Here is a 241,893-nt window from a genome sequence, read left to right as displayed (position 1 = left end):
TATATATTAGAGGAGAAAGAATTAGAGGACTGGTTTTCCCCGCACTTGAAAATTTCCAGAACTGCTTTGATCATGTGTGAGAATTGATTTAGGGGATGCAAATGAAGGCCTTGGCAATCTGAAGAAGAAAATCTTCTCCCCTGACATTTCTGAACATTCAGAGAATTCTCAACAAGCCATTGAAGTATGGGTTCATCACAGACAAAAAGAAAATTCAATAAGCAAAGTAGTACATAAAAACAACTAGCCTCCTCACAAGAAAACTAGCATAGCAATCTTTCTACCTTGTTTAATCCTTTTTTTTCTGTTTAGACTTACCTTCTATTGCAAAATATGCATCTATAAACATGAAAGCAAGGAAGGAAAGATGCAAGTCTTTCCTTACAAGAAGAGAGACATTGAATATTCTGCAACATCATTATAATATTTTACAACTCATTAGCACTTTCCATCCTAGGATCTCCAAGCATTTTACAAGCGTTAATTAATGCACTCTCACAATTCTTCTGTGAAGTAGAAAGGCAGGTGTCTAGATATTGTGATGACAGGTGCATTACAATTGAATAAGACAGAATCTCTAGGCTTTTCATCTGCATATTTAGGAAAGCAGGGCACAAAGAGGGTACGTAGAATTAAGAAGTACTGCAATACCTTGAAATACCTTGAATTAAAAATTACTGTAATACTTTGAAATACCTTGAACGGATCGGCTTTCAAGCGCTTAGCTAAAAAGCAATGCTTGACTTAAGGACCTCAAGTGAAACAGCAGCAGGAATAAGTTATTTTACTAATCATCCTCTAACTCAAGAAGAATTTGTCAGGTGCTCTGGATGAGCCTTTCTACAATGTGTGTCCACAAAAAACAAGCACTCCAGTGGCTCTATGGTGTTTCTTCATGTACTGTACTAACCTGTTCTGAAGAACAGCATAGTGGACCATGCTCACATTAACAACTAATTTAACTCCCTAATTTATATAGAAAACTGAACTAGTGATTCATCCTGAGGGAAGATGGGGGCAGGGGGAGAGAAAGGAAAAAAGAGTGAAGAAGAATGGGTTTTCTTTCTAGTTTTATCACAGATGTCAGCGACTAGCCCCTACCCTACCTGTTTCCTTATCTGACAACATAATACAGTAACATACCACGTATAAAAGGATGGATGGATAAACCAACTCAAATATTTTCACCAGGTACTGGTGACAATGTTTAAATTACTCAGCTTACAGATTTTTTTTGTATTCTCTAGGATCATGGTATTCAGCGACCATCTGGTCATACAATGAGGTTTTCCTCTTCTCTCTGCCTGCCTTCCTGCAAGGAAGAAGAGGAGAGCCATAGGGAGGGGAACAGTCATGCGCAAGAGCCATATGGGAATGTAAAGGAATTCTCTGAATTCATTACCCTGCCCCACAATATGATTCTGTCTTTGTACGGCAAGAAAATGGATGTTAATTTATTCCTTATTGCTAATTTGAAAAGGAGCACAAACACAACAGTTCCATTGCAGAGACTTCTACCAAGGGTGTAGTTTAAGTCCAATTATGTGCTATTAGTACATTTGCTCTTTGTTCCTGTGGCATATTAATTACATGTCTGGTATTCTGATAATTAACACAATTATACTCTTTATTTTCCCCCTTCGTTAGACAATATTCTTGCATTTTACTCAGATAAGTAATTTTCTGTAGGTAAGAGGAGCCAAATTATTACATATTAATAAAATCAAGCAATTGGTTTTTAAGTGAGCTTTTACAGAGAAGTTCCAGCAGCGTTCTTCAGCAAAAAGCAAAGCAGATGCTCTCCTGTTGGGTTGCAGTCTATCTCAGAGACTTCTGAAAGGAAACCAAATTATAAGCCTCCAGTTGTGTATCCAGCATTACAATCACCAGTACTGCCACATGTAGCTCTTCCAGCAATGTTATCACTGCTGTTCAAGGGCTCCCTGTTACCAAGATCTTTTATCTCCCACTAACATCCATGAAACTCAATCACATTTAGCAAAAAAAGTTACAAAGGGTCAACCAAGATGGTTTACAATTGCACAGAGCATCCACAAATAAACACTTATCAGATATTCCAAAGCAATATTAAGGAACAAAACAAACAAAAAAGCACTCTTACTACTGGAAGACAGTAAGGTGGGTAGATTTGACTAAATTAACTAGGTATAGATGTACTCTACAGACACCTCAAGTTCTACTAGGAAGGAAACCTGAGGCTTGTTTATGATGGCAAATCACCTTTAACTGTACCTGCCTCTATTACTGGGGATTTTTTTTTCCCCCCCAAATTGTACTGCACTGCCTTCAGGTCCCTTGGGGAAGAAGGGAAATAAAACCTCAGCAGGCAAGTATTAGTGTTGAAAAAGCTTGCTCTGCCTTTCCCAAAAACACCATCTGGAATATTTTTTATTTTGAATAATTGACTAGCAGACCAAAATTATCTAAGTGCTCTCTGAAGACAAAGGGTTTTTTATTATTTCCTATACAGTCCAAAAACCACAACAACTCCCCTAAACTGATCTTAGAACCCAGTTGTACTGACCCTATTCAGAGAGCACAGAGCTCTTGTCCTAAGTATTTGCAAAGGTAAGATTTTGAGACAGGACAGGGCTGCTAGGTTCTCTTCCTGATGACACCACTGACATTCTACCCACACACAAGTCCCTTAATCTCTCTATACCTCATTTATCCTCTCAAGTTAATGCAACTTGCCTTTTCCACAAAGAGGTAGTAAGACTTCATTAACCATTTGTAAAGTACTTTAAGATCCTAGGATGAAAGCCTCTCTAGAAATTCAGAGTATTATTATTTTCATTAGACAGGCAGCAGTTATACACTCCCTGCTATTGAATAGCCATATATATCATAAACAGCCAGTCCCAATTTCCAAACAAATCTTGAGAAGCACAAGTCTGATACTATTTTAAATATACTATGCAATAAGAAATATTCAGAACCAAGAATATTACACAAGAACACAGACATATATCACAATCCCTACTTGACTGCTCATCAACTTTTGGTCAATGTCCAGATTTATCTGTATTTTCTTGAGAAGGCATTTTGCGCAAAGATTGTAAACTCTCTAGCCTAGAAGAAAGCTATCATGTTTAACTTTTTTCTGGTATTCATGGCCTCATTATTAAACTGTATTGAAAAAGTTACAAAGATACAGAATGCAAAGCTGCTTTTGTCTTTCCTGCCTAAATGCAGATTATTTTTTTTTCCTGAAAATGTGCAACATTTCGTAGAGCAATCACTCATCTGCATCAAATGTTTAGTCTTCAGACTTGTGCTAGAAGTAGCTTTAGAACTTATGTAGGGCATGCAGAACAGGGAACAGTGGAATGCTGGAAAAACAGATTATTCAATATTTGATTCTTTCTTCAGTACTTTCCTTTCCAGTCCTTGTAACCGGTCTAGGAAGCTGGAGTTGTACTACTATGCTACCATATTAACATGAGAAAAGAAAACTTGCATCTCCTCTTCTCTTGAGTGCTATTAGCAAAACAAATCTAATAATAGCAAAGACAAGCAGGCACACCACCACTACAGGACAAACCAGTGCTCGTCTTCCCATTGTCAAAACTCATTCTACTGACATTCTCATGAGGGATGCTGGAAAAAGGGGAGCATAGAAACTAGTTTATGAAAGACATTGGAAAGAAGCCTGTTAGGGTTAATTGTAGGCTGTTCATAGGTAAATGAAATAAAACTATCCTGCAGCAACTGAGAGACTCAAAAACCAGATGGCTCAAAAAACAGAGTCAAAACTCATTTTTCTTCTTCACCCCACGTTGCCCAGATTTTCTCCAGAGCTCAGCCTTTTAAAAACAGGGCATTTTTAAACATTTGCCCACCTGTATCTTTTAATAATGGTCTTAAACAAATAAAGGTCACTATGTTCATTAACTGCCTATGAAGAAAGCATTTACAGTAAAGGCTTTTTATTGGCCATGCAATTATATTTACCAGATTTATACTAAGATCCTGCTGTGCAATGCATGTCATGCAATAGGCCTGTAAAAAGAATCATGTTATGTCTATCTGAGGCTGGCTTGCTGGGTCACAGTTTCAGGCAGAGGGACTGATTTAATGGCATGAGAACCTGGGTTCAAATTCCCAACCCACTGGAAACAGTTTTGAATTCTCACAATCTTAACTCTGCGGTTTATCTTTCTGTAACATACAAATATCAGACTACTAAGGTTAATTCATAGGTCACCCAGCTTGTATATGCTTTAAGTCCTGTTGGTTATGGTTTCTCTTTAAAAACAGCTATCCACAATTTTCTTCACAAGCGTGGGTAAGGCTCCCTAGTCAAACTACCCACTTCTTCCCCTTACGTGTGCAGCGTGGTGAAGGGATGCTCAGTGCGACTGTGTAACAGGCGTTGATGCTGCAGCCAGAGTCCTAGGAACAAGTCCCTCTGTTTGCACAGAACCCAGTTAAATTAGCTGGTATAAGTGAATTGATTTGCAGGATCTGGACCGTAGATCATAAGTTTCCCAGATCTCGTTGGATCATGAAGGTGTAATCTGAATTTTCATCATGCAATATTAGATTTCATATCATTACATGCAAGTGCCTCCTGCTCCTGAGAGAACAGTGAACAGCATGGTGCTGTAAATGGGCCCAATCTTGCTGTCTCTGAAGCTGATGTGAATGCTATTATTTAGATGTGGAAAAATGGGATCAATTTTACTAAACAGTTCTTCTGAGAGTTCTACTTGCCATATTTTCCATATCACATAGGCTTTTTAAAGACAACAAAAATAAGCTAAATACATGCAATTGTCTTGCAAATGGCTTCAAGCAAACTGTTGTTGTTCTACTTGTGGTATCTGCTGTGAACTCCTCTCCACTCCTGGCCTGTTCAAATTCATCACATCTGGCAATAATAGTCTGCAGCTTTGCTAGACTCAAAGCATTTCACACACTGATATATTAAAAGCTTTGCAAACTTCTGCAAGGCATGGTCAATACCTTTACTGTCTAGCTGCTGAAAAAAAATGATGAAGTTCCTGTACATCAGTCACAAAAAGTGTCTGGGACAAAACTTGGAATTGATGCAGACATCCCAATGTCTGAGGCCATGTTTTAGCTACATAAACTATCTCTGGTGCTTTAAAAAGTCCCTTTCAAAATTATCCAGGAGGAAAGCCCCCTTTTACTTTTTTTTTTTCCTTTTTTCTTTCTCTAGAATTCCAGTGCTCCTAGCTTCTTCCTAGCAGTGCCTTGACTATTTAAGTTACAGTCTCATCAGAAAAGAGTGCAGCTAAATCCTTTGTCATTTCACATATTTATTTCTATTCTGACAGATACCAGTTGTGACCCTTCCTTGCAGTAAGCCACTGCCCTCCTGGCCTTCACTCTAATTGCAGATTTGCTAATCATGTTTTGATCACCCACCCATCTAATCGCTGCCTGCTGCAAGCCACAGAGCCGGCCCTATTTTCAGTGAAGAAGAGCATAACACGCAAATGCAACGCTTGTGTTCTGGTCCGTATGGAAGGGATCAGAGGATTAAGAGGAACAGTCAGCCCTGATTAATGCTGCTGAGCGAGTGAGAGCTCCTTGCCAACAGCAGGAGCCGATTGCCTCCCCGTGGGGAGCTCCAAGGCAGACAGTCTCCCTACAAGGACACGTCTGTCTTCTGTTTTTAAACAGAGATGCTGCCTTCCATTGCTACTCTGCAATAGAAAGGAGGTTAAATGCTGACAGCAAACTGTCCCGGGGTGGGAAGGTTGCGGTAAAGAAGTGGAGTACTGTTCTGGGAACGTACTGAAGATAAACGGAGGTTTGTTTCGATCACTGACTCAGTCACTGACCTACCACCAGTAGGAAAACAGCAGAATTCTGTTCAGTGGCTTTTATACAGGCTGAATAGGTGCTATGAACATTTTAACCTTAAAAGGGAGCCAGCAGAGAGCTGTATTGTCTTAAAACAGGAAACAAATACACACTCAGAGCTAAGGCTCACAGACCCTGCAGAACCAACATCACCACGGTTTGTACTCAGCATGAAGGTAAGCATGTCCCCCCACCCCCAACCACCCTAACACATGTAAGTGAATCTGAGTGATTTAGAGTAATTCCCCCATCCAACATGCCTGCCTTAATGTATCCATTAGATTGTTAACTCCATGTTTTCCTCTGCTCAGTGAAGGAAGATAAAACATTTCTAGTGAGTTCTTTTGTAAAGGTTATGTGCCTCTGGGATCAACTTCTGCTGGACCTGACATCATGTCAAGGACCATCCCACCACCTAGACAAACATTCAGCATCCATGAATTTCCATTTCACCTGTACCTTTTAACATTTCAGGGTTTCTCTTTGTTTTCAGTATGAACAATGAGCCTCTGACGTAAGACTTCTTCACTTTTTTCCTTCTGGTCTACCCACTGTTGTTCTGTGTCAGTCAAAAGTGGACCAGCTGAATAAGTAGAATGACACACTGTCTTCTGCAAAGAAAGTGGGGGGGGGGGCTGTAAATCTCATGTTGTGTTAAATGACTGAAGTACAGTGCTTCGTGCTGCATTCTAACAGCACACGTTTCTCCATGTTTACTGCTGCTTCAATGATACATTGCCCATTGAGTGTAAGTAAAAAGCTTATGAGATGAGACAGGCACATCATCCTGTCTGAAGCTCAGCTTACACAGGCAGCTTTGTGCAGTGCGATGAAGACCCTCTGGGAATGACTGGTGTCTGTGTAACATTACATTAAAACACAACTCAGGGTAGGTCAAGTATTTATTGACCTGATCTAAAAATGAGTGAGCGCCCAGTTTTCGCCCATTTGAACAGGAGATAAATAAAGACAGCTAAAATTCCAGAGGCTCTGCAATGACTGAGGAGTCCTCAAACTGAGCAAGATGCACAGGTGCTAGTCTTTTCTATTTGTTAAAGCCATGCTTTATGTACAAGATTATCATATGGCATTCTACAGTCCTAATCCCAGACCCTGAAGTAGCAGCGTAGATTAGAGTTTTTGACCATTTTCTAAAGTAATGTCATTAGTGACCACTGAGATGTCCCAGACAGAAAAGATACTTGAGGAATGAAGGGGAGGGGAAAACCCTAAATATCTGTACAATAGCCATTTTTTTTTCAGTGAAAGGTGCACAAAGTCACACATCATACACTAGATATGCACAAGAGAGTTCAGCATTAGAACATCTTCATACCCTTTTCCCTCAAGCATCTCTGCTCCCTTTGCTGCCCAGCTCTCATTCTGCCTGACAGCTCCTTAATCACAGTATCTGTGTCACATGCATAAAGTATTATTTAACCTCCAGCACAGAGGAAAATGCATTCATAACCTACTGGCTTTTCCCCTTTAATCTCTCTCTTTTCCCCCTTACTGCTCCCCCTCTCTTTTTAGTAGCTCTAAGCAAGAATGGTGCTAATAACCTGCATAGAGATTTATTCAGGTCCAGACAGGAACCAACTCTCTGCACTCTGTCAAGATAGCAGACTAAAGAAATGACACCCTCGACCTCTCCTTTCTACCCCGGCGGCAGAACCCACAACCCCATCAGATCACAAAAGACGTGCGGCCTCTCCTGCAAAGACGTCAGTATGCATCACTTTAGAATCCAGAACCAATTTAATTGTGGCTGCAGCTCAACTAAGTGACTACCCAGTCCTGGAGACCGGATGTTGCTTATGATCCCTAAGTGATAACTATCTAATAGCACTTGTGCTTCCGAGGCCTTTTTGTGGCTTTGCTCTACAGCAACCTGGCAGCTGAATTTCATGTTCCTTCTGTCTGAGCCGAATTCAAGGTGTTGACTTTAAGCTGTAAGCACTACCAGGCCTAGGATCTTACTATGTCAAACACCTCATTATCTGTGATCCATCTCACCAGTACTTAAGCCACAGTGCTTTTCCTGACAAATTCTCTATTTAAACCTCTAAGGACAGAGGAAAGGATGCTCTCTATAGAAGGATACGAGCTGTAAATCTTTGCATACATTGCAGTTTTACCATGCTAGTCTACTGTTTACTACAGCAGGTACATACTTGAGCTCTGCTGGTTTTCGTGTCTGCGAAACCCTTAGAAAGCCATTCCTGTTTGTTACTGGTATGTAGTTAATCTAAACACTTCCCAGTTATCTAAGTCTTGCTTCCTCCTTTTGACAATGGCACTGAAAATGAACAATTTTTTTTAATTCCCTGCACTGCTCCAATCCTCTGACATCTAGACTTTGCTACATTTAGAGAGAGGAGGAAAAAAAATCAAGTAAAAATTATCATGTAGCTACACTAGCTAGGATAAGTCCAAATGTCCTATTTAGTTTCAGAAGACCGTGACCTCAAGGTCAAGGCCAGACTAAAACAAAAGGCTCTACTGTATGCCCATATGGTACAAGCAGCTAAGCACACTACAAAACCAGCATGCAGCACAATTCCTTTTAGAGGGAGACTGTGAAGTCTGGTGCTGCTGGCGAGGCAAGTGAAAAGCTTAAGATTCTGTCTAGTTTAATTACCATCTCCAGGCTCAAAGAAGCTTATGAGAATACAACAGCGAGGCAGAATCCTCCTCTTATGCTTCCACCTACATCCCTGACCTGCCCTTATCCCCGTATCTTCCTCCTCACACACCCCAGAGATTCAGCAGAATCTAGCCATTAAAAAAATAAACCATGAAATAGAGTACAGGCTACATTGTGAACTGTTCTACTTGCAGGACAAAACTCCATGCCTAGCTGTGACCAGGCATCTGGCACACAGTTCAGGCATTAACTGCAGACATCGATCAGGCGACACATAGTTAATGTCTGTCTGCTCCAGGCACTTGAGATACATGACAAAAGACTGAAGGAAAATGCTTGGCTACTACTGTCCATTCCAATCACGTTCAATGCAATTTACACTGTGCCCTCTGATTAGGAGGTCACAAGTAAAGCTGAAAATGGATTACAGTGTATAGTCAGCAGCAACATGAGCTTCTATATCATGCCATGATCAAGTAACTTCATGCATTCTCCCACCTCATGGGATAAACGTATGTACATAATAAATAGCATCCAAAGCTGTTCTCTTCTGAAGCAGCATCCTTCCTCTGAAATCATGGAAACCTTCCATCCCTTCACACAGTTAAAAAAACCAAAACCAAACCCCAAAAGCATCAGTGAGGAAGCAGCAAGACCATCCTAGTCTTACCCTACAACGACTAATTCCAATGCCATACACCTTTGCTACTGTAGCTGAAAACAGGGCTCCCATTTGCAAACTAGACCTGATTAAGCTGTGTTTCAGTTCCAATCACAAGTTGCTCTGAAGTCTTGGACCACAACTATGCACTTAGCTTCTCTGAAGGAACAGACTAAGAGCAGGAAACAAAAGCAACTTTTGAGGTCTTGTGGCAGCTTAAAGCAAAATCCCACAGGTAGAACAGCTACAGAGCAAGGTTCTGGAGCCACATTCTTATTCTGGCATATCTCTACATCAAGCCTTGATCTGAACTTACATTATCCACGCTCATCTCACAGAATTCCCCTCATTTGGGGAAAGATATTTTCAGAAAAATCATTCCTTGTTTCTTACATCAGTTGGAATATTGCAAGCATCAGGAGAGTACTAAGTGACAGCCGTAGGCTTTATCTGAGAAGAGCAGTAAAGTTACATACACCTCACTGCAAAACAGGAATGTGTTTTATGTAACCACATGTGGACTATGGTGTAAAAAGCAAACTCTGCATGCTTGAATAACTTAATTATGATTAGTGTCATCCAAAATTTGAAATTAGCTATACAAAAGTGGTGTGCAGTGTTAATTAAAACACAGGGAACTAACTCTTTGCTTGGAGCTAAGACCCTAACAGTTAAGCCAAGAACACTACTAAATACCTATTCAAACACCAATGTAACTAAATGGGTCCCTAATACTCTGAGAGTCTCAACCCAGAACACAGATGTAACCTTAGGATTCAGCTCAACCAACTTAAAGTAACAAGGCTGATCAGAAATATTTTACAAACTTGGGAAAAAACCCAGTTATTAATCACCTGTGTTACAGAGTGGGTAAAGGGCCTTTTTCTCGGGGTGGGGGGGGGCGAGGGGGGTGTCTGTGTCCAAAGAGCTCAGGTGCTGTGCAGCAACGACATGCACAACACATGGGGAGAGCGTGCTTGCTATGCATTAAGGGTCTCCAGCTGCTCCTGCCAAGGGTGCAGACAGGATCATCTCCGGACCGTGCAGGGATTGCTGTATTTGTAACTGCATCGGGAAAGGGCAGCAATCATCATCTAAGGTGAAACACTAAAGAAAAGTATAGATGCATCTGTCCACATCTGGGTTGGAGTTACTATTGTAATTGTTAAATAAAGGCTGAAAGTTCATTATATGAGTTTCACAGGCCTCTGATCACAGATTAGCATTTAGTAACAAGGAGAGTTAACCTGGAAAATGTCAAGAGAGCAAAAAGCTCTGTGCATATAACCATTTCATGCTGATACATGAGGCAGCTTGAAAGCAGGCCAGGATATAAAGCTTCGAAAAAAATATTTCTCTTTTCCAAAATAAACAATCCCCAAAATTGAAGCGCTTCAGGCTACAAAGGAAACTAGCCAGATTGTTGATAACATACTGCAGGAATTCTGCTCAGGGCAAATCAGCTGCAAAGAAAATGAAAGCAGAGCTCAGAAGACAGTAGGTGATTTCTTTTCTGTCTTTGTATGGGAACCTGCTAGCCTGACAGGGAATAGATCCAAGCTCCTCTCTTACCTTGGTAACTAGTAACAAGGCTCCTCCTTGTTATACAGCACTTTTACATTTGTAAAGCTGTGAAAAGTATCAGTAACGAGGAGGTTTAAGGGAAACTGTAGTGCAAAGTGTCTGTACAGACTTGCTGTACTTACAGGTGGAAGAACCACCAGAACAATCCAGTGCCCTATTTACAGCAGCTCTGAAGAAGTCACGGATACACAGGATACAAGATTTGCAGGATGCAAGCACTACAGCCAACTGATCATGCCACACCTGAGGCTGCAAGAAAAAAAGTCTGTCCAGCAAACACCCATCAGCACTATGGCTGGCTCGTGATTACCAACATTCAACACATTTTAACACCTTTAAAGGCTAGTTTTGTGCGAGGCCATTCATAATGCCTAAGTTTACTGAAATAATTCATCCGGGCCTAACTGACAGGATCCTTAACACTACTCTGCGGCAGAAGGTGAAATAAACCAAATGAAAACATTTCACCTAAAAAAATTAAAAATAAAATTTTATTTTCTGTTCACGCTGTGAACAGGGAAGGATTTGCTTACAACACACACCTCTGACTGCAGCACCGAGTAATGAATAGGTCTGGTTTCATTTGAGTGTTGAATAGGTTGACGCTGAGGCTAAATGTATACCATATTGCTGTCACTCAATTTAAAAATCAACTGCATTCAGCAAATATCCCACTAAGGCAACACCTGTGCAACACTTCAGCTCTCCTGTTACTCTTACACCTAAAACAACTATTCTGCAGTTTTAACAAAGTCTCTTCAGAGCTCTTTATTAAGAACTATGCTTTGGAACACTTTGTTACTGACGAATAACAGCGAGGAAGAGATGCTTACTCACTAAGGACTCTTTCCTTTGTGGAGACTGAGTACAACTGAAAATTTCTTAAACCTCCAGAAATTGTTCCTACTGCACTGTTGGTTTCTGCTGGTCCCAATACCTCGGAGCCTTTTTTGCTGTCAGCTGTCACACATTCCTTTAGGAGGCAAGAGACCAAAAAGAAAGCTGAAGGACTGATCTTAAAGTAATCCAAATCATACATTCCCCTCACTGCCCAGCCACTCAGTATGTCTTTCATAACATAATTTCTAACACACATTATATATTTAATTCAAAGCTTTCAACTTTTGGCCTTTATTATTTTTTCCTCTTGCATTATAAAACACTGCTAACTTTAGACAGGGCACTGCTCTGTTCTTGCAACAGATTCTCAATAGCTATAGAAATTTATCCCACCAACGACTCTGAAGTCTTAATTAGGATGATCTCTTCTATAGGTGACAGGGGTCTTTGTATTTCATGGGCCATTTAATCTTTAGCCTTCACCAGAACTATTTAGGCTGCTGGTGAATTAGAAATAGAGACCATATGGAACTGAAACAGATTTAATAGTAAAGCAGTAGAAATTTTCACACAAACCACTGAACAGCCAAGAGAAGGAAACAACTTATAGTAACTACTTACCTTAGATAGGAATAGGAACAACAAATCTGAAGAGCTTATTTTATTTTATTAGTGGTCCAGCTTCTTTCAGGCAATAGCTTCTTAAAAAGTGTTGCTGTGCCACCAGCTCACATGTTCTGTTACTCCAGGGTTTATTTTAGGACCTGGGAGAATCAATCTAAAGGCCTATGCGAATGGTGGGGTCTCATTTTCATTTACAATGAAATGCAATGCTCACAGACACAATGACCTACGAAAATTATAGCAATTGCCATCCATCTAGAGAGAGGAGAGGAGTATCTGATTCAGCTCTAAATCTTTTCCTCAAGCTCTGGAAAACAGGGTGCGTTAGAAGAGGTAGATGATAAGCTTGGTCAGAGAAGTAGTAAACCAGCACATTTTGAATATCTAAAGGACCGTGACTCCCAAAAAGACCACCCAAAGGATGTGTGCCCTCTTGGAAGATGCTTCTAAAGCTCTTATGCTCCCTTACTGAATGCCTTAAGCACTATTTGGTAGTTGAACTATACGGCCTTTTCTATTTACAAACATATTTCAATTCAGATCTCTACTCACCTCTGAGCTCGAAAACATTGCATTTCTTATTTCTATCAATAATGGTTTGCTTGAGAAGGCAAGAGCACAAAGGTAAAGCTATAGAAATTTGTATGTACAATAAACAAGTCAACCATGCTGACATACTCTGCAGGTTTCTCTACCTCCCAATTAATCCAGGCTCCGCAGTGGCAATAGGGATTTAATTTTCATAGCAAGAAGATACTTAGAAATATAATTCAAGGGGAATATTGGAAAGCCCTTTCCCACTACTTTCTCTCCGATTTATATATGAATTCTTTATTATAAATCTTCCAGCCCTCGTTTAAAGTTAAGAAATCACCAGTGGGGAGGGGGAGAGCACACAGGTAACAAAGCAAGCACAAATACTCTCAAGAGGCATCATCTCCTCCAGTTTCTGAATCCCAAATCATGTTGTTATACAACACATTGCCTTTTCTCAATATACCCTTCTCAACATATTACTCAAGATTCCAAGTTTGGAGTCTACACGGAAGTCTTCCACCAAGGTGAAGCAAGAATTTTCCATTTGGTGGTTTAACAGTATAATAAATCAATACAAAACAAGCGTAGCTATTAAAAACTGTATTTCCCCCCCCCCCCCGCCAACAGTTACATTTTTAGTGAAAAGATTAAACCACATAAATACTTCACTTTTCTCCTTGAAAAGATTTAACAGCTCAGAAATGCCATAGATACACATGGAGGATGCACGTTAGCTTGACAGTGACAGGCCACCACAATCATGCCCGTTCATTCCAGCCAGCAGCTGGAAACACACGTATCCCCTTAAATTAACCCTTTAAGGGCTGCCCCCTCTTTGTACCAAAGTTAAAGTGCCTCTTAGGCAACCATATCGAAATTTAAAGAATCTTTTGGGCTTATTCCTGGTTTATTTTAATAAAGAGATTTCTTATCTGGCCCCAACAAACAGGGGTAAACGATTTACTTTCACATTGAACTTTACAAAGCTGCAAGTGAATCAAAAGGACCTTTTTCATAAACAGATGTACAGTTGTTCTCATTATACAGTATTTATTTGCTCAAGATAATTTCCCTCCTTCTGCTCACAAGTCTGTTCTTCCTTTTGCATGCACTCCATAGCTTCTCTCCAGCTTTTTCCCCATTTTGAAACCGTAACAGCATCCTGTCATCATTATTTCTTGCCATGAAAATGGTCATGTTGTCACAGTCAGATTCTGGAATTGTTACTTCAAATAATTAATAACCATATGAAAGGAACCAGGAACAGGTGAATGGAGTTCTGCTTTAATAGATTTTGAAACATCTTAAAGTCAGTGCAACCCACAGGAAATATCTCGAAGTATTGTAAAAATGACCTGCACAGACGAAAGTGAAGTGCTAGGTTTTAGGCAGCAGTGCTAGAAATTTTATGTGCAGATTCCTGAACAGTCAGTGCACTTCGGGAATTTCACTGCAGGTCCTTCAGTTTGTAAATGCGTGTGTGTTTTAAGGCCCTGCAACTACTAACAGAGTAAACCTGAGCGTCACCTGTACACTCGCTATTGGACAGCTTAGTGCAGCGCTACTGCCTCTTGGAACAGTGCCTGAAGAAAACGGTATTATCTGAGGATCCAGGTAATTTCCATACCACCGAACAGTTGCAAGGAGCCAAACCACATACAATTTTTCAAGTGACTAGAAACTTAGTTTATTAAAGCCCAGTGCAAGTTGGATTTAAGTTAATGATCATGAATTTTTCCTTATGTGAGACCTAGTCTTGTGCAGCAATTAAAGGGTTAAAGTGGAACTATATGTAGTATTTTCAACAAGTTCACATATCCTCTATACAAATTTGGCAAATTCATGTCACAGCCATAGATCTTGTTCTTGCAATTCCTGCAAAATATCTACAGCTCCTCTGTCAGAAGCAAAGAGAGAAGCCACCTGAACAGCCAGATCTACCAGGAGTTTGTAGTACAGCCCACACAGTAGCACAGAACAGCTGGTGATCTCCACGTTCCAGCTTACACAGGTAGACTTATTGAACTAAATATGCTTTCGACACATGCTCCCAAAAGAGCTTGAGGCCACAGAGCAGATGAGTTTGGAAAAACTGATTGCATCAGAAACACTGCAGCCAATATGAAATCAAAAACATGGTTTCAAAGCCAATTGAAAAAACAAAACAAACCTGAAAAAGCAAGCATTTATATGTGTATAGATGTAATAAATATTGCAAAGCACATTTGTCTTTTCCCCCAAGTCAGTAAGTATAAAGAAATAACCAATGCACCAAAACATCAGCTTTCTGCAATTAAAATGTCAAAGTCAGCAAAATACCTGCAAGCCAACTGAAGAGAAAGCATTTGCATTGTCAACCAATCACAAGTTGCTTCCAGTTCTATGCAGCCAAATCAAACCCTCTTCAAATTCACAAGTTTGACCTAAATAAGCACCACAGCATGAAAAGCTTCTTTAGAAGTAGGATGTCAAGAGACTTTCTTTAAAATATAAAATAAAAATGCAAGATAAAAGGTTTTCATTGGTCAAGTTTGAAAAATTGTCTTCCTTTAGCCAATCCCAGCCTGTCCCTTTGAGCCAATTCAAAATACACCTTTAAGTTTGTCCTTAATTAACACAGCCCAGCTGAGTAGCCAAAACTTACAGGAATAGATGGCTGTGAGATGCATTCTGAGGGTTGGGCAAAGGGAAACAAAATTACAAAGGAGAAGGTATACCAAGGAACAATTAGGGTGGGCAAAGGAACTTATTAACGCTCAGCCATCCTCCTCTATTTTCAGGAATCTCACTGTCCTCTCCAGTTCTGTGTTGTTCAGGTGTCCTGTAGTTACTGTCTTCTGTCTTCTGTCTCTGATCTGGAAAATGCCATCACAACATCCTCAGCACCTGTAATAACAAGGAATACAGGAAAGCGTGTGCCATAATTACTTCCTTTAAAGAACGGTGGATAGATGCAGTACCCAAACTGTCATTCTAAACATCCGTAGAAGCGATAGGAAAGGAAGAAAGAGGACAGAAAGAAGAGAAAAAGAAGAGAAAGCTATGTTTTCTTATTTTTCTGGAACTGGAAACTGAAGTGGTCTAAACATTTCAACAGAGATTTAAAATGTTCCTTTGCAAGCCTAAGGAAATCAGTTTGTTTTTAAAGAAATCCAAGAATTCCTAGCTTTCACATATTTCTAAGAAGCAAGACTTAAAAAAAATAATTCATAGGATTGTTACCACAGGCATGTAGAGATAATATTCTTTTCCTGCTTTCATTGCTCTGTAAGCTCTGGCACTGCATAAGAGACTTATTGAGCTTCTCTGAAGTATGAGGAACTCAACTGTTCAATAAAACACGTACCACCCTATGCATCACACTCTCCTTTTAAAGTGACATTTAGATATTTACTTTATCTTTACATCTAGATATACATCTCTGCTTTTAAGAATAAAAATTGTTTTAATAGGCCACTGAAAGGTTTTTGCTCCCCCCCCCCCCCCCCGAAAAATCACTTAAACACCCTTTATAAACTAACATGTCTTGAAAACTGTTCCATTCTCTAATGGAAGTGCAGCATTTTCTTTCAAACTGAAGGCTTCCATTTGCCCTGGAAACAGATACAGCTTTGCTAAGTAATGCTTTTATCCCTAGCCTGAAGAAATCTTTTCCAGAAGAATTCACTGTGTGGACTTTCTCAGTTATTGGATTTTTTTTTTTTCTCCAATTGAGGCTATCAACTGTGTATAATTACCATCAAAACCCATGTCCCCTAAGCACAGAAAGATGTTATTACCTTCCTATAATCATCTTTACAAACTTGTGTGGTCTTTTGAGTGGGCATTTATAGTAGAAAGACCTGAATGGCTTGAGAATCATGGCTGATAAAGGCTTGTAAAGAATGTTCCACGCTAAGCTCTCATTCTTAAAAAAAAAATACCCTGAGATATATATAAAAGAAAAATCAGTTCTCTGGACTTCCTAACTATAGAGCATAGCCTAACAGGCACTTAAAGAGAAATGTCTTCAGGACAATATGGAAATAAAGATATATCATACAGTAGTGTCAAAGCAGTGGTTTAAATCAAGATCTCTAGTCTAGACAAGAACTGGAAAACCACCCTGAAGGGCTGAGTGCACTATTTTTAATTTCTGGTAAAAGTTTGATCCCTGAGAAAGTCACATAAAACTAAATGCTTTCTTTCATCTGTAGATCCTCTAACAGCATTCCTCTGATTAGAAAATATGATAAATCCTCCTCTAGTCACTGTCTGTAAAATTTCTAAAAATTATTTCTTCCATTCAAATGATCCCAAGTGCTTAAGTGCAACAGATGACTCACAATTACCATTTCAGCCTTCATTAATTAATTTGGTCTGCTTGGGATAATTTTGCTTAATAAGTTTTTCTTCAAAGCTCTCTTAAAGGATTAGACAAAGTAGGAAATGCCAAGAGCAACACTGACTGCCTGTTCCATTCAGGTGACTGATCAGGTCTACAGAATTCTCCTACTGGGGTTTGGAAAGTTCAAATTGAACTTGGATGGAGCATCAGCATGTAAAAAATTCTCCACTTCTACCTGAAGCATATCAAGAAGCAGATTTCAGCTTTGTGCCCCAGGCTAATTCTGCCTATATACCTGCACACAAGGTAGAAGAAAGAGGACTAATAAAAATTCCTCATCTGTTATATGAATTCCTTTTTTCAGTTATCTAATTTGCTCTTTAATTACAATATAGAAGGAAAAGTGGCCAAAAAAAGGGGTAGAAGGTTGTAAATTCCCCTTCTTTAAAAACTAAATCAAGTTTATGAAATGCAACTACATTTATTTTTATACACTTCATAATTTATTTGTTATACGTACTCAAAGGAGGAAATATTAAGGACCAAGCAGTAGTTTGTTTTTTATATGTAGGACCCCTATCTTATATAACTACATCAAAAACTGCTCTGATGCTCCCTCTTGCTAACACTCAGAAGCCCTGCAGTCATCTCCCTTTTCATCTCCTCCACAAACTGGTTTTTTCCTTGATCAAAACATAAATGATATATAGCACTAGGATTCAGCTCTGAATTAACAAGTTGCCACGTTGATTTTTCTTTTTTAAATGCGTAAGAATTACTAGTGTCTACAAAAAGAAGGATTTTATTTGCAAGGATTCTGAAAAACAAGTCTATGCTGAAAGCAAGAGGGAGTTATGATACTTAGAAGCATTAAGAAATCAAGGGGACATAATGCACTACCTATGCCACAGTATTTTACATCCATCCCCCATGAAATCGAGGAGGCTTTGCTATGCAAGTCCAGAGCAGCTGGAGTAGCCTAGCAACCGCAACATCACAGATGATGTCACATTAGCACACGAGATGAGCTAGATTACTTAACAGATGTTGATTGTTTTCTTGGGGTCTCCCCTTCCTAGTCTAAATATGAAAAAAATTCTTACAAGTTTCACGCAGAAAAGGAAATTTCATTCCAGATAATCATGCAACCCCATAAACACACAGGTCAATATTTCTGCCTGTCCTGAACAATTCCAGCTTTCGGCAGTGTTCCTATGCACAGCCTACTCTGCCGAGCACACAGCCGTTTCAAACGCATGATGAGCAGAAATAGCTTTCGGCACAAAGGACACTGGGAATTCTGCAGTTCATTTTGGCTTTCACAATGAAAATAGCTATCGCTGAAGAGCAGGTTCACACTCAGCTAGCTCCTGTTCTCATTTTCTAGGCCTGCCCGGCAGAGCTTCAATACCAGTGTCACTGTCAATACTGACTTCTGATAACTGGCTGTTTGCCTGGACTTTGAATAGGAGAAGAGAAGGAAGTACAAGAAATACGGCTTATCAATACAATAGGAAAACAGAAAAAGCCAAATTTTATAACAGTGTTCTATTTGGAGGAAAAAAAGAGTACAATCAAGAATACAGTGTAAAAGTCTGGAAATTGCTTGAATACCTATAGTATTCCTGAATTATTATGTGAATCCTAAAAGAACAAGCAGAACAGTGGATGGAGAGCGGGTCTAGAATTCAAGGTTTCGGTCTTTCACAGCCAAAGCTAACCACACGGGCAGCGCGCAGTACCCTTGTTTCACCACCAATGTAATTACGATAACTACAGTTTAAAAGTTACCCGAATTAGTGAACAAAGTGCATACGTTTGTTTTTATCATAACATCAAAACACATGCTTCCTCTCTGATGTTCTTTAGCACTTTATAATACATAGTTTCCCATACGGTACTTTTTAAGTAAAGATGGGCAATCAGTACAAGAACCAAGGTGGGTAAACAATTCATTAAGGAAAGATTATGAATTGTGTTTGAAAGGATAATCATTGGGCTGAAAAGGAGATTACGACTGCACTTTGTAAACAGCTGGCCTTTGCACCAATTTTACTTAATACTTTGATAAGTGATCCCGGAACAGAGAAGTAGTCACGTACTAATGAAATCTGATGGCAATACAAAGTTAGAAAGTTCCGCCAAAACACCAGGGAGCAGAAAAACAATATGCAGGAACGAACAGGATAGCAGTGAAGGCCAGGGGTGGCAAGAGGGGTTTAGCTATTCGTTTTAGAATAGAAGGAAGGAAAAAAAAAGAGAAAAAGATTAGAGTAATATATTTCTATGTCTCATGGTACAGTTTAAAACCAGATTAGTAAAGGATGGATTTTATACACAATTCTGAACAGTTTTATTTCCTGCTCCCTCCTCAGTTCCTTTTGTTATTTGGTAACATTGGCCAATGTTTTCATTTGCGGGAATTGCATGCAAACCAGCATTTGCAAGAGCCTCAAGCAATTGCCTTTAAAAAGACAATTTGATCTATCAAATAAAAGATAATAATACCTTCCAGGTAGACAAATAAGTAGGTGGATAACCTGAGGGCACAACACCCAACAGAACAACACCTTGCAGACAAGACTAAAGCCTATTCCAATTTCTTTTATTCCCACATTAAAGATCCAATTTTATCCTTAGTGAGGTGATATGTTATTACAAAGAGGAAGACGTTCTTTGTCCAAACAGCAGCCACACAGAAAGTTCTTGCAGGCTGTCAAATCTGACGCTAGCATGAACAGGACCATCTACTTCACACCAAACCCACAGGTTCCCAGACAATGTCAGCCCAGTCACTTTCAAGACACATATCGCTGCCCTCTGAGCATCACACCTCGTGGCCTTATTTTATACTCACTAACAAAAGAGACTTCATTATTCAGCACCTCTCTGTTCTCCGTGAGCACCATAACTCTTAACTGCGATATACAAGGCAATGGTATTTCCCAGAACCAGTTTGTTCAGGGGACTTACAAAAGGGAAGATAACTTCGCATCCGTAAGCCAAGCAGTTAATTTTAATATAACAATGCCACAACCTCTCGAACAGCAGTAGGTCCTACTGGTTTTAGCTGAGCATTTCAATGATCTGAAAACAGAATGGAAAACTTCTCTGCTGAACTTGGGCAAGGGTAAGAGCGCAGTATGCATCTCATCAGTGCCTCAACCTGCCAGAAGCCACTTACGAAGCGTGATCAGTTCTGAAGGTGTTCTGTAGCAAAAAAACCTGGGTGACATTTGTCCAGAAAAAGGTCATCCACATGTCTCAGCATAAAAGCACTTTTTGTTCAAGTCCAGTCCTACAACCCAAATTATCCAGAGCTAAATGAAACCAATCTAACAAGTCTGCTCATTAAGCAATTCTACAGCCGCCTGTGCTCATGTACAAATACAAACATTCCCAGAGAATAGAGCAGGGGTTTCTATGTGGTGAAAGGAAAGCAGGGATTAAAGTACTAGTGAATAGAGCTTCTGCTGCAGTCTCACTTGGCTCCCACAACGGATGTTTTCTTTCTAATCAAGTAAAAAAAAAAATAAAAAGCAGAGCACAGGTTATAAAGTTAAGCCGCACATTGCCAAAACCTTGCAACTAAGACAATAGGACGGTGAACAACATTTACTTTTAGCACATCCTTCACTGAGCTTTGCGCTTCCGGTAATTAACATATAGAACAATGAAAAAGGCACACTTATACCCGACCTTCCACATTCTATACACACAACTTCTCTCTCCACAGCTGTCCCTTTTCTGGGCACACATTTCTACACTGAAATAGAGACTTACATACACCCAACAAAACATTTCCCATCTTCTTTCATGAGCAAAGCATTAATTGCCACAAAGTTTCAGACATACAAATACTTCTCTCACTTCTCCTGCCTTACAATTTCCCACCCTCATCCTTCTGAGAAATTAACAATAATTAACTGGTAGGCCTATGTCCTATCTTAGGAAGCAACAGTGACAGTCTTACCCCACTAAGCTTCAAAAAAATCCTGCTGCGATTACGTTCTAATTGCAGTTGTTTGGATTGCTGAATTTAGTAGTTCTTTTACACCGCCTGGATTTCAGTCTTAGCAAGCCAAGACGATCTGAAGGTCAAATGACTTTACCACACAGCAGTCAAGACTGTAGATAGCCATTGAGCTCAGCACATGCAACTGCTAATCAGTTCACCTAAGTTTCAGAAAATTTCACCAAGATGACTGAAGCTAATGCTTTCCGCAGCGAGTACTCAGCTACAGTGACATCAAGGCAGCAGGGTACAGGCTGGATTAAAACCACACTACCTTAACACAAAGGAAGATGCTAACTCACACATCTAACAGCTGCTTTTTCCAAGTGTTCTTTGAAGGATGAACAGATACATACACCTGATTTGTCTGTAGTCAGCTGCAGAATTAAACCCAAGAAGCCCTTAGAGATCAAAAGGTTAAGCCTGTCATGAATTTCTGAAGGATGCCAAATTAAAAAAAGATTCTTTACTTCCTTCAAGACCTTTGTATGCACACATTTCTTCCATCACCTTCAAGCAATTATCTTCTAAATATTAACTTTTCTCTGAAATTCCCAGTATTAGTATCCTAGGCTGGCATTCTAAAAATACAACATGCACTGCTGAGAGGAGCACATTAAAACAAGCATTGTGTTCAAAAGAATAAAACTACACTGAGAAGATCTCCATCTCCGTTTCTCCACCACTATCTGATATTTCATGAGCATGGTCCCCGTCCTAACTCCAGAAGCAGCCTGGGTTCATTTTTAATGCCCTACCATCCAGAGAACACGTCTAACCCAGCCGAGGCACGTGTTCGCAGCTCAGCTTTGCCCTCCCCAAGGGACCAGCTTTCTTCAAGAACCAGCACGACACTCCTGTTGCTATAGGAACAACAGAGCTGTAATCACCAAGGTCTTAGTATAATTCACATATGATGCTTACTAGCTGCACAGCTTCCATTTACAGATTTGCCAGAGCAGCGACTTAAGAAAGCCAAGTGCTAGCCTACCATTTAGAAATGTAAGTAACCGGGAAACAGGAAATGTGGGTTTTTTTATGCAGGAGACGCTTCTGTGCATATAATTTCCTGAGAGGCATTTTGCTTGTATTAAAAATATGTGAGAAAACCTTAATTTCATCATTTCGTGCTCAAGAAACCTAATAAGTCTGAGCTGTGTGAGTCCTTGCTGCAATGCAGGGAAGACGACTAATATGTTAGTATCTCAAAACAGCTCATGATTACATCTACTCTCCAGCATATACACGGGTTGAATAGAGATGCCTTTGGGTTCCTCAGTTATTCTTGGAGCCATAAAAACAAAACAACAAACAGCTCACAGATGTCAGCTAAAAAGCTCCTTGAGTAAAGAAAAATGCTCTATATTTTGCACTTTCATATAGGTGTTAACAACATTACAGCAACGATCAAAAATTAAAATGGTTATAAAAAAATGTGAGCATGACATTAATGTTTAGTCTCTTAATGAATACTAAATTTAAGTATTAATTACTTCAGCTTAGAGTTTTATAACTGTTGTTCAGGCTTTCCTGGGTTACTGAGATCTCACCCCCTCTGCTAGCAGTTAATCTTTCAATGGAAATAAAGTATTTTTAATACATCGGACAAGCCTCATAACTGTCATCAATGCAAGATGACTGTCTGGATCAGTTGAAGAGAATGGGTGAACAGGTCAATGTACTAATAAAAATGGCCAAAATACCCAGCTATGAACAGAATCCAGACATCTGAATTGCCTAAATGTTCCTTGCTCCCGGAGGACTGCAGCCTGTGTTAGGGAAACAGCACCTCTGGAGAAGCGTATCAAAGTCAACACACTGAGGGACTAAGCACTTCCTGAGATTCCGGAATACACTGAAAAGAAAGGGTAAATAGAGCTGGAATTAAAATAGAAAAAAAAAAAAAGACAAAAAAAAGACAAGACTATTTTAAGACTGGAGCACACGTTCTTGTCATTCAAGACCCTTTCACAGATCTGTTACTTTAACATACGTTGTGGCTGTGAATGTAAAGAGTTTAGAACACATACTAGAATGATTTGCATTAATTTCAATTTGGTATCTGCTACAGCACGTTAGAGCGCCCTGGACATGTGTCATTATTACCTGATTTACACAAAGATATTCAGTAATGCAATCAGAATAACTTTGAGCTTCCTGTCAGGAACAGAAGATTCGCTTCAACAGTATACAATGTAGATGCTTCAAGAGTGAAGATGTTCCAAATGTATGTTTCAAATGTAAAAGGAGATTTGTAAACAATCCTAAAACACAGTGATTTTGTACAACTGAACTGATGAATTCCTTTTGAAAGCAAGATGGGAAATAAAAAGATAGAGTTTAATTTCTCCTATTCCTATAAAAATAAGCACAAACTGAAGGGGAGTCTTAGACCTCCAGTTTGCTTAAAAGTTACAGAGGCATTCTAAGATTCTTCTGGATCAAAATTAGCAATTAACTCGTATTGCTGAACCCTAGGACAGTAAGCAGAGTATCATGGAGGAACTTTAAATGTCAGAGATATTGTTATTAATTGTGGCTAACTGAAGGTTTATGGCACAAGCACTTGAATTCAGCAGGGAAAAGCATAAACTTCTTTCTTCAATGCACTGTCACGTTGCTGCAAATATATATTTGACACATAGGTTGCAGTGACTCCCTGTGGTCAAACAAATAGACTCAACAAAGAAGCTGACAGATCTTTATCGGAAACCATAGTAGGGAGCGCTGTACAGTGATAAACTCAGCAGTCCTACCTCAGGTAATTACCTATGAGGCCATCAGCCAGCTGTTCTAAACCAGTATTTCATGGATGCACAACAAAGAAAAGCATAAAAATTGTAATAGAGACTGTGATACACTCACAAAATTCTAGATCATCCATCCTCTATGCTCTTCTCAAGGAAAAAAAAAAAAGGGGAAAAAAATGACCTTCCTGTAATTCTGGAGCCAGACTACAGCATTTTTAAGTGACACACAAAATTTCACAGGTCTATAACAAAGCTTTTATAGTGCTAAGGCCAAGAATGTCATTCCCTTTTTTGGAACAAAATGGAGGTACGAAATCAGCTTTCTGTCTTTTGCGTGCCTGCTGGAGGAAAATGACTCTAAAGATAGGTCTGGGACAAGTTAGGCTGAGCACAATCTGTCCTGCTATTGGAAAAAAAGATTGTGAAATCCACTAACATACTAACTCTTTGTAAGTTACTCCCTAAATAACGCACCTTTTAGCTGTTGCGCAAGACAAACTGCATAAAGGAAAAAAAAAATCCTCCAGAGGAGATTCAATGAACACAGCAAAAACTAGGGAAGAAGATTCCTTTAAGCAATCTTGAAGAACACAAAACACTCAAGTACCTCAGTGGGTGGACTTGGGACGGGGTTTTGCAGCACAAGATAATGCCACCTAGTGGAGATGGAATCTCCCTTGAGATGCCAAATTGGACACCTATGCAATTTGTATTCTCTATTTCCAACGCTTTCGTAGCGGACCCTTCCTGTTTCACCAACACCAGGATATAGAAAAGGTCCAGACAGACAGCAGTGATTGCTGCTGCACGAGCCACCACACCTAAGAGCAACATTATCATAACTGACTGTTAGAAATCTGGATAGATTTCTAAGGAAATGAAAGTCCTAAGCAATAAATTGTAGTTGCTTATGTCTAGACAGCATACTACAGCTATCTTTCTCCAAAGGAAAAAATATTTGGCTAGGTTTCCTCATTTTCATTTGTTCTTTATGCTATTCGTTGCTTAATTTGGAGAGGTGACATATCTGAATATGAAAAGAACCAACATCCTTTCCCACTTCTCTAAATATTTAACTATTTTCCTTCTTTGTTCTTTTTGCCCCTACCAAGAAAAATCATAACGGTCAGATCACCAGCTTAATTATGATTTGGGAGGATCAAAGGTAGATTGTGGGGTCAAATCTCCCAGGAAAGACAGCAGTGTCTTGGATCAAAGCAAGCATCAACAGGGAGGACTTCATTTCCCTATGGACAAAGTTTTAAGAATCTTCAAGGACTTTACGAAAATCATGACAGAGAAATCCGTTAGCATCTGTTCAAATATGGGACAAAGACAACTTTTTGAACAATGTATGAAGCTCTCATGTTTCCTGTATTGCATGATTAGTGAGTCTAGAAGCAGACTAAGTAACTGTTGGTGTCTCTTTCGATTACATTGAAAAGTTATGTCAAAATTCAATTTTTTGAGTCTTCAAAGCCCTCTGCAAAGTGAGAAAATATAATTTTACAGACAATAAAACCAGACAGTTTAGACAGGAAATTGAGATCAAGCTGTGCAGGAGCACAGCTGTACAAAATATCTGTGTCCCCTGGCTGGACTTCTGTTTTCATTATCTCTTCTTTGCCAAAGTGCAGGTAATTCAGCATATATTTTCACTGTGAGAAATCGAACTACTCTAGGGATAATGCTGAAAAATGCCAACTGCCACTAAAGACAGTCTTTCTTAAGTGAATATTTCCACCTCTGTTTCTGATGAGAAACTGGCAAATTTTCACTTTAGATTGGCAGAAAAGTTTAAGAATTCTGAGCCAAAATATACAAATAGATCCATCTCCATCAATCCCCCAGCTATGCGAGGAATGAACACACAGGCTTAAAACTGAAAAGCAAGTTTGTGCAGGTTGTGTTTCTAATGGTTTTCTAAATGTCTTAGATCTATATTAAACTTCTGCTCAACTCAGTTTGTTCTGGCATACGAGTCTTACAATTTTCCTTCAATACCAAATTCTACATTATGAATGTGATCTGGCATGAGGCCTATGAAAGGGAGGAAAAAAAAAAACCGAGAAAGAAACACTCAGGTTCAGAAGAGATTAGTAGATTCAGAGTCGTACCACACAATTGTTTACCAAGACTTTCACAAAGAATTCACAAAAGCAGCATACTTCATACTTCCCCTTAATGGCAATATAAACAAACCAAAGCAGATTTGTAAACTTATATCATGTCTACTACTCTTGTCCAGGAATTAATTATGTTGTGCAAATTAAAGAAATGCAATGGGAAACAAATTCCTTCAATGCTCTTCATCCTAATGAATCTTAGGCATAGCCAAGCCTGACTTTACCTGTTAAAATAAAACCACCTGTGGAACAGTACACTCCAGTTCTCTTCCAAAGATTATAGCAGGCAATGACTTGCATATCTTAGATTGCGGGATGGGTTTAAGTAGGTGGCATATTATTACAGAAATACTAGAACCTAAAATTGGAATTTTCTGAGACTGTACTCACAGATTGAATAAAGACAAGGCAAACAAATCCAGTACTCACCCTGATCAATTGAGTGTTGAGGAAGCTGGCTAAGTTGGCTATTCACTACACCTGCATATGTGCGCAAGAACTCCTCTTCACTAGCAGTCAGCTGGAAACGTACAAAGAGTTAGTCAGCAAAAAGGAAAATGAAGACTGAAGATATTAACTCCCACTTCTCAATAAGAAATGTCACAGTTGTCTCTACTCTTCAACAGTTTCATCAACTGTTATTTGTGCAAACTATGCCATCAGCAAGGACACAGCAGCAAACTGGTACATCGTGCGTTCATGGAGAGATTCGCCGTAAAAAAGTTTCTTTGTTTTGCTGGTTTTCCAATAATGAAAAATTTTACTGTATATAGAGAAATGATCAGATGCTCAGATTTCGTTTCAGGCATCGCAAGCCTCATAATATTTAAGCAAAACCCAATTGTATTTAACTGCAGATAACGGTTAAATCAATGACAGCTAAAGCAATTCGGCGATAAAACCAGACCATCACCTGCCCATCTCGGTAAGCACTATCCCAGTTACTACAAAATTGTCTGAAAAGCCACAAAATATGGGCTACGACAGTGCATCTTACATTTGATCCCATCTTCCTCAGCATGAGTAGGACTCTCACTTTCTGCTGAATATACATCTCCTCCGGACTCTTTCCGGGGACGCCCTCTCGGTTCATTCCCCTCCTGCCAGCTCCTGGATTTCCTGAAGATATAAGATCAGAAAAAGACAAACTGAAATAGGTAATGGGGTATAATAGGAATAATAGGAGAAGTTTAATTTCCAGTCTACCTATTTTTCACCACTAGGCAGACCACTTAATAGCCTGGCAGAGTGAGGAATCACACGCTTCATCAGAGAAATCCTTAAAAATTTGAACAGTTAAATTGGGCCTTACATATGCAACTCAAATACATTCAAAGAGGCTGATGTTCACATCCCTACTAGCTTATTATCTGTTGTTACATTACTGCATGAGTAGAAAAAGAGAATTCTAACAACTAGATGAAAGAATCACCCTGACAGAAGAGTCGGTGCTTTCAGTTTTTTCCCTATAAATAAGCACAATCAGTATGAAAATAGGATGCAGAATGCACAGCCATCGAGCCTACAATGGCTAAATAAAAGCTGGATGAAATCTAAAGTCTTAAGTCTTTCTCCTCTCTCTCTTTTTTTGTTCTTTTTCCTTTATGTATTATATAAAAGGTCACTGCACTTTTGTGAAAGTTAATAAAATTTATTAAATAGTTTTGGAGAGAAAGAAAAGCTCAGAGGAGCAGAGGAAGAGTAGAGTTTATCATCCTTTCTTGTATCATTTAAAAGCTGAAGTTTTGCTTCTCTATTTTAATAAAAAATAATTACCTTATGGAATAAACAGACTATGCTATCTAAATTCTGTAGCACAGAGCATGATTATACTTTGTTGTCTGAGTATCTGGCAATTATTTAAGTTCTACAGTATCAAGACAAAAAAAAAACTGTTCAGGCATACTCTTCAGCTGCTATTAAAAATTATCTTGGAGCATTTTTATTAAGTCAATAATAGTAAAAACCTTAACTTCGAATTTAGAAATAACAGTGCTTCAAATAATACACTAGTACAGCAGCGTAACAAACTAACCCAACCTCTTAGATATACTGTGTGCTGGAGAACCGTAACCCCTGCTAAGGAATCTGTGGATGGAGGTGTAAGCCAGCCACTCGGTCACTGAGCACAGCCTGGAGAAGCGGCTCCAGAACAGTTCTACAATTAGTTTTTGTTCACAGAACTGGGTCTGACCTTACACTAAGTTATAAATCTGCTTTTCTGAACCTTAGTAACCAAGGGAATACACTACACACAAGGCTTAGTGAAGACTCTATCACAGCAGGTTCAAACACACTTTTTCCACTGTGATGTTTTCCTGTAGTCATTACCAATCTCTCCCCTCACTTTATTTTCATTATTACTTCTAAGGGAAAGTAATCTGGGTGTGGAAACAGTTTAAAATTACACATAGGCCCTCCTGAGTGAGTCAGAAGTAATGCAAACTTACACAGCAGCTGCTGGGATAGGCTTTATCACCCACGTTACTTAGCATGAAGAAAACAGTAGTACAAAGTGGAGAAAGCTCTATTGCCAGTCCTACTTGAATAAGTTTCAGTGGGAAGACTTGCATTATGCTGATTTGCTATAGATGGTTCTGCTTGGAAACTTGCAGCTTGTAAATGTGCGATGTGATCATGTGTTTTTTCCCTATAATCAGCAAACTGCTTTCTGAAGGGGGAATAAAGCAATGCCATATTTTTGTATATAACTCAAATAAGTAGATTGGATTATGCTACTAAGCGTATACTCCACAGTGCAATTTACTGAGTGCTAACAGGTGATATCAATAGTAAGATAACGAACAAAACAAGACAGTGAGCAAGAGACATTAAGTTGTGCACATCCAGAGACTGATAAAACAAGAAACATTTATCAAGATACCAACTAAGTCTGAAAGGTTGTGACTGGTTCTTAATATTATACTAATACATACTTTTTTTTTTAATGTTGTTATTTGAAGAAAGAAGGTGCAGTACTAGTAGCCAAAGAAATAGATTTAGAAAAGAAAAAGCAGAAGAGCAAAAACCTGAAATGTGGTAACGCACCTATAATTTAAAACCAGAACAAATTATATGGGATATCTATCAATAGGTGTCACCACACACAAACACCAAGAAAATGCCACAGCTGCCCCCCATGCCAGTGAGGAAGACCACATTTCAGCGTTCCTCTACACATCAGATTTTACAAGAAATCTGTAGTCTATACATGTCATTATTCATTGTTTTTCATCACAATAGTCTTCCAGGTATTTATTAATTTTTCAAACTTTAAAAATGGATGATGGAAATTCCTATCTAAACCTGGTTCTTCTAAAGTAAACATCAGCCAAGAAAGATTTATCAAGAAGGAAGGATAAAAATGCTAAAGCCTAACCCATTCAGTGAATGCTTCACAAAGTAAGCAACATGGGGAAAAAAGTACTCAATATGGCTCAAAATCTATCAAAAATATATGTATAAAGAGGTTAAATGAAGATTACAGAGCAACAGCGCTTTGCTCTTCATACACTGCACAATTGGTTTGTGTGATAGCCTCAGTCTCCACAGCTTTTCCTATTTGATGACATCAAAGTAGAAAGACAAAAGTCTTACGACAGTACTGAGACTCCAGCATGAAAAAAAACATCTCTCTGTTCCTGTTACATAAAGCTTTTGTAAGACATGGTTCAGAGTGACAATACTACCCAGCATATATTACATCAGCAAATTGCCACAAGCCCTAACAAAGCTAGTCTATGCCCCAAAGACAGCACAATCCCTATGAAGGACTGAAAAAATCTTATCAAAGTACTTAACAACTTTGCTTTCTCAAGAAACCCACATTAATGTGCTATACATACTGAAATGCTACTTAGGCAGAATTTCCCTAACCCTACAATTCTTTCTGACACACAGATGAAGTCATCGTCCCCCCACTGCCAACCAATAAAACATCAGAGATTTCCCTGCCAACATACCTGCTTCTAAAAACCACAGAAGATCAGATAATCCACGTGTTCAGTCCCAATTAACGACTGTAGCTGGGAAAAATGTATGAGGAACCTGCCCTGTGAAAACAAATGAGCAAAGCATTACAGAAATATACAAAGCTGAAAACCAGAAAGACCCTTCATTCAATATACTTTGAATCACAGTCTGCTTTAGAGCACAGTCTAGCCAAAATTCATAAAACTGTAGGCTTCTCTGGAGCTTGTAGACCCTTTAAAAAGAGTAGGTTTTTTAAAGGTCAAGTCATTCTTCATCTGCAAGATTTACACTCTGACCATACCAATGACATTCTCAATCACTTGAGAATGGAGTGCATTCAAGCTTTGCATTCTTTAAGAAGCTTTCAGCATAAAACCAAACTCCCCGGAAAAAAAACAAAAAATGTTGTGACATGCAATTTCTTCTAGTAAAAAAAAAAAATAATAGGCGTAGCTTACCAAGGATTTGAGGAAAACTAGAGAGAAATGTAAAGCATGCTGATTTTGACCAAAATTACTGTTTTCAACTATGCATATATTATCTGAGTATAGCAATTATGAAGACTGGCACTTGGAGGCTGGGCTGGAAAACCCTTTACGCAGAATTTTTCAGACCAACCTCACTGTTCAGTTGCCAACAGCTAACAGTTATAGGCTTTTTTTTTTTTTAAGAGTCATAATGTATTGTAGAACATGTTTTACAACTGACACTAGGTATCAGGGCATGGTCTAAGAATTTATAACTCTTCCTATGCATCGCATTAGCCTCTAAGACAAGCAGCTCAATCTCACAAATGAAATGACGGTTCAAGCCCTCTGTAATGTACAATGAAACAGCAAGTGCCTGCTATTCAGGACAGCATTGCAGCTAGAATCATGTAATTAATAGCATAAGTTGCTGTACTTAATTAAGAGTTTCTGATTAGGGAAGATATTTATACCTGCACCATTTGTTAATAAAGTCCAGCTTAAATTTACCAAACAGACTTGTCATGGTCAACAAGCGAAGGCAGATCTAGACTAACTCAATTTTTTTCATGCCTGTTCACTTCCCATGCAGATGTCATTATTAGCAGGGAAACAAGACGGGAGTAGAGGCACTCAGCCATTCTGTACGCTGGGGTCATCAGACCAATGCCGAATCCAAAATACCTGCTAGCTTCACCCATAGGTTCTCTACAGTGTTTCTTACTAACAAGTGCTGGAAGCAGCTGAGCTTTACCAATGGCTTAAAAGAATCATTTCACCTCTCTGGAGGAGAGAAATTGCCTGCTCTGAAAGGATTATTTAAGCCCTACCTCACTAATTAGTTCCCACTGTTCTTGCCCTCTAAATATGCAATGCACTCCCAAGAAAGATTATCTACAGCACTGACAACAGGACCATTTGCAGTAACTAATTGCTGTTCTCATTTCTACAGACTTCAAAGACACCTCCCCACCACCGCCACCACTGTACAAATACTCACCACACAACTGGGCAAACTCCTTCCTAAGGAAAAAGATTAGAGCATGGGAAATAACCACTTCTGAGATGCACTTCTGTCCTACTGACAGTAACAGCATATTTATAGTTACCATTGAAATTCCCCACACACACCCCAAATAGCAAATAGCAGCAATATTTAACACCAAATACAAATGAAAACAGAAAGATCAAATGTTTTCCTAACCCTATTCAGAGGGTTTTCCTAACCCTAAATTCAGAGGAATTGAGCTGAGAACCAAAACAGCCTCCGCAGACGGGCCATTTTCATGACCAGCCAGAAGGCTTATATCGCAGACAGTTTCAAGCCAAAGTCTAGTCCCTCTACAAGGCTCTCCAAACACACCGTCTTTGCCTGATCCATGTGGTTGCCCCCAGTTAAACTCACCTCACCACTGTCACAACAAACACTTGGTTGGAGCACCAAGCTTGCGCACAAGAACTTGAGAACTTCTCTGCTAAACCATAGGGCACGTCCTATGAATAACAAGCACCTTTACTGCTAAAAGCTCAAAAAAATGACTGGAGTAAGTAAAAATAACCAACAGGTTTCACTGCTTTTTCTTAAAACTATGAGAACAAAATAAGACTAAAAGGGCTAGTAACCAGTCCAAAGCTACACAACGGTTCTCCTACCAACTTGTTCCTATCTATTTGAAACGGCAACTCACACTTCCAACATTTTCAACTACACATCGACATTTCCACATTCATCTCTAATGAACCCTAAGAAATAAGATCTAAAAATATTTTGCAACTGTGTATTTTGGGGGTGGGAGGGAAGAAGTGCAAAATATGAGAAAGAGTTTAGCAAGACAGCTGAGGAACAGCTGAATCACTACTAGCATGAGTTCTGCTCACAATCTTAAGATTCCCAGTAGACCTGTGCACTACACAACTATCCATTCCTGAAGCATTTCTCAGGTCAGGTAATTCTTTGCCTCAGTTGCAATTACCAGTGCTGAATTCTGCTTCTTTGCTCACCTATATCCACCTTCTATTCTGAAAGGTCAGAACACTGGGGTTTTTTGCCTGTGCTCAGTTCCACTTTTTTGCCCTGCTGTCTAAAAAGTGGTGACTGCTTCATTTAGTTTATTAATGGACTTCAGTAGGTCTGTATCACTTTACACTCACACAAGCCTCTCTACAATTACAAAGGTAGCACAAAGAGCTGCTTGGACTCAGCACACCAATCAACACTTCTGCCACGGAAAGTAAGATTTTCTTCTGACCACGAGGTTCTGTCAAAGCCAAAAGTTCATACCACGTACTCCCACAAGAATGAGAAAAAAATAAATAAATGAACACTTTCCAACTTAGGTGTCACTAGAATACAAGAATAAAACCATTTCACAAACTTACAATCAAAATCCATCTTACCCCAATAGGCTTACATTCCCAGCCAGGATTTAAGAGCAGATAAACCCATGCAAGGTCCTTTACCATGGAAATGAAATGAAACCTACTCTAAGCACAAAGACTCCAGTTTCAATCCATCCTTACCCTTCTGTCCTAAATAATTCTACTTCCTTACAATGGTTTACACTCTGGTCAGAGATTGCTACAAAGATTATTTTTTAACGTACAGAAAATTTTAAATGCAGTAAAGTAATGTTTACAAGTTCAGAGATGTCCATCTGGGAGATTGAAAAAGGTCAAAGTTGTAGCTTTAGGTTCTATCACTTAAGAGATCATGCTGCTTCCCCAAACACTGCTAGGTTAAATGCATTTTTAAGTTAAAAGATAAGGCACATTAATTCAGAAGAATCATGTTTTTAAAGTACATGTCACTGAATTACAACAGCATAAGGAAACTGAACCAGCATCAGGATGCAACATACCAAATGCAGGACACTGCCAGTCAAATGTCAGCTGATCAAAGATAAAAACAAATTTTGTACACCCTGTACATCATAAACAAACTTTTAGCAAAAGCACAATGAATCCTAGTGTGTATAGTTAAAACACAACTAATTTATTTACCTATTCTTGCCAGATACATTGCATATGAGAAACATTCCCTGAAAGACAACATTTCAATCTGTATTTTCAGCACAAAAAGCCAGACAGGGAGATAGAAAAACAAGAATCACTGTGTACTGGACTGAAGGAATCCCCACAGCATTAACAGAACTCAACTGAAAAGCTGTTCATTCAAAAGAATGAATAGCCAAAGCTATTCAGAAGCCCAGTTACAAGTTCACTCATACTTACTGGCCTAAGCGAAGAAATACTGGGGTCTCAGCTGAATTTCTGGTAATCGGATCCTGAATGACTAGCACTAAAGGAAGAGATGCCAAAAGCTGATGAAGCCATACGGAACGCGCTGTTCTATTAAGTTTGGAACTGGTCTCTCCAGGTAAGGGTGAGGCAGATGTGCAAAGCCAACAGGAAAGTTGGCACCGCCAATACCTTATCTATTTTGCAGCTAAGCACAGTTCTACTCTCCAATGCCACTATTCAATTCCTTTCTCACAAAAAAGACTAACCTGTGCATTTCAAAAATTGTGGTTTTCGTCTGAAATGATTACATTCATTCACTAAACTGTGTTAAAAGACCAGATCCTACAAGCTTGTCCTGTTGCATCCAATACACTGCAAATGGACATAATTGGGTCACCTAATTTTCCCTTGTTTGGCAGGCACAGGGAATGAAATTTAGTTCTCATTTATTTTTAATATGATTCACAAGACAGAATAATAAATGAGAAAGATCTATATGTTACAGCCAAAACTGCCAGCTTTGCCAAAGCAATAAATTTGGGTTTAAAACCATTCCCTCCCCTTCCCAAGCAGTAAACGAGGTTGGTCAGTAAACAAATGGAAAAGCTGTCCTGTTCTTCAGCACTTCATTCCCCATGCTGCCTGCAGAAGGGCTGGGTGAGGATCGCAGGAATGCCTTCTGCTTTGCAAGGCCCAACATGTGGACGGGGCAGAGTCAAGCACGCCTGACATCCCTGTTCTGATCCCCGCTTGTCTGCCTACCAAACCCGTCTCTTTGGCTGAGGAGAGTATGTGCAACCCTGTAAAGCAAAAGAAAGTGTAAATATCACTTTAATGCAAACCACAATAGATTGAAGTTATACTTTCTAGCAAGGCAGTAAGTTAGACATGAGAGTAAACTGGACATGTTTTGGAATCAGAAGATGTAGGTATGTCTACAGTGAAAAACAGTTGGGCTACTTTACAACTATGTTACCAAAGTAGAAGGGGATTAAGTATTTTTAACTTTTCCACTACCATTAAGAGATGCCTCCCTACCTCTCCACATTGTTACTTGTCCTGAGAAGTTTATAATGAAAATAAAATATAAACCTTCCCAAAAACAAATTAAAAGACCATACCGGCTTTCTCTTCAGTTACTGACCCTGGACACAACGCTATTGTATATAATGAAAAAATATTGCCCTTGCAGTTAGCACCCCCTCCCCCCCTTTTTTTCCCCTAACTAGATTTAGAACATCAGCTACCATGTTCTCACTTCTAAAAAATGTAGACAGGAGAAATCTGTACTCAAACTCAGTTTAACTAGTCTGTTTTACAGACAGCTCCTAAGGAAACTCAAACTCACCGGCAAGAACTGTTTTGTCTCAATGCTTTCAGTAGAGGATTCCAACACACAGCAACTGAAAATTACAGATTGGTAACTATACTTCCCTCACTTCCACCTATACTCTTATATAAAATTCAAAACCTGGAAGGGCTTCTCTGCTGGACAGTGCCACAGATGGGTTCATAATAAAGAACTTTAAATTACTCCCCTCCCATCATCCCTTTTAAAAAAAAAAACAACCAAAAAAAGGTCACATCTCAACAGAAAAACATACATACTAAAAAATGCTATGTTTGTAAATTTTGCATAAGGTAAAATACTTAAGCATCCCATTTAATTTTAAAGGCATGCTTATTTAATGCAGTGAGAAAGCAATATGAGCTTTTTTTCCTTCAGCTTACATATTCCCCCCGACACTGTAGTCCCCTGTAATGCTGAAATTCCTAACATCCACATTTTACTGGTACGGGAAAAAATAAAGTGAAACTGAGGAATCCGAACAGCCTAAATTTAGAAAGAAAAAAAGAAAAAGGTAAGCTGTCAGTAAATGTGAGTAATATTTTACATATTTAGTCTTAATAATTTAGGGTACTTACAACAGCCATCTGGCAAGCTCTTTAAAATGTAAGTCACAGCTGACTACCCCTAATATCTTCTATCATTTCCAGTTATAGCCAAAAGAACTCTAACAGGAGTTAGTTCAGCCACATTTTTTTTTCTTGAATCTGGCTGGTTCTGTTTGAGGCAGCTAAAAATCTCAATTAATGGGATAGGATTATAAAAGCTCAGATAAGGAGTTATGGTGAATAAAACCATCCACTGCAGGTTTCCTTTGCACTACACAAATTGAGTTAACAGCCAGCATGAAGAGGTCCCTTTAACTCTATGATATCATTACCCAAGGTTAAGCTATTAGCCTCCACAGTTATACTATTGAGCAGTTAAAATACGGTCATACTGGGAAGCTTTAAGTGCAAGGGGATGCTGCCCCTTTAAGCCTTGTTAATTTTCAAATGACATTTTACAGAGAACAGCTAGAGCCCTAAAAACCTTCCAAGCTGGAGCCTGAAACTTGAAGTCAGGAACCAGAGTCTGCAAATTCCTGCTACAAATTTTCCTCTAATTCAGTCTGACTCATGACCTTCAGTCACAGGCAGCTGGAAACTGGATTAATTCCCATCTCCAGAGGGAGACGACAATGAAGAATTCATAACAGCTACCTATTTATAGGTGAACAGTAAGAGTTGAAATATTAAATACTTTTTTTTCTCCCTTCATTTCTATGTTCAGCATTATCTTTTAGCTGACTTCAGAATCTGAACCCCAGTGTCAGATTTTGGTCAATTTACAGCTGGAACTCCAGTGGTAGATTCGCATCTCTTAAACGTTAGATTTAATTTTTTTAACAAAACAGTGGAGTCCTCCTTGAAGAGGTACAAGAAACAGCCCAAAACACTGTCATTTAGACATGAAAAATCTATAAAAACAAGCAGAGTTGTTTTTTGTTTTTTTTTTCCCAGGGTTGGATCACCTTTCAGAGCTTCAAAAAGGACTTCAAAACTAGTAATGAAGTGCATTCAAAAAAGTTTCCCAATATACTAAACCAGTTCTTACATCAATGCTTAAGCTAACTGTAAAAAAAATATAAAAATCCTACTGTTATGATCACCATTTTTATGAAATTAATGCTTGCCTCCTGACCTTCAGGCACACACAAACCAGGTTACTTTTTTGCCGTACCACAGCAGCAATCTCTCAAAGAGAAGACATCTATCATGTCTCATACAGTAAAAAGAGGCAGCACAGGTTTTTAGGTAGTTCATGTCAGTCAACTTGAAGCCTCTGAAATTAAATGTAGTAACAGCAACAAAACCTTAAAAAAAGACTTTCATTTCACAAAGGTATTCACACTTCAAAGATGAATTTGTTGAGAATTCTTTAAAAAGTGACAACACTTACCTACAGTGGTTTATACACAAATTCTATCACAGTCAGAGAAACAATTCTAAAAGAATGTTCCAATACTTTACTCAAGATGGTCTTCAACAGCTGGATTGATGAGTGCTGCTCTTGTCCTAATCATTAGCATCTTTCACAGAGGCTCATGTACCTCTTCCCCTATTTATAACAAAGCTACAAATCTTCTAGACAGGAAATTGGGTACTAATGATAGATAGCCAATGATTTTAACTACCAGGTATCCCACACAAAAGAATTACTACTGTAAAAAAAGTGTTACGCATCCATCATCAAAACAAAACTGTATGGCAATGCTTTCTATGGATCTCTTCGTAAACATTCTATCTTTTCAGAAACAGAAAATGCAGTTTCCAGCACACAGACATAACAAACTTGAGATGCCTTTTCTTAAGCTTTATTTTCATAGTTTGATTTTAACTTGAATCATAAACCAGTGAATAAATGGAGCACCAATAACAGGTAAAAATTTTATCAACAGCTTCTAAGAATCAACAAATTATGTTCAATAGATCTATTCCATTTTATATGGTAGGCATGCTACACATTGTACAAATATGTACCCATATAACACCTCCACCTATGAAGTATCATATTTTTGGACTATTAATTACCGACACCAATGACAGAGCCTCCTCCAGCATGTCTATTCTATGATCATTGCAGAAACTGAACCAAGGCCAATACACAAACACGCACGAGGAAGATCAAGACCATTAATTGTGGTCACTTCATTTTCTTGTAATGTCAATCAGCTTTATGACCAAAGTAATATTTTCAAAGAAGCTCTGCAAAAAGTGGTAATGATGGACTCAATCCTCTAAAGACTTATAGATCATTAGCATTAAAACTGGGGTTTACTGAAGACTGCCATTTATATCACAGAAATGAAACTCAACAGGCTAAAAAAATAACACATGGGACATAAACACCCTACACTCATGAAGCATAAACACTGATAAAGAATTAGTTGACCGTATAAGCACGAAATTGGTTCAGTCTTCATAAGGAACCTAAAATAAGCCTACCAGCCCTACACAACGGAGTACAATGTCAAAATTGATGCAGGTATATGTCCAAGGTGTAAGATTTTTCTTTTCTGCCTCCTTCAGTAATTCTCAAGTGGCTCGAAATGGAACAGGAAACAGAAATATCCATGAACAAGCACACATTCAGAATTACCAGCAGTGCTAATGGAGAAGCACTTCAGTATTTGGCATGTTTTCAACCAAATAGTTTCGTTAATGCTGTATTTGTATTTAGATTTTTGAAATTAAACTGTGTCTAGTGCAAAAATTTGATGTTTCAGTCAACTTTAAAAAAAAAAAGGCAAGTGACACTATTAACCAATCATAAACCATTACAGAACAGTCTAAAATGAGAATAGGCAAAATTCCAGTCAGTATCTGTAAGCCGTTAAAATGACAGTAACTTTTAATTTCAATTGACAAGCATGCAATAAAAGCCCCCCAAAAACCAAAAGTACCATATTTGGAGTCGAACTGCCTGTGGCCTAGTGACCAACTTCTCGGCAACTTAAGCACACAGCATTGTTATATTTAACCAGAAACAGCAGACCTTGTGAGTGGTGCCGACTGAAAGGGTTGCTCTCCCCTGTTCCACTCACCGAAGCACCATTACGTTTACAGTCATTTCTTTGGTACTCATCAACATAGTGTCTTTCTACAGATGCCCAGCATATTAGAGATAGCTTTCAATTTAAAATGTGACCTATGCTGCCCTGTAATTTATACTGACATCTGAACATCATTAATGCCAGATCACATACATCTTACACTGAAAATGCCTACAGATCTTTTACAGTAGAGAGATTATGGCTAACTAGATTTTTTTAAAGCAATTAAAACGTGAGCTGTTATTAGGTTGGTGACTACTTAGTACTTAATGTTTTGCAATACTGTATCAAAGTACAGTGTTAGGACCACAGACTCCTAGATGAATGGTTGTTGACTACCAAAATTGCCTAATCATTGGACAACAACATGAAATACTGTTCTGGCCTCATACATCAATAAAATTTGCTGTAAAATAGTGATAAATATACCCTTTATGACACCCACTTATCTTGCCTCTTTAGAGAAGGGGGGGGGAATCTCTGATGTTGCTTTCCCTCTGCATAACCAAAAAAGCAAAGAAGTGGTTTCAGTTTTGAATGAATAGATGGTTACGTTTTTTAAACCATTTGAAGAGGTATTTTAATAATAGCTCTTGCTGGAAGTTGAACTAAGAATTAATGGCTATTTGTCTAATATGAATATATTCCTTGATCATCTTTTTTTGCACTAACCACAACACAAAACCTTTGCCTCCTCAGTGACCTGTTAGCATCATTATTATTATTGGATAATATGGGCAACAGACCCCTGCTCCTAGGACCTTCATAAGATAATACTCCTCGACAACTCTCCTTGGTAGCATTTCATAAACTGGTCTAAATAGTTGTCCTAATCATATGTGCAAAAGTATGCCAGTTCCTCTCTTCTCTGAAGGACTTATTAAAAGCAAAAAGCACAAGAAAAGGATTTTTGTTACCTTCTTTAGGTCACCAAACAAGACCATGCTGCAAAGATATCTAATGAAGAGAGGAGGAAGGAAAAAAATCCTTGTCAATTTTGAGAGGACTTTTAACATTCACAAGTTTAAAGCAAATTCCTAGTTACACACCAATTTTACCACAGACGTTTTGCTTTCTACAGTTTTTGGTAAAGTGGGATTACAAGGAAGGAAATCTTGCCTTCAAGAGACCTCCTATTTCTCAGGAAAAGAGATGCAATTTCCTTCCTCCCTAGCCACAATTTTGAATGTTACCTTAATTATATTAGCCCTGAACTGTGAAATAAATCTGCATGAGGTCATTAGCTTGACAGCAGAAATCTCTCTTTAGCACTACTGTACAAACACATACGGGCTGGAAAGAAATAAAGTACCGACTACAAGGGTTTTTAAGGGTTATTTCAAGTCCCAATCAGTGGTGGGACTGATTAATTTCAGAGTACAATGAAAACTGGAAGAACCACAGGCAAAAGTGAAAACGCACATATGTTAAAAGCAACCAAGCTACCTGCACAGAAAATTGTATGTGGAACTGTGCGGCAAGTTTGATTTATTCAGAGATCAACACTAATGAAGTTAAATACTTGAAACCGATTGCCTCAAGATCTCCTGTATATGTAAAATTCAGTGCATATACAGCATAAATGGCAATCACTCCCCTAAGAATGGGGGCATCATGCAGATGCAACAATACGTATTTTGATTAATCAAACTCCAATATATACCAATAATAACAAAAGGTGTTAGCTCAGAGCCCATGCTCAAGACAAGGCTGATCCTTCTACAAGGTAAAACTACTGTAAGATTCCAGACCACTTCAGAAAGTTTCCAGGAGCAAGATTGTTTGCAACAGCCACCAATTTAAAGCAGAACAGGGAAAGAGAATTACTGAAGTTGCAGACAGATTTCTGCACTTCCCAAACTGTTAGTACAATTACAGTACATCTTTATTATATCTAATTTCTCAACAAAAGGAAGGCGCTTATAGCAGTTATGTCAAAGATTGCAGCTACCAAGAACAGAACAATGAAATGGATAAATTAAAAACAAAGCGTCAAAGCTATTTCCTCACATGCTATTACACATAGTTTTATTTAAGGTTTAAAACTTATATTGTAATAGCTAGAGAACTAAGAATCATGACAGTGAAGCATTAAGAAAACCGTTGCAAACATTTTTATGTGAATTGTGAAAGGTTTATTTTGCTGAGTTCCCCGTAGCTGCTGACCAAATTTTCAGTGATAAAAGTTCTGTTTAAAAACCCTGATGTTTCTGACCTCTGAAGTTAAGCAAAATCTTTCATGAATTCCACATAAACCAATGAGTATTATTTGGCATCTACAGACATTCCTGAAAAAAAGCAGCGAAGCAGATGTGAATGTTCCTATTTTTCTCAATTTGGCATCAACTCTTAAAGTTAATTATATTTTAAGTGTGTTATTGCTGATCATTTTTGTATAAACATTCAGTTACTGTGTTTATCTTTACATTTGATACTGCCTCCTCTGACCAACTGAGCAAGCTGCCAGGACACAATGAATTTTCAGTTTTCAATATAAGATCCAGCACACTCAAAGTTAGGAAACTCTATTAAAATTACATTAGTATGGCAACAGGCACCAGAGATCACCGCGGTGGCACTATCCCCTCCTCATTTCTACAAAAAGCCTTCCATGAGTAGTTTACCTTAAACTGTTTCGGTATTTACATTGCTCCTTTACAGAAACTCTGCTCCAAAAATTTAGGTCACGTTTCCTTTCAGCATACACGGGTGTGCATACATGTACACTTATTTAAAGCTCAATGAAATTAATTAAAAGCTCCTCACTGACTTCAATGTGTATTGAATCAGGACCTGGATGAGTTCAGAGGCAAAACAATTACACTTTAATTAAACACCTTAACATTCTTGTGAAGCAGTCAACTAATTTTATAGAAGGATAAACTGAGTCAGAAAGTTTCAGAGCTTGGTCATGGTCATAAACAGAGTTGATTACTGAAGTTGCTTCCGTATTTGTTAGTCACCCTCATAACAGAGAAAATGGACTTTCTGAAAAATCAAAAAGTCTTGGTCTACGTATTTGCAGGAAATAAAACAGAACGTCCTGAGGCAGGTGCAATGGTTGTACAAATCTATTGGCTCCATTTCTGTTCCCCAATCGGTAGCTAATTTAGTCAGTCACAGGAATTCCAATAATGCAAGAAGTTGAAATTTTTAGGGTTTTTTCATGGCAGTTTATTTCCAGATGAGATATTTAGGCTGTGGGGTTGGTTTGTTTGTTTTTAAAATAGCATTAATAATTATGATATATATTACTTTCTAAAAAAGAAAAATAGACTTGGCAGATTTGATATTCTGTAAAACCATGAAAATAGATACTGAAAAGCAAAAAGTATGATTACACTTCCTAAATTCAAACAGACATTTAAAACCATCTGTAAACACTGTAACATTCTGTGAAATCACCAGTAGCGAGCAGAAACAAGTAACAAATGCTCAAAAAATGAGGAAAGTGAATTTCATAATGATTTCCCTGAAAATAAATCCCAGAGTCGGAAGAGTGTTCTCCTATGTTATCAACTAACATTTTTCAGTTATTTTTCTGATCTTTGGTTTCTTCTCACCTATTAACACTCCGTAGTTTTGCTCATTCTGGTCTATCTGCCTTCTTATGCCAATCGAAGTTCAGGGACAGGCCACGGCTCTTTAAAGGGAAAAAGAACTGTAAGTCTCATCCATTCTCAGAGATACAACAGCATCAACAACAGTAAACAAAGTGGTTGTAGATTTTTTCTAAATGAAATTAAGTTTGTTGTTAAAAAGTTTTCAGTACATTTAGAACCTAGTTACTTATCATTTCTCCCATGTACTTATAAGCAAGATCATTAGACTACCAACATTTCCTAGGATGTGGAGTAGGTGACAAAACATTTTCATTCCAATAATGTACGTCTTTGGTGTACATCAGTATCAACGCATAAACATCTTCTGGGACTAGTCACTTACTTGTATACATGCCATAGCTTTACTGGAATTAAATTAATGGATACTATTACTTTTCCAGCAAATCAGAACTCTCAAAATGAACAAAAACCCCCATCTCTAATACCTGTCATGCAGACTTATTTTAAAAGAAATTTTAAAGGCATTATGAATATGAATTATGTATGGTTTCTGCTTATGTGGTTTAACACAGAAGAAAAAAAAAATAAAAAAATACTTATATAATTTCAGAGAGAATCTTAAAAGACAAGACAGATTTCAGTCTATTGGAAAAGACATACAGGACTAAGTGCTTTTTTAAAGAAAGCTCAATTAAAACTATTGAGCACTATGATTTTTGGCATCTTTCTTATTACAAATCAAGGTTTATTTTTGGCTGAATATCCCACCATACCATTCCATAAGTACCACATTGATAGTTCAAATAACGAACGTGATTGACCAGCTTTACCATAATGACTATTAACATATTTGGAAACATAGCAGAAAAAGTAATTCACTTTCACTATCTGAAAACTGAATTATAACCACCTTCTAGCTATAACACTTATCCCAACTCCCAAAATATAAATATTTGGCATATTTATTAGGATGATAATTTTTCTGATTAAAAAGATTAACATCAGGTTCAATCGGTTTTGCATTGTGCACACAACGGGGTGGTATAGCTGTAACAGCTGCTACTGCCCTTGTTGCATTTCATCAGGAAATCCAATCTGACGACAGCTTGCACTAAAAAGAAATATAGTTTTGCATCCACATGTATAGAAATATTTCTGAAGATACCCAGTCCTCCTTTTTTGGAAAAAAACTGTACTGGAAGTTTCTCCAAGCCCATTACCTCTCTGTATGCACAGCACTTGGGTGCATTTTTGACACTTGAAACTAGGTCAGATGCTCAGGAGGGATGCTTTGTAGTCACAACAGCAAACTTACAAATTTAAATACATACTGAAAAATCATAAATGTTCATGTTGGTTACATATGACAAACATGGAGAGGAGAGGAAAAAACTCATATTAAACTAACATAAACAGATCAATTTCACACAAGTTGTTTCCTAGGCAAAACACCAACCTTTAACATTAGTTTCACCATATCAAACATTCAGATGTTCACTTTATTTGCCTGTATGCAACCACAGGATGATTTTTAATTTTTAGCAATTGATGTGTATCACAGTCAAGGTTTCAATTACAAAACTGAGGTTTTGATTTTATTCAGAAAATAACACAAATTGTTTCAGAAGCCTCTTTCTCCTCTTGCAGTTACAGTACTCTAAAACCCTGGATGAGGAAGGAGAGAAGTGGCAGAGGATGGAATCCCATAAAATTAGGATTCAGAACTTGCTTTCTGTACAGCCCTAATACTTAACATTATGATGGTCTATATCTAGTGAAATGTATGAGTATTAACCAGTTCTTGTTAACACAACAGACAGAAGCTTCAGTTCATGTTGTGAGCAAACAGTCCTCCTTCACCACACACCTACACTGCTCGTGCAGTACGCACAGCTCCTATACACAACTGCAGGCAGGCATTCTGGCAAATGACAGCTGTGCTGTATCTGATATGTATGGATTACATACGGATTACAATGACTCCCATCAGGCCATGGGATGATTTTCCCGGTGAAAATTTCAGTATCTTCCCACTTGGATGTCAAAAGGAATACTGACAGCACTTTTATGTCCAATATAACTTTTCATAACTTCTGTTGCAATGCTTAAAATGAACGAAGAGAGAACTACTGCTTTGAAGCATTTTGGGGTAAGTCGTAAAACTTCAACCAACCAATTACCAGTTCACTTGTTCAAAATGGCTTTTGCTCTTGCGTTTGTTCAATCCTACATACTTCCTTGTAGATTTGCACTGTTACAATGCACCATGTTAACTAAGAGAGCGTGCAAATCCATTTACCAACAAATCTAAATTATACTGAAGAAGCTGCCAATTTCTACCAAGATGCCAGAGATACAATAAAAGGGATGATGCTTTTTCAACTAATGGCAAAGTGAAGCAACTCTGATGTATCTCAAGTACACCTGCCACCATTTTCTGCTGAATCTGTTTCTCAAGGCAAACAGTAGTTTTTATACTGATAACAAGCCTGCATTTAAAATACATTGTAATATGTAGCTTTCTGTATGCCCCCTCACCTTGAACACCTGTACTTTCAAAATAAACCCCCTGTAGCATGTAGTTTAGCCTCACTTTTCACAATTTACATAGTGTTTCTCCTTAGCAGGCTATTTCACATCATACATGAGCTCCAAAAATACCAAGGGCAAAAGAAGCTGACAGCTTGCAAGTTCAGCGGCCAAGAAAATCTAAATATAAAATTTTGATTTTGTAAATGTATTTAAAAATTATGTTCTTAAAATACTCAAAAGACACACCATACTGGAGGCAAGTCAGATCAGAAAACTGAACCTAACTTGTTTGTTGTTTTGTGGAGTTTGATGTTGTGTGTGTGTGTGTGTTTTTTAACCCCGCACATCTGCGGAATGTCTTGCTCTCATCTCACAGAGCATCAAAGCTTATTTTATTCAATGTGCCAAGATGAGGAATGGTCAAATAAAAGATGATATACAACAGAGCAAAATATTGTCTTCTTGAGGAGAAAGCAAATGCAAGTCAAAGTCAAACGTACCCTGACAAAGCACATCTGGATGTTAAGCAGAAACTAGTATCATCTCTCATCTGCTTTCTGGAGTACTAACGTATTCCAATTCGGAAAACGATGCTGTTCCTCTCTCACATATCCTTCCAAGAGATACAGAACTACTGTGTGCCAACAAATACCGTCCATCTTTACATTAAACTGAAAGTTACGGAGTGCTGCTTCAGATGCTCTCAAAACACAATATTTAGCCCTCTATTAAATACCGGACGAGACCTCTATTAAATACCGGACGAGAAGATTTTTCCCACGTGCGTTACAGGCGCTTCACGCCATGGGCCAGAACGCGGTGCAGCACTGCACACTTTCTGTGGGACAAACGGGGGCTGCCCTGCACCGGGGCGTCCAGGCGTTGTGTTTTATTGCCTGCGGACGTGACACCTGCCCTCCCGACGGCTCCAGCGCACCTTAAGCAGCTCTACGTGGGAATGACTTCACCTGCCACAAAAATGCAGCCATTGCTGGGGTGGGACACCGCCGCCGTGAAACAGAGTGCCACATGACGTAAGAGACGATGCCAGAAAATTAAAAAGGCACCTCCCATACCTGTGCCGCGGGGCCACGGCCTGCCAGCGTCCACGACCGCTCGGCCGCCGCCGGGCTCCGGGGAAGGTCAGGGGCCGCGGCCCCGAGCCGGGCTCCGCGTCGGGCCGGGGAGGGGGCGCGGGAGCCGGCCCCGGCGGGGCGGCAGAGGGGAGGCGCGGAGGCCCGGGACCGGCGGAGCAGCGCCCCGGCCCGGGCGAGCGCCTTTGTTCACGGCCGGGCGCCACGCACAAAGGGCAGCCGCGCTCACCTGCGTGCGGGGCCGTGGCGGCCCCGGCGGTCCTGCGGCACGGGCGGCGGCAGCCGGGCGCGCTCAGCGCGGGCGGGCGGAGGGGCGAGTCGAGCGGAGCCGAGCGGAGCGGCCGCCTCCTGCGTCGTGACTCACCGCGGCGGCCCAAGGCGGGCGAGCGGGAGGGAGGGAGGGAGGGAGGTGCCTGGGCGGCTCCGGGGGAGGGACCCGCCGCGTCCCGGCGCCCAGGGCAGCGGCGGCGCCGCAGGCACCACCCGCAAGCCGGCCGGGAGGAAGGGGCGGGGCGCGGCGGGGAAGGGGCGGGGCCGGCGCCACCGCCCGCAGGCAGGAGCGGGCAGGGCTGGGCCGAGCAACGCCCACGCGAGAGCCCTACCGGGGGTGGGGGCGAAAGCCGTGGTGCTGCGGCGGGGCTCCCCCCTTGCAGGACGCCCCCCAGCACGGCAAAACAACAAACCGCCGGCACTCAGCGGCCGCGGCCCCCCGCCCCCGCAGCGACAGAGCTGCTCCATCGGGACAGGTGACGTACGGGAGGCTGGCAGCAGGGGGGGCACGCAGCCTCGTGCCTGGCGTTAGCCATCGGCCTTACCTTAAGAAACATCCCTCGACTCGGACTCTGAAATGACGTGGTGCTGTGCGTCTCCATGAGCTCATGCTTTCCCTTCGGCTGTCCTGTTCAGCGGGGCAAGCCTGAGGAGCACAACTTCTACGGTGGTGCCGTATTAGCTAAATCACATTAACGTTAAAACAGGTTACGCGAGCACTTTTCAATAATACTCCGCTAAGAAAGTTAAAGACGCTGCAGAATTCAGTACAGCTTAATTCCAGCTAACTTAGCAAGTACAGAAAACGTCATCCTCTGAGAACCTCCAACTAGAATGAATGTCTAACATCATTCAAGCACTCAAAAATAAAGTAATCCTTCCCCTAGACAGACTGAAGCAGAATAAAACCACCGTGAATAGACAGAAATTAATCATTAAAAAAAAAAAAAGAAAAAGCAGCCATCAAAGGTTCATCACCCCCTGCTCCATCAGTAATCTGCATTTTGGTTTCCCACTAAGCTTAATAGTAACGCTGCTTACCTAGAATATGCATTGGTGGGGTCAGCAAGGTAAGTATAAAACTCCTGAAGATAAAAATGCTTTGTGTACTAAGTGTTATTTAGTAAAATGCATTTGTTTTCTACTTGGTATTTAACTTAATTGGATAAAAATAGTCACAGTAATGAAATAGGTGGCACTTCCTTTAACAGCTTGCTACTTAATGACATCAAAGCCCACTGCCACTGAAATCCATACCCCACTGCCAGTTAATGAAGGTCTTAACATGAAAGCCTCTGCAAAGAGCAAAACCAAGCTGCTGACAGGAACAGGAATGGTGCAAATATGCTAGGATCTGAGATCACTAGCACATACCCACAGCACAGCAGGCAGTAATGATTATTAATTATTTAAGAAAAGAACATAAGAGCTCCAGCATAAGCTGAAAAAAATATGCAGAAGCATTGCTCTGGGATCCTCCAGTTGGATTACTGTTAATTAGCACAGTACATGAGTGTGAGGGAAAGATCTAAAAGCATCTTATGCTAGTAGGAGCGCATAATTAAGCCATCATTTGCATCTTTGCAATAGTGTGAATTTTCTTACTGATAACATCATGGGCAAAACACCATTTTATGACTAAGTATTATCTAGCTCTCCTCATTTAGCTGGCTGACTGTACAACAGTGTAATGCATCAATTTAACATCTTGCATTTCTTTAGAAAGGGTTTTAGCAGAGATAAATACTATAAGGCTTCCTCTACCCTTGCAGAATTTTAGATTTATTTTCTTAAAACACTGTGTCTAAATCAGCTTCTGCCCCACCTTAGTTTCTTACCATCAAGATTACAGAGATGTTTAGCTATCAAGCAAGGTGACATCTTGCCATTATCGTAGCCACTTTTATCATCGTAAGACGTGATAGATGCTCAAGAGACCTCTTAACTCCTAGCTCCGCAACAGATTTAGCAGAATATTGTTCACGTCTCACGGGAACACACAGACCTTCACAAAGGAAACAGAAGATACAAGTGCACTGCGCTTGATCAAGTTGATTCTTACCGAGCATCACCTTACTTGTCCCAACCACAAAATGGGAATAATCCAGTTTATCATCAGCAGGGGAATGGTAGGAAGTTTTATTACCTAAAGGTTAAGTCTCTCTAACATTTTTACAAGTATTATATAAAGATTGGATATTGTTTTATAAACATCTAAGAGATTAAATGGATTTTTCTTTTCAATAGCTTCTAATCTCTCCTCTTTAATAAGGCTGCTGTTTGTTGTAGTAAGGCAAAACTTCATGAAACTTTCTCTGAAACCCTGCTTGACTTAGAAAAATTCTCTCAATTCACTCTGTCCTTCTCTGATCTCCAATTCTTTCTTAATCAGCTCCTTCATTTAGGATTCCTTTACAGTAAAGCTCCTTCCACACTCCAAGTCCCTCTGTATTTTTTGGCATCTCCCTCTCATTAAGGACTCCCAGCAGCATCTGTACACACAAGCCCTGCTTTCATTATCCATCTGATTTAACCACGTGCAACAATAATGAAAACTCTTGTTTCTCTCAAAGATGTGTATGGTACCCAAACAGGGAATTGGTTTTAGTTTGGAATCTTTTTTCTTTTGGTAATCTTTTATATTTCAGATGTAGTCTGACAATTCCAATCCATCAAAATCATGATCTGATGCAGAAACATTACAGTGTTTCCTAAAAATTAAATGCAGTTCAATCAATCAACTCTTTGCATACTTGGGACACTATAATAAATTCTGTAGGGTCACAACAGTTGGTTGAAATTTCCACGACTAGTAGCAAGCACAACTTGTGTAGCTTAGAGAGAGTATACTAGAAAATTAAAGACATAGTTCAGCTGCCTTAGTTACAATATTTAATGTTTCTACAGACTGTGCAGTGAGGAGGTATGCAAAGATATTTTAGAGGGATGGACAAAAAAAGCCCTTTAGTGTAAAAAAAGACTATGACAATCTTTCTTTTTTTTTTTTCTGCTAATCCAGACTTAGTTTGTATGGTAAGAAACCTTCTCAGCTGCGTATTTTATTCAAAACCAGAAGTGTTCCCAGCTTAAATTTCATATTTACAAAGTTGCAAAGCACACTCTTTTACGACATTACAGAACTTAAACTCAATCTTCACCTTACAAGGACATTAACTGGACAATCAAAAGAAAAGCTATTTACCCAGACATTAACACTTCTGTCCACAGGATTTGCAGGTGGTTCTGCCTGATGGTTTTCAGTACATCTGTGATTACTACCGACCCATTTTTGGAGGCATGTTGAAAACATGATCCTACACATTATCAAGCAGCCAACTATTATGATAGCAAGATAAAGAAAGGTATACAGGATTAGAACTTGTTTTAAAAAGAAATCTGCTATTAAACATATCATTAACACATTAGTTTGTTAAATTATAGTAGATATTTCAGTGCAAGATACAGCAATGCCTTACATACGGTTATATCCACTAACTTTATGTCTGTCTTTATGTCTTTTAAGACCTTATTTTAGAGACTACTTATTCTGAAACGTTTTTATTTATCCTGTCAGTGTCAGATACTTTAGGCTACCTTTTCAGATGTTCTGAACATCAGTAGCTCCCGCTTGACTGAGGTGGGACGCTTGGATGTTTACAAATTATGAGAGAGAAATCTCAGGCAACATAAACTCCAGTAATTCTCCCCTCTCCCTCACAGGCGTAAAACCCTATTAAGGTAAAGTTAAAAACCCATAAAACCTCATAGCAAGACAAGGTGTCACATTTTCCATGACTCCTAGAGAAAAACTCCAATATGAGCACTCCTGTTCCTCTCTCTCGGGTAGCTAAGCAGATAGAATTGAAATAAGAGTTCACTTCCCTAATAGGAAGGACTTCTCAGGAACTTAGTGAGGATAATTTCAAAACGATGGAACTAAAAGATGCCTGCAGGCTGACTTTATTTCTTTACAGTGTAAAAACTATATTTGTCCTTGTATAGGAAGGGAATGGCCATACTGGAAACAAAACCAAATGGTTTTATTTTAATTTGCCTACCATTTCAGCCACTAATGATACAGCCTTAAATGCCTGGTCAGTAGGATATCATTAATACAGAATTCTCTATCAAAATGAATTTGATTTTAACAGGCAAGGTAACATAAGGAACAAAGGGATCTCTTAAGAAATCTTGTATTTTTCCTTTAAGACAAAGATAACTTGCTACTTTTCCATTCAAGATCAAAGAAGGGAAATAATACAAGGAGACAAAGACAGAAGAAAGAGAGACAGAGCATTTGAAGCTTCAGTTTTCCCTAACACTTTTTCTTTTAGATCAGTACAATCACTAGATTCACCCTATAGAGAAAGAAGATTAAAAAGGGAGGTTGTATATGGCCAAAAAGAACCCTGGGCAACTTTGCTGATGCGTTTAAAGCTCCTGTACTTTACAATTCTTATTTCAGAAGTAAAATGATAAACAAAACCAAAGCACTTTTAATCTTCAAAGCAATGCATGATCAATAACAACTTCATAGCACTCGATACTCAAGTATCATAATCCGTATTTTACTCTAGGAGAAAAAGAGAGTAAGTGATCTGCCTGGGTCTAACGCTGAACCAGGGATGGAACTTAAACATCACCAGCTTGTATGTTAAACCACAAACCCATGCTTTCATTTAGGAGTTGTTCTTTTGTTACCAGTTTTAATTTGAGCAAATGATTATTATAACAAATAATTATGGACTTTTTTCTAGCCCCTGCAGCAACATTTGGGATACGAGTGGAGGTACATCCCAGGATTATTTGGTAAAATATTTAGCACAGCACACCAATTAACTTACTATGCCTCTGACATTTATCTAACCACTTCAAGTAGGTTACTTTAATAATTATTTGCTAGGGTCAATGTACGAATAGCTTCATATTGGCAACAGCTTCCTTGTTAAACTCCATTTATAGTCAGGGCATTCTGCAGGACACATCCAGCCTCTGGGTTAGAGCTACGCTTTCTGACCCTTCACAACTTTTGAGAAGGGAAGTCTGGCTTGGCATACTGAATCTTGCAATAATATGGGTCACTGATGTCAATCTCATCTTTGTCCATCTAAATCACAAGAGATCTTTTCAAGAGCAGAAGGAGCACAACATAAAACGATATTCAGTCAAGGATTAATTTAATATGAATTTTACAACTGTCTGCAGTACAGAAACTTTCAAAAAATCCTGAAGTATTTGCAAATCCATTAAAAAACAGTTTGTTCTGGAAATTTACACCTCTCTAAAACTACAAGGAAAAAAGATTTCCGTATTATTGTACTGTAAACTTACTGTGATCTGTGGGAATGCTGAGAGATTTAATTTACATACTAATGCTGCAAGCAGGTTGGAGGGTGTGGGGGAGAAGAGTTACTTAGCACCAGTAATGAGCAGCAAGGAAAAGAAGGCAGCTACAGTCCCCATGGACTGTTTTGTTTTCAATAATTTTAGACTGTCTAATAACGCCTTTTAATAAGCTACTGTCAGCTATAAAGCTGCAATCAACCTTTGTCAGAGAACATAATACTGCCCCAGACAGGAAAACAGTTCTGATATAATGGACAAAAGACCCCATCTAAATAAAAGCTTCTAAAAAAAAAAAAAAAAGAGAAAAAAGTTCCATCAGTGAAAGACATAAATTATGCGGTCTATACACTGTATCCTCTCATTTCTAAAACACTAGATTTCAAAAAGATATCTACTAAAGCTAAATACATTCTACACCCCACATTTTCTGTTTACTCCAGTCCTAGTTTACAAAAGCTAAATACATTCTACACCCCACATTTTCTGTTTACTCCAGTCCTAGTTTACAATTAGATGAACTTGCTTATTTATAGAGTATTTATGCCCTATAAGTGCAATCTAAATTATCACAGAATCATAGAATACTGGGTTGGAAGGGACCTCAAGGACCATCTCGTCCAACCCTTCTTGGCAACGGCACAGTCTAGACAAGGTAGCCCAGCACCCCGTCCAGCCGAATCTTAAAAGTGCCCAATGTTAGGAAATCCACCACTTCCCTGGGGAGATTATTCCAATGGCTGATTGTTCTCCTTGTGAAAAAATTTCCTCTCTTATTCAGTTGGAATCTCCCCAGGAGTAACTTGTACCCATTACCCCTTGTCTTTTCCATGTGGCTCCTTATAAAAAGGGAGTCTCCATCTTCTTTGCAGCTGCCCTTTAAATACTGGAAGATGGTGAGGATGTCTCCCCTAAGACTTCTTTTCTCAAGGCTGAACAAATCCAGTTCTCTCAGCCTTTCCTTGTATGGCAGGCTTCCCAGTCTGCTGATCATGTTAATTTTCTGTTTATAGTCTATGCTACCCACTTAGTCTCAAAGTGACTACTATGTGACACTGAGATTAACATTGCAGGAGGCTATCTAAATTTAAGATTATTTCCACTCCACTCACTCAATTTAATGGCAGTTCTCACTGAAGCTCAAGTCTAGCTATAAAAACCTAATATATATAAGATGGGTAAAACACAGATGTTCGACTCCATTTAACACAGGATTCCTCAAAACAGTGGGTCACCTTCGCTGCTGATAAACGTAGGTCCAACTCCACCATTGCCAAAAAACATTCATGCCACTGTGAAATGGAACTGAATCTACCCAACATTTGCGTTTAAAAGTTGGTTTATAAACCATTACTAATTCTAAAAGAATTCAGTATCAGCCTTTCAGTACATGTATTTCCTAATTTTTATAATTCAAAGCACTAACAAGATGGAAATAAGATAACTTTTTTCCCTAGGAATTCTTCTGATCTTTCAGTATTATCACCATCCTTTTCTTTCCAGCAACAGACTTACTGTGATGGCAGTGATCACACTTTACAGATCAGTTCAGAAATACGCCTGAAACTTAAATAAGACACATTGTCAAAAAAATACTCAACCACTAAAATCAGCACAAAATCTGTTTGTGAAGATACACCTATCACCTTAGCAATATAAGTAGAGATCTCTATTTAACCTCTTTTTAACATCATTTGCTGGAGAGTTAGCATAAATTACTGTGACATTTGGTTATTGTACTTTGTTCTCATTTAAGGAAAAATAAATTTATCACTTAGAAAAAACAGATAATTGGTGGAGTTTAAGCAGGAAAATGGTAGCTTTCTTCTCTTGATAAATTTCTGCCCCCCCTTACGGGAAGGCGAACTGACTGTATCTGTGACTGGCAAGTCACACTTTCTCTGAGGGGTGCCAGATAATATCACGTCAACACACTCACAGCTAAATGCTCCTTTTGCCAATGAGATTTCATAACGCTTCCTCCACTTCTGAAGCTCTCCAAAGAAAGGAAGTGCTAACTCCCTGTTAAAACATATAGTCCAAAGGATCCAAAACTGTCTAATGTTTGAACTCTTTTTGCACAGAAAGGGAAATTACTTTTTTGCAGAATTTAATTTTTTTTCATGATGTTTTTTACAGCTAGAAGCTGTATACTTTTCTCTAGCTAGCGGTAAAATAAGAAGGGGAACAGGTATGAAATTCAATTAAGAATTGCCCTCCCCCCCAATATCATTAGATCAGTGCCTGAATATACACTAAGGGTAGAGCAGACCTGAAGCGCACATTTCTCAAGCTGAAAAAATTCTCAGTGAAATACAGACTTCTGATCAGCTCAGAGAAAATGCTAACAAGTCCTGAATTAAATGGTGAAGCAGCCGGTACTTTAAGAACAAGATCCCTAATATTGATTTTACAAAAACTAGTTTATCAGGAAGTTAAACACATCTAGAGCCCCAAGTAGTTTCTCCCCACTCAGAGCTCAAAACTCAACAATATGAGATTTTAAATCCTCCTACACCCTGAGATTGTTCAGGATTCTAACTTCCCTGTGGAGGCACAGACCCTTCCCCTCTCCACAGCACCACCATCTGATAAATACAGTGAGCAACACTTGTGCCGATCACGTCATGAGAGCTCCACCCACCACCACTTTTTAAACTCATTTCTACTTGCAGGCTATTTCATGCTATCTCAGAAATACTGGGAAATAACGGTAGCATGTAGTTATTTACCCAGAGCTAAAGAAAGAGGTCACAGAAGGGGCTTCTCATTGCCATTTTGTAGCCATTCCCTGTCATTTCAATATACAAGATTAAATTACTCCAGAAGCCTCCCTACAGGGCTCCCATTGTTTGTCAGTCCAGGCTAGGACACAATGGCACTCATTCATGTGCACAGCAAACAAGCAGCTAAGGGCCAATGATCAGCATACAGTCTCATTTTGGTTCTTCTGCAAACAGTTTGTAGAAAGATGGCATTTCAAATAAACTATGTCAATTTTTCAAAGCTTCAATGCATTCCCAGTACAAACTACTTAGTAGGGAGTCCAGACAAAAATTAAGACAACTTGAGAGCAACGTGAAGAAGCACCCAAAACACCACTTGCTCATTAGGACTGCTCCTGAAAAAGATCTGCTTGCTACAACCACATGCAAAAAGTTTACGTTTTAATAGTTAGGTGAATACACATTCAGCAAAGTTCAAAATAGCTGATTCTTTCCAAAGACAGTCATGCCATGCTTCTGTTTTTAGAGTACCGCTTAGTGTTCAGCCTCAGAGCTGATATTACTAAGGGGTACAGACATCAAGGTTCCAAAGTGCACTTAAGGCTGTTTACTTCATATCTTCTGGTTAAGAACCCAAGAGGTTTACGGTTTGGGTATTTATGGGTTTGTTTTGCTTTTCTTTTTTTCAACATGTTAAAAATAGAAAAACCAAATGCAATATGACAGAAGTCCAATGCTGCTGATAACTGGAGAGACACAAGCCTCACGCACCTCTTCATTGTTTTGCCTTTTCTACTTCAAAACTTGCTAGAGCAAAGACTTTGTCTCCTGATCCTGTAAAAGGAAAAAAAAAACCTGCAGTAAGTATTAGTAGAAATGGTGAATTTCCTTATATACAATTTAAATCAAGCAAAACATTTGAGATCAAAAGAAATCAAACCTACGTTTTGAAAACTAGAACACTTGAGCTAATTTAAAATATAAATAAAATAAAAAAAAAAGAGGCATACTGACTTGACAGGTCTGAAACCAGCCATGTTGTATCGGGTCTGGCTGGGATGGAGTTAACTTTCCCCATAGCAGCTCTCATAGTGCCGTGCTTTGTATTTGTAGCTAGAATGGTGTTGATAACACACCAATGTTTTGGGCACTGCTGAGCAGCGCTGGCACAGCATCCAGGTGGTCTCATTCCCAAAGGCCAGTAGGCTTGGGGTGGGCAAGAGCTTGGGAGAGGACATAGCCAGGACAGCTGACCCCAACTGACCAGAGGGACAGTCCATGCCATATGAACCACGCTTGGCAATAAAAACTAGGAAAAAGGAGGAGGAGGGGGTTTGGTTATTAAGGCATTTGTCTTCCAAAGGAACTGCTACACGTACTCGGGCCCGACTTCCCAGAAAGTGGCTGGACATCGCCTGCTGATGGGAAGCAGAGTATAAGTCTTTCTGTTTTCCTTTGCTTCTGTGCACAGCCTTTGCTTTTCTTTATTAAACTGCCTTTACCTGGACCCACAAGTTTTTAACTTTATTTTCTCCCCATCCTGCTGAGGAGGAAGAAAGAGAGCAGCTTGGTGGGCACCTGGTGGCCAGCCAAGGTCAACCCACCACACACAAAGAGCTTCTCACAAAGTACCCTTTCAACAAAAGGTTCTCACCTTGCTGACACTCTCAGTAAGAGCAGTACTGAACAGTAGGTCACAGAGACAGTTTATTTGTATCCTGACCTAGTCTGGCACATTCCTGCCATTCATAGTTCTTTCATCACAGTTCTAACTGTAATGCTAGAATGAACGGTTCTGCTTATTTAATGCATATTATAACTGAACTTTTGGTCTTGTCAGTATGATTAGAGTTATGACAGTCATGGCAAGAAGAGTGCTGTAAAGCTGCATTTTGACAATGTGCCAATAATTGTCAAATTCTCTGCATCAAGCAGAGGAAAAGGCTCTCCTGAAGAGAGTCATTAATGTAAAAAAATCTGTGTTATATGGTAAGAGTGGTATCTCTGCTTGAGACAGACCATTCAAGCCTTCAGCATTATAGGCTACACTTGGCATTTTACGGATATCTGACACCGGATTTATTTGCTGCGTTACTTTTTCATCACAGTGTATCAGAGTTTCAGTGTTAACAAAACAGAAAAATGTACATCAAAATTTAATGAACTGAATCTTTTGTTCATATTTTCTTTTACAGGGGAATCACGGGTATTTCTATTAATCAGTGTTCAATGAGGCAAAGAAATGGGAAGTCACAGGAATGAAAACTTACCAAGGTCAGTGGAGACTCTCTCAAACTGGCTCAGGGCTGTACCAGCATTTGCTGACAAGAACATCTCATCATCTGGAGTGAGCTAAATCAAAAAAGGCCACAACTGTGAACTTGGTACCTTAACTGTGCATATTCCTACCATTGTAACTCCCACGATCTACGCGGGCATACACATGAACTATGACAGGTTACAGGCATTGTCAATGTGCAGTTTTTAAGTGGTGGTGTTACCTAACATACTAAAAGCCAAAGTAAAAATGCAAGCTGCTCCTCCGGCATATGGGACATCAGACATGCCTCTACACGCACCACTAAGTCTCAAGCTGACCTCCAGTGATAGTTTCTGATGAAAAGATTACACTGTACACCTCTGTCCCAAAATTATGCAAAGGATGTCAAGTACTTCTTTGTAATGTGGTCAATAAAGTAATGAGGTAAGATCTAAGCTCGCCTCATATCATCTACTGAGGAAAGCGAAAGTACGTAGTTACTACCAGCTTTGACCACGTTAAGAGTCCATGACCTAGAAATGGTTCTCTTCCTTTAAAGTGACATTTGCACATGTATATTTTGCTCTTATGTATCTGTTCTCATGCCTTGTGAGAGATGCCCATAAAATATTTACAGTAATGAAGTACTAACCTACATTTGGAAGGCTCAGATATTCTAAGTTAAAACTCACTCTTTGAAGTAGCCTCAGATCCTTATTAAAGGAAAGCATAAGTGTGCCACTATCCACAGTGTTTGTGTCAGTTTATTTATCAAAAATATAAAAATCAGGTACCGACATTCAGAACTATGTTGCAATGAGGGAAAAAGTATTAGTTACCCACCTTTGCAAGCAAGCAAGCATCTAACTTCTTAACATTCTGCAGTGCAAACATGTAATATTTGCCACCATTTTTCACGTTTGGAACAGATGTGAAACTACTATCTTAGCAAGTCCTCTGTGAAGTACGTTACTGAACATTTTAAAAGATAAAGAGGCTATGTCAAAGCGTGGTAGAGCGGCTTGTCTGAAATGATCCAAGGAACTCATGCCAGGAGGATTAGATATCTTCATGCATTCAGTTCACAACCATAACTAGCCTTTTAACCTACTTCCAAAACATTTTTTTTCCTCTGTCAGTCAAGCAATAACAATATTCTGAGGAAAAGCATTTGCTAATATCATCTGCTTGGAATGCAGCTCCTTTAAGCACTGCACTTGATCTTTTCCTAAGAAAGCTTAAGTACAGAGATACACAGCAACCCATCTTCTTCATCTACCATCAACAAACAGAAATAAAAACTTCTCTTCCTCCCTCTAGTGGTAAAAAACAGGGATTGTTCTGCCACTGATGTACTCCTTGGGGAAACAAGCAGTTTATCACTCATCTCTCCAATGTATTTATCTTACACCAAGAGGTAGGTATTATCACCAATACAGAAGTAAAGCTCAATGTATGTCCAAAGTCTTGGCTAGTTCCTGTCAAGTGGATAGATGGTAGTTGGCCAGTAAAAGACTTGTTTTGTAGCTTTTATAAATATCATCATCTTGTACCAGCTTGTATGTGATGCATTCATATGACCCACCAAAGAAAGCATTTTGAAGTAGAAAACAGCTTTATATAAATGTACAATACTATTGATATACATTCAGAAAGTTTAGCATTAAAATGGAAGATGTTTATTTACTACAAAAGCAAGCTGCATTCTATAATTTGCTCATAAACAAAAGTTGTCATTTCTTATTTTAATGATTTCAAATTCCTCTTCAATAGATAAATAAAAATTTCTAGTCATCTAACTATCACACCAACACCTTACCTCCTCACCAAGCTTTCTGAGGGCAGTCAGGATTTCCACTTTCTGCTGTGTGTATAGGTCTCGTCCCAACTTCCCAACCATTAAGTCTCGGTCCATCTGTACACCGGGGCGGGGGGGGCGGAAAGAAATCAAAATATATAAGCTTCCCATTAGTTTCACTCAACACAACGGCATGTGCAATGCAATAGCCTAAAAATATCATCAGTAAGCATGGTACCAATGAAAGTAAGGGACAGAGCTACCCATAATTCAATAGATGGCCATGAAGTTTTTCTGACCATTCTGCAAATACTCTTTGCACTCAACCTTAGCATTCTTGATTTCTCCAAACTTGAATCTCTTTTAATGCTATTCGTTCATAATTATGGACTCACAAATCTCTGATACATGGAAGAATCACATTTCATTTCACTTTATCTGGATTTCAAGATCAGTCTAGATCTCTGAACCCTTGAGTGCACTCTCCAGCCCCTCAGTACAATTACAGATTCATACTCTTCGGATTTTCTATTTGCAGTTACACTCAGTTCACTATCTGTTAACCACATTATTGTTTTGAACCAGCAAGATAGAAGATAATTCAAGAAATACACATTGTTGTCCTCATTACCTCAATGAACATTTAAAACCTAACAAATTCTGAAAGGGAACTTTTCTATCTCTTTATGATGCTGCCACCAAGGTTTCTAACCCATTTGGTGCTCTCCTTGCAATCATTGCATATTTACATCAGTCTAGCACAAACAAGCGTTTTTTACACTAAAACAGAAACCTTCACCTCTGCCAATCTTGTCCTCAATTGTCTTGGTTGTTTCTTTGCAAACATTCGAATTACTTCTGGAGTTTTAAACGCTTGGCTGATGGCCGCTTGTATTGCCTACAAGGAAAAGAACAAGAATGACCAGACGTAACAGCAGTCACAAGCTATAGCTGCATGACAAGATTAATGAAGGCTGGAAAGCATCATTAGTATCCTCCGAATCATTTGATAAAGAGATCTTTTCTTTTTTTTTTTTTTTTTGTGTAACCATGGAAGTGAGATGAAAAAATATATGATTTTCATACAGGGCTTGAAAAATCCACTGATTAGTGCAACCACACTGAGAAACAGCTGTGAAACTTTTCATTACAGTCCAGGTCTTAATTTCTAATAGTTTCCAACATCCTCCTGATATTAGCACATCACAAATGGATGTGCTATGCTACCTTTAGCAGTTTTAATGCCCACACTGATGATTACAGCTCTTCTAAGGGTAAGCAGAATGTAAATGATGAGGTAAATCTCCTACCGTTACTCAAAATCGTCTACGGATTATCAAAACTGTTATGATTAAATCTCACCATAGTTATGCTTGGACAAATCATGATCTCTCTGGAAACAAAACTCTAAAACATACGGCTCAGAAGGAATGATACTCTAACTAAACATTCGAAAAGAGAGAAAACAGATCAAAAGTTCGGAAGTCAGCATAATATAAGGTCGATTCACTAAAAGAACTTAAAGTTACACAGTCGCTCCTACAGCCTTTTCATTTGGGATGGCGTGAATCTTTGAAATACAAGTCAGCAATAGAGCACAGGAAATGCTATCTTTATGCTTTCTAACAAACAGGCATGAACTTTACTTCTTACAATATATATTGCCCTTGATTGTCCCTCACACTTCTTACATTAATTTGTATATTATTTTATGTTATTTTCTAATATTAAGGATCTGAAACATTTAGTCCCTGCAATTTCCCACAGCTTTTTGTACAGTGTTATGGTTATAATTCTTCAACATTTTTTTTTGTTTTAAAATTATCTAACCAAGTTTTTACACGTACATATATATTAAATAATAAAAGCATTAGATACATAGATCTAGCTTTCACACCTGTCTAAAAATTATAATGAATTGCTTGTATCTATTTTCTGTTTCATTGAGTTCAGGCAGAACATGAACTATTTTTAGTAACACATCATCCTTACCAGTTGCATCCCACTGAGCTCGTCCACCAAAGTCATATCGCCAGACATAATCTTCTTCAGTGAGTCATTGATCTCACTCAGCTGTTCTAGAGTTTCTTTTTTGGTCTCTTCATACTCATCTGCATCTAGCTCCTCTCTAAAGAGGATCCAACAAGACAAATTAATTCATAGGACTAAACTCAAGATGTAACGTGGAAAAAAGGACATCAGGGAATATCATGAAGCACACTTCCTCAGATAGCAATGAAAACATTCATGTCACTTTAGATTATTCTGCTCTAGCCCTCTGTTATTTACCTAATGCATATGTATTTTTCTTGGGTTTGCACCACCTCCTAGCCACCCATGGACTTCTGTTGTTTGTACAAAGTCACTTGTATTAAAAAGGCCCTGACAACTATGTGATATTCAACATTTGGTGCAGTACTTAGAAGTGTATTTTGGATCTCAACAAAAATATGCGGTGAGATTATCTTGCTCAAAGCTACGGTGAATCAAATTATCTGAAAAGCCCATCTCTTCACCCCAAAACCGTCATTATTCAGGAATAACTGACCCTGCTGTTTAAACCTGGCCCAATTCAAAGAAGGGAACTACCAACCCTTAGCAGTTATAATTGTTCTTGAAAAAAATATGTACTGCTCAGACAACTTAGAATTATAATCAGAGAAAGCATCTAAAACCACACAGGATGTTTAAGTACTGAAACAGAAAAAAAACCTTTTCCTTGGTAATTCAGTCTATCTCAAATTTTATTAGCCCACAAAATCTAACACAAAATCACATGAAAATGTCAGACAAATTAAAAAAAAACCAACAACCCTAAGCACCCATCATTATAAGACAAAACAAAACAGACACAAAAGTGAATAACTGCTATTAAAAAAGCCCATATGAAAATTGTGAATTCTGTAAACAGCTACTAAAAGTTAAAAAGTCACACTGAAATATAAAATTTCAAAGAAAACAGTAATGAGTATTTCTGCCCACATTTTCCTCAAGAAGATGGTAAAGCGAATGATCTTAACAGAAAGGTTTTTAAAAATTGTATTTACTACCTAACACAAACACCCTACCTAATTTTAAAAAAATAAAGCCACAGCAAAACACAAAATAAAACAAAAAGCCCACAAGATTTTTGAAAGGTACCCTTTTCTTCTGCCAACCACTTAAGAAAATATTACCATCTAAGAGGAAAGCATCTATTTTTATTACCTGCATTCCTCCAGATCTTGAAGCTGCTGCATTAATCTATCCAACTGCTCTTCCAAGTTTTGTTTTAGTTTACTGGTCTCCGTTGTTCCTCTTGAAGCCATTTTCTGTTTTCACATGAAAATTTTAAGTTGTTACATTACACTCCTAGGAGAAAGGACATTTTATTGTTGTGTATCAACAACTTGAAACTTATTTTTAAATGCTCCAAGTATCAATAAAATTATGCAATATCTTGATGATGGAACACTGAATCAAAACATTTGGAGATCCTTGTAGTGGAAATACGGAAACGCTAGGCTAGGTCTACAGGATTGTTCTCATTGTAGCAAGAGGCGGTTCACCAAGGTAATAACTCAAACAGCCACAGCACATAAAACCAAACAAATTTGAAACCAAACAGCAATTACTGGAATATTGAGGTCTTGCTATATGAAACAACAGCTTCTACCCTTCAACTGCCCCTTAGGAAACTATTTAAGGGATAACAACCCGGATGCAGGTGTCTGAAGCATATGAACACCTTCGACAGAACCATTAGCTGCCACAAACTAGAGCACTCTAGAGGAAATTCGCGCTTCTTTGGGTACCAAAGAGGAGCAGGCAGCTAGCCGACGGTAGCAATCAAGGGGATAGATGTCCCAGGGTCACGCACCGGCTCACCAGCCGCTGACCAGCAAGTTCTGAGGTTTGCACTAACACCAACAGCTCCGGCAGGCAGCGAAGGAAGCGCGATCCTCCCCGCCGGAACGGTGCGAGAGGAGAGCGAACAGGAGGCCCGGGGGGGAGGAGAACCGAGGAGGAATCGGGGCAGTGCCCGAGCCCTGCTGCCTGTACCCGAGGCCAGGGCTCCAGCCCAGCTCTTCCTCCTTCGCGCCCGCAGGTCGCGACGGTCAGTCCGCCCGGCCCCCCTCCTGCAGGAGGCCGCAGCCGCCCTCGCCGCCCGCCCCGGCCCCGCAGGCCGCCCTGAGCGCTGCCCAGACCCACCACCGCTGCCGCCTCACCTAGGGCAGGCCGGGAGCGAGAAGCCGCCTCCGACCGGCGCCGCTTCCGGCGCGCCCGGGCCAATGAGAGCGAGCGGCCGCCGCGCCGCCCAGTGCAGCCCCTCTGCGCGGAGCTGGCGGCGCGGCCCCGGGCGGTAAGCGCAGGCGGCGGCGGGGCGGCGCGGCCGGCCGGCTCGGGGCGGCGGCGGGGCACTCGCTGGGCTGGGGCCTAATCCTGTGCAGCGCACGGCCGGGGGCTGTACCCGTGCTGGCCTCTGCGGCGTGGAGCTGTGGGGAGGAGGTTGCTGAAACGCACCGAAAGCTGGAGTGCTTAGCATGTGAGAGCTTCCAGCCACAGCCTGCACGCCATAAACATACTATTTGGTGATGTTTATACTCCACAGAGAGATAAGCATGTTTAATAAATATTTACCGCTGAAATATAAATGAGATTGAGGAAAGCATACGCACAATTACCCACTTATCCACAGAAACAAACAGGTTGGTTTTCAGAACCATCCCAAAACCTACTGTAGGCGCGCTTTGATGGTTTTTAGTGCAAATATGTGTCGAACCCAGCTAAGCACTAGCAGGATTGCAGTAGTACACGCTAAATATTGGTAAGATCATGTATCAGCATGATGAGATTATATACAAGCATGTATGTAAAAGACTACATCACAGGGCACCTCATCTGAAGAAGGAAAATGATCCAGGATGTCTGACACGTACGGACAATCTGATTGAAGGCCATTTCACTTTCCCCTTCTTAAGCCTCTGTAGAGAGGTTTTACTAATACTTCCTAAAAATTTGCTGGTATTTCATTTCGCATTCGACATAAAACAGTATTAATTATTTTAAGACTGTTCTCAGTTTTGTGAAGCTAAACACCTGCATGCAGATCTCTCTCATCTCTGTATAGCAGGAGCTGGGCTGCTAGTTTGGATCTTGTGGTCAAGCTGCAATAATTAAAATTGTGTCAAGCAGTGCCAAATTATACATAATTCATCAAAACTACTTCTGTTATTATACATTAAGAATAGGCCTAGTTCCATAGCTCAGGCAGTGGCTGGGCTTTAATAATCATCACTGCAACCTAGCCTTCTTCTTCTCTGCTGGGATGTACAAATTGCATAGCTTTCCCAAAAAAGTGAGAGCTGTATGAAGGTCATTTCATACAAAGCAGATCCCAGCTCTGATGGGGTTGTGTTGGTTATAAGGATGACGTAATAGTGAAGGTAATCGTGTGATGGTAACTGTCTGTCATTTCCTCTGCTCTCCACATCAACCATGCAGCTGTTTTCTATGAAAACAGTGCTAGACAGAGGATATCAGTGCAAATTAGGAGACTGAGGTTTTATACAAACTATTAAATTATATTTATATTCTCAATTTCTATGCAGATATGAAGCGCTACAAGGTGAGTTTATGATGCAATAATTGCCTGTTTCTGAAGACTGTAAAATTAGCTAGCAGCATGAAAAAGGACATTTGACTAACTCCAGAAAAGGCACTATATATTTTCATCTTAAAATTTTCTATTATTTTTGCCCTTGCTTTTTTTTTTTAAAGGAGAAAATCAACCCTTTTAAAATTTGCAGCATGAGTCACTTTCTTTAGAAAGTAGGGCTTTATGCATTACAAAGGCAAGTCTAACTCCTTTCCTTGCCTGTTCCCATAGCAACTCTTCTAGCTGATGCCCCTGTGAAGACTGCATTCCAACTAACACGAAACCCTTCAAATGCTGAACTACACTGCAGTAATAACGAATATTTTAAAAGTTTGTGAAACTCTGGAAAGCACAGGGAAGTACTAACAGTGGCAAAATATGAAGCCTTGCAAGACTTCCTTTTATTCAAGGGTTATTTGATGTTAGTAGCTGTTGCAAGATTTAGCTGTAATATCTCACCACTGTGGTGGCTGCGAACATCATGCAGCTCCTTTGTAAAGGAGACAGAACATGAGGGTGACCTTGTGGGATTTTTGCAGGCGGTGATTTTGCTGTAAAACAATGGCAGACTACTCAGTGTGCAACATAGATGTCTCAGACATCTCACAAACAGCAACAGCAGGAGGATGGCCCATAACATACTCCAGTTTCCATTTGTTCAGGGCCAGGCTAGGGGAAACCATCTTGGCAAGCCAGAATATTCTCATGAAAGAAAAGAACACAGAAGCAAAAATCCATGTAGTGTGAAGAGAAATGAAAAAGATAAGGAGTGAAATTTCCTTATTTTCATCAATTCTTAAGCAGCTTTCTGAAACTGAAGTTCAAAATTGGAACAGTGCTGTTGTATTTTAAAAAAGGAAAAAAAATCTGGTATTTAATTTCAGCTTTTACTAAAGTTTTTTTTAATTCACTATTCTTCTATCATCTGTTCCACTGGTACGCCTACCACTTACTTTCTGCAACACAAAGTAGACTGGTTGTTTTCATTTTTAGTCCATAGCACTCTCTTCCCACATACCAAGAGCATATAAAATGTAATCTTCTGCTTATGGGCAGCACAAATAAGCAGGAATAACTATTTTTTAATGTTGTCTTTTGTTGTAGTGGCTGGTAACTAGCACCAACATTCTCCACTTGGCTCTGTAGCTGTGAGGAATGGCTATGGAAGATTCTGACAAGAAGACTGAAGTCGTACTGCTGGCCTGTGGGTCCTTCAATCCCATTACCAACATGCATCTAAGGCTATTTGAGCTGGCTAAAGACTACTTTCATGAAACAGGTAGGATGGTAATTTATATCATTCCAAACAGCTCTGATAACTAGACACTTAAGGTGAATATCTTGTGTATATATATGCCTGTTTGACAGTGACAGATATTTTTGGATATACTAATCAGATATTGAAGCTAGTGTGCATGTATGTATCATACAAAATCATGTAGGCCAAATACATGAGAGAACAGTCTTACATATGTGTTGCTTATTACTAATTTTAATGAGCTAAAGCATGAGTTTTGTATTTTTCTTTATAGAAATACATTTTTCTAATATATTTTACTAAATCTTTAATTGTGCTGCCTTGCACAATGGCAGAAGCATACCGTACTTTTCCACTGGGCTGGCTGTCAGAGCTGGCATTGGTGTTCGTAGAGATTGCAGTGAATAAAGGTTATGTAATAGCTTAAATACAACACAGCGGAAGTAACATCTGCTCAACCACTTCTCATGTTCTTGTGTGATGTGTTTTTTCCCCAGGAAAATACAAAGTAATCAAAGGAATAATTTCGCCAGTAGGTGATGCATATAAGAAGAAAGGTCTGATCAGTGCGAATCACCGAGTAACTATGGCAAAACTAGCTACAAAAAACTCAGATTGGGTGGAAGTTGATGATTGGGAAAGCAGCCAGAGTGAGTGGTTGGAAACACTAAAAGTTTTAAGGTATTCTTCAGCCAAACCCTAAAAGTTTCAAGAACCTATAGAAGGATAAGGAACAGTCTTAGCTCTAACAAGTTAGAATAATAGCAGGCTAACCCCAAATCATACGAATAGACTCAGTGACGGGAGATTACTATTTATATGAGCATTGTAACTGAAAGATTGCACCATTAGTCCTAAATGTACAAAAAGTGAGCCTGTGAACAATTTTTAAGATACATTGTTTCTTACACTTTATGCAATTTTTGTGCTGAAAAGGTATTCATGAGGAAGGACAAGAGACTAGAATAGAGTGGACACAAGCTACACAAGCTTCCCCCATTTGATTCTGATTATGCTACGCTGCCCATTTGTGTATTTAAAGGCTGGCACAAGAATTGTCTGATGGAATATCTTTTTTTTTAAGTTTTATGTTTTTTACTCTTTCAGTCACTGCTACTTCACTGAGGTTCTTATTTTCAAAACAATTTTTTGTTAAAAAAGAAACAAATCAACCTTGTAGTTGTTGCTTTGAAAACTTTGCACTTTGACCACCTTACGACCCAGTTCTCACAAGTTCCTGTTCTAGCAGATCAGTTCTTGGATGGATTGTCTGTGAAGGTACTGCAGGAGGAAGTGGTGAAAGATTATTTAGTGGGCCATACTCTTCCCTATAGTGTCCTACATCTTAAAAATACCTAAAATTCATCTGTTTTGCAGGTATCATCATCAAAAGCTTTTATCTCCTGATCCCACTAATAGTCTGCAGAATGCTATACCTTTAACAAAGCCAGGACGGAAGAGGAAACAGGAACCAAATAGGCATGACCCCATTAAAAAGAAAAATCAGAGTCCAGATATAAAAAGTTAAGTCTGTTTGCAAATTAAATGCTTAATGATACTTGCTGCTTCAAGGGAATTGTGCTGATGAGTAACTTTTTTTATGCTAGTTCTTGGTACTGATTTCACTGGGTAAGTAAGTTTTTTCCCTTAGATCCCACAGCATAAAGTAGTAGGCTTCATAACAAGACGACTGTAAGGCTAAAATTTATAGGACATGAAAAATACTCAAGGTAATAGAAATTTGAACTGAAAAAGGTCTGAGCTATCCATTTTACCTACAGAACTTTGCTAAACTCTGCTAAACAGCTGAGAATTTTGGATGATATTATAAGTTGCTGAAGAAAGAAAGGACAGGATTAAGTCCTGAAATTCAAAATGTATCTGGGTACAGGATCATTTTGAAGTGTAATTTAAAACTTCATGCAAAGGTGTGGCTTGGCTTTGTAATTTTAGGTAGTGTTTATTTTGCTTATTGCTTTTACATCTTAATTTTAGTTCTTTAGCTTAACATGTACAATTATATGTACTCATATAGAATTTGAATGGCCTTGCATAACGACTGATCTTTTATATTAGCAAATCTTGATTTCTGCCTGACTTCTTCCCTTGAACCTTTCCAAATTCTACTGTTTAATTTATAGTGTTTTAAAGTCAATGTGTTCACAGAAAAGCCCAACAGCGTCAAGCAGGCTTTTTTCATATTGTGTTGACAGCTGTTTTACTATATTCCTGCCACCCTGTGACATTACTGGAAGCCGCAAATTGAGGCACTCTCAGTTTTGCTTCCATTACTTTAAGGTGGTTTCTATCTGCATGCTTCTCTAGATTCCCTGTAAAACATAGTATTGAAGAGTCCTCTGAAGTCAGGTCACACAGTCTATGATTTTGTGGGTTTTTTTGGTTGTATTTTCTTTCCTTTTACATAATCCCCTCTGCCCCCTGTCCTGTAAAAGCTAGCTCCTCTTCTGTAACATCATAGAAGTTTTAACAGCATTACAATACCCTTTCGCACTTAGGTATTCTGGATTTTTCTCTATATTTTATTTTACTTTGATCCTCACAGTGATTGATTCACCCCAAGGCTAAATGAGCATATGAGAGTTTATCCTTTTCAAGAAAGGGACTCTCATAACCTTTTTTCAGAAAAATCCTGTATTGAGGCTACTAATTATGAATTATATACTCTGAATTTTTTTTTTATTTGATTCCATTGTCTCATCTTAACCAAAGATACAGAGAGTTAGCCTAGAAATGAAATGTCCCCTGTTTCTCAATTATTTTTCTTTTTAAGGTGTCCCACAGGTTAAACTGCTTTGTGGAAGTGACATGCTGGAATCTTTTGGGATCCCCAATCTGTGGAAATTAGAGGACATCACTGAAATTGTGGAGAATCATGGCCTTGTATGCATCAGTAGGGCTGGAAACAACGTTCAGAAGTTCATCTATGAATCCGATATTTTGTGGAGACATAAGAATAACATTCACCTTGTGGAAGAATGGATCACAAATGACATTTCCTCCACCAAGATCAGGAGAGCGCTGCAGAGGGGCCAGAGCATTCGTTACCTAGTGCCTGATGTAGTTCAAGCATACATAGAAAAAAATAATCTGTATAGTCCAGAGAGTGAAGACAGGAATGCTGGGGTTGTCTTGGCTCCCTTACAGAAACATGCAAGCGATTCCAAGAACTAACAGGCACTATACAACTACCTTACTTTCTGCTGTGAAAAAAGCTATGGTTCAGTACAGGAAAATGTGGGTTTGGGGGGTTGGTTTATTGTTTGTCTTTTTTAAGTAAATAGTGGGGTAATTCTGTGGCTTTAATACATATGTAATTGCTGTTGAGGTTTGGTGCACTCAGTAATTGGACCTACCCAATCTTTTTTTAAATCCAACAATAAGATTTTCACATTTAAACATTTTGTCACAGTGCAGTGAACTAAGTATAAGAATTCACAATTGCATATGAGAATTACAAATTAAAAACAAATGAAAATGTTCTGATTAGTTTTAGCTCAGACTGCTCTGACTGCTATTTATAAAATACCAACACAAGTATTTTTAATAACTTACAGTGTCTTAACAAAGCCATTTAATTTCAAAATGTACCACTTACTGATAGTAAATCTATGTAACTCTTTTTTTTTTTTTTTAATTGCCAACATGTGGTGCACCTCAAAGAAGTTATTTAGCTCTATCCTGGAAGGCAAAAAAATTTACTCCTGGCTGAAGTGGTGCTAGATATACCATGCTTTGAGTTGCCTGCCTTTCAAATATGCAGCCTGTTTGTCTGCCATCATGCAATTTGCTCCCAGAAATGCCTTGTGCTTTACTTTTCCATTCATGTTTCCAGAGCTGTACATTAAGCTCAGCGCTGTTTCTCATGGAAGGACAGACCTACTTCAGAAACTGGTTTATAGCCATTGATTTAACAGATATAAATTAATAATAGTGTCATTGCACTGATTCTCAGTCAGTCTTCCCTTTATTTCAAATAATACATGAGCTTTTACTGTTGAGCCAGATGTATATAGCCAGAATTGTTCTCTTAGACTGCAGTTGAGAAGAAATGCTAGAATATTAAGACTACATAAGTGAATTGTTTTTCTTTGCTAGAAATCTGCTTTTGAATTTAATGGTATATTGTCTGTATTATGTGAATATAAACCAGAGGGGCACTGTGAATGTCATCGTGATAGAAGTCTACCTCCCTTTATTTGCCATCATCCCATTTTTGTTTGGATTATGTGCCTTATTAAAAATGTCAAGGTTTCCAAGATGCTACCTAATGGGTCAACAGCTTTTTCATATGATTTCCACAAGATGACTTTGTTCACATTTTTCAGATCAACAAATCCAGCAGCATGCGAGACTTTCAGGGCAGGAAGCCTAGATGCTGTTGGGCAAGTCTAGAACCAGGGACATATTCCAGGATCATAACCGTGACAACCTGCCATCCTCCTTCCCTGGGCAGGAGATCCCCAGTGATCTGAGGCAGAGGTGTAGGCTTCCTGAGTAGCTTAGTGGGAGTCTGGAAGCCAGAAACCAAACACAGAACATCATGGGTGGCCCTAGGGCCTGCAAGGCTCCTGTAAAACCCAGCACGGGAGTCGAGACACTGTCAGGAAAATCTGTAAGCAACAGTGGAGCTAGCATCAGGCATGCACACTTGGAGCCCCACGTGAAATTCTGCAATTACCATGCACTAGAATTTCTGCAAGCTCCAGCCTGTAATGGTTGCTGTCTACCGAGAATCTACAAGGACATTAGTGTAATAAAATCAAGTCACAACTTAGAACTGCACTGTGACAGAAAGTAGGATCAAGCATTTTTAGGGTTTTTTTGCTTTGTGATTCCTGCATCAAATGTGCTCAGTCTGCCATTTTTTCCCCTACAGCTCAGGCAAGCTTACACTGTCCTTTGATAATAAGGCAGGGTTCATTTATCATCAGTAGTAATAAAGGTACCGAAGGATAAATTATGCCTCCCTTGACACCTTAGCAATCAAGCTGCCATAACTGATTGAAGATAACTATATTATTGATGGTGCATAGGAAAGGACAAGATCTACTTTTCTCTCTTGCTCACTGTCTGTGACTGGCAAGAATAGAGGGAAGGATTTATTTTCAGCACTCAAGTCCAACGGTGTGCTTCTGAATAAACAGAGCAGATCTTTCTAATGGGAAAGCACCCTATTTATGTGGTCACTTTTCAGAGTAAAATTGCACTTTAAGTCTAGGTTTATTCTTCTAAATAATGATGCTGTTGTGTGTTAGTGCACTTTGTGTAATTCTAGAGAAACTGCAAATTCAATAGGATGTTTTATAAAGCTTTGGTCTTCAAACAATTGTATTTCACTGGGTTTTAATGTAGTAATGTGTGATGGGTCTTTCAATAAAATAAATTGCATGTAGTATGCTAATTTTAGTCATCGTGTTATTAACCAAATCTGATGTCTGATGACTGCATGATTTTTAAGTAGGTAGAATGATGTCAGCACAGTTTTGTCTACAAAACAGAACATTGTTCAAAAGTTACGCTGACTGCTGAATCTTTTGTTTTACTAGCGGGATCCAGAAACCTGCCTGTTACAACACTGGAAGTAAGCGCACACTGACAATCTACTGTTCCAATCAGTTACAAATATCAACACAGTCAGTGATGTGGCCTATGTTAGGTATAACTTTCAAGAGCGGACTAGATCTAAAAGAGAATCTACATACTTGAAAATCTAAGGTTTGTGAATAATGCAGTTCACTGAACTTATTTATAGAAGAGTTATAATGCATTGACAGATGTTCTACAAACAAAAATGAGGCTTTTTATTTTACATCACTGCATTTGGTTCTGCTCTATTAACAGAGCATAGGGCCCTTACACCATATGTGTAATTCAGACCCAAAATATTTTATAAATATTGCAACAGCAGCAGGAACCACTTTACTTCTGTAATGAGGCCACATCCTTAATGGAATATGTTAGATGCTCAAGGCTGCACAGCAATTAAGATGGAAATGGAAAATATTCTTTCCATGTAAAGAAAATTGGGAATTTGTAAAGGAGAAAGAAATGAAGCATCATAGGATGTGACCAGGGCACTCAGCAGTTCTTACAAAAAGTTCCATAGGCAATTCTTTGGCTGAGCCTTGAAATAGTAACCCTAGTACATTTAAAAGTCTTTGAGATTTTGAATTTGAGATTAAGTACTGATTTATAGAAAGAGGCACCACATCCCAGACAGTCTGCATAATCTTAATTTTAAATGAAAATGTTATATCCAGGCTTTTACACAGGACTTACCCAAGTACTGACTTCTCTTTACTTGGAAGAGTCAGTAGTATTGCAACAGTGTTTTACTACCATAACCTCGTAATAACAAATTATGGGTGAAATGTTACTACTTGAGTCCAGAGGAAACATTTATCTGCATTTCTCTGTGCCATTCCTAGTTTAGTATAGGTTAGAGAACAATATCCATCTGCGAACAGGAAACAAGCGTTGACGTCCTGATTTCCTACTCGCATGATTCTGTGAGTCATATAGGTCAAACTGTCAGCTCCAAAAATGTAGCTAAAGTTCAGGGAAACTTAATTTTCTCTGCAAAATATTATCTTTTTATTCATCCTAACCCAAGTCAGTAAATAGATAAATGTAGTAGCTATTGGTGAGTTTCCTCATTCAAGATTCAGAATACCAAATCCCTTTTTTACTATGGTAACAACACAGTTAAAATTTCCCTTGCCCATCAGTTTTGGGTTTTTCTTCTCATGTAGCCTTCATTGTGGTGCTCATTACTGTCCCATCTGACCACTTAAAATGTGGGATTAAGCTAATGCTCAAAACATACATGTAACTTCTGGAATGATTGTTTTCCTCTTTTACTAATGAGGAAACTGAGATACAAAGTTATCTAGCTCTCCTGTACTTAGCAGTTCTAGGGTGCCTAGTTGTTCAGGATTATTAAATTAATATTTCTCACTTGGTAAATTGTACCAATAAGGCATATAGTTTGCAAAAAGTAGCCACAGATGGAGGAACTGTCAGAGATTGGAGAATTATGTATCTTTTAAAGGAAATACAGTCTCACTTCTAAATTCCTTATATATCCTTTCTCTTCAAACATTCACTTTTCAAAACATATTTCTGGGTCATCACTTAGGAGATTTCTTTCACTTCTTTGCTGAAGATAAAGTCCAACACTGAAGCTTACCTACTGCATCCTGTGCTCTATTCCCTATATGCTCTGCCACAATGTATAGCATCTAATGAAGCATCAGCGGGAATAACTTCTGTATCGTCTCCTTTACTGTATGTGTCAAGAATAAAAAGCAAAGGGAGGAGCTACATCTTCTATATACATGAGAGTACTTTTTGAATTTGTTACTGTTATTGGCTGTTTTTAGGAGTTGAAAGTGGATTCCAAGAACAGGTATTCGTCCTCTTTCCCATCTAGGAAAACTGATAAATACAGAGCTGCAGAACTGGGAGCAGAGTTCAGGCCTCTGGATCTGCTGTCTCATGCCTAACTGTTACACAAACTTTCTGGCTGGTAAGGCATCTGAGAAAATAAAGAATGTTGTATATGTATGTTCATTTAACTAGGATATCACTAACAGCATTAAAGAAACCAGAACACAAATAGGTAAACTGTGGCACAGTAGAGCTGTGTTGAGAGTCACGTCAGAGAATAACATATACAAACATGACTTGTTTTTCACTTTTCTGTTATAACCACTAGACAAAAATGCTGCCTACTATTCACTCCAGACATAAACCAACAAGATACCATACTTATCTCTATTACTGTGTCATAGGTACTGCTTTAAAATTTGCTGATACAATACCATCCACAGTTTAACAGTCAATCCCTGTCTGTTTAAATATAGCATGTATTTACAGTGGGTTGATCACATTTTCAACAAATATGTAGATTTCAGATCACAAAGCCACAGCTCTAATACATATGCAAGGAATTTTAGTAATGACAAAATGTGCCCATGATTCTCTTTAAAGTATACAAGACGGACCCAAATGGTTTAAACCACTTTTTGGTTTGCATTGCAACTCTTGGGCTATTAACATTTGCTCCACACGCAGATTTCAGAAATGGTGAACTTTTCCCTCCAGTGCAGCCGAGGCTGCGCTACAAATACCCTCTCACCTATTGGCTCAGCCATAGTACCCTTCCCCTCCATCAGAAAGGCTGTGGGATGTAATCCCACCCACAGTCTTCCTTATATAAGGCCTCGTTGGAAAACTACTTCTTCATTTCTGCTTTTTTGGTCAGAGGTTGACTGTATCTTCTTTCCACAGTTTGGCAATGCCTGTGGATTTCAGTGGAACCTGGAACCTTATCAGCAATGACAACTTTGAAGGTTATATGGTGGCCTTAGGTAGGTGAAGATACCTGATTCTGTCTTTCCTCCCTTCCCTCATAAGGGTCCTCCCAAATTTTAAGAGTCTGAGTTCGTTTATAATCTGAATATTGCTAAAGCTTTTTTCCTCTGAAAAACAATGGAAGGATCTTTGTTTATTGATAAACAGACAGTATTAACTAACCTGTCACCCAAGTGTCTTTGCAGATTTCAGGAATTTCTCAGCCTAGTACTTATTGAAAGTAGATATTTTATTTTATAGCTTTCATCAGAGACAGGGAAGAGTTTGCCCTGTTCACTCAATTTCTCTTGCTTTTGAGCACAAACTTACAGAACCTATGTCTAGGGTTAATTAAATGTTAAGTAACAAAAAAAAGTGCTTGGGTATTTGCCACTTCCAGGCAATTCTTAGCTTAGTGTCATTTATCTTTAAACAGCTTACAAAATACTTCTCTCGGTACTGTGACTTGTTGATAAGTCTCTCTAACTGTATCTTTTCTGGAGTGCTTGAAGCTAACCTCTTACCTTGCTCAGATCTTTTAGAGAGAGATATTAATAGCGCTTTAATGGGGAGCTAAGAAAGTTCTCAGTACTTTATTAGCTTTCTTGTACAAAGCTAATTTACAGACTGTGGCATCAGGCAACCTTGTGTGCTGCCTTCTCTTTCCCCTGCCTCTCCCACCCATTTCTGCCTTTTTGACTTGTGTAAACTGATGTTTTCAGCATGTAATTGGGGGAACTTACCTAAAGGTAAAGACAAAGAATCCTGTTGGCAATTTACAACCTATCTTTAATTATTCCTGCTTGGTTGCCATTACAGTGAACAAAGCAAGGACTGAAATCAATATGGTTGAGCTAGAATGAAAAACTTTTCTGCCAGGCTAGGCAGAGTGAGGAGGCCAATATCCGATCAGCTGAGTAACTAGAGGCTTATGGATGAGCACATGGCTAGGCTTGGATTTAACATCTGTCTCTAAAGACTAGATTTGTAAGTAGCTTGTATTTATACATTCTTATAACCATGTTAAGGCTTAATGGGTATGGCTGTTGCCAGTACTGAATTCAAATCCCTCTATGCTAAAATAAACTGGTAACCATGTAAAAACATGACTGATTGATAGATTCTGGCACTTCTGTAATGCACACAGTAATGAAGTCCTACTTCAAACACAGACTGCATGATGAGCCATATGGTTCAATACATGGTAGCTGAACATGGCCTGTCAAGAAGATCACAACCCAAGCCTGCATAAAGGGAGAAACTTCTAGTGGTCCTATAAAATGACACTTTTATCTAGGTGATGAAAACAACTAAATTAATTGATACACAGCCCCCCCATTTTACCCACACCCCCTTCCTGAAAACCCAACTCGGAGCATGCCATTGGGATGCAATGTAATTTAGCTGCCTGCCAAATAGATAGCCTGTTCCTCTGAAGAAACAAATATTCACTAGAGAAATAGAAAAAAAACCCCCAACCAACCAACTCTAGAAGCACTGTTTTAAGCTCAGTATTATCAAGAATATCAGGATTCTGTTAAAAGGGACTGATGATTACAAATAACCAGGAAATCTTTTGACAAGTGTGATGTTCTCTAGTTGCACTTAAAAAGTGTTAATAGCAAGTGGCACATTCTGAAAACAAGCCTGAGTAATTCATTTTAGGACTGCCCTTCCTTTTACCCTATTTAAGGTATAGGATGCAAAAATTTCTTGTTAATTCACATAATGCCTTTCATCTGTCAAAGGATGATAACTGGCATTAACTATTCCCTCTAGCTAAGCGGGGGTAGGTCTGACACTAAGCTTGGGGTGTCTGTGGGGGGTGAAACCAACTCTCTGACTCCTGAAAGGACTCTTCTGACTCAAAGTCCTAGAAATCTTGCATAGGAATTGTGCAACAATTGAGTAAACTGGTTTCCAAAGAGTAAAATGTACAAGAATGTGACTTGATCTGTGTAATATACAGCTTTAAACAAAAAAAAACCCCAAAAAGCTAACAACGAAACCTTGCATAGCAGTAAAGTCAAACTGTCCAAGAAATGCTTCTAGTAGTAATAAAGGTAAGTCCTGGCTGTCAAAATGGCTGGTGATAGATACAACTCTGACCTTTTTGCCTCCTGTCCAAGGTATTGACTTTGCAACGCGCAAGATAGCAAAAATGCTGAAGCCTCAGAAAGTGATCAAACAAGATGGTGATTCATTTTATATCCATACCACTAGCACATTCAGAGATTATTTGCTTCAATTCAAAATTGGTGAAGAGTTTGAAGAAGATAACAAAGGCCTGGATAACAGAAAATGCAAGGTAAGACTGAATATATAAAATCAAGAGGCTGTGACAAAATTAATATGCCATGATCAACCCAGCTACTTGAGCTGAAATAGTTTCAAGAATACTGTTTTAATGCAATGCAGAGGCAGAAGCCTGAGTTACCAACAAGGAGTTTTACTTTCTCTCAGGAGTAGTACTTAGGTTCCCTTTTATCCAGGAAAAAAGGACATTGTCCATGAGTATATTGCAGAATTGAGACAAAGTCATACAGGAACTTTTTTGTTTCTTCTTCCACAGAGCCTAGTTACCTGGGAAAATGATAAACTTGTCTGTGTCCAGACTGGTGAGAAGAAGAACAGGGGCTGGACTCACTGGCTTGAAGGAGACGATCTCCACTTGGTATTTACTTCAGATTTCTACTAATTCTGTCTCTAGATGATAAAAATAAGATCTGTAATGTAGTCATGGTGTGCACAAGTCTTTCTCTAGCTCTGTAGTATTTGTAATGGATGGTACATAGTGAGCATATGCTGCTTTGATTTTAGTTTAGCTGGAACAACTTCATTGTTTCACGGTCTTGTATAGTTAAATTCAGAATGTTAAGCATAACCTGTTAGTATGGCAGCAGAGTGGTGGTCAGTAGTCATGGCAAAGGATCTATGTTCACTTTTAGAAGCAGTTCCTTTGATCACTCTATACATGTACACTCTTGTTTGGTTTTTTTTGTAGGAGCTTCGTTGTGAGAATCAAGTATGTAAACAGGTCTTCAAGAGGGCTTGAATATGTGTACTGGTTCCTACATGGAGAGACAGCTATATACAGGAGACAATGCATCCTTATGTCCAGTGGTGGCTGTACAGACAAGAACTGATTCCTTGTACCTATTAACTGAAACAGTCTGATGTTTCTGGCTCAGGAAATAAGTCTGCTGTTGCCAGTGTTAAAGATCTGATTTTTGCTAATAAATGCCCCAAACCAATCTTAAGTACCTGACTTCTGAATGTGCTTTTGGAGGGAAAAAAAAACCCAACAACGAACCACAACTTAAAACATAAGTTATATGGCTTGAGTGTCTAGTTAACTAACAGTCTAAATCAAACCAAGAAAAACTGCCTATTGAAAAGGGGCATGCCAACATCAAACAAAACAGGGGGAGCAACGGTAGAGAAGATAACAAAGGAAGTGGACAACGAAGGAAGCAGATTTATTATTCAAAATGCTTCTCTTTAAGATGCAGACTAGTAGTTAACTCCACTTGCTTGATCTTAAATGTGTAATGTAAGGTCCTATATTGTGCCATAGCTGCTTTGTTCTCAAAATAATTAAGTTCAGCTTACCAGAGGAAACCAGTCTGTGATCAAATCCCAGAACAATGAAGATAGGTCTGAGCAATCCACGTAGATTCCAGTCCGCAAAATAATGGAACTCTGTAAGCACATATCCAGAGTGAAAACAATGCTTCCTTAGTTAAGATTTATTTGAATACACCTGTTCAATTATGTTAAATGTTTTTCTTTTTGACCTTGTGTAATGTTGCACAGAGAAGTAGGTTTTATTCTGCCTTGTGTAAACACATGTAAGTGGTCAGATCAACTTGGTAGTTACATGTGAAATGAGTTGCTGCATATTGTTGGTAACACTAACATAGCAGAAATCTTATCACTAGCGGAAAGAGAAAAGAGTTTGCTTAATTCTAGCTTATGCTTAGTAACTTAATTACTTTCTATGCAAACCCCCCCCCATACCTAAAACATAAGTAACACCACTTTTCTGATACTTCTTGTCAGTTCAGAATTCTTAAAGCTACCACTAGAGGCAGACAAGATCTGCTGAAGCTTGGAGGGCTTTTTGTTAGACTGAACCCCTCCCATATAATTACTAGAGGACTATGTAAACTTAAGCTAGTTTCTAAAATATGAAGAAAAGAACTAATGTTCCTTATACAGGGGAATTTGGGGAGCCAGCAGTAAAATTCCTGGTGCTTATTCTACGCTTAGTCCTGACAGTGTCTTCCTTCTGGAAGATCTTCCTTCATTTATTCAAAAACAAAATTACTTTTACTATTTTGTTCTAATATAAACAACAAATTCATGCAGCAAACCTACTCTGTCCTATGTGTCAGCAACAGCCACGCAGACTTTGCTACTCCACTAGATGGCAGCTCTGGAACATATTGCATCTTATTTAAATTATTTAAATTGTAGATGTTCCTAACAGCAGCAATTTAAGTGTTAAATATTGCAGATACTGTCAAGCCCCACAGCTTTTAAGCTGTGCACTCCAATAAGATAGGCATGAAAAGCAATACGGAAAGGCAATGATGACCTTAAGAGCTCTGTTAGTACAAAGAGAGACTCTGAGTAGAAATCAGAAAAATCAACCTTAGAAACCTGTATGACTACAAGTATAATAGCAAGTCCTTACTGTTAGAAATATAGAAGAGTTATTATCAGCAGTGATATTTTATTGCTGTCTTCCTACTTCAAATTGCTGATTTGAAAGCAGGTAACGCTATGCAGAACTTGCTTGAGGATGCTTTGGAGATCTTGAGGATGAGAGAAGCTACTACAGTGACAAAACTCCTTATCCTAATTTCATTTAGATGCTAACCAACTCATATGCTTTCACATGGATTCTACAATCAAAATACACAACAGAAAACCAAAATAACAGCCAGGATTCAAAGTCTCTAAAACACTTTCTCTAATGATGATATGAAAAAAAAAAGTTATACAAGTGATATATAAAAATCTAAGGAGTCATATCACTGAATGTAGTTTACTATTATTGTTTCTAAAAGTTGATCTTCATGACACACTCACAGAGGCTACTTTTAAACAGAGCATGTAACTCTTTTCCCTGACACCACCAGAAACACCTTTAAGGTTACTAATTTTTACCCGAAGGTTTTTAAGACTTAAATTTGTGTGTAGTCCCCTAATCATTTTCTTGCCTACTACTCTGTGCAATGACTACATAACTTAGCATAAGAACAAACCAGCGAATGAAATCATGTAAAAGCCTGTGCTTTGGATTATAGCCCCAACTCCATTGGAAAAAAAAACCCAAAATGAAACATAATCCCAAGCAGATAAAGAAACACAAAATGAAGCGTCATCTAAAAATCAAAGGTAACAATACGCATATGTTCTACAAAAAGACTGGCAATATATATTATGATCCAATGATTTACAAAAGAATTTGTTTCCCATTCTGGGCACCTTGGTTAAGTCATCAAAACCACTGTTTTTGTTCAAGCAATTATAAATCAATACAGCACATTAAGGAAGTTGTATACTGAAATGCAAGACCAAATACTGTATCTGCCTCACATGCATAAAAAAAATCTGATCAATTTTATTGCTTTACAATTATTTGCAGTGCTTATGGAAATATGTCTTAACTCTATCCCTTGTTCATACAGACCAGTTTAAATCCATCTTAAGAACATCCTGTTTTTTCTCCTATTATGGGATTCTTTCACTTGCCGAGTCAAACTAAGCTGTGCTGCACAAAGCTGTCTGTTAAGATCTTATTATTAGTGACTGTTCATCCCGGGGCAAAAATCTGCTGATGCAACTCCCATGTTTTTGTCCTCTTCTAAAAGAGCAACTTCTTGAAATCCTTTTTTTACCTAGGTGTAGTACAACTGATGAACCAGGCAGAGCTGGAAGCAAATGTCCAACTCACCTGAAGTCAACACAGACCCTGGCTGCTCTGTTCTCCAGCTGGAATTTCATTTTGAGGGCAAGGGAAAAGAAAGATGAGGAAAAGATGAGTACCTTTCACAAAAATACCATTTTCTGGTATAATGAAAGAGCTAGGTGCAGAAAAAATTGTGGTTTTACACAAGAAAGGAAAAAAATACTTCAGGTTCAAACTACGCTAAGGCCCAGTACTCCCTGGGGGCTTTCTTCTTCCCTTGGTATGCATACAGATTGTAATTAGACAAAAAGCCCGTGGTATCTCAAACATTCGTGACTGAGAAGTGGGCTAACGCCTTCAAGGAGCGGAGCATATACGGACCCATGAAACCGGGAAGACTTCAGCAGCCTACCCCCAGCTTCGATCCCGACGTCCATACCTGCGGGGCTGCTCCCGCCTCCGGCAAGCGGCGACACGTCTGCCTGCGGGAAGCTCGCTCCTTCCCGCCCTCCACCAACAGACCCGCTCCCCGCCCCGGACCCCCCACGGCCTGGGCCCCCCACGGCCTCGGCTCCCTCGCTCCTCTCGCTCCTCCCGCCCCTCTCCCGCCCTCACGGCCGCCTCCCCTCAGCACCAGCCTCGCCCCCGTTGCCATGGCGCGCGCGGGCCGCCCCTCCCGCGCCGCCACGACGAGCGGCTAAGGCCCCGCCTCTCCCGCGCGCCGCTCCCCGCCTCCCGGCGCTGCCCATTGGTCGAAGCAGCTCAGGGCCCCGGCATGCCCGGCTCCCTCCGCGGCGCCGGGCGGTCTCACGTGATCCCACCCCAAGATGGCCGCTGCCGCCCTCTTGTTTTGATGAATAATCTCTGCGCGGGGCAGGGGCCGCGGCGCGGGCGGGGGCCGAGGCCGAGGGGTGCGGGCGGGCTGGGGCAGCCGGGGTTACGGCTCCCCCTCGGCCGCGGCGGGGCGCGGCGGCAGTTGAGGCGCAGGCGGGCAGTAGGGAGCGGGCCGGGGGCGGTGGCGGGGCCGGCTGCCGGCGGGTGAGGCGCGGCGCGGCCGCCCCGGAGATGCCCTTGTGAGGCGCCGCGGGGGGCAGAAGCGGCAGGGGAGCGCTTCCTCGGAGCTGCCCCTCGGCGGGGCAGAGGAAAGCGCCCTCCCTCCGTTCACCATTAAGAGGAAGGCGATGGAGGAGCTGAGCGCGGATGAGGTGAGTCGGCGGGCCGCGGGGCCTGAGGGGGCGGGCGGGCGGGAGGCGCCGCCGGGGGTGGCCGGGCCCCGCGGGGAGAGGGCACCGGGCTATTCCTGGGCCCTTTTCCTGACCCCAAGGTGAAACCTGTGCGTGGGAAGGAGTGTTACCGAGGTGCTCTGCTTTCCCTGGTGTCTGTGCTCGGTGTTTTTCGTGTTCCTCCCTTCTCCCCGCTGCCCCGGACCTGCGACCTCCTGGCTGGTCGATGGGGTTGAATTGCTGCTCCCCTGGTTAATTGTTTATTCTTTGCTTCCATCTGCCAGGTAGTCTTTGTCTGGAGGATGTCTCCCTTCTGTGTTCAACGCTAGGCGTTTTATCTGTTCTCAGTGTGTGATTTAAAAAAAAACAACTACTTTTTAACATAGTGAAGCATTTAAAATATTGCTTTCTCAGACTCTTTGTGGAGAAGCAAGGGGAGAGTGTATGGAGTTATATTAAATATAATTTCTTCTTGAAACAGTTGGAAAAAGGCTTGCCAGTTTTCTGATGTTTCCTTTGATTTACCTCTTTTTTTTTTTAATTCAACCTCTTGCTCTTTTACTTAAGAGCTATAGCTGTTACGCTGTGATTGACAAACATCCGACGTGGAATAATGTGAACTGTTTTCTGTTTCTTCTTTCTGAAAGGGGGTATTATCCTTTGGGGTTATACTCAGGATATAGGGAGTTTCCCATTGTCCAAGTGTAATGCACAAATCACGTACAACTTAAAATCTTCCCTCATGTCTTTAAAATAATATTTTCATGTTAGAGTGTATCGCATACATATAAAGTGTATTGTATTGGACCAGCTGCAGCAGGCTCATTGCTGTGCTTATACTCCAGGGAGAATCAAAAGAAGTTATTTTTGTTCTGTACCATATCTGATGGCAGGATTGTAGAACAAGGTGGCTGCTGTTCTCACGTAGATTTGTATTCCAAAAAATTGAGAAGTTTTTTATTAAGTTGTATGTCATGATTTAGTAATCCCACTATGTGACAGCAGGATCTAGGAGGAAATACTTCATCCTATTTACCTGATGAAGATCCTTGTACTCTATGGAAGCACTGAGGAAAGGACTACAATTCCCGTGTTGGGGAGAGTGGGATAGGACGCTAGTGTAATGTCTACTGTGAAAAAGGATCTCTAAGTTTATAGGTGTTTTTCATGAGTACTTTGTTTACGTGCAATTCATCTGATGGTTAAACTGCATCTGATTATGAGGTGTTTTATGATTAATTTCAGAATTATTTAACCTATGTAAGCTTGTTTGTGTCACTGCTTCAGCAAATTACATCATCAAAAACACTGCATTGTGGAACTGAGGCTGCAGAAAATGAGTTCTCCAGTAGGGACTCATCTACCTTTTCTGGCAAAATGTTTGTCTCAAGTGACTCAAGTTTTTCCATGTCTTTCTAGTACGGTTCAGCTAGGACCACAGCTGACTGATCTTTTAGGTGATTGCTTGAGACAAACTTAATCTTACATCATTTTAAGAGAGTCACGCTGTCGCTTTTTATTGTTAATGGACCCCTCATTGAAAAGTCAGAGCCAACTCTATTTTAATGTTTTTCCACATCTCTGCTTTACTGTTACTTGGTGCAATGGACCCTGCGTGAGAGGGAAAAAGAGCCTTTTAAAATATGTTATACGTGACTTCAGATTCAAACTTCTTATCTGATAGTGACTGAAGGGGAAAAAACACTTAACTAAACTTGAAATTAATTGCAAGCCTCTTGTAGATTAGATTATCTTCTTATATTGAACCATAATTAGGTATAACATCAACAGATTGTAACTTAAAGTGGGAAAGAACAATGTGAATTTAGCATTTTTTAACATTTACATGATTTTCGAGTAGTGTTTTCTGAGCATAGCAGAGGAGTAGCGTCACCAGAAAGTTAAGCATTTCTTAAACCAATTTAATATGTTCCAATGAATACTAGAAAAATAAAACTATCCATTCAAATTACCCTTTGTTGTACAGATTTGGAACTCTTCTGTGAACCTAGTAGAATAAAAAAGTTCCTTACAGTCTCACTAAGCAGATGTTGATATAGAATTTTTTTTTTTTACTGAGGGTGCGTGAGCCTGAGGGACCAGTGTTCCAAGTTGTATCTTTATTGGTCTGCTGTGTAATCAAATTATCAGTTAGCCGATTTTAACAGGGTGCTATTTTTACATTGTTTGTTGTAGTGTGTCCAGCTAACAGCTTTTAAGAAGTCCAATAAGATCAAAAGTGTATTTCTGAACGCTACTATTCAAAGACATAGTCTAGATGTGTCCAGCAAAAACTGTACTAATTAAAAAAACAATGTGCTTTTTCTATTCAACCAATTAGATTATTTTTTTAATTAACTCTTTAAACTGTATATTAAGGAGTTGTGCTCTGTAAGGAAGATGGGCACTGTTTGTTCCATAGCCTATGTAACAATTAGCACCAAATAACTTGTCACTGTTAGGTAATATAATGATACATAACAGCTTTGCCGTACGTCACTATTGCAAGTTCTTATTGCTGAAATCGCAGGTTAGGTATTATTGAGGTACCCTAAACTTTCCTAAGAAAATATTTTAAAAAACACCAGCTATCTGTGTGTTTGTGGTAATTTGGAGAGTCACACAGTCTGAAATAAGAACAGGTCACTTTGAGCTCCCACAACTCTGACATACGTTATTTGTGTTACACAAAGGCAACAGGTTGGGGTCTCGTTTGTGCCTAGCATTGTGCAAACAAGCCGCATGTTCCGAATCCCCGTGTTGTGCCCTGAGCGTGAAGCCTAGCCTACTGCCCTCGTCTTGGTGGCGTTTATTCGTAAGGCACAAGGGAATTGACTGGATGGGATGTGTGCATCAGTTTTATGCTGTGTTCTCAAACTTCTCTTTCAACCCGTACCTTTGCCTTTCTAGCAGAATATCTTTGTTTCTCCCCTTTTTTTCTTTCTCACTTAAAACTTTCTAATCTTCAGATCAAATTTCAGATTTCTGTGATAATTTTATGTAAACCTAGAGGAATGTGACAACTCAGGGTATCTAAGAACCAAATCTGGTCCTTTAACAATCGCAAAATGTACTCTCAGTTGTGAAAGCTGTCTCTTTCAGTGGAAAAAATACTCAGAGTTTATTTATATTTTAATGTTAATTTGTTCAGCAGTAAGGAAGATAAGTATAATTTGCCTATCATCCTTAAAAGGTGCAGGGAAAAATCTTGTATTGGTTTTAATTGCAATATCTTATCTAAAAGCAGCTCAGTGTCTATGTGGATTTCTTTGTTCCGTGCCCTTTTCAGAATTTTTTTCAGGGCAGGTTACAGTCTGGGGGATTGGCCCGTAGGAAAGATGGGCAGTTGATGGACTAAGAATGACAAGGACAAGGCGAAAATTTCGTCTTAGCGTCCTCCTCTCTCAACAGCGCTGATTGCAGTTGTTTTTGATGTAACTTTGGCATTGCTCTAGCCTAGCACTGTTGGTGAAGGAGTGCTGAGTGGCACAAGTGACCTCAATTACCTACTTGGAACTGGGAGAAGAGCGGTTTTGTGCAAGTCATACCTTGTGAGGGATATAGCCTTGTTTGAGTAATCAATGTTTGATTGTATTTGAGAATAAATTGATAAATATGTTGATTAATATCTATGCCTTTTTCTCCTCACGTATTTCCTTCCTAACATCAGATTTGGAACTAGCTAACAAAAATGAACGTGACCAGTTCTGGAAAAGTTTCACAGGACATTTATTCTTCTTGCTTGTTACATAATTAATTTTCATCTTTCTCCCTCAGCCGCTTCTGCGTATATGGGCTGTTTATGCATGTATTTGTATTTTTTTTCTCTATTCCTCCCTGCCATTCCTTTATCTGAAAAAACATGGCTATAGATTGGTTAAATAGTAAGGAAACAGCTTTTAAAACTTTAATTCGGCCCCCTAATTGAAATAGATTTCAATTCAGCTAGGTTGTTTAAGTGATAATATTTTTGGTACAGCTTTGTGAGCTATGAACACTTCATTTGGATTCAGCAATAAGGAAAACAGATATGGGGACATGTAGCTGACACTTTCTCAGGTATGCCTCTGAGGGGTGAGGTAGTTCTGCAGGTTTTTTTTCACATGAAGAGCTGAAAAATTAAGATATAAGATACAAGTGGATAAAAATTAAGATATTTTTAAATAACTTTGGAGAGACCCTAATATGTACAGCTTCTACTTATGGCAAGGCTAAAAAATTTATTTGTGCAATAAGTGCCCCTATTTTGCTTCACAAGGAGGAGGGATTAAGACATTCTAATCATAGCCTTTTCTTGGTATTAAGAACAAAAACTAAATAAATTTATTTTCTAGCTGCCTTCCATGTTCATGTGGTGACACCTGTCATGGAGGGAGATGTAGTTCCAGACACTGTTTTCCCACAGTTTTTGAAGTCTGATTGAATTTGATTTGTTCTCCTTCCCGTTGGGGTAGGTTTCACAGGCCGTTAAATGACTACAGTAATGCAGCATAGACATTGACTTGACACAAATCTGTTGTTCACTCTTTTACTTGCTTGGCAGGTCTTCAGGATTATGAGCAGAAATTAAAACTGATACATTGCATGCAATGCTTCAGTATCATAATACAAAGAGGGAATAAGCAATAAATTTTATTTTTGCAGGGAGTGAATGCCTTCAAATATGATACTTTGTCTTGAGCCTCTTTTGAGCTGAAGATGTAAGCTTCAGGAACAGATCTTCTGAGGCAGCCTGTGATAATCAATAATTTCTTTTCTGTTTTTCACTTATGACTTTTATAAGTTTTATTTTGTCTATTTATTTCTCATGTATAATACTAGTGCTATGTGGTCACATGCTAATTTTAATAAACAGGTTCATAACAGTTTTCTGAAGTCAGATTTTGAAGACAAGCTTCTCTGTCTTACTAGCAAGGTGCAAAAACTTTTTTTTTTTAATTCTCTGTGGTGGAATATCTCTAAGTGATGAGAGGATGTTATTTACTGTCTGTCTTTACTTCCCAAGATGCTTCTGTCCAGCAGATGAGTTGTATATTTTTAGTGTTACAGGTCTGGTTTAGATTAACGTGGACAGTTGTGGTCTTTAATAACTTTCCACTGGATCTTCTTTAGCACGAGTGTTTTATTAGTATCATGTGGTGTGAAATGAAGGCAAAGGTCATGTTCATATTGTTCCTTTTATCAGATGAATGCAGTTTGTCTCATCAAATGCCAAAATAAATGGGGAGGAGTCTTAGAGGTTTTGAAATTGCTGAGCAGTAAATGTTAAACGTGTCTTACACAACTGTTGGAGGGACACACACAGTATTCTCCAGTGCAAATGGTTTTCAAGGCAACAAATAGATGCTTAAAATCTAAACATGAAGAGTATTTTAGTATTGTCACGCAGAACAGAGGAACAGCAGTAAGTCTCAGTTCCGTTTAGTGGGTTATCAAGTAGAGCTTCCATATTTGCAGTTTTCACAGGAGCAAATCCCCTGCTGAAGGCCACCCATGGGGTGTGTGTACACGTGTATGTGCAAAAGAACTTGTTTATTTGCTGTTATTTTATTTCCTTTGTGCAGATTCGTCGAAGGCGCCTTGCTCGGTTGGCAGGTGGACCATCTTCCCAACCTACTACGCCACTTACATCACCACAGAGAGAGACCCCACCCGGACCACCCGTAGTAGCATCAGCCCCGGGGCCATCCCATAGTCTAGGCCTAAATGTCCATAGCATGACCCCAGCTACCTCTCCAATTGGTGCATCAGGTAGGCTGGCACGTTAGTGACAAAATTTATTATTGCACATCTACTGAAAGTTATGTAACTCCTTATCTTTAGAACGTGAACACTATTGCTGGTGTTATTTCTGCTGTTACTAAAAATAATTTTCAGAAAGAAACATTCTAAAATGGTGAATGAAGATACTTTTCCTTTTCATTTTCCAAATAATAAATGGTTAGATGCAATTGTTTTCCAGGTATCAGTAAATTAATGGCATTTAAAATATGGGTTACCAAAGCTTGAAGAAGTGTGTAATACAGTATAATATTACAGAATATTGCAGAAAAGAAAGCCCATCTGTCAAGGAGATGGAAAAAAAATGCTTTTCATTCTTGCAACACAGTTTTTATTGATTGGTTTCTAGGTACATTTTAGCAATCAGTCCTGAGTTCATTTTTGATCTTTAATTACTAGCATTTGGCACAATTAAAAATAGTAGGCTATGGCTGTGCATTGTCAACATAAGAATAAAGTATTTGCTATCTCCTTTGTATTACTTTGCTGATTTCACTATTTACTGGAGCGAATATTTACAAATGGTATTTATTTCAGAAGATAACGAATAATGCCTGATTTACAAATGCAGAAAGCATGGAAGGTTGGAAGGGTGGCTCTGTAGAGAGGTGAAGACAATATTGTTATATGTAATGCCACTTTTGACCTAAAAAACACAATTTTGACTTCAAGTTGGATATCATGGAAATCAAAACAAACTGGCTTGTTTTCCAGTATTGCACTCTTTATCTGAAAACTTAAATTCTTTTGCATGTTATGTTACTAAGCGAAGAGGTTCACAAAACCAATCTCAAAAGAAATGTTAAGATTGTTTTAAACAGGTTTTCAATATGACTTCTAATAATTTGATAGAAATAATATTTTTTTCCAATGCTCCTTGATAAGCATGCAGAATTCTTTAGCTATTTGCTTTCTGAAATTTTATGGTTTTCTCTTTGGGAAGTGCAGTAACTTACAAGCTTAAATCATGTAATTTAATTACAGTGCTGTTCTGAAATACCTAGAAGTGACTCCTTCCTGCTTATTTTGTTGCCTTATATCCAAAGCAGGACAGAGAAAAGCTATCAAAAGCATTTTCTGAGAAAAGCTCATTGCAGATGGAATTTAACACTACATATTGTCCTCATGATTATAGATGGCAACCCAGAAGCAGAGGTGACTTTTAAGAACAGTGCAGAGTACACTTACTGGGTTCACTCAACCAGTGGTTATATGATTATTTTAATCTATTTTAGGTCTGACTCTTTCTGAAAGAAGTATTTCTGACTGCCTCTCCCTTTGCTGTCCATAGCAACGTTGGTGAGGTGGATCATGGACTTAATCCAGGTGAAAACTAACCCGGGAAAAATAAATGGTTAGTTTTCAAATAGATGAGGTCTTGATCCATTTTACTGCACAACTATATAACAATAATGCTAACAGAGCAGGTGGTATGGAAACATGAACCCAAAGCTAGAAATGTTCATGTATTTGCAGACAAATTTAGTGTGGTATGAAGTGGTCAGATAGCTAAGACTGTAGACACTACTGTTTTAATTTTTTAATTCATCTATCTGCACTGGACGGTACCCAACTCTACAGACTAGACTGTTTGATTAACAGAAGTTACCTGGTCAGTATAGTGTTTGCTTCCGACAACGCCATTCATTGCAGCAGTCTAATAATGTGCGTCTCTCACACCAGAGTAAGAGATATGGTTACATTGGGGAATAGAGCAAGAAAAAATGGTCACAACTGATTATCTGCTGTATTTATTTAGTACAAATGAAGACTCAGCTAACACTGTGTGGTTTGCAGGAGTTACTTGGAGTAGACTAAAATGACTGCAGAGGATTTTAATTCATTTGGACATACGGAGAGCAGCCCCAGCAGAATAGTGTCCTTGTTAGCATCCATTTTTATCAGAAGTTGCATGTCATAGTGAGATCAGACTTATGCATCAATTTCATGCAAAATATCATTATTTTGTATGTATTCTGAAAATATTTTAGAGAGCCTGAAACAGTGTATCAATGACAGCCACACATACTGATGTGTGTAATAATTTTTGCAAGTCTCTGTATGCTGTTGTATTTACTTTTTTTTAAAAAAGGAAAACTGGAACTTTGTGTGTCAGGTATTTTATTGTATACCTGATCCAGCAAAGTACAGATGAAAGTAAATTGTGGAAGATTTGTTGTGAAAGGTGGTAGATAGGACAGTTTGTTTGAAGATGCCTGTTAGTGAGTGCTGCAGTATAACTGTTAAAGTATACTTTCCTGGCAGCGGGAGTAAGATCTGCAGGGAATGTAGAACAATGCACTTCTTGACCCCGCTAAGCCATGTTTGCTCTAGACTCTTTATCCGCTGACTTAGCTAGCTTTTTCTTTGGGAAGAGGGAGGAGGAGAGAGGAAGGACTGAAGGAAGACTGCCCCTTTATAATCGGTGATATACTGAAGGAAAACAAGGCTGTAACTGGGATATCTTAAATCAGTGGCATGCTAGAATACTCTGCTGAAGTCAGCCTTCCCCTGCCGTGGACAGCGTGTTTCTGCTGGGTGTTCTCTCTAGGGAAACTGCATCATTGAAGTTCCACTTTTGAAAGTTGCTTTTTTTTGACCTGGTTGACCTGAGCAACTTTGCTCAGTTCAGACATTAGATTTGATATTTCTATATCCTTGGTTTTGTGAAGAAACTGTACTGGGCTTTGGGCCTGTGTCTTGCACAAGGACTTTCAGTGTTAAAGCTGTAATATGCATCACTACAATCCCAGGACTGGACTAGTTAGCCATTTAAAACTGAAACAGAGTTTTTCTTGACATTTTCCTGCTTCCTGGGTGAAATCTTTTGCAGACATTTAATATTAGCCAATAGGTGGTTAAGTGAAATCTAACTTTTCTTGAAGGAGCTCAGTTCCTATCTCTGTTCTTCTTTTCATACTGAAAACCTAATGAGCTCAATAGTGTTGTTTGAATGTTGTTTATGAATGAATTATAATACCCAGCTACAGCCCCACAGTCACTAACCAAAGCACAGAAGCTTTGAACAAAACTGAGTAAAATTTACATTTAGCAAGCATTTTGTGATACGTGCAAGTTGCAGATGCATTCTATGCTGTCCTGCTATACCTTAGAGTGCTTTTACATGTCTTCGGTTACAGAACACAGGTGTTTGAACAATCTGCTTGTTAAATTCTTTTCTGAATACTAATGCAAGTTAATTTTAACTCACAACTGAGTGTTTTCTGGATTCTGACTAATTTCCAGTCTAATATAAGGAGTTAAATATAAACTGTTTTTATACCCAGGGACGTAAACCAGGAGTTTCAAAGCAGTAGAATGAAGCAACTCTTCCTACCTCCCATGCTGAATAGCTAGTTGTTCTTCAGCAAACTGTCTTCTAAATGGGATTTTTCTGTCTTCTGCAGAAAAATCTTTTTTTTTTCTTCTGCAGTTTTGTTCCTGTCAAATGAATTGTTTCAAGACCTAGAAAAGTTTTGGGAAGGGTGCTCAAAAGCAAACAGCTTGTGTCAAAGAGCATAATCCTGGTTTCTTCTGTTTTGATGCCCCCACTGTTAACTTCAGAATGTGTTGCCACCATGAATGCGGGACAAGCTTGCACATTTCAGTAGTAACACTGAAATACAGCCAGTGCTGGAATTTAAAAATAGGTTGTCAATCTGGTTTTGCACTTCTCACCTGAAACCTAATATTGTTTGGGGAATATCTGGTAAACTGCAAGCTAAAGAACCCAAAGGAGTGAAATTCAGTGCTGCTTTCTTTTTAAACAGGCAGACGAATAATACCTTTTTTCTGCTCCTTCAAGCAGTCTGTTTACTGACATGCAAATACCTGATATTGATAAAACTACAGTTACAGCTTGCAATTAATGCTACATTATTATAAATTGTGACTTCAAACAGTGTCACTATGCACAGATTTTAGGAATAGACTACAGTTAAGAGCCCTCTCCACTTAGATGTTTGTGGGACTTATTCAACTTCGTTTGTTATTGAATGCAAGGCTTTTTCTGGATTATTCAGAATTATGCATATAACTTTCCTCCTACCATGCTAGTATCTAACACTTCTCTGAAGAAGTCTTCAGTGCAAAGTGAATCCATCTGTTCATATCCTGACGCTCATCAGCTGTGCTCCAAAGCCATTATATTGCTCTCCATTTGCTGGTGTTGCACTTAGTGCATGTTTTTAGGACTTCTTGGATGCTTATTTTATCCTTGTGGAGAAGGAAAAGTACTGATAATTTACTAGTAAATTGTAGGAGGTTTTGTGGGAAGACTATCAGAACTCTGATTAGTTTTATTCTGTATCCTCACCCAAGTTAAGTCTATTGTAATGACCCAGCGTGAAGTCCTGTTCTGATAGGACTGACTTTAGAGGGGCTTTGACAAACTCTTCAGGTAGTATACAGAGCAATCTTACAGGAGATGAGTATGCTAGTGCTTTGTTAATGGGAGGGAATCTCTGAACGCTTCATGGATGCAAATTTAGTTTTGTTCTCTGTGTTGTGATGCAGGTAAGCATTCCTATATTGCTGCTGCAAGGGGAGGTAGAAAATGTGATTATCTGTAGTCAAATGTGAATATTAACATTTATTTCCTAATGCATTACTAAGAATGCTTAAGAGCTGGATTGAAAAACAGTATTTCCTCTCCTTTTCCATCCAAATAATTGTGCAGTGCCTTCTCATCTCTGTAGTAGTAATCTTGGTGGTGCCTTTTCCCTAGGAGTAGCCCACCGAAGCCAGAGCAGCGAAGGAGTGAGTTCACTCAGCAGTTCTCCATCTAACAGCCTTGAAACACAATCTCAGTCTCTCTCTCGGTCTCAGAGCATGGATATTGATAGTGTCTCCTGTGAGAAAAGGTAAAAAATGCAGCTTGTATAAACCAGCAAATATTGTGCAATGCTAATCATCAAAACCACTTACACAGGAAAATATTCTGCCATTTCTCACTTCCAGCTGTGTTAATGCAATAGGGTTAAATGCTTAAAAATTACACACTGTTCAGACTACTGTAATGCTTTTTCTAGTCTGGTTTTAATGGGAATTCCTGACCTAAAGTGATGAAAGACAAAGCATTATCTTAGATATTAAGTGATGAGCATGTCTGATGGGGATAATTCAGCTACTCTATTTAAAAAAGAGAAGGTTATGGGATGTGATAGCTGTGTAGTTTGTATTGCCTGCTGAAGAAATTTAGTATTGTGTTTCTTGAAATCAAAATCATGTAATATGTGAAGCATTTATCAACAAGGGATTGTAATTGCTGTTTGTGCATATGGCTGTTCCTGTTGCATTGGTTTTTCTCTGCTGCTTCTACTTAAGGTGACACTCCTTCGGTCAACATCTTAGAGGACTGTTTGTGGCTTTCTATGAGTTAATGGGCTGCTTTTCTTATTTCCACTTACAGTATGTCCCAGGTAGATGTGGATTCAGGAATTGAAAACATGGAGGTTGATGAGAGTGATCGCAGAGAGAAAAGGAGTCTGACAGATAAGGTTAGTCTGTTTTATGATGGCTGTTCTCTTCCAGACTACATATGTATGTTATTGTAACATCAAGCTTCAGGATTTCATGGCAGAACCTGTTCAGGTTACATGATTTGGAGCTAACAGTCCTGTGTTCTTGGTTTTCAGTGTAATGCATGCTTCTGTTACCCAAAAAGTTAACTTTACTTTATGAAGACTTCACCTCAGACTTGGTAAATTCTGCCTTTGCTTATATTGTTGTGTTTTCCCTCACTGGCAGCCTTACACAGCTGCAGCCTTGCAATCTGTAACGTTCCTGGATCTTGCCTTGCATTCCCTTCTTCCTCAAAAGGGACAACATTGTTTTTTGGAGAAATTTCTTTACTGAACTGTGTGTGTTAAGTGTTCCAAATAATGGAATAGAAGCAGGAACAAAGGATTTAGGATGGAGGAGTGATGCAGAGTTTTAGCTTGCAGTGAGTTCAGTTATCTCCATATTTTGAATACGTGCTTTCAAGAGGATGGAACTAGTCCTCGGATGTCATCTGTGAACAATTTCTTCACTGCATTTCCTCATAAAAATTTGTGGGAAGGAAAAAACATCAAAACTTCCAATATCAAAGCTGCATTTCACTTGTCTCAAATTGGTTTATGAATGATACTTGAAAACTCTGAAGAAAATGGTGGTGTTATATCCTACAACAAAGTGACTTATTAGTGCCAAGATCTATTTTTTAATACGCAGTAGGCCTGAAGAAATATTTTTAAGACACTTCTGAAGATTGTCGCAGCTTATTTGTCTAGCATTTAGAGGTCTACTAACAGGGTATTGCTTTAAATGTTATGTATGCTGAAGTAATGCTATGTGATAAGATTTTTTTTCTTGATGAAGAAAATAAATAAGAATATTTACCTATCAAGGTTTGGACAGGTGGTAGAACCTGTGGTGGTAGAAAAAGAAAGCAAGCAAGTACAAAGCTCTAATTAACTCCTAAAATTGTCCTGTTTGTCATTTGATTTTAAGGCCCATGTGAAATAAAGCCATAAAAAAATGGGACATCAGTGTAGTGGAGAGAAGTTTCCACAGCAGTTCTTGCAGTGTTCATTAGATGTCTTTTGTTTATTTCTGCACTGTCAGTAATAAGGTCAGTTGGTAAAAGCCTGGCTTAAAGCCGAGTAGCAATAACCCTGCTGCAGAATCCTTTCCAGTCAGTTCCTAGCTGCAAACCAGGCAGTCAGCTTGCATCGTGCTACTGTGAAATAAATAGCTTGGAATCAAGGACAGTCTTGAAGGGGGGAAGCAGTGTAAAGTAAAAATAAAGCTTTGCAAAGTTGGTTCAATTCCTCTTACTCATTTGGAGGCACCAAAAAGTTAGGTGGATGGGAGACAGCGTAGTCCTCACTTATGAGCAAAAAATTTTCTTGCCTGGCTATCTGCATTGGAAATGCTGTCAATAATAAAGTCGTCTTTGCAGAAATAGGCAGGAGAAGTGGAAGTACTTGAAAACAGTAGAATACTAGTAGAGCGATTAAATTGATAAAAATGTATTAATTTGCCAAAGTTTATTGTTTATTAAATGGTTTCAGGGAAAGCTTTTGAAAAAAGTACAGTGTTGCGAGTTGCTGAAAATCTCTGATAAATCTAGGCTTACCTGGTGGCCATTACGTGGTCTCAAAAGAAAAAAAGGAGCTTTGTAGTGGGAACCTTGGTGGGTTTTTTTTCGGTCTGCGTTTTATTTTTCCCCATTGGCTTATTTTTTTCCTAAAAGAAGAGAATATTACTATCTCAAGAAGTATGATACATAGCAGTACAACGTGCACTTGTATTAGTCAAATATCAGAAATTTGGGGTTTTATCTAGGAAATCTCTGTAACTCTCGCATAACTTTGAGGCCATTTTCCTGCAAGAGTTAAAAACTTTATCTTTCAAATTCTATGAATTGTCTGGTTTATGTACTATGTTGCTTTTTCAGAGTCGGTAGAAGAGTGTAGGGGATGACAGAGTTGTGTTGCTGACTTGTCACGTATGTTTTGGAAATATTTTTAAATGCTTCCTCCCCTCACGTTGCAGGGGTAATTGAGTTTTATTTCTTTGTATTTCACCATTTTTTCAGCTGCACACTCAAAGCTGCCTTAGGATTGCAAGAACCCTCCCATTTAACCTTTGCTAGGCACTATATATGGTAGTATTCTTTTTTAGAGAAACTAGTTTTTCATTTTGAGCTCAGTTTACATGATGTTCCTTTTTTGGAAGAAAGGGAATGAGGCAAATTCTTGAGTCTTTTGTCCTGTCCTGACTTCATTCAAGTGAAAGATGTCTTTATCTTGGGCGAAGATTTGAAAGCAGGAAAGACTTGGGGAAGCTCACACCTTCCTGTGCTTTCATTTTTACAAGAAACTCTTAAAATACCAGTGCATAATGAAAATCTGAATCCCAAGTTAATTCCTTAAATGAGAAATCATAGGTGTCTTGGTTAAATGTCTTCCTACTATACTGTTTTTGAATGTGTTTGGGGAATTTTCTTCCTACTGGATTTGTGTATTTCTGCTGCATCTTTTCTACATCTCTTATGTTTCTTCAGGGTTTTTTTCCAAATAAATTTTGACAAATATATCTATATTCCTTGATAAGTATACAAAATCTGCTATTAAGAGTTAGTCTGAAGCTGTTTAAAGAAGACCTGCATCTGGTAAAATGGTGACTTGACTAATACAATTGCAAATAAGTTGGTGGTTTGTGTGTTTTTGGTTTTTTTACCCCCCAAACCAAGGAACCTCTGTCTGGGTCTGAAGTATCTGAGGAGCAAGCGTTACAGCTGGTCTGTAAGATCTTCAGAGTCTCTTGGAAGGACCGAGACAGAGATGTTATCTTCCTGAATTCACTCTCTGCTCAGTTTAAGCAGAACCCAAAGGAAGGTAGGAATCTGAACTGTTACTGATGTCAGGGACTGTTTCAGTTGAGTAGCATGTTCCCTACTCTTATTTTTAGTTTTTTCTCTCTGCTACAATGCAAAAACCACAAGAAGGTGGCTCCAGCTCGATTTCAACATCTGTTATAAGAAGATGTAGCAGGAAATGGCATCCCCAAAAAGGAATGTGGGACCGATTGGTCATAGCTTCTGTTCTACTCAATTGCTATGCTCTTGTTGGTTATGGTTTCTGTTGTCAAACTAATGTGCTGATATTGCAGTGTGGCTGGATTTTTTTTTTTTTTTTCCAGAAACCTTTTACTGACTTAATGGGCTGTCTTGCATCATAAAAGACATTTAGCAGTTAATTTGATAAGCTAAGAATTGCTGATTTTATATAACAGATTATATTGTATATGTCAGCTATAAGATATGACCAAATTAAAAATTGTTATTTTATGTGTGGGCGTATGTGGGGGGGGGTGTGCGTGCACGTGGTTTTTTCCTTTCTTTATGACACAACTTGCCCAGCTCAACAGCAGGGTGGGAAGACAGGAGAGGGATGGACAAGACAAATTAAATTATCAATAATAACATTAGGTCATCTATAATCTTTTGTACTTTCCATAAAAGTTAGGTTTGGTGTAGCTGTAATTCCAGAACCTAGTTAATAGTCATAGCTACGTGTCAGTCTATTGTTTTTGCCAAAAGCAGCGCTTAATTCACAGAAGTAAATTACTATCCTTTTTGTTTGAAATCTCTGATAATGTTTACATCGCTAACTAATGTGTAGGTGAAGACAGTAGGCGAGGATATTAACTCTCTTTTATTTTTAACAGTGTTTTCAGATTTTAAGGACTTGATTGGGCAGATTTTGATGGAAGTGCTGATGATGTCCACCCAGTCAAGGGATGAAAACCCATTTGCTAGTCTGACAGCTACATCACAACCAATTGCTGCAGCTGCCCGGTCTCCCGATAGAAGCCTGATTTTAAACATGGGCTCTAACCCAGGAAGCAGCCCTATGTTCTGTAATGTGGGCTCCTTTGGTTCCAGTTCATTATCCAGGTGACTTCTGATTATAACTGAATACTGATTTCACTTGAACATTGATTTGTAGACTAGGGGAGAGAGAAGGGCATAGACATGTCCCAGGAACAATGAATAGAATAGATTTTTTTAAGTTCTTCACTCTTTTTCATGTGAATGTCCCTCCATTTCACCATTTTTGATTACATTGCCAGAAGCGGCTAGAACTGTATTGATAGGTTAAATCCATATAGCTGGTTCCTTCTGAGAAGGATCCCTAACTTGCATCAGTGAAGGCTATAGCTCTTAACTTAAAAGTGTGTAGATTGTGACGTAGTTTTATTCAGCATTAGTAAAAAGGAATAATGTGTGTGAGCTGCAGAATTATTGCTGAAGAGTCATCAGAAGGGCAAGGGCTTCTCTTGCTCATTTTATCTTTTTCACCCTTTTTCTGCGTATCCTAAATCGCTGCTTTTTTTTTTTTCTTTTTCCCCGTAACTGGTTTAGTCTCTATGGGACTAGTCCAGCTGCTACTACCAATTTCACAAGCTATGTACCAATGACTGGTTCATCTCTTACCCCACCAGCCAGTTCAGTTGCCACTACATCTGTGCCTTGCATTACTGTCAGCTCTCACCTCACAGCAACAAGCCCTTCTTGGATGCAGCCTTCCTCTCCGAGGTACCGGCCATACACTGTTACCCATTCTGGAGGCTTTTCAGCTTCTTCCATCCCGCGTTCCTTGAATATTTCCATCCCATCTAGTTCACGAAGTCCTCCAGCCATGGCTGCTAGCCCTCCAGCCATGCCAGTCATCACATCCAGACAGAGACCCACAACAATGGGTCCACCTTTGTTTACTGCTTCACCCAGTACCTTGCGCAGGCGTTCTCCTTTACTGAACAGGATTCCTTCTAGGTATTTCACAAGAACAAAAGAGTGTGTTTAATGTGTGCCGTGCAGGGTGTGTCATAATCGTGCAATTTGGAAGAACTTATGTTTGTGCTGAGCTCACCCTACTTACCCTGAGTTGATTTCTGCATTTTGGTTTGTGCTAATATGTTGATGTACTAACAACCCGCCTTTGCCAAAATGTTAAACCTGCTTCTGCGAGCATTTGAAGTGTAATGTAATTACTTTAAAGGTAGCAATATTGTTTTAATTTCCTCCTCTTCTTACATCCATTCCAGTAAACTATTAGATTTCTGTTCAGTTTCTACTGCTGGATGGTAAACCAGACCGACCTCCTGCTTTGAAATCAAGTTTTCTCAGTAGGGCTTTAGTTGTTTTCTTGAAACCTGTTACTTGCTGGACTGTGTTAGATTTGATTCCTTAGTGCATAGATTTAAATTACAGATTAGCCTATTTCAGTATGCTAGGCCAAGTACCACTGCATTTCTTCTGTTGTCTGCTCCTGGAATCCCCAGTCCCTGCAGGAGGGAGAAATGAGCATGCAAGGTTTTGAGACCACTGCTTTAAAGTTCAGTAGCTTAGAATTGTAATACTTACTATTCTGTCATGTCTAAACATTCTCACTTCAGCCATTATTTTTATTAGGTCTCAAATTCTTTTTAAATTCTTGGTTTGTGAATGTGTGGTGTTTTGATATGTGAATAACTGGTAGTGGTGTAACAGAGCATGTTAGTATAGTCTCGGTTTTACTAACATGGGAGTTATCTGTTGTCTGCATGTTTAGAGAAGAAGATTTTTGGCAGACTTACAAAGAAAAGCTACCATTTACTTTTTCTTTTGGCTTTAAAAAATCTGATGGCCTTTTTCATTTTTGTTGTGGTAGTATATACGACAACCCTTTCTCCCTCCTCCTTCTTGCCGTTTCTGATGTGTCTGAGGACAGTAGTGATGAAGAAAATGAAGATGATGATTTTTCTTGTGTCCAGTTTGGGTCCAGGTATTGGAGAAAGAGAATGTAACCTGCATGTTTGGTTGCTTAGGATCTAAGAGTCTATGTGGTGTCAAGTGTTCTTCAAAGTAACTTGGGAAGTGACTAAAGCCAGGGAGATGACTTGGATGGGTTTTTAAGATGGTGTATAAACATGTATAATGAATGCTAGTTAGTCAGCTCTTCAAAGAAGAGCTGACTAAGATAAAGTAAATGTTAATCATACTGCATTTTAGGTTTAATGAGCATGGTTTCTGAAATGATGTTTGAGTGGAACTCTGTGTTGACTGTATGAGTAGAAGGAATATTATTCACTCATGGTTGTAATTTTAAAACCAGTGGTACATTATGTGCATGTTTTCCTATCAAAAAGTGGAAAATGAGGACAAAAGTTAACATATAGGAAAAGATATAGTGGCAAATAGCCAGCTGATGCAAACAGTATGACTTCATTGAAGATTCATTGTTGCATGACAGCTGAGGATTGCTCCTCTAGCCAGTAAAGAAAAAACACCTGAAAGTTTAAACTGATCCTTTGATGTGCTAAGTAGTAGAGGCTGATGTAGTTGGAACAGCCGAGGATGGAGGGGGAAGAGCAGAATATTTTACTGTGAAACAGACTTAGGAATTGTATAGCAAAGCCCTTTAGTTTGTGTGACATTAAGATCTGTGAAAACAAAATGAGAATTGATATTAGTGAGTTCTGTTTGGAAGCTAGCCAGACAGCTGTGCAAAAACCCCTGTGTAACACTGGACATGCCAAGGGGAAAAAAAAGCTTTTGGAAATGTAAATACAGGGTAGGGTCTTTTCTAGTTTTACATTCCATCGCAGAGTAATGCTGCAATGTCTTGGCTGGTACAGAAATGTTTTCCCAAAGAAATGCCTCATTTATTTTTTTTTTTGTATCAACCCAAATTGGACAAAAGAATAAATGTTTTCTATAAAACCCATGTATTTTAGGAAGAGTTTTCTGAAAAATGGTACTTCTGTAGTCTTGCTAGTATCCTGAACATTTTCTATGAGCAGTCAGACCCCTGATTATGATTGATAGTAATTCTGAGGTGGCCTACAGCTGGCCAGATAGCCTGATAGAGCCAGTTACAATTTACAGATGTGTAAGGGAAACAAGATGAGAGTTTTAAAGGCTACATGCATGTTGAACAACTGGGAGGAGGAGAGTTCCTCCATGGCTTTCAGTCCCCTTTGAAGTATTTTAGTTACAGCAAAAGTCAGGGAAGATCTAATTGCTTAAGCCTTCTAAAACTAAGCTAGGTCAAGACTTTAGGAAGTATTTTGTGATGTCAGGGAATGCCCCAAAAGACTTGGTGTGAGATGATCTTTTTTCCCCTCAGTAGCTTTTCTGTCTGTGATTAGCAGTAGTGTCCCAGCTTACCACAGGAACAAAGTCAGACTGTTAACTAGAAGACCTTCCAATAGCATCTCCTGTTTTCTGTTCCCATCTAATTTCAGGAGAGTGAACTTGATAACACAGGTTTAGGGGTTTTTTGTGTACGTTGATTCTAGGATTATTTTTCCCCACTGCTTTAATTTTTATCCTGTTGGCAACTTAATCCAAATGTTGGATGGAGCTGCAAAGCCTTTTGTAAGGATTTCTGAGGCTGCTATGCTTCTAGAGTCTTAGTTTGTGTATTATGTCCTGGCATTCTGCAGACAGCAGTAAGATGTTAGTTAAATTATAAACACAGTGACTGTACAATTATGCAACAACTTGCATTCTGAAAATACCAAGGCATTCAGTATGTGTATGAAGGATGTATGAGCTTTGCATTAGAATAATTTCAGTTACTGCTGCAGTGAAATCTTTAACAGAATGACTAACTATGGAAGTGGTAGGCTCTTTATATAAATTGATGTTCTTAAAAGGGTAATTTTTAAGCAGAATGTGAGAAGTCAAGAGGTTTAAAAGAGAGATGATAGAAAAGAAAATTCGTGTATGATTTCATGGTTACTGAGTACTATTTTAATAGAGCTACATTTTACATGGATTATTTTTAATTGAATAACTGAAAACAAATTCTCTCTGCAAAAAGAGATTGCTGCCACTAGAAATTATGTTTCTGAACATGCTGAGCTACCAGATGCTTAGCAGTAATAATTTTTCCCTGATTTATTGGATGGACTGTAAAGCTTGTACAATAGATTTGTACAGCTTGATTATTAAAATGTAAATTAGTTTACAGTTTAAAGGAAATTCCAGTATTGACACAGTTTGTAGTTTTAAATATGTTTTTAAAAAGCTGCATTTAAGGAAACAAATACTCTTATTTTCCAGTTTAAGATCTGGGGCTTATAAATTTGGCTTCACTTAAATCCACCCTGACTGTACACAGACTTTTCTTCGAGGAATAGCAGTAGACCATCCACGTAACTGCTATTTTTTAAATTCCATTTACATAAAGTGATATATCTTGTCTTAATTTCCTTCTGTAAAATGAGGATTTTGCTTTTAATTAGCTTTGCCAAGCTGTTATGTAGAAAAGAATTCTGTTGAGATAACAAGTCTGAGAGTTGTGGGGGTCTGTTCTCACTTTTTGTATTTAATTTCTCTCTCGTCTCAAGCATGGTTTTCTTTTTGTGATTACGATATCAGTGTTTTCTTTTTTTGCCCCTGAGGCTGGGCTACTTAATGAAATGGCATATTTTAGTGTAAGGGAATTGAAATGAACTGAGTTGAAATGATCGTTAATGTGGAAACTTTTTAAAAGGAGCAGTTGCTTTGATGTATTGCCTCTTGTGGTGTTTATTCTCCTTCCTTAGAGTATATAAGGTGATTGTCTGTAGCCCTGTCTATTGGCTAAGGTCTTCTCTCTGCAGTGGGAGGTCTTACCTTCCACGGGTTGGCTAGCGTTAACAGAGTTGGTGATACTTCTACTGTTTTGAATGCAATATTCAGAGACTGGGCAGAAACCGTGCAGAGCTTGCATCATGGCATGGAAGTGGTGTGATGTCCTGAAACAGTTCCGATGTCAGGTACAACTTAAAGGCTGTTCATTTTCAGTGTTGCCATGTGAGAACAAGATTTATTGATTCCCATTAGTCCTGCACCTTATTGCTGTCTCTCAGATACTTATTCATTTAATGAGATAATTGATTCTTCAGTCATGTTACAGTACAGCTGAACTTTCAGAGTTGGACAAGCTGTTAAGTGGAGAGCTCTTCATAGATCACAGAAATGATCTTAATTATTGAGCCGTGTGTGATAGGATGGAGTCTTCAGAAAATTAACAGAGGAAGTCAAGAGCTCATGAATTATTTGATGGTGCACAAATGAAGAACTGTACCTAATGCTTTTTCTTCTTTTTGTGTGTGTTAAAGTATGGGAGGCTCTGGCAGCTCAAGTGTTTCCGATTCCTGCAGTGACCACTTCACCATTGAAAATTGTAAGGAGACAGAGATGCTGAACTACCTCATCGAGTGTTTTGACAGAGTTGGAATAGAGGAGAGAAAAGCACCAAAGGTAAATTTCAGCCAAGTGAAGCTGTATCAGGGCTGTCACAGATGCTCCCCTTACTGTTTAGTGGTGAAAGCTGGTGGAAATTGATAGTTCTTTCTTGATGGCTTTGTTGTAGAAATAGAATTACAGGATTTATAAGTTTGAGTCCTATTAATTCATTATATCTGAATCACATATATGTTTTAATCTCTAAGACAAGCACTGTGTTAGAAACTGTCCCTCACCTTTCAATCTACTGCCTTTTATCCAGGTTTATTCCATGTAAAACATACTTTTGTGAGACCTGCTCCCTATCAGCATTCCGTATTCTGCTTTAAGCTTTTGCTTCTGGGGAAAAAACCAGCCAACACTTTTTTCTTATATATAGTCTGAAAGGTTTTTAGCTGGAGTAGTGCTAATCTTAGTTTGTATATTACATTCATACTGCATGAATAAAGAAATTTGCCGTATTTCCTGTCTGTTCTGTCTCTGAATACTTTTAGTTTGTATTAATATAAAGTTATTTTTATCAGATGTGTAGCCAGCCAACAGTTAGCCAGTTACTGAGCAACATCCGATCACAGTGCATTTCACATGCTGCTTTGGTGCTACAGGGATCCTTAACACAACCAAGGTAAATACAGCTGATGTTAGGCATGACTGTTAGACTGTTCTGGGATTTTTTTTATTTTTTTTTCTTCTGAGGATTAGTTAAGAAAACTAAGATCAGTTGTTGGAGCAGGATGCATTTATGTGCCAGAGGAATAGTTGATTGCTTTACTATTGGAAGCTGTTGCTCCCACTGATGTGTTGGTGGAGAGCAGTTTAAGTGGTTTTTTTTTTTTTCTAACTCTAGGTAAAATCATCCAGGTTGATTTGAACAGTTTAAATGGGGGATCTGAGTTAACCAAGCTGTTTTCTGCCTTACCTTGTGCATAAACTGTTTGACTTGCAGATTGTTGGGGCACTACTCCTGTGAAAATCAGTAACCAGTAGAGCTACACCTGAGAAAGTCTTATCAAAATGTATAGCAAAAACTGCTAAAGTGCCATAGCACTTGTTTACCACAACAGATTTGGCAATGTAAATCTGTGTGTAGACATTCGGCACTAAATCAGGACTCAGATTTCAAGTGCAGTCATTTCAACAGCAGCTGTTTGACTAGCAGCCTGTTTAGTAGGAACAGTAAAAAGGTTTAAAATAGGATATGTGTCTTTCACTAAAATCTGTACAATTTTGTATTTGTGTTTCCAAGCAGTGCTTCCATAATCTTTAAAGCTGCCCCAATTATCCACTGTTCTTTGAGTTTAGTTTTGTCTTTATGTGAACCAATGTTGACATTAGAGTAATTTTTTTATATGTAATAAGGAAGAAAGACACTTTTTAAAAAAATTCTGGGGAGCAGTTAAAAGTAATGACTATGTTAATTCAGAAAAGACTAATGTTATGTTCTTTTTCTTAATCTGGAAAAACATACATCAAAAAAAGTTGTTCCTTTACTAGTTGAGCTTCACAAAGGGTCTTTTCATTAAATAGAAGTAGAAGGGAGAACACAGAAGCTGTTATTTTCTCCAGTCTCATTAAACTAAAGTGTGATGTTGGCAGCAGCATCTGTTTCAGAATAACCTTTCCCCAAGTAACTTCAGAATACAGAGTTAGTTACTCCTGAAAGGAGTAGGTGTGCCTACATGTTGATAATATGCTTTCTGGCACACCCTTAGGTGTGATCACTGATATTTTTGCAAATACTACTGCAAATAATCAGTAGTTTGGGATTTATTTAATTTTTTTTATATACAAATAAAGGTCATTGCAGCAGCAGTCTTTGCTGGTACCATATATGCTGTGTAGGAATCTCCCATTTGGCTTCATCCAAGAATTGGTGAGAACAACTTATCAGGATGAAGAGGTGTTCAAACAGGTAAGGCATAAGTAAAAATAAATAATTATATCATATGATTCTATTATTTGCAATATCCAAGAGTGGATTTCCAGAAGTTTATACTGTATCTCACAGTTCTATAACTGTTACTTCAGGAGCTAGCAACCTGTGAAGCAATTGGAGTTTTTTTAACTCATTTAGCATTTTGTGATAAAGACTGACTTTCATTATTTGCTGATTCTAATTATTAAAAGTGCATTTGTTAATAAGCTGCACACATTTATGTAACAAAGTGAACTACTCAGAATATGCAGGCATATATTATGGGATTGATCATCCTTCTATGCTTTTGTACAAAATATCCTAAAAATGTATGTGTAAGACAGCAATCTTCTCTAATTGTACTTAGAAAGATTTATTGTTTTTTCTGTCTGGTAATCTTTACCCTTCTTTGCAATTTCCATAGTTTGCATCTAAGGTGCTAAGAGCGTTTTACAAATCCTAGTACAATAAGTCTTCATATTGTACAGAGGAGATGACTGAGAAACATTAGATGGTTTATTCTGTGTGTCAGAGTAGTTCACTGAGATGATAAAAATTGGAACTGATGGGTCTAGTAATTAAGACACAAAACTAGAAACTTCTTCTGGCCCGTATAAGTAGATCAGTAAGGTTGTGATTGTCTCTAATTACCACCTCTGTAGTATTATGTGACTTAACAGTTAAGGGGCCTTCAGAATGGCATTTGACCCTTCCAATTTTGAAAAAAATTACATTAGCTAATTTTTATGTCTAGTGCAAGTACCTTTTAATAAATTATATCTCTGGAGATCTTTTAGTAGAGGTTCATGCAGTTGAAAGTACATTTAAGTTTGTCAAAAAATAGTTATGGAAAGTGTTAAAGGTCACCTACCCTAGAGAAGAGAACCATTCCTCTAGCTGAAGCAGACAACCACCTCTTTATAGTCCTTTTCTGTACTATGATTTAATAATATTTTTGTCTCTTCATAGAAGCAACACAATATACTTAAAATTCACTGAGACTTCTTGTTTTTATTGTTGCAAAATTAATATAGGAGTTTATTTTGTGAGGGTATAGTTGTCAGAGCTGTGTGTTTGGGACATACTAATTGGGTATCATTATTTTTGATTAATAAGTTCCTGTCATGTCACTTCCTCTCTCATAACAATCCTTAACTGTTGCTTGTTATCTTTACCTTTGCCACAGTTAGAACTTACCAGCACAAAACCAACTTGCTTACATGACATGCAAAATTAAAGCTATATTATTACCCTAAATGTATAGGCAAATAAATCATTACCCATTTGGGCAATCAAGTTGTTGGGGACCTCTGCAGAACTTGTGCTCTCATTTGTGTGTGTAACATACATGCTTTCACCCACGCCTACAGTATCTGCAGTGACGCCGTATGAAATGTGCGTATGCTTCCCCACATGGTTTCCACACGCAAAGAACTTGGTGGAACAACACCTGATTTTTGTCAGTGTGCTGACATCATTTGTCAGCTTCAGCTTAGGTCTAGTTCTAGATGTGCGTGTCTCTAGGGTTATTTGGTTTGCAAAGTAGATGTTTGGAAATAAGTTAGAATGTGATCAGGAAAATTACGTACAAGTGCTTGGAAAGAAGTTTTTATGGGTAGGTTATTATGCCCAGGCATCCAGTCAGTACATCATTTACGCTATATCAAATAAGTTGGTTTTTAGCTTTGAATAATCTCTTAAACATTCAAGCTTAACTGATACAGATTTAAAGAAAAGATGGTAGTGTTTTTCTGTAGTGTAACTTGCAGTCTTTAAAGAATGAACAAGCATTTCATGCTGTGTACAGCAAGTGTCATTTGATTGCTTCCTATTCCTGAATAAAGTAATTTACGTATGTTTTTACAGATCTTTATTCCCATCTTACAAGGCCTGGCTGTAGCTTCCAAAGAGTGCTCCCTTGATAGTGACAATTTTAAATACCCCCTTATGGTAAGGACTGTTCATTTCTAGAAGCTGTTTCTTTGGTTAGCAGATTACTATTAAACTCTATGTTGGAAGCTTAATATGGTGTGAGATGTGTAGAAGATCATTGGAAAACCTAGTAGAGTTTAAGGCTAATAATATCTTAAGCTTAACCTACAACATTTGTATAGTGGGCTATTCAAATGTTTGTATGCATCGCTTCATGTAAAATAATCAAATGTATGGATTTCATCATGCATGCTAGTCATAATGCTATGGATGGTTATAAAGTCCTGCTAAGCTCCTCCCAATTTAAGTGTGGGAAATAAGGCCCAGTATCCACACCAGTGGTGGTTGGACTCAGTTTTGTATGTGGAAAACTAAAATCTGTCGCATTAAACCCAAAATTACTTGAATTGGTGACTGTTTACTGTAGGAAAATTTCATAATATTCTTTGGTTGAAAAGTTGGGAACTTTATTTTTACGTTTTTTTAAGTGCATGCTTTAGTCCCTAGATCTGCTTCCCTCCCACTGCTTTTATTGACAAAACAAAAAAGTCTTTTGAAAAGCGTGCTTGGCCACAAAAGAGCAAGCTAAATTCTTGGCTAAGTTGAGCATTGTCAGCTCACACCTTCAGATTTTAGGATCTTCAGCATATGATGCCAAAAAAGGCTGTTACGTCTCATGTTTAATTTGTACTTCAGGAAATTGGCTGGACTGGGGTGCTGCAAATCAAATTGACTAAGCAACTGTGGTACTCTTGCAAAAATAAAAATTTTTGCTGGTTCTGTGTTTTTCTGCTCTTGTTATTCCCCCCCAACTTAAATTGTGAACTATTGCAAATTTGGCTATTGGCTACAAGTAAGGGCTTCTTGAAAATGATACTTCATTTTGATCTTCTCTTGTTAGCACGGTGTGCACCAAAAGGATGGAATAGTAGTTACTAGCTACAGTATAATTGAAGAATGAGAACATATAATACAGGACAAGCAGGATATGTGAAAGCCTACAGTATTTTTATGTTTTCAGAATTGTCTGTTATAACTGCTTTCTTTTTTCTGTGCTGCAGTTGAAAGTGAGTTAGAGATCTTGGATAGGATTCTTTGTTTCTGGCTTCTGTGTTCATCTGACATTTTTCCACTCTGATTCAAAAGACAAAGGCCTTGGTGTATGTATAGAACAATTGCTCGATTTATTATTGTTACTGACTTTTTATGTGGCAGCTCAGGAGTCCAGCAAAGGCATTGTTATGTTCCGGACAAACAAACAATTTGCACAGCTAATTTTTTAAACAAGTGCAACAATTTATTATCCTGTGAGACATGTTAGCTTTTTTGAGACAACTTGGAACAGATGTAAAAGCTAAAATGGGAGCAGGATGTGTTCTGGCTCTTTTTGGACCTCTTCACCATTGTAGAAGATGAAAGTTTTTCCACTGATTAAGGGGAAAAGGTTTGGCTCTTTTAGCAGTTTGCCATGTTAAGCTTGTTATGTGCAGACCAGTTAACTTAAGTTACTTTTGTGTGCAACTTCTTTCTTGGGATTTCTTTATAGGCACTATGTGAACTTTGTGAAATCAAGTTTGGGAAAACACACCCTATGTGCAGTTTGGTAAGTGTATCCAGTCTGATTTTTTTTTTTCAATTTAAAAGGACCATGTAATTTATTTTGTTGTTGGTATTGTATGATCCCCATTGATAATGTTCTGAAGAACTCTAAACTGGGACTACTGTAGTATCTCATGCTAAACAGTGGTTTAAAGTAAACTGGTAAAGAGAGTCCTTTTCCCTGAGAATTTAGAAAAACTGGGACAAACAAGACTTGCTTAGATACTGAGGAGATGTTTCCATTGAGCTATCAGCAGGACTGACTGTTGGAGAATCGAGGGCATACAGCAAACACTGAAAGGTCACAGTGCAGGTATAGTATGGCTGATACGGCAGCTTTGATTAACCTGCTATTTCTTCTGTTTTCTAGGTTGTTTCTTTGCCCTTGTGGTTGCCTAAATCTTTAAGCACAGGTGCAGGAAGAGAGCTGCAAAGACTTTCCTATCTTGGAGCCTTCTTCAGCCTCTCTGTCTTTGCCGAAGATGACGTAAGTGTAGTGGGGTTTTTGTTTGGCTCTTTTAAGTTTTTTATTTGTTTTGGGTTTTCCCCTTCCCCAATATGTTCAATATATTTGCTAACATTCATTCTACTTTCAGAACAAAGTAGTTGAAAAGTACTTCTCAGGGCCTGCCATTACTCTTGAAAACACCAGAGTTGTTAGCCAGTCTTTGCAACATTACCTGGAATTAGCAAGGGTAAGTGTTCTTATGTTTAAAAAAAAAATAAATAAATGCAAGCATACTGTGGGGTTTTTGGTCTTGACATAGAGGAAGAATGTACTCTAAAATAATGTAGCTTCTATATTAAACAATGAATTTGTTAGAATATGGCTGAAGGGAAAGAAGAAGAAAAATCAGTGCTACAAATACTTCTCTAAGGCTGTAAGCCAATTCAGAAAATAACAGAACAGTTAGTCATGGATTATAGTTTATATTAAAGAATGAGTAAAAAAATGCATACTGTATTAGTAGGGTGTGTGTTGCACTAGTCTTCTATATATATCTTTTCTGTAACTAATTTCGTAACTAATACATATGTATTATGTTGACAATAAGACCGTAACAGAAGTTCTAGTTAGTTTTGTGGAATTTGGAGAACATAAAAAATATGGAGCAACAGAAAGCAGGAATGCAATGTTGAAAAGTATGTGCAACCTGACAGAATGTTTACTTGAAATTCCAGCAAGAGCTATTCAAGATTCTACACAGTATTTTATTGAATGGTGAAACTCGAGAAGCAGCTCTCAGTTACATGGCAGCTATTGTCAATGCCAACATGAAAAAGGCACAAATGCAGGTAAATAAAGAGAACACTCTTCCTGTAATTCAGGGATTTCGTCAATGCACAAATAGCACTAGAGGGCTCACGCAGTGGTGGCTCTTGAATGGAGGGCAAAAGAATTTTAAATGCCTACTACAACAGGCAAGAAGCCCTGTCATCAGTCTTTATCTCTTTCAATACATTTCCTACTCCTGAAATTATTCTGCTTTACCTATTTGATCAGTTTATTTCCTCTCTTAGGAGTGGCATGTTCACTTCATTAACAGGGATCATATATTAGATGTTTAAAGCTTTGTACTCCACCCCCCACCCCCCCCAAACCCTGTGCACTCCCCATCCCTCAATCTCTGGGGGCTTCATTCATTCCAATTGGCTATGTTAAAAAACTTATTTCCCAGCTGGTAAGTTGCTAGGCTTTGTTTGTATGGTTTCTGTAAAAGGAGTAATGCAGATACGAACTGGCATGGTTCCAGTGAAACAACAGGGATGTTATTTTGCCATTGTTTAATCAATGCATTGCACTCACTTCCTGTGATAAAATCTGTGCATGAATCCTGAACAACTGAAATTTGCATCATCGTCTTCAAGTCCCCTTTTCAAAAGCAAAGGTTTGGAACCATTGCTAGGAATATTTCTGTGAAATTCCAGTGAAGAAGTAATAAAACTTTACGCTTAAGATAACTTATGAATTGAAGCTCAGCAACTACTTGAAACTCTTCTGTTGCTGTCTATATCTGTGGCAAACCATTCTTGAAAGAGGCCCTTTTAATTTCTTAGGTCTTGTTTAACATTCTTGAGAACAACTACTTGAACCATAGAGAAAGATAATATATAAGTTAGTAAGTGACTGTCCCGATATCTTGAAGGTCTCCCCAGAGATCCACGTTCTTTGTAATTTTTCCCTTTTCTTGAACTTGCATCCTTCGTTGATGTTGAATACTGTTCAAGCAGCAGAAAATACCCTTGTATTTCTAAGCTTATGTTTTCAACTATTTTCTCTCTTACCCCACAGACAGATGATCGTTTGGTGTCTACAGATGGCTTTATGCTCAACTTCTTATGGGTACTACAGCAACTAAGTATGAAGATAAAGCTGGAAACGGTTGATCCCATGTACATATTTCATCCCAGGTGTCGTATTGACCTCCCAACAGATGAGACAAGAGTGAAAGCAACAATGGAGGATGTTACAGCCTGGATTGCTGAACTTTGTGAGTACTTTTAATTGAGGTATGTTAAGCATTTACTCTGCCTTCTGTTTTTCATACAGGAGGTACATAGAAATACTTGATTTCAGAAAATAATTTCCCTATTCCTAAATGTTTTTTCTTGATGCTGTCTGCTCTTATTTGTTTTAAAGTTGAGTTTAAGGTCTCACCCCTAGATAAGGCAGTTAATTTTTAAATTTATTCACCTATACGCTTTCTTGTTTCTTTGTTTTCTAGACAGGGATCCGTCTCCATTTTCTGAGCCGAAATTCCCAACAGAATGTTTCTTCCTAACCCTGCATGCCCATCATCTCTCAATCCTGCCAAGCTGCCGTCGGTACATACGTAGACTGCGGGCCATCAGGGAACTCAACAGGTTAGAAATTGTTAATTATCTAGTGCATCTGAATCCTAGCAATATCGTCTTCTCACCATGATGGAAAGTCCTATAAACTTAATGGAAATTAGAATGATGATTTGGGTAAAACTGTTGCTGAGTACAGATCATCTTAACTATTTGGTGATCTGCTGCTTTTGGCCCTTACGGATTTTTGCTTATGTTGAGGAACTGTGGCTTGAATCAGGAATTCAGATAATAGCGGGATGGAGGATACTGGTTCCACAAGGCAACTCAAACTGGTGACAAGACCATTCTATTTAAAAGATAATTGAATTGTCTTCAGAGTATTTTAAGATTGTCATGACATTACTTAACACTTTTTATCGTAACAATCTGTGATGTGGCTGATGGTGTGTGGATGTTGGTGCCTCGGTCTCTTTGACATAGCTGTAGGAGTGCATATACAGTTACTTGTCTGATAATCAAGTCATTGTAAACAGCTTGTGATTTCAGAAACAAGACATTGTTAGTTGTGCCTGAGCTGTTCTGTATCGTTTCAGAACATACTTACCTTTTTCCCCTTGGCTTCTGAGGCGGGGTAACTTGTCATACTCTCCGGGTAGGGAAGCCTTCGCAGTAAACTCTTACATGTTGATGTACATGTAATTCAGCATGTGGTTTACCATTTTAAAAATTATACATAAAAGTCATGATGTTGACATGAAGATACTCCTGTTTTCCACTTCTCTTGGCATAAATTCAAATAGACTTTTATAGCTGCTAAACCTCGAAGAATACTCTGTTAAAATTAGAACAGATTTTTATATCATCAGTATTTTCCATTGTTTATAATTGCACTCATTGCATTTTGGTAAATGTTCCTTGGCAGTAATACCATGAGTTCATTACAGGATTTTTGGACTGTGTTCGTAATGATTTCATTTTTAGTTTTTAAAACACATGTAGGCCAAGAACCTGGGAAGCTGCAGAAAGTGGAATGTGAAGAATCAATATATCTTAAAGATAAAATGTATTTTCCTATAAAACAGCCCGTGGATTACTTGTAAATAAGCCATACATTTGGCTTGAAAGGGAATTGCTGCTTTTTTCCTTATTTAGAATTGTTGCGAAGGAGTTGCTTATGCAGCAATCTCCATCTGACAGTGCAGAGTGAAGAGCTCTTGGCTTTTGCTGACATCAATAGGAGCTTAGTGTTCAGCATTTTCCGTGCTTAGTTGCTTGCAGCACTGGGCACTGTAATTAGATGTTGGTAATGAAGAAATTAGGGTATTTTTCTGCTGTAGGCAGAGATTGACATAGAAAAGAATTTTTGTGTTTAGAGGAGGGATGAAAAGGAACCATATTCATATAGGTCAGTAGATTGAGTTTTATTCTAATCAGCTGTCCTTCCTAAAAAGGATTAAGATATGGGAATACATAGGATTTTTAAAATGTAAATGGTGTGTGTAATGTACGTTTAAGTTCTCTCTTCTGTGGGGCAGAGTGAGAAGATGAGTAAGGGAGTGGATGTAATAACAGCCACCTTGATTTATTGGCCTTTTTGCTGACAGGGAGACTATAGACTATTGATGGTTTGTACTCCTCTGCAAGCCTGAATTTTAAATTTTATGGGGAGTGGAGCATGAGAAGGGTAGAACAAAACTGCAAAAATTCATTTACAATAGCGGAAAGTGGGAAGACACACAGGATGCAGACTTGTACCTTTCTTGGGAGAGGGAAGGTGTTTCTAACAAGTCACTCACCTTTTTCTTGCTTAGCTGATTATGTTTTCCAATTTTCTTTCTGGTATTAGAAGATGAATGAGATCTCTAAATATCTCATCGTTAACTGGACCAGCCCTTTGCGTTGGGTTAATTTTAATGACATCCTTTTATCTTTAGAGTGACTGTAGGGTTCAGTGTGAAATAAGAAAAAAAGATAAATTCTTTTTTTAATACAGTAGATAAAATTAGCTTGTCAGGCAGGATAGATCCCTTCTGTGTTTCATCTCCCCCCCCCCCCCCCCTTTTTTTTTCCTCCACTGTTCTGATTTGCCTGACAGGCATGTGTGTTGGAGCTAGCATGTGTACTGCCTTTGGATGCACACTGTGCAGATCTTCAGTCTGCATGTAGAAAAGCAATTTAGTTTTCTTGTTATGATGATAGGTAACTTCTGTGAAAATTATTAGCGCTTTTCCCTACTTTTCTTCTCAGCGTTTCCTCAGTATTTAGCAGATCAGTAGGTTAAATACCTTGTAGATGGCAGTACATATCCCCTCTCTCATGATAACCAATTATTACATCTGGTTTTCAGGACTGTTGAAGATTTGAAAAACAATGAAAGTCAATGGAAGGATTCTCCTCTGGCTACCAGGCATCGAGAAATGCTGAAACGTTGCAAGACACAGCTTAAGGTTTGTAAGTGATTCAGTTCTCAACTAAATGCCTTTGTCAATGCATCTGTATGTTCACTTTCTGCCCTAATGTTTAAGTGCAACTTCCCACTGATGCTTCTTGAAAATGGTGGGTTTGAATCTATGAACTGTGTGAGCTTGTTAAAACATCTTTTTGACTGCACTAGATGGTGGTCATGATACAAGATAACATTAATGGTGAATTTAAAATTCAAAGTAACACCAAGATTAACTTAGCCAGCAGTCCTCAGAAAGAAGAAAATACTATTATTATTGGAGAGAGAACAGCGAAGGGATTGTGATCTGTTCAGGGGTAGTTGGGTGTGCATAATCCATGCCCATGGAGGAGATGGACTCTCAAGTCCCTAATCTCACATAGAATTCTTGCAAAGATGAGTATGCTGGGTCCTCTCTTTTGAAGGTCTGTCCTGCTTAGATTTTCCTAGTATAAATTGTCAGAAATCTTCTGAACTGCATCACCAAAATGACTTTAATTGTACTTTTTCCCACTTTGATACCTCTTATTTCTTTCATTGTTCCCATGAAGCTGGTAAAAGGCTCCTCTGTCCCTGGGACTGAAATTGTGCATGTTTTTCTTAATATGTTGGGCCTTAAGTGCCCTGTTTTCTTCAAATAACAGCATATTTGAAGAAGACACCATTGTATAATTGTCGTAATTCACAGATACATTGATTAGCTTGGATAGGCTAGACCTTACTTTTATGTTGTCTTGCCCTGGATTAGTTTTTGTATGCATATTCTGCAGAAACTGGTGAGGTGCAAGGCTTGTGCAGATGCTGGTTTGCTGGATGAAAACTTTCTCAGGAGATGCCTGAATTTCTATGGCATGGTGATTCAGCTGATGCTTCGCATTCTTGACCCTGCCTATCCCAAGTGAGTGTCAGGATTGTCTTGTGTAAATTGTATCAAAGATATTTCAGATCATGTTAGATTGTTTACTGAATATAGCAGATCTAGAATTTTAATTGTTTGGCTTTTTTACAGTGTCTGCATTCTTATGTGATGGTTACTTTGCCAGTGACATACATACATTCTTGTATGGAATATTTATATATTAATTACAGTTTAAGGTTCAGTTGGGGTGGGGAGCAACCCTCAGGTATGTTTAGTACATTTTAAGTACTAACATAGATTTTTAAAAAGTCAGTGTCAGAACTTTACTTGTAAAGTGTTGCATAGGAGAATTTCATAGGAGAACTCATGACACTTTCTACTTCCTACCCTGCTATTTCACTGTCCTGTTTGTTCTCTTTCATTGTACAGCATAAAATTGCCTTTAACTCCAGAAGTTCCGAAGGTATTTGCAGCATTGCCAGAGTTTTACGTGGAAGATGTTGCTGAATTCTTATTTTTTATTGTACAGTAAGTAAAGTTATAGCTAAAGGAAATTTGTACTACCATTTACCCCTGTAACAAGTGGTATGCACATAAATTTAGGGTGCAAAAGTAGTTTCCTAGCTATTATTATGGAGATTACGGCAATGGCAGGCATTGCTGCAGATAGAATGCCTAGATGAGCTCGATAGTCCCTTCTAACCTAATTTTTTCTTGAAAGAAAGTTGAAAGTTATTTGGTTCCCCCATCAAGAATTTTCTTTATGGTTTGGAGTGAGACCTTTTGATCTCGTGTGTTAAATAATCACTAGAATAATATTTTTAAAAAGTCATAGCTTAATAAGTAGAAAATTCCCCCACTTACATATTTGCTGGGATGAAATGCATTTGTATAGGTTTAGCAGTTTAGGTGGGCAAGAATACTATTCAGATGTAATCCTGGAGTTCTGAAGCTGGTCGCTTTCTTCATAGGAAATTTGATTTTATGCGCAAGAAAAGAATATGATAGTGTTTCAGGCTAAAATTCAGTTTCCAGTGAACAGTTGGCAAGACCTTTTGGAAGAGTAAGAATCTAGTTTCTGTAGAGAAAGATGGGATATTATGATAAAATTACTGAACTCTTTGTTAATGAGTGATCTGAACTAACTTGATGTATATGATAAATCTTCTGTAGACAGTACAGGGTTTTTAATTTTGTTTTCCTTATCTCCCTCTTTTCAGATATGCTCCTCAGGTGCTTTATGAGCCCTGTACTCAGGACATAGTGATGTTCCTTGTTGTGATGCTGTGCAACCAGAACTACATCCGAAATCCTTATTTAGTAGCTAAGCTGGTGGAAGTGATGTTCATGACAAATCCAGCTGTTCAGCCCCGGACACAAAAGTTCTTTGAAATGATTGAGAATCATCCGCTCTCCACTAAATTGTTAGTCCCCTCCTTGATGAAGTTTTACACAGGTAAGTGCTTTGTCTATAGTTCCCTGAGCGTACAGTAAGCAATGAGTATTATAAGGCAAAAGGCTGTGTTAGTTGTTGTAACCTTTAAAAAAAAAACAACCCAAACAACCAACAAACCAGGTAGATCTTGGGTCTTTTAAAGATGAGGCTTTGTTGCTCAGGAATCGGGGGAAATAGCATTAGATGGAACCTTGAGAATTTTACTCCTCCTACAAGCTGCTGTGCAGTGACAACTCTAGCACTGTAGGCTGCTGTGACAATTGGTTCTGTGGTGTTTAGATTGCAAACTGGAGGTTTTTTGTTTGTTTTTGTAAGAGAGTATTGGGATTTTACAACTTCTGATTGTGGTTTTTGCTAGTCCTGTAGATTTGGATGCTTCAGAAGAGCTTTGCACCCATAGAAACAAGTATTTTTTGAGTGTTCCCTGGGTTATCTCATTATTGAAATCTTAGGTTGTGGGATGAAGAGCAGAGTGGAGTTGAATAGAACAGAAGGTTTTGTTTCCTGAGGGTTTTTCTTCAGAAATGAGGTTGGTTCTAGACTAGAAAACAGAGGGTGCTGCTGCTTTTAATGGGGATTAAGATGGAGACTTCTGAATAGGAATTGAATTTTCTCTCTTAATGCTTGGTGCTTGAAGTTCATCACACTGGAGATAGTAGGGGAGAGATGTAGTGTGTTGCAGCTGAATCCTGGTAGGAAAGAGTTTCAATTTCAGTTCTGGGGTCTGTTTTCTTTTCCAGATGTTGAACATACTGGAGCCACTAGCGAATTCTATGACAAGTTTACGATCCGCTACCACATCAGCACCATTTTCAAAAGCCTCTGGCAGAACATAGCTCACCATGGTACATTTATGGAAGAGTTCAAGTAAGTAAGAAATTGTGTATGATGCTGCTTTCTGTCATGCAAACTGTTGGGGCAATGACCTGAGAAGGCTATTACCGTTGGGAAGGGGCGATGCTGCTTTCCGTTGTAGCTTAAATGGCAGCTGCTTCCAGTAGAACTGGAGTGTTTCTAAACTGGGCTCTGGACACCACAATCAACTTGGCTTGGGGAATGGGATCGTTATTTGCAATATACAGTGCAGAAGGAGTGTTGCTGGGGTCACAGTCTGGTCTGCACACCCATCTACTCTGCCCTGATAATTGTGTTTCAATGTTTTCAGCTCTGGGAAGCAATTTGTTCGCTACATCAACATGCTGATAAATGACACAACTTTCTTGCTGGATGAGAGTCTGGAGTCCCTAAAACGTATCCATGAAGTGCAAGAGGAGATGAAGAATAAAGAACAATGGGACCTGCTGCCCAGGGTGAACAGAGCTGTTTTTCAAAGTGCCCTTTACTTATTTTTAATTTTTTAATACAAGACCATTAAAAAAACCTTTTAAATAAGAGCGCTGCTCATGAGCAGTTCTCGATGCTTTTTCTTGCTGCCAGTATGGCCATGGTCACTCTGGATGACATTCTGCAAAAAACCATCGTTCTGCATAGTTATGTTGTGGCTGGCAAAGAATGTGGTATGAAGTTGAAATTGTATAAAATTTTAAATCCCTGTGCACTTAATTCTAAGTGGAGAAATTGAGACTTTAACCTTCTTGAAGGAGGTTTTGGAAGATGCTCGCCAGTTGAACTGACTTCAAGAAATAGAAGCTTTTATTTTGTTAATGCATTGATCCTGGGTGGATTCGATGCAAACAATTAGAGTCCTATACCTCAGACCTCAGCCTGATTAAACAATAATTGTATGTGTTGACCCACCAATGTCACGTATTTCTATTTTAAGGTTATTGATTTAAAAAAAAAAAAAAAGAGTTTGAAAAGAAAAGCTATAAAAATCTTGTTTGTTAAACTTATTCTGGTTTGCTCTTCTGAAGCATTCTTCCTGTTTGTGCCTACTAGCAAGGTAAAGCCATTCCTGTAGTGACAAAATGAGCTGGTACATCATCTACAGATTGTTCTAGTGTGGAGTGTTTACTTATGATGGTGCATAAATTAGAGAGAACCTCACTTGACTCTCAGATCCCAAGCTGGTTTTGAAGTATTGGCATTAGGATGCAAAGGAAGCATAACCCAGTTCTGCAGCTGTGAGGAGCAGTTACAGGATGTAAATACACTCAATAAATGTGTGGAGTCTTGTGATGCTATTTGCATTCACTTTTAGTGTTGCAGAGTTCTGGAAAATTGTTGGAGACTTTTGTTTAGTATTAGGTAGTAGAAGTGAGCTGCACCTTAAAAAATGTATTACATCTGGATTTGAATTGCAGTCTGTTCTTTTGTCTGTCTAAATCATGTTAGCATTATGGCTGTGTGGGCTTGTAACTGCTGCATGTTTATTTTCTAGGATCAGCAACAAGCTCGGCAATCACAGCTAGCTCAGGATGAGCGTGTGTCTCGTTCATATCTTGCCCTGGCAACAGAAACTGTTGATATGTTCCATATCCTTACCAAGCAGGTTCAAAAGCCTTTTCTCAGACCTGTAAGTCCTGCTCAAATTTAACTTGGTTTCTAGCTTCTCTAACATCTCTACTGTTGGATAACAACCTGGAATTGTTATTGAATCCATTCTCCTCCCCTTTCTCCAACTCACTGAAATCTAATTGCTTTTGAAGTTATTTGATGTTAAGAGCATTGCCTGAGTCACTGAGATGGTACGATCCTTCTAGACAGAAGCTGTTTGTATTACATATTTTTAATGGAAAGCACGCATAAAGAAAAGACACTTTCTGCAAGCCTCCAAAATTATAATTTTATTAGTTAATAATTCCTGGTCTTGCTGTATTGAAATCTAATGATAATCTTAATTACTGCCTTCATGCTGTGATCTGTGTTTTACTTTGGTCTTGTAGGAACTTGGACCGCGATTGGCTGCTATGTTGAACTTTAACTTACAGCAACTGTGTGGCCCCAAGTGCCGTGACCTGAAAGTCGAAAACCCTGAGAAATACGGGTTTGAACCAAAGAAGCTGTTGGACCAACTGACTGACATTTACCTACAGCTAGATTGTGCTCGCTTTGCTAAAGCAATTGCTGATGATCAGGTGAGCTCCAAAAAGATGAGGAGGGGAAGGGCAAAAGCACTGTGGACAAACAGGACTTTGCAGAATACTCTAGAAGTTTCATCTTACTTGTATGCTGCTGCCCAGTTTCTGTCATACATGTTTGCAATTTCTTTTCTTTCGGCAGATCATCTCTGTTCATAGGCTGCCTGCTCTTTGTAGATGGGTGTGTTTTCTAGGTGTTTTGCAAACCTACAGACGCACATAAACATCTATAGCACTTCACACATGTACTCATTGTAATTTAGCAGCAGTACTTTGTCCTGATCCTGCTGGGGGAAAACTAAAGCATACAAAGAGTTTTGACTCTCTTCCCTCTTCCTTATCAAGAACACATGAAACGGGCAGAGCTGGGACTAAGAGCCTCATTTAGCAATCATTCTCCAGACTAACAGTTTCCAAATTGTATTCCCTTTTATATCACTTTATTAAAAGGCTGTGTAATAAACTGACAAAATACAACATACACGAGACAATTAAGACACCTTTGAATGTCTCATGGTAGTCTTCAGAGCAGCATGTTAATTCTTAAGGTAGATAAGCTATCCCTCACTTCTGTGTTCTTGTAAAGTTGTGAAACTATTGAATCGCATCTCTCCGTGCCTGTGTCATACAATACAAACTTTTCAAAATCTAGAAGGGAAAAAATGTTCTCAATGGCTGCTTGAAATTCTAGTGGAAGCTGTTTCACAATACATGAAGCTGTGTTTGCATGTCTTGTGAAGCAGAGGTACCAGAGTACCTCTCTTTTCTGTAATTATTTAAGTTCTGATAATTGCAGATATCAGTACCACTTCTGAAACAGACTTTATGTGTTTGCGTGTGTATAAAGAGCATGCAGCATGCAATGCATTTTCTATGCCGTTCAGTATATATGAAAGTAAGAATGTTATCTATCGTTCATTCATCGATGCAAGCCATGGCAAAATGCACAGCAATGACATAGGGATTAAAAAGAAAGAAGCCTGCTGGTGTGGGAACTGGAATAAAGCTTAATTAACAAAGTAGCCCTTCATAAAAAGTGGGGGAGTGACTAGTATCTTAGAAACTGTCAATGACAGGAAAAAACACCAAGGAAATGCACAGTTGGTTAACGGCTACTGGTTTTGGGAGGAAAAAACAAAACAAACAAAAAGTTGCTTGATCATGGCAGGGTCTCTAAAGCATTTTGATACATCTCCCATTTGCAAATCCTAGCACGTATTACAGGAATCTGAAAACGTTTATAAAGCCCTGGGCATATTGCCATAGTTCTGTTCTCCTCTGTGGGCTAGAAAGGAGTTTGGGTGGGCACTGTGTGTCCTAAGTTGTGAATGGTATTTCTCCGTGAACATTTTAAAATCCCTAAGGAAAATAGAAATCTGTAAGACTTAGTGTGTTTTGTTTTGTTGTTTAATTCAACCTTGCACTGCAGTGTAAACAACGATTTTTATGAAAGGCTTATATCAAAACACAACATTGGAAACTTGAAATGGTGTCTTTAGAACGTAAGCAGCTTTCGAAAGTCCTTGCCTAACTTTCTTTTTTTACATGAAAGCAATGCTTGCTTCAGTTGAAACTACGGGAGATGCATTTGGTGTTGGAGTGTTGTGCTGTGTAGCTGCACAGCTCTGACTGCGCTGGTTGGCAGGCTTCCAGCAAGCGTTCGTTCCCTCTGAGTTGCCTTACTATTTTTGAAACATCATGGGGTGGGTTTTTTTGTTTGGGTTAGGAGAAAGAATCACTTCTTTCCCAGTACTGCCGTGCACATTATCAGAGAAGTTAAAAAATCAAAAAACTTTTTCATTTTATGGTGTATTTTCAGCCAAGACTTGTGAGAACAAGAATAGACAGGAGTGGCAAGACAGATGCTTTGTCTAAGGAACAAACCTAATCATTATAGTCAGCCTCTCCGAGTGTTTGATTCATTTTGATTAGGTGATGTTGTCTTTTTTTTGGTCCTGAACAGATCTACAGTAGTGATAACAAGTAAAAAAGCACCAAATTGACATTTTGGTGCTAAATGAAATGTTACCTGCATACTACTTTTCTGTCTGACATAATGTTGAGGTTTCATTGATCCATCCTTCTGAAGTTTTAAAAATGCATTAAAAGATTTTTAGACTTTTTATGGCATGTTAAGATCCTACAACTCAGCAAAGTTGTCTTTTTATGCTTTGCTTGTAGAGGTCCTACAGCAAAGAGCTCTTTGAGGAGGTTATCTCTAAGATGAGAAAGGCTGGCATCAAGTCAACCATAGCAATAGAGAAATTCAAACTGCTGGCGGAGAAAGTGGAGGAAATTGTTGCCAAGAATGCCCGTGCAGAAATTGATTACAGTGATGCTCCGGATGAATTCAGAGGCAAGTTGAGTTTTCTAAATACTGACCTCTTAGGAGAAGAGGGATTTGCTTTGTTACTTTGATTCTATATGAGATTCTTTGATTATTTTGATTCTATACTCTATGAGTGTATATTAATAGAAACTATGTTTATGAAGCCTTGCATCCTGCTCTATTCCAATTAAATAGTGAAGTAAACAGAGAGCTAAAAGTTTTTGTGTTTCTTCTGGGACTGTACTGTCCAGTCCTATCCATGTTTTGCTTACATGTGCTTTAAAACAGTAAGAAAAAAACAAAATCAGAAAATAGAGTGCAAATAGCCAATGATTAGTCCCCATTCAGAAAGGGGAAAGCAATATAAAGGCTGAAGTCCACTGCTCACTTTAACCATTTTCTGTAACTTCAGCAATATACCTGCTGGGGACCCTGAATATCTTGGTTCCGCACTGTGGTTTTGTGTGCAGATAAAATTTGTAGCTCTTGTCCTTAGTGTAATAAGGAGACACTTGTGCCCTCAGATCCACTCATGGACACTCTGATGACTGACCCGGTGAGGCTGCCATCCGGAACTATTATGGACCGGTCGATCATCCTGAGGCATCTGTTGAACTCTTCCACCGATCCGTTCAATCGTCAGACGCTGACAGAAAATATGCTGGAACCAGGTATCCGTGTAACAGTCAGCAATGGAACTGTTAAACTGTACACAAATTGCTTCCCCAATTGTTCTGTATACTTTCAGAAGCGTGTTGAGGCCTCAGTTAACAGTTCTTTCTTTCAACTTGCACTGAAAAGCTCATTCTCTCTGTTTTCTCTTTTTCTGGAGAAAAAACCCACACCCTTGCCTTTATAACTACCAGGTAAAAGGATATTGTTATGGCGGGTAAATAAGTTATTCATTTACTCAAAACTGTGCAGAAAATATATGGATGGAGAAGAAAATAGCGTACATTAGTCCTGATCAGATTTCTAGAAAAGAATTTGCTATTGGTCATGAGGAACTTTCTCATATTAGTATTACTAAGTAATTTTAACTAAGTTAATCATTCTTTTTTCTTTTCTTTACCCTGCTAGTGCCAGAACTTAAAGAGCAAATCCAAGCGTGGATGAGAGACAAGCAGAATGCTGACCATTAAGAATTCCCTTGCAGCACACGCCAACACCGATGGAAGAACAGGGCGTGGGCTGTCCTGGTCGTAGTGGAGCAGACACACTTTGAAAGCTGTAGAGCGGATTAGCATGCCCACTGGCACTGGCTTGCAGTAGTGACCAGAAGCATGTGGACGAGGAGAAAAGCAGCTTAATTCTTGTACATATATTTAAGTGATAACGATGGTCAATAACATGGAGGACAAGCTAGGAAGTTGCTTATGTTACAAAACTGTCCTTCAGTATGTCACATTTTGGAGTTTTTACAGCTGAATTATTTTAGCAAAGATGAATGGATCAGGGCAGCATCCCTTCAACCTTATTTTTTACAGCCAGATATCCGTTAATTTGATTGTGGTTAGAACCTTGGACATTTTGCTGCTAAAGTAACTTTTTCCTCTTTCCCTCCCTTCTTCCTCTTCCACCCAGCAAACCTGCACTGCTGTCTTTTCTTTTTTTTTTTTGTAATGCAAAAAAAAAAAAAAAAATCCCTGTGAAAATCAAAATCATTCCCCTGCCCTCAAAAGAACATATTCTGTGCGATAACTGTGCCTGCAACAAAGTGTTAATCTTGGGATCGTATTTTTATATTACACATATTTGCATATTTGGTTTTTAATTGGTGTTAGACACAAGGATGATTTCAAAAAAGCAAAGACTTCACACATGGATTTTAATTTCTGTTCTTTGAGATGTCCCTTTTCTTTATGTTGATCTAAATGCTCTGGCATTTTTGAAAAGCCTTGTTAGAAAGAAATATGTTAAAACAGCTGCCATGAATGAGATGCTTGGGAATACCAGGATTTCAGTGACTTTTTAAAAAATAAAATCCATTCTTTTAATGCTGCAGATATGATATATGCTAAATGACAGTTCTGAGCCATTAGAGCTTGTCCGCAGAGAGCAGATCCTTTTATTCTTGGAGGCTGCAGTTTGGGGCAGGGGTCATTTTTTATGTTGCATACCAATTTGTATCCATGGCTTGGCCTTACCAAAGCAGAAAGGGTGCAGGAAATGTAGAATTACATTTTTAAAAAAAAATTTAAAAAAAATATTCACAAACATTTTTGTATTACTGCCCCCTGCATATGATACTTGAATTTCCTTTTTAAAAAGGATTTGAAACCACAGTGTTTTAAAATTAAGTCTGAAAAAAAGGTTGTTTTTTCTTTTATTTGTTTTTCGCTGTGTCTTCTGTTCAATTCCTGACTCTCTTGAACTACAATAAATGATACACACTCGCACAAAATGTTTCCTTTGTCTTTCTTTCCTTTAAGTGTGCTGGTGAAAGTATAAAAAATACAGATGATTGGGTGGCTTTCTTCAGGTTTGCTGATAGTGATTTGGGATCTGGAGATAACTTCGTAAATGATGTGAAAAATTTCTGTGCACACAGATACCAGTAATACTTCAAAGTAACGAATGTTCCTAAGTGGGTGATTCTTATACCTATTCATAGCTACGTGGCAGTTGGTGACAGGCTCCAGGGGGAGTTTTGTTAGGTTATATATAATCCAGTGCTGACCTTTGAGATGTGCAAGTAATTCTAATTTAAAATGTGGAGATGTAGTGGGGGTTTTCTTGTGGGGTTGGGGTTTTTTTGGTGGTGGTGTTTCCCCCTGCCACAGTGTTTGTTTTCCCAAGGGTGGGAGGAAGGTTCCAAAATTTGTCTCGCATGGATTGCTGGAACAGAGAAGCTGCTTTGTTGCCTGGTTTTAGTTCCTCAACCTTCACTCCTCCCACAAATTCAAATCCCCTTCTTCCCTCTTCAAAAGTCACAGAACAAAGTTGGCTATGCTTTTATCTGTGAGCTGTCATTCAGCATCCAAATCCATCACGGTTTCTGAACGTATTATAAGGATATGCAGTGAGCCACAACTTTCAAGGTGTTTTCTTTTTTAGTAAAGAGGTAATTATTTTCTACATAAAGAAAAACTTAGTGTTCAGTGTCACCTCATTATTAAGGATTATAGCATGAAATCTATAAACATCCCAGAACTTACACTTAATTTGGTGGAGGACAACTGTTCGTCAGTGTATATTTGTTTTTACTGGAGGATGATTAAACTGCTATGGTTTCATTATGGCTTTTTTTCTGTAAGTTAACATCATATAGCTTTTAGTTTTATTGACAGACTGTGAATGTATGGGAAAGATGGAAGAAATCCTTTCTTCTAATTCTCTTCAGCTATTACAAATTGGACACCCTGCCAGCTTTTCTGAATAAGGATGCTGTGGAAGCAGTGAGCAGTCTTATAGAATGAGAAGAGCACAAGCACAAATAATCCATCCTTAAATTAAAAAGAGCTGACTGCTTAAGTGTATCCTGTACAGGGCTTGAGCTCTGCTACTCTAATAGTTCCTGATATTTCACAGTTGGAGTGTTAGTTACAACTAATATCAAAGAGGGTTGTGATTTTATATGTTTTACCAGAAAATCTGTATGTAACTAGCTCTTTTTCAATGCAAGTATAAAATGGAAATTATATTTATTTATTCCATTGTACCAACTGAAAGGCTTCTTTGAACAAATTCAGGGTCTTTCTCTTAACCTTGTCTGACAGGAGAAAATAGAAATATTTACATTTCTTGTAAGATGTATTAATCGTAAGATCTATTAATCAAGACAATGCCCTTCACAATCTGAATTTATATTTGTTCTGCCTTCATATCAGACTTTGACCTGAGGAATATATATATAAAATAATATAAATATATATAAATAGCACGTTCATACTGAGGTGTTTTGTCTAATTATAGCAAACATTTATCACTTGAAAATGTATCAATGCAGGTATTACAGAAGACACAAAGGCTAACATTAAGTGGCTAAACCAATTTTATCTGGCGAACTAGTATCAGGTATTTCAAAGGTGTGAATTTAGACAAATGCTCTACCAAATTCAGCAGTCATGGGCAGAATAATGAGATGTATTTTAATACGAGCATCTGAAAGTACCATTATATTGCTGTCTTCTGGGTACAAAAGTGAATCAAAACCCCATTGTACAGTGGATAGTGGGCATTTGAGTGTGACAATTTTTAGTTGAATTCATTTAATACCACCTGCAGTTTTCTGTGATTTCTCCTCCCCCTATTAATGTGTCATTTACCTTTTTTTAATCCGACTGTAACCTTACTACAATACAGAGACTTTACGTTAGAGAACACAAACTATTAATTGATCAAATTACCTTTGACATTTACATGTATCTGCAGAATCTGAACAGCTTTGAGCTGTGAACTGCTCATCCCAGGAATGGCTAACTTACATAAATGTTCCAATATGTGTTTTTCTTGGAAGATTTGATGTTCTGAGATTGTATTGTTGGTCTTTACTTGCCCTCTAGTTATGTGACTAGAAAAATTACTGGGGCAAGTTCTGATGCTGATAGCAATACAATTCGGTACAATTGATTCTATTATATCACAATTTACACTTATGTAATAGTACAATTTACATCTCTGTCAACTATTCCCGGCTGGCAGCAAGGGCAGCATAATGCTGTTATTAGCAGGATGACAACGCTGCTTTAGCCAGCAACAGATTGACTTTAACAATCCCCAGGAGCACTGCACTACAATGCAGTTGTCTTCCTTTTCCTTATTGCTTAGCTTAAACATATTCTCTTTCCTGTATTTGAACAGGCTTCCCAACTTTAGGTAACATATCTCAGTGATTTGAGTAACCAACTATATTTGTACTAATAAATGCAGAAGTTTTTCACAGCACTACTTGCTTTCATTTTTTTGGTATAATAACACTCAAGAACATTTTTCTTCTGCTGGGGACGTTCATTATGTATTTTCTTGAAAAGGAGTGTCTAAATTCTAGTTTTAAACACACACATGCTTGTAGGGAATTGGATCTGTTTCTGCTATTTTGCAGGGTTATAGGTTATTGGTCAGAACATATAAAAGGAGTGAGAATGGTCCCTTACCTACAAGGGAAGGGACACTACTTTTTTTTAAACAGGACTCAGAGGTAGAACATTGCAGTAGAGTTACACTCAAGTACATTGTAAAAATAATTCTACGTTGCCGAAGGAGACCTTACTTTCAAAAATGATATTAAATGCCTAAGCTCTATAATTAAAAAGGCATCACAGCCAGCTAGATGAGGACTGCCTTAATTGTTGACCACCTTTCAACTCCATACTTGGTTATTTAAAGAGGAATTTTCCTTGTCTGCCTTTGCAGTAAGTGACTTCCCAGATGCTATACAGCATGTGTCATATGCACTTTACCATTTTCTTTCTCAGCACGTAGTTAGACCTCTGAAAGATTTTTCAAGACTCTGTAAGCAAACAGCTGAATTAACATAGTGGAACTATTCTATGCGAGTACTCTCCAAACTTAGACATAAGACAGTGATGAAGGAACTGCTGTTCCTAAGAGACACTACACAAACTTTGCTGAAGTCAAATTAATCATGTTGTCTATTACCATGGAGGACTACAGCACACAGCCAGTGTTCTGACAGTTTGCAGAGGATTTCAAAACATGTTTTGGGCTTTTTTTGGGGGTTGAGTTTTTTGTTTTCTAGAGAAACCTAATCCTGCATGGCCCTAGGTAGAAGTTAGCACAGTTACACCACACTAAAATCACCACTAAATCACGTCCCATCACTAGGAAGTCTTCCAAAGTTCAAATAATTGTATTTTTTAGGACACATGAAAGCCACCTATTTTTGCTTTGCTGGTTCTGCAGCAGTATTTCCCTACAAACCACTGTTCGGCTATCTATTGTTAGGCTTTTGTGTTCAGAGGTGTAACTGCAAATGATGTGCATGCACGATGAGATTGGGGAGGAGGAGAAGTCACTTTTCACCAAAGGAACATTCTCCCAAAAACCTGAAACTGCTGAGGAGAACAAGAGACACAGTGAGGATTAGTGTAGTTAACAGCCTATGAACAAAAATAAACTCTGTTCTGAAACTAGAAATCGCAGGTCCCAGCTGTCCTCAACAGCTTAAATCCAATTTGCATATGACGGGGGTGTGTGTGTGTAAAATACATAATTAAGGTATTTCATGTAATATTATTTTCTTTAAAATGCTTCTAAGAAACACAAGCCTGTTCCTAACAGTAGAAATGATCAAAGTACTAATGGAAAGGAGGAACTTTATAGCTGAAGTTACTGCCACAAAAAAAAAGTACTATGAGAATATGCACAAAATTATTGAAAAAGCTAATACACCACTATTGGCTAAAACAATTTAATCACATAAAAACAATCACGTTATGCGATGTACAAAAAATATCTTAGGCTGCTCAAAAAACGTTTTTTGGGGGAAAGGGAAAATTAATACCTCCCCTCTGAACTGCCACCGTTAGGCCTTGCTTAGGACTCAAATCCCACTGGATCCCACTCGAGTAGGCTGCCAGCTGACGAATTCGCTACTTCAGCCACCGTTTTTCGGCAGGCAGGCATACCTTACCCGCTCACGGGCCCCTCGAGTCAGGGCCGCCAACCAGCCGCGTACATTAAAAGGCTATTTTTAGTCACAAGTGCCCAATTTCTGCTCACGTCTTTGGCAACGACGCACGACGCTCCCCCGCGCGCAGTGAAGGCAGCCGCCGCCTCGGGGACGCGCACGCAGACACCACGGGCGGAGCGGTGATACGACACAGGGTGTCCTCGCGCCGCTCGTTATAGGTTAAAAAAGGGACGACGCGAATTCCGTCCCGAGTTCTGATTGGCTGGGAATGGAGAAGAACAGATTCCCTGTGTCCCCGAGGCTCGGCGGAGGGATTGACTCAGAGGGAGGAATGGGGCTCGTCATTGCAGAAGGACATTCCCGAGCTGTGATTGGTGTATGGCTGTGTCAGCCTGTGATTGGCACGACGAGAGGGGGGGCACTCGCCGATTCTTCGCCTGACGATTGGTCAGTTGCAGTGAGGAGGGAGCATCAGCGCGCGGCTATTGGTCAAACGGACGTTCCTCCCCTACGGAGGCGGGCTCGGGCGCAGAGCCCCGCGATCCTGTCAGTGTGGGAGCGGCGCTGTGGGGAGTGCCTCGCTGCGCTCGTTCTTCCCGGCGGGGCCTTTCTCTTTCCTCCCTCCCCCTTTTTCCCTTCCCTTCTTCCCTCCCTCGCCCTTCCCGCTTCCTTCCTGCTCCCTTCCTGCCGGCGAGGGCGGGAGGGTGTCTCCCAGCCTCGGTGGAGGCGGCGAGGGGTGATGGCGATGGCCGGACTCTTCTCTTTCCTCCGCCCCGCGCTGCGTTGCTTCGCCGGCCCCGCCGCATTCCCCAGCTGCTGACAGCGCCGGCGGCCCCGTATTGCCCGCGTTCTGCGGATACCCCCGCCCGTCCCCAGGTGAGGGGCGGCTTGCGCTGGGGGAGCTCGGCCAGACGGCCGTCGGCTTGGTGCCGGGGCGGGGGGGGAGTGGGGGGTGGATGCCGTAATGCGGTGGGGGAGGCGGGGGTTGCTGTTTTACGCAGCTGTTCAGCAGGGGGAACGTGGGGGGGCGCCACGGGTGGGATGGGGCCTGGGAAGTGGAGGAGGGGAACGGGGAGTGCTGGCAGGACAGGGTGCCCCGGAGCTGTCAGGGCAGCGCCACAAGGGCGTGGGGCCCGGCTCGGCCTTTCCTCGCTTGCATCTGCCTGATGCATATACTTGTCCCCTGGGACGCTTCCTTCCCCTTTCCCCCAGGCGCTCCGATCCATGGCGGTGCGGCCGCTTCCCGTCCTTTTCCTCGTCGGAATCCCATCCGCTGTGTAGGGTCGCAAATATCGCTGTGTTTCGCCATCCTTTTTTGCCTTTCTAGCTCAGATGAGGTGGAGGCGATAATTGCTTGTTCAGGAAGAAGGCATAATCCTCGACCAGCTGGAAGGTGCAAGAATGTAAAAGGATTGTGGTTTTCAGGGTGGTTTTTTTGTGGACCTGTAGGTAGTGGATCTGTCCCTGGATTCAGTACAGCACAATTACTGAGGCAGCCATATTGGGATGATGATCTGACAATCCTCTGAGCTAAGTCAGGAGGCAGGCATCAGAAGACAGGATGACAGGCCTGGTAGTTTTGGGGTCATTGACAGAATTTGGGTAATAAACAGAGGTTGGAGATCAAGAATTCACCAGAAGCAGGTGGTGAATTTGTATCTGTTCTCTGAAATGTAAAATATGTTCATACCAGATTTTAAAGTATATTTCTCTTAACTTCCAGCTCCTTCTTAGCTCAGTTCTTTTTGTTATTGCACAATCCAGCACATTGGTGTGTTGATAAATAGTCATATGTTTATATGATAAGAATTTCAGTGCATCACCGAGTTCTGCACCACTGTTCTATCTGGCATCTTCACTTAGTACAAAGATAGCAATTCGTAGTGTGTGAGTTCAGCTGATATATCAGACTGTCATCACTACCTGATCCTTAGTGGAAGACCTAAAATTGGATCGCTGTGGTCCTCTTGTTCATAAACCCCTGCTGTGCTGAACAGCTGTTTTGCTATCTTTCCATATACTAATCTCTATCCTCGTTCATTTTCTTTCTTTAGAGCTGTTGTACGATTAAGTTACAAGCAATTTTTTTGTTTAAAAGTTACCACATTCTCTGGTAGAACTATGCAAATATGACACAGTGGCTGGCTATGTTAAATAAAAGTGATGATTCTTCATTTGTATGGTGGTTTGGGTTTTTTACTTTTTATTTGAATGTAGAGATACAGATTCTGAACATTGTTTTTGTAACCACTTTGAACTTGTTGCAAATTTGTCTGAATATACAAATAATAATTTGACTCTAAATCCCTGCTCTGCTTGTAACTTTATTTCAAAAAATAGCAATATGTTCTGTCTTTTGACATTGCATAAAAATTGGTTTGTCAAAACTTTCAAATACATCCAAGGATCCAAGTCTTAATGAACAGCTTGTTTCTTTAAATAGTTGTGTGAAAGTCCCAATCTAGTTACAAGTGCTTTGACACCATGAAGGGTGATTGACCAACATCATTGGGTTTGTCAGCTTGAATAACAGAAAACAGACGAGATATTTAGATGATTTGTTTAATGACACACTTAATATTAAAACCTCACTGTGTGACTTACAAGGCGGATGGTGGATATCTTTTAATAATAGTTTAAAATAAGTGTAAAATTAGTAAGTAGGATTTGCTTTTGTGCTGATGGAGCTCACTAAACAACTCAAATATTATCTACCACCTGTTTTAGAGCCAGTGGGATATCATGTCAAAGACTCAGGCATGCAGTTCCCTTCTTTACTTGGTTCCTGATGGGATTCATACAAACTGAATGTTAAAAGATACATAGCTAGTAAACTTTTTCTAAGACATTAGGAGAATGATTCATTCTCCTTAGAAGGATGGCAGCCTTCTAAGCCTATAAGGAACATCTAAAAGACAGCTTCTGTTTTTTGGTTTTTTTTTTTTTTAAGATTGTTCTTCTAAATCCGTACCACAGACTGTACTGCACATTTTGTTTTGCTCTGTTGCAAGTTACATCTCCTATTACCACTCTGTAGACAGCGTTTTGTAGTAGTAAGTGATACTACTGGGAAACGTGAACCCTGAAAAACCAGTTGCAATTTATCATCTGTGATGCTATGCAACTTGGTCTCATTTTGCCTTATTTTATCATTCTGTATGATGAGGACGGTACTGCCTTTATAAAATGTTACAACCAGTTAAAGTTGCTGATAAGTGGGGAAAAAAAAACCACCTCAAAACCCCAACGACTTAAATTTGTGGGAAGCTTGGAAAAATATATCTGTTTTGGTTAATTTTCTCATCAAGGAAAATTAAATCTTGCACGGTGAGATGGTGTTCAAAACATCTGAAATCCATATGCAACTACAAGTAGGCATTTTGCTTACTTTGGCTATGAAAAGTAGTAGAGTGGAGAATAAATGAGACTTAAAATTACACCACACTTAATTTTCTATGAGCACAAAAGTTAGGGTTGGGAAGAATTGGTAATTGCAAAGGTCTAGTAGTTAAACTTTTATGCTGTTGTAGGTGATTTCATGACCTGTTCTGTAAGAATTTCTTCACAGCTGTGTTTCAAACAAGGCTATCATTTAGCTAGTGCATATGGAGTCTCCGGCGGTCTGCTTTTCATGCTTTCTTATTGTGAATATGGTGTTCAAAGATACTCAATAATTTTTTTTAAGTAGATCATTCTTTCGCTCCATCTTCTGTTTGCCAATTTCCTAGATATACTAGCTATCTGTAGAAATTAATATAGTACTCTGAGACGTATTTCTATGAAAACATCAGAAAAAAATCTTTGTATGTGGGACTTTTCACTAAGAAGGGAAAATAAGCTCCTTATGTTTCATAAATAATATTACAAGAACACATTGGTTGTATTTTTGTTTTCTTAATGAAGGGAACTTTTTTTTTGATGGCCTCACCTTTATTCATTGGTCCTTGTGGGAAGCTGGTGAAATTATGGTTTTCACATTAATATGCATAGATGGGGAAAAGAAACCTGAGAACCACTGAGCTGATATCAGGTAGAGTTTCTATGATGTGCTACACCCTATGAAAATTCCACCTACCCATCTCTTGCAATGTGACAAAGTAAACTGTGTCACTATGAACTTGATAATAACAGAGGTTTTGTGCTTGATAGGTTTCTTAAATTGTTTTTCAGAAACAGAATGCTTAGTGGCCATATACAGTAACATTCCTGTTTTCTAGCAGCAATATTCAGGGTCAGTTGAATAATACTCCTGGGATGTACCAGGATTAGTCTTGTCACTTAGCTTTCATGTGAGGGCATGAGTACTTACTCAAGGGTCATATTAAGAAAGGGGAGCAAAAATTCCACGTGGTAGATACTCAGGAAGAAGGTTATAATGAAACTACGTTTGATACTCTTTGTTATACGAAAAACTAGGCACCTCTGAGCAAGACTGAATACAGCAGTCCTCTAAACCAACCCAGAATATCCATTAAAATTTGCAGACCGTGCAAATTCATTCCCATTAGTATTTTGCTGTATTTTATGTTTAAGTTTTTAGTGAAACTTCTTAAAATTCTGTACTAACCTAAAGTCGACTGTGTGGCTGTCTCATGAATCATTGTTTTACCAGGTTGCTGTGCCACTGACATGGAAATTCAGTTGGCTTGTTCCTAAAGACATTCCTATTGTAGTCTGGTGAGATACCTCAGGTACCTGCTAAAATAAGGAATGCTTTAAATTACTTCTGCTACTTGGTGAAGTAATTTAATTTCTGCCTTCACCATGTGATGGCATTAATGACGTAATGCAGTTTTATTAAAAACTTCTTGTACTGTGTGAAGATGTGTCATAACTTGAATTAAGCATATATAAGTATTTTTACCAGCTGTAGAATTTACTGTAGAGCTAAAATGCATCTGCTTTAGATCCACTACTATGTTTTGTACTTTCGTGGCACTGTGATTACAACCCTGAAATGAGCATTTTATTGGCTATGCGGTGTATAGATAACCATAAAAGAAGATGTCAAGATTTCTGGACCGTGCATGGTGACTTGTGCAGGGTAGAGTTCTGCCCATGTTAACTCAGATTCAAGATAGAAATGATTGCACTGAGTCAAGCCAAAGGTTTACCTAGCCCTGAATCCTGTCTTCACCAGTGGCCATAGTAGAGACTTAGCATATTAAGGATAAATCAACCATGTAATCATGTTGTCTCAGTACAGTCTTCCAGGTTCTGAGGGCCTGTGGCATGGAGACTTTCCTAGCCAAGGATGGTAGCTTTTTACTAGACCTTGATGGCTTTTTCTTTGAGTCTCTCTTACTGCTTTTTGAGTTTGTTTAACTCTCAGTACTGACAGTATCCTGTGGCAATAAGTTTAACTGCTTAATTGTAGACTGACTGAAAAACTAACTTTTAATGGAAAAGGTTGGTCGAGGGCAATAGAATTGAACCAGTCTTTGTTAACCCTACATTTCAATACTGTCTCAAATGTGCCTTGAAGTTTGGATTGCAGGTATCCTGGGTAATTTCCAGCTAAAGTGCTCTATCATTTGGATGTGGTAGGATTTTAATCAGTATTTTGATAATGAAGATGAATTTCCTGGTGAACATTTGCTGAAGATAGATAGTAATATTTATCCTGAAGGCAATAATTTTTTATACCTTTTCTTCCTTATAGAGTAGTGTGTCCTTTAATCACTAGATATACAAGTAGTTAACGAGGTTTTTATTTCATTGAGAAGAAAACTTTCCCAGGACTGCAAAGGGTTCTTTAAGGTTGTTGGCTACACCCTTTTCTCTGGAATGGTGTGTATTGAAAGTCAGTGTGATATGGTCCATCACGCTTGTGTTAGTTTTAATATTATTGCTAATGCATTGTGGTAGCAAGGGTTGACACCTAGAGAACCTGGCCATGTAGTATATGGTAGCTAGCTCATGCTGAAATCTAAGTCGCGCTATCTTTCCTGCTAAAATTATGTGTTCAGTTAAGCCTAACGCATGTTGCAACCAAATCTTCATTTTGGTATTGATGTCCCTACTTTCTGAGAAGAAAACCAAGTAATGAAAATAAATCTGTTTGTAAACTTCAAAAGAATTGCTTCAGATGACAGAAACCTTTGACTAGGGAGACAGGGTGCAGGTGCTATTAAGTTATTTCCAGTTCTATCTTTGAAGTGACAGCTTGGGGGGGTGGTGGTGGTGATTGCAGAGTAGAAATTGAAATTACCAAAAACCTTTGAACTTCCCTAATTTTATCAACATCTTGAATGCAATAGCTGTAAATAACTAAATTACATTTTTCTCTTTAGAAAACACCAACAAGAAGGATAACTTGAAACATTCTTGACCCCTTCACTTTCAATTTCTTGACTACACTACAAGCAACAATAATGTCGGGGGCTTCAGTGAAGGTGGCTGTTCGGGTCCGGCCCTTCAATTCCCGAGAAACCAGCAAAGAATCCAAATGTATCATCCAGATGCAAGGCAATTCAACCAGTAAGTTTATTTTAATCTCATAAGGGAGTATTTCTGTCTCTCCCTTCTCGCTTAATCCTCCTCTTTTGTGAGACTAAACTGAGTACTGTGTATCAGTTATATCATCTAGAGTTACCCTTTTAGGGAATCCTCTTCTGAGTCTGTCATTACAAACTAGATTGTCTCTGAATTTGACTATAAAGGCTAAATCATGAGTATCTTGATTTTGATGCAGTTTTTTATGGTGTTTGCTTGTGGCAAGTTGAGAGTTCTTCAGAAAGATTAGAATACCAGAGTGACAACCTTTTTAACTTTAGTGTGTGGGAATATCATGTGTACTGACAGGGATACGTTACAAACCACCACATGATAATTGTTATGGTATAACTCCTGCTTGGGTCTAGTGCTTTAGGTTGGTGTGCTTATTCTGCAGTCTGTATCTTTGTTTAGGAGCCTAACTTGAGTGAGAAAGCTGAGAGGAAAAAGATGTCAAGTTTTACGTTTTCTAGATTAAAGGTCTAAACAGTGGCAAAATAACAGACTACATAAAATCATCTTATTTTCTAACCAATTAGAAGTGTAGGGTTCTTGATTTCTGTGGGTCTAATTTGGAGAAGACTTTTCTATGGGAAACGGAATACGGCACGCCACTTTTTTTTTTTTACTTTTTAAGGTCAAGGCAGTATTGATACCATTTGCTGCAGTGTTGGCCATGTGTAGTCTAATGGCTACACCTATAAACTGCTCTTTTTGTAGTTTGTTGTTAGGTAATCAAGTAGAGTTGTCTTGTCTATAGCTGTAGGAGCTAACACTCAAAGAGCACTGAGTTATTTTGCTGTCTGATTACTTGAGTATTTACTCATGCTTGTTAATACAAAGGAGGTTGTGTACAGGCTCCTCCCTTTTTTTTTTTTTTTTTTTTTTTTTTTTTAGCCAAGGTTGTACTTCAGCCTGCTTCAGCAATGGAATTTAGGTCCTGGTTTGGTCACTTAAATTATATACAATGTTTATGGTTTCATTGAAAGAGAGGCATCATACAGAAGAGAGCTTGCTTTTCAGTGCAGTAAATTCTTATCTTGAGAGTTTATGTGGAATATTGCTTGAAGAAACTTTTTTTTTGGTTGGGTTTCAAAATTTCCACTTAAAATGGGGGGAGGGGGTGTGTGCGTGAACATTTAGAAGTCATCTCGTGTAGAAACAGGCCCTTGTACACCAATGTTGCCTGCCAACTTTCAGACCAAACCAATGTAGAATGGAAGAACTGTAGACTTCATTAGGTGACATTTGTTATGGAAATGCCACCAAGGTCTGAACTACAGCAGCACCACTGGGTGCCACTGTAATAGGTTTTCTTGCTGCTGTTATGACATGACTAATAATTTTAGATGCTTAAGGTTCTTGAACTCCAGGAGCCTGTGGAAACAGCTTGTGGTACAGTGACAAGGGTGACCAGTGACTCTCTGACAATCTAAGTTTGAAATGTGATGTAGACAAAAGACACTGGTTCTGTTTCTGAATGTTAGAGCTGCACTAAAAAGGAGAAGAATACTTCCTGATTTATCTCATTGGAAATTTCTTTACAGCTTTTGCTATATTTTGTGCTCTGGAAATGCTCTAATCTGTAGCCTTTTATTTGAATCCTATGGCTCTGATACAAAATGGGTGATAGGGCAAATGGTCAGTTTTAAGTCACTTGAATGTGTGAAAGGAATCATCACTTGCAATAGTTATACATTCTTATCTGTGGGCTATTTTTGCCCTGTATTTCCCTCTTAGAGGAAAAATCCAGAAGAAAGCAATAGAGGAGTAATTTTACTCGTCGGACAGAAGACATTCATATAATAAAAGATATGAAAAAGGCATTGTTTGGTGGGGAAAAACCTGAGCAGAAATCTTTTTTTCAAAGAATCTTCTTAATGAAGTTGCCCGATGCACATGACTTCAAGATTAAATTCTTCTGGTATGCTTTTAGGCTACATGTTAGATTTGGGGCATAAGTACTGTTGCTATTCCTGCCAAGGATTCTTTCTTTTTCATGATCTTTGCAGCCTCATAGTTAGATTATTGAACTCCTTATTACTAATGTCTGAACTTGTTGGCTAAAAGCTGACTGCAGAAAGTGACTCTTGTATCCTTATATGATGATCAGAGGTCTGGAGCACCTCTGCTATGAAGACAGGCTGAGTTGGGGTTGTTCAGCCTGGAGAAGAGAAGGCTCCAGGGACACCTTATAGCAGCCTTTCAGTACCTAAAGGGGCCTACAGGAAAGCTGGAGAGGGACTGTTTACAAGGGCATGGAGTGATGGGACAAGGGGTAATGGCCTTAAGCTGAAGGAGGGGAGATTTAGATTAGATATTAGGAAGGAATTCTTCCCTGTGAGGGTGCTGTGGCACTAGAACAGATTGTCTAGAGAAGTTGCATCCCCGGAAGCGTCCAAGGCCAGGTTGGATGGGGCTTTGGGCAACCTGGTGTAGTGGAGGGTGTCCGTGCTCATGGCAGGGGGGTTGGAGCTAGATCTTTAAGGTCCTTGCCAACCCATTCTATGATTCTGTTTGATGCAGCAATTTCAAAATAAAGGGAAATCAGTAGTAATTCTAGCCTATGGAGTTCCAGCTTTATACCTTCAAATGTGTCATTGAAATGATCAGGGCTTAGATATGTTACCTCTGAGAAGGTTATGTGTTCATTTGTGCACTGATCAAGTTGACAGGAGGCAAATCTGAGAGGCTGGTGACATGTTGGGTAGTGACTATTTTAAGCTTCCAAGACAGTTAAAGTTCCCTTATCTTGGAATTAAAGCCTAATGGACTATTATGATGAACAGGATTGATGAGACAGTGTGAAGTCTGAAGGCTAAGAAGGGATTTTGACTGTTACTTGGACTTTAATTCTTTATGTATTTATTGGTCAAGCTATGCTATGAATCCTTTGTGGGACCGGAGTTTAAACTTTGTCCAAGTCTGGGTTGTAAATGTGTTGACTGATACAGGCAGAGTCTGCATTATAGTGAAACTGAGGCAAAGTGCTTAGGATTATTTAGGAAAACAGTATATAGATATAAATGGAGTACACCTGTGATACACTTTATGTTTTTTAATGAATGTATGAAAAAGAGTGTTTTCTGACATCCATAATGAAGTATATTCTCGAAGTTGGAATGCCACCACGGTTGATGCCTGACAACTGTTTATCAGTTTTTGTGTGCATTTGGCTGTTTACCTCTTTTGGGAGTGCCCATCATTCATGGTGGGCTTGCCAGCAAAAGAGAACATCCTCCTGGGTTATAAGGCTTATTCTGAATTTTGTTACACACTTTAACTTTGTGTTAGAAGCAATACAAGTGTAATTTTGTTGTGGCCTTGAGGTCTCCTACAAAATTAACTTGTTATCCTTATGTGATTTCCTCTTATGTGATTTCCTCATAGAAGATCAAGGCCCTCAATCAAGATCCATAGGAGATCTCAATCTTTATAATTTCTTGGTGTTTAAAAAATGACAATGCAGCAGAATACAGTCCTATATAGCTCTTAATCTTAGAAGAAGAGAGTTCTTACAAAGGTCTTTAATTTACAATGTTAAGAGCACTTACTGTGAGTAATTGGGACTTCTGTATTTTGCATCCTTCCAACAGAAAAATAGGAATTTTGAAATCAGTACTTGAAACATTTTTTTTGTTTCTTTTTTTGATCTAGTATACTGAGATAAGACTAATTTTATTGTTTCGCCCCTTTATGGTTGCAAAGGTATTGATCTGCAGTAATATGGTATCTTGCATTTATTTTAAAAACATAAAAGACTGACAATTCTTTGTGTTGCAAAAATGAAATTCTGCAGTCCGGCTGAAGTCACATGTGCTGGCTGCGTTAAGGGGCTGGTAATTTGGCAGAAGGCCTGTGCTGCTCAGATCATATCTAATTGCAGATGGTATCCATTTGAATGATACTGCCAAAAGTTTTTCAGTGGAAATGGGAGAAGTGGGGGTAGGAGAAGTTAGAAGCTGCAAAATCCTACTACTTAAGTTAAATTGGGTATGCAGAATGCTTTCCAAAGAAGAGGCAATGTCACCATCAAATTACTAATTAAAAAATTGCACCAAAAAGTGGGATTAATTTAAGAAAAGACCATTGCTGTTTTTTAATTATTATCACTTAGTTATGATCTTAAGAAAAATAAGGTTTGGGTTTTTTAAAAAGCAAGTGGATTCAATTGATCTAAATGCTTTGATTTCATTTGGAGTTATATTCCAATATCTATATTGTTTGTTGTGCAGATGCCACTAGCGGATATGAACATATGCCCAGAAGTCTCATGGGCGCATATCCACTCAAGACTAGGCACAGTATATCTGTGTCTAGCATTGCCCATAGTGTAGTCAACCATGCCAGGGTTCCTGGAGAGAGAAGGGAAAAGTTAGTGAGCTCTAAAGACTTTTCATATTGATAACTAATTCCCTAGGGTGATCCCTCTGTTAGCAGGTCTTGCTATCTGTTAGCTTGACGCTGCCTGATATATTGTTTGTTTCATATTTTGCTTATTACAGAATATTTTTGAGTGAAGCTTGGCATCAGTGGACTTTAGGTTGCTTTTTGTGGTGGTGGTTTATTGATAAAATCCCACCTAATATTGAAACTTCTGAAATAACCTTAATACACTTGTCTTTTCCTCTGAGATAACTTTGTTTAATTTTGTCAGTCTTTAAATAAATTTGAAAATTCATTTGCTTTAATATTTTCTTTAAATTACTGAATAGGTGGTTTGTCGTGCTCTAGGTCAAACGCACAAGCAGCTTTTTGAAATGAATAATTTAAGATTAGATCATGGTTGTCAGCATATCTTGATTCAGTGTGTTTTGCCATTAACTCTTTTTTACTTGTTTTGTTTGGAACAATTTACACAAATGCATCTTACCCACAATGTATTAATTACTTATTATTGCCTGTCCACTCCATAGTTGCAGTTTTAGTGGTGAGTGGGAAAAAGATTCTGTTGTATAATACATGGAAAGGTGAGATCTAGATCTAAGTATTTTGTGGGTCAGTAGTTCTTGTACTCATTCTTGTATCAGGCTTTAAAATGTAATAAATATAAGCAATACTGGCAGCTGCTGTCTTGGATTATTGAAATGAAAAGCTAAGCTATTCTGTGCCTGAAGACTTCCCTAGTGTTGTGGTTTTTCTGGTTTGGGTTTTGTTTGTTTGTTTGGGGTTTTTTTGTGATAGTGATTTGATAATCCTGTCTGTAAATAAATAATGCATAAATAAAAACAAATTAAAATGAAGCAGAGGGTCAAGCTAGTATCTACAAGACAGCATTTCGGTATTCATCACGAGCAGAGAGTCCAGCTAGCTTATTCTTTTAAAAAGCTAAACAAGTATTTAGAAAACTAAACTAATGAAGCAGGGAAATAAGGAAGTATGCTGCTTGGAATATGTCCTCTGCAATTGATGTTACATTAATTGTGATGTAGATGAATAAAAAACAGGTTTTAGCATCTTGTAGATGCCAGTGACTGAGTAAAACAAAGTTCTCAAACTATAGTTCATCTGAGATTGTTGTATATTCTGATATACCATAAACCATGTTCATGTAGAAATGTGCCTGCACAGTCTATGTTATCTTGAAAGAGTGCAACTGGATCCTCAGGTTAGGATTGAAAGTTACCTATTTGGATTTTAACTCAGTAATAGTCTCTGTGGCTTGGTAATACTGGAAGGTTCTTCTTGTGGTTTAACCCCAGCCAGCAACTAGGCACCACGCACCCACTTGCTCACTCCTCCCCAGCAGGGTAGGGGAGAGAATCAGAAAAGTATTTGAGATAAAGACAGTTTAGTAAGTAAAACAAAAGCCACACACACAAGCAAAGCAAAACAAGGAATTCATTCACCACTTCCCATTGGCGGGCAGGTCTTCAGCCATCTCCAGGAAAGCAGGGCTCCATCGTGCGTAAGTTACTTGGGAAGACAAATACATAACTCTGAACGTCCCACCCTTCCTTCTTCTCCCCCAGCTTTGTATGCTGAGCATGATGTCATATGGTATGAAATACCCCTGTGGTCAGTCAGGGTCAGCTGTCCCAGCTGTGTCCCCTGTTAACTCCTTGTGCACCCCCCAGCCTACTCACTGGTGGGTGGTGTGTGAAGCAGAAAAGGCCTTGAGACTGTGTAAGCACTGCTCAGCAGTAACAAAAACATCCCTGTGTTATCAACACTATTTTCAGCACAAATCCAAATCATAGCCCCATAGAAGCAACTACAAAGAAAATTAAGTCTATCCCAGCCAAAACCAGCACAGTTCTTTTGGGGACTGCCTAAGGTATTGGATGTTTAATGAAAATAGGCACAGTGGAGCGGTCCCATCTGCTGGTAACAATAGTCACAGCTGCTGCTGTAGACATATGGCAGTTAGGTTCTCAAGCAGGCATCCTTGGCATCAGGAAAACTTCATAAGGCATTCTGGAGTTGATTTGTAGAGGTCGAGGGGAAAAAAATTTTTTTCCTTCTAACGGTTGTTTGTTTTTTGTGGATTTTTTGTTGTTGTTTGTTTTTTTTTTCCTCTCTCTCTAAGGCTTCTAAACCTCTGGTCTAAACTTAAACATTTAAATGAAAAAAAAAAAGAAGAAGAACATCTAATTTCCTTTTCTGTTTGGGTTTTTTCTTTTTAAGATGTGTCCTGGTTTATGCAATTGTTTGGGAGCAAAATAAAAACGTGCAGGAAAGCAGAACTTAACTTAAAAGGCTTTTGATTTATGGTGTGTTTGTCTAAATTACTGATACTTGAAATATAATGCTAAAATTGCTGATATTTGGGAAATAACACAGAAGTCAAAACTATTGAAAGGTAGCAACCTCATCAGTAATTCAGCCAGTACTTTACTGGTATATGTTGGCACGAGATATTGTTAAATTTTACCTTTTTCATTGTTACATAGCTTTAAAAAGTAGTAACCTCTTTCAAAGAAGCTTAATCCTAAAGGGAAATAAGAAAGTATGGTTTGCTCATCTTTTTTGTTCTGATCTAATTTTTAACTGTTTTTTGAATGAAAAGACACATTGAATGGAAAAGAAACCCTATTGTGTGTGTATGTCTTCAGGAGAATAATAAAGGTTGTTTGGTGGTTTGGGGTTTTTTTCTGCAGTAGTATTCTGTAAGCATAGTTTGGATAGTTTCACCAAGGAACTTGTATCATGGAAATAATTTATGGTCTAGATTACTGATGAGAAAAGCTCTTAGAAGAAACTGGTTTTTATTCAGACTAGCCTGAGTATGTGTAGATAGTAAAGTAATGGGAATTTATGTAGCATATGCTACACAGGTAGAAAAGGCAAGCAAAGGAGTTCATTGTAGTTGTCTTACCTAATAACTTTTTTTTTTCCTTCACTTGATGAGACATTTTCAACAAAAGTGTAGAGTAAGTGGGAGGATTCATTTTCATAGATTTCAGTCTTGACTCTCAATCTGTCTGCTGAAAATGAGTAATTTTAGATGTCTCAAAAAAAAAAAAAGCATACCCCATTTCTGATGACTTACACCTTCCAAAAAGCATTGGTTCTTAAAGCATGTGTTTTTTCCACATACAGCTTGTTTTTCTTTTTTTTTTTTTAAAAAGTGTTTCCAGTTTTTTATGCTTGCATCTTGCATGATGAGGTTGTCTTGGGAAAATAAAACAGCAGCGGAGGAAAGTCACTTAACCCCAACCCTGATTTTTCTGGTCTGTAAATCCTTGTAACTGTGGTTAAAACGAAATGAATGCAAATTGTCAATGGGAGCTACTTTAAGAATTGCGTATTTTCACTACATTAATCCTTTCAGATATTGAGGCTGACAGAACTGACTCCCCAGGATTCCAGTGCTACATGATGTCGTCTTAATGTAGTGCTGGCATGTGTCTGAGGGTCAAAATGACCTTTGGAGAAGACCCTTGGCTCTTGGAGATGTAGTCAAGTAAAAGCAGGGGGTGAAGGGAGATACTGTTTTATGTGCCTTGAAGCAGAAAACATGTGAGGAAAAAATTCAGCTCAACTCCAAGCGCTTAGCCAACTACATACATAGACCTGATGCGCACAGGACGTTTTCAGATAATCAGTTGGCAATGGAAGTTTTGGAGTGGTTTTGGTTCAGCTTTTCAGATAGGTAGAACAGTATGGTTCGACTGGCTCCTGCTTGGTGCAAAGCCTGCTGGCATGCTGTTCTCCCAGAACACCAGCTGTAGAGATGGTATTTATAGCACTTGGATCTGAGCAGCTGAGTATGAGCATGGCTTTCTAGCAGCTTCTGTGAGCAAGCATTTGCCTCGCTCTGGTGCTATTGAGCCTAAATCCCTCCCCCATCCAACCTTTCTCCCAGTACAGGGTTGAAATTCCACAGTGGGGAGAGAATCCGGTTGAATTCCAAATGAGCTGTTCTTAGCTTCTGCTTGGTTTCCTTCCCTTTTAATGATTTGAAAAATGCAAACAATGCTTTGAAAAGCAAGCACTGCTCTATAAGCTGGAAGTGTCCATTTCCCTTCATTTATCTCTTATAATAACAACCCTGAAAGTCTGTCTTATAAAAACAGTATAGCCATATATCTGAATGCAATGTGTGCCTAGGAAAGAAGCCTGTATTAAATGTGTCTTTGGGGTGTTATTCACGTTCCAACAAAGAATGCCTGCTCCACCCTGCTCTCAGTAACGAACATGTTCTCATTGTTGTCATTCCAGTCTACAGATGGCGCAGATATATTTTCCAGACCCGTGTGTTTTAAGAGACTGTATATTTAATGATAATTTGGTCTTGTGGAGTCAATTCTGAAAGCACCAGATCTTTTATATTGGTTAAATTGATTATTCAGACATCATAAAATAAAACTACTGCTTCTATTGATTCAAATAGAGTTTGAAGAAGGCACAGAAATGGATTATTTGGTATTTGTTTCCCTGAATGTTACCCCTTCCAAAGTTCTGTCTAGACAATCATGTTTTTTGAAAATTTCTGCCTGTTCCTTTACCAATGAGAACAAAAACGAAGGCAGGGCAGTGCCTTTTTTGCTAGGTGTTATCTCTTAATATGTGTTGGCATTTGGTAGGAATGTGTGCTCTGTGTGGGTTGCTGCTGCCACTAGGAGAATTATTGAGGTTGGTGTGAAGCGTCTTCCGTGAGATGAAACCTATTTGTATTTCATGTGTAGAAATTAAAGAGGCTTTGTGCCTTCAGCATTGGCCGATGTGGTAGCAATATGGGAATGGAAGATGTAAATGACAGAAAGCAGGCTGTATTGCACAAATGATGGAAGTTCAGTTTCTCCAGTTGCATACCTGACTTTAATCATTATTGGGTTTTGTTTCGGACTGGCAATTGATAGTTTGGTTTTTTTGTTTGTTTTAAATTAATCTATCAATCTGTCATGTTGTCCCATCCGCTCCCCCTCTCCCCCCCAGCGCAGACTGTATATCAGCTAATCCCAGGATTTAGCCCAAGTTAATTCTGTCTGCTGTTGTGTATCTGAAGGGCAAACTGCAGTTAGCCAGTTCTTCACTTGAGCACCCTACAGTGACTACTATGTGGCATGTCTGATGGCAGAATGCCCTATAGTATGACTCTGATTGCTAACAGAGGTGGAGCTGTTGAATCTAGCTACTTGACTTGAAATGCACTGAGGGATAAGAGAATAATTTCAAATCTTACCTCTTGTGTGCTTTGCACTCTGTCTCTCTGTTCCAAGAGCTTATTAGAAAGAATTACTTGTATCCCCAGATACTGAATTGCAGGTAATTTCTAACCTGCAAAATTTGTGACATGCTGAGGAGCAGTGCTGACTGGGATGAAAATGGATTAGGCTTGAACTGCAAATTCAGTGTCATTATAATCTGACATGAGATTTAAGTGGTTAAGAAGTAGTTTTGTCATTCTTTGTGCCTGCAAAAATATTTATGTGGCTGAGTAGATGGGAATGGAATGAGAGGGCTGATCTTGGCTAAGCTTGCTTGCTTTTTCTTTTTTTTTTCCCCCCCCTCTTTCTTTTTTTCTCTGTAGGTTTCCCACTGTTTGTTTACTTGGTTAGTTTTAATGGAGAATGGAAATGTAAGTCCAGAAATAAAGGCTCGAAGTGGGAATGTGTTTGTGTATATGTTTAAGAAGGGATGAGAAGACAGAGAATGCTGTTTCCAATTGAAAGTATCCCAGAAGACTATAATTTTGCATCAGCTCTGTGTTGTGCTCCCAGTCTGGTTATAATTGTAAAATAAAGTGCATATTTGAGGTGTGCTTTTTGAATTTCAGCTTCAACAAATCAGGATTGGATTGTAAGGCAAAAAAAAAAAAAAATCAGATGTCCAAAAAGACAATAGGAATGCAAAATAATATGTATTACAAAATATGTGAGTACTGTTTCAGTAGCAAAGTGGTCTTTCAAAGTTTGCTAACAGTTTTTGCTAAAATTAAAAACTAGCAATGAATTTGATCTCATAGATTTGAAAGGTTGAAAGTGTGTGTTATTTTTGTGCTAGCTGATAAAGCAGACAGATGGTTTGAAAAATGTTAACAAGGAATAAGTAGAATGGACTGTGGTGCTTATGCTAAAGAATGAAGTTGCCTGTTTAAGGGCATGTTAAAATCCAAATGTTTTGTGGAGATTGGTTTGTTACTGTTGATACAGCATATCTAAAATTATAATTCCTTCATTGATTGTGCTCCCTTTTCTTTTATTAGGCTGTACTGCTCCTACTGTATACTTCTCCTGTACAAGGACTAATTAGTTAAAAGATGTGAGTCTTATGTAATGATACAAAATTTTAGATTATTTGGTGTGAAGAAATATGTTTTAAAAATGTTGGTTTCCTTACCTTTTGGTCGGTGATATATAGAACTCATATGTTTGTAGTTACAGGTATCAGAAAACCCCACCAAAGTTAAACAGCTAAGCAGTTAAAAAGAATTGTTTAAATGATTTGAGCTTCAGAAAATACATGGATTACTCTTGCTTAGAGGCACGTCAGGTGGCGTGAAGCAGCTCTGTATGGCTTACTATATAACTGTAAGGAGATACAAGCTTTTAAAATGCAAGCTGTATCTCTAGGTTGGAATGGCAGTGGGTATTAAATAATATGCTTCAAATTAAATGGGAATGCTGCATAGCTGTTCACAAAGTGTACTTTTATTTGAATTTTATATCAATTTATGACTTGTAATTACTTCTACTTATTCTGTTTGCTTACCAAGGTAGAAAACTGATGTGAATATTATGTCTTAAGGTGAAGTGTATTATTCAAAATTTCTGGAAATTCATAATTCAAATTAAAAAAAAAAAAAAAGAAAAGAATAATGTGGGCATTTATCTCCCTCAACCAAATCAACAATTTGTAGAGTATATTTTTTAAAACATTAATATTTCCATGCCTTTTTCTCAGCCTTCCATTGCAAAGGGAAATGATGGACCTTAATCCAAACTGTGGCTCCTGCTTTGATTCCAGAAGAGTTTTTAGACACTGCAGTAGGAAAATAGTATCTTCAACTTGTTTCATCCTTTCCACATTTGAGTTTTCTATGTAACCTTTTTCAGTAGCAGTGGTATAGAAAACGGTGATTTTGTGAAATACCCCTTCCAGTTTTTGTTTGGTGCAGAAACCTTAACTTGTGGAAAGCTGAAAGATTCCACATGACCTAAGAAGTTGGCTCTTTGTGAAGCAAGGGGCCTGAAAAAGGGATTGAGTTTCTCAGAAATTGGCTGCTTAGGCTAACTCCAACATTCAAAGTTGCTACGGTGCCATGCTGATGGTAACTAATAATAGCTGCAGCACAAAGCGTTAGTGTCAGTTTGCAAACAGAAAAGTTAATTACGACATTGGATCTTTGAAATAGCAGATAAATTTATTCTGTAAGATAAAAAGGCCATTAATGTGTTCCTGCTGTGATCGTCTGCCTTACTGCCTTTCTCATTTCCTGAGGCTCTGTAATTAAACCATTAGCTTGCGTACCATGCCGTGAGTCTGCTGTGGGGAGAGGAGACAGATGATGACCTATTTCATGATTCACTAATACAATTCCTCTTGGTCTTGCATGGTTTAAAAAACAAACAAAATAACTGAAAAGCTTTTAGTGTTCTTGTGGGTATTGGAGACACTGGAAACAGTCCTCTTACTTTTTTTTTAGTTCTATTTGTTTCCTTGTTTAGGTGAAAACACAGCTTGCTGAATAACATGGCACATAAAATCAATGTTGCCCACTCTGTAATTTCTGCGTGATCATGCTTGGTTTTTTGCAATTTGGCATATGAACTTTTAGGATAAAGCTTACCTGTACTATAAGAAGTCTCTTAATTTCTTCAGAAATATCCGTTAGCTTCCTTTAAAAGTAGCTAAATTTCATGGATTTGCTTGTCCCTCCAAAGAAAATGCAATAGACACCTTCAAGTTAGGTCAGTTACTTCAGTTTGAATTCCTGGTTTCTTAGCTACCTCACCATCTTCTTTCAGGTGTCTTATCTCACATTATTGCATACCTGATCACTTGGTTCAAACTCAGACCACATCAGATATGACGGATGCTAGTAGCTACCCACTTGGTGCTAGGCATTCCAAATGAAGAGGGTTTCAGTCCAATTGAAATCCATTGAGGTTGTGGTCTTATTTTTTTCCTCAGTCATTCAGATCTGCTGGATTCAGTTGTAGGCAGACAGAGAATTCTGTTAAACCAAGGATTCTGAAAATGGAGGATGAAGACTCTAAACAGGAATGAGGATAGACTTCAGGCTTGGACTAGAAGCTGAGTGAAAAGGCTGTGACTGGATCACAGGAGTCAGGGACAGCATGCAGAGTTCCTGGCAGCCAGGAGGTTTTCTCTGACCCGTTTCTGTTGCAGTGGAAGGTTTTGGCCAGGCAGCTGCATTCCCAACCTCTGACAGAGTTGCCTTCTTGCACATTAATATCCCTTTCCTGATATGCTTCTCAAGATATGCTTCACAAAAACATGCATCCTAGAAAGTAGTTTTCAAAACAGTGAGCTGGCCATGGAACTTAGTGTGAAGGAGCTGAGGAAAGTCTATCTAAGAAAATAATAATTAAAAAATGGCTTTAAAAAAAAATGGGGCAGGGTGGAACCACTTGCATAAATCGTGGAGCCTGAACTTGACAAATGTGATGGATCAAATTTAAGCTTAAAGTGAGTAGGATGAAGCAGTAATGTAATGGCAAGCTTGTAGTGCGTTTGCAGACACACAGCCTGTTGCGTAGCTAGAGATCTTGTCTTTCACAGGTGGTGAATGTGCCCTTATGCACAGTGAGCTGAGTGGAAAAACTAGCTATTCTTCTGATTAAACGTTTGACTGCTTTACTTTCTTTTTGGAAGTGGTGGACTTTTCCTAGAGAGTTTTAGTTTTTTAAAAAACAATGAGAAGTGTGTATTTTCATGTCAAACTTGGTTTTGAATAATACTGAAAATTGTGCTGCTTGTTCTGTTTTCTGTTTCTGACACAGTAGAATCTTATAAAAGTCATTTTTGCTTATTAAAAATATAGAAAAAACTGATGAATACTTGCTTTTTCACTGTTGATTCTAAAAGGAGACAAATCAATCATGGCATGAAGTAAATAAGTGAGATCAAAGATCTCTTTTGTGATTGCATTTGCACCTTGAAGTAGAACTGCACTGATGTGACATTCAGGTAACCAATGCATGTTTTTAGATTGTGGTTAACAACGTGTTTCTTGGTCAGCAGAGATGTAGCTAGGCTTCTGCTTGTCTTGATTCCCTTCCCAGTTTACCAGACTAGGAGTTTCCTTGACGATGTTGCAATGCAATGTACCAATAAAGATAGTTGCTCCTCTCCTTCCCTAGCCATCGCTCCTCTCACAGGGGTACTGTCAAGAGTTTGGGTTAAAATTATTTGCTATTGAGATTAAGCAACAGAATTGTTGAACTGTAGCAGTCTAGATCACACTGAAAGGAGAGAACTGATTTAAGTTTGGGGCAAGGGAGTTGTCTTCTGGGATTTGTTATTTGTTCACTTTAACTTTAGAACTGTTTTAATAATGCGTGCTGTAGATATACTGCTGTTTGGTGAAAACTAGTAAAGGGAAACTAAAGTCGTATATGATTGCTTAGGTTACTGGTTTGTTATGTGTTCATGCCCATGTTGCTATCCAAAGCCATGCACATTTTTGCCATTTGATACTGTACTGGTGCAAGGCATGTTATTCATTGGTTTTGCATGTCTGTCAGCTTTTATAAGGCAATAATGTCAGCGCAAGGTGCATCCAAGTGAAATGGAGTTGGCCACAAGAAATAGTGTAGCAACTGTTGCTATTTGCAATCCAGAGAGGGATCTTTTCTCCACACTGTAATTTTGGACAACAGCCCTGCTCAGGGACACAGCATCTGGTAGAGAAGTGATTTAATGGGGATTCTGTAACCACGTTTCCAGAGATTTTGGTGCAACGTGATGTTAAGTTCACGTTTGAAATGGTAAGAGATGAGGGTGTTACAATTTTAATTATCACAGAAGGAAAGGGAGAAGCCCTCATCTCCCAAAGCATAGCCTAAGTGTCATGAATATGTGAGAAATAAACATCCTTTGTTTAGGAAGACAGGTATGAGGATGTAAATCATTCCCAGGAAGACTGCGACCTCCTTTGTATAGCTTCTTTCTTTGTAGATTTTGTTTGCATGTATCATAATTAGTGGATCACTCCCAAAGGAAGATTGCTGCTTTAGGTGCAGATGAGTATGTGTAAATCTAAGGTGGCTTATCTAATTTTGATACCCTCAAGAGTATGCCCTTTCAGAATCCTTACTTACACAGATGGTGTTGAAAACAGCTGCTGGAAATAATAGATCTAAGTATTTCCAGCACTGTAGTACCGAAAAGAAGAAAGCAGTAGAGATTCACTTCTGCAGCAAGACCTGTGCTTATAAATTACCCTCCCTGGAATACAGAAACTACAGACAGTCTGTATGCCATTAAAATGATAGCTGAATCCATTGTGTGTTATTCCCTCCCCCAGGCAAAGGTTATAGGAAGCTGTTTTGTTGCTGGGAAAGAAAAAAAAAAACCAAACCAAAAAAAGCAACAATCTAAAAGGTATCTGGAAGAGCTTTCATTAATTGTGGGGAATGCGCATGTGTGGGTCAAATAGTGAAAGAATTGGAGGATCCGAGAAAAGGAAAAGAGCATAAAATTTACAGATGTACTGATATGAAGAGAAAACGAGGGGGGGGTGTTTTGGTTTTGGGAGGTTTTGGGTGGTTTTGGGTTTTTTTTGCAAAGTGTGTTTATTCTGGTATTTGTAAAGCGTTCAATGACTTAACTTACTTGAAAATTTAGATTCTTATATATGAATACCTTGGAAAGAAAAAAATGTTAAGGATTGCTTGAGCTGAAAAGGCAATTGGAGGTCAGCTTTTTGAATGGAACTTATAAAGGCTATAACATAGGAACTATACACAAGCATTTTTTCATTCTGGCTTTTTTTTGTGTATATATGTGCGTGAATTTCATCATGGGGCCATCGTATATTATACAGACATTCCAAAGAGATAAAGTACACAAGTTGGTTGTGGGTCGCTGTGGGATTCAGTGGCTGTATACAGTAAGAACATTTACCAGTAACTTGGTTCAATTAATGTCAATCCTATTAAAAATCTGTCTGTAGGCTTTGTGCATGTAAAAACATTGAAATAAGCTAAGCAGATAATCCCTGAAATGTATGTAGATCCAACTTTTTTCGTATCTTCTTCAATCCCCTGAAAATACTGAGCATCTTAAAGAAAAGCCTTCTGCAGTGAGCTCTTGTACTGTGTAACATATATTTCAAAATAGGCTTGAGTTGTGCTGCTATGAAATTACCAGGGATTCTTGAACTCTGTGTTTTGGATCTTCCTTCTTGCTAATATCCCTCAATTTTTAAAAGCCTGTCCCATTCTAAAAGTCAAGGGACCAGGATGACCTACTTCTGGCTTTTTGCCCAATGGAAGAATTTTGTTTAGCAGTAGCATTCTTTCTAGGAATTTTTTTTCCTTGACTTATTTCAGGTAAGGGCCTACAGAAATACAGTGTTAGGAAGCTGTGAGTCTGTTACTTCAATCATACTAGTCCTGTGTGGTGTGGCAACTCTGTGAATACTCAGATTCACAGGTTGAGTGTCAGCAAGCTCAGTAATTATGTTCCTAAATGTCAAGTTAGCTAAGAGTTTGAATTTTATTTCCTGTAGGTATTATCAACCCAAAGAATCCTAAGGAAGCACCAAAGTCCTTCAGCTTTGATTACTCTTATTGGTCCCACACATCGGTAAGTTCTTTTACAAGAAAACCATATTATTTTTGTTGACTGGTTTGATTTAACTGCATTCTCTTCTTCTGATCGTGCCATCCCTGTCAGATGTTTCTGCACTGTGTCTTTCACCCTTATTCAGGTTAAAAGCTTGTCATTGTATGTTGTCTTTTCCTGTTTGGGGAGAGCAGAAAGCTGAGCTCCTGGAGTTTGATAACAAGTTGTGGATATCTGAAAGATTACTTAAAATATTCTTCAACAGTGTTCTGTTCTAAACATTTTAAGGATGTATGTGAACAACAGTTAATTCAGGTTTGCTTTTAGACAAGTGAAAGTTGCTCAAGTTCTTACAGTTCAAGGAGAGATGTGGTCTGGGTTCCCTTGGCATATCTGGGAAAGACAGAGTAGTGATCCATGTTTCTGATAGCTGCAAAAGCAATAAACTCTCATCTAGCTCCTCTGCCCCACCCTCCTGTGAATTGGTGCTAAGGTCTTGCTGACTTCCAGTAATTGTTCTACAGCAGAACTGTGTTGTTCTGCCATCTACCCCTCCCCTGCCTTATTTTCTCAAAAGATATAGAAAGAAGAGATAATGCATTTCTCTAAGATTAATTTTAGTAACTTGGATGGTGCAAATAAGACAATATTTCTGAGCAAATCTGTGGTCAACTAGATTGTTTTCATTATGAAAAACTTGGATTTGTGCAGCGCTCTTACTGAATCTTTCAGAGCAGCCATGCAAGTAGATTACAGGATCAGTCAGAGGAACATGATGAATATAGTTCCTGAAAACTAACAGATAAGAAGCATTGAGGAAAATAAGTGGTCTGATAAAACCTTGATCCCAACCTTAGAATGTTACTACAGCTAAATTTGTCCTGATTTCAGGAGCAAGTAATATTAAAATCCAACGTTTCAGGAAGAGAGAACCCCCTCCCAACACCCTGATTTTTGTTTTACAGTGATCTTGCACAAAACGTTTCCAGTAGTGTATCAATGTTCACAAAACAGAATTGGTTGGTTTCTTTGTGCAGACTTTCCTCAGCAGTGATGCAGTTGTCCTGCAAGGGTTGTCATCGTTGTTCTCCAGCTGGTACTGCCTTGGGAAAAAGCTGTGTGTAAAAATGTGCTCCATTTGTCTCTTCCTAAGGGATTGACCCATAAGATAGAAGTAGGAAAAAACCCAGTTGCTTTTTGAAATGTTACTTGAATGACAGGGTAAGACTGTATTTATTCTGTTTTCATGTCTTTTCAGCCTGAAGATCCCTGCTTTGCGTCTCAGAGCCGTGTGTACAATGATATTGGGAAGGAGATGTTGCTGCATGCCTTTGAGGGCTACAATGTATGCATTTTTGCCTATGGACAAACTGGAGCTGGGAAATCCTACACAATGATGGGCAAGCAGGAGGAGAGCCAAGCAGGCATAATTCCCCAGGTAGAACAGAACCCAGAAAGGGGATTTGTTCAGACATACACTTGCTGATATGCTCTTTTCATATTACAATAACAGTTAACAGCTTACTTCTGAAGTGAAAGAAATCCACTGGGGAAAAAGAGCACTATAAGTAATTTTCCCTCTGTTACTTTTTTTTTTTTAAATTGTACTATACACTCTATATATTTTTCCTACATCCAATTTCTCCACTTCCCCAACAAACTAGTAAATGAAGATGTCTTATTCACTGGGTTTCTTGTCTCCTTCTCTGACTTTAGCTAGGACAACACTTAAGTACTTTGTATTCTGCAGAAATTCAAAAGGTGGTATTACTGATGAACATGTCAGAAGTGTTTTGTGGAAACAAATTTCCCCAAACTAAAAACTGAATAATGTATCTTGGTAAAAATCAAAACATTGGGAAAAACTATTTAGGGCAACTGAACACAGCCCAGTGTTATTTCCCTTCCCTGAAATTTGTTTTTGAAATTTGCCATGAAATCTGAAGAAGTTCAGATAGTCCACAGGAAATCTCGGTGGGCAACAATTTGTACAGTCATCATGAATTTAGTATTCTATAGCTGTTGGTTGTGTGGCACTTGTTCTAAGTGCAGGCCTTCTTCAGTTTATAGGCACTGACAGTGGACCAAGTTTGTTGGAAGATAGTGTGTTCCTCCTTTCCAAAACAGAAATTTGAGGTTTTGTTTCAGTTTTAATAAATAAACATGCTGAACAGCTTGAGTCCTTGTTCTGCTACAGGTTTGCAATAGACATTGGCCTTGTGCTACAGGTGTGAAATGGATGACACAGAGTGTTGTTCTCTATTAATAGCATGGGCATATGTACTGAAATAGGTTACAAGTGTTCTGGTGATTAGCTTAAAATAATGTTGAAAGAGATAATGTGAGGGAGGACTAAATTGTTATATCTAAGCATTTTGGTTTTATTACAGTAGTATAAAGTAACAGTTTAACAGGTGAAATGAGCTGAAAATCTGACAGCAACTTCGTGCTAAAAGTTTTTGTTTTAATCTTGGTATTTGTTTTTCTGAAACCTCAAATACGTACAAATTAAGTATCCTAAAAAAAACCCTAACTTAATAATGCTCCTATAGATTTAATAGTGCTCCTGTTATCTACTACACTTTTAAAACAAAATAATTTCCCTCCAATTTCACTGGGAGGCCTTCCCATAAAGGTACAAAACTAATTGTCTGTTCAGGGAGACCTTGTTGAATCTGTTCTTTCTTGTCATGTACACAGAAGGTTCAGCACAATCATGTTCCAAGTAGTATAGGTTGTTGACATTAAATTATTATGTGTTGGCAAAATTCCCTGTCTGCCAGTCCCTAGTGTGAAACTTTGATACTTTAACCATGTGTTGACTGAATACTTCAGAGTATGTACTTTCAAAATTGCCTGTATTCTTCAGAATCTGTTTATTTTTCATACAGTGACTTGTAGATATCTGTTCCAGAAACCTCTTTCTACACTTATTACTCTCTGTACCCATGCTTTTTAATCTCCAAATACATATCCATGGCTTGCCCACTATTCATTTCTTTTTCCTTTATTGTCTTAATTTTAGCACTCTCATTTCAGTTACTTGGAGACAAGCATTCTTGAAGCAGTAGACTGCTGATATTCTTTTCTAAAATTATTACTTCCAATTTCAGTTATTACAAGCTTTTTCTAATGTTATAGTATAGAATATTGGTTAAACCTAGAACAATTGTTGAGATACTTAAATCTCAATTCTACATCACTATCATCCAACCTTACTTTATATAGTATCTTCCCACTGAGGCTCTGTGTGGTTGATTTAATAGGTTCTTTTTCTTCCCCTGCCCTCATTCTAAAGCCAATTTAATGACATGCATAGTAGTTACTTGTTACTACTCAGTAAAGACTAATTTCTGACTCTGGTTTAATCTCTTTCCAGCTATGTGAAGAACTGTTTGAGAAAATCAATGACAACAGCAATGAAGAAATGTCATACTCTGTAGAGGTGAGTTTGAGAGATCAAAGAATATCTGTGTGCTGGACAGCTAACTGAGCTCAGATGCTGTGTTATTGATGTTGCATTAAGATGCTGGTTTTTGATTAATTTTTTTAAGCTTTTTGTCTTTTCTCTGTTTCACGTTTGAGTCAACTGTAAATAAAACCTTTCTGGGACTCTTTTTTTCCCCACCGGAAAATTAGTATACCTTTACTTGTGCAATAATTCTGAAAGAAATGATGGGCTGAAAAACCTAAAGATGTATTTACAGATTTGATTTTTTTTTTGGTTTGGACTACTGGATGGAAGACTACATGTTTCTTGTCAATTATTATAGTCATAATTTATTCCTTGTTTCTCTACAAGACTAGTCTAGAGTAGCTTAGTCACACAGTCTTATCTGATATCTGTTAGTAAGGTTGGTTTACAGAAAAAATGGTTTAAGTTGTGTATACATAGGAAATTTGTCAGTACTTATTTTTTCTTAATTGTCCTTACTTAAGTTGCTTTGTGTTTAGAAAGTGGTTTTCATATGCTGTCATACTACACCATTTCTTTTTCTGTCTTGTCTCCCTGCCCTGCTTTGCAGAAACAGTATTTTCTTTCTTCTACTGTTTTTCCCCCAATCAGTTTTAATGGCTTGACGTGCAAATATATTGCAGGCTTCAAAAGAAAGGAAGACCAAAAAGCCAGTAGAAGTCAAATGTGATTATTATTAATAAATGTGAACTCCAGTCATTACTGCTTCTAAATTACAGAACTGGAAAATAACTAGTTCTATGGCTTTGAATCTGTCCATTTTAACACTTCATTTAATCGTATTTTATTAACATTTGATGACTTAATGTTTGGCATGCCATAGGAGTATCATGTTTAGGATTTGTGAATGAGAAGATTCCCACATTTTCATGATGTTTTTTCTGTTTGGTACTAGTTTATTGTTCTGATTATGTCTCCAAGCATAGATTTGTGTTTGTGTGTGTGTGACGGAGAAATAGTTTCTCTTGTAATGGAAATCCAAAAGAATGAATGTCTGACAAATAAGCAGAGAAGGGAGACAGCTAGACAGAAACAGTGATGGAAATGTATAAATAGTGTATTGTGATCTGTTTTGGATATCAGATTCATTTTTCTGAATTGGACTTACACAAAAAGAGGTCTTCAATGTGTAGATTTCTAAAACTGCTGCTTACATCTGTAATCTTTCCACAGAATGAAAATGAGTAACTTACTGTCTCTCTTAATTTTTAATATCTTGAATGCTGCATCTACTAAGTACCTGTTGGACTGGAATAAACCTAGTGCCATGAGAAACATAAAAATCAAAGAATGCATTTAAAAATAATCTTAGCTTTATATTTATTTCAAAGGGTGTGGATTTAAGATTACTGTAGTTTGAATAATTGTACTGATGACTCAGGAATACAGCAGGACGTGGGTACAGCTTAGAATCAAAAGTTGCTTCTGCATACAAAGAAATTAATTTTTTTCCTTTCTTAAGTTTGCTTTGGAGGCTCATAAGAAAGAGTCCTTGTAAGCAGGCTCCTTTTACCGTCTGTCTTGTTTGCCTCTTTAGAAAGATAGTTTTGCTCTTAAAATGATTTTGAACTCAAGTGTATTATTTTTAATTATATACCAATGTTTTTCGAAACGGTTGAGGTATCTATACATGGATGCAAGGCCTGCAGCTTATGTTGGAGATCTGATGCATGAGACTAGCGACTCTTCTTCCCTTCTGCTGTTGTCTCGAGTTGTTACATGAACTGAGACACCCACCTACAGCTTTCCTGGGGGAGTTTCTGAAATGCTGCAGAGCTGATTGCAGAGGAAGCCTTAAGAAACACTAAGGTGCCCATGCAAATTCCTCTTTTCAGGTGAGTTACATGGAGATTTACTGTGAGAGAGTCAGAGACCTGTTGAACCCGAAGAACAAAGGGAATTTGCGGGTGCGAGAACATCCTCTGCTTGGACCATATGTGGAAGATCTGTCCAAGTTAGCAGTCACGTCTTATACAGACATTGCAGACCTCATGGATGCTGGAAACAAAGCCAGGTTAGCGATGGTAGTGCGTTACGTATTTTTATCTCTGTTGTGGGGATATCTGATATATAGCAGCAAATTTAAAATATCTTCTGTGATGCATTGGCATTTTAAAAAACCTCATGTCACATGAGTATTGTTGAAATAAGCACTGATCAATGCTTTAAAAGGCTGAAATTGATTTGTGTGGTGAAATAGTGCTGCAAATTGCTGTATAGATATTTAAAGCTTGTAATGGCTTGAGATGAAGTATGTTAATAATTATACTGGCTTCTAGTTCTGCCTTCGTTATGTACTGTATCACTATATTGGTGTAAATAAACACGTGAACACAGTCTCCTCTTTCATTCAAGTGGTCAGGACTAAAGCCGGCATTCTGGCTTTAGGTTCTGGTTCATTAATAGTTGTTTTCATGTCAGCTGTAGGCTCCATTTAACAATGTGTGGGAAAGACATATTAATGCCACTTGCGTTTTCTTGGGTGTTTTGAGTGTAAGGTAGATTATTGAGCACACAGATTGAGGAAGCTCTGTTTAAACTGACGACGATGAGAGTAATTCAGGAGTGAAATACCAAAGGGTTTTTTAATGGAATTCTGCGTGGCTTTGTCTTGGTTACAGGGCAGAGCATCAATTGTACAGGCTTTTGGTCTTATTCCTCTGCAGCTGCATTCAGCCCTGCAGGTAGTTGTACTTGCAGCATAGAGGCTACTGTTTCCTAAACATGTCTATGTCTGTTCATATTTTAGGACTGTGGCAGCTACCAACATGAATGAAACCAGCAGTCGCTCTCATGCTGTGTTTACAATTGTCTTTACTCAGAAGAAACATGACACAGAAACTGATCTTTCCACAGAGAAGGTATGTTACAGATAACTGGCTTTCTAACTGTTTTTCACAAATCTTCCTTGCAGGGACTTATTCTTACTGGCAGTATGATAAGAAAATGGGAATTAATTGTTTTTTCTGGTGGTTTGTTTAAGGGTGAACTTGCTGTGTGCTTTGACAAATCCTTTTATTTCTTAGGGGATTTTGTTTGATTGCAATTCTAAAACCTACTAAATAGCGAATATGTACAGGAGGAGACTATATAGATGTGGGAAAAATATAGCCTTAAGGACTAGGTTCTATGGGGAGGGATATAAGAAATAGAAGAAGATAATCTTTCCCAGTCTTGTTCCCAGAACTTTCTGTGGTTTTGCTTGTCAGTGCAAAGTATTTGCTTTGTTAGTTCTTTTCTTTGGGCACAGGAATTGGGATGAGTGAGACTTAGGGACTTTCAGGAATTTGCATGTTAAAAGGAGGTACAGTGTTTAGCATGGAACACTTCTGGCTTTTATTACTCTGAAATAGAGGCTCTGCATGCAAAAGAAGCTGACATACAGGTAACATTAACACTTCTAAACTGACTACTGTGGACAGATCTGAAAAAAATTATGCATTGAAGGCATGCGTGCACACACCCCCCCTCCAATGACAAGACCCTGTAAAATTATCATTAACTGGCATGCGGTCTGTAGCTTTAGTTAGCCCAAAGCTTTATTGTTGGTGTCACTAGAGTCAGGATGAAGCATTAAGTTTCTCCTCCTTTGAGGTTCTTGTGTTGTCTGTAGCACTAACACTTAATTTCTTTTGACTTCTGCTCTGTTCGTGTGAGACCTCATTCTCTCTTTTTAGGTAATTTACAGTGGAGTGATACTTAGAGCATAATCCTAGACACTTCTTATCCATAAGATAACAGCATCAAGCTAATTGCTTGTGAAAACTTTGTTTGATTGTAGTTTTAAGCATACTCTGGTGATTTTTTAGACAGTAGAGTTCTCATGCCATAGAATTCTTTGAAGTTTTATTCTTACTCTGCTTCACCAAGAACTAATTCTTGTTCATGTGCTTTCTCTCTTCAGGTCAGCAAGATTAGCCTTGTGGATCTAGCTGGGAGTGAGCGAGCTGATTCAACTGGTGCCAAAGGAACCCGATTAAAGGTATTGGGCCATTGATATATGGGGAAAGGAAGGCAAGTAGGTGCAGAAGCATCACGTGGAGTCTTTGCTTGACAAATAGTACAGAAAGGAAAAGATTGCTATTATAAGTATGGAAAAAATAGTTGCAAAACTGAAGACTATTTTTTCCTCTCTGATCATGGATGTGACATTTGGCTCATTGTCATCTGACAAGCCTACAGAAGTTCATGGTTGAACAATTTTAATAGCTATATAATACCGGATTCTGTTTTCTCAGGAAGGAGCAAATATAAACAAGTCTCTCACAACTCTGGGCAAAGTTATTTCAGCATTGGCCGAAGTGGTAAGTACAGCATTTACTTACCTTCTACAGCATAGCTAGTAAAACTGAGACAATGAAAACCAGGGAGTGCGGCAGAGTCATTCACTGTTCTTGGCCTAGCATTCTCGGCCAAACTAGCTGCGTGCATTTTGATAGGTGAATAGTGTTGATAGTATGCTGTGAATGTCATGCAGGCTGCTAGAAACTTTATTTGTCAATAGACTGAAGCATTGGTTTATTTTTCTGTGAAGAAGCTTTGCAAAAGAAGCCTGCATTTGTATAGAAGACCTGTTCATGTAGCAAGCTTTCAGTTCTGCAGAGCAGTGATTTTATTTTTATTTGAAAGAATAATTTTAGAAAACTAACTGCAACTTTGTTGTTAAAAATTTTAGAAATACCAGTGTAATAATTTGATTATCACTGCCTTTTTTTGCAATGGCAAGACTTAATAATGTGTAGAGTTGAGTGAGCATATGTTGATCCAAACATAATGTTGTAGGTTTAGAAAAGTACTTTGTCTTTGATACTCAACTACTATTTAAAAAAAAAAAGGTAAATTGTTGCTGTTCCTTTTAAAAAGTGAATTCTCAACAGCTTGGACAGGTTGAATATACTTAACTGCTTTTTAGATTTTTTTTAATTTTTTTTAAATGAAAACTATTCTTATTCATTGGGCTTCTCAAGAAAAAAAAATACTATCCAAGGTAACATGGAAATTTTATATAAAGCTCTGTTAAGAAGCTCATTTTGTATCTTCTTCCTTGTTCTTTAATGCTTTCAACTTAGGATAACTGCACCAACAAGGTATGATGGTCTGGGTAGTAGTGGATGTTATCTTTTTTTGCTTGAGCATAAATTTTTATTCTCTTCACTTTGGAATCAAAGAGCAGGGATCTTTTATGTCAGGTCTTTGAGAAATTCCTGTGGCTATAGTCATGAAGGCTGAGAATTATCAGTACTAAAATTTAAAAATGTTCTGAGATTGGGGATAAATTAATGAAAAGTGCACATTTAAGTATGTATTCAGGAATGTTCCTTTATTATGTCCCTGCTCCTGATTTGGTGACTTACCTTGGGAATATTTACTTTTAGTAGGGATAACTTTGCCTTTGCTTTCATGCTTCTACTCTCTATGCTTTTTTCTTTACCCCATATGATGGATTATAGGCAATAGTCAATTCTAGTTTTCAGCTTTAGCGTCTGCTGCTTACCTGCCCTTAGTAATTTTACTTGTCCGTTGTGAGGTTACTCACCTTTGGCAAGGGACAATAGAATTATTGCAAGACTAACACATTTTAAGCACCTCTTGAGTGTCAAGAGGAGTTTCACATAAATTACAATCAGGCCTTTTATTGTAAAGCCATATACCGTGTTAAATGTGTGGAATTAACCTTTTGACATCTCTTGAAGCAAGATTTTTGCCTGTTATTTGTGTAAGTAAATGGATGAGCAAAGATTCACATTTTGTTATAGAGCTTTGGAAGTTAATCATTGTTTCTTTTAGACCAAATTAAGAAGCTAGGTAAAGCCTTTACAGTGAAATTTGGAGGGAAGTCTGCCAAAGGTGCTGAGAAGGCACTCTTCTCTTGTGTGGAAGTTCTATGTTTGTTACTACTGATTTTGGGGCAAAGTACTTAGATACTTGGGCACCCGTCTTGTGGCCTTGTGCTTTGGTTTGAGTAGTCTCTATAAAATTGTCTTTTTTTTTTTTTTTTTTTTTTTTGACCCAAATAAAAACAGACACAATGCCCCCTTAAAACTACCTCCTTTCTACTCATGCTTCTAATTTCGGCGTCCAAGTACTTTCATTTTTTCTGTCCTCAAGTTTCCTAATAACTGCTTACAGAAACACAGGAAGATTGTCTAGTTGTCCTTGCACATGTGCACCTGTATATCTGTAGCTGTGGAATCTCCTGTAATGGATTTTTCTGACTGCTCTTTAAAAGAGCTGTAACTTTTCTAGAAAAGGAAAATTGAATCTTCACCTGATTCAAGGATTACTGCTTGAATTCTCTTGAAATAGTGTTAGAACACAGAATTTAAATGTCAGAAAGATACTCTTCATACACAGAAAAACCTTTCTGAAGGTAGTGCTTCAAGGGAATTCTTTGGACTGCTTATCATCATGTTTAGATGTCTGAATATGTTGCATGTTATCTAATATCAAACTCAATAATCACTTGTACAACTGAGGATGAGCCACTCCTCTGTTTAGATAGCATATGTGTATACTGTCATGGTTCTTTTAATACCTATACTATGATTTTTTGTCTTAAACATGAATTTTCCATTCAATGTCCATTTTTCAGTAATGTGCTCTTTCTTCGTAGAGTAAAAAAAAAAAGAAGACAGACTTTATACCGTACAGGGATTCTGTACTAACGTGGCTTCTTCGAGAAAATCTAGGTATGGCTGATTTGCCTGTGCCAATATGGAAGGAAATTCTCACTAAATTTTCTGACTGCTTTTAACTCATTTTGCTTAAATTTGTATCAAATATAACGTTAAATATTGTTAGTAGTCAAATCTGAGTCATGTAGTTCCACCCTTTGTTAAAGTTCCATCTCTCTTTCCTATGACTTTTGTATGTTCCTTAGTAATGTAGAATGTAATTCTATAATTTACTGAAAATACTGATATTTAGTAGGTAGTCAGTGCCTAGATTGTGCACTGTGGTTTAATCTAAAATTTTGCCTGTTCATTATAGGTGGTAATTCCAGAACTGCGATGGTTGCTGCTTTGAGTCCAGCAGACATAAACTATGATGAAACTTTGAGCACTTTAAGGTACTTCCTTTTCATCTGAAGTGGATATAGGTAGCTCTTAACTTAATGGCCACATTCTATCCTTCAAACCTTTGGGTTATTATACTTTGAGAAAATCTGTGGGGAAGAAGACTCTATACTGGCACGAACTCAATTACCCTGAAAGAGGAAAACCAATCTATTGTATGTGAATAGGACTTGTGAATAGGACTTGTCTTTTTTGCAGCAATACCCTGTATTAAGTAAAAATTCAAAAGCATGATTGAATATAATCTAGGATTCTCTTCTCACATACAGCTGCAAGCTAAATGTCTCCTATATTGCTCATTCCTGTATTGCAGACAAACACTTATATGTTCATTATAAGGTTTTATTTTTTTGATCTGGTTCCAGATATGCTGATCGTGCAAAACAGATTAAATGTAATGCTGTTATCAATGAAGATCCCAATGCCAAGCTGGTGCGTGAGCTGAAGGAGGAGGTGACAAGGCTTAAGGATCTCCTGCGTGCCCAAGGGCTGGGAGATATTATTGACAGTAAGTGGATTAAACAGACCTTACCATCTTGAGGTTGGCCTCCCTTACGGAGGAGGGAGAGAAGGGGGTTTAAAACATGGAAGTTAAATGGAGGTGCTGATATTAAATTTTGAACGTGATTTTAGAAATGGTAGCCTTTTTTTGTCTTTAAACAACCCATCCTAGGATTGTCTGTAGAGTTGACAGGCAACCATCAAACTCTCAAGGAAAATCATGGAGATTGAGTTTCCATTTCCTGAATGACTTTTTTCTAATAGAACTTACACATTCAGGAGTTGACCTGGTGACTTATGGAGGGCTTTTTGTCTGGCTGCCAATAAGAGGAGGATAGTTGAGATACAGAAGATTCATTTCATTCTGAGAAATAAAGCATCTTTTCTTCCTCCTTAAAGGGTTAAAGTTATTAGTTGATACCTGGCTTCAATGCCATCCTTGCTCAGAAAAGAAAATGGTGGCAAATTCCTGTTAGACAATGTCCTGAGTGGCAAAGCATTTGTCGTCTCAAAATAACTAGCTTTGAAACAGCTGCTTGTGAATAAATATTGAATTCTTTTGGGGCAGATTTTAAGTTAAGTTGGCAGAGCAGTATTGTACTGATTTGTTTTGCCAGCAACCTCTTAAAGTACCAGAACAAAGTTGTGCCTGAATTCTTTCCTTGTCTTCATTCCAAACAAGGCAAATAAAAGAATGTAGCAGCTAAAATTTTAGTTTATAATGTGAACAGTGATTTAATTTCTAGTGAAAGAAATGCCCATAAAAACACAGAATGTATTCCAGTGGACTAAAAGATTCTTTGATGTAAAAACCCAAGCAAATGTTGCACCAGTTTCTGATTCGTCAGAGCTTATTTGCCTGTGAAGCAGAAATCCTGACTTAGTCACAGACTGCTTAGAAATGTGTAACATGTATTTACCTTTTTGTTTGCTTGTTTTCAAGAGAATGGGGCCAGAAGACAATGAAATGCAGGTGTTTTCATGCTTGGTACAGTCTGTGTTTTTTGGTTCTGAATCAAAACTGAAAAAAATATATGTTACTGAAAATTGTGGTTTGTTTCTTGAAACATGAAGTAGTATTCTTTTCCCTTCCTGTGTCGCTGGTGTACCTTCAATTTTGATCCTTCTTGTATTTTCCCTCCTGCTTCCTTTCAGTTGATCCAATGGGAGATGAATACTCTGGAAGTGGAGGCAAATGTGTGTATTGTGTGGTTCTGTTTTTAACTTGCTTTCTCTGGGTCAGCTTTTAACTGAGCTTTGCATGCCAGCATTTCTCACAGGGAAATCCCAGACAGAACACTCACTGTGGAATGCAATGTAATTTCATGGAAACTAGCTTAAACAGCATTTCTTAGATTGAGTCGACAGTCAGAAAAAAGTGCAAAGTTTAAAATGCAACATATGTTCTTTGCTTGCTTTCTGGCAGAATATAGAAGAGAGAGTGGTAATTCTTTCATCTGTTTTCACGACAGCAACAGTTTAGATTCAAGCTAGAAAATCTTTTTCTCAAATCTTTCTCAAGTTACTCTTTCCTAAGTTACTCAGGTGAAACAGCTTCTGCTCATCTAGCTTCCTGGCCTTTTAACATCTCTTTTCCAACTAGAAGTATTTGTTTTGAATGAGCCAATTGATTAACTCAAGATGAAATGTTACCTGTTCCTCCTGGAGACTCATATTTATTTATTTTATATAGTATCTTAAAAAAAAAAAAGTTGAACATCTTATACTACTGCAAGTCTCTTATTTGAGCTCAAATACTTGGTTGCAGATGGTTAATGTAATAGGGTTAAAACCAGTCAGCAAATAGCATTTTATTTCTGTTCTACTGTTTCCTCCTATGAAAGGGAAATATATGTAGTCCATTGCAAAAGAAATGTATTCTATGTAAATTGTGGGTTGGTAGCCTTTTTAAACTCTTTCAGTCAGTCTTCTTCACCCTCACTCAAACAATATCAACTGGAAGAGATCTGTCTGAAATTTCCTAAAATTAAAGCTACTGGTGGTGTAAAGACTCATCCTGGCCTTGTCTTACATTCTGATGCTGCTTCCAGCGTGTGCATATGTCATCTGTGTGAAAGCTGCAGCCTCCAGGAGAAGTGTGCATGATGTTGAGGGTTTTGGTTCTCTGTGGTCACGGCAACTGTGAAAGCTATTGCAAGTGCCACTTCCTTTGTCTTCAGGAGTGCATGTGTCTATTGGCCTTTCCAGATGTCATCCTCCCTGCTCATGCCTGCTTTCCTCATCCTGATGGCATTCCCTTTCCTTAACCTGCTTTTCTTCTGTTAAACTTCCACCCCTGCTTCCTGTATTTGCAGATGGTGGTTTTCAAACTGACTTGATCAGTTTCATGGGGCTGAAACAGCAGGTTGAATGTGGAGTAGGGCATAATGCTGACAATAGCAGAATTGTTCAGGATAGGAGTAGAGATGTAGGAGGACATCGAAATTTATGCGATGTCTGGGTGAGCATCTCATTTTTGTAAGTGTGAAGCCCTTGTTTATAACTTACAGGGTCTGATTTGACCTGTTTCTTTCCTAAAGATTTTTTTTTATAAAGGATTTGGTTTGAAATAGAATTTAAAACAATCAAAATTATTAAAACTGAGCTATTTAATTGTCTGATATTTCCATGTTAGAAGATTCTTTTTGTGTGTGTGTGATTATTCTCAGGATATGGTTTTCAGATATACCTGAGAAGCTGTTAGATTAATACTAGATTAAAATAAATGGCCTTTTAGATATTAATTCTTAAGTTATTCACGCACTTTTTTCTTGTTTTGTGTCTTTCAACGAGGCATCTTTCAGGCCTCCAGGTTTTTAGGCTATGCAAGCTGCCTTATTAAACTTTGGGGTTTTTTAAGGCCTTCCTCATCTACACTAAGACCAAAAAGCTTTAAAGCACCTTCTGAAGTATGAAAGCCTTATCAGATATTTCACTGATCAGGTATCTTAGATTTCCATTTTTCAGATAAGGAGGGTCAAGAAGAAACATAATGATGTTATTGTGAACTTGTGTTCTCTTCTCCCTGTCATGGATTGACAGGTGATTAACATACTTGCTCTCCTGTGAGAATTTAAGGAGGGGTAGTTCTTTGTCCTTGTTCAGCAGCAGGGAACTGCTGTGATAAAGATTTACTTAATGATCATTTTTGATTAAAGATGTCTGGAAGAGAATGTTTTGCTGAGTTTTAAGGGGTTGGTGTCTATTCAGGCTTCTGCCCAAAGTGTTGCTAATCTCATCAGAAACTGAATCTGTTCCTGGTGTGCTCTGTGGTGCTCAGTTTAGTGTTCAGTTAGGAATAGGATGGTTTATTTTTTGGCAAGTGTATAATTTATTTTTTCAAGCTTTTTTTGATCAAAATGGTTTATGATGCAGTCCTTACTAATAATCTTCAGGGTCTAAACTGAGTTATCTTTGTCATGGATGCTAATATCAAAAGATTTGTTTCAGAACTGCCATCTAAAAATTGCAAAACTTGTCTTGTTGCTGCTTAAATGCTTTCCTCTTACACTGGTATTTCCTTCCTTTCCTTTTTCCTGTTCCTTCCCTCTTCCTATTTTCCTTTTTCCCCATCTTTCTGCCTTCCCTCTGTCTGTGTGTCTCTCTCCCAGATTTGAAAGATTTTCAGAACAATAAACATAGATACTTGCTAGCCTCCGAGAATCAACGTCCTGGCAATTTTTCCACAGCCTCCATGGGGTCCCTCACTGCATCTCCATCCTCCTGCTCTCTCAGTAGTCAGGTGGGCTTAACATCTGTGTCCAGTATACAGGAAAGAATCATGTCAACACCCGGAGGAGAAGAGGCAATTGAACGTTTGAAGGTAGGTATTGCTGTAGAATAAGGAGGCTATTATTTTTGTCTTTTCCAAGGCTAAATGGCAGTGAACCCAGGAGAACTTTCCTTCATAAATATATTCAGTATGCTACTGTTTCTGTAGGAAGCTGTCTCAAACCCACTTGCACATTAAAAAGGGCACTTAACTGCACTGGGCTGGAAACTGGGTTCATGCACAGCCTTTCCTGTTAGGATTATTTAGGTTTAATTGTAGCCTGGAGCCAGAACTAAACTATAAATTAAAAACTTGATTCCTGTTTACAGGTTTTCTGATACAGTGTTAATTATGGAAAATTTGATCATAATTATAGACTTCAGGAGGCCTGGTCAGCACTAGTGTGGACAAAGTCTGACTAGCAAATGCAGTCAGCTTTCAGAAAACCAAATTACCCCAAAGTTGAAAAAAGGAGGAAGAATAATCCTGCCACTGTTGTATTTGCCCAGCCCCCACAGATTAAAATGTGAAGCACACAGAATAGCATACTTTATCCAGACAATAGCGGCCTTGTCCCAATTCTGCATAGAATTGAACCGCATCAAAAGTGCATTACACTGAAGTATTTCTTAATTTTTATGAAAGCCCCCCCAATCTCCATGGGTGGATGAGTGGGGAGAGCTGGCTGTGTTGAATCTATGCTTCATTCTCATGTCTTGTCCATGAGACACTGCCACAGGGATTGGAATGGGCTGGAACACACACTGCATATCCCTTTCTATTAGAATTCCGCTGTTGCCATGGAAATAATGGTGCGGTCTCAGCAGTTCCTTGGCATCCAGTTACTGAATGATGTCTGTAAATCAGATTTATTAAAAAAAAAAAAAAAGGAAAGAAAGAAAAAAATTAGGTGGTTCAAATTAAAGTCTGATTGTGGTTAGATATGAAGTCCTCTTTTCTTCTCAGCTTGCCTTCAAGGCTATTTACCCTTTTAAAAATTAAGGAAGACAACGTAGAATTTTAAAGTACTGAGAGTACTTTTTATAACCAAAATTAATTTGAGGTTTAGAACTGAGCACAAACTTTAATTGCTTTGTGTATTATGTAAAGAACTTTGAGAAGAATTGTAAAACAGCTTCTGGGATTTTCACACAGGAATCTGAGAAGATAATTGCGGAGCTGAATGAAACGTGGGAAGAGAAGCTGAGGAAAACTGAGGCCATTAGGATGGAAAGGTTAGGAAGTGCTGTAGATGTGGATGGTCTCTAGAAAATGGGGAAAAAAACGGAATGTTACTCTCTTCAAAAGCAATGGAACAGCAGAATACTGCTTAGTGATAATTCTGCTGACTTTTGTGTCATATATAACAGTAGGGGCAATGCTGACAGACAGCCGTATCCTTTCCTATTTTTCCTACAGTTAAAGTGTTTAGCATTGTAATTAATTTAATTAAATTAAATGTTAATTTTTAAAAAATTACAGAACCTCAAAAGACAACAACAAAAACACTTTGGATAGCTGTTTAAAATAAATGCCACCACTAATTCTGGAAATTCCTTCGGAAGAATTTGTGAGACTACGAGAATACTTTGGGGAAAATATCACTTTGTGTGCCATGTTCTTATTCTTCTGTGTTGGTGTCACTGTTGTGCTTTGTCAAAGCCAAGAACTGTGTTGCGTGAACAGTTTGAGTCCATATAATCCTTTTTATGTCTTAAGAAGGAGCGAGTACTTTCTATATTAGATCAGGAAGAGCCAGTTAAGTCTTTGTAAATTAATGGTGGTAGCTCCTTTTACATAAATTAAATATTTAAGTTTAGAACAGACTTTAACCTGCCTTAAAGAAGCAATGAATGTGATGTCCTAAAATGTATTTATCTTGTGCTAAAATGCTGTTAAATCTCTGTAAAATTTTTGCTGCTGTTGTTCTGCAGATCTATAAACTCTAGGACTAAAGTTCAGAAACTTGCCCTATTGTATTATGAGGTGGCAAAAATCCTGGCTGTATGGTCAGTGGATAGGCTGGTTGAAAGTCTAATGTATTTCATTTACATGACTTTAGTTAGACCTTATTTTGTGTAAGAAGCCTAAAATATGGTAAATATCTCGCTTTTCTCTTTCAGGGAGGCATTGTTGGCAGAAATGGGAGTTGCCATTCGGGAAGATGGAGGAACACTGGGAGTCTTCTCACCTAAAAAGGTAGAGAAAATTGGTAACTACTGCATCATCTCTCCAAAAGACTGATCAACCTGGGAGGAGAGGGTGATGAGGGAGCTGCCACTCACACAAGGGCTGCTATTCCTGTAAGGTACAAGAGAACCTCACTGAGGTCTGGACCCATAGTACTAAGTTCCTTTTAGAGTATCCCTGTTTGGAAATAGCTTTAGTGTTAGAATTTATCAAAGCACTCTACATCTAAGGTATTTTGCCCACAATAATGAAGTTGGATGCTGTTCCTCATGCAAGTGATGCAACGCAGTACTTAATGCTTTTAGGGAGCTGAGGAAAGAATTGCCTGTGTTTAGCTTCCATTGGTTGTTAAAGTAGGGAAGCATGTGCTAGCCTAATACCATCATGAAATAGGAGCAGCATGAAAAGTTCATGGCAAGACTTCTGATATCAAAAAATGGTTGAATTTTTTGTACCTTCCTTTAGAAAAATCTGTGCTGCAAGGAGAAGTGTTTGCAGCTCCTTGCGTATCTGTTGATTCGGTAGCCAGTCAGAAATGCTGCCTGTTAGATTCTTGTTGCTGTTTCCTGCGGTAGCTGTGCGTGACCTTCATGTACTCTACCTATTCTTCTTCGAGATACCCCGAAAAGTCTGAAGTCTTGTTTAGCTGCTCTTCCTTGAATTTGTTTGTTAATCCTTTTTCCCCCTTGGAAAAAGTGATTCTAATGTAATGAATGACTGAACATAGGGGATGCAGGGGAATATTTCTTTCAGTACATGTCAGTAGTTCTATTTTCTGAAATTTGAAAGAAGCAGAACTATGTAGAAAAATCTTTGAACAAGGAGCACAGGGTAATATTTTAGCCTGAAACTTGGATGTGCAAGTGCGAAACAAACTTGATCTAAGGTTAAATGGCAACCTATCTAGAGGCATTGTACAGAAATATAGGACAGCAGAATTGGTTAAAATGTTTAATCCTTCACTTACAGTGTTAGACTGTTATGTTTGGAGAAAGCAGAACTCTGGTTTGCTTTTGGTATCTACTCCAGAAGTGCCTAAGGTTTCTAAAGACGCTAATTAGTTGAGTGTTCTTTACATTTCTTTCTTTTATGTTATGGATCCTCATCTCCTTTTAGATTTTCCCTCAGAGGCCCTCAGCTCTTTTTGATGACTCTTTTGGTGCATTTTCAGCTGATCAGGTTTGTCTATAAATGCCATCTGGATTAAGTAGTTGCTTTGGTAATAGATAGTATCTATTTTTACCCATATAGGATAGATTAGGAGAAGTAAAACACCTGACGTAGTCCTGTCTGCTTTTGTTCCCTGCTATCCTTGCACTTCTATTTCATTAGTTCTCCTTCTAGTAACTGTGGCTGCTGTTGTGAAAATGAGATGTAGACAGCAAATTTGAAGGTTTTTTTTAGTAAAGACTTTACACTTCTGAGGTACTAGTATAAATCTAAAAATATTCTACTAGGACAGCACTGTGTTTTTACCAACTGAACTGTAAATTGAACTTTGTAAGGGAAATTTTGCCCACTTTGTGAATTAAAAGGTATCACATTGTGCAATCATTGCTGTATCTACCAGTTGTGCCGCTGATGGCAGGAAACTTTGTAAAACAGATTGTGGAAATTTAACTGCTTGTGCTGCCGTCAAAGATGGGAGCAGGGAAAATCCTTCAGCTCATGCTTGAGAAATGCTGTACAGGAGAAAGTTGAAAACATAACTGTCTGTGCATGAATAATAGATCTCAGAATGAGTAACTAGTCGGTTTTGCTAGCATCATCTTCCAAGTTTTTGAGCTTTATTTCTTACCAAGTTCTCTGTTGCCTGTGAAACACCCATTCAGACTTCGATTTAATGTAGTAAATGAACTCGGATGGTAAAACATGTACATATAGGGTACAGCATTATTTTTCAAAGTGTCCAAGTGGTACAAGTCATAGTGGTGTTTCAGTAGTTGACTGTGTCTGGGATTTGGTTTCTCTCCAGTTGTCTCTTGATTTAAGAGCTTTATATAGCTCCAGATGTTGATTTGCATGCAGTGAATAGTGATGACAGCATGGGGAATCTTCAACTGTGGATTTAGGTGCCCCCTATATTTTCAGGGGTGAAAAGTATGTTGGTTTTTTCTGCCTTTCTGTCTTTATAGTTAAGTTTTCCATTGGGCAATTGACAATCAGACTTCTTCGTTCAAAGACAAGTTTCCTTGTGAACATCCAGTAATTTCTGAGCTTATGTAAAGTGAGTGCTGTTAACATCTCTCTTAAGTAAACTTTTTTGCAGCTAGAATAAGTTGATGAAAGCAATGTTCCCAAGGAATCTTAGCCAAATTTGTTTCCTTTTGCTAAGTCTATTCTATTTGAGGTTAACAAAGGGATAAGTGGCTTCTTAACAGTTTTATTTCTCTCTTACCATCTTCTTTAATTCTGTATAACCATTTTTGCATTTTCTTTTGTGCTTGTGCTTACTGCTATCTCGCTGGCTAGATTTTCACACCAAGGCCTTGTGACTTGTTTGCTGATTCCAATGGGGTTTTTTCACCAAAGAAGGTTGGTTTAGTAACCGTAGCGGATTTAAATTTAGAAGAACTTTAGATGAAGAGTTTTTTAGCTGTTTGATTCAGAGAATGTTGGTAGCTTTAGATTTTCTTTTGACATTATCAGACTTTGCCAAATTCACCTGACCGGTATTGCCCAAGCCAAAGTTGATTCCACATCAGTTTCAAAATCTTACTGAAGCAACCTTTTCTGCTGTTGGATTTCCTTTATCAAAGTTTACAGAGACTTTACAAGGAATCTTTATTTTGTTCCAGTTGAAGCCTTTATTCCCTCTATTTCTGCTGTTACTTTGTGATGCTCTTTAGTACTGCAAGAGGTTATATCTGAAAAAATGCATTATGGAATAACCTTGATATACATAGCAAAACTGCTGGATTAATATACATCCTCCACAGCTGCGGGAAGAAGCCTGAAAGTAGGTCTTCAGTTCTTAATTAACTTTTCTTTTTTTTTTTTTTTAATTTCAGACTCCTCATCTTGTAAACCTTAATGAAGATCCACTCATGTCTGAATGTCTACTTTACTACATCAAAGATGGCATTACTAGGTGAGGATCGGTGCTCATGTGCTCTGAAGTCTGCTTCTTTGCTTGCTTAAATCCCCATGCTGGAGACACCGTAAATAATAATTGTGCCTTGAGCTATTCAACTTGCAGGTACAAATGAAACATGAGATTGCTGTAGGTGGAAAAAAGTATAGAAATGCATTTTCTTTTAAGTTGATTTTGTGCTTTAAAATTAATGTATGAAGTCACTCAGCTTTATAAGTAGTTTGTTACTACACCTGGGCAGTAAAAGAAAGCATGAGATCACTCCTAAGAAATAGGAAAGCAAAAGTAATGAAACTTACTGAAAATGCCTTTGAGATTTTGCTGGGTGGAGGATTGAAAACCATAGTACTTGATGAAAGCAACTGGAATATGGATCAGTGTTCACTTTATTATTTAAATAAACTATTACCCATGACTCTGCACAATTAATGTATTCTGCATTCATGTATATGAGATTAAATTTAACTGCCAGATTTGGAATTTAAAGCAGATTTTATTCCAAAGCTTGTTGTCAGGACATCTGGAAGAAGAGAGGTGGGTTTTATTATCTTTGGAGCATTAAGCTGTGTTTGATTGCTTGGTATATTCTTGGGGAGCAAATGGAGAAGAGTACACAAACAGGTGCTGTTGTGCTACTCTAATATGCATTCAACTTACTGAAAAGAATATCATTCTTGTAGGAATTCAGCACAGAATGATGAGAATAGCTTGGGGCTTAAGAAATAATTATAAGTTTTGAGCATAGCTGGGTGACATCAGAAACGTGTGGAGTAATAAGTAGAGCAAGAAGTTCATAAGCATTAGAACTGAAAATCAAGTTGTCCGTATCTAGCATTGCTCAAATATTTAAGTTTGGAATGGATATTCATGCTCTAGGGATACAGCCAATCTCTCACTGTGGAAGCTGGATGAAACTGCTTGTGGCATCAAATTACTCAGCAAGAGTCTCCTGAGCCATTTGTGCTTCTTTGTTGAAGTGCAGATGGCGATTATTGGAAGGGATGGTCACTGTATGCCAGCTGAAATGCACCACTGGAAGTTCCTGTCACTTTTTTTTTTTTTCTTTCTGCATCCCTTTGCTAAAGGGAGAAGGGGGTACCCAAGAGGGAAGGAAACACATTAAATCCAGAGGTGTTTAACATTTCAGTTCTCTCTTTAAATTACATGTTTTAAGAAAGAGAAAACTTCTGTTTTGTTTTGTCAAGCTGTTATCCTCCAATTCATGGTAAATCTGGTAAGTTCTCTGCAGCGCAGAGTTAAACAGTAGTTCAATCCTTTGAACTTGAAGGATAGTCCTAATAATTTAGACTTTTTTCCTGGACATTTCTGGGATGTGTTGTCGTACGCAGAGTTGTAGAAAGTGTCTGATTTGCTCTTGAAATGTCTTCTGTTGGACTCAGGGTTGGCCAAGCTGATGCTGAGCGAAGGCAAGACATTGTATTGAGTGGGGCTCATATCAAAGAAGAACACTGTATCTTTCGAAGTGAGAGGAACAACAATGGTGAAGGTAAAAAAACCTACTTCTCCTAGAAAGTGTTGCTGAAATCTTTCACTCATCACTTGATAGCTGGCCAGGGAATACCGGTATTTGCAAGTTTTTTCTTATCTCAGGAAAACAATCAGCTTTGACTCGATATTTTCTTGAATCTTAGGGGAAGAAAATAAAATGTAAGTGATAATAGCTTCAAATTGCAGGCTGCAGTCAGTATAAGAGTTAAGTTCTGATTTTGGTTAACTATAAACATGAAAATTCAAACAGAAAACAATAATTTCCAGTTGCAATATGGAGATGTCAATAATATTGATTTTTCTCTTGCGGCTTTATTTCTCTTTTTTAACCAGCATGGTATCAAGGGAGTGATTCACTTGTGTCTTTTTTTTTTTTTTTTTTTTAAGTGTTAGTAGGAAGATAGGCAGAAAATGAGAAGCCTCTAGGGTTTGCACACTTCTGTTTCTATACAACGCTCTCTGTCTCACTCATCAATGTTTTCTTCATAGTTATTGTTACTTTGGAGCCTTGTGAACGATCAGAAACCTATGTTAATGGCAAGAGGGTTGTACAGCCTGTGCAGCTGCGCTCAGGTAAGAACTGTTAGAACTGATTTTTATGGGTTTTTTTCTTGTAGACTTTCCGTCTAAGAGTTGTCCATATGTTACATTTGCATCGTATGTAGAGAATGTGGGTGCTGTTAAAGGACAGCAGTGTCCTCTGGAGTGTAGCTTTTAAACAGAAGTTGGTACCATTCTTCTCTTGGCAGCAGTTCGTTTTCTTTCATTCTTTGCTGCACTAGCTGTAAGTGTACTTAAATATTCACTGCCACGCAGCATCCTGTTTGTCCTTCTGCTTACCCTGATATTATTCAAATACATTCTTGCCCAAACCTATTGCCCATGGCAGTCTCAGTGAGACAGAGCAGACAGCCTGCCAGTTGCTGATGGAAAATTCCCAGTTTCCTGGCAAAGTTAAGATATGACCCTCTGCAGGAGTACAACAGCTTCTCTATGCTCTCATTAGATTTCCCACTCAGTCCTTTAGAAAGGCTGGTGGGGGAAGAATTAGAGAGGAGGGAGTGACTTCCCTAAATTATGGGGTTTAACCTATCTCTTTCAAGCTATGATGCTTTCTGTGTCCCTCCCCTGTTTTCCCACTGTAAAAAAAAACCAAAACAAAACAAAACAAAAAAAACCACCAAAAAAACCACCAAAAAACCAACCAAAACAAAACCCAACAAAACAAAAACCCCCGCCTTAGAATTATTTACACCAAGTTATAAGTGATTCATGGAAACAAGTGTACTGACTTCAGCATAAGTCTGGACAATGAAGGAAGAACTGGTTTTGCTATTCTGTGCCTGCGTATGGCTCATATTGAATACCATGAGTTTATCACTTAGTAATTACTTCTTTAAGAGAAAAAAAATAGATATTTTTCTATCTGCATCTAGATAATTGAGCTACTAGAAGAATATAGACATTGTCTCTGACATCTTTAAGGGCTTGTATTTTAATAATATATTGATAAGGAGAATTTTGCTTACTTTGGAGGTCTGTTTCCTAGAATGCCTTTTTAAAATTTTAACTACATTAATATACTCTGTGAAAGAGCAGAGGCGTTTTACTGTCTTCTGTCAAGCACATTTGTCAGGCTTTGTGGACATCTGATAGCTCTAGGATTCAGCCAAAAGATGTAACAATATTAGATTCCTTCAGCTCTTTTGACATTAGTGTAAAAGCAGCTGTAAAATCCTTCTATAAATCCCACTGATTAGGACTCCAATAAAATCAATACATGCGAACCACATTTTAAAGAAAGTAAGCACCATGCATTCCAGTGTTTGAAGTTAGGCTTTTCCGAGCTGAAAATTCTGCTGAAGTGGCTTTTGCCCATGTTTTGGCACCGTCACTGGAGGAGAGGAATGGGATTTAGTGGTGTGTTTTATTTCCTGCAACCGTGGGTCAATCTCCAAGTTTGTCCTTTAATTTTTGAGAAATTCTGGGATATCAGATTGGACCCTGAGTATGATGTCATACTCTGAGCACTGCTTCTTATCAGCAGTGGCTTGTTCTGTACAAATCAGGCATTCTTTTTTTTTTTCTCTTGTCACTTAGTTAACTTGAATGTATACAGAAATCTTTATAGGGCAATCTTTTCTTATGCCGTCACCCAACAGCATAAATGAGATGAATCATTCAGTGATGTCTTTCAATGGTTTTGGTATTCCTTACCTGAAGGAGTTAGCTTCTGTTACTATTTTTAGGAAATCGTATCATCATGGGTAAAAATCACGTCTTCAGATTCAACCATCCAGAGCAAGCACGAGCAGAAAGAGAGAAAACACCGTCAGCTGAGACTCCCTCTGAGCCAGTTGACTGGACATTTGCTCAGAGGGAGCTTCTGGAGAAGCAGGGCATTGACATGAAGCAGGAGATGGAGAAAAGGTAACAAAATAACTCAAAATTTCTGCCTGAAACAAGGAGGAGTCACCTCTAGATTATTTGGGTGGTGTCTGTGCAAACCCTAAATCTTTTCCTTTTGGTGAACAACTGAACTGCAACTTATAGGAAGTTTCACTTCTACAGTACTGTAATAGGCAAATAACAGTTCCTTTTAAGTGGAATAACTTTTGTCACTGTAATTCAATGGGTTATGTGTGTATAGTAATGCCAACATGGAAAAAATGACCTCTTTGGCTACTTCTATTCTTTTGTTCATTTCAGATTGCAAGAAATGGAGATTTTGTATAAGAAGGAGAAGGAGGAAGCTGATCTCTTGTTGGAGCAGCAAAGGCTGGTATGTGTCCTTACTTCTGATTAACTATACCTTTGGCAAACAGTAATTCCTGTCCTTGCTTATCTGAAAGTTTAGGAAACCTGCTTGGGTTGTCTGCACAATGCAGTTCTCCCTTTGCTTTCAAATACTTTGTGTCTACAGCGAATTATTATCTGTGTGAGTGAGCTCCTTCATGTTAATTCAGAGATTGTAATTGACAATGAAGTGGCTTTAGCCAGTTCTTGTTGGGACAGGTTGGATTTCTGGCAACTTAACCTGAAAGAAGGGCATTTCTATGCTCTGTGGTTTTTTGAAGTTCCTTTTCAGTAGTCTAAACAGCTACTTCTTGGGATGTTTGCCTTTTTTTTGTCTTGGATCACCAGAACATACTAATTTTGTGCTGCCAAAGAGATTCCTAGAACATTGATAAACTAGGTTTATTTTTTTGAATGATGTCTAAAAATGTTGCTGCATTGTGCATGTTTTAACCCTTCTCCCTCCCCCTGCATGGAGTTCCTCCTAAGGGTCTCAATGGTACATATGCCAATAGTGGGGTTTTGGCTAGGGAGCAGTGTGCAAAGGGAATGTTAGCTCATTCAGAGCATGGGAATTCCACCTTTCCACCTGTTTCTTAAATAGGAAGTCTGTTAAATTAAGCCTAATATAGGAAGATTTCAGTCTTCTCACAACAAATATCTTCTGAAGTGCATTATGCACACGGTCTTCAAGTACCCTGTGAATTTTAAAAACAAGACCAAGCCCAGAAATTAAATCTAGATTTCCTTAAGAAACCTGAGACTCCTGATTCTGCTTTAACTACAGACAACTACAGGGTTGTCTGTTATCCAGAATGCAAATGTAGTTGTGCCTGAATTCTAATAAAAATTTCAAAATCATGATTCATTTGTTTGTAATGCTAGTTTGAGACCACTGAAAACTGGGTTAAATGCATGCTGGGTGTTAAACTGTAAAGCTCCCAAAAGCAGAATGGAGCAAAGTACTGTAGCTTCCATATGTTGAAGCTACAAAATTTTTTTTATTTATATTATACACTTAAAGAATTCTGCATCTCTAATTATTTCATTGCAAGGGACTAATTTCTTGGATGGAGAGAAGCAGTTGCAAATTTTGAACCAAAGCAAGACTTAGTTCAGAAAGGAAGTTAAGATGTGACTAATGTAATGTTTCATCTCTGCAATGTTATAGTTAAAATTTGTGTAGCTGAAAGTAGGTATGGCAAAAATCAATCCAATGTGAAAATAAAAATAGTTTGAATATCGAATAAGTTTTGGCTATGTATCAAAGTTGATGCAAGTAATGGAATTCCCTCCCTTAAATTTTAGCTGACAGGCATAAGATAAGCTATTGTATGAATTAAAGATGTGAGAATTGGCTGTCCAGGGAGCTGCTTCAAATAAGGCTGCATTTATAAAAGTGTTGCGAAGGGAATTTGTTTCCCTGTATACTTAAGATTAAGGGAAGGTTCTTTAGATAAGTGGGTTGTTTAATACTGTAATAAAGTTGCTGATTTCTTTAAGCTTGTTTTGGTTTTGCTGATTTCAATTAGTGGACGAAGGTGGAAGACTATCTTATGTGCATTACCAAAAGAATTCCTGAAGGACCTTTCCTAGTTGTAAGGGATCATAGCAAATGAGATCATTGGTCTGTTAAGCATTATCCTGCTTATTGCAATGCTTAATAAGAATATTTCAGATGACAGAAACACTTCTTGACACATCTCGTCATTTCTGTGTCACTGTATGCAGAGTCTGGAATGGACGGGATTAATGCATACATACAACAGTAGTTGAATAATGATTGGGAATCTGGGAATGCATTTCAGCTTGTGTACCTTAAAAGTATTTACACTGCTGTGGTATCTAGCTGCAATATCAGGTTCTCTAACTTTCTGCTATCTAAGATTGAGATTGAAATATAAATATTCTTGTTCTAAATTGGAGTATAATCTTGGACATAAGAAGCTGGCTAATCCTGTTTACCAGATTATTTTGGTTTTGTGCTGAGATTCCAATCAGTTTGAGTATTTGTTAGATGTGCTGTACAAAAGAGATGAATAATAGCTCTTGTCCCTCAAAATTTACAGCTAATATTTATTTGCTACTACTGCTAGGGAATAGAAGTAATCGTTCTCCATTTTACAAATTGAATGTGAAAAATTTGTTTAACAGAGCTAAAATTATCTTCCTGGTTTTCTTGGTCATAATGCCTTGGCAGTGACCACTTGATATTAGAATGTGGATATATACCTATATTAATTGGTCAGGTTAACCTCTGAGTGCACGTAGGGCAATGACCATATCGTGTCTCTTAATCAGCTTTTTATACACAAGACATGCTTTACCCATAAGTAGTAAGATGGTAATTCTGTAACCTATAAGAATAATCCTGTGGAACTTGTGACTTAATGTTTGAGTAGTTTGCGTTTTGCCTTTCTGGATGTAACCTTGAATGTGTAGATTGTACAATGTCTTCCTCCAGGGCCTGTCTTGTTTCCACTGCAATATGCAGTTTGTTAGATGCTGTTTCCTTAGGCCACAAATTTTGTCGGCTGTAAACACACAGAGAGTTTATGTTCTGTTTCTAAACCAGTGTTTTGCTTGTATTTTGGCCTAACTCAGAAGTTGATTCTGTAGTTCTACTCTGAAATATTTAAAAATACATAATGTCACAAAAAGCTCAAATAATGTGAATCTTAGGCTATGGAGCTTGTGGACTGTAGGGCAGAACAGTATTTCTTCTGCTCCCTTTCATCATTCCCAAAACAAATTATATCGTATTCCCCATTCTTCGTGGTCTTCTACCCGAAGTCTTAAGTGTTAGAAACCTGTGGTTCTGAGTCAATGACCTGGGTTTCCTTTGGTTTTAGAATAACTGTGTGGTATTGTTCCTGATTTCTGGTGTATTATAATTCTCTATGTGAAAAATAGGGATGATAGATAGAGGTTCATTAGAGACTGACTGCTGTGTTTTATTGAAGATGTTTGGATCACAATAATACATAGGACTTTTTGATTGTTAAAGAGATGTCTTAAATTAATAATCCTTTAAAGAAAAGTAGTCTGACTTGAATTCCTGGTTGCAGTAAGCAATAATGGATATCCTTAACTTCTGGTGGCAGTATATCTGAACTGACATTCCTAGCATATGGGAACCTGAAGCACTGCTCATTAAAAATCATTTAGCAAAAGGTGGAAAACTTGTAATGAAGAAGCAAAACACGCATAACTCTTAGCAAGTGTGTGGAAGCTCCAGGCTCTAGGGTTTGAGAAGAGGACAAATCAAGCATATCAAATAGAGAATTCATATTAAAACAATTTTTAAAAAAAAGTCATTACTGCTACATTCTTCTGAAACTTATTCTTCGGACAGACAAGACTGTTAATGTTTGGTTTTTTTCTTTAAACTAAGCAACAAGGTGGCAAATGGGGAAAAAAAACCCCAAACAAGCAAACCACAACCCACCTCTGAAACTCTGATTCTGGAAATCCTTTTAGCTTGTAGCAAGTCTTGGAGTATGAACCACTGTCTTCACCTGTTGTAGTGGCACTTACAGTCCTTTTAACATTGAACCTTTCAGCTGCTTCTGTTTCATTTTTTCTTATCGTCTAACACTTCTTTGGCTGCTATTGTAGTGAAGTGGATTCTAAACTTGAGCATCCCTGCAACCACGTGCAACGTTACTAACCAGTGTTAACCCGACTTACTCTGGCTGCTCATGACATCTTCTATGATGGCTGTTGTGTTCACCTACCTGGGGAGGATTTGCTGAAAGAAGCAAGAGCAGTCACCAAGGCAAATGTGTGTGGCGGGGATTTGCATGTCTTTGTAGCATGTGTGAAGTGCAGTTTATACTTGGTTTTTAATTTTTTTAATCAGGAACTTGGTTTTAGTTGATCTATTTAAAGATTTTGGAAGGGATTGGGAGGGAAGAGTTTAGATTATCTGCTATTTTGAGATGACAAGACTTAAAATATAATGTTAATCTTAATGTAGTGAAGAGCTCCAGTTTTGACAGTCCATGACTCTTGAAGATACATTTTAATGTCCTAGCACTCAGTCTTCAGGGACTTCCTTATCACTTGTTCTATTTTGATTTTTGATTTAGTTTTCTTTGCCTGCTACTTCTTGTTTAGCTTTTCCATTTTCTTACAATTTTAATTTTGGTTATTTTGGGGCCACTTCTTGATTTTTGTTTTTCCAAAGGATGCAGACTCTGATAGTGGGGATGATTCGGACAAGAGATCGTGTGAGGAGAGTTGGAGACTGATCACTTCCCTGAGAGAGAAGCTGCCCCCCAGCAAGCTCCAAACCATTGTAAAAAAGTGTGGCCTCCCCAGCAGTGGGAAGAAACGAGAGCCTATTAAAATGTACCAGATACCCCAACGTCGACGCCTTAGCAAAGACTCCAAATGGGTTACCATCTCAGACTTAAAGATTCAGGCTGTGAAAGAGATATGCTATGAGGTAGCACTCAATGACTTCAGGCACACTAGGCAGGAGATTGAAGCTCTGGCCATTGTTAAAATGAAAGAGCTTTGTGCCATGTATGGGAAAAAAGATCCAAATGAGCGTGAATCATGGCGAGCTGTTGCTCGTGATGTTTGGGATACAGTAGGAGTTGGAGATGAGAAAATCGAAGATGTTATGGCCAATGGTAAAGGAGTAACCGATGTGGATGACCTTAAGGTGCACATAGACAAATTGGAAGATATTTTGCAAGAAGTGAAGAAGCAGAACAACATGAAGGATGAAGAGATAAAAGTTCTGAGAAATAAGATGCTAAAAATGGAGAAGGTTTTACCTCTGATAGGGTCTGAGAAAGCTCAGTCAACCATAGCCAATGCTAAGTCTCCAAACTCTGCCAGTGTGGTGGATGTGGATAAGAAGCCCGTGGATGACTTAAAAAGAAGTGAGAATGATGATCTTGCTAAAGAGGAGCGTGTTTCTCAGTTAATGGCAGGTGATCCAGCTTTCAGACGTGGGCGATTACGTTGGATGAGGCAAGAACAGATTCGATTTAAAAATCTGCAGCAGCAGGAAATAGCAAAACAGCTACGTCGACAAAATATGCCTCACCGATTTATTCCACCTGAAAATCGCAAGCCCCGCTTTCCTTTCAAAAGCAATCCCAAACATAGGAACTCATGGAGTCCAGGAACCCATATAATTATCACAGAGGATGAAGTTATAGAGGTTAGAATTCCAAAAGAAGATGATAAGAACAAAGATGAAAACAAAGAAAAAGAAAGTAGAGCTGCTTCTAAAGACCCTCAGCAGCTGTGGAATCTTTATGGTCCCCAGAGGAATCAAGATAATATCCAAATTAACAGGCAGCAGTTAAAAACACAGTCACAGCCTAGCAATCAGCAGCAGCCATCACCTCAGTTGCGCTGGAGGAGCAATTCTCTTAATAATGGCTCTCAGAAAAGCTTGCGGCGTCAGACATCGGGCTCATCTGAATCATTGCACTCGTACAGCGGGCAGCAGAACCCAGACCTGCAGACTTTCCAGCAAAAACGCCACATCCACCAGCACCGACAACCTTACTGCAATCACAGCAATGGAGGCGGTGCAGAAGGCAATGCAGCTAACTTCCACCCAAAACAGACTGACCGGCTTAACCACTATAACCAGTTTGTGACGCCCCCACGGATGAGGCGCCAATTCTCAGCACCTAACCTCAAAGCGGGCAGAGAAACTACAGTATGATTAGTTGGCCAAGAGTAGTCTGGGGGAGGAGGGAAGCGGGGGCAATTCTGGCTTATCATTAAGAAACCGCCAGGATTGAGTTTATGTCTTGGGTTTTGTTTGGCCGGGTAGAACTTGAGTAATTTGCCATACAAACACAAGGTACTGGCCCTTCAGCCCATTCAGTTTGCATGTGACTTCTGTTGCAGTTTTAACAACGTTGATTGGAAGAACATTCTGAAAATCTGTAAGAACGTTTTTCATAGACTAGAAGACTTGGAGGGAGGGATGTGGAGGGGAGAACTTCCCTGCTAGCTCATTTACCAGGTTTTTTTGTGTGTCTTGGAGTATTTTTCTAATGCTGAAAATATTGTCTGGAACTTACAAAGTGCTACCTTCCTCCTGTGTTTTATGTAGACAATCAAAAGAGGAATTTAGTTTATAGCATTGAATGTTTCTTGTGACCTTTTTCTTAGTAATAAGGAAACTGACCATCTGTTTTTAAATTGATCTGGCTCTTCAGAACAGTATTTTCCACTCTTACTTTCTTAATAATAATCATCTATAAACCAAAAGTTGTCAGCTGACAAGATATGTGGCTTTTTTTATAGAGAAATTAAGAAGAGCTATTGAGTCACAACACTCCTACTCCCGGAGTAGGAGGTGTCTTTTCTCCTTCTGCTTAAGTTCATAATTATTGGTATGGAATTGCTGTGACAGTTAAACCTGCCTGAATGGAATTTTATGTCAGAATATATATATATTGCTGAAGCAATACTTTGGAAATAAGCTTTTTCTAATTCCCATTGTATCCCTAAATAGAATAGGTTTTAATTATTATAGAGAGATTGTAGAAAGGAACTAGGATTTTTTGACACTCTGGTGCAGGAAGAAGCCTCAAAAAGCTAATCCTTTTTATTTTATGTTCTCAGCTTTCTCGGGCATCAATTTGGGAGATGTTCTTGAAATAGTTATTCTTATGAAGATTTATAGATCACTACTTTGAATTGGCTGAATTCTCCTCAAAGACAGGAGAATTGAGCTGTTTCACCTTAATGTGATACCTCATGTTAGTGCCTCTGGTCTTGGATTAAACCCCTGTTTTTTAAGACTTGTTTAATAAAGGAGAAGGTCACTTTGAAGATAAAATAAGATTAGTTTTCCTTCTCCCCATGCTCAAAATGCAAGTTAAAATTTTTATTTTGATCTGAAGAGGTCTATACTTGCAGGTGACTTGCCATAAAACAAATGCTTGCAATCCTTACTTCAGATTTTCAAACAAATGACAGAAGAACTATTGATTAAGGAATAGGCTTTATGAGCTTGGGGTTTTATCTCAATTGGAGAGCCCCAATTTTAATTATATACTTTCTTCTTTCTGAGTTTCTTAAAGTGCAAAACAAAATTGTGCTTAGTTCTAAAAATCTGTGGACTTAATTATAAGCCAATCTAAAGCTTTGAGGACTTATTTTGCTTTTAAATTTAACTTGAATGTGATTTTAAAAACAAAATTGGCTACTCTACCACATTTGGTCATATTGGTCCACTTTGCAGTGTATTTGTATAGCTAAATGATTTGTGCGGTTTTGCACAAATATCCTTAATTTACTTGAGTTGCTTATTTTGTGATAAAATATAAGCCCTACTGGTAATTGTTACTTCTGCGTGTTTCAGCATAGCTATAGATGAGTAGGAAGTGCCTCAAACTTACTTTCCATCTTATTTTTGTTTCCTGTCCTACTTCCTTCCCCCCCCAACTGTGCATGGTGTAGTTGCTGGTTGCAACACATGGTAAGTGCCAGCCGTGCACTATTTGTGTATTAATTAATCACGTATCAACTCTGAAGTCTCTGCACATGTGTTACGGACAGGATACCAGCCCTCTGATGTAGGAGATTACAAAGTCAGTGCTCTAACTCTCCTAAAAGACTCAGCTGGTCCCATTTTTTTTTTTCTTTATGGCAGGTTTAATTTTGTGTCCAAATATGGCTTTGTAACTTGCATTTGTTTCATGCTTTGGCCTACTTGAACGAAGGAAATAAAGCATCATGTCCAAAAATGTCTTGATTCTCAAAGAAAAGAAGCCTTGTAGATTAGCAATACTTTCTTTGAGCTTGAGATGGAATTGCAAAATGAGTTTTAGGCTGCAAATAATATTTTGCTGTTGCCTTTGTTTTAGAATCCTGTTTTAGTTGTGCATTGCACTTTGGTTTTCTGCATGTTGAATAATGAGTTCTTTCATATGCTCAAAAAGGCTTGGACTCTCTTAAAAATGCATGCTCTGGAAAATCTTCTCAATTCTGTAGGAATACGTGAGCCAGAGTTAGCTGGCACGGGATAGGTCATGAGAGAAGACCAAACCAATTTTATCTTGTGTCCGAATTTTATTGAGGATTGTGGCTGCCTACGTGAAATCACCACATGATTGAGCATGGAGTAATTTTGAAGTCCATTCAACTATATGTACTGACATGAGATTAAAAACTCCTGCTACTAGATATTTTAATGCTAGACACTAAAAAGTTTTTGCCAACTTATTTCAGCTTAAAAATCTGAGAAGAAATATCTGTAAATGCCCGGGTGGTAGTGGTGGTGATGATGAATAATAGGTTGCTATCGGTCTGTTTTACCCCACTGTTTTAGTGCAGCACTAGAAAAACAACCCTGCTTATTCTGTTGTTGTATGATTTGACAAAAAAGAAAAAGGATAGTCAATGTCAAAACAGCTTTTTTCATGGCTTTTAGGAGGATATTACAGAAATGTAACTTGGAAAAAAAATTCTATAAAAATTGCCCACTTTAAGAATTTATTCTTAATTACAACGCAGTGCCTTATTTGATAAGGGGAGCAGTGTGAGAACTTGTGGGTCTCCTTCCACTATTCAGAAATACATACACCTCTCACTCCAAATGCTGTATTAATGGAGCTAACAATAGTAATGCAGCTGCTTCCATAGATGAGTGTGTGAAAAGGCTTTCAGGTTAATGGAAATGTGGCATCCATGATGGGAGTGCTGTTTTAGTAAGCTTAATTGCCATTGCTGATGTGCTGTGTGCTTTGACAGCTGGCTTGTATCCACCTGTGCCTTAGTGATGATTTCTTAAAAATCCTTTAGGACTCACTAGGGACACGTGCATTGGGGGGCGGCAGGGGAATGCATGCCACTAATGCTCCTCTGATTGACTTCAACATCCTTCTTCAAGCAACCTGAATTTAGGGATCTGTCAAATTAGAGGATGCTATTTTTATCAGTACATTCAGCATAGTTTCAATATCTTCCTCACTGTTTTGTTTTGTTTTAACCCTTTATATGTTGAAACTTTTTCTCTATCTTTTATATGTTGAAACTTTTTCTCTATCCTTTATATGTTGAAATTTGACTTGGATACTTCCCATTGAACCACTTCAGGAGCTGCCACATGAGAAATCTATGCTGTGTACCTATTTGTACTGTAAAGAAAGCAGTGAGCTGGCTTTGAATTAAATGGGATTTTCAGATCTGTCCATTGTTTAAGAAAAAACAGGTTTTGGATTGTCTTAAGAGCAAGCATCTGCCTTGTGAAAAGCAGAACTGGTTTGTATTGTAACAAGTGCTCTTTCAATAAACTATGAAATACTCTTGTAAGTGTCAGACTTGTCTCAGTGAAATGGAAATGAAACTTGATTGCAGGCTTGTCCTGATTTTATTTTTTGTCTTGGGGTTGATATTGTTCTAGCAGAGTTCAAAAGATTTCCTTAACTGTTCTTCAATCTGATTCTTGTAAGCCCCTCCACCCTGATTTTTTGCTGTTATGTGAAAAGCAGCCTACACAGATTTGTGTCTACTGTCACACAGCTTATTTAAAAAAAAAAGGGGGTGGGGGTGGGGAACGGGGGGCTTTTCATAGCACAAGGAGATACATGCCATACTCCTCTTTAGTGCTGTTCCATTGTGCCATCTTGTGTGCTATTTATCTAATTCTGGAATAAAATGCAGAACTGGCTGTTCTGTCTTTGCTCGCTGAAGACAAAAGAAACTGACCTTTTTGTATGCCTCAAATCCAGGAGTGAATCACATACACTACAGTTCCTATGCAGACATCATGTAGATCCAAAGAATCTAAGTTGTTATGGCACAGTGTTCTCCTTAAAAAGCTGGTCCAGCCTGGTCTTGAAAAGCTTGGCCTAATCTAAATGTATGATTTTTATTTTTTTTTTATTTCTGTGTTCAGAAAATCTATGGTTGTTGTGGCTGTAGATATTTCCATGCCCCTGGGCAAAATAAACTTTGCATTCCCTTTTGCCATTCATGGAGCTAATGATATCAACTGGTTTGAAGTACAACAATATGCACTGGGTTCCAGGGAGTCTAGGGCATGGGCCTTCAGGGCAGCTTCTAGATGCAGTTGCTCTTCTTTTCTAGCAGTTGAGGCACTTTTACGTTGGTACTAACAATTGTGTGTATTATCAGTAATTAGATGTGGAAATGTTTATCTGGAGAGCCGACCATCCTCTCAGTAGAGCAAACCAACCCCTCTTACAGTGCAGTCAGTGCACCTTCTGCGTGAACAAACCTGAAATTCATCCTTCATCTATTGCTCAGTGCCAATTATTTTTAAATACTACCATAGTATCAAGTACCAGGAGGCAATCTTAGTCCTGTTTTTCTACTTAGGGAAATAGTACCTATTTCTCTTGTTCGTTATGGGAAAATAAACTTCAATTCTTTTTCTTAGTTTTAAGAGTAATGTTAGTGTGGAGTCAATAAAAAGTGTCTGTTTATATTAAGCATTTATTTATCTAGGTATTTAAATGTACAGAAGATACACTTACTTGGCTCACAAGTGTGAAAATAGAGAAGACAAGAAGCAGGTCTTTGTCCTTGAATGAATTTAATGTGCCTGGGTTTTTCATGCTGGAAGTAGAATTTGCACAATGGAATGCTCCTGATTTTTGACCATTCCCTCTGCAGCTTTTCAGTTTCTACAAAAGAATCTGATCAAAGATTCTACTTAAACACTACTTGAAGAGCTTTTCATTTCTACAGTCTAGCTGCTCAAAATGACACCCTCAGATTATCCACTTCAGACTACAGGAAAATAAGTTATTTTGCCCTTCCTTTCAAGTAAGAGAAGCTTGTTTCTGTCACTTCGCATCTGACTTGTTTTATCTTGGTTTTAAATGTGATAGCATTACCTACATGGATAGGGGAAAAAATATCAGAATGCCATTATGTTAATGAATTTTTAAGAGTACACTGGGTATTTCAGAACTATAGATAAGTCTGAAACCACCTCATTGAGTCTAGAATAGTTTTTCGATGAATCATTGAGAATTTCAGAAGAAATATCAAGATAAAGGCTATGTTTGATTTGTCTGTAGTTCTTTTGCTGCTGCGCTAAGGTTTACTTACACTATACGTAGGTAGCCATCTTAGAGTGAATGGAGCAGACACAAATAAAGGAGGGGCATTTTAGCCAAATAAAACTTCAAGAGGAAATTAGAAAATTAAAATGCAGCCCTCATACAAAGGCCATATATTTTTAATAGTTCAGTTTTCTCTCCCTAAAGGTCATGGGTATTGAATTCATGGTATTGAAAATTCTGTACTTTCAGGTAGTTGTTCTAAGAGCACAGCTACTGTTCAATGCTACCTCCAGGAAATCTTACTTGTAAACTTAAAGTAACGTACTTCAGGTTTATCTCCTTTCCAAATACTGTCTAAAGGTCTTTCTGACTGAACTTGTGTTAAATTTGATGCAATCACATTGTGGCAGTGTTAACTACTATACTTGCTGTGCGAAAACAAATTAATGTGGCTGTTTAGGTGGGATGCTTAAATAGGATGGGAGGAAAGAGTAAAGCTTTCCTTCTATAGCTGTTAGACGTAAGAATGCATTACCGCAAACAGTACATTGGAGAAGAATTTAAGGATTTGGGACTGCGGAAGAGAGAAGGTTGAATACAATATCAGTGGCTTCAAGAATTCTTCTTAAGACCTCCGTAACACTTAATGAATTGTTATTGCAATTCTTGCATAAAAATCTTGAGAAGCCAGTTCAATTTGTGTGATATATGCCAAAGGATTATCTTCAAAAAATAAAATACAGTTGTGAGGTAGGCTCTGAGACCAGGAGCATAGTTACTGTCTCTGTTATAAATATCTTGAATTATTTGTTTTACCAGTAAATTTAAAAAAGGTCACTAGATCTTACTAGCATTTATTTCAAAGCATGGTTATGCTCAACAGGAAGAAAATGCTCTTACACCAGAAGGTATTGTTGAAGTGCTCCTTGTGAGGAAACCTCTGCACAGACTTCTCTGCCCACTTGCCAGGGCAGTGGTATTTTTTTTTTTCATCTTCTGATATATTAAGAACACATGTGAAAGACTGATACTTACATCCTGAGAGGAAAATCTAATTGAAAACAAAATGTCTTTTTTCTTTCTTCCTAAAATCTGAAATGAATTTTTTTGTATCAAAAGGCAAATCAGTGGTGCTGTTAATCCTTCTGTTTGAGAAAATGAAGGTGAATAACCCTCCCCTTTTAAATTTATTTCTGTACTTTTCTTTATTTCTACCTCTTTCCTACCTCCCTGAAAGCAGCAAGCAGGTTCCCCCCAAAATCCCCTTTTTCCAGTCTTTAGCGACAAAAAATACCCTAAACCTTTCCCTCTTACAGATACTATGAGCATGTATATCTGATGACTTTAAAAAAAACAACACTACTATCTTAATTGTATTGGCCTCTGTCTTCTCTCTTTTCAAGGACAGGTTATACTAAAACAGTAGATGTTGGTATGTGACCTCTGAGCATTAATGGAAATGTCTTTATGTATTTGTTCTCTGTGTCTGTCATTCCATCTGAGATGTTAGTCTCTGTTAACTGTTCTCCTTGCTTTTGTCTGTCCTCCTACACGGTATCTTCTCTCTCCCCACAGGACTATGAGAGTAAGCTGCAGGCCTTGCAGAAGCAGGTAGAGACAAGATCCTTGGCAGCTGAAACAACAGAGGAGGAGGAGGAGGAGGAAGAAGGTGAGTTTGAAGCTAAAAATCATTTTGATATAGCCCAGCCTAAAGGAGCAGTGGCTATATCATCTCTTGCAATAGATAGAAAACTCACTTTGGAAAGCTGTGAAACACTTCATAACTTCTTGAGCTGTAATCTTCACAGCATAAAGGTATAAAATACCTATTCATAGAGTACATTCCATGTAAACAGTAGATACACATCCCTGAATTCAATTGATGCACAAACTAGCTTAGTTTAACTACAAGCTTTGATTTGGTGGCCTTAAATTTGAAGGAATCTAGCTCTTCTTGGCACTAACAGAGTTCAGATGTCTTAAACCAAAATAATACTGTTGCCTTTGTTTCCTTGTTTTGATTTTGAAGTGCCTTTTTTCTCGTTGGTAGGAATTCTTAGAATTCATGCTGTGACGTGTCTGTATAGCTCCATTTCTGGACAGCAGATAAAGTTTATTGTTCCCATAATACTTGCTTTCATTCTACTGTTTCAGCATTTGGCTTTAATAATTGTTAACTAATTTAAAATAATATGAGTAGAATTTAATTTGTTTTCTCCATTCTAAATCTCCTTATTTGATCATTATATCTCCACTGCTAGTAGTGAGGAAGCTTGAATCTGGTTTTTCCTCAAGGAATAATAAAAATGCAGGGTTTTGTTTTCTGTTCTTCTCTTCCAGAAGAAGTGTTGAGAACTCGATGACATAGTCAGCAGTAGTATTAAATACTGCATGTGATGGTATAGAGAAGAAGCCACAGTGGTTTATTTCTCTGTTTCTTTGCTCTTCCTAGTGCCCTGGACACGACATGAGTATGAACTCGCACAGTGGGCTTTCAGGAAGTGGAAATTTCACCAGTTTACCTCACTGAGAGACCAACTCTGGGGAAATGCAGTATATCTGAAAGAAGCCAATGCGATCAGTGTAGAGTTAAAGAAAAAGGTAGGGACATGCAGAATAGCTTTTTTTTTTTAATTTTCTGACTCCTCAATTTTGACTGTATAATCCTGCTTCGAATGCTCAGAGTTACTTACGGTCTTTAGTTGTATGTCTCTTGCTTATTAGTTTGAGCTTTAAAAGGGTTCAGAACATCGTGAGTCTCTGATTCAGATTTCTGACTGAATGAACATCCATGAAAATCTGGTTGATAGATTCTACTTTTCTTCATTTCCCTTATGCTGTTCCTGTTGATATCATAAACACATGTACATCTCCCCAGGGCTATGTCTTTTCCTTTTGCTTTCAACTTCATGTGGTCACTCATCTTTCCGAGAGAAGTGCGTGCTGCAGGATGTGCTAGGTCTGTAGTTTTCCAGACCTCTGCCAGCTGTGACAATAAAGGCAAGATACGTGTACTCAGCTAAAAAATATGATTTAGGCCATTTTGAGACAAAAACAAAAAAACAAGCATGTTACAAAAACCTGAATCTGTTCGTGGAGATAAAAGTCAAACTGGCTTCATACATTGCCTTACGTTAGGTCTCTGTCCCCTTTGTGATGATGATATCTGACTTCTCAGCACTAAAGTAACTTTTCTTTTTTCCATTCAGGTACAGTTTCAATTTGTCCTGCTGACAGACACGCTCTACTCACCGCTGCCACCAGAGCTTTTGCCCACTGAGCTGGAGAAGACCCGGGACAATAGGCCTTTCCCCCGTACAGTGGTAGCTGTGGAAGTCCAGGATCTGAAGAATGGAGCAACGCATTACTGGTCCTTAGAAAAACTCAAGTATGTAAATATTACTGAAGAGCAAACTTCCTTATATCCAAGGAGCTTCACTGAAAAATTTCACCCCTTGCTGTTCATTCTCTGTTGTACTTGTTTTCCTCTGTGTCCTCCCAAATGCCAACTTTCCAGACAGTGTGGTGTTTTAAATACTAGCTTTCTAGAGTCTTTAAATAAGTGTATTTGTTCTCCAGCATCTTACCTTGCTTTCACAATTAATTTTTGTAACTTGAGGTTAGATTTTATTTTTTAAAACTAATAAGGCTCATCACAGCTTATCTCTCTGCATTAATTTTTTCATGTTCCTTTCACTGCAAAGGTTTCCTTGCCACCTGCTTTTATATAACCTAGTAGTATAGGGCATAATTTGTAATAATTTTGGTATAGGTGAAGTCAGTGTACCCCACTGCGTGTTCTCTGCTTTTTTATTCACTCTCTTAATTTTTTAATCCTGCTTTCTTCTGTGCAGGCAGAGATTGGACCTGATGCGTGAGATGTACGACAGAGCTGGGGAAATGGCATCTAATACACAGGATGAGAGTGAAGGCACAATGACAGGCAGTGATCCCTTTTATGATCGATTTCATTGGTTCAAGCTGGTTGGAAGGTATGTGATGATAATCTCAACTGCTGGTATGCTGGTAACTCTTGTCAGTTCTGGATGAACTTTGACTCTGAACGTGGTTATAAACTGTATGGCCACTAGTGTTAGTCATGTGTGTTGTCTTTCAGGGACTTCTGATAGACATAAAATACAGTGAAGAGCAGAAAATGCTCTTTAGATTGTTGCCAGTTCTGGTGTAACCTTGTAGAATCTGATTTGACTGAACCTGTAGTAAGTTTATAAGTTTATTTTTAAAAAAGGTAGGTAGCTAAGTTCTGTCTAAAGTCACTGGAGCAGAGCTGTGAGAACGTGAAGAAAACTGGAAACTGAGGGAAAAAGCGGCCCAGGGCCTTACTTGCATATGTGGTTCAAATAGTTTGGTCATACCCTTTGGAAATACCAAGTATCTGATGGGATTCTCTTACATTTCCTAATGTCAGCTGCACCTTTACAATATTTTTATTTACAGAAATGTTGCGTGTTGGAAATAAGAATTGTAGCTCTGTTAAATGGATGTGCTCTCGGTATCTGTATGTTCAGCCATGTTTATATTCATTTTTCATTTGTTTTCTGCTCCGTTCGAGGATGCTCTTTTTCCTGACTCTGCAAGCAATCCCTTCCCTTACGTTTCATTGCAGTCCAGATGATTTGAAGCCTTTGCTTGTTGTTCAGGTGGTCTCTGTGCTGATGGCAACAGACAGCTGTTAAATGAAGCATTCTTCTTTCCCATCACTCTCTTAATTGGTATTCCGTTAACTGATATCTAGCTCCCCCATATTCCATGGCTGCGTGAATGAGCGTCTTGCTGATCGCACGCCCTCCCCCACTTTCTCCACGGCTGACTCCGACATCACTGAACTGGCTGATGAACAGCAGGATGAGATGGAGGACTTTGATGATGAGGCCTTTGTGGATGATACTGGCTCCGACGTTGGAACTGAGGAGGGATCAGACCTCTTCAATGATGGGCGCGACCCGTTTTACGACCGATCCCCCTGGTTCATTTTAGTGGGAAGGTTGGTGAGGTTACTGTGAGAATGGCCAAAAGGGACCAGCTCTTGCTGTAGACTGCAATGGCTTTGCCTTATGCTGCACAGAATGTCTGTCAAGCCAGCCAAAATATCTATATACCTAAATTGGAACTGCCAGAGAGTGAGTCTAGTTTAACATTAAGTTTTAAATTCCCGTGTCAGAGGCTGTGAAGACCTAAATAATAATTGAGAAAATAACCCTTAGATGTGATAATACGAATAAATCTATTTCTAGATAGCTGTTACAACATAGAATCAATGTGGTTTTGCTTGTGTACAGAATTTAAGCGTTATTTAGAGCGGTCTATTTAGCCATTGCAAGATCACTAAGATAGTGTTGTAGTATGTAATTTTCTCCTGTAGAAGAGAATCTCAGAGAATGGTGGAAAGTCTTTTAAATCCAATGCAATAAATCCATTTTTGAAAACTCATCTTACATCCTCTGTGTCTGAAGAAAAAAAGATGGCATGAGGAGAAAGAAGAATGGTCCTTTACTGGATGAGGAAGAGTGTTCTTTGAGATGATTTGGCTTCTCAGATCATGCATGACTCTCGGTAGCAAGTACTATGTGGTGAAAGGTCATCATCATTAAAATTCACTGGCTGGTGGTGTTTATCAGCGCTTTCCCCATGCACTATGCTTGAATTTCTGAAACAAGTTTTCTTAATGTATTTTAGAGTATTATCTATTTAGCCAATCTAGGTACGATTAGACATTATCACACCTCAGTCTGTGGTGCAGATCCTAAGGACAGCAAGTTGCATTAAAAAATGTAGTACTTGTGCTGTTTCTTCACAGATAGTCTTGCTTGAACATGTTACTCATGACAAGAAACAAAGATTTTATTTAGTGACTTTGCTTCCCTCTCTTCTGCTCCCACTCCCTCAGTTAGGCTTTTTATCTTATTTGATCACTCTGTAAGCCAATCCACTTCTTAAAGCAGTAACGGAGGTGGTTAGCACAGGTGTTGGACAAAAGAGGGGCTGAGACTCCATGGCTGGCAGAAGGGAGGAACAAAGGAGAAGGGACCAGAGCCTGACTTTATCCTTTTCTGTGACTGTAAGCAGGGAAGATTTCATGGTCAGGAAGGCAGGATCTTTTTGCAGTTTCCTCAAATGCAGGAAACTTGATTGCATTATTTGTGAACTGAGTTTGTCAGTCTCTTAACAAGCTTTTAATCAGTTTAGCTTTATTGTCTAACCACATTCTCTGTCTTTAGTGGACCTATTTACAAGGTATGATTAAAACTTGGCACTTCCTTGATCTAGTCTTTAAAACAAAAATTACAGTTACTAAAGATGCAAGAAATTGCATTAGTCCTCTTTGATGTCTGTGAATTTATGCCCTTACGTGCAATGTCTGATAATGTGTTTTATAAAATTTAATTTTTTCAGGTTAATCTGATCCACGAGAGTTAATTTGGGAAAACTATCTTAACTGGCTTGGAAGTGGTGGTCAGCTAGTTAAAGCATATGTGCGCTGTTTGCGATGGCTAGGACTGCTTTCTTGTGACCGTGCTGGCATACTCAGCATATTCTCCTGTTGTGCATGTTCTTTCAGAGCGGGACCTTCAGTGCTTGGGAAAAAGTTGAGCTATTCATCTTCATTTCACAGACTCTTCAGGAAGTGCAACACAAGCTGAGCAAATACAGTGTATAATGAAAACAGTTGTTTCCTGGCAATTGCACAGCTTGCTTCCCGTTTCCATGTATTAAAAAGAATACTGAGCTCTGTCTCTATAGACAGACATAGGAAGCTGCAGCAGTGAAGGGTACTAGCCTGAACCATGTAAGCTGCACATGTTAAGGAACTCGGGTTGTAAATTGTATTGAGGAATGAAACTTAGTTTGTATTATCTCTGAGTAGACAGCTGAATGACTTTTTCGCAGTTGTTTTCTATTCTGTTTCTATTCCTGTTCTGTTCTCCTATTGTGCTGATTCTGTCAGCAGAAGGCTGTTAGACTGTTTAGCACCACTGAGTAGAAACTATTTTGATTCCTCAGTGTCTTCCAGCATGAGAATTCTACTTTTGAACAGTGTGACTTACAAGTGTCAGAGGGTATGTCCATCTACATAGATACTGTCTTGAGCACAAGGTCGTGTTCAATTTATAACAAAACCAAAATTCTGTAACACTTAACTGTGTACTGTTTTATATGTTGTGGAATGTGGAGGACAAACATAAAATAATTTTTAATATTTTTTGGGGAAGTCATCAGCAATAATGCGTCCAGGTCACAAAGGAGAGGAGGAGAAATTGATCACGTAGTTATCCATCTCCTTGGGCATCACGGTATTTTTTTTTTTCCCTCTCTCTGTGCTGCGACTGTCTTTTATTTGTACTGTAACTATTAAAGAAAAGGAAAAAAAGAGCTGGTCCCTTTAGCCATCTCTTCTGGCATGCTGGGCTGTCTTTAAGGCTGATTCTATTTAATGGTGTGACATATCAAGCGTTTGCTGTTTTTAAGGGAGGTGGGAGAGGACTGTGGGATATTTTATTTAAATTTTGATGTGTTTATTTAAAAAATATCTGTCATCATTCTGAGTTCTGTGTTTGTTTTGATTTTTTTAAAAATATTTTTGTTAAATTTCATTTCTAGTTTTGTTGTGAGTATGCCATTTTACCTCACCAATCTTTCTGCTAATACAGCTCCCCCCTCTTTCAGTCTGCTGGGCTAAGGTGCAGGGAGACACTTGTGTATGGGATGTTTGGGGAGTGGGAGTCCTCCCAGATGTGGGAAGAGGAGGAGGAGGAGAACCTTAAGATTTCATCCACTCCTGACTTGGTACAGTCTTGTGATGAAGCAGATGGAATGGCACTGGAAGGCAGCGTTGCTGCATAAAACAGCTCTTTTCTCTGTACAGCAAATGTGCTACTGCTCTCCATTTTACAGAAGAGATCCAGCATTTTCATCACCAAACAGGAAGCTTAAAACTTTTTGCATTATGTGCTTTACTTCTTCTAGGATAAATGATTCCAGTGAGCTAGGTGACTGGATGGATGGAAGTTAAGGAAGATGAGAAATATATTTTTCTTTGGGATTGTCATCTTACTGAGGTGGCAAAATTGTAGTTGCTAATAAAGCTGAATGCTTTGGCTGTCGTATGTTGGACAGCAGCTTCAGAACTTTAGCCATGCAAGTAAAAATATATATTTATTTTTCACGCAGTTAATGCTTTCCCTTTCCACTAGTTCGGCTTTGAAGTAGAAAGGCTTCTGTAATGACTACCTCTATTAGTTAATGAAACTGTCTCCTACTGTATATATATCAGTGCAAAGCTATTTAGTTTCCTTTATGTTGGGGGAAAAAATATCCATTCTCCCTAGCTTAAAATGTGATTTTCAAACTGCATGTGTTTTTTTGTGTTGAGCATATAATTACACACCTTCCTGAACTCCGTCCGTGGTCCAGTCCAATTGAATGATTCCAGTTTGGTGGGGGGGACAGATGGACTGTTTTCTTCTATGGTGGGATGCTGCTTTCTCAAATGAGCACCATCTGAAATTTCAAGGCTAAAAATGAAAATGTTTTCTTAGAGGGGAAAAAAATAAAATTAAAATTCTGATTTTGTTACTTTAAATTTAGTCTCTTCTCCCTTCCCCTGCTTTATCAGTGCTTACCTCACTTTGGAGCAGACTGAAAAGGAATTAGAACATAATCTTAGTCAAGTGTTATGTTGCAGTTGGTTTTTTTTTTTTGTTGTTGTTGTATGGTTTTCTTCATTTTTTTGTTTTGCTACTTTTATAGCCTTATTAATCATTCTCTTCTCTATTGCATTTTGTCACCACTTTGGTTTTTTCATAGTTTGGTTTTTTGTGTCTCTTTGGTTCACAACTGACAGCTGTTTGACTACCTTGTCATTTCAAGATAATGCCTTCATTCTGGGAATGGGCATGCGAACCCAAGGAGAAGCACTTACCTCTGCTAACTTTGGTCCTTAGCTCTGTGTCACAAGGAGTTGAGTTTGGATTAGTCTTGCTGTGTTCACAGAACAAATTCTACAGTTGATGCCTCCAGAGAGGCAGTGAACATCTTTATTTCTCTCTCAGTCCTCTTTTGTAATGCAGGACTTTCCCTATGAATATTAAATAATAACAGTTATAAATTTGAGGAATTCATTATATTAAATAATAAAGACTAATAAAAACGTCTGCAAGAAGGAAATTCACTTAAATGTCTGGTGTTTAGCCTAATTTAATGTGCATAAATTCATAATAATTACATACATAATTGGTTAGTCACTTTAAATTTAATGACTGGTAAAACTATTGGTTAAACTTCTGTTCGTCTCAGTGCTGTTCTGAATTCCGAAAGAGCTCACTTTATTTATAAAGTCTGCCATTTTTTTTCCCCTTGTTGAGAGCCATTCTTTACATGACTTGTTAGGCTTCTCAACATTTAAAGTTTTACTCGAGCTAATCACACTGAAGTGTGGTATTCTAACAACTTTCGCAATTTGTTGCAGAAACGTAAAATTACTTTTAATTAAAAATCTGTACAATAAAACTTTATTGTTGCAAAATAGACCCTGCTTGTATATAACTTTAAAAGTTAGTGTATGGCAGGATCATCCAGCACTGGGCCTAAATGCTGCTTTTCCTATTGTAAACTGTAATTTCTAAATGATCACTCTAGAGTACTGTTGTGGTGTTTTGTTGTTTGGTTTTTGGTTGGTTTTTTAATTTAAACAAACAAATACATTACTCCTACAGATATTTAGCTCTGAAGACTTTGTCTTCCCCTATCCATACACTCAGTGAATCTTCCAAGAAACCTAAGAGATGACTTACGGTTTATTGGGGATTTCTGATTATGCTGTATACAATGTTATAAAATGTATGTAGAAGAGAGAAAACATTCAGTCAATCTGTTTTGAAGAGTGTTTTCGTATGTTCAGTAAAATATTTGAGGCTGTGTGAACACAGTAGATCAATTCCCTTTTAATTTATCACTTCAAACTACATTCATGGGGTGGAAAACTCAAACAATTCTTTATAGTCAGTAGTTCCTTAGTAGACTTCTGCCATCTTGCTAACAGCTCCATTTACAACTGTAGTGCATCTAAAATTACCTTTTATAAAGCCATCATCTTAAATTGTCTCCTGCATATGTTTTGTAACTCGCTAATATAAGCCCTGTGTCTCCAATGTGTTCTGGTTTAGAGCATTTTGTGGCTGCACTTAGCTTTGACACTGCTGAAGAGCCCTGTGTGGGCAATATGGATACATGACCACAATGCAGGTCTAATAGTTGGAGTAAAGTAAACTGTCTGAAGATTTGAATGTCCCATTAGCCAACCAAACACTGCAGTCTGATTTTGCAGATGATTGCCTAATGCTGTTTGTGTTTTCTTTCCCTCCTGTTACCAGAGCATTTGTATACCTGAGCAATCTACTATACCCGGTGCCTCTTATTCATAGAGTAGCTGTTGTTAGTGAGAAAGGAGAAGTACGAGGATTTCTGCGAGTAGCAGTGCAAGCTATAGCAGGTGAGATACTCTGAGATCTTTACATTGCAACTCTGGTACACTATGAATAGCTGTGACTTTAAAAACCAGGCAAACAAATCATACCTGAATAATTTTAGTGTTGCAAAGAATGCTTGTTCTTTATTATTAACTTGCTTTTGAAATTTTTTCATTGGTGTAAATCATATGGACCAAGCGTGAATAAATCTTGAAATAATACTACCAATCAGAAGCTTTTAAAATGATAGTGTTCACCACTGAAGTTTATACCTGACAACTAATAGAATGCTATTTTTTATTTTTTTAAGACAGTGAAAGGGTTAACTAGTGACAGTCTAAAAACTAAAAATAAAGACTTTCTTTCTGGCACCCAGTATAAACAGTGGACAAGGGAATATGCAAGTTTGATAGTTGTGATGATGTGCAGAAGTTATATCTACCATGTGTTTGCTTTTCTCACACTATCCTTTTAAACAATGCACAGAAATGCGCTCCTTCATTCTCTGACTGAACAGCATGCAAAGAAGTTCCTGAACTGATGGTTTTCAGCATAGTATAAACAGAAATCAGCAGGAGTTTTCCATTTCATTGCTTCACTAAAATGTATTGAGACTTAGAAGCTGCTTGAACATACTGTTTAATCACCAAGAATTATGAACTTTTCCGAAGAGAAGGGTAGATATATGGGGATGGTAATTGCTTCCTCCAGTTTTGAACTGCCGTTGTACGTGTGCCAGAGCTTAACTGCAGTCTGCTAGTCCACTGCTAATATTTTATGCTTTTCAGTATGGGGTGAGCTAGTTGAGGTTTACTGTTGGTAGTTAGCCATGTCTTATCCATGCTGGTGAGAGCACAGATACTTCCTGTAATTTGTCCTTTCTAGCAGTGGCTAACTGCCAACATTTCTTTATTGTTTAGGTAGGGTAACCCTGGAAGTTTCACTCTCCATGGGAACATATAATGAAATCTCAAACTCTGAAGATGTGTAAGAATCACTCTGGCAGGGACTAAACCAGCAAGTGAAATAAAATCTATTTTAATGTGTACAGAAGTCTCATTTCTAGCTTGGTTTGGTCTCCTTAGCATTGACCAACTATTTCCAAATAAATATTCTATTTATCCATCCAAATAAATAGACTGCACCATGGCTAATAGAAATTCAACTAGGGACATCCCTTGAAAAAGGGCCTTGGCATTATTTGGTCCCTAAGTGAAGTTTCGGAACACATTCTGAATCTTGGGATTTCTCCTGTGAGTATGCATTTACTATGGAAAAAATATCTGGCGTTTAACCAGGCCTCATTGTTGTTGCTGTCCACAAAGAGGAGGAGGTTAAATGGACAGATTGTGCAGACAGAGCTGCCTTTCAAACTTACAGCGTGTACTTGTGAAGCTTTGCTAGTGTGAATGCTTAGTTTATGGCTACAGAGTTTTAGATGGCCGTTTAAATCAATGTAAGTATACATTCCCATGTGGGTCGTTTTATTATGGTATGTTAATTCACCTCAGATACAATAATCAGAAGTAAGTAAACAATCAAAATGAATACTAAAGCTGTTTTGCATTCAAAATTCTCTAAAGTTAAGTATATTCATAATGAAACTTCATAGCTTGTCTTGTTGTTTCCCACAGTTGACTTGGTGATGGATGATTTCTTTCCAGCACTTACTCTAATCTGTTATTGGATGACTGGAACCAGCCCTCTTCTACTTTATGGACTGGTTTCTGTTGTAATCAGAATTTCCATGCCGATAACTCTGAGGGTTTTTCCCTCTCTTCCCCATAATTTTTTTCTTTTTTTTTTTTTTTTCTTTCCTGTTTTTTTAGCTGACGAAGAAGCCCCGGATTATGGATCTGGTATTCGACAGTCTGGCACAGCTAAAATTTCATTTGACAATGAATATTTTGATAAGGTAGGAAGTCTTAAAATTCAGTTAAATTTCATTGAGTGCAGTAGTTTGTGCTTCTACATAAAGAATAAGTAATGTCGGGGGGAAGAAGGGGATGGGAAAACCAGAAACTGCAGGAGTCTCTTACACGCAACTTCATTTAATTTTTCAGAGTGATTTTTCTTCAGTTGCAATGACTCGGTCTGGACTGTCATTGGAAGAATTAAGAATTGTGGAAGGGCAAGGACAGAATTCAGAGGTTACCACTCCTCCAGAGGAGATCAACAGAATGAATGAGCTAGGTAAACAAGAAATATGTAGTGGTTTTGGAGAACTTAAGGGAAATCTGGGACACTTCCAGTCAGTGATAGAAAGGAGTTCTGTGTGTCCTTCAAGAATATGATAGGTAGGAAGAGGTGTAACCGATGGGTTGCATATGATAGATGCTGAAGTTATTCATTTGAAGAACTGTGCAGAAAAGCTGTTGCCAGGTATTTGGAGCTTTTGATTATCAGCAAATAATTTGGGCTCAAAAGAAAAACAAAAAAGTGTGATGGGACTAAAATGTTGCCTGAAGGAGTATTTTTAAGAAAAGAAAAGGGGGGGGCAGGAGAAAGAAGAAGAAAAAAATATTTCATGTGGGATGTTTGTTTCTCGCTAAGACTTGAAGTCAGCCACTTTGGATGGAAAGATGACTATGGAAGGATTCACTGAGGAAATTGGTGATCACTTGAAACTGGGCAGTGTGTTCACCTTCCGTGTGACAGTGCTACAGGCCAGTGGCATCCTTCCTGAATATGCGGATATTTTCTGCCAGTTCAAGTAAGAATTTGTCCTTACTTACATTAGGCAATGAATAGTTTGATAGAGAGTGCAAATAATAGCGGGCAATGGGGGGGTCTCACTGAGAGCTTTTCAAATCAGTGGCAGTGTGGTAAAGCAGAGAAAAACACCTTGTCGTTTACTGGAATTCCTGTTACAAGCAGTACCTGCTTTGTGTTAGCATGGTGTTGAGGAATAAAGTTTTGCAGAAAGGAATTAAGAATCAAAGTGGACTCTTAAGCTACTAGTTAGAGATATCTTAAGTTTTTGTTTAATAATGGCTTTTAATGTGAAAAATTCGATTAAATTGTACATATGTACAATTAGAATGAAAGCTATATGACCCTTGAGTAAATCAGTCACTCTCAAGTGAAAGTGTTCTTTGGCTTAGTTTCTTAGAAAGAGAACAAAAAATGGGAGTAATAAAGACACAAAACAAGTACAGGAATTGTGGTCCCAGAGACTAGGGTATTCCTAGCTTTAGGCCATCACTCAACTCCCTGTAAAGTTCTAGCAGAATAAATTTATGGGTTCCTTTCAGTGTTGCATTCACAGCACAGCAATCTTCACTAAACTGTTCTGGGGTGGGTTTGTTGTTTTTTTTTTTTAATGTGTGGTGTGTTTTGTTTTGTTGTAAAGCTTTTTACATCGGCACGATGAAGCTTTCTCAACAGAACCTCTCAAAAACAATGGTCGAGGGACTCCCCTTGGGTTTTACCATGTTCAGAATGTAAGTAAAACTACATGAATAGTAAGTGCCTGTTCTAGCACTGGGAGTTGTGTGTATCCTTCTTGTTAAACTCACGAGAGGTGCATGGGAAAGGGAGGCAAGGGGAATTATTAAGAGTAGACAGTAGAAGGAGTGTGATCAGGTGAATGATGTAATCCCCAATGGAGAGCAAAATACAGAATGATTCTGTGTGGCAGATTTAACTCTTCTGTTTCACCTTACTTCCTGCCTTTGAATTCCCTGTTTCCTTTCCAGGATGTTTAGTGAAAGCAGTCTAGAACTCAAGAAATAAAATACATCTGAATAGCAGTGCTCATGATACCAGATGAACTGATTTTTATGAACTGTCTAATCCTTTGGCTACATGTAGCCACCTCCTCTTCTCCTACTTAAAAAGCCTGATATTGAGGCTTTCATTTTCTCCTTTATCGAAGGGTAGAATTAATGCCTAAATCAAAAAGGAATGCAACTGCTTTTTACTGAGTGGCACTAAACTGTATGAAATATACGGACTCTTAAAACTCAGACTTACGAGATTTCCTTTTTGTATGTCTCATTTTCTTTCCTTACTTTGCCTAATAGATTGCTGTGGAAGTGACGGAATCATTTGTGGAGTACATCAAAACAAAGCCTATTGTGTTTGAAGTCTTTGGACATTATCAGCAGCATCCTCTCCATCTGCAAGGACAGGATCTCAACAGGTATTGTTCGCTGTTCTGGCATAAAGGCTGCTTGTGATCATGCTCAGGTTAGCTCTGCAGTTCGGTTAGTACTTTCTCATACTCCGAAAATTATATAGCCACACCCTCACAAGTAGGATTCCTGACTGAGATGTGCTGGCAGAGGCCTGTTTACCCAGCATATTATGTTTGTTAGTGAGCGATGGAATTGTTCTAGCATCTCAAATGTGGAAAGCTGTTTTGTCAGTACAGCTGCATCCACCCTACAAACACTGTGGTAGTAGAATATTGTAGTCAGAACTTCAGTGGTGGTCTGAGTGAGTTCTGGTAAACCTTAACACTGCTCCTCAGGGCAAGTGGCCTGATGCATAAAGGTAGGATGACAAAAGAAGAGAGATGAGATTAGGGGGAAAACAAAAGGCTCTCAACCTTTTGACATACTAGTGCCAAAATTGCTGAGCATTTGAATTTTCGGAATCGGGGAAAGGACGCCTAGTCATAGTCGTCTTCACATCTTAAGGGAAGAGGCTGCTGTCTGGATTATTGGCCTGGTTAGCCCTCCTACTGAGGGCAGCAGCTGCACAGAGGAAGCACATGCTGCTTTTAAGAGGAAATGCCAGCTGAGGCTTGTTCCTTTTCCTTTAGTTAACAGGCATTTCCCAAAATAACTTATTTTCAGTGCGAAATGCAGGTAGAGCAGTTGGAAATAGTAAATTGTTATTTTTTGTATTTTTTTACTGATAGCTAGGATTAATTAAATTAAAATAGAAAAAGGACATAGGTTAGTCTGAGAAATGTTCTGAGTCTACTTGTTTTCCTGACAGGTGATGTTTACCTGTCTTCATGGGATTGTGAGGATGTTTTTAGAGACAAAAGTAGATCGAAGGACTGTACTAGCTGTGTGTGTATGCATACGTGCATGTATGTGTATTTGTATATATTTTTCTATGTTTAGCTGCCTCTATATTGATAACTTTTCATTTCTCTCCAGCCCTCCACAGCCTTCCCGAAGATTCTTTCCTCCCCCTATGCCACTCTCAAAGCCAGGTGAGAACAGTTGTCTAATTCTGTACGTCACATGTCAAAATGAGGGTCATAGTGTATTTCTAATCTATTCAGGACGCCAAGAAATGTAATGGAGTGAATGTTGCAAAGGGCATTGGATCTATCTTTGCTGGCTGTCTTCCTTTTCATGTGTTCTTTTCAACATCTTCTGGCAGGAAGTGCTTCTTGGTTCATTAAAGGGTGGAATTTCATTCTTGAGGTGTTGACCGTATTCCGTGAGATCTGGCTGTGGCTCTTTATGTGCTTACTGAGCACTTGACTGGAAATTTGCTTATTCATTAACTGCTTCAACTTTTTGCTCTCTAACGTTCTTGTTTAGTGAGTCAGTCTTGTTGAAATGATCCTTGGTTTTCTTTGCTTAATTGTAATAATGCATGCTGAATGCTTGTGGTATTTTTCCATTTCACCTTTTAATTTCCTCCTCCTGCTTTTTCTCACCTGCATATTTCTACCATCCTTTTTTTGTGTGTGTTCCATTCCCTTTGCAGACCATGAAAGAAAAATTGAGTTGATTAGGTATCTTATGTCTGGCTATGTAAACGTGCATGTGCTGAACACGCTATCCGAGCATGCCAACGTGCTTGCATCCTCTGCTGTGGCTGCTTTCCAGGATGGAGCTGACCAGCTGCCACCTTTTCTCTTTCTGCCTGTTCCCAGTTGTCAGAGTGAGCGGGCTCCTAAACGAGATGGTTAGTAGCCAAACTTGATCTGTGGTAGATGTAGAAGTAGTTCCCAAACAGGCTTCAAAAATCCTTTTTTCTTATCTTTATCATATAGTATTCTTGGGACTAGGAACTGCCATACTTACGGTCATGGAAGGATGATGCTGTCATTAAGTTTAGGGCTATTCGAGTGACAACCATAAAGAGAGTCTATAAACTCCAGCGTGCTAGGTATCTCGGATTTTTCCATGTCACTGAATCTATCCCCTGAAACTTCCTGGACTTCTGATTATTTTTTTGTGTGTGTGTGTTCTGTACATAGTTTTGTGAGATCGGGATGAGAGATGCTGCATAGGAAAAGAACCGGCTAGCTGTAGAGGAAACATTCTGCTGTGTTCTGTATAAATTTCCTTTTTGCTCTTCTTTTTTTTTTTTTTTTTTTTTTTTTGCTACTAACAGTGCTGTTCCTCACTTACATTTGTATTCTGTTTATAAAAAAAAAAACAAACCCAAAACCTGGCTGGCTATTAATTGTGCCAGAATAAGTCCATGAGAAGTTCTAGAGCTGGCTTTCATGTTTAGTTAAATGTGTCTTTCTGTTGTTTTTCTCTTCTGGTACTTTAGAGTTTCTCTGCTTAGCAATAAACTTGAGTGACTTGTGTGTTCAATGTTCCTCTTGCTGTCAACAGCGTTGAGTCCAGCTGTAGTGAGTTCGTGTGCAGCTACATGATATGATGCATATAAGAGAGTGACTGCCCTGAGTAATGAATGGGAAGAGTAAATGACACTGAAGCTTGCTACCTAACATGATGGAGTTGCAGTGCTGTAAATAAGTGATTCTTGTAAAATCTGTCCCTCTGGGGTAGCTGCTATTTTACACAGGAAATAAACAGAATTCATATTCTGTTTTTCAAAAGAGACTACACAGGCACACCTATAAGGACCTTTTCTTAACTGGGGACTGTTATGCCCTTCCAGCACATGGGAAATTAAGTCATGGTGGCAGCTGAAGGATACACAGAGGTGTGATGATAAGAGAATCTAAAGAACACTTGAGGAGGGCAAGAATGGGGCTTGAGAGGCTACAAGGGAGAATAACTATTTGGTTTAATAAAAGCAATGAGGTTAGTATGTGAAAGCAGAAAAATGGAAAATCCATTGCAGAGTTACAGAAATACCTGTCAGAATACACAGGAACTAAGCTCTCAAAATGTTCCCACTTACAAAAATTAAATGAGCGAAGGGATAAGAGAAGTCATGTCATGATACCTAAAAGCTGTGATGTAAGTATGTGCGAAGGAATATCAGGTTATTTCTAGAATTTCAGTTATCCCATTATTTTTTAACATAGTTTAGCCCTGCATTTGTATGAAAGGAATTAGAGAGGATCTGGCCAGTAGTAAACACTAATACCAAAACATAAGGAGCCCAGAAACGTACTTTGGCAGGATTATGGCTCTGGAATAAGTCTTGTTCAGTCTCTTTACATACACATTATCTTATCTAAACTGGTACAGGAGACTAGCAATTTGTAACGTGAAGAAGTGAAGTCCAAAGTTTTAAGTGTTGATTGATTGATTGATTGATTTCTTGTGTGGGGAAGGGGAAGTGTACTTTATGGGTGAGTAATGTTGCAGATGAACATGAAACAATTCTAAATCACAAACTGTTAAGCCATAAAGTAACTGATGCACATTTGAGGAAACTCTTTTTCTGTGGATCTAGAGAGACTGCATATTTTTACAAACTTTTTGGATACACTTTTGCTTCATTATTTAACTTTTTATTAATTAAGAAACTTAAATTTTAAAAAACACTTTGAGAAATAACGGTTGCTGTAAGCAATGTAATTTTCATGGAAAAAGATGTGGTCTGCATATGTACATGGAATACGTAGGATCACCGAAATGACATGTTTCTGTGAGCCCTAGAGTAAGCTTTACTTGTTCTTTTTTATTTTTCTTCTTCTTTCTTTTTTTTTTTTTCTTTAAGTTCCAGCTACAAAGCTAAATACTATGAGCAAACCCAGCTTGGGCCAGAGTGTGAGCAAATATGACCTCCTTGTGTGGTTTGAGATCAGCGAATTGGAACCAACAGGGGAGTAAGTCCGGCATTAATCTTTTACATTTTAAGAACAGTGGTTTATGGGAGTTTGATCTTTTGCCCTTTGTTCTGTTCAGACCCAGTTGATATTTAGCAGTCACTATTGGGCGGTGGCCTGGCTGGTTTGTAATGATTGGGTGTAAATTCTGCTGGCATTCATTGTCCCCATTGGAAAGGACTGAAGAGATAGAATGACCTTTTTTCACACTTGGAGTAATCTTTCCACTTTGAAAGCCCATGCACACCAGCTGAACAGGCGCTGGGAAAATTTGTCCTGTGTAGGCCATGAGTTTAGATTCTTTGGGTCACTAGAGACGTTACGCTTCAGAAGTCATCTAGCAGGCCCTATTTTATGTTCACCTCTGCTACAGAGAAGGTTTTCCCCTGACAGGTCTTTAGGGATTATATTCAGAAGCGAGTTCCATAGTTTTCCAGAAGTGCTTAAAGTACAGTACATGATATTTCTATATTTCACCGATACTGTGGTGCAATAGAGTCCAGCCTGAGACTCAGTAGAAACACTCTTGTTTCTTTAGATATTATATGGAGAGGTAACTGTTGGCAGCAGAATACAGAGTAAGGTTGCTGTGCTTGTATATCTTTCCTGCCTGTTGATTTCACTGTCTCACACAGGTATATTCCTGCTATTGTGGACCACACTGGAGGCCTGCCCTGTCAGGGGACGTTCCTGCTTCACCAGGTACTAATGAAGGCTGTAGTACAGCAAGTTCCATCTCTAGGGGGAAGGTCAGAATGCTAATGACTGGATTTTGCATCTTTCATGTCTTCTCCTTTCCCACACAGCTGTCTAATGATAGCTGTAGGGTCAGTCATCCTTCAGTCCTATACTTAGTCTGTTAGCTTTGGGCTATGAGGAGAATATATTTGGCTCCTAGTATATTGCTGTTTCCTTTACTTATCACTGCGCATCCCACTCATGAAAGATGAAAGCCTTTTAAAAAGCAGGAACCTTTGGGACCAGATTTGTGCCTTCAGTGCAATCTAACATCTCTACCAAGGACACAGAAGGATCACGTGGACTCAACTTTCATTGGTTCTTTCTCACTGCATGTGGCTATAAGACAGATCTGCACAATGTCTCCGTGCATTTTAAATGCCTGTAGTTAATCACAAATGCTAATGTAACAATCCTTAATAATAATTTGTCTTTAGCTAGATTCTAAAGATAATCCGAGTTAACTATTGTTTAGAGGTTTGTTATGTTTCTTCTACTCTCAACTTCTGAGTTTCTTTTCATAGAGGTTACCTGTGACTTGCATTTCCTCTCTTTCTTAAAATTATAGGAACAGTTCTTATAGCTTAGGAATAATGGTTATATTCCAATAATTTCCTTTAAAAAAAAATAAAGAGTTCTGGATTTACTAGTGTCCTCATCAGTTACTTCCAGTTCAAAGCAGAGCAATTCTAACCTCTTGTTATTCCATTGCCAAATCCACAATATAGGCAAACATCTTTCAACTTCTTTTGAAACAGTTAAACACAAAGCGCCTTCTCCCTGGATAGTTGCCCTCTACATGTGGAAGAGTAGAATCTGTTGCAACTACCACCTGGGAAATTTTTCTTTTTCAGATGTGGTGTTTATTTCTATTCTACAATTTTACCTTCTTCCCAGCTATTACAGAGTCTTATTATATTTTGACTTGTTACAGATACATGTGACAAAGGAGGAGAAGAATATCTCCATGAGTAGCTGCTATTTTCTACTAACTTTTTTTGGTAGATACGTTTTGTCTTCTGGTAGATACACTGTAATATAACATATAAGTATATGAGCACACATTACCCAAGTATTTGCTTGTTTTTGTGGTCAACTCTGATATATCCTAGGGACCATACATATCTTCTTTGAGAGTGTAGCGACAATTTCAGGACTATTTTAGGTTAAAAACCTCTTTGTGGCGTGAGGAGGGAGAAGTGTATTTCTGTTGCATATGAGAATATAATGTTTCTCTTACATTAGTTTTAGGGCCCTCAAACACATTAAGTGTTTGTTCACAGTTACGGACTAATTTAAATTATCTTATTTGCTTCATTTTTGCAGTATAAGTGCAAAATAGATGATGTTAGTGTGTGTGTGTGTGAATACTTCACCAGTGTTTTGTTTTTGAACTCTACAGGGAATCCAGCGTAGAATCACAGTCACCATTATCCATGAGAAGGGCAGTGAGTTGCACTGGAAAGATGTGCGAGAGCTGGTTGTTGGTGAGTATATTGTTTTGCATGTTTTTGTGTAAGGGAGAAAAGTGCTCATAGCAATTTCTCTTTGTATCAGATTCAGTCATCTCGTCTTTATGAGTATTGGCTGAGAGAGGAGGATTTTGAAAAAATATCCGGAAGAAAACCTTAAGTTTTGCAACTTCCACTTACAGCTGCTTATTAATCACTTATGCTTAATCACTTAATGCTTATTAGTCTGAAATGGTATTTGGGAAAACAGATTCCTTCTGTTCAGGTTTAGCTTTAATTGATTTACTCCTCCTACCCTTTTCAGGACGTATAAGAAATAAAGCAGAGGTAGATGAAGCTGCTGTGGATGCTATTCTATCTTTGAATATTATCTCTGCAAAATACCTGAAGTCCTCTCACAGCTCCAATAGGTAAGTAGATAAAGGGAGCACTCTAGCAGGAATCTAAAATTCCATTGACTTCTGAGGTATTGGCAGGATGTTTGGAAAGCTGGGAATGTTAATAATTATTAAATGTAGAATTCCATGGGCACAGGGCATATAGATAGAGAATAAGCGTTACCATAAATTCTTGCTAAAGCTGAAGTCCATTGGTCTACACAGAGGATTTCTTGATAATGCATTTGAATTACTTTCCATTTGTAAGCACCATAAAGGGAGGATGGAAGGGAACAGCTTGAGGGAATCTCAGAATTTAACCCAGAACTTTTAAACTGACATCAAGGTTTGTTGCTAGAATACAGCATTGTAGTACAAGGGCAATCTCGGGGGATATATTTATGGATGTGTATATACCTGTATTATTCCTGGAACATGCATGTGACAGTTTAAGCAAGAGCCATGCTTTGTAAACTAAACTTCGTAATTGTGGATTTATACAGATGTATGACAAACTGACTCCAGTTCTAATAAGGCGGCGGGGGGGGGGCAGGTCTGTTCCATGTTACTGCAGTCATTTGAACAACAGCAGGGCCCCCTGTCTGAGAGGTTTCTGGCTGTGCGTGTCCCCTCGTTAGGGTGCATTGCTGTAAAGATCAGTCAGACTCCACATTGTTTTGCTTCAGTGTCTGCAACAAAGGGCAGCGAAGCAGAACGCTGTGTTGCCAGCACAGCCTTTCCCTACTCTGACATCAGCCAAGTCACTTGACCACTCCATGGCTCTGTTTAGCTGGTGCAAAGCAGGAATATCTCTGAAATTTAACTGTGAATGTTTCTGGAGGGGAGGGGATGGTTTTGGAGCCCATCTCTGCTGCAGCTGTTGAATGCTGGAGGCGGTATCCTTCCAGGCACTGAAATGGCTTCTTCCTTCTCCATTAGAGGCTTGGACTTTGAAATACCACTGTGATATTAAAGGTGGATTCAGGACACTGCTCCTACCAACCAAATGTCTTCCTGCCACCTAGTGTCTGTACATGCAGACAGTGACAGGTTTTTTTAGCAGTTATTCTTTGCCTCCCACTGAGAAGCGGGTATTTTCATGTATTTGAATTAATGGATCAGTATAACTGGAACATAAGGGGACTCTTGCTAGTTTCCAGTCTGATATTATTGGATTTATGGTTGGAAAGCCCTATACTTTCTTTAGCAATTTCAAGAAATTCCTATATCGCTCTGTAGTTTTCTATTAGGTAGGCTGCTTGGATGAGGGATGAGTGTGAAAGAAGTGAAGCTGTTGACCATCTTTTACCAAAATGCCAAGGCTTGAGCTGTGGGATGAGTGCATGTTAGGGTGATGGAGTGGGACTCAAGCCCTGGTAAGGGCTATGTCTTATGTTTTGCTTGTTGTCTGCAGACTTGTTTTCTGGTTGGTGGTTTTTTTGTTGGTTTTTTTTTTTCTTTTTTTTAAGTCCACTTGTTCCTCTCAGCTGTTGTTTTTCTGTTCTGCTTTTGGCTGCACTAACTGAAGCTCTTTCTATGTTTTTACAGGCTCTTTCTTGATAAGGATATGCCTAGGTATTTTCTGTTTGCTTCCTTTGTACATAAAGATTCTTGAAAATAGAATACTTTATGTCCTGTTTGTATTGCTGCCACTTCCCTTTTAGCTTTTACTGAATTCAGTTAGCGTGCCTCTTAGCTCTTCCAGAAGTAGTATACCACCTCCTCCTCCTTTGTGTCAGGGGTTTATTCAGGTACAATTCAGTGGAGGACTCGTGAAGGTAAACTTCCCTTCACTTGTAAGAGCGAGCTTCCTTCATTCAGTCTTTCTGATTCTCAAAATGTGCCATCAGAATAGAGTCTCTGTTTGTAGTTGTTGCTATTTTCTTCCTTTGTTCTATGTCAAAGAACTAAATTTGGAATTTCCTACTGTCTCTGACTCTGTAATGCTTGCGATGTTTGAAGTACCAAGTCAAGGACTGAATGATTAGGTTACTTGAAATTCCAGCTCAGAATTGCATTGAACAAAAAGCAGTGGCTGCCATGTGACTGGCATTCAACCTCTGTTCTTAGGTTGGATTTGCATCTGAAATTTAACCATGTGGTTGCTACTTCTTAGTTTACCACTTGGCAGAGAAGCAGACATGTAGTAGCTGCTCAGACTGGATTCCTCTTCCCCTTCCAGACTGGATCACAGCCAAGCGTGCTGGCTGCACAGTCTGGGACAATTTGCACTCTTCTTTGTGTTCTGCCTCTTTGAAAAAGAGAAGACTTTAAGTCTTCACTACTCTGGATTCACCATGTTTCTCTAATGCTAAAATGGACTCAAAAATCAGTTCTAACTATACATTGGTGCCTTTAACCTGTTTCTCCTCTTTTCCATGCTTTGCTTGTTCTGTGCTCTGTTTTCCTCCTTTCGCTATTGGCTATGCTGAAAGAAGTTTGCTCACTTCTGGTTTTTTGTCTCCCTCTATAACTATTCTAGCAAGTTCTGCTCTGGACAGGCAAGACTGTGTATTTACTTTCCTGGCTAGACAATATCCAGTAGAGTAACTATCTCAAAGCTATACTTGATTTCAACTTGGTGTTCAGCCAAAAATCATCATTTTGCTAAAGACGGGCACTTAGTTCTGCATTGATGAACATTTACACCTGTGTTCTCTCTTCATGATGAGAAGTCATGTTTGGCAAATGGTGCAGAGCTGATTCAGGGGATAGGTACACTGGTTCTCCCATCTGTGGAGAACCAGGTTTTAATACTTTTTCTTCTGCCTGGATAGTAGATCTGGAGCTTGCTAAAAGTTTTAAAAATTGCTCTCATAACTTAGACATGATGAAAGATTAAAACATAGGAACTCAACACATTTGTAAAGGGTTAGAGGACACCCTGTGTTGTGTGCCTAATCTAACTCAATTTAAGGATTATTACATTGAAGTGTCTTTAAAGTTACCAATTACTTAGCCTTCAGAATATGTTTCTCTGTAGCATTTTTAATAGAAGCAAGACATTTAGAAATAATTTAAGTATGCTACTTCAGATGAAAGCAGTATTTAGCAATATTCTCAAATTATACTACTTGACTGCACAGTTCATGGTGTCTCAATGTATTAGCTCAGAATTGTGTAATTGGTATCAGGAAAAGGGGATTCTTGGGAACTGTATTTGAGATCAGAACTCTTTCTGATATGTCTGCTCTTCAGCTGTTTCATGTTTCTTTTTGTCTTGGTTTGTTTTTTGTTATTTCTTTCTTTCACTCACCACCTTGTTTTTTGTCATTTGTCTTTGGTTTCATTTTCTGTTTTTCTGACTTGGCCTTGGATATTAGTACATAAGCTCTTTAGATATATAACTTGCTTTAAAAAAATAATACACATGAAGCACTTCCTCGCTTTTAGTACTACATCATTTGGACTCAAAATGGGATGGAAAAACCTCAACAGCAAGGGGATTTCGGAGGGAAATTATATGGAGGTGATGAAGAATTAATACCATCTCTTTCTGTTACCAGTATAGAAAAGCATGCTATATTCCTCAATAAGGGTATAGGACTTCTTTCCAAAGGAACCTGCATGAAATCAGTCTCTACCTGTGAGAAAAGAGAAAGCTCATTTCCCTGAGCCCCTGTTAGAGAGGAGAGAGTGTAATGGTGACTCTGGACCTTGATTTAGCTGTCCTGTGTATGATGCTTTCTCTCACTTTTTACTTGAACAGATGAAGTTTCTTGATTGCTGAGGTAGAACTGTGGGAGCCTTCAGTTCCTTTCTTTCCATGTATCAAATTGAAGAAACTTCTTACAAAAGTTTGTGCTAGATCTGCAAGTTTTTACTTGAAGGTAGTGGGGACATAGAAAGAAATCTTTATCATTGAATACAGGACTTATCCCTACCTATCAATCATTCTGACTTGCTATCAGAAGCTGCTGGTTTTATAAGACGAAGTATTATTCAGTCTTTTGTTGCTATGTGTTAGTCCTAAAATATGGTGTAGAATGAGTGTTGCTTATAAAAAAAGAATCTTCCCATGCACTTTGGAGGTCCAGGTGGGCTGAATTGCACCTGAAGCAGTAGAGAGGAGTTCTGTCTGTTTACTAACACTTTTCTTTAATGCTGACTTCCCTGTAGTGTTATGACAGCTTTTGTTCTCTTCTGTATTCCCTCTTTCCTCTTTTAGATGAGTCTTTTTCATAACAGGCAGTGGTCTCTTATGCCACACTATTTGAGGTAGAAATAAGTAATCTGGGGAAAGAAGAGAAAGTCTTTGCTTCAATTGTTTGTTATCTAAGCCACTGAGAGTCATAGTGGATGATATCAAAGAAGAGATGCTTTACGCTGACTGATGAGAGGGATGCAGAGAAACTCTTACTATTGAGCTTTTACTGTACTTTTTTCCAGGACATTCTATCGGTTTGAAGCAGTTTGGGATAGCTCCTTGCATAACTCCCTTCTCCTCAATCGAGTGACACCATATGGAGAGAAGATATATATGACCCTTTCTGCTTACTTGGAGGTTAGAAACCTGTGCCCTCCTTTTTGCTTGTGACTTGTGTATAACTATTTGAGACAACAGACAGTGTGTAGTCAAGATAAATACTTACTGAACTAAGTGATTTTGAATCCTGAAGTCAGTGAAAGTCTTTATTAATTTTCTGAGAACAGGGTGGAAAAACTTATTCAGTTAACATCTTGATTTCAAGGTATTACTGCCTCGCAACAAATGTGAAGTGAAACCAGTAATCTCCTTACCTTTCTGTACCTCCTTATACCTATCTTTGTATCTGAAAATCCACTGAAATCAGTGAACGTTGCTATGTAAGTACTAGTGTTACAAACACTGGCCTAGCTCTGGGCTTTGCATGCAAGACACTGTTGTTTTGTGTAGTACAATTACTTCACTGACAAGATGCATGAAGAAATTTGACAGTTCTCTCTTACAGAAACACATATGAAAACCCTTCACCAAAGAGCCAAACAGGAACAAATTTCAAAAAGCTGTACCACTAAAAGAGGGAAGCAGTATAACTTGGCACAGTTGTCTGCAGCCACTCATTCATTACTGTTTTCTCTTAGCTTGACCACTGCATCCAGCCTGCCGTTATAACAAAGGATGTTTGTATGGTCTTTTACTCACGAGATGCCAAGATCTCCCCACCACGATCACTGCGCAATCTCTTTGGCAGTGGCTACTCCAAATCTCCAGATTCGTAAGTGCAGTTACGAATTTTGGTATCGATGTTTTATGTCAGCATGTGCTTTTTCTCTTAGAGGACATGGGGAGAATGTAGCTTAGTTTTCTTTATTTCTTCCTTGAAAGTCTACCTAGTTATAGTTATCCAGTCTGGTTTTGAACATATTATTTCTGAACACTTTATTTCTGAAGATAATAGGGGTTTTTTCCCTCTGATTTCTTGTGAACAGCAATCGAGTAACCGGGATCTACGAACTAAGTTTATGCAAAATGTCAGACACAGGAAGTCCAGGTAAGTACTAACTGGGTGTTCAAGTGATAAAGGTGCTGTAAACTGAAATATTGCCGAAAACTTCATAGACAGAATGGAGTAAACACTTCTGTCCCGATGGGAAGCAATTCCTGTATTTCATAGGAGCAATAGAACATTGCTATTCCATAAAAAAACCTTATGCAGGCTTTTACATTTGACTTGGGTCTGTGTTTACTATGGGTGAACCAAGGATTCACTGAAAACTTTGCATTTTCTTACATGGGTATATCAGGAAACTGGGGAAGTACCTGAGCCATAGACTTAAGGAGCATAATACGTGGCTCATAACTAACACAGTTGAGCCTTGGTCTTGGAGCAATAGAGTTTTCTCTTGGTCTTTTTAAGATATTGCTGATATCTGATGCAAGCTTGGTAACTTGGAAGAAATGTAGTTCACATAGTATCAGTATAGTTTTCCTCTAAGGCCTAGCAATTGAAGTTCTTGTGTTGAATTAGACTGAACAGGAGTTTGCATTATATCGTGGTCAATAGAAAATATATGAATGAAGTAAGAAAGCTGGACTAAATCAAATCTCTTTCGGCTGTGTGATTGCTGTTAATGAAATCATTGCCTTGTATATTTCCAGCCAAACAACAAAAGTGTTGGTTCTTCGCAGATTGCTAATTGGTAAGTGTTTCTTAGTGGCATCCCTCTGGCTATGTTTTTAATGTGCCTTATGTTGTGTTTAACTGCTCAGGAATGCAGAGGAGGAGGAGGAAAGTCCTGGATACATCTGTGGCATATGTGCGAGGAGAAGAGAACCTGGCAGGTTGGAGGCCCAGGGGTGACAGCCTCATTCTAGAGCATCAGTGGGAACTGGAGAAACTGGAGCTGCTGCATGAGGTGAGTAAAGAGATAGGGGAAGTGAAAGAAAAAGCACAACTCTACCTTTGAATTTGCCTTTAGTCTACCCGCTGTGAGATCTTCAGAGCTGAACAGGTTCCCAAATGGGAGTTTGTTCTCAAAGTCAAGATTTAAATAAATTCTCCAACAGAGAAGGTAAAATGTGTGTGGCTGGCTGCTGAGTAGAATTTTCAGCTCAGCATCTCAGTGTATTCAGCGAAGGCAGATTCAACTTCTAGGGCCGTTGTAAACTCCCCTCCCTGGGGAAAATGTTTACTGGTATGAGTCTTAACGCGTAAGAATTCAGTGCCTGTAAAATACGCAGCATCCTGGAGCAGATGATACTGATTTCTTTTCTTACTAGGTGGAAAAAACTCGACACTTCCTTCTGCTTCGTGAAAAGCTTGGTGACAGCATCCCCAAGTCCCTGAGTGACTCATTGTCTCCCAGTCTGAGCAGTGGAACCCTCAGTACCTCCACCAGCATTTCCTCACAAATTTCAACTACAACATTTGAGAGCGCTGTGACGCCCAGTGAGAGCAGCGGCTATGACTCAGCAGATATAGAGAGCCTGGTGGATCGGGAGAAAGAGCTGGCCACCAAGGTATAACATGAGAAAAGCATCATAGGTCTAAATTGAGGTGCCAAAGTGTAATCTTTAATCAAAGATGATTGAAAATTAATGATGAGCTTCTCAGATAGCATGGTGAATATCCAGTATTGTGTGAATTTCATTTTAATATGCTCTATAGTGTAATAATCCATTCTCACCAGCCAATGCTGGTGGCTAGGTTTGTGCTATGGCTGTACCTCATTCCTCTTCATTAGTAGCTCTGTAAATGAAACTTTCTAATTTTATCAAGGGAAGTGATTATTCCCCTCTTCTGGGATTTTTCACAGCAGTTTAGAATTTGTTTATTCTTTCATGAGTTGCCAAGTTATGTCTTGGCAAATTGCCTCTTGTGTTCACATTTCTCTGAACATCTAAATCTAAAATTTCTTTCTTTGTGTTGTTTCCCTCCGCCTCGCCCCCCCCAGTGTCTGCAGCTTCTTACTCACACATTCAATCGGGAATTTAACCAGGTGTACAACAGCATCAGTGATTGTAAGGTAAATATTTCATGCAATACAACACACTATATTTGTAGTACAATAACAATGTATTTGTAGTTTGTGGAATCTGTTGATACTATGAAGAGATAAAATGCATCATGTTAATTTTCTTTATTTTCAGTCTGTTGGAAGCATTTGGCTATTCAGCTTCAGGCTCCAAACACTATCGCAGGAATTAGAAATGGGGTGAACTTGAATGACAGTTTAGTTTCTAGTGTATTAGCAGACTGGAAGTGCTCTTACTGTCTTTCCTTACATATGCTTTCCCTGCATAAAAGGATAAACAAGCTCTTTTAAAAATTCTGACTGTAGGCACAGGGGACACCAAGTTGCAAACTGGATAGTCTAATATTCTACTGAGGAAGTCAGGGTGTGAATAATCAGAAGTGTAGGACATTAATAACAAGCTGTGTCTACAGAAGTGCCATCGTGTTTTCACCCCCAGATGGGTTTATGATGATTGTGTGCAAAAATTTTACTACTGAGTAGGAAATGGCTGATAGAAATACCTTTCTGTTATCTGAGCCTTCTGCAAACTGAATGCCATGTTCTAGCCAGGACTGAACACTAGCTACAAAAAAACCCCTCCTCTGTAATATTTTGCCTATATTTGTCCTTGTAGTTGTCGGATATTTCTCCGATTGGGCGGGACCCATCAGTGTCGAGTTTCAGCAGTGCTACCCTCACACCTTCATCTACCTGCCCTTCTCTGGTGGATTCAAGATGCAATTCAGTTGATCAGAAGTAAGCATAGGCTACTAATAGAAAAACATTTCTTCTCAGTGCTTCACAAATCTGTCTTTGCTATGTTTTCTGATTATTTTTTCCTCTCCCCCTTTCTTCCTTTTCCCTACTTTCAGATATTTCTCTGTACAGCCTTTTCTTCTTGCCTTATCTTTTTCCAGTCACTCTGCACAATTATTTTTCCCCATTTGGTTCTTTTGAAGTGGGTTTTTTTTTTTTCTTTGTCATGAAAGAACAGTCAGATGCTTGTCATTCCAGTGACCATCTTCAGTGCGTCGAGTCCAGAGGTTGTTTTTTTTTTTCAAAGGTCTGTTAAAAAGACCTACTAACAACAACCCAGAAGAAACCAGTTTGGCCAGTAATCTCTGTTTATCTTTCTCAGTTGTATCTATAGAAGGTATTTTTGATGAAAATGGGAATAACTACTTAGTGAAAGACATGCAATTTGTACCTTCTCAGTTTAACATCCCTGAGAGGAGGAGTGCTGATGAAGTAGTACACTTTACATGAAACCATAGTAAGACATATGTCTGTATTGTGACTGTGTTTGGCAAGAGAAACGAGGGAAAAGTAGTGGGGAAACAACTTATCAGCAGTTATTGTAAGTTTTATTCCACAGATTTCAAGGGAAATGCTATTTGATATTGTACAAAAGGATCCCAATGTCATGCAAAAAATCTGGACTGGAGGATGAAACTCGTATGACAGGCTAGGCTGTAAATGCACTTTAAATTCCATTGTAACGTTCAGTTGGTTTGTTGTGATTTACTTTTCTTTCTCCACTTTTTTTTAAAGGACACCAGAAGCAAATTCTCGTGCCTCCAGTCCCTGTCATGAGGTGGAACAGTTCCAGCTAATTCCTACAGTAGAAACTTCCTATCTTGCCAGAGCTGGAAAGAATGAATTCTTAAACCTCGTTCCTGATATTGAGGAAATCAGACCAGGGTAAATTTTCTATTGTTGTTTGATCATGGCGTCCTGAGAGCTGTCACAAGGGCTTTCTGAGATTTGTAGTTTCTTTGCCCCATTTGAGGAAGGTAAATTCAACAGGTGATAGGAGAACTGTAGAGTCCTGTATCATGGACACAGGACTGATAAGAGTCATGTTGATATTTAATCTCTGCAGTATTCATTCCCTGCATCTACTTAATGAACAGGATTTCCAGTGATATAGATATAAAGTCTGTTATCAAAACCGTGGCTGAAGTTCACTGAAGTAGAGATCTTTGTGCGTCCTTCTTTGTCAGACTTTTGCATAGTTCTTGAAAATTTAGCTTGCTATAGAACTTTTTCATAATACCGTTGCAGACAAAACTTACTAAGAACCAAGTGTCCTGTACAGTGTTTTGCAGTTAATAGGGATACTCAATAGGTGCTTTATTTAGGGGGAAAATGTATTTCTGTTTATCTGTGGGTTTGGTTTGTTTTTTTCCAGCTCTGTGGTCTCAAAGAAGGGGTATCTCCACTTCAAGGAGCCACTCTCCAGCTCGTGGGCCAAGCACTTTGTGGTGGTTCGCCGTCCCTATGTTTTTATTTACAACAGTGATAAAGATCCTGTAGAAAGAGGACTCATAAACTTATCCACAGCTCAGGTGGAATACAGTGAGGATCAACAGGCAATGGTAAAGGTCAGTCTGAGAGCTATTGTTTATTTGCCCATAGAGCAGGTAGTAGTGCATCCGTACCATCCTGTGTGTCATCTCTGGTCAAAGGAAAGTGCACTTGTGTTTTGGAGAAATGACTGGCATCTGATGATTCTGCCCACAAAGTTCTTCAGGGTTTCTTATGTTTTGGACACAGTTGTACAAGAGAATGAAAGTGACTGCTGTTACACATCATATTTGCTTTTATGAGCATGTGTTGGTTCCTTGACCCTGTGTGTTTGGGTTTTGTAGTTTCATTTGTGTGGTGTTTTGGGATTGTGTGTTTTGTTTGTTAAAAAAACAAACACACACAAAACAGCACACACAAACATCCTGCAAGGAATCAAATTAACTTTACTGGTCCATCTCAGCAGCTCTTAAAGTCCACCCTCATGAGTTAAAAATGTATTTTGTAGATATCGTCCCATTTGACTGACTAATAATATCCTGGAAATGACCAGTGAAACTTCAATAAAAGACCTTAAGTCTTGTGGTTTTTAGGAATGTGACATGGCAAACTCTTCTTCAGAGAGGAAGTGTGCATCAGCTTCTGTGCTCATAGACTTCAGTATTTTAAATTGTCCTTAATATTCCAGACACCCAACACATTTGGTGTGTGCACAAAGCATCGTGGGGTCCTGCTCCAGGCCATCAACGACAAGGACATGAATGACTGGTTATATGCCTTCAATCCACTTCTTGCTGGCACAATACGGTAAGAGGCAGTTCATGGGCAGACAGTGCTGCAAAGCATCGAGGTAGTGAGATAGTCATAAGCAAGGAGGCAGGTTTTAAATTTAAATTCACAGAATTTAATCTTGTTCTGAAGAATTTGACAAAATTCATGAACTGAAGGAGGGAAGAGGGTAGGGAACAAAAAAAGTATAAAGCAAGCCCTGTATTTCAGGAAATGCAGTGGCTGTCACTTTGGCTTGTGACATTCTTAATAGATGTATCCAGTTTGAACAAGTGTGCTGTGCTTCATGCAATGCTACATTTGGAGTCCACAAAAAGGTTTCCTTGTATAACTACCTTACAAATTTATAAAGCTTCTTACTGCCTCTGTGCAGACGAGTCTGGACTGCCTCTTCATTCTCTTGATTGTGAGCTAAAACAGAAATTCTCATTTCTTTCCCTTTCTTGAACTTCTAGAAGCCTTCCCTTTAACGCAGGTCACAGGCATCCCCTGCTTGCTGGAGAGATCTTACTGTGCTACAGTAGCTCTTCCTTTCAGTAATAAATAAATAAATAAACCCTAAGCTATTACTGTACAGTGTCAAATAATTTCTTAACAGTGCAGTCCTTAAAAGATCTCGTCTTCCTTTAAAGGACCACAGCAGAAGAGTGAGAAGTAGTTGTTATTATAGCCCTTGATACATTTTATTTTCTAAACATATGGAGTAAACTAGGGCTATAGGAAAGGATTTTAAAAAAAGATGGATTAACTGTGGGGAGGGAAGAAAAATAAACTTCCAGAATCCAACAAACACTTTTTCACTTCTCTCTTGTGCAGGTCAAAACTGGCTCGAAGACGCACGGGCCAGCTGAAATACTGAGTCCATGTAATGTTCTCATCTGTTCTCCCTAACTCACCTTCTGATAGATAAAGTGTTACCTCTCATTTTCTCTTTGTGATTCTTGACAGTTTCTCTTGTATGTAATCCTGTGGCTTAACATCCCCTACCTTCCCAACTCCTTCAGCACATTTTCTAGGTATTCTAACCCTACCTTGTTTCTTTTCACTTGTACCAAGAATTGTACTAGTAGCATGTGGCCAAACAAAAACAGAAAGAAAAAAAAAATCAAAAAAAATCGAGTGATTATGCACGACTCTAAAAAGAAAAAAAAAGTTATTTATTTTTTCTTGTAACAATTGTTTTCCCATTCCAACTAACCTTTTGGTGTCTGTCCCACTGTCCATTGTAGTCTGTCTAGACTGCTGCAGGTTTTCATTCAATTTGTGACTTGGCAGTAGTCATTGGTTCCCTCAGGGCAAAGTTCTAATGCCAGGGAAAGCTCAATTCCTCTATGTAGGCATTACCCAGCCAGGAACTGCAATAGCTCCTCAGGCTTTCTGGATCCAGCCTCCAATTTAAACTCTGTTGAAAGCTGATATTGGACAAATCTATCTGGGTAGACTGGATTTTGGACTTGGTGCAAGTTTTTGAGCGTCCAGGGTCCAACAGGCGTAAGGCATGAGCTGGAAAAAGATAGGGAACAAACCAAGAGAGGCTGGCTAGAACAATCTGCCTTTAAACTTGCTGTGGGGTTGCAGGTGAACAGTGCTTGGCTTTAACTCTTTCCCAAAACATTAACACTCACTCCTCTGTCTCTGAACTAAGCTGGGGAGACAGAACCTGTACTGATGTGAGGAAAAATAAACCACATCGCTGAAATATTAGATACGATCCCTAAAGTTTTAGATGCTCAGCCTCGTATTGGACAAATGGAAGGTGTTAAGCGGAAATGGGACAGTGTGCTTGTTCCCTAGAGCGCTTTCAGGAGATCACCACGGGAGGGCAGTATCTCCTCTTTCTGCTGTTAGTCCTGACTTCTAAGTTCCTGTAGTAACAGTTCTCACCTTTCTTGGAAATTTACAGTTGTCATTGGTATGTTAGGATGGAGTGCTCCGCGGCGTCATTCTGAAAGGCCTGCTTTATGCGTGCGTCCCTTATCTGTAATACTCAGACGACATCCCATCTGTTCATGGGGAAAGCATCCTCTGTCTACAAAATACTTTCTAGACCTAGCCCTTGCAATATTCTCCAGGGAACAGCAGGACATTTTCATTTCCTTTTGGAATAACTATTGAATGTCTCCTAATTTCCCTGATACAATTTTCATCAGCTAAAAGCCCCCTAGGTAGTTTTAACTTCAGAATTAATCCTTTCTGGAGGACAGATCAAGTGGACTGTAGTCCTGGTCAGTGGGGTGTAATAATTGATGACTTGGAGATCAGCTGGGTGGCGTTAGTTCTCGACCTACAATGTAAGTTCTCCTTGCGGCCAAAGTTTTGGTCCTTGCCCCAAGAAAGGAAAGCAGAATGAATTTCCTTTCTGAGAAGTGAACCCATCTTTCTTAGTTAGGTTTTCAGGGAGGTCAGGGGGTGTTTGTTTTCTTTTACTACGTTTCAGACTGTGCTATACTTCCTTACTTACCTTGGGCACTGACAGGGCTAGCTGTGATCCTGGGGAATGTACAGGAATTTCATCCTGAGGTTCTGACCTTTCAAAGGGAGAAGTAAAAGGGTTTTGTTCCACTATTACATTAGGCACATTTAGGCACACTCCAGCTCAAGAAGGTCATTTTGATTCAGCTCAGTCATCAGCCGGTCGTGCCACACATGAAATTCTGTGGCCAAAAGCGTACGTGGGACTGGCATCAGTTGAGCAATTTTTTTAGCTTTATGGCGTTTTCATTCTTCAGTAAAGTGCAATGCATAATGAGACCTCCTAAAAGCATGATGGGCAAAGGAGCAGGGAGATGGAGTCTGACACTTGCTAGGACATATCTTTATATATTTCAAGATAGTACTCAAGCTAAATAATGTGCTCATGCTATCTCCCATGGTCCTCAGATTTATTTCAGAACTGGAAGCCAGAGTGAGGGAGCATCCTGGGGACCCAGGAGCATAATAGCACAGGTTTTTTGTTGGTTGTTTGTCGGTTGTTTTTTTTCCTTCTGGTTTTGTCTTGTTTAATTATGTGTGACTCTTAATACAGTGATGATATTCCTTTGTTATGCAATGGATGATAATGCACTTCCAGTGTGTGGATAAGTAAGATTGCTAGTGCTGCAGGAGGGCTCCTCAAGCTGGAGCTAAGCCGATCTCAAGAATTACGTTAACTGTAAGCACTAAGTTGTTGCTGCCGTCACCACTGTTTATAATGAAAGTGGAACCAGTTTGAGAAGAGGTAGTGATTTAGGTGGGGGCATTTTAGTTTTTCTTTTTCTTTTTTTTTAACTAGAAGAAAACTAGTTTGCTAAGTCTTTGCTTTGGATAAGCCGGAAAATGAACTAAGGGGGTATAGGCATTGCATAGAAACATGATTAAGGGATCTGCCTTTAAAAGCAGGAAGAAACAGATGCTTATTTTATACAGAGCTGGAAATGTTACAGCTCTGTTGCATAAATGTTACTCTTCTATCTAGAGACTCCAAGCAGCTTCTGATGTCTATGTGGATAACAGATCATCAGAAGAGCAAAATTCTATTTTTAAGCATCAGTATCTCTTAAAGCTGCATAATCTGTGACAAAATAGATTCTTCTTGTGTGGAGTTCAAATGGGCATTACTATTTCCAGGCCTGACATAAAGGCATACAGTTACAGTTTTTCACCAATTATTGAAGCTCAGTTTGAGACATCAGTTTCCCTACTTAAAACTGTAACTGAAATCAAGTTTTCCTTAAAAGGATAACAAGGCAAAAAAAGGTGGATTTCCATTCACTTTAAAGCTTTTTTTTGATCTAGCCCAACATGTTAGAAATTTCTTTTTAGAAACAGAGCAAGAAGGGGAAATATGACATTTAAAAGCCTTCTTGACATTTAAAAGCCCACTCTTGGTTACGTGCTGCGTGTATATGAAGTCCCGGAGTCAAACAGCTCTTGGGACTCAGCCACCGCAGACCAGGCGTCATGCTGTGGGCCTGCCAGCCCACTCAGCATAAGCACTGGTAGTAAACTTGATAGGTGTTTCTTGGGGAGGAGGAATATGGGACTGTGCTCTACTTTGGGGGTTTTATGTTCCTCACTAAAAGGAAGGAGAAAATTACCATTTTTTTTTTGTCCATTGAAAACCATGTCGTTGGTGTTTGGAGCTTCCTGGATATTTTAAAACTAAATTAAACCTCCTATACTGTATTTTAGAAATGCACTTTAAGTACCTTTTTAAAGAAGATTCCTATATTCTGGGATGCAGAAGGGAAGGGAATATTATTTCCAGGCCACTGAGAAAGTGGGTTTTTTTGGTCAGTGTCTAATAGTCCTTATTACTGATTAGCAAGGTATTTCAAAGCAAAGACTTTACTTCTTGCTGCTTGTTATTTAATTTACAGGGATTTAATTTTATGTAATGTATTGTATATTTATACATCTGTAATTAATTGCACATTAGATAAGAAAGAGGATTAGCTTTGGAATAACACCCATTGGTACTATACAATCAACTAATACTGCCTATGCATATGCATCTTTCTGGTACTCTTGCACAGCCTTAGTTTGTGTTAGTTTATACTGTGGTGGGTGTTTTTGTTGAAGATGCAGCAGTTAACCTGCTGCTTGAAGGAAGGATACTAATGCTGCTCTGGAACGGTCTGCTGAATGTACTTTAAAATGGGTCTCTAACATGTGCGTTGCTTCTCTCCATTGTGGTTAATAACCCCAATATGTGGTCTGAACTGTACTGTATGTAGCAGGAATGTATTAATTTTGTGCTTCCTTGTTTAAAAACATCAGCTGTTCAAGAACAGGATTGACTTTTTTTTTTGTTCAGAAGGCCATTTATGCGTTCTAAATATTTTAAATCAAAACTAGTCCAACACTAACCAGATGGCTGTGTCCGATGTTATTTGGAACAGTTTTTAAATTAACAGGATCAGCTGTGTATTCAGAAGACTGAGGGTATGGAGGTCATAAGTCTTCAATTCCTAATGTTGCTAAGTTAATGGCCTGATCCTGAGCAGTACTGAACTCTCTCTTGCTGACCTGAAACCAGGAACTAGAAGCAGAGCGAGTCTGGAATGATCAGCACTTCCCAGGATCAGTTCTCAATTTTCCACTCTGCTTGTTCATACTTCATGTGCAGTTGATTAAGGTTCTTGAATTTGGACATTAGACATGCTGTTGCACTGAAATACATACTTTTTTTTTAATTGCAGTCCCCATTTCCCTGTTGAATCTCTCTGTACACAAGGTATACAAGGTATATGCTGTATAAGTGGCCTTCTTGAACAAATCTCTCTGCAAACTGATTTCATCCCAGCGAAGGAGTGTATCAGCAACACTGTACATTAATTTCAGGTTTTCATTTTCTTATTTTATTTTGTAAATATATCCGATATTTGGAGCTTGAGTATACAAAATGTAAATATAGTTCATGTATTTGTACTAATTCTGATCCATTTTGCTGTATAGCCTTAGGTGTGCAATGCAGATATCTAACTGTGTATGGTAACCTTGCACCACTGAATTGTTAGTGAACGAGGTGAAACAATAAAGGTACAACCAGTGCATTAGCAGATCTAATGTGTGCTGCTTTTATTATGATTTAATTACTGGTATCTTGTATTGATTATTTGTTTTCAAAACCTGTCCTGAACAAGCTTATGCTTTTGTGAAAAGAGATTTGTCTCGGCTGTTCTTCAGAGAGACGAGGGGCACTTCTCTTTCCTTATCCTTTTCCCTTTGTTATGTTCTGCAGCATTTCCAAGTAGTTTTTGGATGCTTTCAAAAGATTCTTTTGCTTGAAAGATAAAATAAGGGTGTCAGTGCTGCCAGTACACAACTTGCTTATCTGGGGGTGACTGTTAAAAATGACAGGAAGCACATGAAATCAAACCTCCGAAATGTAACAGCAAAATATGAGGCACTGGCTTTGTGGACAAAGACGTCAGGGAATCCCTGTGACCTGGGTCTGAAAGTGAAAAGTTCTTTGTAGCTTTTACAAGTCATGCTGAGGAAATGGGACAGGGCATTCCCAAAGCATTTAAATCCCACAAAAATGGGCCATCACTTGCTGTCAAACACCTTGTAACTGTAAGCCAGCTGTGTGATGGCAAAATACTTCTATCAGGCTGCTGGCTAGATCCGTTATCTGAAAAGCTACCATGGATGTCTTGCTTCTTGCTGCTGTTGCTGAGTCCTCCTCCTTCCTCCTCCTCCTTCCTCCTCCTCCCTTTCTTCTTTTTTTTTCCCCCAATGAGGCACTTGAGTAACCCATTAACTTTATGATTGCTCTTCTGACAGCTTATTTACTGGTCTAGAGAAGCTGCTAGCTGTTCTACTGCTTTCAGATTCATTCCACTCAATGCTCCAAAATGTGAACCCAAAGTTTGATAGGTCAGTTTGTTGCCTGTCTTCATGTTTAGAATGTGCCTCTAATAGAAAGTAAAGATGATTAAAATGTAGGTTTATCTTGGTGATACATCTCACTGCCGTGGAGCAAAGGTATGAAACTAGCTTTCTTCTCTTAAACCTGATGTTAAGCTCGATGCTGACAGGTAGGCGGCTTTCCTAAGTTTTCTTTTGCCCAAATTCCAGGACGCCTCAAAGACAAGCTGATAGCTGTGACAGCTGCCGTGCTGGCTGCAGCCTAGGACGATGTTTCAGCAGCTGCATTTGAGGAAATGAGTTCTGTACAATTAAAGGCGAGACAAGGCAAAAAGCCGCTGTTCGCGGGCTGTCCCAGGGGTATTTCTGTTGAAATAAGCGGCTGGCAGCAGCCCGACCTTCAGCTGGTGAATGAGCCCGTCCTGCGGCGGGCCCCCGAGACCCCTCCGGCCTTACAGGCGGTGTCGGAGCGTTACCGCCCGGAGGACGGCACAGGAACCGACCGACCGACCGGCGAACCCCTTCCGGTGTTCAGGGGGCCTTTCCTGACTGCTCCTTCCGCCCCGTTCCGGTGTATCGACACCTTCCCGCCGCAGCAATACCGAGCGCGCTGGCCTGCGGGGACGGGCCGTATCGCCGCCGAGCTGTCCCTTTAAGGGGGTGAGGCGCCCGAACCATCGGCCCATGGGCGGGAGGCGGGGCTCACTGGAAGAGCCAATGGGCGCTCCCCATCCCACCCCGCCCCTCCCGCGCGGCTGAGGGCTGACTGGGCGCTCGCCGCAGGCCGAGCGCGAGAGACACTGCCGCCGCGAGCTCCCCTCAGCGCCCCTCCGCTCCCCTTAGCGCCCCTCCGCTCCCCTCAGCGCTGCCGCCATGGCTCAGTGAGTGCGGGCGGGGGCTCGGCCGAGCCGTGCGTCCCTCAGGCGGGACCATGAGCGGGTGGGGCCTCGGCATAGGTGCACCCGGGGGGTGGGGACAGCGCCGAAACCGGTGTGAGAGCCGGGGGGTGTCCCCGCTCACGGGAGAGGCCTTCCCGACCGTTAGCGGCGAGCGGGGAGGCGCCTTGGGGAGAGCTGGGGGCTGAGGGGGAGGCGGGAGCCTTTCTAGTCTCTCGCCTCTGCCGAGCGACTTTCCGCAAAAGCTAGTTTTTCGGCGGGCTGATTTGGGAGAAGCAGGTGGTTCCGTGCGGTCCCCGGTTCCGCGGTGTGTCCGGGAGGAAGGAGAGGATGGGGCCCTGGAGCCGCCTGACGGCGGGTTGGGTTTTCACCGTTAGAGGTTCTACGGCGGCTGAGGGACCGAGAAGCAGAATAGGCCGGTTGGCTGAGAGAATGGCAAAATGCGGGAGCGGTCAGGTTTGGAGTCGTGACTGTGAAGCAGGAAACTTGTTCCTGACCCCAGGAACATACGTAAGCAGTTGGCTTTCTCTGCCTGCACGCCCCTTGCGAGCTGAATTAGGCAGCCTCTAGTAGAATATCCATTTCCCTCTTTTCCTTTGCTCACTCCAAATCTGAGACAGTTTGTATTGCAGAAGTAAAAAACCCGCCGTAGTGTTCAGACACGATGTTCTATCGCAGCATCTGTTAAACATGGAGCCGTGATAGAGCTGGATCCATCAGTGACATACGAGAGCCGCTCACTTTGCTCCCTGCCTCCTAGTGCAACATTTTGGATAGCTTGTTTTTCTTGCTCATCTAGTTGTGTCTTGGTAGTTGGGAAGAAATCTTGGTGACTTGAAACATGCTCTATGTTGGTCTCCACTGTCTGCTGGACTGACTGGGAGCCACAGGGATCTCTTGCTGTCATAGCCTACAGAATCAATTCAGAGCATGTGCTGGAGCATTTGATAGAAAGGAATGAGCTGGCTCAGCAGGTGACAAAATCAGAACAGCCTGACAGAGGGTATGGATGGATGCTGGTGCTAGACCACTGCTAATGAAACTTACCTGGTATTTTTCTTCTTCCACATTCCAGAGCTGATATTGCTTTGATTGGACTGGCTGTGATGGGTCAAAACCTTATTTTGAACATGAATGACCATGGCTTCGTGGTAAGTGAAGGAAAACTGTTCAGAAAGGCAGGGGGGTTGGAGCTGAGCATTTTGTGTGAGGTTTTTTTTTCTTTTTTCCTTGTCATGGTGTTTCCTCCTTTTAGTTGTAACCTAGTCTGCCCTTTGTCCTGCTTCCAGAGAAAAACATCAGTGCATGGCTGTACTCAGCTAGCCACCTGATGTGTATGATTTTCCCCTGCAGTTTGCTCTGGCCTTGGCCATTAACCATAGGTTCCCAAGGCACTTGCAAAGACGCGCTGCAGGTTCATCCCTGCTCAGTGTCTTTAAGGAAAGGTGGAATTGGGAGTGCACGTGTTGTTGAACCTTGCTTATGTAATTTGTAGCTTGAGCTAAGGTAACTGTTCTGTTAGCAGCTTTTATTAATGCGTTTTCTTGCTCCCCCAGGTTTGTGCTTTTAACAGGACGGTTTCCAAAGTGGATGACTTTCTGGCCAATGAGGCCAAGGGAACCAAAGTGATTGGTGCTCACAGCCTGGAAGAGATGGTCTCTAAGTTAAAGAAGCCCCGTCGCATTATCTTGCTGGTGAAGGCTGGAAGTGCAGTGGATGACTTCATCAATAAATTGGTGAGGCAAACATTCTTTCTACCTGTGACTCCTTGTTGTCTTTTGGACAAGTTTCCTCTGGAAGATCTCAATTATTTGTCATTATTGAGGTTTCAAATGCATGGAGAAAACCAAAATGCTGATTTATTTTTGGTAGGTGCCATTGTTGGAGACTGGAGACATCATAATTGATGGTGGGAATTCTGAATATAGAGATACCACGGTAAGCCTGTTGTCTTTCTTCTCTGATTGTCAGAATAGTCAGTCAACAACATGCCATGTCCTCTTTGCTCAGGGAAGGCCAAACTGAGTTATCTCTGCAAAACTAGATCATGCAGCCTATTAAAAAGCAAATGGTACGGTAGTTAAGGATTGTTCTATAAGTATATTTTATTAGAAGTTGCCTAAATCATCAAAGAATATTTTTATTGACATCTCGTAAAGAGTGAAGGCCTTTAGAAAATTTACTGTTACAACCTTACAGAGTTTTCAGGGAGATTTGAAAATCTAAGGATATTTATAGATTTGCTGTTATATCTGAATCCTGCATGACCATGGGAAAATCCAGTAAGACAGAACTGCTGGTTTGGCTGTCTTGAAAACAGCAGGGCAATTATTTTTCAAAACCAAACAAGCCTGCTTGTGAGCAGGCTGTAACTATAGAAGTTATATGTTACCTTAGCATCTCTAGGATGCTTACATGAAAATACTGTGTTCAAATTGGTACTTCTGGCTCTCGGAAGGAGTGCTGGTATTAGTCTTTTCTGCTTTGGCATCCAGATCCTAGATAAGTGAATTATAGAATCATAGAATGGTTTGGGTTAGAAGGGACCTTAAAGATCCTCTAGTTCCAGCCCCCTGCCATGGGCAGGGACACCCTCCAGTAGACCAGGTTGCCCAAAGCCTCATCCAGCCTGGCCTTGAACGCTTCCAGGGAGAAAGTTGGCTGTACCAGAGTAAAAACCAGGTACTGAATGAGGATTAATACTTGGGGAGCTTGCAGCTCCCCTTGGGGATCTCAGCCTGTGCTTCTCTCCCACTCAGAGGGAATTAGTTCCCTTATGGTTGTCCATGCTTGCACCTTCTCTCTGCAGTGAACTCAGCAACTCCACCTTGGGCCTAATCTGCCTCCCCCACATCTTTGCACATAGCTTGTATCATCTGACACTTAATTCTGAGCCTTTTCCAGCCTTACTACTGCTTTATTCTATCTGGTGCTTATAAGGACTTTGTTTTCTCAGCGTGTCTCTTTTGCAAGGATCCATGTCAAGGCAACAGGAAGTTTCCTAATGTTCACTTTGGTGTATGTACAAGCTTTCTCTAAGGTTGTCTTCTAGCATGTCCAAAGCAGAATTGAAAACCTAATTTTAGGTCTAAATTTCTAACCTCTGTTTGTAAGGCTCTGGCATTGAAAGAAATTAAATAATGCTTCTCTGGTCTTTGTTCCAGAGACGCTGTAAGGAACTACAGGAAAAGGGCATCTTATTTGTCGGAAGCGGTGTTAGCGGTGGAGAGGAGGGTGCCAGATACGGTCCTTCACTCATGCCAGGAGGAGCCAAAGAAGCCTGGTAAGCACGAGCTAGTATATTCTTCTTCAGAATGTTCTGCAACAATCGTCTTCTATTCACATTGAGAGCTGAGGGAGGGAAGGAGGAGGAGGGCGTGGGTGTGGAGAGAGAGAGAGAACAAGATATGTTGCTATCTTACTTCCTCAAGGCTCGAGATTTCTCAACCTAGCTGGGGTCACGGGGCAGTGCTGAGCTTTCATGGCAGGCAAAACAAAGGCAGGGTTTTTTTCCAGGAATTCATGGGCAAAAGTAGTACCTACAGAAATCAGAAGGGAGAAATGTGTACCAGGGAAGAATTTTACTTACATTTTAAAAAAGTACTGTTCTTGATTATGATTTTTCTTTTGGGGCCCTACACACTTGGAATGCTGTTAACCATGAAACAGGCAGCAGCAAACATCCCTGCCGTGACACACATGATAAAAGGAGGCTTCAGTACATGTTTGTCCTGATTATTGAATACATTACTTTTCTTGCAAGTTTCTGCCATGCTGTGCTGCTGGTTTGTACTGATATTACTGTAAAGGACTGTACATCAATGTTCATGTTAGAGTTCATCCCTGGTTGCGCGTTCTCTCTGTAAATGCAGAAAGAAAAGGCATGTCTGGGCTTTACCTGAGTCTTAGAATCTCTTAAGCCCCTGTCCATTTGCATTAGCATTTCATACCGATAACAGCCTGTTCAAATTTGACGGCACAAAGCCAGAAACAACATAACAGTAATTTGCTGTCTGATCATCTTTTTGCCATAAACAGCTCAGTAAATACAGCTTCTATTTGCCACCCTTACCTGAACTTTGTCCCCCCTCTGTTACAGCACCTGCAGCCCATGTGCCACCCATGCTCCTTTCCCAGTAGTCGCTTTAGTATTCTAAATGCTCTCCTGTTGGCTAAGCAATTGACTGTACTTGAGGAGCCTGGCAATGACAAAAGCTCCTAATTACTGCAGTAATGCGATAACTATATCCTGTGGAGTTTCTTCCCTCCTCCTCTCCTCCAGATTACCCTGGATTTTTCTTGTGGCTATAGAACAGAATGGGATTTTTTTCTGGCTCTGTCACTGATCCTCTCTGAGTGTGAGCCTGTATCATAACCTGCCTCTATTTCCCCATTTCTAAAATGGAGAAGATAATATTTGGGCTCTTTCAGGTTCATCAAGCTTGTCTGCACAGTGCTGTAAGCGTGACGCGGGCTGTCCCCATTTCTTGCAAACAGTGTCTAGTTCTGGGAAAAACATACATTTTATTTTACATTGCTGTGTGGTGGGTTATCAACCTGCCAGCATGCCCTCACCCCACACCTCACTGCCTTTTGGCTGAAAGATGCATCATACCAATGGATTTTTTTTTCTTTTTTTCTTCTTGTGGTGTTTGCGTCCTCTGCCTATCTGCTGAGGCATATTATTTCTCCCCACAGGCCCCACATCAAGACCATATTTCAAAGCATTGCTGCTAAAGTGGGATCTGGGGAACCTTGTTGTGACTGGGTAAATATTTATTTGATACTGACCTTAACTTGTGGTTAGAATCCATGCTTAGGTAGTTTGGTTGCTGAAGCTCATGCTTGTTTGTCCTTAATAAAACCAGTGACATTAGTGGGCTGATTTTCTGGCTGACTGCATTCAATTCAAATCTGCCCTCTCTGATAACTTACCCCCATGCAATGGAAAGACAAAGTTTTATGGCTGGGCCATGCGCTGGGGGAGCTAAATGGATCTGTGACCCACAGCGTTTTCAGTTAGCACTGGGCTTGCTTCCTTCCTTCGTTTAGGCAGAAGGAAGCCATAGGCAGATATTAAACAGGGGAAGTGGTGACAGTGCTGTTGCTGATGGCATTTTTTTGATGTTTCCTGACAGGTCGGAGATGAAGGTGCTGGACACTTTGTGAAGATGGTGCACAATGGGATTGAATATGGAGATATGCAGCTGATCTGTGAGGCGTATCACCTGATGAAAGATGTGGTGGGCATGGAGCATGACGAGATGTCAAAGGTGATCTGTAGTTTTTCTTGTCGTGCCTTCTTGAGCCATGGTGGCCGTCTGCAGTTGATGGAGGCAGGTGGGCTTGGGTAAAGCGCTGCATATACATGAAGTTGATTTTTCTGACATGCCTTCTGCCGGGGGCAGCGCACAATATTCTTGAGCTTCAAATGAGGTAGGGAGCAGCAGGCACGTACACCTGAATATAGAAGTTGTCGAAACTCTCCCGTTCTACAGTTGATTTCTCCCCAGGAAGCACCTTCTTGCATAGAGATATGAATTACTCTGCCTGAAAAAAGCTAGTAAAACATTGAGCATTATAATCAAGGAGGAGAATCTTGCAAAGACCTTGTTGAAGCAAGTCAGTAAGAGTGATGTGTCTTGAAAGAGCAGCTGTGTTTCCAGCCTTCACTGGAAATCACTGGTAGATGTGGCAGAGTACCTGTAACCAGTAACTGGGATAGCATGACCCCCTTCTGTCTGTATACATATATATCAATAACTCAGTTGATATATATACTAGATACATACTAAATCGTTGTGTATATATGTGTGCGTGTATATATATACACACACTTTTTCTCCTCTTACAGGTGTTTCAGGAATGGAATAAGACAGAGTTGGACTCTTTCCTGATTGAAATCACAGCCAATATTCTCAAATTCAAAGACAGCGATGGCAAATACCTCCTCCCAAAGATCAAGGACAGTGCAGGACAAAAAGGCACAGGAAAGTGGACAGCCATTTCTGCCCTGGAATATGGAGTCCCTGTCACACTCATAGGTAACTGGTTCTTCCATCTGTCCTGTACTGGTAACAGTAATCTCAGAAATGAGCCCACGCTGGGGCTTGGCTCCTAGAAGAGGCTCTTCTCCGTGTAGCTGTTGCAGCCTTTCTGCCCCTGAGAGCAGAATGTTTTTCTTTGCTGGGCTTGTTTTTACCTCATTTCTCAAATATGGGTAGTACTGTTATCGTGCCTTTGCCCATGGTATCTTTGCAGTTCTGGTGGTGACTTGGTGAGAGGTGAATGTCAGTGTCATGCTAGATTGATGCAACATTGCTCAGTAATCCTCTGCCTTATCTGCTACTCCAAATCTTATCATAGCCTTAAAAATGTTGCTAAAAAAAAAAAAAAAAAGGTGGGGACAGGACACCCTCAAAACCTTGTTGTCTCACCACTGCTTGGTAAGTACTTAGACTTCTCTGTAGGTATAAGAATTATTTTTCAGATATCTACCTAAGTCTTCTATTTCTATGTTTCAGTATAACTTGGCTAACGCAGCATTAGTGTGTCTAAACAGGAACACGAGGGCCAGACTGTATTTCTTTGAGAATGCTACCCTATGATGGTGGCTGCTGTTTTTCCACCACAAGAGTTGGTTGTGGTGTTTCTTCATACACTCTGGACTGCTGCTGTTTTTTGTTTTGTGGCTAATAAAGCTGCTGATCCAAAGCCAAACTAAAATGATGGAAATGTATTTTGTAATTGCTTTGAATTATAACCCTAAAGTGTGAGAATTTACCTGCTCACATACATACCTAACAGTCTTGTTACCTACCCTTTTATCTAACCTTGCCTCTGAATGGAATTGTGACACAGGAGTTGTAAAACATCTGTAACGCATTTAGAGCACTCTCTTCCCACGGGTTCAATGTAGACTTTCCCATTGAGTACATAAGGTGACTCAGCAGGTTCTTTGCTCTTAGCTTAGCTTCAATTTTCATGCTTTCTCTACCTCTTTTTCCTTTGCCTTGGCTGGTCAAGCCCTGTTGTATTAGAAGAAAAACTATATTCAGTAGACTAAAAGAGAGTAACTGCAGTGATAGCTATCAGAGAAACATGGCTGCATTCCAACATAATTTTACGAAACAAGTTTTGTAAATGGTTTTAATATTCTACTACAGCTGCAGTCTTTCGGTTCTAGGCTTGAAACAGTGTTTCTCACTTGTGCTGTTAATATTCTCCTGTTTGAGGTTCTTGCAAAGGCCGAGGGTGGAGGAGACACTCCCTAATTAGTCCTCTGCAGTGCCAGGGGAGCATTGTTAGGTAATGATGAGTTGATGGGGAAGTATGTGCAATAGCCCTTTTGCAAACATGGCTGTTCTTAGGGCAGTTGCTGTGTGTGTGGTTTTACTGCATAAGCATGACTTGCAGACTTCTGCTTGTAAAAGCAGAGTCATCCTACCCCTGGTTTTTCCTGACTTTTTTTTTTTTCTCCCCAGTATAAAAGGCAGTTCTTGCAGAAATGGAGAGGAACCAGTTCTGATTTTGATACGGTCTTTTAATCCTTCTTCAGGGAGGATCCAGAATTCTGTGAAAACATTATTAATCTTTTGTTTGTTTGTTTTGGGTGGTTTGGTTTGGGGTTTTTTTGAGGGATGGGAGTGGGGTTTTTTTGTTGTTGTAATTCACGACTGACTTAAAAGGTGGAAGAAAATTTCAGTATGAAGACCATAATAAACTTGATTGCTTTCCTTCTATCGGACACTGGAAAGGAAACTTTTTTTTTCCCATTTAACAATACCATCTTCAATTGCAAATAAGTACAATGTAAACCAGCATGATTAGGAATTGACTGAGCCAGATCAAGAGATTGGCATTCAGGCTTTCTCTTTAGGAGCTGAAGATATTGCTTGGCTATCTCCTTAGCCCTGGCAAATGACATTTAGTAACCTGCTTAGTGATGTTATAAAACTTTCTTATGGGATTCTGAATACTAGTGTTATGAGCTTACCAGATTTGTAAAGTTTTTTTCCTCTTGTAAGTTAATCTGCTGATTTATTCTTGATTTTAATTGCTCTTATTTTGCATGTGTGTATTTCAAAGCACATCTAGTTAATGTGAGTTAGCATTTATGCAACAGCTTTTTATCTTCAAAGTGTGATAGAATAATTAGTGAAGTCTTCAGCCTTGCCTGTCCCTAGACTGCAGTGCAACACTGTCTGTCTTTTATAGATAGGAAGAGATTTTAAAGTAAATTCTTAAAATTCCGGTGAAAGTTCCTGAGGATAAATTTTCATGCAGGTGACTTGTGGCTTTTTTTGTCTCTTTATCATTTGAAAGCTGTATCAGTCAATATTTACTCAATGGTTATGCTGACTGGCAGTTCGGTCCCTCAGTAATGCTGTTGAAATAACTCATTTGTGCACTTCTCTTCCTGCGTGACTCTGTTTCACTATGTATGTGGCTCATCATTCAGTGACACTCTCACTGCGTGATTAAGGACAAGTATGTCAGACCTTAACCGTGATGCTGAACTTTCTAATTATCTGCCCTTTCCTACCATACATACTTAAAGGTGAAGCTGTGTTTGCACGGTGCCTGTCTTCCCTCAAGGATGAGAGAGTACAGGCCAGTAAGCTGCTGGTTGGGCCTAAAGTGACACAGTTTGGTGGGAACAAGAAGGCCTTCCTGGAGGACATACGCAAGGTGAGTCATTGTGCTTGCCAGAGTGCTGTATTACAGCTGTATATCAAAGCAGGTTTTGGATGCTGTAAACCCCAGTGAGGAGCTCTTGTGTTTGCATTTCATGACAATTAGTTCCTGCTTTCAGTCAAACGGTGCATGTAGACTGTGAAGTTTCTCGTTCGACTTTGTGGGACTTCACTTGGAATGTGAATTTGCTTTTTTTTTTTTAGGCCCTGTATGCTTCCAAGATTATCTCATATGCTCAAGGCTTCATGCTGTTGAGACAAGCAGCCAAAGAGTTTGGCTGGACACTGAATTACGGTGGCATTGCACTGATGTGGAGAGGAGGCTGCATCATCAGAAGGTAATTAAGATGAGGAGGTAACTTAGTTGCTGAGGGGAGAAGAGCAGGCAATTTAGTTTATGTGGTGCTGGACTGACAGGCCTAGAGATTTTCTTGGAAAATCCATGGAGTTAATCTGATGATTAGATACTGAGAGGCTGTTTCTGTAGATGGCACTAAAGGTTACCACATGAAGCCAATTTTCTGGTGGCTTTAGCTACTGCAGATTTTATTCGGTCTTTGTTTTGTTTGCATCTTTCTCAGTGTTTGGAATCTGAGTCCAGCTGAGTCAAACTTTGGCACTGTAAGTTTTCGATTCTGGGCCTTTGTTGGAAGCTGTGAAATTTTATTCCTGGTTTACGTGTGTTCTGCCTAGTGTGTTCCTGGGAAAAATCAAAGGTGCTTTTGATCGAAACCCTGAGCTCCAGAATTTGCTGTTGGATGATTTCTTTAAGACAGCTGTTGAAAACTGTCAGGTGAGTTTCCAAGGAAGGAAGAGCATAAAAATAATAGTTTATAGCCTGGACTTCTTCAGCTTCTTTCGCAGGAGTTACCTTCACAACTATATTTAGACTGAAAAATGAAAAGCTAGAGAACACCCTTGAAACCTATTTATACAGCATCCTTAATCCCACAGATCTCTAAAGAATCCTTAAGCTCTTTGGGACTATGTATGTGTATCTGTACACACGTAATGTAATGGCATAGGAATTGATCATCTATGGCTTCAAGGTACCCTACTTTAGTAGAACATATGGGTCTTACAGGATCAGGACAGGAAAAAAACTACATAGTTGGAGCTTGTTGAAATGGAACAAGTTACTGTGGTGAGGTAGGCTATACTGAGCTCCTAATTAGAATGTAGCCAGACACCAGGGTTAGCGACCTGTCCTTGAAAAAATGCCTGCAAATGCCTCTTGCCTCTGTTTCATCAGGAAGTAGGAGAATGTTAGTTCTAAATGAAGGAAGAAAAAGGGGATTGCATCACTGAAGCACTACTTTATGAATCGGTGTCCAGATACATCGGCCAATGAACCAAGGTCTCATGTAATGTTGCAGGGTAATTTTGTACTGTCAACCTAAAGATAATACAGGAGCAAACAAACATATAGTCCTTGTGGTGTCATGGTGGTTCTCTTTGATACTAGCCAAGCTACAGTTAGAAACTCAAGGTTTCCATTTTACTATTAGAGAAGACTTAGGCAGAACTCTAGCAACTCAGAAGCAGCACGATGTGAGGAAAAAATGTCTAGCCTGTGTGAACATTCTCATCACTGCCCTGTGTCTTGTGCCTTCTGTGCGCTTGGATTGCAGCTGTACAGAGTGTAAAGCTCTGTTCTATTACCACTGTTTGCAGTAGCACCAAAATAACCGTGTTGCAGACCTGCTATTCGTTAGACCTGGGTCTGTCCAAAGAGCGCCCTGATTTGGATGGAGTTGACAGGCAGAACTAAAACTAGATAATCTGACCAACAAAGAAGTCATATATTATCATTAGTAATTCTTTTAACTGAAGCTGAATATTCCATGCAGGTTACTAAATCAGATGTCCGGTTGAAATGAGGATTATCCACATGTCTGTCTGAAGTATCGTGCTGACCTCTTATGCCCTTGGGCAGGCTTTGTACTGCGCTTGATTAGAGGTCCTGAAAGAGCCTTGGTGTTTGCACAGTATGTTCCCCACTGTGTTGATGCTTTTGGGATGCACTGATGATGTTTATGTGAAAGAACATCCTTACTCAAAGCTGTGGTTTGATTGCATGTGAAGAATATGTCTGCACTCTTATTGTCCTGCTTGTTAACCCTATCTTACTTGCCAGTATTTTGGATCAACTGTGTTTATGTAAAATCAGGAATCTACTGCTGCATTCGCTCAGACTTGGTCATTAGATTTCATACAACCTGAAATAGCACACTCTGTTCTACTAGAATAGTTCATATGCCTGCACATGCCTCTGAACAAGCACTGATTAGTTTCTTTTCCTCTCTCGCAGGACTCCTGGCGACGTGTAATCAGCACTGGAGTAGAGATTGGCATCCCTATGCCCTGCTTCACTACAGCACTTTCTTTTTATGATGGATACAGGCACGAAGTATTACCAGCTAACCTGATTCAGGTGGGTGCCTGAAATAATCTAGCAGATCTTCTGGCTACTGAAATATTTAAATACTGGTCTAAAGGCCATGATGTCAATATGTCCTAATCACTCCAACATTGTAAAGATAAAGGCATAGATCGCCTAATATAATTCTGTTAAACCTGAAATTCATGGCAATAAAATACTATGTGATGTCTGGGTAAAGAACACCAGAAATACTGGTATGCCAGTGCCAGCATGTGTTAGCATTCCATCTGTGAGCCAAGGGTAATGACATCTTTGAATCAAAATGCTTTACAAAGAAATAAGTGTCTTAGAACCTTCGGATGTAGGTAAGCGCTTGGTTTTTTAATTAGTACCTAGCAGAAATAACATACTTTCTACAGAACTCTTAATTACTAGATATTAGTAAATGTTTCATTGCAGTGATTTTGCTAATGAGAAAATAAGTTTGAATGTTATAATATGGGAGTCAGATCTTATTTCTAGTATTCCCATAGTCAAGTATCAGTAGGTGAAACTTACAGTGCTCGTACAACTGTGATATTCATGTGTCTATTGTGTGTGTGTGTTCTTATTCTAGGCTCAGCGCGATTACTTTGGTGCACATACATACGAATTATTATCGAAGCCAGGTGTATTTATCCATACTAACTGGACAGGCCATGGAGGAAATGTGTCCTCTTCTGCCTACAATGTCTAACGGAAATATTTCCTCTTGAAACCAACATACTGTAGATCTCAGATATTCCTCCTAGAATACCACTTTTTACTGTACTGTGCTAGAACATGTGTTTGGACACTTTTGTAATAACTTGTGGGTATATTTCATATATATATATCTCAAAGCTAAATAAATTTGCTTATAAATGCATTGAGGTGTTTTCTTTCCACTGCTGATGGCCAAAACTGGCTATAAAAAGTCTTTGTGCAGTATTTAATGGAATACATTTTATAATGATAATGTCTTTATTGTATTATAGTGCATAAACTCATAGGGATCAACATAGAGAGGACTGCATTTCAGTAACTGCTGAAGTGGAGAATGGCAGACAGCACAGTAATGCTACACAAGATTCTGGGGAGGTGAAGGCCTTTTTTTTGTTGTCGTTGTTTATTGATAAGGGGCAGTAGCCTGGTTCTGATGATTGATTCCAGGGTGTTCCCCTTCACACAGTCTGTCACGCTGAGCTCTGTTTTCAGTGAAGGGTGGGATGGATTGTGGAGAAACTTGAATGCAGGTCAAGGGTGTCAAAGACTGATACTCCCGTCATCAAGCCGTTCTCCTTCCAACTGTCGTTACCTGTTTTAAGCTCTGGCATAAACTGTTGGTTTACCTGTGTGCTTGCACTCTTTCCCCCAAAGCTCCCTCCTTTTTGCCTCTTCTTCCCATGGGGTCAATTAAAAATACCTGCCGTAGCATGCAAAGTTGGCCCTATTTGATACCCTCTCCCTGCAATCCGACCACCAATCATCTTCAGGACTTCTGAAATTCACCTGAGTGCCTGTACCTTTTTTTTTTTCTTTCTCAGAACCTCTCGAGTGTTAAATTTTGTGCCACGCACTGATTTTTATGTTAATTTTTTGCTCCATTTCTGCTAAGACAGTTAGCTACTTAGTTATTAATTGAATATAACTGACAAAAGATTACTTTCAGTTTAAAGCAACTTTTCTGCAAATTATTTTTTAAGATTTAGGAATTCCATAAAATAAATGTGTGACAAATTGCAGGTGACAGCGATAACTGGTGGGTCATCAGCATTTTAGTAGTTGATCTGCCCCAGCATTTGTGGTTTAGAATTGTGTTAGAAACTGCTGTGGTGGACAGTAGGAACAATTTTGCCAGTTTGCTGTGTGCATAGATGTTGTGTTGTGGGGGAAAACGGGATACTCCCACCAATCTATTGATATTAGTATGCTGTGAGTGCTGAGAAAAATACCTACTCTATCTGGAATCCCATTGTGCCAAAACCTGACAGCTGCTAAGTCAGAGTAACTGTTCTGCGATTCCATCTGACCTGAGCTGTTCAGGGATCAGGGAAGGGACGGGGACGTCAGCTGCTGTGGCTGTACGTGAGCTGCTGTTGCTGTACGTCAGACCTGCGCCGGCCACACGTGTGAACTCCCGAGAGGGACAATCACTCGTGGTCCAGGTGGGTGCAGAATGCTCATGTAAGTGCCCGAACAGCACGGCTGCTGCACTCACTGCTTAAAACCGGACCGTGCCCAGGTAGTAGCCTCAGGGTAAGGTGCAATGCCTTCTGCGGACCGCGTCCCGGCGGTCTGTCCGTCCGTCCCTGCTGCGGGACATGTTTCCCTCGCCGGTAGAAAAGCACCTTCAAACACCCCAGTTCAGCAACGTGGCGGGGGCGGCTGCGGCGGTTTCCTCCGCCCGTCGCGGAGCGGTGACGGTTGCCGGGGAGGGCTCGGGCCTGCCTCGGAGCGGCCCTTCTTCCCGCAGCGGCCGGACGCCCGCCCGGTGCCGGGGTAACGGCGCTCCCCCGGGCGGGGACGTCCGACATGGCGGTGGCGCAGCCCCGCCCCGCCGCGCTGGGCGGGAAACCCGGCCGAGCGGCTGAGGGCAGCGCCATGGAGGCGGTGGACAGCGAGGAGCGGCTCCTGCTCACCCAGGTACGGCGGGGCTGGCGCCTCCTCCTCCTACCCGGGCCCACAGCCCCGGCCCCGCTCCTGCCCTGCCGGGGCTGGCCCCCAGCGCCGCCGGGGGAGCGCCCGGCCGGGACAAGATGGAGCCGTGGCGGGGGTGTGGGGCACGGAGTCATAAACGTGGCGTTGCGGGGTGCATTGGGGTCCGTAAGCGGTCACTTGTGTCGCGTCCTTTTAAAACAGTCTTGATGGTTTACGCAAGAGCGGGTGTATCGGTCTGCAGAGAACTGACCTGTCGCTGCCCTGGGTCCTTTCAGAGGCTGAAGGCTGCGGTTCACTACACGGTTGGCTGCCTGTGCCAGGATGTTGCAGAAGACAAAGACATGCAGTTCAGCAAACAAGCCATTGCAGCTATTTCAGAGATCACCTTCAGGCAGTGTGGTACAGAAGTTTGCATATTACCTATTTGTTCAGGAGCAATTGCCGGAGAATGCTTTTAAAAAAATAGCACTGGAGCTAGGCGTCACTGGTGCATTGTTTCTTGCATTACGTTTTTAAAAGTACAAGAAATAGTGATTCTGTTTTTCATACCTGGAAAAAACATTTAAATGTATGTGGAAATATTGTGTGGGCCACCTGCCTGTGCAACAGAGCGGCACGTAATAACAAGTTATGGTCGCTTCTCATAACTAACTTGGATAATTTGCAGTTACACCTTTGTAACAGTTGGAACTGTATTATGTATCTTTTCCTACTCAGTTAGCATTTTAAAATGTGTGATGTCTTTGTGTTTTCTCCAGATAACTTTGCCAAAGACCTTGAAATGTTTGCGAGGTAGGTACTGGAACACTTGATTATTACAATGGCTTTCTTTTTTTTTTGTATTCCGCTCCAACTAGATAGTCTTTAAAATACATCTTCTAATTCAAGTTTTAAAGGGTTCTATTGGCTGATTAAATCGCAGCTGTGAAGTTACAAAATAAATACTCCCTCGCAGGTTCTTCCTGATCTTGGAAGTTTGTTTATATGGTACAAGTGATTGTTTAGATTAATGACTGTATATAATTGTCAAATATGTTGATACATAACGGTACTGGATGGTTTGGGAGTGACAGATGCTTATGAGCATCTCTGTTTCATCTGCTTGCTCCAAGGAAGTAAGAGAATGTTTTGAGGAGTCAAAACTTAACACAGAGACCCACTGGTAAGTAGGAGGGAATGGAATAGTGGTGCTTGAAATTCTGGTTGCTAAATTCTACTGGTTTTACACAGGAAGTGTGGGAATTTAGATGTACACATACAAACTTGTAAAATGGGTTTTCGTGTATTGTAATTGGAAAAGATAGGCATCTTTGGTTTACTGGGTCCCTTTTAAGCCTTTTTAGTTAGTGTTTTGAATTAGATGCTATATGGTCTCTTACAACAAATGTTGGCAAACACATTAAGGAATATTTTTTAATTTTATGCAGGCACGCAAAACGAAGCACAGTCAATACAGAAGATGTGAAGCTTTTGGCTAGAAGGAGCAATTCTTTGGTGAGATTCACTGTATTTTCTGTCTCACAACATTCTTAAACCAATTAGTTAGTTCCTAAGAGCATTTGAATGAAGGCTATAGATGATGAAGCAACTGTTGCTTAAGCAATTTCACTGGCTTCTTGATGATGGATGGGCACAATCCAGTGATTTTTTTTTTTTTTTAACTTTTCATCTTATTTTGCCTCACAATGCTATGCCTCACTGTGGGAACACAGATCTGATTGCAATTCAAGCAGCAATGTTCTGATTGCAACAGGGCTGCTGAGGTTCCAAGTACAAAAGTACAATCAACAGACATGTTACAACATTGTCAATCTTGGAAGTAAATCACTGTTTTTTCCTGATGTTGTGTTCCTTTGTTTTAGCCTAAGGTCAGGAATAGCTGGAGTCCACCTTGAGGTGCTAAGTCTCCTAACATCAATATCGGGATGATTCACATTATTGTATCATCTTATGTGCTGATCTGTATGATGTTCAGTGGACTTAAAGTCACTAATGTGTTCAGACATACCTGTAAATGCTTCCATGAAGAATAATACTTCCAATACTAATTTTATGTGAGGGGATTTTTTCCTTCCATCTGTGATTTGAAATGCACAACATGAACTTGCCTGAGAAGGCATAGCAAATGCTAGAGCTGAATTTTGTATTCCTAACTATCATGTGCTGTTTATGTCAAGCAGGTGCAGAGGAATCTCGCAATGTTTCTGTACTCAGATTATATCGTGGCAAACTACAGCTCTGCGTAACTGCTGATGTTGCAGTTCTAGAGATGGATGTAACATACATTTATAAATCCTAGTCTTGCCAGGACATTTCAGTATCTGAGGATATCCTGCTTAGACTGAGGGCTTTGTGTGAGAATTAAAACTAATTGATGTTTGTTAGCCTTTTTGGAGTGTTTGTCATGTTATTTGTAAGAAGAATTTGCCCTGTTAATTTCTCTTGAACATTTCTCTCTAATTTCTCATGAATAAATGAAGTTCCTTAGTAGATGACTGATTAGTTTAATGTTCTCAGCTAAAGTATATCACCCAGAAGAGTGAAGAGCTCGCATCAAATAACATGGAGCAAAAGGAAAAGAAGAAAAAGAAGTCTGGTGCAGCTAAGGGAGCAAGAACTGGGGAACATCCAGAAGCAGCTGTGACTGAAAGTGAAGATTCCAACATGGCATGATTTACCTTTCAAGTAACGTCTCTGGTCATTTTCTCTTATTATCCTAAAGGAACCCCAGTTAGCCTATTAGAGATTCCTCTTGCAGGTTAGCAACAATTAGTTGGATTTTTTTTGTTCCAAAAATGAAAGGTCTGTTAGAATTCAGTAAAGCTTACAGCCAAAATGCCTTAATTGCTCACAAAAAGGTATCTTACTGTTATTAAAAAGAAGATCCTTTAAATAAAGCGTTTAAAGCAGAACACTCTCACTGGCCATAATACCTCAGTATGCAATTCCCTCCATGCTGCTACTTAGTTTCTCCAGTAATTGTTTGTCTTCCTCCTTGCTTCCATTTTTGATATTTTTGCTTAGGTATTTTGAGTATTTTAGTTTTGTTGTAATAGCCATATCTCTCGCTTGTTGTCTTGACAATTAAAACTTGTTTTGTGTCACTTTTCACCTGTGATGCTGCTGGTGTACAATCTTTGTTTTCAGTAAGTTGCATTACATTTCCAGTTTCACTACAGGAACATGGCTGGAGCAGCGGTACAGCAGAAATGTTCCACCATTGCCCTCTGCTGGGCTGTTAGAGCTTACCAAATGCTGTTGATGCAAAAGAAGCAGATTTTAAAGACATAAGGTGTTAGACAGATACAGCCAAATGAAATGAGAAGTCTGCTTAAGTTACTGCGTGGGCAAACTGTATGAAGCCAGAATATGCTTGCCAAAAATAGTCTAAAATATGCAGGAAGAGAGGAAAGACTTGAACACTGTTTCTCTTGCTCAGCCCTTGATTCATGAGACAAACTCTTCCTTGAAGCCACTTGTTCTTTCCTGAAGGATACAGGTTAGGGTAATTCTTAAAAAAACACAAGTTGAAAATCAGCAGGTTGTCATTTTAGTAAGGCTCATACCTTAAATACTACCCCAAGATAAGGTACCAGATGACATAATATTTTTGTTCACCCTTGAGATCTTCCAGGTGTAGCCTTGCTCCTTGTTTAAAACTCTTCTCTTGAAAGAAAAGTGCACTTTCTGGACTAGAGTCACTCAGCTATCCATGACACAATGCAAAGACAGTAATGCTCTGGCCTCCTTACACGTGCTCCCTTTTATTCTTGCTCTGTAAGCAGTAGTGGATTGAGGAAGAAAAAACATGCCTTTTTTAGGCTGTAACTACCCAATATCGATCAAATAACATCAAGTGCTACAGTGTAGAATAGGAATGTCATGAAGCCCTATCTCTGGCTGTCTACAGGAAATTTTACACAACGACACTTTACCCTCCCTATCCCAAACTGTTCCACTTTTAGGGATGAGATATCTTTTACAAGAATTCTTCTACTGATAGACGTAGGCTAGGTAGATAATAAACTAGCAATTCTGTACTCAACAGGAAATCTGTCCTCTTGGCATACCAGCGCTTATATTAAGAAAAAAGCAGTATGAAAACTGAGTAAATGCCACTGTATGTTACTTGCTTTCTTGAGGTTCATGAAGCTTTATTTACCGTAGTGTGCCCTGGTCATCAATCTCACAGGAGATATGAAAGGTTTTTCTCGGTGCTTTAAGGCAGAAATTATTAATGCAGCGTTGAAGCCATTAAATGAGGCTACTCATTCATGGCAAATCTATTGCTGAAGAAGGAGTCTGTTACAAGGTAGGTTTGTCTGCTTGAATGTATTAATGATAAAGACTTTAACTCAAGGCTTTCATGTTCTAACATTTTTACCCTGAAAAAAGCATAATGACAGCCACCCTAGGTTTTCACACCTCTTCTGGCTGTTTTAGCCCTTCCATACTGTATCCCTCCCTCTTCAACACCTATACAAAATCCATCCTCTTGAATCATGAGTGGGTCAGTCACCCCATTCAAAACTTAAAGCTTCTTAAATATTACAGGAATAAGATCAAGGAAATGGTAATTTTTGCATAGTTAAAGTGTCTATGCACCTTAAATAAGCGTGAATCAAACATACTTCATGTCTACAAAATGTAGGTCTAATTTAAGGTTAAATTAGATTACAGAGCATCTTTTAGGTGGACAGTTTCTCCTGACTTGCATGGGTAAGATAAGCAAAAAATGGTCAAGTATCTTTTGCTCTTATACAGTGTTGTCTAAAGGAGCAACTTCTGCAGGGGTCTGGTTATCAAGACGTGCAGTTCTATTTAATTTGCTTCTATTGTTTATCCTATTCCTTTCTTGAGTAGAAAATTGATATTTATTCCGCAGGACTCCCAGGCCTTTAGAAGCATCAAGCATTTTGATATCATAGTAGCTGTCTTCCAAGAGGAAGGCCTAGTAGATGCTTATTGCACAGCTTACCTGATTTTTTTTTTTTGAGGTCACTAAGCCCAAATAATGTATCTCAAAGTTTGTTAGCTCTGATGTTGTCTGTTGTCCTCAGCCAAAATCTCCCATTACTTCCTCTCCAAACAC

At 39.0% G+C, this 241,893-nt stretch overlaps 8 protein-coding genes across 34 annotated transcripts; 6 read left to right on the top strand and 2 right to left on the bottom strand.

The window, feature by feature from the left end:
• Positions 1 to 13,334: 13,334 nt before the first annotated feature.
• On the bottom strand, positions 13,335 to 46,175 carry CTNNBIP1 (catenin beta interacting protein 1). 3 transcript variants are annotated; one of them, XM_054849839.1, is made up of 7 exons: positions 46,008 to 46,175; positions 42,153 to 42,232; positions 39,507 to 39,546; positions 29,930 to 30,019; positions 26,965 to 27,086; positions 26,397 to 26,487; positions 13,335 to 15,635 (listed from the first exon to the last, which is right to left on the bottom strand). In XM_054849839.1, exons 5-7 carry the CDS (start codon positions 27,058 to 27,060, stop codon positions 15,577 to 15,579), a joined length of 246 nt encoding a protein of 81 aa, XP_054705814.1. In that variant the 5' UTR covers positions 27,061 to 27,086; positions 29,930 to 30,019; positions 39,507 to 39,546; positions 42,153 to 42,232; positions 46,008 to 46,175; the 3' UTR covers positions 13,335 to 15,576. The 3 variants fall into 3 exon arrangements, with proteins under 3 accessions (XP_054705814.1, XP_054705813.1, XP_054705815.1); XM_054849838.1 differs by lacking the exon at positions 39,507 to 39,546; XM_054849840.1 differs by lacking the exons at positions 39,507 to 39,546; positions 42,153 to 42,232.
• Positions 46,176 to 48,166: 1,991 nt separating this feature from the next.
• Positions 48,167 to 79,872, bottom strand: LZIC (leucine zipper and CTNNBIP1 domain containing). 5 transcript variants are annotated; one of them, XM_054849602.1, is made up of 8 exons: positions 79,808 to 79,872; positions 77,060 to 77,132; positions 61,383 to 61,526; positions 60,168 to 60,303; positions 58,975 to 59,073; positions 58,197 to 58,292; positions 56,388 to 56,469; positions 48,167 to 54,951 (listed from the first exon to the last, which is right to left on the bottom strand). In XM_054849602.1, the coding sequence occupies exons 3-8, from the start codon at positions 61,481 to 61,483 to the stop codon at positions 54,893 to 54,895; spliced, it is 573 nt and encodes a 190-aa protein (XP_054705577.1). In that variant the 5' UTR covers positions 61,484 to 61,526; positions 77,060 to 77,132; positions 79,808 to 79,872; the 3' UTR covers positions 48,167 to 54,892. The 5 variants fall into 5 exon arrangements, with proteins under 5 accessions (XP_054705577.1, XP_054705578.1, XP_054705574.1 ...); XM_054849603.1 differs by lacking the exons at positions 77,060 to 77,132; positions 79,808 to 79,872 and adding an exon at positions 62,384 to 62,519; XM_054849599.1 differs by lacking the exons at positions 77,060 to 77,132; positions 79,808 to 79,872 and adding an exon at positions 62,384 to 62,414 and having other exon boundaries at positions 61,383 to 61,486.
• On the top strand, positions 62,387 to 70,490 carry NMNAT1 (nicotinamide nucleotide adenylyltransferase 1). 3 transcript variants are annotated; one of them, XM_054849595.1, is made up of 5 exons: positions 62,387 to 62,517; positions 64,918 to 65,092; positions 65,569 to 65,752; positions 66,449 to 66,594; positions 67,863 to 70,490. In XM_054849595.1, the coding sequence occupies exons 2-5, from the start codon at positions 64,969 to 64,971 to the stop codon at positions 68,261 to 68,263; spliced, it is 855 nt and encodes a 284-aa protein (XP_054705570.1). In that variant the 5' UTR covers positions 62,387 to 62,517; positions 64,918 to 64,968; the 3' UTR covers positions 68,264 to 70,490. The 3 variants fall into 3 exon arrangements, with proteins under 3 accessions (XP_054705570.1, XP_054705572.1, XP_054705571.1); XM_054849596.1 differs by lacking the exon at positions 62,387 to 62,517 and adding an exon at positions 62,552 to 62,863; XM_054849597.1 differs by lacking the exons at positions 65,569 to 65,752; positions 66,449 to 66,594.
• RBP7 (retinol binding protein 7) lies at positions 73,360 to 76,707 on the top strand. The gene is made up of 4 exons (XM_054849604.1): positions 73,360 to 73,464; positions 75,577 to 75,755; positions 76,020 to 76,121; positions 76,452 to 76,707. The coding sequence occupies exons 1-4, from the start codon at positions 73,392 to 73,394 to the stop codon at positions 76,500 to 76,502; spliced, it is 405 nt and encodes a 134-aa protein (XP_054705579.1). The 5' UTR covers positions 73,360 to 73,391; the 3' UTR covers positions 76,503 to 76,707.
• A 336-nt stretch (positions 79,873 to 80,208) lies between the features above and the next one.
• Positions 80,209 to 121,915, top strand: UBE4B (ubiquitination factor E4B). Of its 5 annotated transcripts, XM_054849439.1 has the most exons (30): positions 80,209 to 80,572; positions 86,155 to 86,341; positions 91,098 to 91,233; positions 91,782 to 91,869; positions 94,611 to 94,755; positions 95,588 to 95,816; positions 96,285 to 96,458; positions 96,543 to 96,695; positions 97,573 to 97,686; positions 101,015 to 101,156; positions 101,666 to 101,766; positions 102,939 to 103,053; positions 104,923 to 105,006; positions 106,535 to 106,591; positions 106,958 to 107,074; positions 107,184 to 107,282; positions 107,770 to 107,883; positions 108,881 to 109,079; positions 109,314 to 109,452; positions 111,731 to 111,830; positions 112,597 to 112,724; positions 113,115 to 113,213; positions 113,906 to 114,141; positions 114,882 to 115,008; positions 115,307 to 115,451; positions 116,483 to 116,617; positions 116,988 to 117,179; positions 119,364 to 119,538; positions 120,036 to 120,182; positions 120,592 to 121,915. In XM_054849439.1, exons 1-30 carry the CDS (start codon positions 80,549 to 80,551, stop codon positions 120,651 to 120,653), a joined length of 3,963 nt encoding a protein of 1,320 aa, XP_054705414.1. In that variant the 5' UTR covers positions 80,209 to 80,548; the 3' UTR covers positions 120,654 to 121,915. The 5 variants fall into 5 exon arrangements, with proteins under 5 accessions (XP_054705414.1, XP_054705413.1, XP_054705415.1 ...); XM_054849438.1 differs by having other exon boundaries at positions 96,285 to 96,695; XM_054849440.1 differs by lacking the exon at positions 97,573 to 97,686 and having other exon boundaries at positions 80,210 to 80,572; positions 96,285 to 96,695.
• A 4,718-nt stretch (positions 121,916 to 126,633) lies between these two features.
• On the top strand, positions 126,634 to 221,338 carry KIF1B (kinesin family member 1B). Of its 13 annotated transcripts, none has more exons than XM_054849351.1 (49): positions 126,634 to 126,982; positions 132,400 to 132,586; positions 148,746 to 148,822; positions 150,060 to 150,239; positions 152,181 to 152,246; positions 154,112 to 154,290; positions 155,026 to 155,137; positions 156,181 to 156,258; positions 156,515 to 156,580; positions 157,346 to 157,363; positions 158,890 to 158,965; positions 159,267 to 159,345; positions 159,718 to 159,860; positions 161,009 to 161,050; positions 163,543 to 163,676; positions 164,781 to 164,860; positions 165,749 to 165,824; positions 168,827 to 168,906; positions 170,310 to 170,416; positions 170,908 to 170,991; positions 172,668 to 172,848; positions 173,128 to 173,200; positions 185,811 to 185,904; positions 186,688 to 186,836; positions 187,445 to 187,623; positions 188,090 to 188,227; positions 188,992 to 189,240; positions 194,627 to 194,745; positions 196,552 to 196,637; positions 196,786 to 196,915; positions 197,276 to 197,435; positions 198,075 to 198,165; positions 198,748 to 198,866; positions 199,837 to 199,892; positions 202,565 to 202,673; positions 203,309 to 203,375; positions 204,814 to 204,898; positions 205,188 to 205,293; positions 209,650 to 209,764; positions 210,325 to 210,458; positions 210,673 to 210,734; positions 211,454 to 211,599; positions 211,964 to 212,203; positions 212,638 to 212,709; positions 213,335 to 213,456; positions 214,252 to 214,401; positions 214,892 to 215,084; positions 215,696 to 215,814; positions 216,613 to 221,338. In XM_054849351.1, exons 2-49 carry the CDS (start codon positions 132,481 to 132,483, stop codon positions 216,653 to 216,655), a joined length of 5,370 nt encoding a protein of 1,789 aa, XP_054705326.1. In that variant the 5' UTR covers positions 126,634 to 126,982; positions 132,400 to 132,480; the 3' UTR covers positions 216,656 to 221,338. The 13 variants fall into 13 exon arrangements, with proteins under 13 accessions (XP_054705326.1, XP_054705322.1, XP_054705327.1 ...); XM_054849347.1 differs by having other exon boundaries at positions 163,465 to 163,676; XM_054849352.1 differs by lacking the exon at positions 157,346 to 157,363.
• A 1,549-nt stretch (positions 221,339 to 222,887) lies between these two features.
• On the top strand, positions 222,888 to 235,029 carry PGD (phosphogluconate dehydrogenase). The gene is made up of 13 exons (XM_054849362.1): positions 222,888 to 223,028; positions 224,119 to 224,194; positions 224,600 to 224,779; positions 224,916 to 224,981; positions 226,208 to 226,326; positions 227,742 to 227,811; positions 228,182 to 228,316; positions 228,898 to 229,087; positions 231,604 to 231,734; positions 231,944 to 232,077; positions 232,433 to 232,532; positions 234,051 to 234,173; positions 234,739 to 235,029. The coding sequence occupies exons 1-13, from the start codon at positions 223,021 to 223,023 to the stop codon at positions 234,856 to 234,858; spliced, it is 1,452 nt and encodes a 483-aa protein (XP_054705337.1). The 5' UTR covers positions 222,888 to 223,020; the 3' UTR covers positions 234,859 to 235,029.
• Positions 235,030 to 236,557: 1,528 nt separating this feature from the next.
• Positions 236,558 to 239,912, top strand: CENPS (centromere protein S). Of its 3 annotated transcripts, none has more exons than XM_054849369.1 (5): positions 236,558 to 236,786; positions 237,077 to 237,200; positions 237,560 to 237,593; positions 238,229 to 238,295; positions 238,982 to 239,291. In XM_054849369.1, the coding sequence occupies exons 1-5, from the start codon at positions 236,676 to 236,678 to the stop codon at positions 239,045 to 239,047; spliced, it is 402 nt and encodes a 133-aa protein (XP_054705344.1). In that variant the 5' UTR covers positions 236,558 to 236,675; the 3' UTR covers positions 239,048 to 239,291. The 3 variants fall into 3 exon arrangements, with proteins under 3 accessions (XP_054705344.1, XP_054705342.1, XP_054705343.1); XM_054849367.1 differs by lacking the exon at positions 238,982 to 239,291 and adding an exon at positions 239,319 to 239,912 and having other exon boundaries at positions 236,569 to 236,786; XM_054849368.1 differs by lacking the exon at positions 238,982 to 239,291 and adding an exon at positions 239,319 to 239,912 and having other exon boundaries at positions 236,631 to 236,786; positions 237,003 to 237,200.
• Positions 239,913 to 241,893: the final 1,981 nt, after the last annotated feature.

Source organism: Grus americana, chromosome 21 (genome assembly GCF_028858705.1).
Source record: "Grus americana isolate bGruAme1 chromosome 21, bGruAme1.mat, whole genome shotgun sequence".
Lineage (NCBI taxonomy): Eukaryota > Metazoa > Chordata > Aves > Gruiformes > Gruidae > Grus > Grus americana.
This window is presented reverse-complemented; position numbering and strand designations above follow the sequence as displayed.

Excerpts from the sequence above, each read along its gene's own strand:
- CTNNBIP1 (XM_054849839.1), bottom strand. The coding sequence starts at position 27,060 with ATGAACCGAGAGGGCGTCCCCGGAAAGAGTCCGGAGGAGATGTATATT. Across the intron at positions 26,488-26,964 it reads TGAGGAAGATGGGATCAAAT|CTGACTGCTAGTGAAGAGGA; the intron begins GTAAGATGCACT and ends GTACGTTTCCAG. Across the intron at positions 15,636-26,396 it reads TCAACACTCAATTGATCAGG|GTGCTGAGGATGTTGTGATG; the intron begins GTGAGTACTGGA and ends TTGTTATTACAG.
- LZIC (XM_054849602.1), bottom strand. The coding sequence starts at position 61,483 with ATGGCTTCAAGAGGAACAACGGAGACCAGTAAACTAAAACAAAACTTG. Across the intron at positions 59,074-60,167 it reads AGCTCAGTGGGATGCAACTG|GCAATACAAGCGGCCATCAG; the intron begins GTAAGGATGATG and ends TTTTCCTTGTAG. Across the intron at positions 56,470-58,196 it reads TCAGAAAGCTTGGTGAGGAG|CTCACTCCAGATGATGAGAT; the intron begins GTAAGGTGTTGG and ends TTTTTGATTTAG.
- NMNAT1 (XM_054849595.1), top strand. The coding sequence starts at position 64,969 with ATGGCTATGGAAGATTCTGACAAGAAGACTGAAGTCGTACTGCTGGCC. Across the intron at positions 65,093-65,568 it reads AGACTACTTTCATGAAACAG|GAAAATACAAAGTAATCAAA; the intron begins GTAGGATGGTAA and ends TTTTTTCCCCAG. Across the intron at positions 66,595-67,862 it reads TCAGAGTCCAGATATAAAAA|GTGTCCCACAGGTTAAACTG; the intron begins GTTAAGTCTGTT and ends TTTCTTTTTAAG.
- RBP7 (XM_054849604.1), top strand. The coding sequence starts at position 73,392 with ATGCCTGTGGATTTCAGTGGAACCTGGAACCTTATCAGCAATGACAAC. Across the intron at positions 73,465-75,576 it reads AGGTTATATGGTGGCCTTAG|GTATTGACTTTGCAACGCGC; the intron begins GTAGGTGAAGAT and ends CTCCTGTCCAAG. Across the intron at positions 76,122-76,451 it reads AAGGAGACGATCTCCACTTG|GAGCTTCGTTGTGAGAATCA; the intron begins GTATTTACTTCA and ends TTTTTTTTGTAG.
- UBE4B (XM_054849438.1), top strand. The coding sequence starts at position 80,549 with ATGGAGGAGCTGAGCGCGGATGAG. Across the intron at positions 101,157-101,665 it reads AGGAGAGAAAAGCACCAAAG|ATGTGTAGCCAGCCAACAGT; the intron begins GTAAATTTCAGC and ends TATTTTTATCAG. Across the intron at positions 107,075-107,183 it reads CTGTCTTTGCCGAAGATGAC|AACAAAGTAGTTGAAAAGTA; the intron begins GTAAGTGTAGTG and ends TTCTACTTTCAG.
- KIF1B (XM_054849347.1), top strand. The coding sequence starts at position 132,481 with ATGTCGGGGGCTTCAGTGAAGGTGGCTGTTCGGGTCCGGCCCTTCAAT. Across the intron at positions 209,765-210,324 it reads CCCTTTCTGCTTACTTGGAG|CTTGACCACTGCATCCAGCC; the intron begins GTTAGAAACCTG and ends GTTTTCTCTTAG. Across the intron at positions 213,457-214,251 it reads TGCAATTCAGTTGATCAGAA|GACACCAGAAGCAAATTCTC; the intron begins GTAAGCATAGGC and ends TTTTTTTTAAAG.
- PGD (XM_054849362.1), top strand. Across the intron at positions 227,812-228,181 it reads GGGAACCTTGTTGTGACTGG|GTCGGAGATGAAGGTGCTGG; the intron begins GTAAATATTTAT and ends GTTTCCTGACAG. Across the intron at positions 231,735-231,943 it reads TCCTGGAGGACATACGCAAG|GCCCTGTATGCTTCCAAGAT; the intron begins GTGAGTCATTGT and ends TTTTTTTTTTAG.
- CENPS (XM_054849367.1), top strand. The coding sequence starts at position 236,676 with ATGGCGGTGGCGCAGCCCCGCCCCGCCGCGCTGGGCGGGAAACCCGGC. Across the intron at positions 236,787-237,076 it reads AGCGGCTCCTGCTCACCCAG|AGGCTGAAGGCTGCGGTTCA; the intron begins GTACGGCGGGGC and ends GGGTCCTTTCAG. Across the intron at positions 238,296-239,318 it reads CTAGAAGGAGCAATTCTTTG|CTAAAGTATATCACCCAGAA; the intron begins GTGAGATTCACT and ends TAATGTTCTCAG.